This window comes from Eleginops maclovinus, chromosome 13 (assembly GCF_036324505.1).
Source record: "Eleginops maclovinus isolate JMC-PN-2008 ecotype Puerto Natales chromosome 13, JC_Emac_rtc_rv5, whole genome shotgun sequence".
NCBI lineage: Eukaryota > Metazoa > Chordata > Actinopteri > Perciformes > Eleginopidae > Eleginops > Eleginops maclovinus.
Genome location: NC_086361.1, coordinates 7771828 through 8001827, shown reverse-complemented (window position 1 = coordinate 8001827; position 230000 = coordinate 7771828). Strand labels below are relative to the sequence as shown.

The following is a 230000-nucleotide window of genomic DNA, read 5'->3' as shown; positions in this document are numbered from 1 at the left end:
GAGCTGGGACCACAGTCTCAAAGAAAACCATTAGTAACACACTACGCCGTCATGGATTAAAATCCTGCAGCGCACGCAAGGTCCCCCTGCTCAAGCCAGCGCATGTCCTGGCCCGTCTGAAGTTTGCCAGTGACTTTCTGGATGATCCAGAGGAGGAATGGGAGAAGGTCATGTGGTCTGATGAGACAAAAATAGAGCTTTTTGGTCTAAACTCCACTCGTCGTGTTTGGAGGAACAACAAGGATGAGTACAATCCCATCCCAGCTGTGAAGCATGGAGGTGGAAACATCATTCTTTGGGGATGCTTTTCTGCAAAGGGTACAGGACGACTGCACCGTATTGAGGGGAGGATGGATGGGGCCATGTATCACGAGATCTGGGCCAACAATCTCCTTTCCTCAGTAAGAGCATTGAAGATGGGTTGTGGCTGGGTCTTCCAGCATGACAACAACCCAAAACACACCGCCAGGGCAACTAAGGAGTCGCTCCGTAAGAAGCATCTCAAGGTCCTGGAGTGGCCTAGCCAGTCTCCAGACCTGAACCCAATAGAAAATCTTTGGAGGGAGCTGAAAGTCCGTATTGCCCAGTGACAGCCCCGAAACCTGAAGGATCTGGAGAAGATCTGTATGGAGGAGTGGGCCGCAGTGTGTGCAAACCTGGTCAAGAACTACAGGAAACGTCTGATCTCTGTAATTGCAAACAAAGGTTTCTGTACCAAATATTAAGTTCTGTTTTTCTGATGTATCATAAAAAGTTAAAATACTTATGTCATGCAGTAAAATTCTAATTAATTACTTAAAAATCATACAATGTGATTTTCTGGACTTTTGTTTTAGATTCCGTCTCTCACAGTTGAAGAGTAGCTATGATAAAAAATACAGACTTCTACATGCTTTGTAAGTGGGAAAATCTGCAAAATCGGCAGTGTATCAAATACTTGTTCTCCCCACTGTATATATGTGTGTGTGTGTATATATATATATATATATATATATATATATATATATGTGTATATGTGTATATATATATGTGTGTGTGTGTATATATATACATGTATATACAGTGGGGCAAAAAAGTATTTAGTCAGCCACCAATTGTGCAATTTCTCCCATTTAAAAAGATGAGAGAGGCCTGTAATTTTCATCAAAGGTACACTTCAACTATGAGAGACAGAATGGGGGAAACAATCCAGGAAATCACATTGTAAGATTTTTAATTAATTAATTGGTAAATTCCTCGGTAAAATAAGTATTTGGTCACCTACAAACAAGCAAGATTTCTGGCTCTCACAGGCCTGTAACTTCTTCTTTAAGAGGCTCCTCTGTCCTCCACTCGTTACCTGTATTAATGGCACCTTTTTGAACTCGTTATCAGTATAAAAGACACCTGTCCACAACCTCAAACAGTCATACTCCAAACTCCACTATGGCCAAGACCAAAGAGCTGTCAAAGGAGACCAGAGACAAGATTGTAGACCTGCACCAGGCTGGGAAAACTGAATCTGCAATAGGTAAGCAGCTTGGTGTGAATAAATCAACTGTGGGAGCAATTATTAGCAAATGGAAGACATACAAGACCACTGCTAATCTCCCTCGATCTGGGGCTCCACGCAAGATCTCACCCCGTGGGGTCAAAATGATCACAAGAACGGTGAGCAAAAATCCCAGAACCACACGGGGGGACCTAGTGAATGACCTGCAGAGAGCTGGGACCAAAGTAACAGAGGCTACCATCAGTAACACACTACGCAGCCAGGGACTTAAATCCTGCAGTTCCAGACGTGTCCCCCTGCTTAAGCCAGTACATGTCCAGGCCCGTCTGAAGTTTGCTAGAGGGCATTTGGATGATCCAGAAGAGGATTGGGAGAATGTCATATGGTCAGATGAAACAAAATAGAACTTTTTGGTAAAAACTCAACTCGTCGTGTTTGGAGGAGAAAGAATGCAGAGTTGCATCCAAAGAACACCATACCTACTGTGAAGCATGGGGGTGGAAACATCATGCTTTGGGGCTGTTTTTCTGCAAAGGGACCAGGACGACTGATCCGTGTAAAGGAAAGAATGAATGGGGCCATGTATCGTGAGATTTTGAGTGAAAACCTCCTTCCATCAGCAAGGGCACTGAAGATGAAGCGTGGCTGGGTCTTTCAGCATGACAATGATCCCAAACACACCGCCAGGGCAACGAAGGAGTGGCTTCGTAAGAAGCATTTCAAGGTCCTGGAGTGGCCTAGCCAGTCTCCAGATCTCAACCCCATAGAAAATCTTTGGAGGGAGTTGAAAGTCCGTGTTGCCCAGCGACAGCCCCAAAACATCACTGCTTTAGAGGAGATCTGCATGGAGGAATGGGCCAAACTACCAGCAACAGTGTGTGGAAACCTTGTGAAGACTTACAGAAAACGTTTGACCTCTGTCATTGCCAACAAAGGGTATATAACAAAGTATTGAGATGAACTTTTGTTATTGAACAAATACTTATTTTCCACAATCATTTGAAAATAAATTCTTTAAAAATCAGACAATGTGATTTTCTGGATTGTTTCCCCCATTCTGTCTCTCATAGTTGAGGTGTACCTATGATGAAAATTACAGGCCTCTCTCATCTTTTTAAATGGGAGAACTTGCACAATTGGTGGCTGACTAAATACTTTTTTGCCCAACTGTATACATATATATATGTATCTATGTATATATGTATGTGTCTCTTTGGTTGGGCACTCATAATCCTCTTAAAGATGAGAAGTGTACTTTCTGTTGTGTTTGAAATATCATATGCTTTTTTCACATGTGTACTTCCTTCTTTTGTGCTCCCTCTCTGTCGTCCTTCCTCACCCCTCACCCCCCTTCTCAGGTTTTTGATAACTATGCCGTGACAGTGATGATCGGCGGGGAGCCGTACACTCTGGGACTGTTTGACACCGCAGGTAAAAAGAATTACGCTACATCATCATGGACACCTTACGCCGACGTGGCTAAGCTAAGGGCTAGCTAGGCTAATGTTAGGCTTGGCGATGTTCTGTATTCTCATTTAGACACTTATTAGCTACGTCTGTTTTTAAGACACATTAAACAGACATTTCATATTTAGGTATCTACTGACGGGAACATCTCATAAGCTTGTGTCAACCAAAGACAGAACTTCAGGCATCTTACGAAAAACGCATTCAAAAAACCATTGACATCAAGGAGAGTGAGCTCAGAAGTGCTAGGACTCCTACACCACTGTCATTGACAACTGTTGCAGCCTACTCCACCTGTCTTTGTAAACATTGTGTTTGCTTCCTGCCATTGATCTGAGTGTTTGTGTGTCTCCCTCTGCAGGTCAGGAGGACTACGACAGGCTGCGACCCCTCAGCTACCCTCAGACCGACGTCTTCCTCGTCTGTTTCTCCGTAGTATCGCCTTCCTCTTTTGAGAATGTCAGAGAGAAGGTGAGTTTGTGTAGCAGAGTCATTCTCGTCCGTTTCAGCACTTAAAACAACAAAAGAGGTTTTATTTATTCCAACACAGAATCTTTAAAAGAAACAGCTTTTTGTATGCAAGCGTTTGAGAAATGAAAAATTATTATTTATCTGTTTATAAACTTCCACTAAAGCTGGTACATTTCCCTAACACATTTTTTAACCAAAAACGTGCAACAAAAAAATACAAAATCTGCATTCCTACTAAAATTGTTAATCTCTTATCAGTTTTATTCTGATTAGACAAATTTAACTATGCCTTTCAGCATGAGGTGTTATTCCAGTCTACCAGATTAAACCCCTCATGCTTCTCTGACTGTGTCTTCACAGTGGGTGCCGGAGATCTCCCACCATTGCCCGCGGACGCCCTTCCTGCTGGTCGGGACTCAGGTGGATCTGAGAGACGACAGCAACACTCTGGAGAAACTGGCCAAGAACAAACAGCGAGCCCTGACCTGTGAGAGCGGGGAGAAACTGGCCCGGGAACTGAAGGCCGTCAAATACGTGGAGTGTTCAGCCCTCACACAGGTACGCAGAGAGGAAGGGCTTTAGAGGGAGAAACGGGCCTCTAAAGTGTCCTAAGAGAGAATAACTTTTTCGTTAAGTAAAATGAAGAAGAAAAAAAAGGCAGCGCTTCCATTCAGTTTGAATCCAAGGATGTTTGTAGTACAAGTTCCCAATACGTAATGGTGGCTTGTAATAATAATTGGTATAAGGCAGGGGTGTCCAAATTTTTTTCACTGAGGGCCACATAGAGAAAAACATATGAAGGGCTGGGCCCCTCACTAGAGGAGAGGTATATTACCTCATAAGTGAAGTTATAAATTAAACCAATCAATCAAATGTAGGTAAATTATTCTTGATACTTGAATATGCTTTAAGAAAAAAAAACAGCCTACATCAAAGCTTTTCATAGGGTTTCATTTATTTTGTGGGCAGGTCATTCCTTAAAACAGAAACTTCAGATTTATTATAATAAGGGGGATATGAAGGGTCTATTTCGATCTTGTTATGCAATAAGTTATTGGGCGTTTTTAAAGATTTATTTTAAAATGCTTCATCCTTCATTGACTGACTTTATTTGAACAGCGGGCTTTTTAACACATGAATACTGTGTAATGTATTTTTACACAGTAAGATATACAATATAAGAAAAGCATACCTTTTTGAATTTGCTGTGATCCAATTAAAAAATGGACAACTGGCCGTAGTTTGGAAACCCCTCATATAAGGAATACAACTCAAATAGCAAACATTGGGTTTTTTCTGCCTCTTGAAGTGTGAGGTATTGCTGCTTCACATCGCCTGACTTTGCAGTAAAACATTAATATGTGGGTCAATTTAAATATTACATTTGAGGAAAGAGCTACATCTTTTGATCTGTTTGTCTTTTTTTATCAATGGAACTTTCTCAGTGAAGGAAAATGTTTTAAGATGGGTTAAATTGACTTTTTGGGAGGTATTTTTACAATAGTTTACAAATGGGCCATCAAACATTTCCTTTGGCCCCCATATTTTAGGGGCTTGTTGGTGAATGAGGTCAGTGCTAAAGGTTTCTAACCCCCTCTTTTAATCCCTTTTTAAAAATTTTGTTAGCAAACAAAGCTCATCGGTGTTTCTCTCTTTTCTCAGAGGGGTCTGAAGAATGTGTTTGATGAGGCCATCCTGGCAGCTCTGGAGCCTCCAGATAACAAACCCAAGAAGCGCTGCGTCCTGCTATAGATGCAACATGAGGAGGAGGAGGAGGAGGAGGAGGAGGAGGAGGAGGAGGAAGGGGAGGAAGGGAGGAGATGAACCAAGAATGGAACGGAGGGAGGCAGTACTGAGAGAAAGGGGGATGGTGTGGACGAGGTCATTTGTAAAACAGTGCCTTCAGCCGTAGTGACTTACCGTGGGGTGTGGTGTTGGAAGAGGCAGGCTCTCGACAGGCTTTATTTTCATCATAGATTCGTGTCCATTATAATATGACTAACACATGTGGGCGAACATTCCTCACTAACCAGGAAACAGGCTTTCAATAATAGGAGGAGAGGGTTGCACGTCATGAAGCCTTAAATAGTGGGTGGAGTCACGGTTACAGCCCAAACTGGCAACCACCTCCTGAAAACATATTTACTCAAGTCACAAATTGTAAAGTTTCACATGTCTTTGCTGCCCTCTTACATTTATTGAGAAATCTTACTTTGGTCCAGAGCAGATTGCATTTGCACCATAGAAAGAGTAGTTAAAAACAATGAGGCATTAATGATATTTTTTCCCAGCTACCAGTCTGATTAGAACTACAAAAAGGGGAGAAAATGGGGCGAAAAGGAGTAATATTTATGATTTAAAGAGACATTAAAAGGTGACCCAGTTTGTGAGCAACGTGCCCCGCAGCTGCCGTCATGTTCAGTAGTATATGTTGAGATGCCGCTGTAACCTGACTTCATCCATAAAGAGATTCCATAGAGCTTCACTGACTTTGGTTTTGCAGTCGATAAAACGATGTAGAGACACTCACACACACACACACACACACACACACACACACACACACACACACACGCAGCAGTTAATGATGCACACCTGCAATAATAACAGGGGTGATGATCAAGAGTTGCACGTCCTTAAAAAAAACAAAGTCAAACTTTTGAGTTGGAACATGAGAAGGTTGAGTTTCATGAGACACATTTCAAGGCACAGGGTGCTCACCTGACTGTTAAGCAAACATTTGCACGTAAAGATGCGTTTCACCGCCATCATGCTGCCTTTTCTCTCCCGCCGTCTCACTGTGGACATCCTCACACTCCATCGTCACAGGGGAATCGATTGGCTGTAACTCTTTAAAAACTGCATACCACCTCATATAAAGTATTTAAGGTGTTGAATATAGAATAAAATCCTAAATAAACCCATTTTATATCCATTTTTAGAGCAAATGCCAAAAGAAACAGGATAGAGCGCGGCCTCAGCTCTGGGTCTTCTTTTGCGAGTCAGCCAGTCACACTTAAGATACATTTATTGCAAAAAACGTTATGAAAAACCGAGATATGGCTGTCAATACGCTAACGTAGATGAGTTAAACCCTAGATTTAAGTCTGTGAAACATGTGCCAAACAGCCATCTCAATTAAAGTCCTATGAAGCCATCATCTGATAAACATACAAATGCCTTAATTTGACTGCAGCACCAATCCCAGAATTCACCTTCTTTTATTCAATTGTGTGTGTGTTGAAACTTAAAGTAGTAATGCCTTAACATTTGTCATTTCCTACTCAAAATCATAGCTGCCTTATTGCTTAAGATCCTAAAAAATATATTTTCAAAGTTTTGGGACAGTTTTTTCCTCTTGGGAAATATTGTAACACCGAGCAGCCCTTCTTTATCAGGCTATTTTACATTTCATTTGTGACAAAGGCAAAACAGTAACCCAACCTGCTGGTGTACAGTTTAATGGAATCCTAACTTGCCTTATGCTGTGGATAGTAGATGTGACTAATGAGCAAAACATTTCACTCGTGACCTCCTCGTATTGTTCGCTCCTGCTTCGCTCTCCTCGTTCGTTTGGTGTGTTGGCACCTCCTGGAGGCCTTAAAGGGGAATACCGCTCAGTTTAAAGGTTCATCTGTGTTGTTTCTTGGCCAGCAGAAGTGTTTTGGGGCACCAACAAATCTCCTCTGGAGCCTAAAACAGGATAAGTTGGACTTAAACTTACAAGATCATCAGTTATACCATCAGGCATCTTTAAGCAGCTTAACAAAATGCGTTTTGGAGTTGCACAGAACTGTTTAGCCGTTTTCGCCCAACTTAGCGTTGTGTTATGAAGCTAAATGATATGTAATAAAGGATAAGAGTACATTAGCTAAGGAACGGGAATACCTGATGTTATGTCGTGTTTTGGTAATGCTCTTTAATACTGATTATCCACAGCCAAATAATAACCTAAATCTTTAAACTGAGAAGATTTCCTTATTAAAATTATCTATAATTCCACTTTGCTTATATTTTTTCCACTGTTTCGGAGATGACAGTTTATTCTGATAATGTATGGATGATTACAAGTATTTTTTATATATATATATATATATATATATATATAATTTTCTTTGTTCCTTATTGTTTATTTTGGGGAACATTATTTTAGCTGTTTTTTTGGACATTTGAGGTTTTTATTTTTAGATATTTTTACTGTGTGCCAACAGTTTGAGTATCACAAACTAAACAACTCTCATGATAAGCTTCTAGTGGCAGAAAAAAAACAGCTGAAGCAATATTTACAGAAAACTGCTCTGTATAAAAAGATGAATGTTAGAAGTGGTGGGTGTTGTTTGGAAATAATAAAAACAGTACTTGAATGTTGTTTCACCTCGACTCGATTTTAATTCACATTTAAGACACTTTTCTCCTCCAACCTATCCTGCTTTTTTTATTATCTGCACTGTTCTTTATTTTGGATAAAACAGCTAAGTCTTCAACAAAAATGATCAATACACGTTTATTGATCTTTTGGTAAACGGGAACAAAAGTCTTAAACTGTATTCTTTTCATAATATATGCTGGGAAATGACTCTCCCCGGGATAACGTTTTTAAGTTCAGGAGATGTTATAAAATGAAATAGAATTTAATAATAACTCTTTCCATTTTAATTGAAGCTATGTGAAACTCACATCCAGATATTTGATATTCATCACATTTCTCCTCTGACATTTGAGTGTAAATGACTTATAATTAGGTAAAAAACATCAATTTAAAGTCAAATTTATTCTAACCTTTATATATTCTAAGACATTTCTACAGTAGACAGCTAATCTCCTATTGTTTGATCCACATTTTTCTTTTTTCATGTTATGAACAAATACAAATACAGAGAGCATCACTTGTTTGCAGAGTGAAAGACAGAGTTTGTGTTGCATATTTAAACACAGAAGTGGGAGAAGGGGGGCGGGGGGATGTTGCACCTGGTGATATATGAACAGAGCATTCTGGCAGCTAGGGAGGCAGTATCAGGATGAAGTTCAGACTGTTAGTTCACATAGAGTGTAACAACCCTGTGACAAACCTTCTTCGTAAGGACATTTCCCAAGCTTAGCACAAGCATGAGAGCCAGAGATTCACTTTAGCATGTAAGAATCTCACAGTAATGTAATTTTAGTAAAGAAGTGATTAAAGTAAGAAGATATTAACCAAATGTATTGAAAATGTAGAATTTTTGTAGCGACCCATTAAGAATGTGTCGAGATCATTTTCTAATTCTAGTCTGGCTGGCTGGTCCTGGTCTGAGCAAACGCGATCATGCTTGTGTAGCTGTTCAAAATTGCGTCTACACTTTGCTTTAAGTGGCTTGATGAATATGTCTTCATTTTAACCTCCAGTATCGCTCTTTTTTTCCTCATAATTCACTTTATTCTTAAAAGTTCAAAATTAAACCATGGAGTGCTTCCAGCCTAATTTATACATGTTAAAAATCGCTAAATAGTCTTTATTATAAAGAATGGACAATGTTATTTGGGACATTTAAATATAGTTTTTTTCCTTATTTGAACTCCCCACGTATTAATAGTTCAAACAATACAGAATGAACGCATAAATAGTTAATATTTACCTGATTATAGCTAATAAATGTAGTGCATTATTAAAATCCTTTTTCATGCACCAACAGACCAAAATAAATCCCTTTATGTGAAAACCTGCTTGTTAGTAACCTTGATTCTGACAGACATGTTGGACGTGACATTGTCGGACCAGTGGGTCGGGCAGTACCTTACAGTGAACACTAGGTGGCGCTGTAGCACCGGGTTTGAGTGAAGCCTCAGTGAATACAGTATGTAAATGACCTGGGTTCATTTTGATTGGCAGACTAAAATGGATCCTTCAGACCAACGTGGCATGGAGGATAAGAGCGACTCCATCCTTTGTCTCCCGGTCGGCAGCCAAATGAAGAAACCGTGAAAAGAACACCATTTACTATCTTTCTCACAGGGTGCCTGTATCTATCATGCACACTTTTCCTGTCATCTCTTTCTTCTCCCTCTCAATCTCTTTAGCCTAAGGTCCTCACCAAACATTTGAGTCACCTCCATTACGCAACAGCTTCTTACAACATGCTCATTGTTGCAACACTGTCTTCTTATCTGAACTTCACAACTTCCCACTGGGAGTGCTGTGTGGTAATATGGGAACATGCCTGTGGCACTGAGGGTATCTTAAGGGCGACTAATCTGGCCGGTTCCCTCCGAATGCTAAACCATCTTAACACTTAAATGTCATTTAACATGGCCAGTTCATTACATGCAAAACCTATGATTACTATATTTCTATAAATCTGATTATTTGATGATATAACAATTAATTTCCTGTCATATTGTTAAGATATTGAGTCCTATTGAGTCGTCTGTAATTCAATAGAAGCATATGTACAATCAGCCCGTCTGACTGTACATATGTCTTAGAAGAACTCTTTATTTGAATTGGTTTTCAAATACAAAGTTGTCATGTCAGCATATCTGCTGTGATCCTGAGTGGTGGACCCTGAGTCGTGGCTGTGCCTGTCGCTGTGGTCCTGCCTGAAACCCACCTTGTTACTTCTTTGAGGGCACCAACAGGATGTTGACATCCACCTGGATTCACCTTCTTCTTATTTATAGGCAAATGCATTTTCAAGCATTGCAACTACCTTTGTTGTAAATGTATTATCTTTTTAATTTACACACAACATCTATTGCACTTCTGTCTATCCTGGGAGAGGGATCCCTCCTCTGTTGCTCTCCCCGAGGTTTATTAATTTCCCCCCATTCACGGGGGTTTCTTTGGAAGTTTTTCCTTGTCCGATGTGAGGGTTCAAGGACAAAGGGTGTTGTATTCATATTCTGCACAAACTGTAAAGTCCACTGAGACAAATGTAAAATGTGTGATATTGGGCTTTATAAATAAGCTTTGATTGATATCTGAGATTAAACTGACATTCTTTAATATTTTTATACATATTTTCCAGGCATTGATTTCTATTCATTTGATTCAGGACATGACAATCAGTAAACAGACTGAGGACACTTGGTTGATATAGTAATGTTTCTGTGTTGACGCAGATGTGCCTAGCTTGCTCAATTTTACCTCTTTAATGTATTACCTGTTTTGTTTTTTTTCCCCCGTATGTATAATGTGACCGGTGGTGAAAAGCAACAAAGCAAAAAGTTAACTAACTTTACTCAGATGCTTTGGGCTACAAGTACAATTGTAAATCTACTTACACCATTACATGCAACTTTAAACGTATTTTACACTACATTTCAAAGTATTTGCTTATTTATTCAACCTTTTTTAAAAGAGTTACCTCGGTTGCATTTCAGATTAAACACTTCATCCCAAAACATTTGATTTAAAAAAATAAGAATTTTAGATTAAGCTGCCCATCAATGTGACAATAGTTTAAAGAAACGATTAAAGTTCAACATTGAATTTGTGACAGAGCTTTTTCATTGTGTTTTATGGTACTTTTACTGGGATAATTAGATATAAATACTTCCTTCATGGCAGCATGCAACACATCAGGAACCAAAGAAATACAATTCTTTGCCTGTTACAATTTACCAACTAAAAGTTTCTGAAACAGGAAAACTTCTACCTTAATGTATGAAATTTAACTTTGTACCAATAGGTTTAAGATGTTATGTTTGCTCTTTTCCATTTTTTGGAATTAAGATAATTTCCTAATCATTTCATAACTTTTAAATTCAGTTTTTATTTGTGTTTCAATACTGAGACTAAACCATTCAAGTCAAACCTCTTGGACGTCCAAACTTTCCTAACTTCCAGGTAAATAAAGGTAAGAACCACAGTGAGTTAACTGATTCCAGCTCAGTTTCAGTACTCAGTATGACTTTACGAATCAGAGCCAACTTATTGTATTTATTTGGCGGCCATCTTGTCTTGCTACTGATTCAGACACTGACACTTTGACTGCTGTCTGTCCCAACACGCCTCACTCTGCTGCTTGCTGGTTTGGCTAGTGAATATTATTGGATGTCCATCTGACCTCATTATAAATGCGTTGCCATAGGCAACCAGCTTGGAGAAGAAGGAGGGGTTGTGGGGGGGATAGAACAGTTGCATCATGGGATAGAAACCTGACCTCTCTTTTTTTCTTCCCTTTTTTTTCTCCCTCAGAGGGCGCACACGTGCACATATGCACATGTGTACACGTGCACACATGCAGAGAGTGCACCCGCAGTAACGCGCACACACAGTAAGCCTAAACAAAGATACAAAAACCTGTGCGAAGAGCCTCTTCACTCTGGGTGTAAACAACAATGCCACATTTGTTTATGGCTGAATGTAAAGGAATAACACGTACAGATGCTCTCACACTGCATGCTATTGTTGTAGAGAACTAACACTGTGTGTGTCAGCATTTAGTTGTCATTTAACTGTGAACAATCTCATACTATTGTCAACTTTCGCAGAACTTGAGTTTAAAACGAACAAAACTTTCATCAGGAATAAAGCTTGATGAAATGTGTCCAATATGTGAATATGTCCAACTTAACAACCAAAACCCAAAAATATATCCCTTTGTTTTGGTGTAATTCTGTGTTTCGGTGATTGTTTATGTTGGGTTTAGTGACAAAGTTGTGAGTCCTTGTGTGTATAACATTGTGTTGAAATTATCTTTGAATCTTTCTGTTAGAGTGTTTATCATAAAGTGTTCATCTGTTTAGAAAATCCGATGTGTCCAATGTCATGTTTGTATCATCAAGGTTGTTTATGATGATGTGTAAAATGTTACTGTGTTTGTATTTCTGTACTTTCAGATGGACATGTTTCTTTTATTTAACATTTCTGACTTTGTGCTTTGGTTCCTTTGTGTTGTATTTCACGATGTTTGTTTCCTTATATGTGATGTATTGTGTGTTTGTGTTCATGTTTGTTTGTGTGTCATGTCTGTCTTTAGTTTTGAAATTGTGTTCATACAAAATGTGTTTTATGTGTGCTTCTGTGTTCACATTGATCTTTAGGTGTGCACGTGTGAGTCTATGTGTTGTGGTCATTACACTTCCCTTGTCCTTCTCCTGTCTGTGTGCTTGATAATACATGTAATAATTTAGTCATTTCTGAATGTTGTGTTCATTTTCATCCTAGCTTTTGTTTGTGTGTTTCTACAATAAATGTCTGGGGTCTTGGTGTGTGTCTGCCTTTTTTTTTGTTTTATTCTTGTGTGTGTGTCATTGTTTATATGGATGTGTACTTTTCTGTGTACATGTAGTCTGTAATCTATATGTCTATTTGTCTCTGTCCTTGCGTTAAACCTTGTGTCCTTGCTCGTTTTTTGCTTTGTCTCCATCTTTTGTTTGTGTGTGTGTCTGTTGTGTTCTTTCCTCTGCCTCAATGTTCTTCTTCATATACGTCCTTATGGGTGTTCTTTTATGTGTGTGTTTATGGGTGTGTACATGTGATTGCACACACTCTTGTATTTTAGTATGTGTGTCAGGTTGTATACCGGTTAGCCTGTAATTTTGCATATTTTTGAATGTTTGTGTGTGTGTGTGTGTGTGTGTGTGTATGTGTGTAGACGTGGGTTTGCGGAATGTATGTGTGTATCCTCAGTGTGTACTTATGTCTTCATTTATGTATGAAGTGAGCTTTATCTGCAGAAACACAGCTATATGAATGTGTGCAACTGTATGTGTGTGTGTTCATAAATACAGTGAAACACACACGCACACTGAGCCTTCATCTCTGACATAACTGGTTACCATGCATACTGTGCGACTGACTATTATGGGGTGTTCTTTGTTTTGTCACGATGTGCCCTGGTATGGAATGGGAGGGGGGAGGGGAACAGGGTGTGTGTGTTAGCGTGCACGAAAGTGTGTGCGTGGAGTGTGGGGGGGGGGGGGTACATACGTGTGTGAGAGGGGAGGTATGTGTGTTTTAGTGTGTGTGTGGAAGGGGGGTAGCAGGGAAAAGTGTGTGTGTGTGTGTGTGTGTGTGTGTGTGTGTGTGTGTGTGTGTGTGTGTGTGTGTGTGTGTGTGTGTGTGTGTGTGTGTGTGTGTGTGTGTGTGTGTGTGTGTGTGTGTATGCATGTCGAGCAGAGGATTGGGTGGGGGTTGGGTGTGCGTGTCTGCGTGTCTGCGCGGACGTGCGAGCGAGCATATAATGTGTGCATGAGAGAGAGTGAGCGAGTGCATGCATGTGTTTTTGAGTAGGTAAGGGGGTAAGATGAAATGGCGTCTGATGTGTGCGTGCATGCAGGCCTCTGAGGTGGAATCTAAAAGTTTAAAGAAAATCTGTCTTTTCCTACTTCTGCTCACATCACCATCTCATCATTAACCATTTATTCAGCGTGTATTTTTTATACGACACATATTCAAGAGTTCTGATTTGTTCCCTGACCACAGCCTGAGAGCAGACACGAATAGGACTCGTGGTATAAGCATGGGAACAAAAATCTTAAAGAGCAAAAACAAAACTACAACTTGCTATAGATCACTTCCTGTGACATTAGTCAGAGGTTTAAGTGTTTTCTTGACTTTGTTGTCCCAAACAGCACCATACATGTGATATGTCATGATTTAGACCCCTAATTCAACACCCTGATAACAATATACTGGCATTTCTGTAACCTGTGACCTGGAGTTTTTATGTATTCCTCCTACCTACATAACAGCCTTTGGTTCCCATTAATTTCTGTATGTTATAAAAAGTTGGTTTTGCAGAATATTGACTTGGTTGATTTGTATTAGCATACAGTGGCCGACATGGGCAAACGCGCTAGAACAGTCCAAAGCTCTTAAATTAGAAGAAACGCACTGCCCTTTCAAAAACATTGCAAATATGAAAACCCAAATTTGCCAAAACACATACAAATGAAGAAACATCTTCACAAAGTTGATAACCTATGCAGCATTTATGAAACCTTTACCGAGTTGAAGAAACATGCACAGGCTTTATTAAAAGCATTGCACAAACGAAACGCTGCCAAACAAACACACTGCAAACCCAAAAGCAATAAAAAATGCTGCAAGAAGCTCAAAACACAACCCAAACGCGGACATTAAACACAGCTGGGACTGGAGTGTTTGTTGACATTCGGGGTTATTGTAACGCGTGTGCCCATCAATCACCGTATTAGCCATCAAAATGTGTCAGTGCATTATGTTAGGTATAATGTGTTATAAGTGTCCTTGGTGTTACATAAAAAAGCACACACTTTTCAAATCAATCTGCTAATAAACCTTGCATTGTTTTGATAAAACTACAGACTTCTTAAAAGTGAAAATCATGATCAAGCCTGATTATAAAGAACAAAACATTGGAAGTTTAATGATGGAGCTGAGAGTCACAACCATATCTATTTATTTTATCCTTGCCTAATGACTAATCTGTCCACCAAATTAAACTAGCTTTAGAAAATGTTCAATAAGGAAATCATTTTCTTTCCTGATCTGTCTTTTTGCCTCAGGTGATTCACTTGGGCGCTTTTTTTCTCTCTTTCCCACGCTGTCAAAATCCCAGCTTCACAATCCTGACATCGCCATTTCTTGCCAATGATTCCCTACCTTACTCCAATTGTTCTCACCTCAATGTAGGGCCATGTTTACTGAAATGCTTATCATCAAGTAAAGCTAATGAGCAAAGTCTTCATTTGTATCTTTTACAGATATTGCTACACACCTCCTATCGATCTCTCCTATTTGAAATGCATATTTCACTTTTGAAAATCTGGATGAAAGACAAGTGGATGGACAGATGGGAGATAACCTAATAGGCAGTATTCAAATGAAAACATAGAGGCGCGGTCAGAATTGGCAGGTCACGAGGGTAAAAATCGAGTCTACTCGTCCCCTGCTGCTAGAGGCTTGGTGTGCCCATTTATGTTCTTGACCTTGTCTGTGACCTCCCTGTCACTATCAAACATATTTTATCCTTTTGTCTGCAGTCCAACAGAAGAATGGTAACTCAGTATTATGTCTGCTTGTGGCTTAATCATAACCAATTCTATCATTCAAATGCGAGTTGTTATCAAAATCAAATGATAGTGTTAAATCTCTCAATTTGACACCCTTTAATCTAAGGAAAAATAAGACGTGTAGTGTTCACAGATGACAGGCGGGGATAGAAAGCTGAGACAAATCAAGAAAACTAACAGTTTGGCTGAAATTGTGTTAAGTTAAATAGCTTTGCTACATGACAACACACATGACAGAAGAGACCTCACAGATTGAGAGAGAAGGCCTCATTGGTTTGTCACTCAGCTGCTGTACAGCGTCACTGCTCCATCATCTAAAAGACTTCCCATCGGCCACTCTGCCATTGATTTCTTCAGTCGTCAGTATGTACAGCTCTATATGTCCTTGCACCATGACTTTGCAGCTGTAAACATATGATGAATCCATAGCATCAACATTGGGAGCATACATGTCGTTCTGATTGAGATTACCACTAAATATGAGGTAGAATAATGACTGTAACTGATGCCAGGATTACGGCTCTCTTTTCTAAAATGACCATATGTGACAGAGGACTTTTTGAATAGGCTTTTGAGACATGGAGGGCATGTCTGTTTCTGCAGCTATACAAAGAGAGAAGTAAAACAGCCTGAGGAAAACCTTGCTGAAAATGGAGGTAAATGCAAAGAAGTTGTTTAAACATTTTGAGCAATACAATAAAACATGTGTTCTCTGTAGCGTCCCTGTCGGTTCCAAATTAAACATGATTACACCAAAGTCAGAGGAACAAGTTCTCAACTCGGTAACTCTGGGAAGAAATACACTTCTTCCCAGAGTTATAAAAAGGTTTATTTATACTGCAATCCATTTACCTTGGGATTCGACACTCGAGTAGGAAGGTTTAATGGGACACAAGACAGAAGCACTGATAAACAGTATGTTACTGCAGCTTTTACGTAGTTGATGTATCACACAGCCATTTCTGATTTTTAGGTCCGGGTTGTTACATTCCAGATCCAACCAAGAGGCAGCTCTATTTGAAATGTCCAACTGGGAACTAATTTAAGTTTGTGACATGCTGTCTGTCTCCAAATGTGTCCATATCTGGGTATAATACACTGTGCTTCAACAGATGTAGAGCATACAGCTATAATCCTCAAAGCTTCATATAAGCAGGTCTCAGTGCTTTCATTAACAAAGGGCCTGCAACATCTTGCTCTGCTGTAGCACCGAAAATACAAATAAGGCATCTTCTTAAATGCATCTTCTATGTCGCACTGCAAGAAGAACCTGTGTATCATTTTAATCTAATGTTATTATGTGTGAAACCTGTCCTGTTTTTCATTCCCACTCGGTTGCTGCTTCAACTCCTGAATTTTCCCACATCGATAATAAAGGTACATCTCCTCTTATCTTAAATAAATACAATATAAAGGACTAATATAACGCTTCACAGGCCTTAGAGTAGATGTAAGTTGTAAGCAGTTTTTACATTTTTCTATCTCAGATAATTTAAGTTGAAGGATATTTGGATTCTAAATAAAGATACATGTGTCCAGTATTGTAAGAACAAACCTTGCGTAACACCATTTTTTCATCTTGGGACCCCAAGGGGAGGTCCTGGGACTGCACCAATCCAGCATCGCTGCGCCCAGTGCCCTTATTAAGTAGATATAATGTCTGGTTTGATTTTGCAAGGACCAAGCCATAGAAAAACAAGACAAGACGAACTTCCCTCCTGTGGCTTAGGCCGTATAAACTGGCTCGACTTCATATCTATTAGTATCCGCGATGGTCTTTACTACTGTGTGTATAGGCAGAGAGAGAGAGGAACCCCGGGTTGACAAAGTGTGATGAAGACGTCACAAATAGGAAGGCTGGGTATTTTGAGCTTCTATAAGTGGCTGCTGTTAGGAGAGACATACTGTACTCTGCACTTCAGGAACCTATAAGACAGGAAATGGTGATGGCTGCGGTGAAGGGAGAGGGAGGGGGGGAGAGAGAAGGCGAATTAGCAGTGTTATTATTATGGAGTGGCAGGCCAAGCATTGAAGAAAGAAAGCGGAGGTGGGGGGTGGGGGGCAGGCAAACGCATATTATGGGATGTCTGAGTTGTCAGGCTGGGGGGAGGGGTGGAGGCGGAGAAGTAAGAAGGGTGGGGGGGGTGAGTATTATGGTCTGGCCTAGTGCTTTTTTTGTGTGTGGTGGCTCCCCCTCTATGCAGCACCTCCTTCCCCCTCCCTCCCCAGTCCACATGAGCTCTTGTGTGTGTGTGTGTGTGTGTGTGTGTGTGTGTGTGTGTGTGTGTGTGTGTGTGTGTGTGTGTGTGTGTGTGTGTGTGTGTGTGTGTGTGTGTGCATCAACATCACGCCTAGACGTGCGCAGACTATAATGTATGTCGGGAAATAGTATCTATCTTCAGGTGACTCGCGAACAAGAAGGTAGCGAGACCCAAGAGAGAGGAGGCAGCACAAAGCCGCAGAGTGGCAGCCGGGAAGTCATCAACAAAACTTCACGGGCAAACTGAGCACAATACACTCCCTGTCCCCTGTAATGTAAATTATTGAGGCAGCGATGGAGCCATGAGTGTGTTTATGTTCGGTGGTTTGCCTTGTTTACTGCTCCTACCACGGCGGATCCTTTGCACGGTCCTTTTGTGCTGATAAAAATGCCAGCTTGTCTTGGAATTAGTTTTATTCACTGCAGTTACATCTATAAACACCAGGTAGTTGTTATGTAATCTGAAACAGAAGCTTTATCAGTATGGTTTTAAAACTGCACAATAATTGGTTTCAAAAAGCATTTCTACGGACATGAATGTGAAAGCACCTTTCCTGCTAGACAAAAAAACCCACTAAGATCTGGCGTTGGACTTTAAAGACAAAGGTTACAATCTGCATTTAATCCTGGGACAAATGTCTCTGTATGAGTCAAGGATATTTATCAGCTCCTGCTCCCATTGGTAATGATGGAAACATGACACTTGAGTGGACACTTTTTCAAACCCATCTAACATGCCGGCTGATACCTCCACACCATTGATCAAAAACACGGCCAACTGGTGATGGCAAAGGACCCTCATCGCCTATTTTAGGAAAACTAAAAACCTGGTATATGAGGGACAAAGGTGCTCTAGCCGTAACATATTAGTATTACAAAATACTGGTGAGTCAGGAAAATGTCCATGCATATCGTCAGTCCATCGCATAATACACTGCCCGGCCAAACAAAAAGGTCTCTAGCCTGTGGGGGCAGTGCTATGATCTGGGGTTGCTGCAGTTGGTCTGGTCTAGGTTCAGCAACGTTATGTGCCCAAAGAATGAGGTCAGCTGACTAGCCTACCTGAATATACTGAATGACCAGGTTATTCCATCAATGGATTTTTTCTTCCCTGATGGCACGGGCATGTTCCAAGATGACAATGCCAGGATCCATCGGGCTCAAATTGTGAAAGAGTGGTTCAGGGAGCATGAGACATAATTTTCACACATGGATTGGCCCCCACAGAGTCCAGACCTGAACCCGATTGAGAATCTTTGGGATGTGCTGGAGAAGACTTTGCGCAGTGGTCCGAATCTCCCGTCATCAACACAAGATCTTCGCGAAATATTAACGCAAGACAGAAATAAATGTTGTGACATTGCAGAAGCTTGTGGAAACGATGCCACAGGGAATGCGTGCCGTAATCAAAGCTAAAGGCGGTCCAACAAATATTAGAGTGTGTGACCTTTTTTTGCCGGGCAGTGTATTTATCTTAATAATTTCGTACATGTTTAATAGATTCTTGTTTAGGTGTCATGTGTGATTATGACCATGTTAAATATAGTGTAATTGTACTGTCCAACTGAAAATCACTTTATTTTTGTTTTATTATCTTGTGTGAACCACATTTCATGTTTTTCATTCTTATTCTGTTGCTGCTTTAACTATTGAATTTCCCCACGGGGATTAATAAAGGTACATCTTATCTTAAAACTAAATTGAAAGTTGGTAGCTTAATTGCATTCAGCTCAAAGCATTGCTGTCCCTGTGCACAGTATGTATGTATGTATACAGAGAAAGTCTGTTCATCCATATAAATGTTCCTCAGTGGTGCATTAACCCAAAAATCCCCTGAGTATAAATTAACCTGGATCTTCTTCATTCATAGCATAAGCAGACAATTGTTTGTACTTGGATTAACCTAAAAATGTGATGTTTCTTTCCCATGGCTTCAGTAATGCAGCCTTTCTCTCTTTTTAATGGGATTGTTGAGGAGCCGTTTGTTTTTCTAAATACATTTAATAGAATTGTAGTTGGACAAACACTGCAAGGGTTTCCTTGGTTATCTTTAGTGTACGTCTTTACCAGCCGGTCATTTGTTCAGTGTGCACATCAACGTTTGTGGATAATGTGTTAACATGACATACGATAATTAAAACGAGGTGTCTTTTTAATGAACGGTAACTTTCACATAGATTATTAAACACATTGATTTAGCATTATTTATTATATATAAAGTAAGACCGTGAAGATAGCACAGTTAACAAACATGACCATGAATGAAAAGGTCATGGGGTGGATTTTTAAGTCCACAACTTCATCAGCACATCTGAGCTGTCTGGGACATCCCGACAACCACAGCTTAAAAATCTAATGTTTAGCTTGTTGTTGTTCTCTCCATCTGTCAGCTGCCACTGTGTGTTATCTCATGTGGCAGACATGTTGGGTCTGATCAGATCCATTTGCACTTTGTTATCTGCAAGCCGCTTCAGAGCGTGTCCTGTAGGGCACGATAGGTGGAGCGGAGATGGTGTCTGAACAGCGGAGAGGAGGGAGGGGGGGTGAGGAGCAGTCAAGAAGTATTATGGTATGCATTTTGACTTACATGATAATCTGACCCCGCCTGTAACCCTCCTCCACCACTGCCACCCCTCAGCTCATCTCCATGGCGACCATCAGCACAGAAGCACTATTATGGTCTGTAGTCTACACCCCACCCCTCCCCTCCACCTCCTCCCTTTTTTTTCTTTTTGCCTCAGAAATTATATTATTATCATTATGTGATATGCAATTCTGTTGGTGGTGGGGGGGAGGGGCGTCTAGAGCCGTGCACGAGGTTTCTATGACAACTGCCCCCAGTATCCTTCTGATTGGTGATTATAAGATGATACCCCCCCACACACCCAACCCCTCATCCGACCGCCCCCCACCTCCTCCCCAAATGCACACATGAACACTGTGTCCATAGTCAAGGAAAAAGGAGAAGTGTGGGGGAGGGGGGAAAAGATGCAAACCAAGGGAGGGCAAAAGAGGAAGAAATGGGGAGGAAAGAAAGACAGAGAAGTTGTTTTTTAACTCGTTCTTTGTGTCGGCCCCTGTGAGAGGATACCGAGAGGAAGGAGTGCTGCTGCTGTCGGCTGTGGGACAAAGGAAAGTCCAGAAGAGAAAGAGAGAGATAGTCCGAATGCGGGTGTGCTGAGTCAGAGACGACTTCAGGTCCAGCTGTAAGAAAAGAGGCCAGAGGGAGAGAGGCCTCTAACTAAGGTCAAGAGAGAGCGGAGGGGGACAGCTTGGAAAGGGTTAAAAGCCAGAGTGTCGGGGCACTGCAACAATATGCTGACATGAATAATTTGTCATTACATTCATGAATCCTCCATACATTAAAAGAATCTCATCATACGGATATTAATTTTGCACTTTGTAAAATGACACAATGGTGTCCATGTGCAATGCAATATAATAATGTATCCCTGATTCCACGGTGAAACTGGTATTTTACTGAACAATAGGTCATTCATAATGACTGACTAATGCACACTCAACCTGCTGAATTACCACCAGCTGTTGTCTTCGCTGGCTTGCAGGTGTCCCTTCAAACCCGATATTCTCCTTTGTGGTCTCTAGGGCTGCAAAAACTCTCGAAACACCTATAAGTCGATTAACAGAGAAATAATCACAAATATACTTTGCTGATTGATCAATCGTTTTAATTCTTTTTTCAAGCTTAGAAAAAGAGCTGTTTTCAGGTGTGCAAATATGGAAATGCCCTATAGCATTCTCAGTTTTTCATTTTTAGCGGAATTAATGGGCTTTGAACTGATCAAACAAGACATAAAATACATCACCTTGGAATTTGATTGATTAGTTGCAGCCATTCAGACACATTGACATATGGTCAAAAATATTTGGACATCCCTGCGTTCTCATCATGTCCCAGGCTGCTTGTTGTCATGGTTTGGGCTAGATAATGTCACTTAAATTATGAAAAAATATTTTATTTAATTTTTATTTATACAATTGTTCGCTTCAGCAGTTTTTTTTCTCCAAAAAAGGGTAATTTTCCACATCAGTGGCCAGTGCTTTTGTACTGACCTGCAATTTCCTTCATTCATTTAACATTACAGAAAAACATCCAATAGAATGAACGCGGCTCTAATTTAGCCGCATGACAATATAACGTCGTCTGCATACTGCCTTGACCTATTAAATCCGTACAAGGACACATTCCTAGGATATTGCTCTGTAATGTGAAGTCATGTGATCAACTGCTTATAAAGTGTAATTTCATACTTTTGTAATCCGCAGTGCAGTGAGTCTGCATGGATCCAAAACAACTTAAAATGATTGTATTTTGTATTGCATTATACTAAAGGGAGTTTCTATTTTTTGTAAGGATGTATTTCTGTTTTTCTGCTGTATAATGTTCTTTGCATACATTTTGAATATATAATGCTTCAAATGTTCATCATGCTGAAATCCCCATGTGCAGGTAAGATGTTGAACAGTATGTTCTCTGAGTCTGACCTTATGAGAACATGCCCTTGGTTGAAATGCTGTCTATTAAAATGTAAGTGCAAAGGTGAGGCTCTTGCCTATGGTTTAAGCCTGGAACTTCAAGTGTTTTTTCTGATGTAATGTCCAGATAATCTTGGCTATATACTCTACTCTGGCGGGTAAAACAGCTGTTGATTTCGGGATTTTTTTTGCACACTTGTGGGTTACTCGGGCAGCATCAGAAGAGTAGATTCATCCTGCAGTGGTACAATAACAATGCATAACTCACTCTGATGCTTCACAGGCCCCGAATACAGGACTCCCCATTAACTGACATGTACAATGTTGATTTCCCATGAGGTAAAACTTCATTCAGAAGCCTCTCTGCCACACTCCGGTTCTGTATTTTGTTCCACAGTCTGAATGCACTAGTAAGTTAATGGTGGGAAAAAACTGTCTAGGACCCAGACGTTTTTCCCACCATTGACTGCAATGTATTTCCAAGCAGCATGTGGAGCAAGCCAGTGTGTGTGTATTAGTGTGTGTATGTGCAGCCAGCTTAACTCAGCTGTTGGCTTGGCTCTTGTACTTCTGGGCTCCCTGTTTCTTGTTTTGAGGGGGGGTTTAAAGCAGCAGACTTGGAAGGTTTTGACTACAGTTTGACCTCTGTGACCTCTTCTCTACAGGGCAGTGCACATAAACTGACTTTTTAACTTCTCACACTCACCTGTTCACTAAACTTTCCCCCACCCCTTATCAGCAATACATGATTGGCCTTCATGAGTGCTGATGACATTATTGCCATTATGGTGAGTCATGCATATGAAGCAACGGTATATATCAGCTCATAATGAGCTCATGGGGGTAACACCTGGGTCCCTCAGTGTCCCCATACTTTTGGTAAACCAAATATGCTTTTTAAAGAGGGCATCAGCCTTTGCATTATAGCTACATCTTGTGCAGCCAGGCGCATATACAGTACAGTGCATGCGCATACATGCAAACATGCACACTCAAGTTAAGCAGTCATGTGGCACACACAGTTGCCATGTGACGTTTTTCCTTTTTTTTCCTTTCTCCCCTCCTTTCTCCTATCTCTCTCTTTTTTGGAGTTATGCTTATTGAGGGATGTCAGTGACTGCGCTCATTACTATTATGGGATGCCACATGGGTGTGGGAGGGGGTGAGCGTCACCATGGTAACCCTGGTTGCTAAGGGAGGGGGTGGAGGTGTGGGGGGGGTGCACGGAGGAATGGGGAAGAGACTGTAGGAGAGGGAGGGGGTGAGTTGACTATTATGGTCTGTACGTTGCAAGGTAACTATGCAGAGTGGGGGAGGGGTGAATGAAGTGTGTGTATGTGTGTGCGGAAGGGGGGGGGGAATATTATGGGATGCCTGCCCCCTGATCTCTTTGTGTGTGTGTACGCGCGCGCGGGGTGTGTGTAGTGTGCGAGGGAGAGAAAGAGGAGACGGCGTCGTGCGCACACGCTGCCTACAAAAAACACGGAAATATATTTAAATTGTATGTATAACGCTACCGTTACCTTAACATACAAAGCTTCCAAGTATTGATTCATAGATAAAGTGAGCTTGGAGTTACTGTTTTTGGAAGCTGTGTGAATCAAGTTGTGAGTATCTCAGTTTTTGGTTTTATTGTTTGAAAAATCTACTTGAGAAAGGGTAAGGATGGTGTTGGTGAGATAACGTCGGTCGCCGGTAGTTGCTAAACCGATATATTTTAAGACGAGATGTAAAGAGTGTGAGCGCTTGGGTTTCTTTTAGTTTGTCTCAAATCTGAAGCTGGCCGCCGGTCAAGCTCGGCTAGCACGCATGCTAATGGCACGGAAACTAACGATTGTGGCAAGATGGCATGTCAGCAGAGATGGAGTGAGTGAGGGTGATCATCCCTGTGAGATGTCCCACTTGGTAGCTTGATAAACTTATATGTATTGTGTCAAAAAGTCCATGCGGTGAGTGTCTGTGTTGCTTTTACCGGGTGCTTTGTATTGAATGCTTTTTTTGGAACCAATTATTCACTTCCGTTTTCTCTTTTTGTTCTTATTTCCCTTGTCGAATCCTGGCCGGCTGCCCTCAACTCACTAACACAACACAACCTGGGACACAGGCAAGACTGGGTCAGAACTCTGGATTATCCTAACAATAAAAAACTTTATTTAGTTAGCTAAACTCTTAGCTAACTAAATAGAAAGTTTTCTGCTGTCCGCTATGTCTGGAAGCGAGGATGACAGAGATGATTATGGAGCCCCCGAGGACCGTTTAATGCACGGTAAGACGAAGCTCATTTGTTAGCTGAAATTGCTAATGTTCACACTGGTTGTATGTTAGCATGAGCAGATGTGGGTTCTTTGCATTCATATCAATCATGTATCGTTAGCTATGCTAGTCAATGCTGCTAACTACCGGGTAGCTAATGTTAGCGGCAACATCAGCAAACCCTGTTTTTCCGCGGCTATTCTGCTGTTTAGAGTTAAAACCTCAACAGAAAAACGCTGTTACCCCAATTACATCCTGATGCAGTGTGTCTGAAAGCTGCATTGTCGTCAAGTCACGCCGACTCACCGGCAAGTTCCCGGGGCCTAGCGGTTAGCCTGCTACCGGTGTTATTTACGTGTCGATGACAAGATGGAGGCAGCAGCCAGTTAGCGCTGAAGCTGCGGATGACGTTCTGCTGCGTTCCCCTCCTCATGGCCAGCGCACTCTGTTTGAGTGTGTGGAAAAAGTACAAATAAAACATTATAGTAAAACATACTCTTAATCGTTTCTGGCTGTTATATCTTCTGAAAAGCTACTAAACTGGTGTGGCGTAAGATCGCATTGTTTACAGTTTGTATAATAGTAACGAGCACGCGCAGCGTACACGGTGGAAGCGTTGAGAACAAGTAGTCCCGCACGTTAGCTTTAAGAGCTAAAATCTAATCGAACATTTTAAACGCTTGTCACAGACAACAAACCTTTTTTAAATATGTAAAGTGATGCTGCATAAACAAAACATTGTGCAAACCGGGAGAGAAGCCTTAAAAAGGATGTGCAAAATCGTCTACATTTGTGGATATAAAGGCAGGTTATTGTTCTTCTGAACAGTCAATGTGATTGATGGGATGATTTTTATTAATTATAAGATTCAGAGTATTTTATTGTCCATAAAATGGGAATATGTTTATGGCACTGGCAAAAAAACAAAACACTCTCACAGTACAGCATACAATTATCAATGCAATTTTACAAGCATCATACATGATACTAAAGCAAACATCAAAATAGTAGCATGTTAAAGTGAGAGCCTTATTTTCCTTCCTGGTTTAACATTTTAGAAGATGAAGATTTGTATTTTTGTATACACTTTAAATTTGAGCTCTGAAAAGGTACCACATTTGTAAAATTAAGTAGTTGATTAAAAAAAAGCAATATTTCCCTTCTTAAATGTAAAAGTATAAATTTGCTTATAAAGGTAAACTAAAAGTACTTCGTTGTTGTTTAATTACCGTGTTGAGTAAAGATACTTAGTTACATTCAACTAACTGGTTTATAGTTAATAATGTAGTTTGTATATTGACAGATAAATAATGTCCATTACAGTCCGGCAGTCCAAGTTGATGCCTTCCAACTGCGACAAATTGAAAATCATTTTGAAGTCCTTTTAAGCTACAAATACCAGTTTTTGTGTATGTTCCGATTTTTTAGACTACAGCTCAGGGCCCCCTTTTCTGGTATTTAAACCCACTGTAAGTATGTGGATTAAGATCATTTTAGTGTTGGGGAGCTTACACTTTTTATCCTTTTAGTTTTGGTTTCACATTGCAATTATACAAGCCAACCAAACAACTATACGTGATATCTATTTCCTGTCATCATCACCTATGTGAGCTGCATGTTCCTAAACTTGCAATTGATTGGTTAGTATATGGGTTCTCCCGTCCTCGCGTATACGAATAAACACGGTGTCTTTACCTTTTGTGTTTAGGAGAGGCATTGCTCTTATACACACTCTTTACACTGAGCTGCTCCACAAAGGGGCTTCTATAGCAAGAAGTTCTGTAACTGGCTCTGAATCTCTAATGTTGGTCAGGATCAAACAGCAACCTGAAAGTTTGGATCGTACAATGTAGGTGCGAAAGAGCCCCTAAGATTTCTTTCAAAAACCAGGCCTTGGTTTTTATACAAACCTCTGACTTCTAATAACGTCAAGTAGAAAAACAATGTTTTCCCCACTGGAACTTTCAGGTGTTCACCCAAATGCTCACATACAGCTTGTTATGACCTGAAAAGCTCATCACATTTAAGTGTCTTCCTCACCAGGTGCATCTTAATGGCTGCTTGCCATTTACTTTTTACCATAGTTGATTACATTAGTAGGTCTTAAGTGCACTTCTTTTTGGAGCCACTGAGGCCTTGCTAAATACTGGAGTTGTATCCCACCGCCATAAGGCCCTGCAGGAGGGTGTGGTAAATTATGACTCATCAGTTGTAAATGACAGTTTTAACCACTAGAGCAAAACTGATTTGAATCTCCTCCCTAAGGGTCACTTATAAAATGGAGTAGTAACCCAGACCACTAGCTTATCCTCTACTAGTCTTGGTTCCTGGATCTCCTGCAAGTTTTCATTCTAGCCATGTAATCATGGAGCACTCAAGTGCCATTTGACACCAAGTGAATGTGGTTGCAGTCTGGTAGGGCTGGAAAGCAGGCTAAATTATTCCTTAAAACCAGACTTTGTTCCCTGATTTGTGTTTAAACCGAAAATGAACAGCTAGTTGGCCACTGCAAAAAGGAAAATGTGGCATCCTGGTAGTAGTGATCCTTTATACAGGAATACACGTCATTAATCAATCTGTCTCATATTCAGAGATGACGGCAATCTTTGAGCCATGATGGAAGCCTCCTACTGATGCTCCCTGACATGAGGAAATAATGTGATGTTGAATGTCGCAACAAAAATATTACTTGTTATTAAAAAACAGCAGTTAAATAGCTCTCAATCTGAGGACTTAAACTAAACAGGCAGGACATGCATTTTTAAAATGGATTCTTACTTTTCTAAATTCCGAGTACCAGTGAAGAAGCTGCTCAATGACAAGATGAGATGTTTACTTGGTTATGTAGCCCTCCCAACCACTTAGCTCAGGACAGGTTAAGTAAACCGGGACTGTACTACGAGCATGGAGGAGCTGTGGTGGGATCTACTATAAGCTCTCCTATCTAGGGTTCTCACTTTGGTCACTAAAAGCCCTCAGGTAGCACGGCGATAGACCGTAGCTATACTGCAAAATAATAAATCTCCCATGCAACTCCAAATATCAGCTCTAGAGCCCCCACTCTGATTACCATCGGAGAAATATTCGATTATCAGAAATACCCGAACTGTACCTGAAATGATTGTCAATCTGTATACACTTTACTTTAATAACATGTCAACTTAATAACAACAACACATATTCCACGACTCGGTTCAAAACAAAAGAAATAAAAGTACCCGGGATGTTAGTCAGTTATGGTACCCTTGTTGGAGCGCTAGATGGAGCTCATTTTTGATTCCCGCGTGGTCCTCCCGTTGGCCCGATGTCCTTCTTCTGTCAACCAGCAGCATGCAGGCACACGAGTCTCTTAAGATTACGTGTATACTGTTCAACTACTAAAACAATAAACCCGGACTCCGGACCACCTTTTTCAGAGGCAGGATATGTATGTTTACGTTCAGTTGTTTTATCACACGGCCCAAATAAAAGACAACACAACTCTGCTGTTTATCTAAAATAATGAAATATCTTGATTTGCAGACGATGAGGAGGAAGAGGAGATCTCGGAGAATGAGACTCCAAAGGTGAAGAAGAAGAAGAAGGCAAAGAAGAGCAAAGAGAGCAAGGGCAGCAAGAGGCGCTCACGCAGAGAGGTGTGTGTGTGTGTGTGTGTGTGTGTGTGTGTGTGTGTGTGTGTGTGTGTGTGTGTGTGTGTGTGTGTGTGTGTGTGTGTGTGTGTGTGTGTGTGTGTGTGTGTGTGTGTGTGTGTGTGTGTGTGTGTGTGTGTGTGTGTGTGTGTGTGTGTGTGTGTGTGTGTGTGTGTGTGTGTGTGTGTGTGTGTGTGTGTGTGTGTGTGTGTGTGTGTGTGTGTGTGTGTGTGTGTGTGTGTGTGTGTGTGTGTGTGTGTGTGTGTGTGTGTGTGTGTGTGATGTAGCTACAGGCATTTAGCACACACGAAAAAACAAACAACTTGAACACTTTCATTAAGCTTCACACACACTTGAAAGCAGGACTGTCTGCAGACTAAATAGCAAAACTCTATAGTAATTGTATTATTTATCTTGTATGATTTGAGAACTAAAAAGACGATTAGACTATAAGACTAATGTTTTTATGTAATGTACAAACCAAAAGACTTTTGCTCTTCTTCCACATTTAAATTTCCAACATCTTTTATAATCTCTTTTGCTCAAAAAATCTGCTTCATCAGTCATTTCTACCCTTGGAAGAGAATTTCATCCACCTGGAAACCTGCTTCCTCGTTCTTAAACATTGTGTTCTCTCTTAGCTAACTTCTGTCTTTTCTCTCTTTCTTCAGGAGCTCCCCATCAGCTCCCCAGAGGCCATGGATGTGGGCCCGGTGGAGGAGGCTGAAGAAGGCAGCGCAGTCCAGCGCTCTGACAGTGAAGGCAGTGACTACACTCCAGGACGCAAAAAGAAAAAGAGAGGCAGCAGCGGCAAAGAAAAGAAGAGGAGCAGTTCGGGGGCAGAGAGGAGCAGCTCCAAGAAGAAAGACCCAGAGCCCGAGGAAGATGACGACGATGATGATGACGACAGCTCGGTGAGGAAAAGTGTGCTTTGGGGGGCATTAGTAGTGATGGCAATAATCTTAGTGAAGAATTAGCCAGGAATAATTTGTTGTTTTTCAATGTTAAAAAGCCCCTGAAACAACGTTTACGCCATAAGCAGACACAGTCTTCCCTGACCCGCAGAAAACCCAAGAACTCTGAGTTATAGTCATTTTTGCACAATAGAATCTAATTAAATTGCCTGCCATGTGTAACATTTTCACAATAAATCTTATAAACAAACCTCATCATGGCAGGTGGCTGAACATGAAAAGCAGGCTCATGAGAAAGAGGGAGATGTACAGCTTGAGTGTGGGGGAAAGAGTTTTGTGCAAATCATTTAAGTGGGGTAAAGGGGGCGACCCCTGATGTAGTATTAAATCAAAAAGACGACTCACAACAATATTCTCCTTGAACTGATAGAAAAGTGCTTATAAAATGTCTTAAAAACATCTATAAATTATCTGCGACTTGATGTTAATGGGCTGAAACCTGCAAAACTGCTGGCATGGTAGATCTTTTGTGTGCTGTGTGACAACCAAACAATGCATATGGACAGGAAACAGGGCTACCTTTTTTCAGTTTAATGGTTTACTCCAATTTCTAACCACCAAATGTCTTTATTAGTAAGATCCCTTCTGTAACAGCCTTTTCTTTGCACCGTGACGAGCGCCTGTTGGCTCTGTACCTGTAATGCAGTCGTCGCGCTTTGACAAACGCAGATACGATACGAGACGGTTAAACAAAGAGCCGTGTCTGGTGGACTCGGAGCCCGGCGGCCAATAGGGGGCCTTGTAGTTAATGACACTTATGCAAGGGCTGGTGTGGGGTGTGTGCGTCTGGGGCAGGCGTTGTAAGGCATATATGTTGTTACCATAGCAACCTTGCCTAGCACCGCACTGCGTTCTTGACCCTTTTTTTTTGGTTAGATAAACACATTTTGATTCATTGTTAAAGCCGCCCTCAATCTTTTCTGCAGTCGGTTCTGGAAGACGGTGGGAATTACAATGATTTGGGGAGGCGCAGTTATTGCTCACCCGCTTAGGCCGTTTTTAACTTTTAGCGGAAACATCTCTGTAAGAAATTAGTTAAAATAGGAGGAAATGAAGCGACTTTTTAGCCATCTACTTTTGACATTAAGCCATTTAGTCAACGTAAAGATGCGTTTTTGGATCAGGATTCAAAACGCGCAGGATTTGCTGCTTCTCTCTGTCTTTTGTGACAGATTAACTGAATATTTGTTAGTTTTTTGACTTGTAAACAAGCTTTGATCCTGGGCTTTTCATTTATAATGACTATGTCACCATGCCATTTAATGTTATTATCTTTAAAATCTAAGTGGGTCAGTGTGTCAGATGAATCAAAATACACTTATACAATCCTTTATTTTGTTGGTTTGCTCATCCCTTATTCTAAACCCTCTTCACTGGCCACTGAAATCCATGCAAAGGTTGACCAGGTGTCTGATAGAGCCATTGAAGCATCATTATTACAATTCTGCTAGTTGTATTTCTGATTAACAAGGATGGTACGCAGCACTGCCTGTTTTGAAAACCTCTACATGGAAAGTGTTTAGTCTTTTGTTTGAGATCTACGCTGAAATGCAGACCTCTTTTTGGTCAGATCGGGATCAGTCACTATACTCATCCAGCAAGAGCTTTTGACACGAGATGTTTGAATAATAATGGTCAGAAACACACCTGGCACTCTAATGCTCATATTGAATTACAACAGCGCCGCACATGTTACGGCTCGTCTGCTAGACCAGGTTCTCCTCCACACTCTGGTCATCGAATAAATTGATTGGATTAGTATCGATTACGACCCTCACTTACTGAGTTAAAGTGGTAGTGAGAAGCCAGCGGTGCACAGACTAAGACTATTATTAGAGTCTCTAGGACTGATGTTTTTTATGAGAACAGAAGACTGTTGTTGTTTCAGTGATTTACCTGCATATGATCATAACGATTCTGGTGTGATGGGTAACAGCACGTTCTGAATCATACGATGTCACGTTAAAAGCCTTCATTTTTTTTGTTTTTCTATTTCAGTAAGCAGTTTTAGCAATTTAGTTCATACAATCGTAAACTGTACAACATCATACTAACTGAGCTTATTGTTTCCTGTAGGAGCCAAAGACGTCATCCCAGCTCCTTGATGACTGGGGCATGGAGGACATCGACCACGTCTTCACTGAGGAAGATTACCGCTCTTTGACCAACTACAAGGCCTTCAGCCAATTCGTCAGGTAGGAACTAAGATCCTCTTTATTCCACAAAACCACTGATTGTCTACTTTTTTTCCTACTCTTCAACCAGTTTTGGGATAATGCTGAATTGGCCAAATATTTATGTTCATTTATGTTTGGTTACATTTTTAATGAGCTGGCTTCCCCTCACCTCCAGGCCCCTCATCGCAGCCAAGAACCCCAAGATCGCTGTGTCCAAGATGATGATGGTTCTTGGTGCCAAGTGGCGCGAGTTCAGCACCAACAACCCCCTGAGAGGAGCCGCTGCTGCTAACGCAGCCCTGGCCACCGCTAACGTGCCGGCTGCGGTCGACACCATGGTGGCGGAGGCCGCCCCGGTCATTGCAGCAGCGCCTGCTCCAGTAGAGCCTCCACAGCCCCCTCCACCGCCTCTACGAAAGGCCAAGACAAAGGAAGGCAAAGGTACAGTGGGGAGGGGCAGGGGTCGATGATGCAACAGTTGCCTTTTCTAAAAGAACTGCCCAAACTGTTTTCAGTCTGATCTTTATCCTATCCTCTGTGTGTGTGACTGACCTCTGCCTTTCTGTTTTGTGTCGACAGGCCCTAACGCCCGCAAAAAGTCAAAACCAACACCTAAACCAGCAGACAAGAAAAATAGTGCCAAGACAAAGAAAGTGGCTCCTCTCAAAATCAAACTCGGAGGCTTCAACAGCAAGCGGAAACGCTCATCGGTACGTTCCACCTCCACTCTGCTTTGTCTCCTGCTTCTTAAAAAAATTGTTTGCGGCCTACATACAGTTGAAATGTTTGGCTGTGAGCTGTATTTTAAACGAGAGGTTGGCGTTTCAGAGCGAGGAGGACGAGCCTGAAGTAGACAGCGATTTCGAGGACGGCAGCACGAACAGTGTCTCTGTCTCGGAGGGATCCAACAGCCGCAGCAGCCGCAGCAAAAAGAAGCCGTCCAAGAGCAAACCCAAGAAAAAGAAAGGTACGCTTGCCTGCTCTGGGGACGAGACGAGTAGGGTGTGAAAGCTGATTGTAAACTTATTTATTGTTGTCCTGTGGATCATTGTGGTTTTTGCTCGTTTTTTTCCAGTACCGTCACAGTGAATACGCAGTTTGTTTCAGTTTGTAACCTGTGGGAGTTGAACCAGTTACCCTGAAGGTTTCCTGCTTTTATGAGTCAGCCACAGATCTCTACCTGTTGCAGCTGCAGATAGAGCCTACAGATTGCAGATTAACGCATAGTGCTGGATAGTAATGACTGCGTTCAAGTTAAACCATCCTGTGGAATGCACAACTGGAGGAGGAGTCCCACACACACACACATTAGTCACTGTGAAAGAGTCAGCTGAGTGATAACTATATTTAGGACGGCATCTTGGACTGGGTGGCTGCTTACTGACGCATCCTCTGTAGCTCTAAGACAACGTCACAGGAATTCATATGGAGAACTAAAGAGGTCAACGAGTCCCCATGAGATGCTGCTGCTTCAGTGTGAAAATCCTTTTAACCGTGTTTTGTTGAGTCTCGGAGGACTTGAGTTGAAAGTCACATGAGCATTAAGCCCTCCATATCTGAAAACTGTTTCTTTGGGAAGTGTTTTGCAAATGCATCTTTTAAAAATTGCAATATCGCTTCTTTAAAATGATGTTTATCGAGATCTATTCACCCAGATAGATTTCATCATAAAACTCTTGAATTTCAGTCCGTCAGTGTAAAAGAGGAAATGTCTTGAAAGGGAAAAACTGACTCACCTTGTGGGCTTTCCCTTCTCAAACAACATCACAACACACAGCAGAGGGTCATAAATGCTGATCCTGGATCACAGCAGATTTCACACCCTGCGCCTCAGGGCTAAATGTTCAGAGGTGTTTGGGTAAAAAAAAAAAGTTTCTCTGTTGGTTTCAGAAGCAGAGGAAGGGGACGGCTATGAGACGGATCACCAAGACTACTGTGAGGTTTGCCAGCAGGGCGGAGAGATCATCCTGTGTGACACCTGCCCCCGAGCGTACCACATGGTCTGCCTGGACCCCGACATGGAGAAGGCTCCCGAGGGCACCTGGAGCTGCCCACACTGCGTAAGAAACATACTTAGATTATTAGGTTTAAGGACTGACTCTCTAATAGAAATCTGTATGGAATACCTCAAATAATCTGCTGTCCGCGCTCCGATATCCAATATGGTGCAATATTATTACTTTTTTAAATTGAGGCGATAAAAGCGATGCAGTTGCTGGATCTGGCTTTGTTTTAGCTAGACAATTATATGATATTGTAAAAGTTTTAAACTGGAGAACCCTCATTTAAATAAAGCATAACATTAAATAAACCTAATGTTATTGCCAAATTGAAGTCCTGTCTCTGCACCTCATTGCTACCAGAATGCATTACACCACTGCTTACACAGGCACAAAATGAGAAGCATTGAAAACCAAATCTGTTGGTAAACCATCAACCTTCAATTTCAATTATAATTTCTTTCAGTTGAACTCAACACTCTTTGTTTACACCTGCTGTTTCCTTCTCTTTTTTTTCCCAGGAGAAGGAGGGCATCCAGTGGGAGGCCAGAGAGGAGGTTTCCGAAGGTGAGGAGGACATCGTTGACACTGGAGAGATGGAGGAGGACGACCACCACATGGAGTTCTGCAGGGTGTGTAAAGATGGTGGAGAGCTGCTCTGCTGCGACTCCTGCCCCTCGTCGTACCACATCCACTGTCTCAACCCGCCGCTCCCAGAGATCCCCAACGGAGAGTGGATCTGCCCCCGCTGCACGGTGAGTCGCCATCAGCCAATCAGGGCTCAACAGGGATGAATGATTTAGCGTCTGATCTATAGGAGTACGGTGACTCTGATTACACTGATCTGAGATTTAAAAGAGATGACACATTAACATATTTGTTTCTCTTTCTTCCCCTCCAGTGTCCGGGCATGAAGGGGAAAGTCCAGAAGATCCTGACATGGCGGTGGGGCGACCCTCCTCCTCCCACACCAGTCCCCCGCCCCCCAGACCTCCCGGCAGATGCCCCCGATCCCTTGCCGCTGGCAGGGCGGCCTGATAGGGAGTTCTTCGCCAAGTGGTCCAACATGTCGTACTGGCACTGCTCCTGGGTCACAGAGCTCCAGGTGTGTGGAATACACACACACACACACACACACACACACACACACACACACACACACACACACACACACACACACACACACACACACACACTTAAAGGAAAGTGTGCATTCCCTGGTATTACCCATGATATCCTCCACTAACCTTGTTCCCTTTATGTCCCCTCTAGCTTGAGATTTACTGTCAGGTGATGTTCAGAAACTACCAGCGTAAGAATGATATGGATGATCCGCCACCCATCGACAATGGCGAAGGAGAGGAGGATACAAGTGTTAAGAGGAAGAGCAAGAACCCCATGTACGCAGAGCTGGAGGAGAAATACCTCCGCTTTGGAATCAAGATGGAGTGGCTGATAATCCACCGCGTCATCAACCACAGGTAAACACATCGTCACAGACTTGTCACAATTTGACTTACTACAAGGAGAAGGTCAAAGAAAGTTATCATAAATTGTCACAGTAACCATTTTTTACATGTTCTTTTTAAAAGAATGAACACTTAATCAAACCTCTCTGTGCCTCTTTCATTTAATCTTTTCTTGAACTTTGTTAAATAAATCAAAAATATTTTAGTCTTCTCCCTTTTTTAAGCGCTACAAATAACTTCCCATCATACCCATCTTCGATCTGTTATATAAACGTCTTTTAATTACAGCTTCTACATTTTGTTCCACTCCACAAGCCATTTCCATTGTGTGGAAAATGGATTGAAGATAACATTTTGCGCTGACTTTTATCCCAACTCCCTTTCAATGTATATTTTAGATATCGGTGTCATTAATCATCAGCCAAACCTGGGAAAACCTTTTATTAAAATGATTCCTTTTTGTTCAGTGTGGACAGGAAGAATACCGTCCACTACCTGATCAAGTGGAGAGAGCTGGCGTACGACCAGGCGACCTGGGAGGCCGACGACATGGACGTCCCGGAGTTTGACACCTACAAGCTGCAGTACTGGAACCACAGGTAAGATACTGACACACATCTTCACCTTTTTTAAAACTGAAGCGTTTAAAAGGATAACACCAAACCCACACAGTTAACAAATGTTTGTTTCAGAGAACTGATGATGGGTGATGAGGGCAAACCCGGGAAGAAGCTCAAGGTGAAAGGACGAGTGAAGCGGGTCGACAGACCCCCAGAGAACCCCGTTGTGGATGTAAGTCATTTTAACTTCCTTTATTAGGACTCACACAAGTGTTTCAAAAAAGTAAAACCTTTTAGAATTCTGCACAGAACTGCATGCGTTCTGGTTAGAAAATAGTGTTTCTGTTCACTTTCTTTAAAGGCTAATTTTATGGCAGAGTAATTGGTAACATAACCAGTTTTAATTAAATCATTGCAACCCCTGTTCCAAGTTTGGCTTTTATAATATCAGATTTTTGCTACACGATTTTCCAGAAGAATCCCGATTTAATGAATATTGTCACGCTATTTATAGAAATGTAGAACAAAAAAACATTCTTATCAGTCGGTTCATCTTTTTCATTTGACAAATTCACTTCAGTCAAAATACAAAGGTAAAAATGGTCTGTTATTCCATAAAATCAATTTGACCATTTCAAACATCAAGTTATTACCAATAGTTGTGCGTTGTGATACTGTAGATCTAAGTAGCTTATAGAAGAGTTGTCTTTTTTAAAGCTCTGTTTCCTTGTGGCTGATATTCGGTTATTAATCCGTCCCATCTCTTCTCTCTGTTCCCAGCCGACCATTAAGTTTGATCGACAGCCTGATTACCTGGACAGCACGGGGGGCACGCTTCACCCCTACCAGCTGGAGGGTCTCAACTGGCTGCGCTTCTCCTGGGCTCAGGGCACCGACACCATCCTTGCTGACGAGATGGGGTTGGGAAAGACAGTGCAGACCGCCGTCTTCCTCTACTCGCTCTATAAAGAGGTGGGTGGCTGTGAGATGCTTTGTTGATAATTCTTATCAACCGCTTTTGTGGAAACATGGGCTCAGCATATTCATTTAAATATAGCTTTGACTTGAAAGGTTGTCCTCTCCATTATCTTTATGAAATCGGTTTCATATTTAGTTTTAAATAGTTAATTTGACCTTTTTTTATTGCATGTTTGGCTCCTCAGTCTGGTCCGAGCCTTCCTGTGTAGAGCTGTCAATAAGTAGCTGTCCTCCTATTGGCCAGGAACCATCCAGCCATTTTGTCTGTCAGGTGAAATCTGACGACATTAAGTTCGATCTCAAACACAAAACATACCCTGACACTGATCATGTTTGCAGATGCTGCCACCTAAAGGGTGGAGGACAGAAGACACTTCCTGTCAGAGCAGCAAGACGCTTGGAGTGCTTTTTAATCTTAATTGGATGATCTCATTTTAAACCACAGATATTTTGATGGCTTTATCCGTCTGTTTTGTTTTATAAACATGTTTTGGGGATTTAAAGCCGAGATGACCCTTTTTAGATTTTCTGTCATTCATGACATTCTGCTCTCCTAATTTCTAGTTTGAAACAAAGAGTTAGTCTCTATAATTTTGAAATGATGGAGTTGATATGACTTCCTCTCTTCACCTGCAGGGCCACTCTAAAGGGCCGTTCCTGGTCAGCGCCCCACTATCCACCATCATCAACTGGGAGAGAGAGTTTGAGATGTGGGCCCCCTGACATGTACGTGGTGACGTACGTCGGTGACAAAGACAGCCGAGCCGTCATCAGGGAAAATGAGTTCTCCTTCGAGGACAACGCCATCCGAGGAGGGAAGAAAGCCTCCAGGATGAGGGTAAGAGACTCGGATACAGGAAATCCTTCAAATAAATCTGTTTAATTCACATAAATATATGCTTTAACATGTTTTTGTGTTGATTACCTCCTATAGAAAGACTCGTCGGTCAAGTTCCATGTCCTCCTGACCTCCTACGAGCTGATCACCATCGACATGGCCATCCTTGGCTCCATAGACTGGGCCTGCCTGGTGGTGGACGAGGCCCACAGACTAAAAAACAACCAGTCCAAGGTACGGACAACCGAATCACTAAGGAGAATGATAGGATGCATGTTTTACAAAGCAGTCCCTAAATGACAGAATAGAGAGTTCAGGTTATAGGATACAAAATAATGAATGTTTACGTTTTTATTTAACACAGTTTTTTGGAGGATCATGTACATTTTCTTGTAAAAAATAATCAAGTTAAAGATGAATCTATAACATGCTTAGAAATGTGGTTGATTAAAACAGTTCTGACGCGTATGCATACTGCAGCTACTGTAGTCAAACTGAAGCTCAAGCTGTTGCTCACATGTTGTCCTTTGATTTCTGTCTGTAGTTTTTCCGGGTGTTGAACAACTACCCTCTGCAGCACAAACTGCTGCTGACTGGAACGCCTCTGCAGAACAACCTGGAGGAGCTTTTCCACCTGCTCAACTTCCTCACACCTGAGAGATTCAGGTAGGTCCTACACTCAGGTCCTGTCTCATATTATATATATATATATATATATATATATATATATATATATAAACCACTATCTACGTCTCAGTGGTGGAGTTGGTCAATGTTGAGCTTTGATTTAAAGAACCTTGTACCTTTTTCCCCAGATCATGAAACCATAACACATTTAAATTTGACTATTTTCTTGAATTTCCAGGTGTGCTTCAGAGGTGCATAGGATCTTAAATGTTAAACATATCTCGTAGTTTAAAGAGAAAATCTGAATTAGGAGAGTGTCTACAAGAAAAAAATGCTTTGTCAGAAATGTTTTTTTTTGTCAAATGTAGCTTCACCTGACCTTTCAGATGTGTATGTTGTCAGCTGTGCTAATTTGAGGTTTTTGAACTTCTAAATCAAAGTTAAATAATTGAAGAGAGTTCTGGCAAATTATACATAACAGCGCAACTGAGGTGTACGTTCTGTCATCAGTGCACTTAACATATCAGCTCTCTGTTTGCAGCAAACTGGAGATCTTCCTGGAGGAGTTTGCCGACATCGCAAAGGAAGACCAGATCAAGAAGCTGCACGACATGCTGGGTCCGCACATGCTCAGGAGGCTGAAGGCCGACGTCTTCAAACACATGCCCTCCAAGACCGAGCTCATCGTCCGAGTGGAGCTCAGCCCTCTGCAGAAGTGAGTTGCGTTTCGATTTGAACATTTTACACGATGTTCTTTTAAAACGATCTACAGTTCTACAAATAAGGAAGTATATTTTTAAAAGGAGAGCTTACATCGTCTGTGTTGTCTATCTTCAGGAAATACTACAAATTTATCCTGACGAAAAACTTTGAAGCTCTGAACACCAAAGGAGGAGGAAACCAGGTTTCTCTGCTCAACGTCGTCATGGACCTCAAGAAATGCTGCAACCACCCCTACCTCTTCCCCGCCGCAGCTATTGTAAGAGCCTATTAATGTTGCTATTAAGATCTAAAAACTTTAGATTACAATAATTGAAAGGATGTTTTAGAACTCTGCATTGAAATTGAGCTAGATTGTAGTTTTCCGAAACATTTCTTCTAGAAAGGTTACATTTTTACTGATTTTAATGTTTGATTGGTCCCTCCAAACAGGAAGCTCCAAAGATTCCCAACGGGATGTATGATGGCAACGCTCTCACAAAGGCTGCCGGGAAACTGACGTTACTGCAGAAGATGATGAGGAAGCTGAAGAATGGAGGACACAGAGTGCTCATCTTCTCTCAGGTAAGACTTCCTTTTAAGGACTGACTCAGAAAACAAGGTTGTAAATTAGTGGGAACATTTCTCTCTTTAAAAGAAAGACATCTCACCAGCTTTTCCTCCTCTGTCTTTTGCTGCAGATGACCAAGATGTTGGACTTGCTCGAAGACTTCCTAGAGAACGAGGGCTACAAGTACGAGAGGATTGATGGAGGGATCACTGGCGGGATGAGACAGGAAGCTATTGATCGCTTCAACGGTGAGACCGGGGGACAAGAACTCGACCTATTTGTTGTTCTCTTTTGCAGAAGAGTCCTTTTAAAGAGAGAGTTCAGCTGCTCAGCAGAGCCCAGTCTGTTTGGTTAGCTGGCTCTGTTGTGATTGGTCAAACGCTTAGAGAAGCCCCTTAGCCTAGCACTGACAAAGTGTTGGAGCACTAGCCAATAGAAGAACGAGTGTTGCATAGTGATGTCATTATGTTACGGAAGTAAACTACAAGTAGACTTCAATGGATGCATTTCAGGCAGGGGGGGAAGTGTGTGGGAGAGAAAGTTCCTCTGGAGGGAGATTTGGGATTTTAGCCTTTGCAGACCGTTTACATGCACAAAAACCTATATAACATACTAAAGGAAAGGGAAACTCAAAAAAGCACCATAAGGCCCCTTTTTAAAGGACGCTATACTTGATATATTGTTTCAAAGTTCCCAGTGGCTTAAAGGAAGGTGATTTCACAGGTGTAGGATTTCTGTGAACATATTTTTTGTTTGTCTTTCCTTCAGCTCCTGGCGCTCAGCAGTTTGCCTTCCTGCTGTCAACGAGGGCTGGAGGTCTGGGTATCAACCTGGCCACGGCCGACACCGTCGTCATTTACGACTCTGACTGGAACCCCCACAACGACATCCAGGTACAGCAGCTGTTCCATCTATTTGATTAAATAATAAAGAGATGCTTAGGGAAGACATTTTTCGTGAACCTCTCTGAAAATCTAGAAAAAGTCCTCAATTAATTTGACATTTATCTGGCCTATTGCACACTGTTTCAAGGTTTTATTGGCCATATGCACAGCATATACAACGTATATGTTGGCAATGAAAATCTTATATCCCATACTCCTCCAACAACTCAACATACATGGTGCACAACTCAACATACATATTTACTGTAAAGTTCCAGAGACACTTTGTAATGAAGCTCCTTTTTGTAAAGATCTTTTTTGAACTGTTCATGAAAACTCTTCCCCTGTGTCCAGGCCTTCAGCAGAGCTCATCGTATCGGTCAGAACAAGAAGGTGATGATCTACCGCTTCGTCACCAAGGCCTCTGTGGAGGAGAGGATTACTCAGGTGAGCAGGACGAAGCAACACTCAGAAACCTGACGATGTTTATTTTGAATGTCAACCACTGTTTAGCAATTCTGCTGACTAGTTGCTTCCATCTGGCTTAATTTTCTTCTCCCTGTCCTCTGTACAGGTTGCCAAGAAAAAGATGATGCTGACTCACTTGGTGGTCCGACCCGGTCTTGGATCCAAGACTGGTTCCATGTCCAAGCAGGAACTGGACGACATCCTCAAGTTCGGAACAGAGCAGCTCTTCAAGGACGAGTTATATGGCAGTTTAGGTGAGGGTTGAAACAATTCTGATATGCAGAGCAGACACATGTGTTGGAGCATGAAGGTGTTTAGAAGTGAGGTGTTTCTTTTGTAACGGGTGTTTGTGTGTTCAGGAGAGAACAAGAACAAAGAGGAAGACAGCAGCGTCATCCACTACGACGACAAGGCCATCGACCGTCTGCTGGACAGGAACCAGGACGCTACCGACGACACGGAGCTGGCCAGCATGAACGAGTACCTGAGCTCCTTCAAGGTGGCTCAGTATGTGGTCAAAGACGAGGAGGAGGAGGTGAGTGTCTGTGGAGCAAAGATGTACATAGGAATCCTGATTTACCACAGTCTAAATTGGGAGACTGGATTAGCTTCTGAAATTAGCCCCCTATAGACTGATATACCGAGAGAATGACATCACAGATTCCCACAGGAACTTGGGAAATGTTGCTCTGTTACTCTTGTCCTCAAGCTTTTTCCTTCTTTTTCTCCTTTCACTCAGGAGGAAGAGGTGCAGCGAGAGGTCATCAAGCAGGAGGAGAGTGTGGATCCAGACTACTGGGAGAAGCTGCTGCGTCATCACTACGAGCAGCAGCAGGAGGACCTTGCCCGTAACCTGGGCAAGGGCAAACGTATCCGCAAACAGGTCAATTACAACGACGGTTCTCAGGAAGACCGAGGTAAGAGCAGAGGTAAACACGGCAGCTTTTTTTTACTACTAGCATTCAAGTTGGTTTAAGTTCATTCTGCCAACTTTGTTATAACATGTGACAAATGTACAAATTTAAATAGCATCCACCCTTCCTGATATTCTCCAATCAGGCTTTTTCTCTAAACCTGCTGTTAACCGCGCTACACTCTGCTGAAGAGAAACATGTATACTGTTGCGAATACAATCCTCAAGATAGGACACATTTAAATATCCATTGATATCGAACTTTACTTTTCTAACTAGAAAAGTATCATTTTTATCTAGGAAATTATATTAAATCCTTACAATCTTCTATAGTTTATCCTACAAACAAATGTTCTACTCAAAGTCTTGAAGGATAGTACCAGCCTCTATTTGCGTAACTTAGAAATGCCATGCTGTATGTCCCAGATTTAGCTGGATGGGGGTTGCCTCTTGAATCAAGAGACTACATTACCCATAATGCACTACACAGAAATGCCATAATCTTAGCTTGTTTAGTAGAAGAAATAAAATGCCGGTCCCGCCCACACGCACACAGTGAGGAAAATGGCCATTAAAGACACTCAGCAGCTGTTTGTGTCATGTGCAACAGCAGCAAAGACACAGGTTATAAAAATAATAACAGAAGTTTATCTCTTCCCCCGTTATTAATAACCATATTCATTCTTGGGTGTGATTATTTTACCCAGTGACAAATATATGAGTTCATTAATGATATTTATTTAGATTATGCACGTTTTAGATCCTTTCAAAAGCTTTGTGAAAATGGTTCCTTTTTGAAGTCTTATTGGACTGTCTTGTTGTTTTTCTCTTGCAGCTGATTGGCAGGATGACCAGTCTGACGGCCAATCAGATTATTCTGTGGCATCTGAGGAGGGAGACGAGGACTTTGATGAGCGAACAGAAGGTAAGAACTGTTAACGGAACAATATGCCGTCTAAATCTCATGTTTTCTCCGCAATAATATTTAACTTTTAATAATATATCGCCATACCTTTCATTAAGTAGCTCCAAACTTATATAAAATACTTCATACATTATTTTACATCACATATATAAGCGCAGAGTATCTGTCTTTATCTGTATATTAATCACATCTATTTCCTCTGTGCAGCCAACTCTCGCAGGCCGAACAGGAAAGGCCTGAGGAACGACAGAGACAAGCCGCTGCCCCCCCTGCTGGCCAGGGTGGGAGGCAACATCGAGGTGAGCCGCCCCCGGGACTATATGTTCTTCGCCTCTTACACAACATCATCACATTTCTAAAAAGTGTTGCATCATTTTGAGTCTGTATATAAAGCCGTTACCTTCCTTCTGCTTCCCAGGTGTTGGGTTTCAACTCTCGGCAGAGGAAGGCCTTCCTGAACGCAGTGATGCGTTATGGGATGCCTCCCCAAGATGCATTCACCACCCAGTGGCTGGTCCGGGACCTGCGAGGGAAATCTGAGAAAGAGTTCAAGTAAGAAGCCCAGAAATGTCTAAAAAATATGAACCCTGTGACTCTAATTATTAGGTGAAAGACAGTAACACTTTAAAGACCTTAAATAACAGTTTGACGAATGGCTAATGGTCCTAACCATCTTTTGTATTTGTTGCATTGTTGTTGTTTAGACCACTAAACATATCTGCATATTTTAAAATGACCGGATGTGTTTGTCTTCTTTTCATTTGTTTTCTTCTTGTATCTGTCATTAATCTTTCCTTCTCCGCCTTCCTCTCAGGGCGTACGTCTCTCTGTTTATGCGTCACCTCTGTGAGCCCGGAGCCGATGGGGCCGAGACCTTTGCAGACGGTGTCCCCAGAGAAGGGTTGTCACGGCAACACGTCCTGACCCGCATCGGTGTTATGTCACTCATTCGTAAAAAGGTAACAAACACAGCCCTTACTTAGTTACTGTTCTCATTTTTTTGCAACACATAAATGGACATAGAACTGACTGAACAATGCCACCCTTAATCGTCTTTTCTTCACCTGATTAAAACGTTTTTCAAGTTTTCAACATATTGTTGCGACAAGACTCGATGCAGCCACTTAATTTTGTAGTACAAATGAGCAAATTCAAATTGACCTACCACAACAATGATGATAGGTTCAGCTCAATACATCTGCAAATTTCTTTGTAATTTTGAGTAGGTTGCTTGTGATTGCCCTTCTTTATTAGCCTTTAAGGGAATTGATTTGTAGTGTTGGTACACAAATAAAAGCAAGAAATGGCAATTAATGATCATTTTTAATGTTTTGATTGATCAAAATCTATTAGAGAAAATAATATAAGCAGTATTGTGTATAAGCTTAACATTTGCTGCTGTCCTAATTGACGTTTTAAATGTTGGTCATTTTGAGCCCTCGTGACGTCTGTCGTCTTCATGGTTTCTAGGTTCAGGAATTCGAGCATGTAAACGGTCAGTGGTCGATGCCCTGGATGGCTGAGCTGGAAGAAAACAAGAAGGCCGTGGCTCAGCCCGACTCCCCAGGGAAAACCCCGTCCACCGGAACCCCCGCCGACACACAGCCCAACACACCTGCTCCAGGTAAGGCACACTTCCACTCACTGGACGCTCTACAACACACACTCTACTAACTTACCTAAGGGGATGTTGGTTTAAATCAACATAATGAATAAATGTGTGTCTGCGTAGTTGACGAATCCACTTCAAAGAACGAGGAAGCAGTGAAGGACGCAGAGAAAGACGCAGAGAAGGAGGTTAAGAAAGAGGGCGAGGCGGAGAAGAACGGCAAAGAGTCAGCAAAGAGCAACAACGAGGTAAAAACGAGATTCATTCAAGTGAGTTCTGAACAGATTTATTTTTCCAAGATGTGTCACCAAATTCCCTCCGTGCTCCCTTCAGGTGATCTCCATCCCAGACGATGACGAGAAAACTCCCTCAGTGGAGCCGGAGGCTAAGAAGAACGGAGAGGAGCCAATGGAGACGGAGAAACCGAGCAATGGAGAAACAGAGAGCGTTAAAGAGAAGGAGGGAGAGAAGGAAGGCGATAAGGAGAAGGAAGGAGAGAGCGAGAAGAAGAGTCCAGAGGGAGGAGAGGAAACCAAGTCGCCTGCAGAGACAAAGCCAGAGGGGTCAGAGGTGAAACCTGTGGACCCAGAGATCAAAGGTAAAACCCTTGTATTGATTTAAGATGTTTTCACTGTCGTTACGGCTTTCATTTCTCCTTTATTAACATGTTTCAATCTCTTTTTTGCAGCAGAAGAAAAGAAGGAAGAAGAAAAGAAAGAAGAGAAGATGGACACTTCTCCTGCAGATGAAAAGAAGGGTAATAAACCCCTTTTTTAAACATTTCATACAGGACGGAGAGTAAACTGAAAATACCTTATCAGATCTCAGTATCACCTCGCTATCTGCTGACTCCCCCTCCCTGCTTCATGCCACTCATTAACCATGTTTCCTTTCACCTCCTGCAGTGGATCTGAAGGAGGAGAAGGAACTTCAGAAGCCAGAGGAGGCGACCAAGCTGCAGAACGGAGACAGCAGCAAGGAGAGCGCAGCCTCGACCGCCACGCCGACCATCACTGCTGCCACGGCCGCCGCAGTGGTTTCCGCTGCCGCCAGCGAGGAAAAGAAGAAGGCCAAGACCAGATTCATGTTCAACATTGCTGACGGAGGATTCACAGGTACACACACACACACACACACACACACACACACACACACACACACACACACACACACACACACACACACACACACACACACACACACACACTCAAACAAAATAAAAGTTTGAAATGTCCTAACCATCATTTCTCTTCCTGCAGAGCTTCACTCTCTGTGGCAGAACGAGGAGCGCGCTGCCACCGTTACCAAGAAAACCAATGAGATCTGGCACCGTCGTCATGACTACTGGCTGCTGGCTGGCATCATACAGTATCCTTTTCCTACCTGTGATTGGCTCTCGGATGTGATTATGGAAGGCGGGGTTTTTGTAAATTGAGAATTGCTGTTTTGAGATGAAGACTTGTGGTTGTTGCCCTTGACCCCGACCCTCCCCCAAGACATGGTTACGCTCGCTGGCAGGACATCCAGAACGACGTGAAGTTCGCCATCCTCAACGAGCCTTTCAAGGGAGAGATGAACCGAGGAAACTTCCTGGAAATAAAGAACAAGTTCCTTGCCAGGAGGTTCAAGGTAGGCTTACCTTTTTATGAATTGAGCGAAAACACTGATTAGGGAAGAGTTCTTCTAAAATTACCTTTGGCCTATTGTTTTAGCAGTTAATCCTGTTTTTAATAATCTATAATCTTTCATTCTTCTATGTTAATCAATTGACAAAAACTGTCATCATACATCTCATTTGAATCCATCTATGCATCTCTACATTTAATAGAAAATAATTACCCGTAATAATATAGATACAATTCTACCTTTATGAAAATAAATACTTTTAAAATCATATCAAGTTTATTAACAAAGCATATTTAGTTCAAACAGAGTTGACTAAAGTGCTGTAAAGTAAAATAACAGAACATTAAACCTTAAGGATATTCAAAGGAAGGAGAAAATTGAAGTGTCAACAGATCAGGGAACCGTTAAAAGGAAAATGGTAAACTTTATTCCACCTTTGTCATAGTCAGAGAACTCTTAAAACCCTCTGTTCCCTCTCCTTCCAGCTGTTGGAGCAGGCGCTGGTGATCGAAGAGCAGCTGCGTCGCGCCGCCTACCTCAACATGTCCGAGGACCCCTCCCACCCCTCCATGGCCCTCAACACCCGCTTCAGCGAGGTGGAGTGTCTGGCCGAGTCCCACCAGCACCTCAGCAAGGAGTCCATGTCCGGGAACAAACCGGCCAACGCCGTCCTACACAAAGGTGAGAAACAAGGCAGGAGGCAGGCAAACATAAACAAGCAGATCAAGTCTAACTCATTTGTTGGCCAGTCTGATGAGGTTTCAGGTTCATTTCAACAGAAAGTCACGTCCTTTAGCTCATGTTTTAAAGGTTTTTGATTTATTTTCGTTTTATTTGAAAAATGTAAATGCTTAAACGACTCTTAATTCTTACTTTTGACTCTTAATTCTTACTTTTGACTCTTAATTCTTACTTTTGACTCTTAATTCTTACAAGTTTCAATCTTTTTTCTCTTATCTTTCTAAACTTTGAAAATAGCACAAGTTAGTGTGACCATAAGGTGGTAAAATTGCGTAAACACAATGAGAGGGCGATGGAAAATCTTTGAGATAAAATCTATTGCACTGGAAGGAAATTAAAGTATTTTCTAATTAAAAACGTGGCATAAAATAAACAGAATTCAAATAAGCAATCAAATCTGTTTGACCAAACAAACCGTGCAGTGGGTGAGTGTCTATAACTTCTTATCTCTCCCTCCCTCTCTCAGTGCTGAAGCAGTTGGAAGAGCTGCTGAGCGACATGAAGGCGGATGTCACCCGCCTCCCGGCAACCATCGCCCGGATACCGCCGGTTGCTGTGCGACTCCAGATGTCAGAGAGGAATATCCTGAGCCGGCTGGCGAGTCGAGGACCCGAGACACAGACACAGTCCCAGTCACAGTCACAGACTCAACAGGTACAGAGCCCGGACGGTCGGGGACTTATCTCAGCGCTGTGCGGAGTCAGGCAGCATTTTCACACTGCAGTAAAGCATTTACCAGTCGGGTAGTAACCGTGACAACCAACAGTTTACATACTGACGAGCTTTACCAGCCGAAAAACCCATTCCGCTTCGTTTTTGTTATACTTTGACAATTAATAAGTTTGAAAGGATTATTGTGTCTTGCATACAACTATACCTTATTACAAAAATGTTTGAATTTGCGCTTTTAAGACACGTGTTTGGTGCTAACTTGTATTTGTTTAATTGTTTTCAAGCGAATGAGCTCTCACCAGTTCTACATCAGAGAAAGTGCTACAATAGATTATTTAGAATTTTCATCTGTTGCGTTTTTACATTTACTGGAACGATAATGACCCTGTGTCCCAAAATGTATAACTATTCCCTTTTTTAATATCCAATCATTAATAAAAGTGACTTTCTTCCTCCTGTTTTCCTCCTCCAGATGTCGCAGCAGTAGACTGAAAATCTGCGCTTTACCTCGAAAACCAACCCCCTGCCTCACCTCGACATTCCTGATTGGTGCACAGCAGAATGATGGACAGCGCGCTCAAGCTTGAAGCCACGCCAAGTTCACGTCCCCCCCCTAAACAGACTTTAAACAGAGTTTTTCTGGAGGATCGAATCCCTTACCTAACTTCGAGGCTGTGGACAGAAAAGCTATTTTATTTTTTTTTTCCTCCTTTTTTCAATTTCTGTATTAATATTATTGATATAATGTTATTATGATGGTTTTTTGGGACCTAAATAAAAAAATGTTATAAAGAATTTGTTTGTGGTCAGTTGGGGGGGGAGGCGGTTTACGCAGGCCATTCACATTAGAGTAAAGTGACCTTCTGCTCTAGTTTACTGTGTGTGTTTTTAGATGTTAATACTTAATGTAAGGACAGGGAAAGATCACTACATAAATATAACTTTAATCTTAGCAAAGGACCCCTCCTGTTAAAGTATATCAGATACAACATTTTATAGTTAAATGTATGACTTAAGTTAAAGTTCACTGATAATCTGCCTAAATGTACCGATCTTACACATTTTGACGTGTTTTAATATGTATGTAGTTTATGTACACCACTCAGACAAAATATGGATATAATAGCCGTACAAAAAGTTTTCATAATGTACAGTTTTTTTCTGTAAGTACTCGTTAGCTGATGTATAAATACAAATAACAGATAAATATTTATTCCAAATATTTAACATTCCTTGTTCCGTCTCAAAGCTGCTTGGAATGCATTTTAACTTCAATCCAATTTTGAACAGCTCCTAAATGTAATTTGTTTTGGATAGCTGCTTAATTGGATGATTCAAGTTTACATTTTGACTGTTTAGTTATTTAGACTTCTTCAGGGAGCACACCTTACCATCAAAAAACCTGCTTCAAGTTCATGGGCAGTCTAAGCATCTTTTATAAAATAGTGTGTATCAATCAGCTATTCCTATTTGACAATATTATATAAGAGGATAACATTTAAAACAATTACAGAAACGTTTTGTATTAAAATTAAACAGCTTTACTGGATATATCAGGGAAAAAACACAGCATTTCTTTTGGAAATATGAATTTATTTGAGACCCCCGTCCATCAACATAACTGCTTTTTAAAGGTCAAATGTAAAGTCCTCAGCTAACAGTGGGAAAGCTCAAGCACTCTCAGTTCTAATCTATATTTCTCTTTACATTTTAAATAATCCACCAATGATGTCTACAGTCTCACCATTTTCTTTCAGAAAAAGCCACAGAGGAGTCACATTCAAGCATAGCATTCGAACCACAGCTGAAATAAAAACAGGAAGTGCTGCATCACAACTGTTACAATAACTCAAACTGAGGCTGGGTGGACACACAGGAGGAAAATAAATCAAAATTGTTCCTGTCGGATTTAAAATCGAAATACATCAGTAGCAGTACCCATACTGCCAGCAAGGGGGCAGCTTTCCTGAACAATACTGTATTACAGATGTAAAACAAAGCAATGGACCCAATAAAAAAAAAAAGTCACGTAACACTTCCTGTCCCTTAGACCATTTTTATGAATCCCTTTATGAGGGGGGAAATCTTGCCCATAAATAAAATAAAAATAGAATACTGTATAATCCAGAGAGCTTCAGCCGAATATGGTGTAGTATACCGGAGGAAAAAACCTGGTTCAATTCAATTTTAGACATGCAGGAAAATTGCAGTTGTTTGTTTTATATCCCTTGGCTACAAGAAATATGACTTCCTTTTATTTATTTATTATTGTATTTATTATTTTTACTTCCTTTTAAATACAAGAACCAGGAAAAAGAACATTGTTTTAAATGTACTCATTTACTGTCCTGAAACAAGAATATTACATTCACTCCGGAGACATTTATGAAGAAAAGAAAAAAGAAGAGAAGGAGGCACTGGACTGGAGCACATTACAGACCTAGAATGGAGCTTTTCTGATAAAGAGGAGGATGAAGAGCAGGAGGGAAGCTGAGGACAGGCTGGGTTTTGGCTTGGTGTTGTTGGTGCAGACTCATCCTGCAACTCGTGCGTCCATCCCTGAAGAGCTGCTCAGTAGAAGAAATACACTGAGGAGGGAAACCGGAGGATTGGACATTTAGGAATGATTTTGACCTCTACGATTCTACGACAACTGACAAAATGCAACTCCTTATTATGACGTTCTTATTTTGTAGACTTAATACAATATTTTAAAACACTTCTGATATCAAACATTTTAAAATCCTAAAAAACAATAATTTTCTGTCTCCTTCATACAGAAATACAAGCCTAAATCCCTGATAGCAGTCCCACTGTTCGATAAGTTAATAGGTCATAAAAACACTTCCTTTAGTGCAAATATCTTTTTCTTAGAGGAATCTTGATGGTGACACTAGGGGAAAAATCAGAGGGTAAAACTAAATTGTGAGGATTTAATCATCCTGAGGGTGCCATGAAAATCAAAAGCCAATTTTATGAAACCTTCATTTTATGTCATGGATCAAAGCGGTGGAGCATGGGGCACTTCGGTTTGATGTTGGCCCTACACATCAAAGTCACAAGATGAACCAAAAAAAGGGAAAGAAATCTTATCCTAAAAAACCTGCCAACAGTTTTATCCAAACAACATCTGTGGTCCTCTAGTAGAAAAACAAAATGACAGAAAATAAAAAAGGAAACATCTCACTAAATTGGAATTGAAAAAAATACTCAAAATACTTTGAAACTAAAACTAGTCAAATATACACAACCACACTGCAAACGTTCAATATAAATAATTAAAAACATACTGGAGGATTGTTGAAAATGTGTAAGTACATATTTTAAAGAAGAAACCCTTTTGAAAAATAAGGGAAGCTTGCTATTTGACAAAAACTGAAAACAAATTGTGATGTTTAATTTACTTACAGAAGATGACTCCAAAACATATTACACCTATGATCGCCATGATGATCATCATCTGGAGGGAAAAGAGACAAACAAATTCACATAGATGAATAACCTGAATATCTTTTATATCTGTAATCTGCAAAACAAAGCCTTAAAATAGAGGGGAGTTATGGAACAAGTAAATGAAACCAAATGTTCTGTGTTGTTCCGCAGACCACATGATAGGGTTTTTCTTCTGGGTATTTTGGTTAAAATACAATATGTAAATCTGCATATTATGGACCTACGTGCTCAACAAATAAATCCACATGATGAGACAGTAGTGATGGACAGGAAATCATATCACCTCAGCGGGGGGAGGGTGAGAGAGATTAACATGAACAAGGAGATAACAGAGGAGAGAGATTGGTACTGGCTCGATGTGTGAGTGTGTGTGTGTGTGTGTGTGGGGGGGGGGGGCGTTTGCTGGTTACTGAGAAATAAATCAATATAGAGAAACCGGATGTTCGTCGATTTTTGTAAAAATGAATGCAACACAAGGATATGATGAGTAAGTGAGTAGATGGATTTGTTCAGGGGACTATTTTCAGTGGCAGATTAATCTGCATTTGGGGCTCTAGTGAGTATTTGGGGCATGAGGACAGTGTGTGTGGTATTGAGATGAATGGTAATGAAGGGACCTGTCACCCATCAGGACGGTTTACTGATTTTTAATAGGTTTTGGACAACAATGGAGCTCAATGGCACAGAAGAGGAACTTGTATAAGGCTTTTTATACATAGCATATAGTCGTTGCTGAATTGGTTGAAAACTCCTTCAAAAACCATCAACACCCAGTCAGAGCTGGTTGATGTGGCCAGGGAAAGAGACGTTTGGGGCTCTCTGCTGGAGCTGTTACCTCCGCGACCCTGACGGAAAAGCGGGAGAAGATGGATGGACCCCCAAAGACTTCACCAAACACGACAAAAAGAACACGACCTGGGTGTCATTGGCGTTAATATTAAAGACTTTATGTCCACATGACGTACAAGTAATGACGTACACACCAGCGTGTGTTTTGGTGTGTATTGGGGGTGGGTGGAGTTACATCACAAATCACAGCTGGCTCTATAATCCCAGACTGACACTGTAATCCAGATTGGGATTTCTCTCTCTGACTTCCTGGTCACTGTCAGTAATCCTCCTCTGCCTCTCTAAACGGCAGCTTCTGATTGGTGGATCTGGAAACAGCACAGTCTGTCCGTCAGAGGCGGAGCGATGGACGGGCTGATGCTGAGATAAAAATGGATTGGCAGCCGAGGCTGGACTGATGAATGACCAGGGGATAGCGAGATGTGGTGAGGGAGGTGAACGAGGGATAAAGATGGCGGCAGATTTCACACCGGATGTTTCTTTATAATTGGGCTGAATCATTTATCCAGAGCTAGTTAAAAGAATGCTTTAGTATATATCAATACTCACCTTTGTCTTTAGATTGGTTTCAATGGTGGATTGTCAGCGAGTACATTGACTCAAGTTATTAATTAGAAAGTCGAAGTACTTGTCCTTTGAGATGTAGTGTTGAAGAGCAATAAGTATCATAAATTGTAAATACTCATCGGGTATATATTGAAGGAAATATTGTAACTTTTTACTCTATAGCAGAGTATAGAGTAGGATGCACTGATGTAGATTAAACTACCCAACAGTATATTAAGGAGTTAGATTGAACACAACTTTAAACACACATGCACATTATAGTAAAACACTGTCGGGGAACATTTTCCTGCTGATTCCTCTTATTTTGCGTACTTGTTGCATCTTATTACTTTTATTTGAATAAGGTTTTGAATGAACCACTTCACTTGTAGTGCAGTATTTGTAAAGTCAATGATCAGATTCTTCCACCTCTGCCTCATTTCCTTGATTTGTTGAACCTATAGGAGCATAACATTGTGTGGATCTTTTTTATTTTGTTGCCTTTGATACTGTGTTGTCTCTCTCGCATTGGTTGGAGAGTGCCAATGCATGATGGGATACAAACACATGTAAAAAAGTCCCACCTTGCAGTTTTTCCACCAGTACTTGTTCTTGAGTTTGGCGGCGCTGCTCTCGAACTGCGAGGCTCCGGCCTGCAGGGCATCGGCCCGATCGTCCAGCTCCGACAGCTTCTGGTCCCTCTCCAATACTTTGTCCACATTCACACGCATGATGTCCACCACCTGACGGACAACAAAACACCTGTCAGCATCACAAAACATCTCTCCTGGGATCAATTAGGTGTTATAATTTCACTATTTGTCTTTTTCAAAGCCGTTTAATTGGATAACCTCCACATTCCCCTCCATTTGTTTCCATTGAGATAGTTTGTAGTAAACTTTAACTACATAAAAATGTGTCTCTTTGTCTTTGAGCAGTTTCCTCACCTCGTCTACTTGTGCTTGTGTCTGCTGCAGTCGTCTGTTGCTGGTGAGGTTTGGGGCCGGAGCCGCAGGGCCCCCCTCACCTTCTGCGCCAGTACCTTCTGGAGTCGTCCTGCATAACGAGAGCAGAGGTGAGACAGAGGAAAGAGTGCACTTCATCACAGAAAGCCTTTCAGTAACAGTAAGTCAGTCTTCACCTGAATAAGCCTGCAACTATTTTCATTATCAAATATTATGCTGATTGTTTGTTAAAATGTAGTGATGTTACTGTACTGCCAAGTGGAAACTATGTACACTCCTACCAAAAGCGACAGTTACAGGACATGATATTAAGTTATAAAACCTAGTGAGTGTATAAGCAGTTCAGTCCCTTTAGCAGAAAAACTTGTAAGTGTATTAAAATGTCTAAAAGTGCATTTTATTGTTTAGGAATGAACCGTTTTATTATTGAGGGAAGGAATTTTATATATCTTATTTCAAAAGTTACAGTGTTGCTTTTCATGGCTGCAGAGAGACTTATTTGGCAATAAACTAAAAATCAAAAACTTTGAAATTCAGCCATAAATGTATTAGAGTGGTGAGTCATACAGATACCATCTGATGTTTAATGACTCTGTGATGTGTTTACAGAAACCAAAGAGACAAGAGGATAGATTTGAGAAAATGTCAACATCTCTGCAGCGAGACAGTTTTGATAACAGTTCTATTAATCTTTGTGAGGTAACAACACAATAAAAGCCCCTCAAGCTGTACTTTTGTGGTCCAAATAGTTGGACCCAGAAAAACTTTAAGCAGCATGTTATCATCCCACCTTGGTGGAAAATAACCAAGTACATTTACTCAGGCACTGTAGATAAGTACAGATGAATGCATTAAAAAATATTTAAATCCAGTTATACCATTAATAAATATTCTGAAATGGGTAGATATGTACAGTATTAATAACGAGTAGTACTACTGCTGTTTCCATTTTGTTTTTAAAGTTAAGTACACGATTTGAGTTGTCATTCCACCACTGTCTTTAATCTGTCAGCATCTTCTAAAGCAGCTGAACTGTAATTTTAAAACATACATTTAAAATGGTAACGTTTAGCATCCGTGCATATAACCAAAGTATAAGAGAGTTTATTAAAAGCTGTTTTACACACACACACACACACACACACACACACACACACACACACACACACACACACACACACACACACACACACACACACACACACACACACACAGCAAGGAGCAAAATGGAGAAAGATTAGTGCATCAGAGGGCCGAGGGAGATAAACATGCACGCAATATTACCTCCCCCTCCTCCCCCACCACTCTAGATAAATAAAATAAAACAACTTTACAATATTTTTTGCTTTTGTAAAACAAGTTCCTGTAGTTTTAAGCGACCTATTTCATTCAGTTACTTTGTAATGTTGTGAGCTGTATATTCGTTTGATGGTGTGAAGAGAAAAACGCACTTTCACAGTATAGATAGTTTTGGAGGTGAATCATTGAGATATTTTGTCGCCTCCCAGACATTTCCAGACTACCGAGTTTTATTAAAACAACAAACACGATATTTAAACCAAAAGTCAACATCTTACACATTGAAATAGTGTTACTGCATTGAACGGAATGTAAAATAATGCTTCGGCCCTTTAACCACGTCCTAATGTAAAGAAAAGTAAACAGATATTTCGCATATTATATGAAAATTAAATGAAATATGTTACTCACATTTTAGCGGCAGGATGATGGAGATAATCTGAGTCCGAGAGAGAGGGGTGAGGAGGGGGAGGGAGATAAAGAGACAGAGAAACAGAGCGAGAGAGTGACGGCGAAGGAGATGAAGAGAGAGAGAGAGAGAGAGAGAGAGAGAGAGAGAGAGAGAGAGAGAGAGAGAGAGAGAGAGAGAGAGAGAGAGAGAGACACCGGTTGAATATAAATAGAGGATGACTAGTCTTCTCTCCGGTACCCTTTAAAAATAAAGAAAACTTAAATTAAAGAAGCTACGCAAATACAATAGAAATCGCTGTGTAAAACTCGTCACGTACCTCTCGCCCCCCCCCCCCAACACACACACACACACACACACACACACACACACACACACACACACACACGGAACGGAACTGAATCAAAATCAATATTTGTTGAAGCCTGCAATGTCAAATTAGACAAAAGTGCTGCGCACGTGCACCACTTTAATGATGGTGAAGTCAGTGGTGTAAAGTAACCAAGTACTTTTACTCAAGTACTCTACTTAAGTAGCCTACACTTGTACAAATGTTATGTTACTTTGTACTTCTACTTCGCTACAAATATCAGAAAAGTAACAGCCTAGTATTGAGTGTCGAAAATATCCCCAAAAATCACTAAGTATAGTATATCAAATTTATCATAAACAATTGACATTACATATTATGTGGACAAAATACAGTAGTAATCTCAGTGTATGCAATAAAAGGTTTATATGCAATGTAAAGTCGCACACAAAATGTATTATGCTATTAAAATTACATAAACATGTCAAAGTATAGTAAGTTTTAAGCATAAAATAAAAATAAGTTTTTTTTATTTTTAGAGTCAAATAAAGCAACCAATCCAGGACAAATAGTACATTTTATAGTCCTTGAGTTAAGCATGCAAACACTCTCTTTCAATGTTTTTATTCTGTGCAATATTTCATTTTTCATTAAATTGATCAAACATACAGCCTCGTGACACAAAGAAACAACATTAAAGACCCCATTAAAAATAATAAGTAGTTTGAGCTGTGAAGTGAGCAGGCGATCCAGGCTCAGACAGTCTGCACAATCAACAGTTTTTTGTCCAGTCTGGTTATTGCAGCAGTGTTCATAGTGCTTTGCTCAAATACATGTTGATGAAATTCTTGCGTCCTGCCGTATATATTTCCTGTTTCATGAAGCCTTTAAATGTTTTTTACAATTTGATTTATTATTGTTTTTCAAATGGTATTTACATTCAGACAGTATAGAACAGTTCAGTTGAAGCGCACTTACAGTTTCATAAGTTGGGTGACGTTCACTTTGCTTTAGCTTTGCTTTTCCTTGACATTAAAGGACTTATTTTTCACAATAGTCCATTTCTTCTCCAAGAACTAAGAGTTCCTTTCATGGATCTGGTTACCGGGTGAACATGGCAGGTTATTAACTCAGCAGACATTCATTTAATGAAACATGTTTCAGTGTTTGAATGGGTGAACCTTTGGAACACATAATATCAACAAAGACAGAGAAGCAGCTACTGAAAAAATCATCTCCTCCTCCTGCAAAACGGCTTCTTTCCTTGGCGTATTTACACTCATAAACTCACAGGAAACAGGAAAACTCAGCTTAATTTAACTTTTTATCATTATTGCAGGTATATTTGCTCTGAAACCCCAAAAAAACCCTTTTCAAACTTTATTCGTGCCAGATGAACTGATATGATAATTAAATAAGTCTAAATTAGTTGAGAGTAATAGCAATGATTAACCCTAAATTAAACGATAAATCAAATGAACAATTGCATTGACCTCTGCTTAATTTACATTATAGAACATGAAGCTTACAAGCATTATACACAGCCCTGTTATGTACATTAGTTACAATATTACTTAGCCTTTACAAACCGTATATTCTTAAAATAGGTTTTAGCTTTTGTAAAACAAAAATAAAATGCCCTTTAGATTTCTGTTTTTGCCTAGTGTCTCTAAATAGCATATTAATCTTAACATCATGTCACATCTTTCTTTACACAATGATTTAATTAGCATATTAATTATAAGTTGATATGTCAAGAACTGAAACAATTAGTAGTTTCCAGGCATTTCACCAGTTCCAGACCGTCGAGTATAGATATTAGCTTGTTTGAGTCTTCTTTAGTAGTAAACTGAAGATATTAAGCTTTTGGCTATCAAGACATTTTTACACTTCATATTTGACATTCGCTAGAAAGTACTTGCAAGATTAATAAATAAGGAGTTACAGTCCTACATCTGTCCTTTTATACGAGGTGCCTTCCCAAATGTAAAACAAACAATTATATTAAGTGTGTGTTTGTGACAGATTTAAAGTAACATTATCCAAAAATCTCAGCAAAAATTTTGTTTGAAATTATTTATGCTTGAAATTGGACTTTGCCGATATCCAATATAGGCACATATTTGTTCCACCTAATTATCGAGCTTCTGTTGTGGAATTAGCATATTAATATGCATACTGTAATCATGATGGCCAACTGGCAGATGCAAATCCAATGCAAAATGTACATATTCACTGGGCAAAATAAGAAATCTACCTCAACTTTTTTACATGTTATATCAGAGAAAATCCTCATATATGGCCGACTAAGCAGCTAAATATATCATCGTGAATTTCTATTTCACATTCAGAAATCTGAAGTGGAGTTCCCAAATATTCACTTTTTAAATGAATGATGCATTTTCTAGACAGTGTTCCTGAATAACTTTCACTTTAGTTCAGAGAATCTGTGATATTTCTAAAATGTGGTGTATCAGTTTAAGGCAAGTAGGGTTTTGATAGTTCAACATCTGTCTAATAGGATTTTTGAAGTTGGATCCTAACTTACGTTCGGTAATATCCCAGAAAATGTCAATTGGATCACAGTTTAGGGTTAAAACTTCTGCTATTCTTGCACATGACAGAATTACACCAAATGAAATCAAATCAAAAAGTAAGAAAAAGCATTCCATTATTGTAAATAATAAGTAAAACTGTTCAGAACATAAGTATGTATTACTTGTGCGTCGCTGCCTCTCTGTTCGCTGGCAGCTGAAAATGCATGATAAGAGAAACTCTGCAAAAAATCAGATACATCATTAAATATCAATGTCATAGTGCAAAATAAAAAAAATCCTTTTATTCGACGAACAGAACCAGTGAAAAAGTGCCATTTTGTTCTGTTTGACCTTCACTGAGGTGCAATTACCACTGACAACCACAGGAGGACAGCAGAGGGTCATCAATACATTTTTTGTCCTTTTTTATGAAGCTCAAATCTTTCTATATTTTACCATAAGGTAAAAGCTTTGCAAGCAAATCCGGTTTTGTTTAATCTACACAGTTTTAAGCCCACCTTTTTGTTTAAATGTATCTGCTCAGGTTGGCAGCAAGTGGAAATGACCAAACATCAGACTGGATGCTTTTCAAAGAGAACATTTTACACCTGCTGGTTTTAAAATAAGTCTACAAAAACCAAAACCAAGGATAATTTTAGGTGTATGGAAGTTTCATGGTTAGCGAAACACAACCACAATTTAGACTCGGCACTGAATGAAGAAAAGAGATTTGGAGTGATTATTTACCAGCAGGGTGTGTGTGTGTGTGTGTGTGTGTGTGTGTGTGTGTGTGTTGTTAGGGTTTCCTCCAGGTGAGGGGAGGGATGGCAGCGTCGCAGTAAGGTTTGCTCGTCTCAGACTCGGCAGGGAGGGCCGGCATTTTCTTCTCCTCGCTGTCGGAGTCGTCCACCGTCAGTGTGATGAGCGAGGGCGACTTCCTGTAGAGGGAGAAAGATTATTTGAACTGTATGTTTTTTGCTTCTTAAGTTCAAACACTACATTTTGTATGCATTTTGGCCTTTTCCAATCATCAGGATATGATAGACTGTTCATTAGTTTAAATAAGCAACATCACCTACACCCATAACAAAGGTAACAAAATACAACCTTACTATTTCCATATAAATGTAGCTTTAAAGTAGTTTACTGTGAGTTTGCTAACACATTTAGCTGTCAAAAGTAATTTGCTGCTTAATGTGAACTAACTTTATTAGTGATTGAAAAATGAAGATTGTCGTGTTTACTCTGGTGTTGCTGGTGGAGGTCGTGTGGCCTGATACAATGTATAAATAACAAGTTCAGTCGGCCACTTTTCTTATCAACTAGAAGCACGATAAACTGAAATGTTGTTTATTGATATGAATCGCATTCAACTGTATAATATATACCTGTCGCCGCTCTGTGTGATGAGTCTCCTACAGGTCTCCATCTGGACGTCCAGTCCTCTTTTCATGGAACACATCTCCATGTACTCGTGCAGGTGACGGTTCATGTCGCTCTTAGCTGTAGCCAGCTCCAGCTGACCAGGAGAGAAAACACAAACTCAACTCAATTTCCATGAATGACACAAGCCACTCAGTATTAATACTATTTTATATTTCTGAAATTAGATGCTATATCTGCTTCCCTGTTTCTGGAAGTCAAAGCCAGTCATTTTCCCATAAAACAATGGAACATGACTCGCAGTTGGAGCACTTCAATGACAATCACCATGAAACTCTTAAGTGGAAATATCAGTGCAAAAGATTAAGAACTGTGTGAAAAATAAGGACACCCGTCTTTATACCCAGTATGAGAAGTCAATCCTCAGAATGTAACGAAATAAACAGAATGCATGGAATCAGACGCACCTCTATCTGATCGATGGTCTCCTGGTATTCCTTCTCTCTGGATTTGAACATGCACTCTGTGTCTTTAATCACCTCCTCGATGGACTCCTCCTGCTGCTGCAGCTGCATACAGTGAGTGGATACAACATCACTGTAGTTAGCACATCATCGTATTTCAATATGTATTCTGTTGAAAGCAAAAGAAACTCCATGTTGAGGTAGACCTTATTCCGTAAAGCCAAAGAACCAAAAAAGAGTGCATTCTTACAAACTTGGGTAGCACTTTCCATTTTTGAGTATTTATGAAACAGTATGTTAGTTGATTCGATTCGCTCGGTCTTTAGATGCTTAACAAATGACGTGACAATTCCGGAACACATTTACATCAAAATACTTGAACTTGAACTACTCAATCAACCATTGCTTATTTATATACCATGAGTGAGTAGCTCAAGTATATATACTGTAGGTATGTTCACAAACTGTTTGATAAACACCATAATTAAAAGAAACACAAATGTTGAAGTGTGGACAGAATAATGGAAACACTAAAATACAGTCAAAAAATGATGTTTGAGCAGCAAAAAGGGGACACAACCTGTGTGAGTGTACCACAGGTGGGTTAAGATAATCTGTTTTGTTTTCTTTCAGCTCGTCACTGAGCAGGTCAGCTCCTTAGCCTCTTTGGCTTATCTGGTTAAAAACAGCTTACAGGTCAAAAGGAAAGACTTGAGCCATCGGCGTCACCAGACTGAACTCAAACACCACAGTCCATCGGGTCAGGACTGAGAAACAGAGTACATCTGAATCCAAGAGGGAACACTTGTGGTTCTAAATGATTCAAGTTAAAATATTTTAGGGTAACAATTCATTTCCGATTCCGAATGGTCTATTCTTTTGACTTTATTTATTAAAGAAATGTAACTTATACCCCTTTATGTGGACTACAATAAGGGCCAATACGACTTTCAAAATAAAGAAAGAAGTGCTTCTGCGATGACTGTGATCTTAAACACAGAGTCAAAGCAAAAAACTGATTTACTTTCTGTTTTTGTAGAAGCCCAACGTCTAAATCAGATAGAGTTTGTTTTGTCTGGTGTTTCTGGTATATGTTATTTTGAAATATTTCAGAACAGTAAAAGCAAACTGAACTCTTTTATTATTTAAAGGATTCAAGTCTAAAGTGTGCAAACAGTAGAGACAACATATGTGTGTGTGTGTGTGTGTGTGTGTGTGTGTGTGTGTGTGTGTGTGTGTGTGTGTGTGTGTGTGCGTGTGTGTGTGTGTTTGTGTGTGTGTGTGTGTGTCTGTGTGTGTGCACCTCTCCCTGTGTTTCCACTCCCAGTGGGTATCCAGGAAAATCCTCCCAGAGCAGAAGGGTTTCCTCTGTTTCCTCCCAGGCCAGACTGTCACAGTCATCGTCAAACTCACACTCCCTCCTGCATAACACACACACACACACACACACACACACACACACACACACACACACACACACACACACACACACACACACACACACACACACACACACACACACACACACACACACACACAATAGGCATGTTATCAAAATGGTGTGTGTAAATGAAATATAAGCAAAAGAACCTACAGCTGATTCAGCATCCTCTGCATCTGCTCGTTGATTTGATTGGCTGATGTGCTGCACGAGTCCTCATCTTTAGCCCCGCCTCCCTCGCTTTCAGACATGCTCAGATCGTCTCCGTCCCCGCATTTTGCTGACTGGCCGCTTGGTTTTCTGGAACGCCCACCCAGAGTGGAGGGGGGCGTGGCCACCTGCTGAAATAGTACATGTTAGCTTAAAGGAGGAGGACTTATTAGGGGCCTTTCACCCCCCCTAACATACCTGGAACATCTGGATCATGTCCTCACAGTTTCTTTGCTGGGCCACGTCACAGAGGCGGGCGGTGATGTCGATACGGCGGCAGATATCCATGTCCACTTTCATGGCCTTCTCCTGGATCTTACTGTCCAGATCTGACAGGTTCTGACGGAGATAGGAGGGATTATTTCAGACAGCTCGAAACATTTGGCGATTGTGTGGAGCAATAGAAAAAAAGTAACAAAATGGATCAAAAGGGAAAGTATAATATGTAACTATATATATATGGTCAGTTTAAACATTTTAATAAATAAAATTAAACACAGCTCGGAGCAGACCTACATTGCTGACGAGTCCTTTAAAGAGAACAAGTTCGGCCTTCAGCTGCTTCACCCTCATCGCCAGCTCATCCTGACACACCTCGCTCTCCTGCAGTTCCTGCACACACACACACACACACACACACACACACACACACACACACACAAATCTTGAATGTTCGACTTAGACGATAGCTGACATGCAGCTGTAGCTCAGACTAGTGTTAGCCATCATTTCATAAATTAAAAGTTTAAAACAGATGTATCTTTACCTCCTCCAGTTCAGCCACCTTCTCCTGCATGTCCATTCTGGCTGTGTACTCTTCCTCCCATCTACAAACACACACAAGAGGTAGTAATGTTATAACACAGAGAATCACATAATATAAACTAACCATTCCTACTTCTTTTTATTCTTCAGCTGACTTCTATAACAATAGGAGATTCAACAATGATTTGATTGTTAAAGATAATTAAAGTCTCAGCAGACAACCGCAGCTGAATGTCTGGCATGATATGCATGTGGCTTAATCATCAGGCCGGTGAGATGGGGGAAATGTTTTGCCTGTGAAGCTTCCTGATCTTCCTCTCTGCAGCTTTCAGGCAAACACGCCATGTTCCCTGAGTGACCTACACTGTGCAGCATCAACACGCCTCCTACCAGCTAGAGTATTACTCAGCAGCTGTTGTTACATAAGGGACACCATGTGGTTTGCATGTAGAGCACAAACAGTACGAAGAGCAAGCTGTAACACTGAGGAGAGAAGACAGAAATAACAGACAGAGTGACGAGGCCGAGGCTGACCTTACACTGCAGGACTACAGGCTTTCTGAAATGCAAGACTTATTATCCTGATTGATTGTCCCTCTAATGTAATGCGATCTCAGGTCAAAGTAGATATTAAGTTTTGTTTTGAGCCACATTAGCACATTAGCCATTAGTCCATTGGGGGGTTAATCCAACATTTTTTGTCCACAGTAAAATACCTTGGCAACAACTCATGGGAAACTGAATCCCGATTACTTTAGTGTTGGGTGTTGTCTTAAAATGCAATCACAATTTGTTTCTCGATTCCAAAACACACACAAGGTCATACAGATCCAGAACCAGAGCTCTCTTTGTTCCTTCTTTATATATCTATAGCTCAGAGATTTGCCAGATATTATTGTGGTGCTAAAACTGAGCAGCTGTGACTTAATGATTGACACTGATGGCAAAAAAACACATAATGTCAAATGACATTCACAAAAGAATTGACATGCTACATTAGCAAGCAGAGCTGAGTTCAGCTGAGGTTTACTTCTTCTTGTTCTGAACACTTTATCCATGTTTAAGTGTCTGACTTTTAAAATAAATAGTGCGTTTTCTTAAATACACTCAACAAATCATCTCTTCTATTCTGGCTTCTTTCCAATTGTTGTGTCCTCTTTGTCCTTCCCAATAACACTGCTCAGCTGGAGCTGCTGGAATTATGACATCATGTCTCTGGGGGACGACCTCAGATGGGATTGTCTCCATGTCAACAGAGCTGAGTTCCAATTTGAGTGTTCGAGTACAAGTCACAGGGAGTGTACAATCACTGAGTGAGACTTGTGTTGGATATGAAAAGGGTAACATCAAATTTGGTTTATGTAGAGAGACACTCAGACATTGATGTGTTACGCAGATTGTGTCACAGTGAGAACGCTGACATTTTTTGTTGCTCTCTTCTGTTTGTTAGTCTCCACACGTGGCTCTGCAGTGATTCTGCAGGCTGCCATACAGTAACTGGGCACACAGAAGCCGGTTTATCTAAACCTCATGCTGCTACATGATGCAAAAAGCTAGAATTTAGCAAAACAATCTTCAAAAAATATGTTTAAATCAATAATGTTGTATCTGAGAATGTCATAAGGACACTGGGCTGCTGCACTGCACTCATGAGCTGTGATGTCAGCAAATGGTGCGTCATGAAGAGGATGACGTAAATTAAACCTCTACTTCCTGTAGGCTAATGCATGGTGTATTAGAAACACATATGGGTGTATTTGCCCTCTTTTAGGCCACATAATGTGTATGCTTTTAAAAACATGTTTATCTTAATAATATAGCCTCATTGGACTGAATCGAATTGAATAGAAGAAGAGCTCTAAAGAGAGTCGTGGGGTTTGGGGGATGTGGATGATAGCGTGATTTTGATGATGATGTCAGCGCCAGGCAGACGCTGCTGAGGCTCACATGGGACAGAGGGGGGGAGGGGGTGGAACAAGGTGTGTGCAGGCAGAAGGGCAGAGATGGATGAGGAGTCAACAGAGACAGCAGCAAACAATTCAATAGAAAACAGGACAAGGCCACAGAGAGGGAGAAATGTGAGCAGAAAAGAGACAGAGTGAAAACACTTAGAGGGACGCAGAGGGTAAAATAAAAAATGGAGAGGAGACGGAGAGGAGAGATGGCAGACTGGGTGACATCACTGTTGGCGGTCACAGCCCAGTGCTGCATTGCAGGTGGCAGGACAAAAACCAGATGAGAGGAAGAAGGAAAGAAGAGAAGAAGGAAAATGACAGTGAATTAAGAAGACGTGGAAAGAATGGAGAGGAAGATGGGAGCCAGCAGTGTGAGGGAGAACAGGATGAACTCTTCCTCAGACAGTTCCTCCCTTTAGGCACACAGGCAGCCAAACACTCAGAGCTAAATAAAGACACTCCTTCTTAAACCTTAATAGAAGATTAATAATAATAAAGTTGTGATATGGAAGAAGCTGTCTGTTCTCAGAAGTATACAGTATATACACTTAGAAACACAGCTCTAACTTCATTCAAGGGCAATGAGGTCGTATCCCTTAGTAAATCTGTTTTGATGTTAGTTTTGTGGAATTTGTGTTTATACAAATCCTAGTTTGTATCCTATGATTAATAACCAGGGGCTATACTTATGAGTAAATTCCAATGCTTTATGTAAAAAATAAATAAATTGGACATCTTCTCCATTAGAAATATGAAAGGTCAGTATTTTATTCCTAGCAGTTTAGAGAAGGCCATTTTGTCTTTTGATCTAAATTGCCTAAGGTAGGGTGACTGAGGGGACTCATGTCTTCTGTTTTTATGAAAGACTGGCTCCAGCCTACATATTAACACAAAAGGCTCTTGGATATTTTAAGAATATCACAAGCTTATCTTGTGGCATCCAGGTTTGAAATAATTTTAGAATTACATTGCATATGTTTTATCCAAAGCGACTTACATAAATTAAATACTGTGGAACGTCCCCACAGGAGCTGTTTGGGTAAAGTGTCCTTCCCAGGGACACAACTACTTACTAACTGCCGTGTGGATGGAACCAGTGCTCCCCTGATCCAAAGATCAGCGCACTAATCCACTGAGCCACAGCCTCCGACAAGTCAACTAATTTAAACTGCTGAATGAAATACCAGCTACAGCAATTTGCACACCTGCGTTCCTGAAGACTCACAAAAGAACCTTTAAGTATGTTTAACTTATAAATAAAAAGTAGCGTATGTTTCAAGCCCATATAGGCTCATCACAGTGCAAAGGTTTAGGAGACAGAAAGGATGTTGTTCAAATGCAACATTACTGTTCATATAGATCTGTTTTGCGCGTACAACTCATTTTGTTCTCTAAAAATTAAGAAAGCATAATGCTTTATGAAATGCTTAAATTTGTGAACCCCTATAAAACTTTTGTGCAGCAGTAAAATTACAATGCTAAGCACACAACCATAGGTCAGAGTGAGAGATGTTGCTGCTCAGTAAAACATCCTGCACGATCTGAAATCAATGTGACTGAAGGTTTGTCCTGCAGGGGCGTCCTGCCTCAGCAGACTGAAGAAAAACCACTGAGGTCAGTGCATTTTAGCATAAAGCAGCAGTGTGTGTTAAAGAGTGTAACCGGTCCGTGCTAACAAAACAAAAACTGCTTGCTGAGTATAAACAAAATGTAGGTTTATATGTCATAGATTAATTCTCAAACGCCTCAAATAAAAACAAATGGCTTGCTCTGATAGCATCATTTATAGCATCCTGCTCTGCACAAACCAAGCATGTTATATCCTATAGTTAAACAGAAGTAACCAAGTATATGTGTTGAATATTACTGTGTATCTAAAACCACTATTCCTTATTTTCTTTAAAGAACATTTAAATTAAAGTGGGACACTGTTTACAGCAAGTTTTTCAGGTAAATAGTGAAATAAATATAAGATAAATCTATGTCACAATGAAGAAAAAGAAACATACTCACTTTTTTAAGACATTGGGCTTTTATGACTAGAGATTGGTTTCTTTGGACAAAATCCTCTGTGAATTAATGTCACATAATTTAAAAATCCTGTAAAGCTTGCCATAAAGCAGGCCTGCTCAGCATTTTGCAGCACTGCTGTCGATGACTCAATACAAGCAGAGAATGTGATTGCTTCCTTGGCATAAACTGTTTCACAAAATCCTTGTGGGGTGACACATTCATACCAGTCAACCATACTCAATTATATTTTAGCTTTTCAGAACCATTGATGGATAAAAACCTACAATGCAAAAATAAATTGTGGCTTTGTAGTGAGTTGGGACATGAAGCTCTCAAAAATACACTGTCACTCAACTGACAAACTGTAAATGTTGAACTTCTATACAATATGAAGCATGAAAAATAAGTACTTGATATACACAACACAGTCATGTAAAATATCCAAGCTCTAAAGGCGCAACTGAAAATCTTAAATAAGATATCCCTGCATAAATAAAGGATAAAAGCAATATTGTTTGAATCTTTTTTTTCTTAGATGATAATTCCTGTATATTTTGATGAGGGTGTTTTATTTTTGCTGAGATATATGGCTTTTTGAATTCCCTTGTGTGTGGATGTTCACAATTACCCTAATAAAGGGCATGGTGCATATTTCCATAGTATCTTCTCTGAATTAGATTGTATCATGACAATAAGATCACACATGTTTATATAACCTTATTATTTCACTGAATATCAAGGCAAACTATAAAATGTGTTTGATATTGGTACACTATGCATCAGAAATCAGCACCGTAAATGCCCAAATGTCTGGATTTTTACAATATATTATTATTATTATTATTATTATTATTATTATTATAATATGAGTCAGCCTATTGAAATGAAAAGTTAAAACAACCCTTACCTTCTCTTGTACTCGTCTCTTTCCCTCTTCACTTTTGCAAGCACGTTGTACAGGGCCCTGATCTCCGGTGTGATGGTGTCGATTTGGACCCCGACACCGTCCGGCTGAGTCCAGGGGGCCCCGGGGCCTGTGACGCATGACTCCCTCCCGGAGCCAAACCGCCGGCTGTGGTTGAAGGACCAGAGCGTCCCGGGGAGAAAGCGGGGGGGAGGAGCAGTGATGAAGTTGGTGTTCGTCCCGGTGTGAGAGGTGTACTTCTCGTTGATGTTGGTGATGGTTTTGGACGGGTCAATAGGACTCAGGGCCGGGCTGATGGAGAAACCGGAAGTGGTGATGTTGGAGTTTGAATCCGTGGATAGTGAGCTCGGGTTCAGATTGTTCCCCAACAGGTGTTTGTTGTCAAAGAGGGGAGGGGGGTTCAGGGTGGGGGAGAGGAGGCCTCCGGGTAGGTAGGCCGAGTTGTTGGCGTTGTGGAGCGGGATGAAGCCCGGTCTGGCTTGAATAGGCCCGATAAATCCAGTCTGGACCCCCATATCTTTAGTCTGTGGCTTCTGGTGTCCATCCCCTCCACCGTTATCCTCCAGAGCCTGCTGCAGCTGCTTCTCCAGCACCTTGTTCCTGCGCTCCAGCTCATGCACTTTGGCCAGAAAGCAGCGGAAGCGCAGGTTCAGGGTCTTCAGGACGCTGATGTTGGAGCCCAGGTCGTTGCGCAGCGCCGTGGCCGCAGGGGGCCCTCGGAGCAGGGGGTTGCCCAGGTGCAGGTAGGCGAGGCCCGAAGGCGGAAAGGAGCCCAGGTCCAGCCCAGACAACCCATCAGGCCCGAAGCCACCGTGGTCCCCCAGGAAGTAGCCTGGCTCCATGATGGCGGAGTCGTTCTGGCCCGTCATCTGGTGGTGGTGCTGCTGCGGGGCCAGGAAGCCACTCTCCCCCAGGACCGGATTCATGCTCGAATAGGAAAATCTGAAGTGCTCAAAATCCGGCATGAACCCAGACTTCAGCAGTCTATTATCAACAGTTCAAATTGTTTTGTCTATAATCTGATTAAGGTCCCGAACCGGAATGAGGCCCAGCAGCCTTGTTTTCTGCCCCTCTTACTGGATACACCAGACGCCAACCTTTAAGCAGAGTGCTAGGCTGTGGCTTAAAGTCAGATGACAGGGTTAAAAAGGATTCTCTGCAGATCTAAAATCGCAGCAAAATAACCAATAGGATATTATAGGAAACCTATGGCGATGCACATGTCGTATAAAGTACAAATAAAATAGAAGCCTCTAAACTCACAAACACGCCGCTGATCGCTGCAGCAAAATAAGATGACTGAGTTTACTTTTACGCAGGACTAATTTCTAGTCGAGAGATCACAGTGGCGACGCACACTATCACAAACTGTTTATGTTAAGACCCTAGAATAAAGCTTAAAGAGATATAATGAAGCCCCTTGCACCGTACCTGCCAGGCAGAGGAGGAAGCATTAACTTTGCACCAGATCATGAAGTGAATGATGCCGAGGACAGCGTCTTGCAGCGGTGCAGCAGAGCTCAGCGATAAACAGTGACTGACTGCGGCGTTCACATACCGTACTGACTGCAAAGAGGAGCAGTGATCATTGTGCAGTCTGGCTCAGCTACCGTAAGACCAAACTAGAGGTTCACCTGTGATAAAGTCACCCAAAAAGGAGGGTTTAAAACTCCCTGGATACGTTGAATGGATGTTAACGTTACATAAAAAGAAGTGTTTTAAAATACCATTTAGATCACATTTTAAAATCCAAAGATCAAAGACAAATATCCATTATCTACCCCAGACTTCACAGTGGTTGCGGCTGAATAAACTATTACCTAACTAATTGCTTCCTCCGAAGGGAGTATTATCTAGCACAAGTGAATAACATGTACACGATGTTAGCTTGACTGGTAACCAATTAACCTTCTCTTAACACAAAACACCCATTAATAAAGGTTTAGTGACTACAATTGTTAATCAATTTAGCTAGCATTCTGAATTTCAAATTCACTATAATGCAATAATGAATTGTATCCTTTTTATGTTTAACAGCCAAAAAAAATAGCAAACGTTATTGAAAGAAATATGTGAAATGTTCTGACTCGATAACTTCCTGGTCTCTAGGGACAATAAGTTATTTCAGTTGTCAAACGTTGGATGTGTTCCTTTCTGACTCCCTTTTTACCCAGTAATGCGCCACTCCCCCGCCGCTTTATACAATTAATTTGCCACTGACCAGATGATTTTTATTTTTAAATAGTAATAGTTATCCCAAATACTCATTTGTTTCTCAAACAAATTCAATAGCACTTGCCTGGACCTGTATCAACAGCTCCAACAAAATAGCTCTAAGATCCTGGATTAAAACAGGTTTTAACCATAGTTTTACAGCTACTTTGTTTAAATTAAGTTTGGCTAGACAATGAAAAGAAAGCAATACACTTTCTTGTAAACATAGTGACATTCAAATCTCATATTGTTTTTATTTTACTTTATACTTTACTTTATATACAAGAGATATGACAACAGACATTTCCTGGTATATATGTATACATCTATCTCATTGCCTGTTTTATTTTGTTATAAAACATTTGAATGTCCGTTTATGAACGGATACAAATCCATTTGTTGCAACGTCAAATGTGTGAATTGAGGTTGACGTGTAAACCACCATCAGCCTGAGAAGGGGCGAGACTGTCATCATCATTTGTTAGAGGTAAATAAGAGAGACACATTGTTTATATAAAATGATCAAGAGTGACATGTCTCCCCAGAAAACTACACTTCCTGTATGGCTTTCTCCTTTCTCCTAAATCTCATCCGCCTTCCTAACTAGATTTTGGCCTCAATCCCCAAAATTAATTTTGTATTTTAAACCAAACTCAATGTCATTTGTCAAGGACTACATTAACAGCTTTATGGTCCTGGTCCAGCCCATGGTTTTTATCTATTAAAATAATAAAAAAATAAACCTTTTGTCAAGAAAAGAGAGGTACAACAAAGTCTTCCACAAAGTGAGGACTTTATTATCATGTCAAGTGCAACAAGACCATTCGGTACAATACAGTTCAGTGATGGAACATCCTCTCTACAAACACTGCTAGTGCAGACTTCACTGCTGGACAGAGCAGAGGCGACTTTATCATATAAAAAGGTATTAATATTTATATTATCAGATAGACTTTTGTTCAGGAAGATCTTTGCTGCAGGGGTGGATGGCACAGCATCCAGTTACTGCATAGGTGAAGTATAAAGGGAATCATGGGAAGGAAACGATGAGTGGTGACAGGACTTTACTCCTTGGAGAACATGTGCAGGACCAGGTCGCACACACGGTGGCTGTATGCAAACTCGTTGTCATACCTGCAGACCAACAATGAACAGAGATTGAAGTTGCATAGGATGGGAAATATAGAATATTCATTATTGGAAAAACCTGTCCAATTGGAGCAAAACATTTCAAAAAGGCTTTCATTTTTCAGAATTCAAGGGTTCCAGTTGTAAGTAGCAAAGCCATGTAACATTTTTAAGGGTTAAATGCTGAAATGTGCTGCATTTTTCTCTTGAGTTTAAACTCACCATGAAACCAGCTTGACAAAGTTCTCGTTCAGTGCAATGCCGGCGCCAGCATCAAAGATGGAGGAGCGAGTGTCGCCGTTGAAGTCTGTGGACACAACCTGAGCAGAAAGAGGTGTACACAAATGTTTATACGGGCAGAGGGACAACTAGATAAACTCATCAGTATGTCATTTCTGATCCTGGACAGAAGTGGCATTAGGCATGACATGCTGCAACTTAGGGATGAATAAGTAAGAACACATATCTGCAGACATGGTTTTATGGATTATATTTATTTTTTAACTTTAAATATACCTTTATCAATTCTTACAGAAGTTGCATAAGACCCTGTTGTGCCATGTTGTAGCAGAATAGATGTGCTGACATCTAGTGGATTTTGTATGGCTATACACACACCTATCAAAATAGCATCTGATTGTTCAGACATGTCTATAATAATTAAACTTAGCAAGAGAATATGTTGACATTTTTCTGTACCTGGTCCTCTGTGTATCCAAGAATTCCCTTCATGGGTCCCTCAGCAGCGGCCTTGATCACCTTCTTGATGTCGTCGTACTTGGCCTGAAGGGCGAGATATTTTTATACATTTTAACTAAAGGTTTAAAAGCTTTCTATAAGTCTAAGAAACAGAATTATGCTACAGAGTGTTATGAATAAAAAATGTATGTAAATGGTCGAGCCCAAGTTTTCTCCCTCTCCGACCCCAAATGAACAGTCAAAAATAAACATGTGAGATCATTTTCAGCTGTATAATGGTTCCCAAGTTAAGCGGCCACTTGGTTAAACTTCATTTGATAAGAGTTAGGATTCTTACGGGCTTCTCCAGACGGACAGTCAGATCAACGACGGAGACGTTGGGGGTGGGGACACGGAAAGCCATACCGGTCAGTTTGCTGTAAAACAGACCATCAACAATCAGACAAAGTAAAACCATCAAAACAGATTATTGTGTATTATTGTTTTATTCCCCTCCTCGATTATTTCCTCCAAAGGAATGACAAAATTCGAACTCAGCTAGAAAACGGCAATACTTTATTTCTGTCTATCCCATACAGTATATATAATATATAATCAGCCTCAATGCGTACCATGATTGCATGTACTCAGCTGCCTACTTGAAATAATAGTAGTGTGTTGGGCCGACACACCTGCCACTTTTATCAATGGGAGCATGAATTAGATATCCTCCTTGTTGACGGACTGCTTCCCTAAGTCACTGCCAAACCTATACTTGTTCTATATTTTAAATTATTTTAGTTTGGATGTTTCAATTACGTCTTAGCTTGGATTCAGTTATTAGAGTGAGTTTGGGAGCATCAGTTTATTTGTAGTTTTTCTTCAAGGATGTCGTCTTTATTTAGTTCCAGTTAACAGTGATAACCCTGGTCACAACCCTGTATGAAATCATCTGAAAGTTCACCGCACCCATTCAGCTCGGGGACGACCTTGCCCACGGCCTTGGCAGCTCCGGTGGAGGCGGGGATGATGTTCTGAGAGGCACCGCGTCCGTCCCTCCACAGCTTACCTGAGGGACCGTCAACGGTTTTCTGTGTGGCGGTGATGGCGTGGACTGTGCTCTGAGGAGAGGGAGCAGAGGGAAGCATTAGACTTATACAGTTGACTGTGACCAGATTTCTTAAAACTGATCTTTCAAACTCCTTTCCATTTATCCTTAAAAGCCCATCAACAACAGATGTGTTACCGCAGCGTGTAATTGTATTAAATTAAGACGTCTGAGCTGTTTACCATGAGACCCTCAACGATACCAAAGTTATCATTGATGACCTTGGCGACGGGAGCCAGGCAGTTGGTTGTGCAGGAGGCGTTGCTATGGAGACAAGAGAGAGACTACATGTAACCGACGATATGAAGTATTACTGCACCTACACTCAGAGCTTATTTTAGGAGATGATTTTGGTTTGACATTTGTTTCTCATTGGCAAAACAGGAGGATCAGGTGACCTTTCCTTTAGATTTTAGGTCATAAATATAAACTAAAACTGTGATTATAACTACAAAAATCTGTACAAACTGTGGACTCTCACCTGACAACCTTCATGGAGTTTTCGTACTTCTCGTGGTTGACGCCCATGACAAACATGGGGGCGTCAGCGCTGGGAGCGGAGATCACCACCCTCTTAGCACCGCCGTTCAAGTGAGCCTAGAAGAACACAAAAAATGTCAAAGTTCAAGAAATGACCAATGTTATTATATTTATTTCATTTTAATTAAGAGAAGAAATTATGTCCAGAATAAAACATTTGACTTGAAGTGGCGTTAGAGGGTAAGACGTTTAGAAAACAGCCTACTGTTTGTAACTTGACTGATATACAAACAGATGAAAAGGAAGTTGTAGAATTTCTCGTTTCTTGCCTAAACGACTCTTTCTTATAAGTGTCTCCCAGGGAAATCAGTGTGGGGCAGAGGCTAAACTTACAGAGGCTTTTTCGATGGTGGTGAACACACCGGTGGACTCGACAACATAGTCAGCACCAGCATCACTCCACTTAATGTTGGCGGGGTCCCTCCTGTGTAAAAACATCACACATTAGAGAGGTTAGACTGTGCTGGACACACACTCACAGGGAAAGCTGAACGAAAATCTAAAGTGTGCATACTCGTGGAAGACCATGATGCTCATGTTGCCGATGACTAGCTTGCCGCCGTCTGCCTTCACCTCTCCGTGCTTCCACACTCCGTGAGTGGAGTCGTATTTGAACATGTAGACCTGCAGGAGGGGGAGATAGGAAGAGGAAACATTTAAAACCACAGCTATGAACACCTAAATCTAACAGGACATAGAAAATATTCAAAACGCAGGGTCTTTAGTGTGGTTGGAAAATGTACCTTCTCCACAGGAAGGTCTTAATAACTTTGTACAAGCTGTCTGTCTTTTTTTTAATGCTTTACAACCCATTATTTTTACCTCCTATTACTCAAATATGAATGTCTGACTAAACGCAGTTCATTTTTACTCTAATGAACTTTGGAAGGCTTTGAGAAATACAACATGATCATGAAAAACTGTCATGGAGAAAATGGAGAGCAGTCGGTCGCCTCACCATGTAGTCCAGATCGATGAAGGGGTCGTTGATGGCTACTACCTCGACCTTGCCTCCATTGGCAGCGGCACGGGTCACCAGACGGCCGATACGTCCGAATCTAAACAGATAGAGAAGGGGAAACTTAGCAAAATGACAGCATGTAAAAAAAGTACTTTATTTGGGAATTGAAAGACACAGACAGCAGGACATGAAAACATTATAAATTAAATAAGAGTATACATCACGTAAAATTACTTAGGGAATGCTTTGTCTTCCCTGTAAAGTCTGTAAAATCCCTCATGGCCCTCTTGACTTGACTGAATCGAATAATTTAGAAACCTCTTTTATGTTTTTATTAGAGGAGCTTTTGTGCAAGACTGCTCCATACATCTCATGCCACACTGCATCTGGCTGACCAGCAGGTGGCACTGGAAGACAAACTAATGTGGGAGTGACAGCGGAGGACAGCATGGCTATACAAGGCCTGCCAACCTTGACTGAAGATAACAATGGTTGGCACCGGCACCCGAAAGACTGCTTATGCCTAATATGGCTGCCGTCACAGCAGGTCAAACAGCGAGGGGATTGAAACCAGCGAGCGGAAGATGTTAGGACAAAGTTTCATATTAACCACTTCACTGGAAGAAAGAGAAAACAGCAGGGCTCTAATAATGAGTGATCATCTAAGAGAGCGTGAGGGGAGGAATCTCTTCCTTTCATCGCTCAGGAGGAGAGGAGGACAAGGGCAATGCTAACTCGCAGACACTGAATGACCTTTTAAAAGGTCACACATTAGCTACAGTAAAATAGAAATGCACTCAGGAACATTTGATAGCCTGAGAACCCTGATGTGTTGCCCGAAGGCAGAGGATGTTTAAGGGCTGAAGAAATTACACAATACATCATCCATCTGACTGTCAATGGCCACTTTAGGAGGTGTTGTCAATTGGTTTTGATTCTACTGTCAGACTGACAAAGCTCGACCTGTGCTTTTTCCCTAAGTTTAAAGCAAATAAAGGAATAAAAGTGAGCTCACGTCCAGAGAGCAGAGTTCCACATAACTAGTAAAGTTCACCCGTTTGTGTATAATTGAAATCTGATATTAATATACTGTTTGACCTTCATCAGAGCAAAGGGGCGAGGCTGCAGCACTTGATGATTTTCTTTATTTAAAAGAAATTAAGAAAATCATTGTTTTGTTTTATTTGATTGTTTAAAAAAAAACAAAACATTTCCATTACTGTATGTCTTTATTGATTGTTATGTACTTGTTTGAAATTAAATTTGTCTTTAGGGTGACTAACAAAATCTGTCCAGGGACTACAGATGAAAAATAGCCTCTTGGCTCACTCTGGCTCAATTACAGAATTGTTGATTAATGTGCACTGCCCCTGTTAAGTAAATGAATAAATAAAAAATAAATATATATATATAAATATATATATATATATATATTGAACATTCTAGGTGGAACTAATGTCACTAAGCACTATGCAAATGTGGGGGGGGGGGGGTAGAGCCTTGCTCAATGGCACTCACAGGGCGCAGTGGGGAAAGAGTGCTTCTACAGTGTGGCATACAGTGTGCTTCACATGTTCAGCGCTTACTGAGTCCTGTTACGTAACATCACATGGCTCCAGCGCTCAGGAGTCACATTACTGTAAGTTATCATGGGACAGATTGAAACTTAACTGACACACAGACAATCACACAGTCCGAAATAACAGTCAAAAGGTCAAAGTGCACCGGGGGGTTAAAAAGAGTTTCCAGTAACAAGGTTGTCACTAATGGTGGGGGTCATTATTGCAATTCCATTTATTTATCCATTTATTTTTGAAATGAGTTGTGGGTATTTGAATTTTTTTTCATGAATCTTTTTTATCCAATTAATCTTTGGTCGCATTTGTGTGCATATTATTATATGTTATCTTTATCATCTTCCTTCTTTCTTGCTTGGAAAATAGATTATATTGTGAGAGTGTACAGGAAAAAGGTGAAAAAGCTGATATAATTAAAAACATGCATTACTTTAACTGAAGCCACTAAATGTTTATGTTTGGTTTGACGATATGGCTGAGGAGAAGTTTGCACTCTCACAGTCTAATCAGTGTAGTCTAATTTACAGTATGTATGTCCAAAAGTCAAAAATATCTGGTAAATTACAGACAATACAGAATCAAACTGCTTTTAACTGGACCTAAACAAATATTTTCCCTGTTTTTGAAACATAATAACTATATTGTAGCAGTGGACCTCCACTATTCATCCTTGCTCAAGGGGCAGCAGCAGGAGTATTTCTAACAGCCAAATTCAATTTGAAAGTAAAAATGCAAGGCAGCAAACCCCAGGCGTTTCATGCGAGACATTGTTTACATTTCTGCATTCCTTCACAGGAAGAATGGACATGAGGGGAAAGCGTCAGTGGACATTAGAGTTTCTCTCAGTTAGTTTTGGAAGCCACCATGCAGCCAGAAGGCCAGAATGGACCGGAGCCCATCTCCTGTTTCTGAGGCTCAGAGTTGGCCAGAATCAAGGAGCTAAATCTCCCTGCAGCTCCACAGCAGCTGCTTCACAGAGGAGGAGGAGGAGGAGGAGGAGGAGGAGGAGGAGGAGGAGGAGGAAGAGGAGGAAATGTTTCACTGGAGATCTCCAAGTGAAAGCAGCGCACGTGTGTATAAACCGCCGGGCCGGATGATCCCTGAACCTCAGCGGAAAGGTTAGAGGGTTAAAAATAGACGAGGGGAGTATAAAAAGGAATGTGACAGCTGAGGAGGGCAGCGGTACAGACCGAGGGGGGATTGGAGGGTCTGACGGCGGGTGTGGAAGAAGAGGGGACGACAACCGTGACAACACAACACCACCCAGACTATAAATAACCAGAGAATAGACGCTTCCTGACCCATCTCCAGCAGCATTGAGTCAGAGATACAGTCTCACATAAAGGGCAAAGAATATTATTTTTAAGAAATATGTTGGAGGTTGTCCCAAAATAACATTTATTAAAATGTTGATTTTATGATTTATTTGTTAAGGTGCTATTCTAACATGACATCAGTGTCTTGCTCAGGTATGAAGAGGGACTCTGTGTTTTATTTTGCATTTATGTCATTGTGTTCATTTAATAAATGTGATTTAATTTTGAATAATGTTTCTAAAGGTTTAATACTGTACAGTTGTTCAGCGTATCTAAAGTATATAATGTCATTTATTGATTAAAGTCTTGATTATTTGTTGTAATAATAAGAATTAATATTTAAATTAAAAATATGTACAGCTAATAAACATAACTATTTTCCAACACCAATGTGGACATCTTTCAGGTTCCTGAGTCCCACATTTTAAATATATTTAGTTTAATAACACAGCAATAATATTAAACATCAATGTTTCTGAAATATTCTAGTTCTTTATAAAATCCCCAAAGTATAAATGTAAGACTTAATCTTCTTTAGAGAAATATCACATCATCTCCTCATTGAATCAAATAACCTTTCCAGATATATTGTCCTTTAACTGACTCTATCAAGATTTTTTAAGTAAAATACACTCTCTCTGCACAGATAATGATATGAGGGTCACAGAAACATTGTCTGGGTCCTGAGGATGGAAGACCTGTATACTGCCAGCAACGGGATGCTTATTATGTCAGTGATTTAGGAAATGAAGGATCTACTCTTGCCCTCAAATCATATTCTCCTGAATAGAAATGCAGCTAAGAAAATTCAAATTCAAAAAAGCCACCTTATTTGTTTGCAATACTCCTGCTTACATATCTGCTTATTTACCATCCCATTTGAGGTTTTCCAGAGCCATACAAAATCCACTGACCTTTGGAAAGCTTTGCAGACACAGTGATTGTTATGTAATTTATATTTTCTGATAAAAGGTTTACTTCAAGCCTGTTCTGAAGACTAATGCATGCTAGTGGGAACGGAGACATAGTAAGAAACAAATGTTGTAAATGATGATAGTGATTAAAATCTAAGTGAGAAAAACACTAACTCACCCATTGATTCCAATCTTCACCATTTTGTCTGATATGGTCTTAGTCCTCACTGAAAGGTAAAGTAGTTGACACATTTAATACACTTTTATTCAAAAGCAACACAAAACAGGGCATCCTGCTAAAGAATTAAGCTGCAACTAGTATTCAGAAAACTGCATTGCAATGCTTGACAAATACTTCGAACTTTTAAGCTATTTAAAAGTTAAAGAAGCAACATGCAGACGACTTAGAAGACAAAATGACAGGAATTATAAAATGAGGTCCCAGAAATTTCAGTTTTTTACAGTGTGTCACATCAAAGTTAGAGCTTAACTGTCGTAATTTAAAAGTTATGAGAACTTCATTCAAACTGGAAACGAGAAGACGTTTCGAGAAGAAGTAAATGTACCGTTTGTGAAGGCACCTCAGTCTGTCTGTCCTCAGGGGGGCGAGAGAGCGGGGGACGAGCCGAGGTGTCAACCGAATTTATCTCCGCGGCGCGCGGCAGGGCACGCCCCCAGCCTTAATTTCAAGGTCGCGTGCAGCTGCCTGCCAAATAATTTATTTAAACCACGAGACAAGAGGTTTACAGAGGTTAATGCGCCTTTCTGTAGTCCTACAAAACAACCCGACCCATTTGGACTCCGGTAAACTACTTTTATTTCGAAAGGATATGATATAACAGCCTATTATCATAAAATATCAAACCTACGCAAAGAAAAGTAGTTCCAGCGCAGGAGATGCATAATGAAGTTGCTAAGCGACAACGTTTTAGAAGGCCTACAACACACTACCTAGGTGTTGATTTCAGGTCAATATTTAAAACAAAAAAAAGTCAAATCGAAGTCAAAAAACACAGTCAAACTAAAAAATACATGTGAGTTTAGAAAATAATGAAATAAAAGTAATTTATTTAACATTATCATATTATTATAATATGCAATATCATATTAGCGTCATCAATGTACATGCATACATTTAGCACCATCGATTAGGCAATAAAAGCTATTGGCACTTTGAGTAGTCATTAGTTTTTAGTTTGTCTGATGCTTCCTCTGTATCTAATCTTTATACTGTTCAAAACCAGACCTCTCAAACCCCTCATGTTCACTGTTTGACACTAAGAGTCATGTGATGCTGTAGAACCCGGTGCTACGTGAACCCCAGCATGCACAGAAAGGAGGTGGAGAGGAAATTTCAAGTTGCCTTATGGTATTATCCCATTATGTCACAAAGCTTTTTCTGTCCTATTTACACCTGTGGAAATGAATAGATCTTCACAGGATAACTAGGGATGGACATTATTTGGTCCCATAGCAGTACATTTTATCAAATCATTAGACTTATTTCAATAAAGAATTCTAATAAGCAGATAACATTTGTATTAAAGTTAATACATGTGTCACTTTCTGCTGTGTGTTTCTTGTGTTTCTGTGATAGCTGGAGGCCTGCTGGGTGATCTTTCCATGAAGCTCAGGCTCTGAGTGTTGTAATCAAGGAGCACTTAGAGCAAACACTACGCTCCCCTGCTGCTACGCTTATTTGCGATAAGATGGATGAAATCACAATCAGTATATTCATGTTTTGCTTCTTTTTTTTTCATGTAGCAAAAAGTCCTGTAGTAACAGAAAAGAATGACAATGAACAGAAAACACCTCTATGAGAAAGTTTACACCGTCACTGTTTTTGAATCATGACAAACAGCCAAACTCTAAAGTAAAAATAGTTTGATGCTAACATTAGGCTAGATTTGTTGAATACTGTAATACATCCAATCAATCATACATCGCCAAATCCATGCAAAATCTAAAACATCATAAAAAAGTATATAATGAATTTTATTAAAACCAAATAGAGAAGTGGACAAATGTTGTGATGTGTCTGTTGATTGATCCCTACTCTCCTGTGTATCCTGCACGGAGAGACTATCTACGTCTATTCCTGGATGATCAGACTGCAGGCCAGATTCTCCCGGATCATAATTCACATCCATTATGCTCTGTCAACGTGCTGTTGGAACACAATGGAGCATCGGTCTGTTATTGATGGTGTGGGCACGGCAGTTTATTAAGCAACATGACCTGGCTGAATTGACAACTATAAATTGGAAGAGTTTTAAAATATCTTGACAATATGACAAATAACTTCTCCAGCCATTTAGAAAAAAAACATATCCGTGTCTCCTTTATAGGATTGGTTTTCATATAGCTGAAAAACATAATATTAAAGACTTTTAAATGGCATTTGCTCATGTACAGATTTAATAGGGCATGGTCGCTCAGTTTAAAAGCACGATATAATCTGGCTAGTGTTATTCTCTGACAGTCAACAATTCCCATAAAAGACGAAAGCAGTCAGTGTCTTAGTCTGTCTTTCACTATTTTGTGACTTCCTGTCTCTGGCTCTCAACTTAAAACATATTGGCTTTTACTGAAAATGAATATAGTAACATTTTATTTGCAAACAAAGCTTTTCAACCCTTCAACATCTTGTCCCTATAATGTTTTGTTTATTTCTTTAATGGTGAAATGTTTTGAGGACTATTTTCTGCTCCGGACTCTAGTGAGTGCTTTGGGCAACAGCAGGCATCTGGGATTGAGTTCAAATAGCATGTTTTTATGCATGCAACTGTGTGGCTCATTGTTGTGCATTGACAATAATGGAGCACTATGTATATAAACGTATTGTTAGTAGGATCAATTCATTGTTGATTTTGAGTAAAAAAACGTATCCTTTAAATCAGACTTGAGTCCAAGAGTGACCTCCACACTTGCAACAATAGGCAACATGAGTCATAGGTGGGATTCAAACCTGAGACATATTGAGTTCCCCGTTGCGCTGGGCAGATGAACATGCAGTTTTTTAAGTCTAGTTGCTACAGGGTGAAGTAAAGGTCAGCCTATAAATATTACATCCAACCTTCTCATGCACTTAGCCGGCGCTCTCTTCATATAGCATCAATAGGTCAGGGGGTGTGACATTTGGCAGGATGTCACACTAAGCCAGGCATCGCAGGTCCGGGTCAAAGGTTAACATTGTCAGGGGCGAGAGCGTCTGTAAAACAAGATGTGCCAGAAGGTTAGTTTGAATGTTTGAACAAAAAACCACAAGATAAACACATGCATTCTGCAGTTGATACCCATGATCCATAACCACCAGGTTCCCTCCAAACCTGGTTTCTATGACAACCCATGTGGTTACACAGCTGGTTAGTAATTCAGGTCTCGGACTCTCTGGTCTGATATCTCTGTTTCTGCCGGTCAGATTGTGTGAACAGGTTGTTTTCTGGCTCTAACATGTTCATGATTCTCTCTGGTGAAGTCATAGCTATTCCATCATCAACACACACTCGGTTTTTTGTTGCTCTCAGTTTGATTTTCACTGCAAATTGTGATTAAACTCCGGCTGTGTTTGAACTTATGTTATGGCAAACTGTGCTGCCTTACTTTTCCTAGGAAGTGTAATAGATTAGATTAGATTTAGATTAGATTCCTTTATTGTCCTTGCACACAAGTACAACGAAATTGAGTACCACAACAAACAGCAATCGTGCAAAATATATAACAAAACAAAAAAAATATACAAAGCAAATGGACACACTCACGCTACGACACAATAACTTCTATCATTGCCAGCGAGATATTGCACTTCAGGATATTGCGCATTCCTACTTGCCGTGGCCCTATGTACAGTAGTGCAGTTGCAATATATACATAAGGTGCAGATGAAATTAAGAGTAGAATTCCATCATCAGTGTTGTCAGTGTCAGTGTTTGGCAGTGTTCAGTTCTCGTATGACTCTGGAGTAGAAGCTGTTCTTAAGTCTGTTTGTTCATGATTTGATGGACCTGAAGCGTCTGCCAGAGGGCAGCTGGTCAAACAAATGATGTCCAGGGTGGGATGGGTGTTTCAGTATGCTCTACTGAGGCAGCGAGAGATGAATAAATCCTCCAAGCAGGGCAGTGAGCAGCCGATGATCTTCTGTGCGGTTGATGACCCTCTGAAGGGCTCTCTTGTCCGCTGCTGAGCAGCTGGCATACCATGTAGAGACACAGTACGTTAGCACACTCTTGATGGAGCAGCGGTAGAAGGACACCAGCAGCTTCTCCTTCAGGTTGTTTTTCCTGAGTATCTCAGGAAGTAGAGTCGCTGTTGTGCCTTCTTGACTACTGCGGTGGTGTTGCTAGTCCAGGAGAGATCTTCAGTGATGTGCATCCCCGGGAACGTGAAAACGGGCACCCTGTCCACACAATCCCCGTTGATGTATAGTGGATCGGGGTCTGCACTATTCTTCCAGAACTCTATTATAATTTCTTTTGTTTTTGAGGAGTTCAGGTGGAGGTTGTTCTCTGAACACCACGCTGCGAGTCTTTGGACTTCATGTCTCGTCTCCTCCTGAGATAAGTCCAACCACAGTTGTGTCGTCTGCAAACTTGATGATGGTATTGGTGGGATGGGTGGGGGCACAGTCATGGGTATAAAGGCCGTAGAGAACGGGGCTCAACACAAAGCCCTGGGGGGTGCCGGTACTGAGTGTAAGGGTGGAGGAGAGGTGGGGGCCTAGTTTTGTCAGAAAGTCCTTAATCCACTGACAGATGGAAGTCAGTAAGTTTAGTGACCAGTCTGCCCGGGATGATGGTGTTAAAGGCAGAGCTAAAGTCTATGAAGAGCATCCTCACATAGCTCCCCTGGTTTTCAAGGTTGGTCAGTGCACTGTGAAGAGCAGTGGCGATGGCATCTTCTGTAGACCTATTCGCTCTGTAGGCAAACTGGTATGGGTCGAAAGTGGGTGGGAGGCTGGCTTTGATGTACTGCAGGACCAGCCTCTCAAAACACTTCATAATGACTGGTGTGAGTGCGACTGGACGGTAGTCTTTGGGGCCACTGATGACAGTCTTTTTCGGCAGTGGAATGATTATGGCAGACTTCAGGCAAGGTGGGATGATGGACCTAGACAGGGACAGGTTGAAGATCTTTGTGAAGACCTCGGAAAGCTGGTCTGCACATTCCTTCAGCACCCTTCCTGTCACACCATCAGGGCCAGCAGCTTTCCTTGGGTTCACCGCTCTGAGCACACGCCTCACATCATGCTCCTGCACAGTGAGGATGTGGCTGTTGGAGGCTGGTAGAGGTGTCATATCTGTCTCCGCTGCTTTCACCTCGTAGCGAGCAAAGAAGCAATTAAGTTCCTCTGCCAGCTAGGCGTCTCTGTCGGTAGTCCTGCGGTTTGTGGTGTTGTAGTTGGTGACGTGCTGTACACCCTACCACACCAGCTGTGGGTCGTTGTTGGTGAGCTGGTCCTCAATCTTCCTCTTGTATGTCGCTTTAGCCTCCCTGAGGCCTCTCTTCAGGCTGGCTCTAGCAGCGCAGTATAGGGCTCTGTCGCCAGACCTGAAGGCGGTGTTACGGTCCTTGAGGAGAGCTTTGACCCCTTTTGTCATCCAGGGCTTCTGGTTGGGGTATACCCGGATGTGTTTGTTGACGGTGACATTGTCAACACAGTTCTGTATGTAGCAGAGAAGAGTTGTTGTAAATACCTCCAAGTTCCAAATATAATAACAATGTCTGGTTTTCCACGACTTGCACACACAACTGAACAAATGTCATGATTCTAGTGTTGAAAAGCTATAACATACTGCTTCTTTATTCAGGATTTTTTCTTATTATTTGACCAATAATGCTTACACTGTCAGCATTTATCTATTGATACGAAATGATATATTGAAGAACCAGTATTATATTTATGATTGTGAAGCACATTATTTCCCCCAGTATCCTTGTCATTTTGGTTTGATATTTATATGGTAGCATGTAATCTTAAAGTACCCAATAAAAACACCTGGTTAAGAAAATTCCATTTGGTTTTGAGAGAGCATCACACTTATTCTTCATCGTATCATTCATTTTTATTTTGGACTGCACCTCTCCAAACATTGTGATCACAGAGTCTTGGTCTGCTAATGTTATTGACCAGAATAAATGGTATGTCTCTTGAAAATGATCACATGGCATTGTCTGCTTAGTCACTAATTGAGATCTGTCAATTCTAAATGATTTCAAATCATTTACTTTTTATTAAAGATAGACTTGTTTCTGTTCTGTCTCTGCAAATGTATAAATAATTTGAGTGAAGCTGACCAAATACTGATTTAATGTTGTCCTTGTTGGTTCTGTACGTTCTGACCTTCATAAAAGGACATTTCTTTTATCAATTTAATTTAGCTGTACTTGTGCTGTGAGCTTTGTCATGGGATGTGTCGCGTGTCTTTAAGAATGGGGTATTACAAGAAAACACATGCAGGAAACAAATAAATAAAAATAAATAAATAACTACACTTTGGAAGTTTACTATCCTGGCAAAGAAATTAATGAATTTAGTTCAAACTAAATAAGACTCACAGATTGCAACATGTAGACGGTCACATCAGAAATCAGCAGACAAGACTAAAAATCAAATGAAATCCTTTCATATTGTGTTTTTCCTTCATTGTTCTCCAAGAAATGATTGGATCTGAGTTGCCCCAGGAGGTTCGAACTGTTTATGGAGATGACCTTTAATAATTTCATTTTAAGCTGATGACATTTATAGCATTTCATCTTCTTAAGAGTGGAATTGCTGGGGATGTGGGGGAAAGGAAATACGCACCACAAAGGTCAAGTAGCAGACGAACGGAGTGGGCGATAAAACCTACAGAGACACCACAACGAGTCTGGTGAGCATCTGCATGTGTCACTTCTCCATCACAAAGGAAGTGGCAGAAATGGAGGAAATTTCTAAATGTTTTGGAAAATAACAAACATGAATTATATTATTATGAAAGTTATGACAAGATAATGGAAAGCCTCTTGTTTACCAGCTCACTATAACTCACTAATAAAACCTAAAAAAAACCAATGGACATGTCAAAAGATTTTTGGGGGGGAGTTTACATATGTTACTGTGTGGATTGCCAGGAAATATATTTTTTCTCAACATATATAGAAAGATAATATGTTTAAAGAAAGTGGCGCTTTTAAAGCATGATAAGATACACCTTTATGTCTAAACTAATCATCTGTGACTTAAAGATACAACATGAAAAACCCCCAAGAAAACATGAAGGGCATTACAGATAAGTTAAAGTCTGTTTCAGAATTCTGAATTTCATGCATGCTTCAAGGAAAATAAATATTCCTTTAGGATTTTATTTAATTTTATAGCTGACGTGTGTTGACTTTCAGGAAGGAAAGAGGTGTAAGAAAATATCGATATACTGTCAGGAAAAATATATCTATATAATAAAAAAAGAGGAAAAATCTGTTAAACTACAACTGTGCCTCCAGTGAACCGGACAAAACAGTTCTTTACAGTCCAATTAAAGAAGTGGGGGAAGTATAAAGCTTACTGCCACTGCTGTGTGGCGCCCTCTAGTGAAGACATCTGGAGACCATCACAGTTTGGAGTATGGAAGTTCATTCTTCGCTTTTAGAAAATGAATGTATAACAAATTAATCTCAAAACACCAAAAGAAAACCAGACACTACAATACATCTTCAGTAATGATTTACTACATGTTACTGTTTTGTAGTGTAAGATTGCTGATTTTACTTCAATATATAATCAGAATACCTTTTCAACCATGCAAGTGAAAAAGGCAATATAAGCTTTGGGGAAGTGAATGAAGTGTGGTATTTTGTTGAGTTGCTTAAAACTTTGCAAGAAGTTCCCCTTATTAGCATTTAATGAAAAATTGCAAAACAGATGTAAACAAACCCCATTCCTTCCCCCTGGTATCATTTCCTGAGGCTGGTTTAGGTCATTTTATCACTCCTGATAAACTCGTAAATATCTGATAAATTGGGGAAAAAGAAAACAGACTTAATGGTTTTAGGCGGCACAGAGGTCAAATAAAATGCTTGACGTGAGAATAGCATAAATTGAACATCCATCACAACTCCAGTGGTTTGTGATTACCTCATCAAATGAAGACCTGTGTGACTGTCACCTCACATGCGACTATCTCAACCCACCTTCGCCTCGCAGGATTAGATCATCCGTCTTCATCCAGCTGCAGCCCCCGGCCACAGCGGCAGAGTCTGAGAGCTTTCCTGGCAGACAGAGAGGGCGTTGTCCTTGAGTCTCGTCCTCTGCTACAGGAAGGGGCCTCTAATCAGCTCTGCAGAGAGGATGCTGGGAGAACTGGCAGGAAACCAGGTGAGGAGAGGTAAATGAGACGCTGCTGAGGTGGGCAGAGTGGGAATTTTCATTCATAATTCATTCACTAAGTTGTTGGTAGTTTAGACTGCAAGAATTGTGCATTGGAAACAGGGTGACATTTAAAAAAACATTTAAAGAATTGTAAAATCGACAAAACGGGCACAGAATGTTTTACATACATTTCATTTCTCATCATTTCCTTACCCATTTTTCCAGCTCTTCCTTTCTCCTTCCTTCATGTGACTTCCTGTCAACTCATTCATCATTTTATTAATTAATTCTGTCCCTGTATACTTAAGTGGCTCAACCTTTTTTAACGGTTATGTTACGTGACGCTAGGTTATCAAACAATTTCATTCTCCCTTTTATTCATGAATTAATTCAACACGCTAAGAAGAGGAGCGAAAAGCTTCTTACCAGCTGATACTGAAGATAGTGAGGCTGGCTCTCTATGGGAAAAAAAAGTGATTTTGCCTGGATTTTCATTATGAAAGCTCACAGAAATTCATCAGGTGTAACATTATTTATACAAAGGCTGCTGAAAAGGGTTACTTCTTACTAGGTGGAAGGTAGGGGTTTACCATTTTGGAAAGAAAGGAGTGTAACCAGGAGTCTTTTTGCAGTTCTTAATAATAGTCATTATTAAACTGTATATACAGATCGCAAAGGAATGATTTCACATGGTCTTTTGTAAACACTTTAAGTGCCGTTTTTCTACAATTCTGCAGTGTTGCTTCTCAAGCTTAGTAAACCATCCCTATGCTGTAAATAACTGATCATTCTTTTATTATCTTAATCTATTAACTCTATTAAAGGAGCCCTATAATGTGTTTTGGATTTCCCTTTCCTGCAGTGTGTTATATGGGTTTTTGTGCATGTAAATGGTCTGTAAAGGTTAAAATAAAAGTTCCCTCCAGAGGGAGTATTTCTCCTAAACGTCCCCCCTTGCCTGAAATTGGACTGCTTTGTTTACTTCTGTAACACACCACTCTGTAAGACTTATGTATTTATTGGCTAGAGCTCCAAAACATTGTATATTAGGACATATCTAAGAGGTTAACCAATCACAACTGAGCTGACCAGCTAACCAATCAGAACAGACTGGGCTCTGGTTTCAGACAGAGGGTGAAAAGAGGTGCTTCAGCACAGCAGTATGAGAAAAATAAAGAGCTTTTTAAACATTAAAGCATGGAGACATGTCAAAGTAGAGGCAACAAATACAAATATGAACCTGCAATTGATCAAAATAGTGCCCCTTTAAGGTAGTCTGTAATTTAGTTTCTTAGGTCAAGACGATATATGTATCTATCAGTGGAATAAAAACATTTCCAAAACACTGTGTTTTGGAAAAGAATGATATAAGCCCATTTTCAAACTTTTCTGGAGTTTTATACCTGCAGCTGGGGCTGGATAAGGTATCCTTTTATATCTCATGACTTTGAGGTTATCAAATATAGTCAGGATATACAGAAAGAAATATGCCTATTGCACTGACATGTTATAAACGAAAATTGGAACAGATTGAGAAAAATAAATGACTAAAATGGGAAGTCAGCAACTCAAATCCACTACACTGTTCAGTGAAATCACGACCCTGGATCTGTAAATAGGAAACAAACTAAACGACTTAAACTACATTTTCCCAGCTGGCACCGTTGTGAGGCCAAGGATCTATAAATGGGTTGGAAAAATAGGAATGCAGATTTTTTTCATTTAGTTTCGGTGTTAAAATCTACTCAACTTTTAATACAATTATTATAAAATACACATAATATAACAATTAAATACATTATTTGTAAGGGAAGAGGAAAACATTTTGCTGGATCATCTTTTTGAGTAGCGACAGCCTACACACATGGGAGTACTAAAGCACACACACTTTTACCTGCCACTCTGTGTCACCTGGCTTCGTGTTGTCTCAGGCTCTGTCAGACTTTTTTTGCTGAGGCGTCAGGGAGCCTGTCAGTTCGACGGCTTATCTGCCGGAATAAATAAATAAAGGAATAAATCCTCTAATATGGAACATTCTTGTGTAAAATATGTCAGCTATTACATGAGATCACTCTTAAAATGCAGTAAAGGTACTTTGCACACTATTAGCTCCAAATAAAAGCAAGTTTAAAAATGTGTATAATACACAGAAATCCTGTAATGCATTGAATCATACATTCACACTGACTGCACAAAGTTACATGATCACTGCCTTACTGAAAAATATATTGTGAATAAATGACATTCAGTGTATTGCTTAAATATATGTAAGATTATAGAGGTGCTTACTGTGAAGGAGAGAAAAGAGGTGTTAGTTTCACTTAGTATCTCCAGATTTGGGGATTTCAGATCAGTGGGAAAAAGATGAGAAGAAACAGTTTCAACAGAAAAGTTTAATAATAAACCTCAATTTCAAACTTGGCGATTATTTCCAGTGAATATTAAAATAGAGTTCATTTGAATGTTTTGGAACCTGTTTCTATAGTTTATTTCCTGCCTTGTAAGCGCTTTAAGAGTTTACATTACATAGCTGGGTATTCCTGCTCTGCACAGAGGCAGTGAACTCGACACTCAGCGAGTCGTTTGTTTAGGTACAGAAGCCTGACGTGCAGCCCAAATGAGGCTTCAGAGGCCTTTGCTCAACAGCAGGGATCGGAGCAGTGAGCAGAAACAACAAAGAGTATCGATTGGGCCGGACCCAAGTGTGGGATCAATCATTATGAGCTTTGTGAAGCCATGAGCTGCTGCTGGACTGTGTGTGTGTGTGTGTGTGTGTGTGTGTGTGTGTGTGTGTGTGTGTGTGTGTGTGTGTGTGGGGTGTGTGTGTCATTATGTGACTGTGTGATCTGTGTGTGAACGTCATCATTCATGTCATGATGGTCCAGCGACTCCTGATGAGAAAACATAGCACTGATGCGTCATGTGTTAGTGTGAATTCTGAACTAAAGCCACGGTCTTTACCATGCCAAATACAGAAAGGTATCAATACATACAGAGAAATATTTAGAGGATATATTCTACCCTTTTTCAGGTTCATAACTGTATTTTGTGCTTCTACTGTGAAATGTCTCCATGCTTTAATGTTCAAAAAGGTCTTATTTTTCTCATACTGCCTGTGATGCATCACCTCTTTTCCCCCTCTGTCTGAAACCACAGCCCAGTCTGCTCTGACTGGTTAGCTGGCTGGCTCTGTTATGATTGGTCAACTGCTTAGGGATGTTCCGCCCCTTAGCCTTTCACGTACAATGTGTTGGAGCGCTAGCCACTCAAAACATGAGTTTTACAGAGTGATGTCACTATGTTAGTGAAGTAAACAAAGGAGTTCAATTAGGCAGGGGGTAAGGGAGAGAAACTCCCTGTGGAGGGATCTTAGTTCTTTGCAGACCATTTACATGCACGAAAACCTATATTACACAATACCGGAAAGGGAAAACCCCGAAAAGCGTAATAGGGCCTCTTTAATATCTGCCATCTCACAATGCTAAAGAGTATTGGAATACTACTCTTCATTTTTTTGACAAGAGGATACAACTAAAATGATGTTAACTTGCCTTACCACTTGTTTTATGTGTTGATCAAAGAGTTTACATTCTTCCTCTCTCTCATTCACATCCCTAACACTGCCTCTTCTGCCCTCCCTTCCCCTACCCTTCTGTTGGAGCAGTAAGGAGTGAGTCCTCCTCTCTGACTGCCAAGGAGAGGATTATCCAGCAGACAGCCATGCTGCTGCTGTCCCGGTCCTGACCCAGCAGCCTACCTCACACACATCTGCACAGAGAAGCTTCTTAAGATGCTCAACACCTTTAACCTGGAGCTTATCCTAGAGCTAACTTCAAGCCTCTACAAGGCAGCCAGAGGTGACTGTTGGAGTTGAGATGTCAGTAGGTCAGTCTGTGAAGGTTTATTCTAGCAAAATGAACTAAGAATAAGGAAATACAAATAATATATTACTCCCTGATTGATATTATTTTGTACCAAGATAAGCGAGATTACTTTTATGAGGTCAAACCATGATAATGAATCAGTTACTTTGAGGACTTGTTCATCTTTTATTGCTCTATGAGGCTTGATTATATGTTGAAGGTGTTTTAATGAGTTGCTTTTAGAGGGATTGCTCTATAGCTGCACAATAGAGGAAGTTAAAAAGTGAATATTCAATTTCTCAATGCTTCATTTGTGAGTAAGCGTTATTAGAGGTCTTTTTTGAATACAACACAGAATATTCCAAAATAAACTCATGGAAACTCAGCCCCATTATAAATAAGTATATATTAGTTAAGACACAGACCAATATGATCATTTATTTGGATCTGTGTTTCTGGCCACCTGATGAAAGTCCTTCTATTTAGCTGCTAAAGGCTCCACTATGTGCTCTAGTGAGTCTCTAACTGTGTCTGTCTGTGGTTTGCTGTTGAGCAGGTAGTGTACTGTGGACACAGTTTGCAGACATAACTAAAAATGATGAACTAATAGAAAACAAATGAAACTGAAATCGAACCTCCATTGTTGTTAAATACACAACAAGGATCACATTGTTGCTCTAGGTGACATGTGTGTTACCATGAACACACACACACACACACACACACACACACACACACACACACACACACACACACACACACACACACACACACACACACACACACACACACACACACACACACACACACACACACACACACACACACACACACACACACATACACACACTGAAGTTTATTAAGACTCAATCCTGCTTGAAACAAACTCACTACAGCACCAAATATGGCATAATCCGCTGCTGAAAATAGTCCCAAACAAATGTGCTATTTCCTCCTCATTATTTTATTTTTCTACTTGTTTGATAAACGCTATAGGCAAGTTGGAGGTAAAGCAACGTGTGGTTTTTATTTTTCGAAAATGTGATTGGATTTGTAGAGCTGAGAGCCATAGACAGGAAGTCAGAAAGGATTCAAGAACTGACATGTTATTGGCCTTACCTCATTGTAAGGCCAATAACATGGCCTTACCAGCCTTACCTCATTGCTTCACGATGGGTGAGATACCTTCTACCTCTATCCTTGTGAGCACCTGGCCTGCAGGAGAAAGAAAAGACAAAAACAATTGGACTCTGCTTCAACACAGAGATTACATTCTCATTCTTCATGTGGTTTTTCCTATTTGTTTTGCATCATTGTCCACTGTAGAGCCTTTCATCATTTTCTTTTGTCCTCATTCGTCCCCTCACAAACTCACAACCAACCAGCTGTACACACACACTCACAGCTATAAATAGTAGGCTACGTGTTTGTCTTCATATGCAGATACATAACATTTCTCCTTCTTGTCAGCTCCGTTTCTAGCTTTGCTCTCACCTTACCTCTCCTCCTCCAACTCCTCCTCTCTTTCATTTCCACTCTCAACCAGAATACTAATATACATCCCCTCCACTCCTTGTCTTCTCTCAAGTTTTTTATTTTTGAAGAAGCTCATATTTCCCATATATTTTCACTGCTTGAATATGTTGTCCTCATCTCTCAGCATGACTCATAGACTTTATCCTCTTCCTCCCTTTATCCCCCCAATTTCCATCCCTCTTTCATTCTCTTTATTTGAAAACCATCTGCTGATGCTTGGGTTTTACCTCCCTCTCTGTGTTTGTTTCTTCACTCTTTATTCTCTTCCATACAGACACATTACTGATAGACACCTGCATGCTCTCCATCTCTTCCCCAACTTTAGATTTGCATCACCATTTCACATATGAGTAAAGTGCTGCATTAGCAACTATTCTTTGAAGCGATGAAGTGTTTGCAGACTTATCACGTGACTCTGCGATTTGAACATTTTAGTTCATAAATAAATCCAACCCCCACTACATTTATTTCTGGCTCGGAAACCTTAAACTGAAATGACTCATTCCTTTTTGGACAATAGCAGTCCGTTGCTGGACTCTGACTCTGACAGAAAGTGTGATTGCTTAAAAGCCTTAACTCTTAACAGCTTGTGTAAAGTATGTAACTTTAACGACGACTTGAGATCAGCAACCTCTATTTTCAGTATTTTCAAAATGTAAAGGTCACCTTTAAAAGCGGCAGTTGGTAACTTTATTCAAATAACTATTGTGGTGTATTGAATCTCAAGATATACCACACTATCATGTCAAATTTGCTAACACTGTCACTTGTTTTCTTGTAGAAAACAGCACGGATGGGTCTATAACAGGGAGACAATGGATACTGGTAAACTCTGTTCCAACTGTCAAACTAGGCAGTGCTAAATCCACTATGAATCAAGATTGTGGTACTGGATTGCTTAGTTCCCCCCTCTAATGTTGCAGAAATATATTTAAGTGTACTGTGTAGATAGAAAATGAAAAGTTTCTCTATCTAATGCCTGGTTTTGGCTAGACTGCTTTCAACATGGCAACCAGGTCACACACTTTCTCATATTTGAGCTAAACAGTAAACTAAAATGTGTTTCTGGAACGTTTGAGGAGAGAAATATGCAATTCAGGAACAGAATCTTGCTTCTTATTTGATCATGGCTGCCTAGAGTGTGGTAGTAAGATTAAAGTTATTGCTTACTGGCAGTGGTGTAAAGTAAATTAGAAAATGTACTCAACTAACTAACTTACTTTCTGCTACTTTGTACTTCTATTCCACTACAATTCAGAGGTAAACTGTGTATTTTTACTTTTGGTACTCTAAGTATATTTTGATGCTAATACTTTTGTACTTTTTGTCACAGCCTGGTCCTGGCTAATCGCCCCTCACCCTCACCTGAGTTGCTTCCCTGCTTGTTAATCACTTGCCTGGCCTCAACGAGGTTCAGCTGTCCCTAATCATCCCTCTCCCCCAGTGTATATAAGCTGTGCTGTTGCCTTGGTCAGTGCCAGTTTGTCTTGTCTGTCTACCAGGAAGCGGTCACTGAAGAATCCCAGTGTTAGCCCCAGTCGTAGCATTTTGCTGCCTTTTCCCACTGACTTAGGTGATCATTTTTTGGTTGCTGAATTAGTATTTTTCCACCAACCTAATTGGTTGTTTTTTGTTGCTTCAGTCTGCCTTTTTTTGGACTTTGTCTGTATTCTTTTGCCCTTTTGATTAAAAGACTTGACTAAGACCCTTTTTGTCTGGTTGTACTTTTGAGTCCTATTTTCTTGCTGGTGCTAGTGGTTTTAGCATGATACCTACAGTCTGGTACTTTTACTTAAGTGCAATATCTGAGTACTTCTTCCATGTCTGCTTACTGGGAGTAGACTATATTTCCTCCCACCAGAGTGTCAGTCTCAGGCACTAGTCAGGATATTGTGACAGTTATTTTTACTGCAAGTGTGGGATTATGATACAATATGAGTGTATATCAATGTTTTAGCCTATTTGTATGACGATAAATCATATTGTGTTTTCATTTACAGACAGTCGGTAGTGCAAAGAAATACTACTTGATTGAATCACTCAAATTTAGTGTGACTGTAATAACAAAAGTGGTCATTACACAAAAGCATCTATATGATTATTTCACAGAACAGAATTCTGAATCTTAAGCTGCTATTGTTAATGTGTGTGCTCATAAGCTTTCTGATTAGATTATCCACTGTTTAAACAATATCAACTATAAAAAAAACCTTTTAAAAAATGGCTGCATTCAATGGAGCAGAGGCAAATGAGTTTTTTCTTCTTGTTGGATGACGTCAGCCAGGCAGTGGAGACTGTAAATCTGTCAAATGTTTCAGATTGTGCTGGTGTGACGACAGAAGAAGGATGACACGAGCACAGTTTGGCAGCGCGGGCTGGCGTTAAGGGGAATTATACTGCCTGATCTGATGGGCCAGCTGTAATTAAAAGTCCAGATGAAGAGCTGCCACAGCAACAGGCCGCTTTTAATAAAACCTGAGGGGATGATGCAGCTTTTTACAGACGTGAACTAGTTTAAGGCTGGGTACTTTTTTTCAGCTGAATTTAATCTACAAAATGATTTAAAGACCATCAAAAATAAAAGCAGGATCCAAGTCTTCAGCCATTCAAATTATATTTTTTTAGCAGTCATGTGTACTATTTTTGTAGTAGTGACACAAGCCTCATTCATTACATAGTGTATATACAGTATGTGAAGGTACATACAGCTCCAGAAAAAAATAAGAGACCACCCCAAATTTGTCTTAAATATCAATCTCTACATGTATAGCAGCCATTCCATTCCAGTATCTGTTGAGAACAGAAAAATAAATGTTCATTTTAAACAAACACATACTTATAAATATTCAGACCAGAGAAACTGATAATGTGGTGATCACCAAGTTAATTTCTGAGGTTTTTGAACATGTAGCCATTACTAAAAAGAAGACCAATTGGATCAAACAGGTTGGATCCAAGTCCTCTAAACTAAAACACCTTATGTCCAGGCACAAATGCTAACTAGATGAATGAAACCTTTATGAAATCAATCAATCACTCAATCAGTCAATCAATCAGTCAATCAATCAATCAATCAATCAATCAATCAATCAATCAATCAATCAATCAATCAATCATCTATTTACTCTGGAATTCCTTATAGTGCACTCTATATGATTTAGATGTGTTGGCTTAATTACAGTCTGTAATGTGACTTTTTGTTTCTTACTCTTTCAGACTTTATGTAGTGAGAACAATGACACTAAAGTATAACAATTTAAATTGAAGGTCAAAACCGCAAAGCCAATGTCTAATAAATCAGAAATACTCATTATTTGCACATCTTGTTTGCTATATGCTTGATTACCACTGTCTTTACCCCAGAAAAAGAACCTGAAACAACATATTTAGTGACAAAACTCAAAAATGCATTGCTCTCGTGCGAATGCTAAAAATATTGCTCAAGGCAAAAATGATCTGGCTTCGCTCTGCTGTGTGTAGCTGTTTCTTCCTGACAGTTAACATTCGATGATTGTTGCAAAACCAAGTTATTATTTGAACCAATGCACCCTCTTTTCCTAACCTGGTTGTTCTTTGTTCCTTTTAGTACCATTGCAAAGTCGGATCAGAAAAGGATTTTATTTTGGCGAAAGTGATTTGTAACCGTATTGAAGATACAAATGTTTAGTCTGTTCTTACAAAGAACCATGTAAAGTGTAATCTGAAGGACCCTTGAAGTCTCTCAATATAAACAGCACAAGCTTTTTATGCTTTGAATGTTCTTATTTCTGTAGTCAATTGATCTGTGTATTTATGGAGTGTGTAGATCAGACTAGAGTTCAGTTCTCTATCTGAGATGGAGCTAATAGAGTTAAGAGCGCCGCCCTTCCTCGCCTGCACTCCTTAGGGCTGAATCAGTGTGTTTTCATATTCATATTGTGAGAGAGAGATGGAGGGAGGCAGAGGGGAGAGCGGGCATGTTTGGAACAGCTGTAGTTCATTGTTAGAGAGGAAAGCCCAGCTGCAGACCTTAACAGGCTGGAGCGTGATACATATTACATGCATCAGATATCGCTTGCATCAACACTGGTTCGCTTTAACTCAAGCATAACACGTTCAAATTATACATTTGACTGTTTATCCGGGAGCAGCTTCTGAGAGGGGATGATGAATTAGGATGTAGACACTTGGTTTAATGAGTAAAGGAGGAGATACTCAGAATAACACCAAAAATTTTCCTCAACCACAACAGAAAAACTGAAGGTTGACCGGTCGGGATGTAGATGTTTCAGAACCTCTTTTTAAGCATGTAAGGGAGTGGGATGAATGTACCCTAGTGGTATATTGGAGAACTGCAGAGGGCAAGTTCGCATTTCTGAGCACCTGTACATACTGTAAAAATGCCTTATATTTTATATATCAAATATTATTGTACATGTAAACAGATACATTCTGAGGATGATTAGTTACATTTTATTTTAAAAATATTGAAAAAATATTGAAAAAAACCCCCCATTTTCCACCGGGGAGGAAGGGGTGCGGCACCCTAGCGCCCTCTACTGACCAGCCGCCACTGCGTAACAATTGGGTTTGTTCAGCATGGCCAGGAAGCTAGTTTTAATGTATGACAGATGAAAATCGAAAATCGAAAAAAAAAAAATTGTTGAAATCTTGAAGATGAAAAGAATAAAGGTGCAATATTTTGCTATGAACTTAAACATTTGAAATGTAGCAATGATTTTTGTTACAAGGTTGTAGTTGAGTAACTCAAACCCTGATGGCAAAGCACTGTATCACATCCCTTTATATAGGCTTTACTTCCCAAAATTTTAGTCAGGGAATAATAGGCTACATGGCTGAAAAAATGTACAGGGAACTACATTTTCAAAGTTTTTACGTAGCCTACTTATAACTTTTAAAATCTACAAAATCGTTCAAGAATGCATGTTGTCAATATAAAATGAGACACTGACCGATCCATACTGTAGACTTGCCTTTGGCATTGTAGGCTATATGTTTACATTTGCACTCGTTCCACTTTGTATTGCAACTGCAAAGCAAATTCCCAAAAATGTGATTATTAAGCAAACTCCCAGAGAGCACTCAAACAGTTGTACACCTCGACCAGGTGCTCATGTTTGACTCTAATCTATATTTGCATTGTGCTCATGTGTGTGTCTAAATATGTGAGCGTGCGATTCCAGAGAGAGAGAGAGAGAGAGAGAGAGAGAGAGAGAGAGAGAGAGAGAGAGAGAGAGAGAGAGAGAGAGAGAGAGAGAGATAAAGCGACATGGACAATGACTGAGGGGAATCGGTGAGTGTGTGACGGCGGCAGCCACAGAGAGGAAGCGACGTGGATGACACGCACACACACACCCTCTCTCTTTCTCACACACACAGGAGAGGAGGACAGCGAAGAAGAAGAAAAAGACACTGAGAGAAGGAGGAGACGAAGAAAAGGAAGAAGAGGAGGAGAGGGGCAAGCGCAGAGAGATACAAGAGGAAGAAATCCGGGGAGAAATGCCCGCTGGACGGATGGATTTTATTTTCCCCGAGCTGTACCAGCCTCTGTAAGACAACATGGGCTGCATAGGATCCCGGACCATAAGTAAGCACCCCCCTCTTTATATTGTGCCATGTGGAGGTATAGATGGGTAGAAATGAAAAGATAGAGGAATGCGTGACCGTGCGTTTGCAGGGTGGAGATGTTGAGGAAAAAAGGTCAGAAGGAGAGATGAGGCACTGGCAGAAATTATACTTTTAGGAAGATTCCTGCAGGGAGTTGAAGCGCTTCTAGATGTAATTCTTTTGTGCTTTTTCTGTAAGATAAAGGGTCTTTTTAGGGTGTGTTGTCTACTGTCTGCTTAGTTTACTGTAGGGATTAGATCTCTGTCTGTGTGTTGGAGAGGAGAGGCGGGACAGACAGGGATGTGAGCGGAATAAGATGCTGTTTGACGTCCTCGTGTCCACATGGATGACATCGGGGAGTGTGTGTGTGTGTGTGTGTTTGAGAGAGACCTCCGCCTTGACATAAAACTAAGGTCATTGCATGCTGGGTGTCTGAGAAAAGTCCCCTCTCCTCCCTCCTCTCCCGTCTCCCCCTCCTCTCCTCTCCCCCCTCAGCCCTTCCTTCCTTCTATCCTCCCCTCCATCTTCTCCTCCCTCACCTCTTGTCTCTCGCTACTGTGCGTCATGCAGCGACGTAATAAACTCAAGACGCAGGCAGTGCAAGCCGGGTTTCACACACACACACACACACACACACGCACGCACGCACGCACGCACGCACGCACGCACACACACACACACACACACACACACACACACACACACACACACACACACACACACACACACACACACACACACACACACACACACACAGGAAGCTCGGAGCCTGATTCGTGCAGGATGAGTCAGAACCAGGATCGGTAAACTCAGGTGTCTGAACGCTGTGCACATGTAGGTCAATTCTGCAAAGTCAACGGTGCTGGCAGCTACACACACACATCACTGAATGCTGTAGTTGTGAGGACCGTGTTCACATAATGCACTGACTTAAACCTATGTCTGACCTTTAAATCTAACTGTGATTAACATGCAGTGTTGTTAAGGATCACATTCTGTTGGTGGTTGTTTTCGTGCAGTGACAGTGCCACTTGCATAACTCTACCCAGACACTGAAAGCCAATGGTTTGGCCAGCGCCTGCCAAAGGTGTGAATGTGTGAAATTGAAAAGCTTTTCAAATAGAAACACTGTGTCATCTATTTACTATTTATTTGCTGTAGATAAAAGGAATGCATATATGTTAGCAACCTATGCAACAGGCTTCACTTTCAAAGAGAAAAACACATTTAACCTACCATTGGCCTAAACTGATTATTGTTGATGTTCTAAAATTCAAATGCCATTGTTAGAGTGAAAAACAACCTTGTATCACAGCCAAAGGGTAAAACAGCTATGATGTGCATATGATCAGAACAACATTTAGCAACACCTCTACTTCAAGCCGATACTTCTGGTGCTACAAAGTGAAGCCAACACTAAAGCTCCAAAACCTGCAGTTTCTCGCAAAGGGAATCCTTTTAGTCCTTCAAAATAGCCAACTTTACAGAATGAGTAACGATGTTTACAGCCTGGTACAAACAACACTTTTGGTACTGCTACTGCTATTTTCCCAATCGTGGTAACTATGTTGGGTGAATTTTGTTACACCCATCCTTTAACAAAAAATGTTAATGCTTAAAGTTGTGCATAATAGGGGCTTATCTGCCCTATGCGTCAGACAGGTGCCGTCACAGGTGTTAGCCGCTGCTTTACTTCAGGACCAATGCCCACATAAGCTCTAGAAACGATTCACGTCTTAGCTCCTTCTTTTAAGACCCATTTAGGAGGGGTCATCTCTATCAAGATAGTGATGGCCATTGCAATGGGTGACACGAGGTAGACCAAACCCATGAATTGCTGTATCCCAAAACAGTAAATGGAAAATTAGGCATGATAGCTGCAGAACCATTGTAGTTCATGTTCTTTAAGATATAAAGTGAGAATTAAAATGGTTGTTGAACATTAACCCTAAAAACAAGTGTTTCTGATAATGAAAATCAGACAAAAATGTCCTAACTTTCCAAATATGTATTTGCTTTCAAGGTCTAAAACTAGTCCTGACAAAGAGGAGAGCACCACAGCACACAGCACACACACGCATGCACACACACACACCTTTTACACAAACCTGACAAACCAAACTCCTGTGTGAGCATATCATCATTTGCAATTAAGTGAAGCATGCAGCTGGTGCGTCCTGCCCACACACACACACACACACACACACACACACACACACACACACACACACACACACACACACACACACACACCTACACGATGATCACCTCCTTCCACTCCATCACTGCCTCATCAATTGCTGTATATGAACAAATAGAGGCTGCTGGGGAATCGCAACAAATAAAAGGGAGGGGATGTTTGACCTTTGATTGTCATTGAGCTGGGCAAGCAGATGGAGAAGGATCAGGGGAGGGATGGAGGTCGTTGCTGAGGATATAAAGAAGGGAAGAGAGTGGAGGGTTTTCTGCTTGCTGTGGTGTGATGAGTTCCAGGGTTTTCTTTGTTTCATAAGTGGTTGTGTTCCCCTTTGTGTTTCTCATGTTATCTCTTCTGGCTGTCTCTCTCTCCCTTTCTCTAGTGATTCTCTCCATTACTTGCAGTGTCAAAAGTAGATCAGAGCCTATTACGCTAGCTGCAAGTTATCTTACTCCGGTTTATTTTCGCATTTTTGTAAACGTGTCCAAAACGCCGCAAGAAGTGAGCTGAGTGTGAGGTCGACTGAGTCCACAGCAACCCTTCAGGTTTTTCTTTAAAATGTTGAAAACACAGGGGAAACAGCAACGAAGTCAATCTTCAAGGAGGGCAAAGTACAAATAAATGCAGGTTGTCGCTAACAATCCTGGACATTGAATACAAGTCTTTGCCTACAGAATCTGCAACTTAATGATGTGATTTCAGCTGTTTCTTTGTCTTCATGTTGTGTTTTAAACTAAAAGTGTAAAAGAAAATCAAAGGCAGAGGACATCACATCCTTCATGTAAGGTTACTTCTTACATCACAAAAAGCACTTAGGAACAGAGGTGTGGACATAAAACCACTTTTATAGTGGATCTTAATGTGACCTTGATCAGGGACACAGTGGCTGCATTGTTGAGACCAGTGCATTGAAGAACTGAAGGAGGACACAGCCTGTTGTAGTTAGGTGCAGGCACTGAGGACATCAAAGGCAGGAGGGGGAAACATTGATATGAACATTGTTAAGTTATTTCGATTTACTTTCTGTCTTAAAGAGAAACGAGGAAACCTACACATAAAAATCCTGATGATGTTTGCCAATGCAATGACCTCTCCAGATATAAATATGGAATGCTTTTCATATTATGCTGTAATTACATCTAGGGGAAAATCTGCATTTTGGGGAAAGAAAACTAACATTGTCTCTTGGTCGGAAACGTAGTACGGTAGCCTTGTATGCTTAACTTAAAAAAAAAACCAGTCTCAGGTTGTTTTTAACTAACAACTAGTGCTTAATAGATCTGGTTTATCTCTTAATTTATCATTTAGATTGAATTTATCTATCTTTAAGCAGTAGCTTTGTTTAACCTGTTAAAATGAAGCAGTTTTCCTGTGAGACATATACGGTGGCTGACAGGTGTAAATGCACTACACATGCCCAAATTCACATTGTTTTTAAAACTGGGAACCTCCTGAAAACAGAATGGTGCATCTCTCATTTATCCTAATAAATGCATTTCTATAATAATAAAATGCAGCGCTTTTCACCTAGTGTTTGCGTTTGCACCTGTCGGCTACCGTAGACACATCTGTGCCAATGGAGACGCACTAGTGTGCAGCGATCTACAGGTCGGGGAAATGTGTACAGATACTGTATGCATTCGTTCACCAGCAAAGGCATAAAGGAAGAAGAAATGCTTTATGGGGAATAAATCATCCGAGTTGCTAGAGCCCAAAGATAAAGATAAAGATAAAACCATTCATGTAAACATGACTTGTTTGTTTATAAGTAATTCAACAGGGTAACTTTAACTAGTGTGTATCCATTATCTGGATGATTGTATGTTCGTATACAGTGGGGCAAAAAAGTATTTAGTCAGCCACCAATTGTGCAAGTTCTCCCATTTAAAAAGATGAGAGAGGCCTGTAATTTTTATCATAGGTATACCTCAACTATGAGAGACAGAATGAGAAAAAAAATCCAGGAAATCACATTGTAGGATTTTTAATGAATTAATTGGTAAATTCCTCGGTAAAATAAGTATTTGGTCACCTACAAACAAGCAAGATTTCTGGCTCTCACAGACCTGTAACTTCTTCTTTAAGAGGCTCCTCTGTCCTCCACTCGTTACCTGTATTAATGGCACCTTTTTGAACTCGTTATCAGTATAAAAGACACCTGTCCACAACCTCAAACAGTCATACTCCAAACTCCACTATGGCCAAGACCAAAGAGCTGTCAAAGGAGACCAGAGACTAAATTGTAGACCTGCACCAGGCTGGGAAAACTGAATCTGCAATAGGTAAGCAGCTTGGTGTGAAGAAATCAACTGTGGGAGCAATTATTAGAAAATGGAAGACGTACAAGACCACTGCTAATCTCCCTCGATCTGGGGCTCCACGCAAGATCTCACCCCGTGGGGTCAAAATGATCACAAGAACGGTGAGCAAAAATCCCAGAACCACACGGGGGGACCTAGTGAATGACCTGCAGAGAGCTGGGACCCAAGTAACAGAGGCTACCATCAGTAACACACTACGCCGCCAGGGACTTAAATCCTGCAGTTCCAGACGTGTCCCCCTGCTTAAGCCAGTACATGTCCAGGCCCGTCTGAAGTTTGCTAGAGGGCATTTGGATGATCCAGAAGAGGATTGGGAGAATGTCATATGGTCAGATGAAACCAAAATAGAACTTTTTGGTAAAAACTCAACTCGTCGTGTTTGGAGGAGAAAGAATGCAGAGTTGCATCCAAAGAACACCATACCTACTGTGAAGCATGGGGGTGGAAACATCATGCTTTGGGGCTGTTTTTCTGCAAAGGGACCAGGACGACTGATCCGTGTAAAGGAAAGAATGAATGGGGCCATGTATCGTGAGATTTTGAGTGAAAACCTCCTTCCATCAGCAAGGGCACTGAAGATGAAGCGTGGCTGGGTCTTTCAGCATGACAATGATCCCAAACACACCGCCAGGCCAACGAAGGAGTGGCTTCGTAAGAAGCATTTCAAGGTCCTGGAGTGGCCTAGCCAGTCTCCAGATCTCAACCCCATAGAAAATCTTTGGAGGGAGTTGAAAGTCCGTGTTGCCCAGCGACAGCCCCAAAACATCACTGCTTTAGAGGAGATCTGCATGGAGGAATGGGCCAAAATACCAGCAACAGTGTGTGAAAACCTTGTGAAGACTTACAGAAAACGTTTGACCTCTGTCATTGCCAACAAAGGGTATATAACAAAGTATTGAGATGAACTTTTGTTATTGACCAAATACTTATTTTCCACAATCATTTGAAATAAATTCTTTAAAAATCAGACAATGTGATTTCCTGGATGGTTTTTTCTCATTCTGTGTCTCATAGTTGAGGTGTACCTATGATAAAAATTACAGGCCTCTCTCATCTTTTTAAATGGGAGAACTTGCACAATTGGTGGCTGACTAAATACTTTTTTGCCCCACTGTATGTCTTCACATACATTTATTAGTCTCCTTTGTATGAGCACTATATTTTGGGGTGGCTTCATCTTTATTTGTAGAATAAACTAAAATGTGTTAACTGTTTCATCAATGTGTTTGAATACAGAGCCAAAACAATAAAACAATTATAACATAACCTGCTCTAATACTGTTTCACATGAAACAAACAAACAAACAAACATTGTTTATATTTAGAAAACAATCAGTACAGTGGAGAATAGTACTGCCAGTTTGCAGACAGCCTTATGAGAAAAATAAATATTGATGGAATCGAACCGATGCATCAAAACAGACAAGAACGTGGAAATATAGAGCAAAGGTGACAGAACACCACCATCTTGAGCAAAAGGGAGGTTTTTTTTTTAACCAAAATCAATAAGCTGTTTTATTGTTCAATAAAACAGTTAAAGCCCCAGAATGTCCTTTAAAGTCAGATGGAAGTATTGAAAAGAAGTGTTGCAAGGATCAAAGTGATTGTGAGCCCCAACACTCTAACTTACTGGCTTCCTGCTGTGTTTCTTGCAAAGAGCATCTATTCTTATATTTGGCCCGAGCGAGAGCGGCTGCAGCTAAAAATAGATCCGGGGTAAAAGAGGGAGGTCAATTAGAAACGGAGGGAGGAGTGGGAAGAGAAAATGTTACAGCAAATATAGGTCAACAGCTGTTTATTTTTATTTCTCTCACATCTCACCCTTGACTTTGTGCAAGTAAATCAAATGTGTATGGGTGTGCATGAGTTTGTTATATTCCAGTTGTTTTACCTCAGTGATTCTGCCATGGTTAGGTCCCCCAGTGTTGGATTGTTTCCCTCAGCTGTGTGTTTCCTGTGGAGTGCAACTTAACCAAAGCATCACTGCCTGCATTTGCGCTCAATTATCCTCCAGTTACAGCAGAGCTGATGTTCAGTGGTCAGCACTCAGACAGCAGGGCAGTCACACAGAGACGCTTTCAGGCTGACAGTTGCATCTCCACGATTCACAATCAGGGCTTGAGAGGCGGTGAATTCTGCAGCTGACAGAAGCTTACACTAATAAAAACAAAGGAGAAGATGGAGAACTTTGATTGATTTACCTCGGTTTGGTGTGTCCTCTGTATGACGCATTTGGACTAAATGGTGTTATTTCAGGATTGAAAATACAAAGCTCCTCCACGTAAGAGAGTCTTATACATTGGACTGAATTGTGACTGGTTATGACTAAAAGTAAAACCACAAAATCCTGCCATTTTATTTACATAATTTAATTGGTCTTATGGATATTTTTGGTTTATTTGAGTCTTGAAAGTGAAACAGTAATAGATTATACCATTTGTGAATGGACTTATGTTGGTATACTTACTCAATGCAACTGAGGTCGACGTGAAATTCAGATGAAGCAGCCTTTGCAGTTTACCTCAGCAGGCGATAAAGGCAGCTTACAGGTATGTCAGGTGGCAGTAAAGAGTGGTGTCACCTGTCAAAGAGCTCAGCAGATTCATGACGCCAACGCCTGAACGCTTTGGCACATGTGAATGTGTATTGATAATGATTCTGCAACAGAATTCAGTTTGACCTTGGTAAAATCTTCATTGAAGGTGCACTTGGTCACTCTTTCTGCAACTTTCAACAGCATGTTTTGGTATTTCTTCAGCAGACAGTTTGACGTGTGGTATCAAATCCCTTGTAATCACATCACAGATGTTCCTTACTTTCGGTATAAGATCTGAAGTACTGCCATGAGTACTGAGAAAAAACCCAAGAGATGCTGTAGAAAGCTTGGACGTTTATGTCAAACCTCTAGCTGTCATTCAGGTAGCAACATGTTTCTATTAAACTAAATGAAATTTAAGTATCTATCCTGAGCACACCACTGCCCCATTACCTCGGGGACATTGAAGAAGAAATTACACAAACAAAATTAAATGGCCAAATATGTTGCACAATGACATCATCTGACCTTACCATGACACAGTGGGGGTTGAACACAGGATATATCACTTTTTTTTCCATCCTCGGATTCCAATAATCATTGATGAATAACAATACATTTGTGTAAATTTAGCAGCAAATGTTAACTTGTAGGCTAAAGGGAAGGTAGCATTTCTCGTTTTGAGCACGATGAAATGACTAATGATACCTCTGTGTCACAATAATTAAAGGTTGTTTACATCGCTCTGAAGGGAATAACCATGATGGATTTTGCTGTCTCACTCCCTACACAAGAACAGCTTACAACAACTGTTTTTAGTCCAACAGATCTCCCTCCAAACCCTGGCCAGTGGCAGACAGTGGGCAGAGCGGCGTAGAGGTTGTTTGCGGCTGTATGTCTCCTGGAAGCTGGAGTCTGACGCTGCAAAACAGAATATCAAAGATGAATACTACATTTCATTCAACATCAAAATATAGTTTTATGTGCTTTAAAAAAGAGAGGCCTCCATAAAGCATGCTGTAAAAAAAAGCACAAGGTCATACATCGAAGCAGAGGGAGTAGTTGTTCTCAATGAATGTTTAATACTCGGCTTTAAAGTTGAGCTGATGTTTATTAATTGTCATTTGGAGCAAAGAAAAAATAATAAATATTCTCTTGTAGCAGATTATCATATTTAAAGTACTAAACATTTAACTCTAACATGAATAGACCAGTCTAGATGATAAGCTTAACCTAATTGGTGTGATTTGATTAAATGAATAACTTAACCTATCAATTTAACTGCTTTAAATCAAAAGCATATTTGAAGAGAAAAGAAAGCGATTAGCTTGTGAATATCGCATTTAGTAGCTACAAAATAGCTACTAAAATGAGGTTAACTGCCCTATAAACAGTGATCACAGTTCACAGTGTCCTGTATACTGAGGAAGCCTTTTCTCTATGTGCCTAATGAGTATATTTTTAGTCAAGGCTTTGTGGTTCCCTCTGATTTGGCGTGAGATGGTGTGAGAGTCGTTTTGAGGATGAGACTCACCACTTCACACTCACGATCAGTCGCTACACTGCCAGCTGATGTCTCGCTCACAACTTACTTAGATATTTATAACAGAAAGAAGGGATGAAAGTTGTAGCCTTATATTTGTGATTTGTTTCCAGTCCACTGATATCTAATATGTTCTGATCAGCTCTACATGTCAGTCAGTTCATTTCAGTCCTCCGTCTATGTAAAGATAAGGGCAGTATAACGAGGTGGGAATAATTGGCATAGTATAAACAGATGTAGTATGAACAAATATACAGATGTGCTATATTAGCTACTATAGCTACAGAGGACCAATATACATATATAATAAATATCTATCTATCTATCTCTATATCTATCTCTCTATCTATCTCTAGATATATCTCTCTATATTTAAATAACATATATCATATATAACATGGACAATACACATCCTTTATGACAGAAGGCTGTGATGTCAGCCCCGCCGCCAAATCCAGCTGCATTCAGCTTGGGGCGCAGGAGAGGTGCGCCCCAACATCGTCCTATCTCTTGTATTGAAGAGGAGCTACTGCGCATGTACAACTTTTAACGAGAGTCTATGGGCAAAGATTCCTGCGCCCCAGGGCGGAAATACGTCACCAATCAGACAATGTCAACGAACGAAACAACTTTACTCATCATTAACTATGAAATATTTATCTTGCACATCTAAAAAAATATATAGGCCTACATATATTTTTGAAATATTTTTATTTTATTATTTCATTTTTATTTAATTTTTTTATGTCTTATTCAAGGAAAATTGGTGAGAGGTGAGTGGTGGGGCGGCGCCCTAGCGCCCTCTATTGGCCAGCCGCCACTGGTCTATTGTAGTGATGACGGCGGATACCACCCATTACGCTATCCCCGACCCGAGATGCTCGTGCATTGTTCTTGCTGTTAGCACGGTTAGCTTCTAGCGGCCGGATCAGCCATCACCATGTTGAGAAGCATGTGGAAACTATCCCGGACCAAGACTCCGAGTAACAGATATGCACTTCCGTAAAGAGCTTTTAAATAATGACATGTTAAAACTAAAATATTAGGATGAGGATGCTAATGTCACTTCCCGGCCAAAAGTATGGCCCCGCCCACTTTCCGGAGAAAATAATGCATTACAGCGATGCAGAAAATAATAGTTTCTTCATGTATTAAAGCTGCTCAGTCATATATTGCACCTCAAACAACAAATGAATCCCGACTTAAGTTTTCTTTACTTAAGTAAAATAAACAAAATCAGTTTCCACCGGCAGACCGACCGCACATCCATCCCCAATTTATAAGGATCTCCGTAAAAACAAAGCTGTCTATGGCGCCTGGCCGTCTATTTGACACGACTTTCAGATTTTTGGAGTAATTATACAGTTTTTGACAAACAGAAATACATTTTTCTGGCATCACATTAAACTTTGACGGGGAAAATCTGCATTTTGGTATGAGGGCGCACACTGAAAGTAAGAGGGTGCAGCGACCTTGTTACCCGGTTTAGACAAAACCCTGGCATAGCTCCATGAGCAGTAATATAATAGTACTAGGGTTAGTTGTGTAACAATTTACATTCACATAATGCTGAATGGTGCATTAGACACGGCAATATGAAACTATTATGCCTCTCATCCCAAATACGCTTCATTACAATCAGCTGTACCGATTTACTGTCATGAAATATCAATCTTACAAGGATAATCATTAATGAAATCTATACTTCACACAGACGTGTGTTTGCCAATGTGTGTGCAATCTGAGATGAAACACGATCCACTGGTGTGTAAGTGCAGTCTTGTTTTGGCTTTGGAGTTTAAGTTGGCAGGAAACAGAAAGGAGTAAAGAGCACACTCACAATCTGGCAGACAGCAGCTCCGTTTCCACATAAATAACCACAGGTTGGATAAAGCAAGTCGCATATGATGTGACACTTGGCCTGTGCGGTCATCTGTAACTGCAACGTGATCACAGCGGGGTCCTGCAGGTTTTATTTTTAGCCAAATCGATTCAGGCCAGTAATGGAAAAAGGAGGTGACGATTCCTTCAGGCGTTTCTTTTTCTGAGTGTCTCGTTTCCCGTATTACCCACAACATTTACATCAGAAAGGCGCTGTGGCCACGACCAAGCCTGAAGCTGCCATGCCACTGGAATATTTATCAGGTATTTGTAAAGAGGCTTGATAAGTAACAAAGAGCTGCACTCTGTAATTTCACAATTTTCTAAATGGCACTCAGAGGGTACTGCTTTAAATTAAGCACTGAATTGTGATATCAGTACACTGAACACGGCTACTGTTTACCCTCTCGTCTTGTCAGTGTTGCTTGAAGTCAAGAGGTTCTATGTGACTTAATTCCATTACGTACAGTACAATGCATAATTCTTATTTAGTTCTTTGTTTCAGCACCAATTTCTGATTTAGGCTCAATAGAGAATTTATACAAAAAGTAGTAGCTCAGTTGCAGACTCTAGCAACCAATACTGTCCTCACACATTCGTTAATTAATCTTCTTAACCCACTGACTCTCTCCAAGGTCACAGTGGAGCTGGAGTCTGTCCCTGCACACACTGTCCCTTTATAAAAACTTTTATCAACGCGAACACTAAAGCTTATCTAGTGGCTCTCCACTTGCTTGGATAGCACAGAGTGTCTCCCTCGGTCACACTGCCCGGTCTGTCGTTCACTGAGAAGAAGATCCCTTTCGTCTGGTAGAATGAAACAGACTTTAATGAAAGTTACAGGAGAGTTATGGTGTGAGATTTTTATGTGAAAAGTGCCATAATATATACATTTGACATATTGCTCATAACTCTTAAAGTGTAAGGTTTTCTAAGATCTATATGTGTCTATCAAAACAGATTTTTTCTAGGTATCATAACATATTTACATGAGCCAAGATATTAATTTGCCTGTCGATATTAAAGGATAAGGTTGGGACAATGCCATGTTTCACTTAATGTACAAATCTCAAGTTACAAATCAAGAGATGGACTTATTTTGTAAAACAAACGGAAGGAAATATTTCATTTATTTAATCCACTTTTGGCATTGTTGTGAATATTTGGTGCAGCAGAACAGTGTTTACGGGATTGAGACTCAAATAAACCCATGTGTGTGTTCATGAAAATTAAGGAAAATGTAATGAACTCTGAAATGGTATTGCACATACAGGTGGTGCTAAACGACACAACGAATTGGCCAATGGATAGTTAAAGAGAAAAATAACATTTCAGCTTTTGTACAAAGACCAAATATTCCCTGAAGTGAGTGACTTATTCCACTAAAGTTGCCTCCTGGTTCATTAATATAACACTCCATGGTGTTTGTTCTTCCCTGTCCGGTGTGTTTGAGGTATCCCCTTTCACAGCAAAACTCCTTCCCCCTCTCCAACTCCAAAATATTGACTGCAAAGTGACTGACGGATGCCCTGTGTACTAAATGGTGTGCATGTGTGAAGAAAAACCCACATTTCAGAAAAACTCCTTTGTGAGTGCATTGTATGATCTGAAGGGCAGAGAGAAAACAAACAACTTAATATCCAACGGTTTCATAATAAAAAAGGAATTTATCTTATTTAAGAAAAATATGGAGATGCAGCTGGATTCAGTCACACCAGTCGATGTGAATTTGTCTTGAGCTTGAAGGGGCCATGCCCATTTTATAATTTTAAATCTCAATTACACATCTGTACAGATTTGTTACTGCATCTTGCAAAGGTTACTAGAAAAAACATTTTCTTTCTGAGCTAGCTTTGTGCATGGGGGGCACTGCCATGTTTGAACAGATAAGGGACAAACACAAACTGTTTTTGCACAGAATAATCCCTGTTGGAAAGGTCTGTCTCTAAAGAAACCCCACACATTTGCTCAGCCATCAGCATGCACTCCAAGTCTTTTTAAGCTGCTTGCCTGGATAAAGCTTTTCTGTTTTTTGGGGGGAGTTTAATGAACCGTATTACAGTTTGCCATGAGGAAAGCTGAAAGCAGTCTAAAATATTAACTTATACAGACTAAAACTGCATTTTCTCCACTGGGTGTGAACATATCTCAACAGGACCTCACACTAAGAAGATTTTGAAAGATACAATCATATTACAGGAGATAAAACTGGAAGCAAGCACACACAGCTTACGCTGTGTGTTGTTCGCTCTCTGCACTGCTGGGAATCCGATACGAGAGAAAACTTGACTAACCTGAAATTAGGACACAACACACCAAAATGAGTTCTTTAACTGTAAAAACAAGGCTTCTGTTATTGTGAGGATGTAGCTGTAGTTAGGAAACTTTTTTAGTCAAGTTCTGTTCAGGGCTGTTTGCATGCTGTGAAATCTTCATGAAGGCTGCTCTTATTTTACTATTCTGCACACACTCATTTATTCTAAAATAAAATGGAGAGAAGAACCAAGAACATGGTTGAGCTTTTTAGACTGATGTACGAAGGAACCATTATACTTGAAAATTCAATGATTCCAGACCAAAAATACCCCAGTGTTGAAAAAAAGGTGAACAAAAAGCAGCAGAAGTCTAAACTGAGGTGTACCTGGCTGGTTATTACAACTGTTATAATGTTATCCTTAAGGCATTCATGGTTAAGTTATTTTTGGGCATTTTTTACTAGTATTTAATGGAAATCTTAATCTTAGAAAAATAAGAAGACTGCTTGAATAGTTAAAAACTACTATAGTCTTCTTTAAATTCATAGGGAAGTAAAGAGAGAGAGAACATTGAGGTTGTTTTGGACCAGAAGGGACATCAAGTATGGAGCAGAAACCTCCAAAGGCTCCAGGGAATATGGGGTCGCCCAAGACATCTTATAAAATGACAATGATAAAAACACACTCGGACTCACACACAACCGTCACACAGAAGAATGTACGGATGGATGGATGAAGGTGCAACCCCGACATGCCGTAATGAGCAGGACTCCCTCAGTGTTCGGTGTCGGATTGGAGCGTTCCCCGCTGAAGCGGAGGTGATTCAGACTCTAGACTTCACTTTGGTTCACTCTCACAGGCCCTGTGTCACCTCACTCTCACACATACACTCATACACACACACAGAACACACCCAGTGCCCAGAGCGATAGCAGCAGACAGGCGAGGGTCTGCCGGAGAGATCTGTCAGGACCTATTGTTGCATTGTCCCACAAAGCCACCTTTCCGTACACACTCACGTGTATGCATGTGTGCCAGGTGTGTATTGTTGTGAGTCTGCGTTCTTGTGTAGCATGTTGTGGAAAAGGCTTGTTCATGGCAGTTTCCTTTTTTCGCCCTGCTGATCCTTTTACCTTGGCTGGGGTTGAATAGTCAAAAGAATTATGCCCTTTGTCTTTTCCTAGACTCCAAGAACGAGAAGGTGAAGGTAATTCTCAACGACTGACAAATAGAAAACCCAGGAGCAAAGAGAATCCCTCTGCACTATGTCATTTACTTTTCTTCAAAGCCCCTTAAAACATAGAAATCGAGTATATTAAACTCAATTCTGAACACTTCAAGTAGCATTTCCTGTCCAAAACATAATCACACCTCCATTGAAAGACATTTTCATTGTATTGATAGCAAAGGGTTTAACGTGGATGTTTTTATGATGACATGCTATGAATTTAGCTGCTGCAAGGAATACGAGGACGGCATGATCTCTGTTTCTTTTTTTTTAAAAACGGTCCAGTGTACCCTATTAGTAGATAGGAAAGGAAGCGTTGTGGCACTTTACCATTTAGAGAACCTTCCAACAGCTCGTATCATGGCTCCCACTTAAATACTTCCAGGTAATTTCCCTCAATGAGGAGGCTTCAAAAAAAGATTACTCTACTGTAGCCCTATAACCCTGAATTGACGTCCTTCTTCCTCCTTACAGTCCCTTTTTATTTTAGGCAATCACTTCCTATTTAATCCCTAGTTTCCCCAACTGTCCCCCTCATTCCTTCCCTCTTCATCACATTACTGTCCTCACCTCTGTGTCATCTCTCACTCCCTCTCCCACATGTGTCCCTGTGGTGCAGTAATGCAGCTTTATAGGTCCTTGTGGAGCGGCTAAATTGATGAACTACTTTATATGTAACACATTTTCATGACGCATATCCACGCTTTCAATCTTTTTATTCCCTCCTTATTCTCTGGTTCCTTTCTCCATCCTCTTGAGATACATTCATCTTGGATAACATGGAAAATTAAAGCTGAATTAGTTCATTTTGATACATACAAGTTGACCAAAATTTCAGGTTTGTGTTGCTTTAAACCAAAGAAGCACAAAAAAGTGCCAAAACAGTGACACAAGTAGTACAAATAACAAATCGCACGGACCTTTAAGGACAAATGATTATAAATTATCGAGGAACAGATAATACTGCTTTGAAGTTAGTTGTTTGGGGCATTTGCTAAAATAACTGATGCTGTTTTTTTTATGAGGGAAGTCTCAGATTAATCTAGATAACATTGCTTCAGGAGTTCAACCGAAGAGAGTGTCAGGCTAGGATTTTTGCTTTCAAGTTTTCATTCCTAACTTTCTGAGAGCGAAAAGAAATAACCACAAATCTCTCCATAGTGGAATATTATAGGAGCGAAAACTGAATCTGCAGCGAGTTGAGAAGCTGCTTCTCGAGTGTATTCCTACATGAATATCTTTCCGGTCTAACTTTGAAGACAGATTACATAGAGTTGCGGGACATCAGTCTTCCACATAGAAATTTGAATATATTTCCTCGGTCTGAAAGTAAAAAAAAAAAAACTACATCGCCCAAAGTGTATCGCAGATTGACTGATGTAAAAAACGACTTTCTTGGCCAAATGAAGCGTGATGCCCTAGCAGGCTTTTTGGCAGGCGGCAGTCCTCTGTCGTACTTTGATGTCTCAGATTCATTTCCCTGAGACCTTCTGCTTCACTGCCAAACAGATTAGAGCAAGCAGCGCCAACGTTTACACCAATGGCTTTGTAATCTGCAGACTACAGAAGAATAGCCCGTGAAACATTTGGCAGAAGCTTTCTGAGGACAGGAGCATCAAAAACAAGGATTCTATTTTATACAGTTGGGAATGATTACAATGGAAACCTTACTTGCTTGTTTTCAATTACGCCGTCTGTAAGTGAAGTTAAGTGCTCTCAGAGACAATACGAATTTGATTAGGAGTTATTTTCTTGTGTTTATTTTGAGATTAAATCCAAAATGGAATTCAGCTTCGGTGAATTACCACTGATCAAATGAATAGATGAGTCTACACTTCAGCACAAGCAAACATGACCTGTATTCAAAACTGATTGTTTTATAAGTATAACATTAACAACAACAGCTAAATATATTTGAGCTTGTACTATAATGGTGATCATAGACCTTAAATTGGTTTTAACTTTCAGGACTGTATATAACATCTGAGGTCATTAAGATCAAGGCTTTTTATATATGACGGTGGTTTGTTTTAGTTGGACTCCACTGCAGAGACTGTGGAGTGAGCACAAACAGAAACAACCTTTTATCCAAAGGTCAGTAGCCTCACACACACGTAACACACTCTCACTGCAGCACAGCACAGACGCGCAGAGCTGTGTTTCACAGTCTAACAAGCAAACATTACACTGCAGACTCCCAAAACACCATTTAGAATCACAGCCTGAATCAGATTAATTACCAAGTTCAATGAACGGACAAGAATTAGCATCTTTCACATCAGAGTCATGCCCCCCCCCCCCACTCAGTTTCGTTTCAGTACAACAAGTCACATAATTACACAGTGGCCAACTCTCATTTGTTGGAAAAACCCTCTGCTGCTAGTGGTTTGATTCATAATCTGAAACTACTTTGATAATCCATTAATTGTTACAAGACAAAAAGTGCCGAAAGGTTATTTCCAGATTCTCAATTATGAGGATATGCTACTTTTACTTGTCTGAAATGACGGTCAATTCAATATTATGGTGGATTGGATTCAATAAAACTGCAGATTAATTAACAATCAAAATAACTAATGCTGTAGCTGCCACTATACATTCTTTAAAAACAATTGTCTGATCATTACATAGTTTTGAATCACACATTTGAGTCAAATGCTTTTCAGTTTATTTTCAGTTCCTACATTGGGTTCTTTGCATATAGGACATGTTCACATGTTTGTTGGCAAGTCTGGCAATATCTTGCTTATGAGGAGTGTTTGTAATGACCCATGCGTTAGGGGAAAGTTACAAAATGTAAGTCACAAAGCCCCTAGGTCTCACAGATGTGGAACTGGGCTTTGACCAACATAGGCAGTTTATACGTCTAATAGACAAAGAGCAACTTTAACATTTAATTGGAGGTGTGCTAATGGCCACCTGAGAAATTCAAGTTTAACATTGTCTTTGTATCACTGGCTCCTGATGGAAAATATCTCTTTAGTTTCTAAATACTCCACTATGTTCTCAAATTATAACTCTAACAACGAGGCAGATCCACTTTCTTCCTGCCACATAAGTGAACACAGCATTAGCATGAGCAGCAATAACCACCGGTGAACAAAGCAAAGACGGCCAGCTAGAGAAATTCAAACTTTAAGCACAGATTAAGAGTTTGATTGACTGGACATCTCTGGACAGGGGCAGGGCAGTGGAGCACTGATCATTAAAAAGATTGAGGGAAGATCACATTAAAGACTAATGATAAAAAGTCATCCAGAGCTAGAATGGTCATTAGGTGGCCTGACACTGAGTGACAGTAATGACTGTCAAGCAGGCTGCATTTCCTTCAGGTGCTGCAGGGAACTCTGGGTAAATGTCCATCAAATGGGAACCGAGTGATCAGTGATGCTGTTAGCTGTTAGGACTTACACTTATTATTGCAGACAGCTGTTGCTGTTTAGCATGATGTTGCTGGGGGGCATTTTAGTGAAAGATTATTTAAAATGTTCTTGTAAAGTCTCTGCTAATACAATGTTTTGTTTCTCATTCGTTACAAATCGGTTTAATATATTACCTGAAAACTTTGGAGGACAAATTAACGTTGGTCAATTATTAAGAAGTGACCTTGGTGATGCTATTATGCTAACAAAGTGGATGCACGATTTAATGAAATGCTTGTACACTGTCTTGTTTTTATCTTTTTTGATTTAGGGGTGTTAAACATTTAGAAACCTGTGACACATTAAAAAAATGTCCCCTTTTTGGATTTTGAGAAACCTAAATTATGACAAAAAAGAAATTTGTTTCTAAAATTAAAGTCCTTGCTTTGCATCACTGTATGAACTATTCACTACATCAGTGTCCTTCCCTCCTACTGCTTTTCTTTTCCTGAACCACTCTTTCTCATCTTTCCAGCTTTTTACTCAATTTTATTTCCCCAAATCCCTTGCTGTGCTCTGCTCAACATACCCTCTGCCCTGCGGTTTCCGGCTTCAATCAATGTCAAGGTTTTGTTCCTCTCCTTCCTTCCCTTTTCAATATTTCCCCCTTTCTGGTTTTGAGAGCCTTCAGCCTCCCTCTGTGTCTCTCTCTCGACATCTCCTTCCTACAGCGTGCCTCCGGCGGGGAGCTCCATCAGCTCCAGAGGTCTCCAGTGTGTGTGTGGTTGACTTGCTTGTGTGTTTGAGTTTGGGTGTGCCTCAATGCGTGGGGGTGTGTTGTGAGGAGTAAATGGCCTCCAGGATCCCCTGGGTTGCATCTCCAATGTACTCACAGAGAGCAGAGTCATGACTAAGACTGCATGTCTCTCATTAACAGAGAGAGAGAGAGAGAGAGGAGGAGAAAGAGAGAGACATGGTTTAACAATATTGAACGACTCAGCTGAATTCACTCGTCTGGTGGAGATGTTGTCCTTCACCCAAAGTTCAGGGTCAGGTCTGAAAAATGCGTCATTAATAACGTATTTGTTTTTGTGAGTGCACACTCATATGTGTGGGTGTATCTAACATAACTTGTTCAGGAATCAGCATCTTTGAAATGATTTTGTTTCTGATATCAAATCTGATCACGTTATTGTCCACTAAGACGTAGTTTGAATGGAAACCCTGGACTGTAGAGAAGCATCAGAAAAACAGCAGCATTGTTGTTTATTTATAGTCGAGCCGATATTAGTTGTTTTATTGCTGCAAACAAATCCACAGCAAAAGACTGACAGTAGGATCGCATTACAGTATGTCCACTATATCCCACATAAATAAGAAGTCAATGCTACAAGTAGCCAAGTAAACAATGTTCAAAAGAAGCTTGCTAACAACAATTGACATGACTTGATCTGTAATCTCAAGGGGCAACAAAGACACAAGTACATCCTAGAAACTACAGACACCTATTTGTAACAGACATTAGCAATCCACAGCAGTTTAAGGCTACTGTGCTACCACTGTATCACTTTTTCGGCATATAACCATTTTAGCATAAAGCTAAATCTTTATAACATTCAATCTCTCGCTTCTTTTAACATCGCTAGCACAATTCCACTTCACCCATCGACTTACTTGTGTTTATAGAAAATAAATAGGCTGAATAGAACTGAATGATCACGTTGCTCAGGATGTACTACTACTACTATCAAAACTTGAAAGGTAATATGTCATTTTCAAATGGTTCGCTGCCCCAAGTGGCAAAAATAAATGTCTGTTTTAGCATATCTCATAGCTGCATTGCATTCTGGTCTGCTTCCTGTGTCACTGTCACCACCTGTACTGATGGATTTCTTTGTTATTGAAGTTAGCGCCACAGTAACTGGTGACACGTCAAATAAGCCCTCTCTTTGATGCAGAGGGACTGAAATGGTTGCTGTCTAAAACATTTTCTCTTATCAAACCCCTCTGTGACTTTACCCAGGAGGCCTCCCCCTGAGAAAAATATTAGAATTGAGTGGCCCAGCCTGGGGAAATAAACCTAAAATGAAAATATGTCAGATAAAGCAGCCCCACTGGTCTCTGTAATAGCTGCATCACAGTGCCATAGATATTTAGGCAGCCATCAACAAGAAAAATAGAACAAATGAACACTTTCTTCAAACAGCATTACATTAGTATTTCAATTTTTGCCTTGAGAGTTGTAGAAACAAAAAGCATTTCATAGAATATAGATAATAGTTTGGGGTATTTTTCTTCCATATGGTAGTAAAAACTAGTTTGAAACCAAGCCTTACGCATTTATTAACAGCAGGTTATTTTACTAAAGGCATCGATTGCTTGGAGCGACTTTGGCATGGAGCTGTCATTTCTCGTCCCTTGAGATGAAGTACATCTCCAAACTGCATCTTCTGCTGCTGCACAGTGACGACAACTCCCCCATCCCACCGCCTCCACTCTTTGCCTATAAGGGTTTTATTGATATTGATTCAGATGGAAAGCTTACGTCTTCATTGAAGGGAGTATGAAGGCTGAGGTATTTTTAGGCTCTGTCGATAGGCAGCGCTCCCTGGCAGAAAGCGCCGGATCAATGTGGACGCCATCGATGAGGATGTTCAGACTATATGTTGAGAATACAATACATAAGAAATATCGGCTCTTGGTGCGAAGTAGACTGATGAGTGAGTCCAGTCTGTCTTATTGATTTCAGCTGTTAAATCCAATTCAATCAGCCTCTTCAAGAAGGGAGATGAAAGAGAGTTTGTGGGCTAAAGGAGGATTTTTAAAGCTTTGAACAATGAACAGTTCGTCTGATGTGAGTGGAAGGCTCAAGAAGATTTCCTCTTGAAGCAATCCTGGAGTGATACTCAACAACTTGAGCAATCTTCTACACAATTATCCTCACTAGTGTTATTTGTAGGTGAAGTTGATCTAATTATAAACGTGCCTTTAAGTATTTGAATGTCGCCTGAGGGAGTTGTGTGGGGGAGAAGCAGCTCCTCCTCAGTTTTCACCACCAGATATTAGAGATGTTAGTTATAATTTGTGTTAACATGGGGGAGGCCTCTCCTTTCATCACCACTTAAATCTAATATCCTTCATCATCCCAAGCCTCGCTGACTCATACAGGTCGTGGCCTCCTGTTCCGAGGCATGGTGTGTATAATTAATCTAATTTTAGTGTTGGCAGGGTTATACTGGACAGAGATTTTTGTTTTCATTCAGCTTAATGATGCGTTAAAAGATATTGATTCCATGGAGAACAAGTTCACTGCTTTCCTTCTCAAGAGTCATTGGTTATATATTTAGGATATAATCTTCACATGGAACATCATTTCACAAATTACTCACTGAAGAAAAATATAAATAATTTACAGAAATTAAGCGTGAAATGGAGCGAAAAAAGCAGTGAAAGCAGGGCTGGAAGCATTCGTTAAAAAGGAAACTTTTATAATCCTTCAATTTTTTAAGTAATTTATGCAGGAAAATGCAAATGATTGCCAAATCTGTGGATTTACTGCTTTTTTCTGTTTGTTGTTTGTATTAGCACAATTTCCACGAGGTGTGATGAAATAAAAAAAAGGAAAACATACAAGGTGGATGCCAGCTGGAAGCGAGACAGAGAATGAGCTAATGGGAGAGCTTTTATAGCCTCCAGGTCCGAGGATGACCAGGTGAAGCACAGTGGCTGAATCATAGCAGGAGCAACAAGGACAGCTCAGCAGACAGAGTAGGAGACACAAGAGTTATTCATACAGCTCAAAGAGTCAGAGTGGGACGTCTGTATGGGAGACTCATCTCAGTAACACCTGAATAGCCAAAAACTTTTCAGAAAGAACGTACTTTTGTATACCTGATATAGTTGAATGCTCTGTTGTGCCAGTGATTGGCTACAACCATGACGAGTAAAACTGATTTAACCTTTTCTACACAGCTTTAATTGTGATTACAAATGTCAACAGGAGGTTCAAACTCAAGAATAGGAACACAAAAACTGAAAACGTTTTTATGTTATGCTACATTTAATTTTCCTATTATTTGAGGATAAAATATCTTCCAGTAGACTCCCAGCTACTGATTACTTTTTCTTTTAAAGATATTTTTGTGCCAGAAGGCCTTTATTTGAGACCATAGAGTTGAAAGGGGGAGACAGAGGGGAGGACATTAGCTGAAATGTTTGGCCGGCTCGGGAATCGAACCACCTAACCAGGCAGTGGTGACAGCATATGGGCCACCAGCTCTAACATCAAAAAAAAAAAAGAACATTACAATTCTACAATACCATGATAAGAGAGGCTTCACCATATACTTTTACTCAGTGAACTTTGGTTGTTTCTACTTCTCTTTCATCTTGTCCTTTGTGTTTTGAGGATTCGTCCAGAGACTTCAAACTCAAAATGTCTCCACTGATCCTGACTCATTAATATTGCACCGCTAACACGCACCTCACTAATCCTGTTGCCACTTCCTCCAGACTCAGTAGAATTACCCATCTGTCTACATTATCTATAATAAAACCGAGATCAGTCATTGTGAGCATAGTGACAGAAAAGCAAAACAATGTCACATTTGACAAAAGCATACTTGAGGTACGTGGTAACGAACTACGATAAAGCTTTTCTTACAGGGCAGAACATACTGTATATGTTATCCCATACAATACGTGTACAGGATGGCAAAGATAAAGGAACAATGCGCTTACAACAAAGAATACTTCCCACACCAAACATTTCCTGCTTCCTTTCGTTCGTCAGTAAATAACGGTTAAATCTTCACTAGATGTCCCTTTTTCCCATTCCCGAGTGCACCTTTGTTCGTCTACTCTTTGACTTTGGACCAAATTCTTCGACGGCGTCTATGTTTATGAACGGATAAAAAAGAGAACCCCTTCACAGTAACACATTTCTTATTGAATTCTCTATGAATTTCTAGGTAGAACAATTTGGCCAAAAGCCATTTATGATGTTATTGTTATTTTTTGTTGTTGTAATTTATCCCCTTTAATACCAGGTAAACTACGACATATAATAATAAGAGTAGCTGAACTAAGATGCAGAGCTGAACTGCCTCTCAGAGCCGGTGCCGTCACATTGAGTAAATAGTGCTGGAAGACGGAAACGATTCATTTTCAAATTAAACAAAATCATATGTGTCATAGTCGTTTCCAGCCTGTGTCTTCATCTCTGAATAAACAGCTGCGAGCCACCGCCAGCACAATGACATTGACGCCGACCATAATGACATACCGGCGAGACATTACAGCTTTACATGCGTGCTTTCACCGGTTGCATTGTATTACCTCATTTACTGTTAAGGTCAGACTGAAGGTCGTTGTGTAATGAAAGGACACGTTAAGCCGGTCCTCATCAGGATCTCCAAGCCGTGGCCAGACCATTTTCAATTTTCTCACCGCTAAATTATTAAAAATAGCACTCGATTACTTATGATAATAACTTACAGAATGGCTTTCACCACCCTCAAATATTTCAGAGTAATCTCTGGCCTTCATGATTCACACGGGTGGTGCCCTGTGTGCCAAAGCTTGGCGTGGATAATTAATCTAATTTTAGCATGCAGTGTGTGAGTGTGAGGGGGAAGTAGTGGACAGCGTAGACACCTTCCCTCAGTGAGGGTGTTGACGGCTGCGTCAGTTTGACATACTGTTATCTCCCTCTTTGTCACTGTCCCTCACTCCTCTATCTTGCCGTTTCTCCTTCCCTCGCTCAGCCTCGCCCATCATATTATTCTTGCACCTGTGTTTCCTGCCATGATCTGATACCTGTAGCTAGAGAAGCAGCTGTGACGATGAAATGATCTTTAATTCATCTCTGTTTCTTCTTTCTCCAGCAGTGGATGCGGTGCCGGTACAGAAAGATGGGGATCAGGTAAAAATGCTGTTATCTTTTACTTTCTATTTTTTCATTTCTGCACATCTCAATCTATTTTTCCATTTTGCTGAAAGCCACTGTGACATCATTCAGAACACAGCAGTGCTGGTGACCTCAGCTCTCCTCTTTACGTCGGAACAGAGCGCAGACAGAAAAATGGCGGTGTGTGATAAATAGGAGCGCTGTTACTCACCCAGAATGCCCTCCTGCTGTTTGATGGCCAGGCCTCTGCCTCATAAAAGGTTCCTAGATCTAAACCCTGGAAAATAATAAATTATTCACTTTGTATTATTTTATTTTTCCCAGTCAGTGTGTGTATGTGTGCAGGTGTTTCTTTGTTATTGTTTTACTGCAGTACAGTACAGAAAAATACAAACTGTGAGATGGGTTTCGTTGTTTTGCCTCTGCATTCAAATTATAGGGAAATTCCACCAATTTGCTAAATCAAAGTCTGTTTACAAGTTTTACTTTACCTTTATTTGACCAGGATAGGTATCATTGAGATTAAAATGTCTTATTCAATAGAGTCCTGGCCCAAGATAGGTAGCAGCACAGTTACAGACAATTAAAACACACAGTCACAAAGTTCAGCCAAAGCATTTACAGACACAGCAGCCTGCTTAAAAGTCACAGAGTTAGAAATAACTATACTGTAGTATATCATCACTAGAATAACAGACCTCTATCTGACTAAACTGCCGGCATTGCGGGAAATGTAGGAAAACTAAGAAAGGAGGAGGCTTGAAATAAAAATGTTGTTGGTTCGGCTGTATGCATGTAGTAACATCCCTTTTTTCATTACCAACAATTAAATAAGGGTTTGAAAGATGCTCAGACCTTTATAGTTACAGGATAGTCCTCAATTGTATGACAATGCACCAGGACAATCTTCCTCAGACATGAGGCCAAAGTGTTTAAGGTCAGACAGTTAAGGTGTTGTTAACTTGCCGCTGTACGGGTCTGGTGGAGCATCACAAAGGATGTCCGTGAGTTATAGACCTTCCTCGACAGTCACTGAAATATTAAATATGATGGGGAGTCCTGGTGGCTGAGTGGTTGGCACATACACACTATAACCGCAATGTCCCCGAGTCAATCTGTCACATCGGTCTCTCTACAGCCTTGTGTCTAATTTGCCTTTATCCTACGAACTGTCCAATAATATACAAAGCCACAGTTTATATAAATGTGTTCTAGCTAATTTATTAGCTTTGTTGCCTCACAACAGGACACTCCTGGGTTTGAATCCTTCATCTAGCTGGATTTTCATTTTGGAGTTTGGAGTTTGTGTGTTTTCCTCCAGCCTGCAGGTGCTTTAAATCTTGTCCCACTGTCCGGATTATCTAGTTACTCTGGCTAACTAATTGGCTGAAGTGTATATAGTTGTCTGCATGTGTCTTCCCTATGATAGTTTAGTAATCTGTCCAGGGTGCATCCCTCAAATGATGTGAGCAGGGAAAGGCTGATGCTAATATGGAATATAGATGGTGAATGGAAGGAGGTTCCATATGTTCTGGCTAGGGCTGCAGCTAACCATTGAATCTTTATTATCGAGTAATCGTTTTATTATTTTTGGAATGAACATTTCTTCTATAATCTTTATTTTTAGATTATAATAATGAAAAACACAGATATTGCATAGTTCAGAAGCAGCATTTTCTGTTGGCATTAAAAATCCCTTAGATGATAAATCGATCAACAAAACAGTCGGTAACAGTTTTCTGTAGCTCAATAAACTGATTAGTTGACTCATTGTAGCAGCTTAACTTTTGGCCCAGGAGGGTTGGGGGCTATGACAGTTCCTTCACGGATTACTTAATGCAAACATTTTGCATTAAGTGTAGTGTGCGGCGTTTCAGAGGAATCACAACAAATGTTACTTTCCCCACACTTTCTGACTACAATGAATCAATCAACTGTTCAGGTGTGTATTCCCTGAGTACATTTTTATCTTAAAAGCAGAAATGTATCACATATTAACATTCCTTTCCTACTAAATCGGTGTGGTGGATGACCATTCAAAAGTTTAGTGTCCCATGACAAATGAATTGCTTTTTCTGAGGGCTTTTAAACCACATAGCAGAATGTTAATGACAATTGTTTAATATGTCCCAATATCCTCTCAAATGTTATATCTGTATGTCGCTTCAAAAGGTTATATTAGCCAAACCTTTGTGCACTCCTGTGTGTATGCCTGCACTCTCATGACTGGCTGTGCGTGCCTGTGTGTGTGTGTGTGTGTGTGTGTGTGTGTGTGTGTGTGTGTGTGTGTGTGTGTGTGTGTGTGTGTGTGTGTGTGTGTGTGTGTGTGTGTGTGTGTGTGTGTGTGTGTGTGTGTGTGTGTGTGTGTGTGTGTGTGTGTGTTGATAGTCTCTTACCAAGGCCACAGAGCTGCTCTCCCCAGGGCTCAGACTATTACTGAGCCATGTATCACTTCTCAGCTGTGGGCCCTGGGGAGAGAGAGGGAGAAAGACAAAAATACAGACATCCATCTTATTGTTTCTCCATCACTGGCGGCTGCTTTCTCTTCTATAGCCATTTTTCCTCATACACAAGGGTTGGAAGGCCAACATGCACCAGTAGTTTGATTTTAAGGTATATTTATAAGTTAGTTACAATTTTTAAGTTAAACAGCAAGATGGAACTAACATGTAGCTTCTCTCCTGATGATTTCTGTCCGCTTCCCTCCTGCCTGGAGAAAATAGGAGGGGATTTATATGAATATAGTTTATATCTTTGGTTCCGTGTTGGCATTCGGTGGGCATAGCGTCATTAGCGGAATGTGTTTTTGATTAAGTGTTGCTCCTCTTGAGCTGTGATCCCATGGCAGCCTTCAAGTTGTTTACTTCCACAAACACGACTGCTCTGCGTAATTATTAGACCTCCAGAGAGGGATGCCAGCAGGTGGAAAGGGATTTAAAAAAGAAAGATATAATACAGAAGCTCAGGGATATGATTCAGAAATGGGGGGCTAAGGAACATGTGCGACAAACAAAACAGAAACTGACAGACAAGATAAATACTATCCAGCCAGATTCAGAAATGCAAACACACTAATTATACAAAGTGGAAGGAAAAATGGCAGGCTGTGAGAGAAGACAGAGAGATTCAAACCTCAAATATAGAGTCAACAGAATTACACAATTTAGGAAATCTAATCTTTAGAAAGACCTAAAAAAGAAAGCTAAGTATATTAAGTCATGCTAACCAACTGTGCGTTGAGCTGAATGCTACGTAGCCATGCTAACGTTCTCAAATTTACAATGCTAATATGCTTTTGCTTGCCATGATCCTCGTCTTAGTTTTGGTTTTTGGTAATTAGCACTAAACAAGAAAAGCTAAGGCTGGTAATGTCCAGTTTTGCACGTTTTTGTTTACAATTCAAATAGTCTACGATACACATGACCTGCTATATGAAAAGTGGAGGATTCACAACTTTAATTTCAACTTTTCTTAAAGGTGCCATAGAAAGCATCTATCTGGTATTTTAAATTGTTCTCTGATGTAAAGAAGGTATATCACTTTGGTTGATCCCAAAAATGTCCAGATGGGGTTTTACAGGCCCATTCAAGTCCTAGAATGAAACAAGCTGAATTGCCTTATTTGGGGATTATTTAAATAGTTATGACGAGCTCTGCTCTGATTTGTTGGATTACAAGGAGTATCCATGGCTGCCTCAGAGCCCACAGAAGTAAGTGAAGTTAGCAAAACTGTTAGAGATTAACCATGGAGGCTATTGGCATCCAACCCTACATGTTTGAGCCTTTATCGGAGGAGGAAACCGATGCATTTGAAGAACAGCCAGTTGGTTGGAAATTGGAGAGCAACGTTACGGAGTGGTAAGTGTTAGCGTTAGTGTTTCCAGCAGCTGGTGCATGCAAATGTTGGGGCTGGACTACCGTGTGTTATGTCACACACAGGGACTGTTGTAATTCACCCGTTTTACCGCTGTGATATACATATTCATGATTTGCACGTGAAGGAGGAAACAATGGTGTTTGAGGTTCACGGTATGTCAGTTCAATGTACCGAACACTCCTTATTAAACTATGGCAAGGTAAATACAGTTTTACACTCCATGGCTCCTTTAAAGGGGGCATGAATGTGTGTAGTAAACTTCCCAGCAATTATTTCAAAAATGTAATCAGCCTCATGGCGGCACCAACGAGAAAGTCAGGGTATCTCTGAAGTCAGTAGGATTTATCCTCTGGGTACCATGAATGTCCGTTTATATTTTATTGCAATATGTCAAATAGTTGAGAAAGGGTCAAAGTTTGGTTTCCTTGTTTTGTACTGCATTAAGCAATAAACCACTGAAAAGTATACCAGACACAAACAACAGCTCAAGTTTTACTAATGAAGGGGAGTCTAAGCTATGAGCTCATCATGCTGCACCCACACATTACAACGCTATCAACTTCAGTGAGGAAACGCCCCTGCAGCATTAGCCTCAGTAAAAAGGCACATTAGCTGAAATATTAGCCTATTTGTGGTTCCACTAAAAGTCCGATCAATAGTGAGTGCTCCTGACAGATCTCCTCTGAGGATAAACGCCTGCCAAATTCTCGAAAGCCTGATCAAAAGGATGGAAAACACAAACAGATCTAAATGATATAGGGTGCAGCTAAACAAAAGACCTATTTGAAGCCCTGATCCTCGGTTCAGGGCTTCAAATTAGTTTCTAAAAAACGATTCTATAAAGAAATTTTCTTGAAAGCTGCGGCTAGACATTTCGTCATTATATGATTTATTTAATGTTTCCCATTTTAATGCTGCAATGTTTTCCCATAGAAGCTTTTCAAACTGCATTTTCAAATTATATTTGAAAATGTAAGCCCTTTTTTGGGTATAAAAAAAAGTCTTATGGTGCGTTCACACTGGCATTAAAGTTAATGAAATTCCTAAAAGATATTCAGCTCTGAAAGCAAAATAAATCCACAGTTCTACATGTTTTAATTCAGTTGCTTATCTTGCATGTAGTACAAAATCCCATCATTGGTTTCTATTATACACTATAATAATATGACTTACTTATGTCACGTATTGTTCCACTGATAAGCTTCCAACCTCCAAAGTTGTAAAAGAATATGAAATTAATAAGAACTCCTAACCTGCAAAATTCATCCGCCACTCTGTTTTTTTCTTTGCCTCCCTGAAAAGATTCTTAAGCATTTACTGAATTCCTGTCATTATTGTAAGATATAGTTGAATATTTTGTCAAATAAACAATTTGCGTATATATTATTGTATGCAGTTGAATAACGGGTGGTATGCTCCTGCTATGACGTGCAATCCATCCACAGTACATTATATTGTACCAAGGCACCGTGACCCTGATAAGGTAAACAGGTATAGAACATGGACAGATGGATAGGTAGACATTATTTGTTAAACTGCCTGCTTCAGGAAAATGCTTTATGATGGCATAATTGTGATTTAACCAGCTGGGCACAGAGTTAAAAGTTGAGCTGAAAGACCTTCAATGTTATCGTAGCTGAATGGATTTGAGTTTCATTCTCATTATGCTGCCACATTTGACTTCCATTCAGGAAAATACAATATTGGCGAGGCAACAGGGAGAGGCGCAGCTGTTGTATACTTTATGGTGTTGATATGAATACAAAATATGAGCAAACGCTCATTACAAAGATGGTGATCATGCGTGAGTTTTTTGTCCAGGAGAGCTTAACATTCACACACTCAGAGGTGTGTCTGAGTCCGAATCCTGCAACCTCTGACGCAAGCTGTGTTAAACACACTCTGTCCAAGGTCAGAGATGACACCACTATCGTAGAAATGTATAATAGTCCCATTTAATTATATATATATAAGTCACTGTAAGTTTCTTCTGCAGTTAGACTTTCCCACAGTTTCAATCCACATCTCACTAATGAAATTCACATCAAGCTGCTAAAATATTGACTTCCTAAGAAAGACAAATGTCTGTCTCTCTGTCCTTTGTTGTAATATAAACTGCCTTGTTGCCTGCAGTTTGTCCTTCTGACCAAATGTTCAGAATGTGATTGGCTCTTCCCCTTCTTCCTTCCCTTTAAGAATCTGGTTTAATGTTTGATCGGGGTCAGATCCTGTAGTATTTTGGTTGTGCTGGTTATCTGGCCTCCAGCTGGAATTGATTCTGTTAAATGCTCTGCTCTTTATTAAATAACACAACTTTGATTTGAAGCTTGTAGATTTGTTCTTTTCTTACCAGAAGGTGATTAAGTGTGGAATTTCCACAACAACCACTATAACCAGCTCCTCACACGTTTAACTCAAAAGAATCCTGATTAAAACCTCCTATACAGTTTATTTACTTATTTTAAGTTAGACTACGACCCTGAACATTGTTGTGTTTGCATTTCCTGAATAAATAACTTGTAAAGGGCAACACACAACGTTCTTCCATCAAGCACAACACAAAGTAATTGCAAAGGCTGACAGGGTTATCCAAGCCAAAGATTGCCTGATCAGCTGGGCCTGTGTTTGATATTAATGATGGATTCATAAAGAAAACTGGATACAGATGGAGCCTTTAGGGACCTAATGATTTAAAAAGGGTATTTATGTGTTTGTACTGAAAGCTAGAATAGTTCTTTTGTAATGAGTCGATGGGACCAAGTATTTCTAGGCTTTGTGGCATCAGATGACAACACAGTAATTCCAGGGTTTGGCTACTGTGTAAATTGGGTTTAATTCTGAATAAAATGTACTGGCATAAACTCACTGTGCTGTATCCTTACCTCATATTAAAGAAAGGAAATGTATTTTTTGAGCCATTGTAATGCCGTAAATCCAGCAAAAACAACTCAGTCCATCACTTTGGTCCGGACATAAATATCTCATGAACTGTTGGTTGGGGATCTGTGACTGAGGATGAATCCTGCTGTGTGATCTTCGCAAAATATCTTAGCAACTATTGGATGGATTGCCATTGCCAAATTTGTCCAAACAGTCATGTCCCCTGATAAAAATATATTTTCTGACTGACCGGTCATCGTCTGTTCAAATGTTCTTTGTGTTTGGTGCTAATTAGCAAATGGTGAATATGGTATAGTTAAATGGCATCAAATAATTCTTAATGGATCAGTAATAAACAAAAAAAGCTATAAATGAACTAAATCTAAATATTTTTGCTGCTATTAATAATACTTCTGCACACCTGGTCAGTCATTTTATAGGTTCTCCCTTTTACAATATGTTATTAAGTAAAGTGTATTTTTTAATAAAATGCACCAAAGGCTACGATTAACGATTAAGTTAAGTGGTCAAACAGTTGTTTTACAATCAACAGGACTCTAACAGGTCGGCATAGGTTATACATTGAATACATTAACATTTAATTAGGCAATTGCTAAGCAGACAACAATGAACTGCCCTTTATTTAAGCAGTTTTCTCTTCTGAGTGACAATCGAGTCCATTATTTTTCCAACTAATGATGAGGTGGTTCTTCCTCGGATCTCTGAGTGATTTATTTTAGTTGTTGAAAAGTTAATTCGCCTCACTCAAAGCTGCAGGCCCATTGCTGAGCATGGTCATTAGCTTTAGGGATTATATAAACCATTATTCAATTATACAGTTTAGTCTGTCAGCTGTGTTAGTTTACCACAATGAGTCTTATTGATTATCGTGATAAAAAAGTCACTGATGTTATTTCTTCTTATATAGTTTTGCTCCGGTCTAGTTGTGACGCAGGTGTGCATGCTACCGTATAAATGAATCCCCAGATATTCCTCTGCACTTGTTAATAAGGATCTGACACAAAAACCCAACAAAGCGATTTGCGACTTGTAAAAGGCTTTTCTAAATCCCTCTGCAATCTCAGCGGCTGCTTTGTTAGAGGAGGATTATTCTTATTCCTGATTCACATGTCAGGAAAATAAACATATCTGACATGAATATTACATCGAAGCTTCCCAGAAAGCGAAAGGGGCCTTCAGGAAGTCAAAATTAATTCTAGCTTTCAGCTTTGGCTCGTCCATAGTTTCAATTTGCTAACCGTTCGCTTTATTTGACACCAGAGGACAAATGTTAATCAGGGCAGCAAGGCCTTAAACCAACTCAGACCCAAATTCACATTCATAAGAAATCTTGTAGTTATAGATTCTCTGAGCCCAGCATCTGCTTATTAAAGCATGAATAAATTCAAAGACGGAGGCCGAGCTCCATCTTAATGTTTTAACACCACTGCTTTGCCGCTTTCTGAAAGGTGGTTTTCCAGCAGCCATGTTATCACTGTATTAGCATTTTTATTATTATTTGGTGGGCTTCTTTGGAGGGCCTTGTGGGAATGAAGGATGCGCCGTAACAGCTGCTCAAGATTAGATTTTTATGTAAAAACCCATCTTTTGTATATTTTTCTATCACACAATTGAAGGTGCAATAAGAGAGGAACATCTTCCCTCACAATGAAATGCGGTTGATTCATAAATCTAGGGTATGAACGTGTTATTACTGTTGGCTTTGGGCAATTCTGCTTACAGGAAATAGCATATCATGACAATTAGTAGTCCAAAATCACAAGCATTAGTGAATACGTTTGGTATTTAATTGATATGTATTACAGGATTAATAAGTGATAAGGTAATAACAGTTGACTATAATTAATACACTTTTATAACTAAAATTGGCCCTACAAAGCTTTACAAATTAAAGAAACTTATACAGCAGAAGCAGGACGACCAAAGAGTGGCGAGCGTTTTTGGCAGTGTAAATGCTGTATTTTTGGAAGCGTTTTATTCTTAACCATACAGAGAGGATTTTTAAAATGCCAAACCCTACCCACAGATTGAGATTTCTTTCTTTATAGCTATGAGTGGGTGTAGGACAGCATAAGCTCTTCTGTAACCATCACTTTTTCGTATCAAATACAGGAGATTGATTATTTAGATTTAATTCAGTCGATGCTTTCATCCAAAGCAACTTACATTAAGCGCAATCTATCATGAAGATACAAACTCAAACATTAGCTTTGAACAACCAAATCTTTTTAAGTGCTAGTGCATTGACTTCAAATAAGCCAAACCCTTTGAAATGCTACATACAGAAATGAGAAGGTTGGTAAGGTAGACTCCATAAATGCTGCTGAGAAGTTTAGAAAAGTATCAAGTATAATCATCTTCATAAACAATACAGCCACAAGATTGAAGAGAAGTTTGTCTCAAAGTTGGCATTTACTTTGATAGGTTTAGGGCGTTTTCCGCGTCACCTCTCATGCAGACTAATTTGTGGCTTTGAATGTTACAGCTGTGATAACAAGCTTAAAGTGCCACCAGAGAAACTACAGTATACGGGTGCTTTGACAAAGGGCAAAAAAAATCTCTTTTGACAGCAGAGTATTTAAATTCTTTGCCAGATTTGAAAATGTTCCCCCCCTCCTTTGGGCTTGTTGTACAGCATGATTAATACGCCTGATTCTCTGTGTGTTTGTATGTGCACGTGTATGAGGACACACGATTGACAGCGTCCAGGTTTAGTCTACCATCAGATTAGCTGTTGCCCCTAGCAATAGGGTCACTGCTGAATGGTATCCATTGGTTACCTAAACATTCTGGGCAGTGTAGATGGATAAAGAGGGTTGGTGCAGCTGACAGCACATAAACTACACTCAATTTCTATATATCTCCCGTCCCATGCCAGCAACACCCTGTGTCATTCTACACCATGACTGAAAGCTGTTACACTGTTACACATAGGCTTGGTTTACACACAGAAAAAGGCAAATTCAAACTTAAAATATGTAACTTTTTTCTCCATTTGAGAAGGCAAAGACAACATTTTTGCTTCAACATATTATAACAAGGTTTATGTTGATTGCACGACGCAATAGCTGTATAATAACACCATCAGAGTTTAGACTGGCAACATACAAACTTCGTTATTAGTATGTTATAAAACATGCCTTCCTATTCATACTACAGGTTATTTGACTCTTCCTTTATTATAGCATTGAGGTTGGGGTTATTTTTGTATGGTTGTTTCTTGCTTTAGACAGTTAAGTTAGACAGGAACCTAGCATTAGCCATGTTGCTAACAATAAAGTAGATCCATCTGGTTTTCATATCAACATCAATGGACAAGAAAAACGTCATAAAATCTACGTTGTTTGGAACCAAATGATGTGTGTGCTGTGTTGTTGGCAGCTAATAGGGAAGAGTAGCACCAACAATAACAGCACTTTGAAACTTTAAGGCAGTTTTTAAGATCAGATTCACTTTAAATATGAAGAAGTTATATTTTAAACTGCAGCATCTCGTGACCTTTCTAAATCAATTTAAACTCCCCTAGACAGGGCAGACTAATTCCAATTGCAAGAACTCAAGAATTAGGCTTGAGACCAGTTTCTATGTCCCGAACCTTCTCCTCCCTTCTTTAAATCTACCTCTTCTCTTCCCGCCCTTGCTACACCTGTATGTTTCTCCTCCCCTTCTCCCTCTCCTTCCTCCCCTCTTATACCACACCCAGCATGGCCATCCAGAGTTTTCCTGGGAAAGGATCAATGTAAGTCTCTTTGTGAAATCTGCTCCTTTAATTTCCCCCTCAATCACTCATCCACCTATGTTTGGGCTTAGCGGACACAAATCTGCATCCGACATGTTGATCCTTTCCTGCCACTCTCTCTTTCCCTCTCTTATCTATCTCTCCCACTCCCTCTTCTTATCCTCCAGTTTGTCTTTTCTTCCTCAAAACCCCCCCACCAATGGTATCCTCTCGTGGTCCTCTGCTAATTTACTGTACTGCTAGCCTCATATACATACAGAGTCACAGATAACAGGCTGTAATAAGCTTTGACCACGACTGAAGCCTTCGCAGAAGTCCCAGTTTTTCACTGAAGGCACTGCTTGGTGATGTTAATCTCTAATCGGATTCTGTACATTCAGCAGAATTGATTTGCACAATGTGAATTTTGTTGACCCACATATGCTTGGAGGCAAATACGTCAGAGGGACACACTTCTGTTTCAAGCAACAGAGTCTTGAAAATATTCTTGTACATAAAGTACTTACTGACCTAAACAAATCGGAGTTTCACTTTGAGATCACTTAGGATTAACAAATGCAAGCAAATTTGTTAGATATACAAATGATACTTTGTTCTGGATATCGCACTTTAACCAAGTAAAGGCTTTCTCCTGTTATTCAGTAGAAGTAACTGAGTTGTTGGTTTTGTGGCCTTGTTCTGGTGGACGTGTTTATAAACAAATAAACAAAAGTAGACACAAAGCAAATTCTGTCATTCCAACTGAAGAGTGTCCAATATGTTTTTATTGGTCTACACACACTCTTAGATATTCTACTTTATTCCTCAGCTAGTCACTAAATGCCTGCTGTTTGGTGCGCAGAGGTAGTGTTTGAACATCTATTTATCTTTTACAGATTTGATTAGAGTCCAAAATTCTGCTTAATTTTTAAACATTTTTGAACAGAGGTCCGTTCAATGTATGTTGGTTTGACTTAGCAGTAAAGGATAGTACAAAATAGAATTAGGGAAATATGTGTTCACTTCTTGTTTATTGGAGATTGAACACTTTTTCTAGTGGACACCAGACTAATGGAGGACAAATCCATAATCATGGATTGCTATACTAACTACATCTGTATGCCTGCCGACTCACTGCAGTGTTACTTCACCATACAATGTCACTGTTACATACAAAGCAGACAGGTACACACTTCATGATACTACACTTGTTCATTGCAGAGGGACCAGATAATATGAGCTTTTCCTTATTCAATATATATATATATATATATATATATCACATCAAATCTACCACACAATCCCTGGTGTAACACAGTCTGCATGGTTCTGGTTCCGACTGCAATCAGGAGGACTCCATTAGGAGCGGGGCTCTGTGTTTCATTAGTCTGCTTGTTGGTTTGTTACAGTATGAGCACTGGCGCCAGGAGTACAAATCACAAAAGCATCAGGGTGAGCAGTTTCAGGTTGGTGTGACTGGTCTTTGATTTTCATCGCCTGGCTTTAAAAATAGTTTCTGAGGAACAGCATTTGAGTATATTTATGAATCAATTTTACCTTAAAAAACCTCACTAATCTGACATTATATATTAAAGGCTGTTAGGAAAGAGGTGGATATGGAGGGAGGTTTCACTTATCGCTCTATTTTCTACATTAAAAAACAGATAACTAAATGTATTTTAGAAAGAATACTGCTGTTTGACTAGAGAACACAGTTTTAATCCTGTATTATAATATAAACATCTCCTTACTAAACTTGAACTTCTAAATTTCTTTACTAATTTCCATAACTCGTCTAACCTTTTACAACTAAAATCCATAAATCAATCACAAAAGGTTCCTTATCATCAAGTTTTCATGGGGATTTGCCACCTACTACCAGCTGCTGAGCTCACCAGACTCTCTGTTCCTATTTTAACTGCATTTGAATCGTTAATTAAGCATACATTTTTCTTTTAGCCACAGCACAGCTTAAAGTCTCTTCTTTCCAAGCAATGATCCCTGCAGGTCATTCACGAGGTGTTTGAATAACTAACCCTGCTTTCTTATTCCCTCTAAAACAATCTCCCTTCTCTGCTTCTATCTCTACTCAACTATTTTATGAATCTTCAAAATATTTGCTCTCTTCACGTCAATTTATTTTATTCTCTCTCTTACATCTATTCTGATCTTGTTATTTTACCTGACATTGGATTTATTTGATCTACATCCTCCTTTCTCTTGAATTCCCTCATCTCTTTATTTTTCGGTAAACCCTCTCTGCTTCAACCACTCTTTATCTTTCTCCTTCTCTCTTCAGTTGTCCATGGAGGACACTACTTCCATTCTTCCTCGCCTCAAGAGGAAGCCCCCTCAGGCCTATGGGATCGGCGCTCTGGCTAAGTCCTCTCTGACAGGTGTGTCAGGTGTGTGTCTGTGCTGCTAGATGGTAAAACAGCCCCCATGTTGACTCCATGTGCTCCACAGAGGGTCAAGGGTGAAGTTGTTGTTGAGAAGTAACGGGGGCTAAACTTCCTTTCCCCGCTGTGTAAAAGATAGTTTTGGGTTTATTTACGTGATATTCAAATGGTTATTTGTTGCAGCCGTGCAGGAGCTGAATGATCAATGTGTGGTTTGGTTTTAAATAACTACCAGTATCTGCCGCATCATTTTTCCATTTGTGCATTTTCAATAGAATTCAGAGTAAATGTGGCATGAAGACCAATTCAAAACAGTTTCAAATACTTAGTATTCATTATGCTTGAAATGTAATGGTTACTTATGTAACATGCTAAAATCAAAGAGGCTGCTTCTCATGCAAAAACAAAAACCATCAACTTATAAAGACCATAAAAAATATCTCATATGGCTTAACATCCTACCTCCAAATACTTATGCTAGTCTACAGCTATGAAAACAAACTAATTAAGAATGATATCAAAGAACTGCTTATTTGCCCCAAAGGTTTTTACCTACTGTGTGTCATTTTAAATTATATTTATTTGGAGGGAATATCTTTAATTGATTACACATTAGGAACATTAAATGAGGGACAGTCCGTAGGGCTGTTTATGGCCTCTAGGATACCAGAGGTTATCTTGCATCTGGAGGTGCTTTTGCTTTAGATATGTTTTAAAAATAAAAACTCCATTCTGCCTGTACTCTCACTTAGTTTCTGCACTGCCTGCACACCAAAAGAAAATCATCCGACACACTTGGGGGAAAAAAACTGAAATTATCTTTTCACCTTTGCCATAAACGGTGGATTTTCTAAATCAAACTTTGCCTCGACAACAACTTCACTCTAGAGCAGCGGGAGGAGGAGCTTGGAACCAACATGGCCACCCTGTGGGTGCCCCTTCCTTTATCACTCCCTACTTTACCTTCTCTTCCATTGACACAACAACAACAGACGTCAATGACGCATTTCGCAGAGTCATTGATGGAAATCCAATCAGATCTTTTTATTTCAAATAAACTAAAGTAAGTGAGATTACTTACTGTAATGACCTACAGTAGCATCTCCACAGGTGTGTTGGGATATGTAGTATATTCGTACCGTGGCAGTGCTGGTGGTGGTGTGGCCCGATATATATGTGAAGAAGTGGCTCTTTTGTGTCGTGACTTCAAGTGGCCAGTGCCTCTTGTGTGTTATATTTGTGTTTGCAACTGTAGTGCTCTGTGCTTTGCAGTGTTTGAGTGTAGCAGAGTGTCTGTGTAAAAAGTGTCCTTTTGTTTTTGTGTCTGGTGCACTTTGAATAAATCTGTTGGTATAATTTAAAAGGGTTTAGCATTATTTTGTAAGCCTTTGAATAGCCAGGACCCCAACACCCTCCCTCACCCCTCATCCCCATTCTTTCAATTCCTATTTCCATCTCCAATTAGACTCCACAGGGATTGTTTGATTTTCAAATGAGATTGGCTCTCTTTGTCTAAGGGGGAAATTTTTTTTCTATTTATAACTCAGCCTGTATGTTGTCCCCTGGACCGGGGGGGGGGGGACAATTTCCAAAGCTCTGTCCTTGTTTATAAACGTCTGTTTGATTTTAATTTCATTTTTCATTGATCAGCCTCTGTGCGAGTGTTTGTCTCAGAGTATATATCCCTGGTTTCAATCCTGCATTTGCATCTTAATTAGGAAGAGATTTGCCAGTGGACCCTCCTTAACGTGTGTTTACACCCAACGATGACTTTCCTGTGCCTCTCTCGACGCTTTTAATTACACAAAGTCTAATGAATCTCATTTATTCTGTTTACCGGGAGATGAGTAATGACTTTAATCATTAATATGGGTTAGTCAGCGTTTCAGCTGTCATCCGAGTTCTCTTCTGTTTGAATCAAGCACACAAGCAACCCTATCAAATTCGTCACCATAGTTAGCTCATGTCACCTGGCCTCTGACTGGTTTTGCGGAAATCTGCATTTTTATGATGCAGATTCAGATAATGAAATGTATTTAATCTATTTAAGTACTAATAAGATCCGCTTTCATAAATGTATCTTAATATTTCACACTTTTATTTAATAAGATCCCAGAGATGTAAGATGTTGTTATTCATTTTTATTAATGAGTTCAAGAAAGAACAACTAAAGGAGTACTTACCTTTATAGTGTACCCAGTTTTTATCTGAATCTCAACAGACTGAGACAGTTTATCTTTTTTAAGTAACATTTCAGAACCCACTCATTAGTAAATGAGGTCATGTTAGATTTTATCATCATTCTCTGCACATCCATATCAGTCACATACGTCGTGATCATTTAAAATAGAATAGAATATGATGAGATTGAAATGAACAGATGGTGAGTGGAGACTGTGAAGACTCATTTTGATGATCGGCATGGGGGTAATAACTGAAAAGTGGAAAATGTAAAAGGTTTTGGTGAAGGTACTTTGTAGTAGCCGGTTGATATTCTGGGGCTTAGCTCTACTGATGGACGTTTGAAGCAGCAGTGGTTTAAAGGTTAGCAGCACGTTTGTTTCAAACAAATACATATTCACACTCTGTTGTGTATCATGGCATTTAGGAATGAAACTCTATACTACACCAGCTGGAGGCTCGTTAAGTAAGAGATTGAAGGTTTAAATATCAGGCAGATTTTTGCTAAAAAAGAGAAATTGTTCCTTAAACCTACCTTAGGTAACGGAATAGATATTCATGGACTACTTAATGTATTTGAAAATACTATGAATAGCCATGTTCTCAGACCCACAGACTGAACAAACATCATTCCAGTACATTCTTTACCCCATTGGCATTAGACAGTTTCATTCATTAGACAGTTTCCCTCTCATTATCATACACCCCCCCCCCCCGGGGCTCAGCTGGAGGTGTCATCAACTGCAGAGGCCAGAAGTAGTTCTGACAGTGTTTGTGTGTGTCTGGTGTGTGTTGTCTGTATGTGTGTGTGTGTGTGTGTGTGTGTGCCCCTCCTGCTTCCCCCATACCTGTGGTAGGTGTGTCTCGCTCCATGAAGGACAAAGTGACCAAGCCCACTGCCATGGCCCACGGTCGCGTTGCCCACATGATCGAGTGGCAGAGCTGGGGCAAACCAACTGCGGGGCCGCTGGGGAGCGCGGTGCACACCAGCCTGCAGAGGGAGGAGAGGAGGATCGAGAATGATGCCTACAGTGACCTCAGTGACGGAGAGAAGGAGGCTCGCTTCGCTGCAGGTGAGGGGATATCGGAAAGTTCACAGTAAGGTCTTTTTTGTCATACCATTTGATTTAGCAGATGCTATTATCCAAAGTGACTGTCATGAAGTCATAAAACTAAAATAAGCCAAACCTTTAGGTGCTATATACTGAAGTGAGATTTATCACTGTCCATGGTACAGTAGAAACTGGTGGGTTACTGAAAATATTCAGGCTTGCTGAGTCCTGATATAACTTTGTCGATAGCAAACAGGTATGTTTAAAGTAAGTAACCAGAGGTAAGCTACGTTTTAGGGCTATATGCAACCTTAACTTCAAATTACTTGATGTTTTTAAACTTTGCGGAAATGTTTAACTAGCTTTGGGAAAGTGCCATTGGTTGTGCTTGTGGCCCATCTGGTACTTCTACCAGAGTTAAACGGATAATTTGTTATTCCTTTATTTATCCGCATCAGATTTCCTGCTTGGCTTGATCACTTTTTTATTTTACTCCACGCCTTATTTACATTTTTATGTTTCAGCAAAGCTACGACTGGGATTTGTTGTATGCATGACAATTGTGTTTCATTTAGCTAGAACATCTAACAGTTATTTAACTCCCACTCTTTAGGTATAATGCAGCAGTTTGCCATCTCTGAGGCGACTCTGTTTGGCTGGAACTCAATGGACGGGGAGAGTATGGGAGCCGGCTCCAACCAGGGCAGCGTCGCTCACCTCAGCGAGGTCAACCAGGAGAGCATCACCAGCAGAGGTACTGCACCTTAAACCTTCCTGCAAATAGCTATAAGACACAGTGTGGAACCATTGAGAAGATATGGTAAGGCAATCAACATTAACCCAGAGTTAGAGGTTGAATGTTGGGGAGGAATATTGGTCATGTGTTTAGTTGTATTCATGTAATGCATAAAACAGTCACAGCATTACAGACATTTTGCAGCAGATTGTAGTATAATAGCACTTCTCATATGTCTTGAGACCACACAGTAAACTATTATGTTTTGAATTGTGCGTAGATGCACAGTTTTGGAAAAATTAAAGCCCCATTGGAACCTAAAAAAACCCCAAAACGCAGAGTCAGTGATTCTGACGAGCAGCTGTAAAGGACTTTTGGAGGGCGGGCACACAGCTGCACACTACCGCCTTTTACTGCTACCGGGCACTCGCTCAAAAACTCCCAAATGACAAACTCTGATGACAGCCAGTCAGTTCTGAAATATCAGAACACATTCTCATTAGAGTGTGATAAGGGTGCGAGTTCTGCACAAAAGAAGAGTTGAAGTAATGATGACGTTAATCTTGGCTGAATGAAAGAAAGACAGTTGAGTAAACAAACTGATATTATGATCACATCCAAGGTGCTTAATTTAGTCGCAAATAGGATGATAACACAAAGAGAAGAGAAGGCAAGTGGGTCTATTTCTGGAGGTTCAAAAATACCACAGAATTCATTTGAAAAACACTGAAAAATTGTTATTTTTTAGTTATCGCTGGAGTGACGCAAAGCAGAGCGCTGCCAAAGCCTGAGGGAGCCTGTAGGTTAGCACAAGGACTTAGCACTCCTCTCATTACCACTGCCATATGTGTTTGGCTTTGTGCTTTATTTAGCATGCAACACCAACACAGATGTACACACACACACAAAGCAGCAATTAAGTTGTTTTCTGCTGTAATATCAGCTAAAGAGCTGAGGGGATGTTTCTCCTCCACAGTCAGTTGAATTTCAGGTGCGCGCTCTATACTAAGAACATAAATGCAAATATGCTAATAATTTTTACATTAAAATGGTAACAGTTGGTTGCTTTAAGATGAGGGCTGGTTCATGCTATGTCGCTCATGTCTTAATCCACAGCCCTGGGTCTGAGGTTGGATGAAGTATCTTCTTTATTACTCTATTACAGTGTATTTACACAGAGTACATCCCAACAAAACATTGTAATGCAAGTGTTTTTTTTGTTTTTCAAGAGATAAAAGCTCTTGTGTGAGCAGGCTGAGGTGTCAAAGTCTAATGTTATAACTGTCTTATGTTATCTAAAAGAAGGACAATTTCAAATCTTTGAATAATGACTCTGTTTAATCCCAAAAGTGAAGAGAAAATAATAAAAACTGGTTTGTGGAATTCTGTAATGAATCACTATCCTTTCGTTTCCCTACTACACTGTCCTCATTTGTCTCACTCCTCTCACCTCTCTGTCCCCCTTGCAGACCAGGTGCTCCACCACTCCTCGGCGGACGTCTGGCCTCACACCTACGTGTCACAGGGCTTGTACTGCCTGTCGTCCTCTGACGCCTGGGACCCCATCACCAGCCAGCCCTCGGGCATGGCCTCGCCTGCTGCAGGCTCATACATCATGAGTGCAGGTAAGAACTGAATCTATTCTCTACACTTTTTAACAGTAGCCTGTGTCTCTGAGCCGCGAGTGTGTATTTGTGGTTCCAGGTGGCGGCAGTGGACCAGCGGGGACTCCCGGTGAGGGGTATGAGGGGACGGTGGGCAATTACCTTCAGCAGCATCATTTCACCTTGCAGCAGCAGAACCAACTCCAACAGCTCCAACACCTTCACCAGTTCCAGCAGCAACAGTTCCTGCAGTACCAACAACAACAACAGGTGAGCTGTACCAATACTGTTCATTCATGCAGTGTGTAATAGAGCCTTCCTCTATGGAATGAGCAGCATCAGGTAAACCAGCACCAACTGTTGGGGGTCTGAATTTGCCCAAACGGCTACATAACTGGATTTCAACAGAATACTTGAGTGGAAAGAGCGACATCAGCAGATAATATTAAATCTAGTGGCATTCCAACCTGTCTCTGATGTACATCTCAAGGATCAAGGTTCTTTCTTATCAAATGCACAGTAGCTACAGTGTAGTTATGGCAAGCTCCTCCAATAATGCAGCATATTATAAAAGGACATAAGACAAAATAATAAAATAAAGATAACAAAATCATTAAAAAAAAGATTAGATTAAATAAGAGTACAATAGTGCAGGTATTTTGTTACACCAGTCTATAAGTAGTGCAGATGAAGTATATACATGTAAGAAAAATAAATAAACACAATAAGCTAAGTATATGCATGGAATGTTGAAAGTGACCTAGTATATGCAGGATTCTATGTACATGCAAATAGAGTTAAATATACAGTAACAGGATGTACGATTAAAGATTAAATATTGTAGGGTGAAGTACAATCTAATAGTGCTATTAAGCTGTGGTAGCATCAAAGGTGGTAAACATGTTAAGCAGCGCATTCGCTATTAGCTTGAAGCATTCAGCTTCTTCAGTAATGGACAGCAATGCTATAGTGAGCTACTGCATCACAACACATTTAAGCTAGGTAGGTTGAAAAAGCTTCATCGTGCCAAAAACACAGATGCAGTTTTACAGCGCTACCATCAGACACTTGTCTGTTTTCTAACATAAAAATATAACCTATTATTTTTGAAATTATTATTATCATATGTAAGAGGGACATTAACATCGTCAGTGTATTTCTTTATTTGTTTCCCCAAAAAATTTTCTGAAGATGAATCATTAAGGCTGAAATGTTTGTGTTTTGGAAACTCAAAGCTACGTGGGGTTACATAATCAAATAGAGTGAACAGTAATTTGAAAGACTAGCAGCAACCGGCTTCCTTCAAAATGTTTTTGCCAGTTGAAATTAGTTGTTTAGTATAAAAGAAGTCATTCTTAGGACACAGTTCCATGTTTAAATGAAAGGCTTCACCGCTGATATCCATCTCTCAGGCTGGAGGGAGCTTTTCTGCAAATGTAGTGAGTCATGATGAACAGTGACACCTCAAGACTTTTAGGTCTACGGTGGATGCTCCAGCATTGGTACATCTCAGAGCTCATTAAGCGCCCGAGGGTTATGAAATAATAGTTTGAAAAGGTCAGTGACTGTGTCTTAAAAAGGGCGCGCTGATCCGAGACCACAGAAGAAATGAGCTTGTTAGCTCTGCTGTGTGTATCATTATGGTTTCCCTTCTGAAGGAGATATTTAATATATCACATTTCATTTATAATAAAACTTTCCATCAGTCCGTCAACTCTTCGAGCATAAGAGCCTTAGACATCACCATCCCTGACTCATCATGTATAAGGGTATATAAAGTAGATGCAGACCTTTGTTAGTGACTGAAAGGAAGTCCTTCACAGGTCTCTGGCACAGACTGCTAAATGCTGAAGGAATAAAATGCTTTGTCATTTGCTTAGATTTTTTTTATACTTAGCTGGAATGTGTTGTGATGCAGTAGCTCATTGTAGCATTTAGAAATCCTTTATTATTCCCACCATGGGGGAAATTAACTTTGTTACAGCAAAGGGACAGCTCAGACAAGAATAAGAAGAGTAGAGTAGCATATTAAATAAAGAGGCAAGAACAAAATAAAATCAAGCAGCAGCATATTAAAAAAGTAACCAGATATAAAAAGAGGGTGAGGTAGCAGCAAGTAAAACTAATTCATTAACGTGTATATTGTCCTGAAACTCTAAGGAGCTGCAGGATCTCTTAAGGATGGTTATATTTAGTTTGAGTCATTAAAAAACAAATGGACCCTTTGGAAATATATTAAGTCTACATTACAGTCCATCTTTATTAATTCTCTTTCCTTCCTCTCCTATCTCTGACTACAGTCTATGGAGCAAAGGCTACATAGTGCCTCCCATTCCCTCCAAGCCACACCCAACAGCACCATCCACAGCCTTGGCCCTCCCACCCACCCCCGGCTCGCTGACCTGTGGGGAGCTGCGCTGGTCGAGGCACACCACGTAGGCACTCCCCTGCTGAATCCAAATGGTCGGATTACAGACTTTGCGGACTAGATGGTGCTTTAATGTATTCCGATGTAGTTTGCAAGGGCGCGGGGGGGTGTGACTGTGCAGACAGTCAAAGGCAAACAGGACAGGCCTCTCCATTTAGGAGTGGGACGAGAATCACCGTAACGATGACAGCATGTCCTGTTGTGCATTTAATACTCTCTTGTTATTGTAGGAAGCCGAGGTTTATCTTCTTTGATGTCAGGCGTGTGTCTTCAAAGGTGAAAATAGTGCACTTATCATAGTAATATTAAGCTGATGTTCATATACTGCCCAGGAATAGCCTTTTTTGAGTTCTTCTCCATCATGTGTGACACTCATTTTTTTTGTCTTTTGGATCTGGATTTGTTTATATCAGCAGGCGTATTTAGCACACATCTGTAGTGCAGTGAATGATGGGACAAACTGCCAGGGAAATCGGCAAGGTAGGAGACAGGCTGAATGTCTGCATGGAGCACTGCCAAAAGCCTGCATGACAGCCTTTAGTGGACCTGATGAATTTTTGACAAAAGGGAGTCCTTAAATCTGCCTGCTCCTCGGAGTAGCATGCTGTGAAGTCCGCAAGTTTGCAACTCTAGGCATTTGGATTCAGCATCTGTGTCTGTTGTACTTACCTAAGTATGTGTCTTGTCTCTCTGATGTCCTGCATAAACAAATCAAGCTGGGGTCAGGACATGGGAGCTCATATTCTGCATCTCTAACTTCCTACTTTTCTGTCTTCTGTCTCTGTTTCTGTCTTTCTGTGAGGGTTGATGTCGGTCTGTGGTCTAACTTGTTAAAAAGCCATTAACCTGTTGAGTCCTCTTCCACAGAAAAAGACAGGACATTAAATCAATGAACTCGACTTGTTGCAGGGGGAGATCATCGGCCAGCTGAATGGACAGATGGTTGACATGATCGGAGGAGTGGAGACGGTTGGAGAGGAGCCAGAGCTCGAGTCTGAAGACACCCCTGAGCAGCACGAAGAGGAGGATGAGGAGGAGCTGACAAAGGCGAGTTCTTTCAACTGGAACAACCCCAATCCCTGGGCTTTGGTTTCTGCTGCAACCCCAAAGTCCTAAAAACTGAAACGTCAACGAGATAAGTTTAAAATGACAAACAATTGGCCAAATAAATATTAGAACAGAGCCCTACTAACCTCTGACACAGCACAGTTGTAGCGACCCAATCACTTTTCAAAATGCTTCACTTCCTGTCTTTCCAGGTCGAAGAGGTTACACTAATCCTGGAGCCGGAGCCGTGCTCTTTGACCCCGTCCCCCCTGAAGGAGGACCTCTCCTCCACCAGAGGCTCAAGCCCAGGACTGCCAGCACAGATCGCTCAATCTGTCCCAGGGAGGATACCGTTTGAGGTCACGCCCTGCATCGCCCAATCAGTAGAGGAGTAAGAGGCAGAGGAGGGCTCCCTTGGTATTGTTGGACCAATTGAATCAGAGGGCCGCAAAAAAACGGAAAAAATAGAAAATAACTTCTTCAATAATCAATCAAGCTATTCTATCCCAACCCTCCCTAGTATTTTACCCACTTTGAGTCGGAGGAGAAGACTTTTGAAGACAAAATCGTGGGATGTAATGTACACAAACTAAATGCCAAGAAGCCACTTTTCAGTTACTGCAGGACATGTGGAGTCCTCCGAAGGACAAAAAAAAGAACAAAAAGAAGAGAAAGGTAGGACTGAAGGGCAAAGAAATGCCCTAATTAAAAATCAGTATCAGTGCAATACAACAAACACGGACATTACAACGTTAAACAGTATCTGCAAATAATTCTGAGTGGTTGTTTCAGGTGAAGCGTGGTACATTAGAGAAACACAGCAGGAGCAGAAACTCTACCTGGTCTTAGTTCACTCTTTGAGTTGCCATTTTTATTCAACATTTTCTGATGAGGTCCAATCTGATACTCAGCAGCTACGTTCACACTGTGACCAATTTTGGATTTCTTGCCCGGATCCAATTTTTTCTTTGGCTGTTACATAATTTTATTGTGGCCAATGATCAGACTCCAGTGTGAAGTACACACATGCGCAAAAAAACTATAATAAAGAAGTCACATGCAGTAAACATGAGGCCACTAAAGTCAGTGTGGTGGTAGCTTTAATGAGTTCATCGAATTATAATAAGGAAGAAGAGAAGGAGAACCATTTGGTAAGCATGGCGTCTGTGGAGCAATGGCTGCTACTTCTGTACGAAGTCTGGTGATACGGAGACTAAGTGGGGATTTGTTTGTGAATGTGGAATTCATGCTAGAGCAGAATTGTGACTAAGACGATATAGAGTGTCTTAAAAGTTGCTTAAACTCCAAATTGGCAGAGAAAAAAAAAGGTCAGCAGTCTGAACGTAGCCTGACCTGTGGCAAACACTTGGAATTATTTGCAAACGCTTCATCTGGACACAACCAAAAGAAAGTGCATGCTTTTTAACAGTGACCTAGCCCTTACAGTATAACACCGTATACAAAGTAATAATATATCAAATGGCTTTTTATTATAAAAGAAAAAAATCCAATAAACTGATATGTATTTGTATGAATGTAAGACTGTATGTATGTATGAATGTAGCTTTGTTTGTGTGTAAAATATATATATTCTGGGAAACACATTCTTCTTGGTGCTGTTCTTTTCCACCATGTGCCATAAAAGTGCACACACACAATCGTTATTTTTGTTTTATGATGACCATCGACTAATTACGTATATCTAACAAACCTCACAAGGGGAAATCTGTAAGATATGACCCAATATTTAAGCTTAAAACAATCAAAAAATGAACATCACCAGCAGAAGGTGTAGAGGTTACTGTGTTAACATTATTTAAAAATGTCTATGTTGATATCTGACCAGCCCCTGCCTGTCTTGTAATACCACCTTGAGAGGTTATTGTGAAGCACTGAAGCGCCAGTCTGCCCTCAGCTTAAATAACAAAGAGGCGGGACTTCGCCGAGGGCCCGTCAACAAGAACATTTTTGATCCATATTTTAGTTATTAGATTATTCTAAGGAGTCTAAATAAATAAATGAACAATCAAAATGTAAAGTGACATGGATCACACAGCCCTGGGGTAATGGTAAAGTAGACACACATATAGCTCATGTAAACTATTGGCCCACTTTAAGTTAACACAATGTGAGTCATTTCAATAAACTCCGCACTTCAGTATATTTCCCTGCTGTTTGTAAGCTATTTTCAGTTAAATACTCCTTCTATGTGACTATAGGCATTACAAATTGCATCAGCTTTAACCTATATTTCATTCTAAGCTCAACTGCCAAACCAATCCTTAATCATAAAATCAGCATCTGGGACGAAAAGAAACTCAAGGTCACACTTTGTTCCCTCCAAGATAGAAATATATGAGCAAACCCAGACACAAATATACACTCAAGCAACTTTTGGCTTATGTCTTTGATGTATTAATAAGTGAAGAGGCTTAACTTGCTATTTTTTATCCTTTTTTCTAACCATAAGTCTTGACAGCCAAACTGACTGTATACAACACACACACACACACACACACACACAATGGAATGCAAAGAAAGGGTTTAACCTAATTGTCCAGCTGTATAATTGTCTAACTGCAGTGTGAAGGTCAGAGTTTTTACTCACTGAGCAGCAGCAGTTTTCTTTTAGTCATCAATTCCACTAAAACACTAAAGAATCCTGATCCATGAACCGGGTCCTGTAGACTTCATAATTTCTGGAGGCAGAGAAGTGCCCTTGTATGGTCAAGTGCTATTATTCTTTTGAGGCTTCCTGTGTGTGTTTGGCTGTTGGTGGCTAGGAATGTGTTTTTGTTAATCCTAAATAAAGAAAAATAAATACTGCATAATACAGTAGAAGTCATTGAAAGCACCATGCTTTAGAGATTTCATTTGAATGTGTAGATATCAGTGCAAAGACTTGAAATAACAGACTATAATAAGATGTCACAAGTCTGGATGTGTGCTAGGATGGTCAGCCACAAGACAGAAAGGCTCAGAACAGTGTATTTGATAAATGTGTGTTTGCCTACAGAAACATAGACAAGAATCAAGCATTTACAAAATCTGTTCTAAAAGATTCTACCTACAGCTGCTGGAGAGGACGATTCACTCGTTCACTCCAGTGATCACAACCCACGATGCCCCTGAGCGCTGTGATAATCATCTGTCCTCTGTTCGTCCTCTAGTTGCTCCTGTACATCTTTAGTGTCCAAACACACAAGGCACACATCTGAAGAGAGATTTAACAAAACAATGTAATGCCTGACTCGGAAATTAGGGAATATCGAGGGGAAAAGTCACTCTTGCTGTCTGGTGTCGCTCGTTTTCAGTCACTTTGATTCCTTCTGTGGAGGAAATGCAAAAGACAGGTAATAGAAAATATTTTCTCTCTAATATGATAGCTGTCATTTAAAGCCTCTTACTTCAAAACAGCTGGCATCACTAAATGTCTAAAATGACTTGGAGTTTAAAGGACACATCCAGAAAAAGTGACACCTACTCTCATAAAATAAAATGAGGAAAAATGCAATTAAGCTAAGAAACCACACACATCCTGTCATCCTTTCAAAATAAAGTTGACAGGCTGTCAAATGTGCTTTTGATGTGTAAGATAGGCAACAGAAATAATGAATTACCCTTTTTCTAATGTTGAGTAGTGAAAGAGAACAGAAATGTACTTTGTAGCCATGTTTGTGATAGGTATGCTCATTATTTTGGACAGCATCGTCGTGAGTAAAAACTATATTTCTGCCCTACCTTGTCTGAGTTCAGCTCTTGTTCCAGGTGAGTATAGGAGAAACTTTTCTTTCTGTGTTAATGTGGCTCTTTCCTCCATGTCAGTCTTAACCTGGATGAATAAAGATCAACACATCAAGATGAAAAATGCCAAAAAAAAGGCTAAATAAAACTTTATTTCGCTACATCTTTCACAGTTTTACACATTTAAGATAGCATTTGAGTTTAAAAATATATTAACCACCACAGACAGACAGAAGACATCAGACCGGTACAGAGCTCTCTTAAGAAATGGACACACACATTTTAATTCACACACACATCATGAAAAAGCTTTTTGTTGAATCTGCAAGTTTTAAAGACGTTTGAGGCAGTACCTGAGCATTTGAATCCAGGAGATAATAAGGAGATATACAGTAGATATGGAGGGATACATAAAAAAAGGTGCTTCACAAGGAGAAACGTTCAAAAATAGAATTGGCAAGGTAGTCACTTCAGATCAAATTCGTTTTTTTAGGAACAGTATTATGAGCCTTAACTGAGTTTGAGAAAGCGAAGAATTTAAACTCATCATCAAGATTTCATTTTGAAGGAGTTAAGAAAAAGAAAGCTTCATCTTTCAGAATTCAACTAAGAGGCAATAGGGTAGTTTAGGGAGTCATTTTGAGATTTTTTTTAGTTCAACTTACTTTATGTGACTGTTTATACATCAACATCTAATCTAAAGACTGCAAACTTATGCTGACCTCAACAGGAAATAACCCCCAGCTCTAAACCTCTGCGCAGCTTCAGCCTCTTTGGTTAATTGGTTTGTTTTTCCATTGGTACCAAACTGGTATTCCATGGGGTTTGATGTAAGTTTGATGTATGTATGGTTGAGTCCCATGCTTCACTCATGTATAATAGCACTTTATTTGCTGTTATTTTACTGTATAAAATAACAGCAAAGGGACAGCATGCCACTTCATTGGTGCTCTAATGTTCAGATAGCTAATTGTATTTCTCTGGTTAGTTGATCAGGTTCATAATCACACTGGCAGTCCTATATTTAACACTATTGCTAATGAGGGAATTCATTAAGCTAATTAATGTAGTAATTGGTAAATATCTCTATGTCAACATACATCTTCATCTTCATTAAACGTGTTAATGTCAGCTGTCCGTCACTGTAATGAATGTCACTTTGTTGTTAGCAAGATGGATTTCATCTAGGAATTGAACGCTACTGTCTATTTGTCTGAATTTCTTTGTGCAACATTATATATATCATAATCATAATCCGAAATCATAAAGAATAGTCACCTTATTTTAACAACATCTGGAAGGTTTCTTTGGGGGGAAATTATCTCTTGGACCTACAGCATTCAGCAGTTTGTCCCCCATCACCTTTAGCTGCAGCATCCATCAAGCTAACTGTGATGAGATGAGCTCTGAGGCCGCAGCCACAAGGTCAGCACACAATTTGGAGGTCGTTTTGGGGCGTTGGACAATCCTCCACACAGTCTGCACAGCTTCTTAAATCTGCTGCTATACACATGGTCTGCTGCCAGTTAAAAAAAAAAAAAAAAATCAATAGCTCCTGCTTTATCCGATAAAAAACGTTTTAAAAGACACAGGTTACACAGAGCTAGTATTCACTTCTTGTGTGCACAGGTTTGGATTACTCTTTAAAAGACTATATTATGTTTATAAAAAATAAAAGATGCAGAAAATGTTGTAATGGAGAGCACTTTGGTATAGCAAAGAGTCTGATCCATCTAAATGCAACTTATGGAAGTGTATTCATTTAGTCCTCTGAAAAGTGACTTCATAATGATTTCAAATAGAATTAAAAGATCTAATATTCAATTGTGGGCTTTGTTTGGATAAGAAAATGATCTTGGATAAAACTATAAGTTCTTTGCCATAATTATGGAGAAAAAGCAATGACATCAACTACAGTCCAGGGTGTATAAACTCAAACTGATTCAACTCTTGAGAACGTATGTAGTGAGGCAGGTTGAGTATTCATAGAAACACACACATAGCTTATCGAGGATAGGTGAAGGAGGTCGGGGTGGGAGGGGTTTTCGGTAGGAAGGGATAAACTGTCTTCAAAAATTAAGAAATGATGCCTGAAATCTTTACTCTAGATAAACAGCGCCAAAAAGAGGTAAATGAGTGTCCAAAGACCAGAGCAACAAGTTAAGAAACAGAAAAAAAACTCAGACCATTAAAAAAGTTTTCCATTATAAAAAAACATAACCATCACTCATCTACTCTACACCATCGGCTCATCATCACTGTCTTCATCCCCCTCAAGCAGTCTCTGTAAGGGCGTCAGGGTGGAGGGAGGAGAAGGAGGAGGGGTGGAGGGAGGAGGGACGGGGGGAGGAGTGGCGGATGGAGGGAGGGTGATGTTGCTGTTGTCACTGCAACTGGTTCTGGGAGAGCTGCAGGCCCCGGGACTGCCGCTGACAGCACCGCTCCCCGTGGTGTAGCTGCTGCTCCCCTCCACCTCTAGGGTCACGCCCTCGATCCACACCTCCGTCTCAGTCTCGTGGATGTGGAGATGATGGTGAGCGGGAGGCAGGAGTAGAGGCTGGGGAGCAGGGAGAGCTGAGGGAGAGGTGGTGGAGGTCGGAGAGGAGGGAGTAGAAGAAGGTGGAGGTTTAGGGACAGAGTTGTGTTTGCGGAAGCTGGCGAGTGGAGGACGGAGCCGGACGCCAGAGCGGGTAGAGCCCTCGATGGCCTTCTGGAGCTGGAGAGGTGGAGGAATATGGTGGAGGAAATAAAAATAGGGAAGTGGTGAAATTTAAGGAAAGTAGTACAAAGACAGCACCAGTTTTTAGTCAGAGGGAGAAACAGCTGAGGTAAAGGATGAAGGTTCAGGAACAGAGGAGTGAGACAGAGACAAAAACGGGGGAAGACAGAAGGAGTGAAGTAGATCAAAGAGAGCCTGTATCATCTAGAGAGGATATTGATTATGCTAACAAAAGCTTTATGAAGCTCAGAGTAAATTAGAAGCAAACACCAATTGGACTCCTCAAAGTCAGAACAGTCAAAGGAAGCTTCTTAAATGTTGACTGAAGAAAAAGGATTTCTGGACGGAGATGGATGGCGGTTTAATCAACTTTACTGCTTACTTTTGGTTTCAGGCGGCAGTCATCAGACAGAGTTTAGAAGGAATAAAAAAAAAAAAAACATGGACAGCAATAACTGTTTCTTACCTCTTTAAGTGCCACCACTCCCACCAGTTTGCCAATACTGGTCACATACGCATGACTGAGCCCCAGCAGAGAGAACAGGGTGTGGGTCTGGGGAGAGGAAGGTCACGTTAGGACGAATGTGGACTTTTACCTCTCAGAACAGGAAGGCCTTTTGAATCGCTCTGTAACTCCAGACTTTTACATGACTGGTCAGCTCGGTTAGCGCGACAGAGAAAGATGAAAGCAGAATAACCGGGGAAAGAAAAAGCCCCCGTTTCAGTGCTCAAAGAACTCAGCATATTCTGGCTAAGGCCGCACTTTGTATGAGCTTTTGTATGCATCTGGAGTAGTGTAAAGTAAGTTACATAATATCCATAAACTCAAGTATAACTTCGAATTACTTGCACTACTTACCTGTAACAGAGAAATTCTAAACTCTTGTTTTGCTACTTTTTTTTCAAAACAGGATCAGAGCACTTCTTTCACCACTGTGAATCAGCACACCTCGACCACAGAGACCCCTTTATGCAATAATATTCTGGTTAATACATGGAGAATTGAATCACACTGAAGAAAAACCACCAACAGCAATGTCACAACCTGTTTCACGCTTTCTGCAAATCCTTCGTCGCCCTCAGATTTGTCATTGGGACATTGTTGGCCTTTCACAGTGATTGTACAATGCAGGACAAAAAAAAAATGTTGTGCATATAAAGGCACCCAACGAGCTGCAATTTAATATTTTTAACATATTGTTAAAATCCCCAATGTGGAAAGCTGAACTATGCAGATACAGACACAACATAGCATGCTTGTCTGGCAAATAGAAACCCGCAGTGTGCAGTTATGTTGAGAATTAAAATATGATCAAAATTCTGAAAGGAAATGTCTAAAAATTGCTATCTAAGCAACACCAGTGGAAAATCGGTTCACTGCAGTTACTATTTGGATCCTGAGGTTGACATGTTTAAAACATAAACATCTGAAAACAATTTAAAAAATTACATTTGAATGACTGAATATTCCATATTGTGCCCAAAACTATTGCTGAGCGGTGCTGGAACTAGAATCATGATGCTTAATCTGTGTTTGTTCTGATCAGGGAATAAATGAATTGAGAAGTAAACAGATGGTTGTTTCTTTTGTTGACTCCTCTGGCGGGGACAATGGTTAAAGTTTTTCTCACAATGAAAGTTTAAACCGAAAACTTACTTCATCTATAACCATCAGGCACAACTCCCACCTAAACATATCTGAATGTTTATGTAACAACCCATCCGCCTACTGTAAACATGTTTGGATCTTTATTCAAAATGTTAATGTTGTTAGGCTCTTTTAGCTGTACAGTCATTACTGTTTGTCATGTAGCTCTTCCCCTTCAAAGTCAAGGTTTTCCAGATCCGAAAGAGATGATAGAAGTAAACACCTTGAGGTGCCGAGTGTGGGAGCATCCACAAAAGACTTGTTGCTGCCTGAGGAGCAGAACTCCATCTACTCTATTTATACTGATTATATAATAGCTGTGTCAAAAAAATTACTCTTGAAAATGGTGAGTTTACATGAAATTAATCTGGACTATCCATCCAATAACTTATTGTTACATAGCAACTACAACAGACAAGCGGGTTCCAAAAACATGGGGTGATGAAGAAGAGGCTTGGTGTGCACAAGGGGAGATTGAAGTCGATGTCTCCAGTGAGCATTTCATACACTAAAACATTTATCAATATTCACTTCAGCAGCAAATTCATTAAAGTGATACAATGAAAAACAAAGAGGGATAACAACCTTCAAATCGCTTTTAAGTCAATATGAAACAATTAGAAAAGGAAATTTACCTTCGTTGGTGAATTGCTAAGTATGACAGATTTCGTTCTATGTAAAAAAAAAAAATCATAATCATATAATTATCTCAGCAACGGAAGTAATGTTTTCTGTTTAGTGCGTTTGTCAATCTTGGGTTCCCTAAAGACCTTTGTGACACCTGTGTGTCTCGGTCTTTTTTCACCAACCTTGTGTAAGGATGTTCTCTCGACCAGCTGGAAGGGGGAGGGGTCTATTCGTATCTCATCGATTTCCATCGGCTTGTCCATCTCCTCCTCTTCCCACGCAGGCGATCTGCAGCAGAAACAAGAAGCAAAGGTTCACAGAGGCGGAGCTTCCAGGCTTCAGTTCAGAGTTACTCACATGATGAAAAAACTTACACTCAAATGTTTAATTAAAGGGAAATATCAGGATTTGTGTGAATTATGGGTAATAACCAGAGGTGGGAGAACTACTCAGATATTTAACTTGCTTCTAAAATGTGGTGGAGAAGAAGTGTAAAGCAATAAATCAAAACAATCACATGTACTGTTACTTCCCAGCACTGGTAATATCCATGTCTACTGTTGGTGTAAAAGTAAAGGTGTGCAGGAGGGGGGGAGGAGAGTTAAACAGCTGTGAACGACCTTAAAACCTGGTGTTCCGTCCTTGCATGTCACTGGTCTCCCCTCTGAGATGCAGGAGGTCTGACAGCTTGTAGCCTCTCTATGGATTACCTAGCAGCCTGTGCCTGGTGCAGCAGTCCTGTCGAATTAACAGGGCGATGCTATGGGGGCCTTTTAGGAAAGAGCCAGGGGGGAGTAAAGGGAAAGCAGGACTCTGGAGGATGCAGTAATGTTTTTGTGCTCTCCAATGAACAAAGATTTCTCATTTAGGATTCTGGCTGTCTTCACTCCAATTCTGAGGCGTCTCCTCACATGTGACACAGATATCTAAAACATGGGACCTACATGTGACATGGATTTAAATGGCCAGCAGTGAAATCACAGTGAGTTAACCACAGAGCATTCATTCAGAACTGTACTGAGTTTAGTTGCTAGGTTTCACTTGGCATGGAGAAAAACTAAATAAAAATGTGCTAAAAGCAGCAACAAGTTGGTTGACTGTTTAACCGCAAATGTGATTTTGAATGTCAGTTCACATTGCTGACAGATTCAGTGAACTCTTTTCTTCTGATTCAGCACATGTTCGGAATAAGAGTATCTAACCTCTACATGAATGCAAAACTAGGGGATTCAACTTAACTTCTTTAAAACCATGCTATACCAAAATAAAGAGTGTGACCAATCATGTGCTACCGGTAGATCATTTCATCTGGGTTTTTTTTATTGCATGGGTCTGCTTTGAGCTTTCTGCTGCCAACCTGGTAAGAGAGCGAGACAACTGGAGTTTTGATGTAAACCATTTTTTCTTAGGCAACAACCTGCTCCACCTTAGACGTTTGGAACAGAGGACCGAGAGTGTGTGAGTATTTGATCACCACAAAACCATGCAAATCCACCGCCCCTCCATCATCAGCATACCTCGTCTGGTGTCATAGGGTCTGACAGAGGAGGAGGACAGGGCTCCTGGGGACAGTTCAAAGGAAGAGACAGATATAAGATGACATGTTGGTGAACAATTTACATAAGAAAATGTAAATCTGGATCTTACATGAGGAGAGCAAAGGAAAGTAACTCAAAGTACAAAGGGTTTCCAATAACTTCAGCTCAGATATACAATGTGGTTACTCAACATTTACTCTCAGATTTATGAAACCTGTCACCTGCGATTTAAACTTCTACAGAAACTACTTTTCTTATACTTAAAACAGTATTTGACATGTCTTGAATTGGAATTTATGTTTCTTTTACAGCAATTATGACAGAATGCAGTGACACATTTATTGTAATCGGGTTGCTTTCGTCTGGTTTTCTTCATGTCATCCCTCCCACAGCACAGCTGCTCTGAGTAAACTGTAGGCGAAATCCAGGCCAACACCTGCTGTGACATGTTCTGTAAAACTACATTTATTAGCAATGTGTCCCTCTACTCACCACATGAGCTGCTACTGTTCTTCAAAAAAACATCAACTTCCTCACAGGGTGCAACAGGTGTGAGGTTTCTATAGCTAAAGCAGCAGGGAGACTCCTTTTTTTATCAACCAACCAAATAGACAAGCATTATTTAAAAGCTTTGACATTTTTACACAGTCCCTTGTTATTTGAATCTCACCTGTACAAATCAGTAATTGCATTCTGTGTCGCTGTGTTTATCACTGTAACCACAGCCATTATACTAATGAATGAACACGATGCTGACACTACTACACCAGCAAGATAATTTTCTAAAGGTCAGTGTCTGCTTACCTGCCATCAGAGGCTGGGAAAGTGGACAAATACCTGATTCACCGGCAGAATTCAGCCAAGGTTTGGCTTCATTTCTACTGTGTGTCTGTTTGATATTCAGGTCTGTAGGGCTGCTGTCTAAACAATCCCCATGCAGGAATAGGATTGCATCCAGAAAACATAATAGAAAATCAGACTGGTGATACACAGCGCACAGCAGTAGGCACAGAAATCAAATTCTAATCTCACAAGCTTACACGCATATGCTTATTTCTAATGTGTTTTTTATTCCTGCTTGTGTAAATAGACGACATGTATTGCTTCCCCCGTGAGCCAGGCTCATCGCCGAGCCGAATAATAACTCCCCCTCCAGTATCTGGCTCCCCCATTTCCATATGAGAAGGTGGTGCTCCACTTGGGGGAGTGTGTATGTGGATGAGGAAGCAGTATTTGTGCATGGTCCGTCAGTCAGATAAGTGTGTTTCTGCCTGGATAGAAAGCAGAGCCCATAATGACAAATGCAGCCTAAAAAAAAATATTGGATAAATATTTATATCCCTCGCAGTGTCAGCGTGAGCATGTGGTTTTGGGATGGCTTTTCTTAAGGGATGGGTGGAGATTTGGAGAAAAGCAAAAAAGGATGTGGCTCCACTAATTGGCCTGAAAAGAATAAAAATACAGAAAGAAAAGTCTTCAAAATCATAGACATGGAGAAGCAAACAAAGATGTCTGTGAGCAAGATGACAATAGAGAAGTAACAGACTCCTTCGGAGAGGTTTCCTAACTTTTGAGCAGGTATCAATATCTACCAAACCCGATGAACCAAGATATACCACCTCAGATACAAACACAATTGCAATCAAAGAGACATTGAAAGCCTTTTCTATATTTCACGACCCTCAGACCGTAGATCCTGGAGTGACGTACCTACCCTAGGAATGTCTGTCCATTATTTTCCTTAAGAGGCGCTGCTTCATGGCTCAACAGCTGACTCAAAGTCTTTGTTAGCATTGAAATGTTCGTCTGACTCTGAACTGTCAGGGGTAGAGTTGTCACTTACAACACCCTGAGGTCATTCATGCTGCTTTAATCACCGTCTCAGGAGGCCAAATATGATTGAGTTGAGCTAATGCTAAAGACACTAGTTCTAGCAATGCCAGAGGAGACATCAGGTCAACCCATATTTGATATCTACAATATTTTTTCCATATCCAACATCATTGCAAAGTGATTGTTTTCGTTTAATTAAGGATTGGCCAGTTGGAGTGCATCTGTTGGGTCTTTTAACAAGGCTCCCGGGGACCCCCAGGTGGGAATAACTGAGTTGTTGTATAAGTTCACACAATTATGCCTGGGAATGACAGATGCACCATAACACATGCATAAACACACCTGTGACTGTCCCTCTGCCGGTGTGCTCTTAGAGGTGAAGAGGTTCCTGAGTGTTTTCCTCACAGACTGGAGAGGACCTTTCTCTGGCAGAGAGAGAGAGAGGGGGGGGGGATGCAGTCAGTGGGTGAAGGTTGAAAATGTGAACAGCTTTTTGAAAGACTTTGAGCTGAAGAGGAAAAATAACACCATCCCTATCTGCAGATGGAGTCTGCCACGACCCATGCAACTCCCTATTGTTGTTGCCTGGATACCGTTTCACTTGGAGACGGTTGTGTGCGAGCGGCTACTGAGAAGTTTTCTGTACCACGATACACACACAGTATCTGGCTTTTTGAAAAAAAACTTGCTACCAAACCAAATCCCCCCTCCCCCTTTCCTGCGTTTCACTCCATCATCAGCCATACTTTGCGACAAAGGCAGAAAAACAACAACTAAAAATGAGGTTGATAAAAACCCCTCTATCTTAAGCTCACCTGTGGCAGTGTTACAGTCTGAACCAAACATGTATGAAATGGCTTTAGATACGATAAAATACTGTTCCTATTCCTATGTTGGTTCACATGGTTTTTCTTTCATAGTTCATAAACGCTGACGAAATGTACTTCACACATCTGAGAAGCTGGTGAGCTTTATGACGCCTGGGTCCAGACTAAATGCTCATAAGAGTTAACATATGAAGAGAAGTATTGGAGACAGAGCAAAAAAATAATCTCATTACATCACCCTAGCAAGCAAAAGTTGTCTGAAGGAATACATATTACTATGACAAGCCGCATGAGGCTTTCATTGCACAGCCGTGACTTCCTGTCAGACGACTGTAATAGAGCTGAGGAAGAGAGAGCAGGAAATGTGTTTGTTCTCCAAAGTTTTCTTATGGGTCCAGCCAAACCCTGAGACCCATGATGCTTACTGCTGTGTAGTTCAGGTTCCGTGGCAACACGTATTTGTTATTGTAGGTCAAATAGGCCAACTGTCAAAGTTACGTGTACGGGAATAGATCGACACTTTTCTGCCACTTTTTCCTTGGCAAGGAGAAAGGATTATATGCTGCAGGACCAGAAAAAGGGGAGAATAGGTGAATCACAGTTTGGTTTTGGCATCTAATTCAACTTGTTAATTGCAATCAGCGGTGAAATTGGTGCCGGGCCATGCCTCCTGGGCCAGTTCAGGTCTGGGGTCTGATAGCAAGGGCTTTTTGGGTTCTGGAATAAATGTTTGGGCAAATACCTGGATATTGCAACAATATTTTAGGTTTATAGACCTAAGGTATATGGACTTAGTGGATACATACAAATAACAAACCAGGAACCACAGTGTAGAAAGTAGAGAACATTCCATAACCAACCAGGAAAAGACAACACTAACAATATCCAAAACTACACTATATCAGAATATAGATATAATAAAGATGTATTGGCCAGCCCTATTTTCTACCAGTTGAGATCTTGACTCCAAACCATAATAACATCACAACAGATCTATCCAGAAATACTGAATTTAATTCAAACAAAAACTCAAAATGTACTCAGGAATATGAAGTCCTCTCAGCTCACCAGGGGCAGGAGCAGTGTGGTTGGAGGACGGCTCCTGAGGCTTGGGGGGAGGCAGGGGGCCGTTCCTCTCCTCCTGCACCGGGCTGCCCTGCACACCAGGAGTAAAAGTTACAAAGAAGCCACTTCTACTAAAGGTCCTCTCAATACAAACGCTAAAAGTTAACAATAGTGTTTGATTTATCAACGAGTGAAATAAAGCACATCAGAGCCCCACCTTCTCTCCGTCCTCCTCTTCCTCCTCGTCTACATAGGCGAAGGACTCCCAGCTGTGCTTCTGAGTCTGGTTCTGCTCCTGCAAGCTCTGACCCTGAACACACATACAGGAAAACAGATCAATACAGACTGCACCATCAGTGGGAAACTATTACACTGTCTTACACCCTGATTATTTTACTGCTTCACTTATCCTAAAAACTACTTTTGTTTTATGTTTACCCCATTTGGGATTGTTAGATGACATACAGTACAGGATGCGTCTTTCCTGTTAAAAAGGCCTTTCAGCTGGCATGAAATGATGCTCCTGGGGTCTATCAGCAGATCAAAGGAGCCACATAATGGAACTTTGAATAACTATTTACAATACAGTTATATTATAAACTCTAAATGGGGTTTCCTTTCACAGATTTGTTCATTAACCAAATTACAGGTCTAAGAGTAGGAACATATCCTAGTATTCTGGAGTTCCTTTTTTTCATTTAATCATCATAAAAAACGTTATAATTGATATGTAGGTCAAAAATGTAGCTGATAATAGCATTATCAATTACTTTATATCTGGATAGTTGTCTGCATACTCGAGGCAAATCACACAATCAACAAAATAAAAGAAAGATATATATATTTGAATGTTTTGATCCTCCTTACCTGCATCAGGAGTCTTCTCTCTGGTGACAACCACCAATCACAGAGAGCGAGGAGCTCCAACCTGTCAATGCTGCCCAATAGGATCATAGAGTCTATAAGCAGGAAGAGGAAGAATAATCAACACAATTCAACAGCGGCAAAACTACCTGCTTTTGTTATCCTTTAGAAACAAGAAGTAGGTTAAAGAGTTGGTTCTGTAGATTAGTGTTTAGATGACATTTACTGTGCAGTGCAGAACAGATGTAAGAAAATACATATTTCCACTTGGTTTTATGGTAGTTGAGTTTACCTTTCGAGTCAACCAGTGGGATTGAGTTGATGGAGGAGGAGTCCAGCAGGTGTTTGACTTCTCTGTATGAGGACTGAGAGGAAATAAACTTCACCCTTCTCACCATGATGTCTTCTACAATGATGTTGTACTGGCTGTAGGACAGACACACAGATGGTGGTTGTCAACTCAAACAACTTGTAAACACACAAGCAGTGCACAGTTGTCCTTCACCATTAACTGGAAGGACAGACGGTGTTTGATATGGAATTGTAAGCACATAGCACACATTTAGAGATTTGTTGAAACACGGCTTTCTTTTTTTTTTTGTCTGAACTCCTCACGCACCTCATGTGTCCGAAGCCGAGCTCTGGCAGGTACGGCAGCTTCTTGACCTGGATGATGGAGTCGTACAGGGAGGGCTGCAGGCCCTGGGCCACCATGTTGGCCAGGATTACTGCCACCATCATGGGCAGGATGTGGGAGATCTGACCCGTCAGCTCAAAGCAGATCACCGCCGTGGACACCGTGTGAGTCACAGCCCCGGTCAAAGCTGCCGCTCCTGTCAGTGATACAGGAAGGGATGGGAGGGATGGATAGGAAAGAAGAGGGAGGAGAGAGAAATTAGGTGGAAAAGGGAAAGGCAGCGAGGAAGCAAATAAGAAGATAGGTGAGGGGAAGGTGAAAAGAGGAATACTGAAGAGCGAGTAGGAGAACATAGGATAGAAAATGGATGATACAAAGGCCTGAGTGGGAAGAGAAGGAGTCACAGAAGGAAGCAAGGAGGGATCATGAGAGGAGGAGGTGGGGATGGGCTTTGTAGGGCAACAAGGGGGAGATTGAAGGAAGGCCACCTTTCTGGGTCGGAGGCAGAGGTGAGGACGGTAGAGGGAACCCACAGTGACATTTAACTGTCAGAGCAAAGTGGCCACATGCTCTGATGGAGAGGAAGAGGAGGAGGGGCATGGTGGAGAGTAAAGGGAGGGAGACAAGGAAGATAAAGAGGGGAGGACCACTTCACAACAAACAACCAAGGACGGATAGGGGGAGTTTGAGTTGGAAAAAGAGGAGAAAAAACATGAGGGAAGTAAGAAAAATCTTTAACCACTGCTGACCAGCTGAGGCTGAGAGGAAAGGGGAAGAAAAGGAGGAGGAATTATGAGTTGTTTTAAATAAGTTAATTGCTTAGAGGAGGAAAGGGAGACTGACCAATGACTGCGTACCCTCCTGGGATGATGCGGTACAGGATGCCATCGAACACGATCCCATGAGGAAACAGCGTGGCCATGATCTCTCCCACCAGCCTGCCGAACGCAGCTCCTACAGGAGGAGAGACAGAGAAGGAGGTTAGGCTAAACCACAGAAAAAGAGACAAAGATGATATGCTGTCATACTGATAATACAGTGGGGCAAAAAAGTATTTAGTCAGCCACCAATTGTGCAAGTTCTCCCATTTAAAAAGATGAGAGAGGCCTGTAATTTTTATCATAGGTACACTTCAACTATGAGAGACAGAATGAGAAAACAAAATCCAGGAAATCACATTGTAGGATTTTTAATGAATTAATTGGTAAATTCCTCGGTAAAATAAGTATTTGGTCACCTACAAATAAGCAAGATTTCTGGCTCTCACAGACCTGTAACTTCTTCTTTAAGAGGCTCCTCTGTCCTCCACTCGTTACCTGTATTAATGGCACCTTTTTGAACTCGTTATCAGTATAAAAGACACCTGTCCACAACCTCAAACAGTCATACTCCAAACTCCACTATGGCCAAGACCAAAGAGCTGTCAAAGGAGACCAGAGACAAAATTGTAGACCTGCACCAGGCTGGGAAAACTGAATCTGCAATAGGTAAGCAGCTTGGTGTGAAGAAATCAACTGTGGGAGCAATTATTATAAAATGGAAGACAAACAAGACCACTGCTAATCTCCCTCGATCTGGGGCTCCACGCAAGATCTCACCCCGTGGGGTCAAAATGATCACAAGAACGGTGAGCAAAAATCCCAGAACCACACGGGGGGACCTAGTGAATGACCTGCAGAGAGCTGGGACCAAAGTAACAGAGGCTACCATCAGTAACACACTACGCCGCCAGGGACTTAAATCCTGCACTTCCAGACGTGTCCCCCTGCTTAAGCCAGTACATGTCCAGGCCCGTCTGAAGTTTGCTAGAGGGCATTTGGATGATCCAGAAGAGGATTGGGAGAATGTCATATGGTCAGATGAAACCAAAATATAACTTTTTGGTAAAAACTCAACTCGTCGTGTTTGGAGGAGAAAGAATGCAGAGTTGCATCCAAAGAACACCATACCTACTGTGAAGCATGGGGGTGGAAACATCATGCTTTGGGGCTGTTTTTCTGCAAAGGGACCAGGACGACTGATCCGTGTGAAGGAAAGAATGAATGGGGCCATGTATCGTGAGATTTTCAGTGAAAACCTCCTTCCATAAGCAAGGGCACTGAAGATGAAGCGTGGCTGGGTCTTTCAGCATGACAATGATCCCAAACACACCGCCAGGGCAACGAAGGAGTGGCTTCGTAAGAAGCATTTCAAGGTCCTGGAGTGGCCTAGCCAGTCTCCAGATCTCAACCCCATAGAAAATCTTTGGAGGGAGTTGAAAGTCCGTGTTGCCCAGCGACAGCCCCAAAACATCACTGCTTTAGAGGAGATCTGCATGGAGGAATGGGCCAAAATACCAGCAACAGTGTGTGGAAACCTTGTGAAGACTTACAGGAAACGTTTGACCTCTGTCATTGCCAACAAAGGGTATATAACAAAGTATTGAGATGAACTTTTGTTATTGACCAAATACTTATTTTCCACAATCATTTGAAAATAAATTCATTAAAAATCCTACAATGTGATTTCCTGGATTCTTTTTCTCATTCTGTCTCTCATAGTTGAGGTATACCTATGATAAAAATTACAGGCCTCTCTCATCTTTTTAAATGGGAGAACTTGCACAATTGGTGGCTGACTAAATACTTTTTTGCCCCACTGTAAGTAAATTATGTATTTATCACGGTAAACCATGTCTAGTCTAGAAAACAGTACAATTGTGCATTTGATTGTAAACTTTGGGATATTTACAGAGACCGTTGCAAAAACCAAACAGGTCATAAACATCAGATAATTAAAAAATACAATTTTTTTATTATTTATAAACCTGCAGAGGAGTCCGGTTGGATTTGGGCCAATGACGTTGAAGTGCTATTTTCAAATTAAACATATGTAACGTAGCGAGGTAATCTGTTACATGTAGCCAAAAGAAGCATAAAGATTGTCAGCCTCCGTTCATCTCTAGACATATTTTTTGACCTGAAGTCCTCAGTGTTTCTTGAGGGAGCAGATGGTGAAAAGGCTGAGAGAAATCACTTCCAACATGATAATGTCCAAAACATCATTAGTCAGAGAGACGTGTCTGTTATGAGACGGTCATGCTCGTTCGTATTTCATGAAGCCGGTGTTATGGTCTCATTCACATGTTTGGAAACTGTTGTTTTGCGTGATGGTGCAAATGGCACACACCAAACAGGACACTGCCTATCTAGAGCTGAATTTATTCATCTCAAGTTGTTTGCGGCTTGTAATGATGAATCATTTAAAGTGAGGCATGGGTAAAGGTCGCTACAAAAACAACTGATGAACTGCAAATAAACAGATTCCTAAAATGTTGATCTGAATAATAATTAATGATGCAGGCTGCTCGATGAATCGCTCCGCTCGACAGCATGTTTCATGAATTCCCTTAGACATAAAACTTCAGTATTTCAGCAACGATTAAAAACTGCCATTAATTTGCTACTAAAGGGCAAACACTGGCAAATGTAAGCCTTGCAATTCTTGATACCCAAAATAACTATAATATTATAAACCCCCCACACAAACCCTGCTTCCTTTAAAGGCTACAGGTGTAAATTCTCACCCAGTATGAAGACAGGCATGAAAGCCCCAGATGGAATGGGCATGGTGGTGGCCACAGCAGACATCCAGAACTGCAAGACAAGAAACAGACAACACGTTAAAGAGAAAAACCTAGAGCTGTTGATGGAAACCAATAAAACCAAAGCCTCAAAATCAACTTCAGATCCAAATGGCATTTCCCACTTTTGAATTTTAAACACGGGAAAACGTAGGCAAAGCGATGCGCATTGTATTCCAGGCATGTTAATGTGGCTGAAGTTAAAGTTAACCTCACACCATTGTCTTCAAGCTGAACCACAGTCAGCGTGCAAACACGTCTCAATCAATGCCGGGTATTTTAAAAGAGCAAACAGGAAGCCATTTTCCTCTTCCTTCTGTTTTCATTTTCACTAATATTTCCTTTCTTGAGGGAGCTTACCCACCCTTTAAACTAAAACTGCTAACTTCTTTACTGCATGTGTTGCATAGCGATATAAAGTCCATGCGCTATTAAGACCATTAGTTCTGCGTGGTTGTGTTTGAGTGGGAGAAAAACAATCCATTTACCTGGTCACAGCTTAAGGAGCCTAATCTGGAAGAGTGAGTGTGTGAGTGTGTGTGTGTGTGTGTGTGTGTGTGTGTGTGTGTATGTGTATGTGTGTGTGTGTGTGGAGGGGGCCCAATCACCCATGGGTTTCCTTGAGCAAGGCACTTATCAACAGCTGCTCCTGAGAAGCTGCAGGGGACAGTGCTGTGGCTGAACTGGTTGTCTCCCAGATGTGGAGGCTGATGACTGGGTGGAGAATTATAATGTACAAACTTCTCTAAGCTCAACTCACCAGATGTTACTTACACTGTTTGTCTGCAACAATTTCTTTATCCATAGTGTACCTTTGAAATAGCTCCCTTAATAACACCCTTTGTTTTCGATAATGATCACCTTTATCAACACTTTTTTTTGGCTGTCTAAGAGAGAAGGACTCCCCAGCTCTCTGTCCCCGGCACCACGTACTCATTTGGATTTGAAGGGCTTGGGCGGGTGACACAACATTAGCATTTTAGCGGTCCAGATTACCATTCCACACACATCGATTATCATAGTCGTTTGAGAACTTAATTACTGTGGTACAAGATAAAAACTCATTAGCGCGTCTCTCACTGGGTGGCTGCCGTCCTGATGGCAGAGAGGACTGCGCTCACAGTCTTCTTCTCTCTTTTAATCCCGACAGCCAAACACAGTCGTGCAGAAACACACACACACACACACACACACAGGCCTTCAGCACACACTTTCATCAGTGTCACAAATCCTGATATAGATCAGAGAATTTAAATATTGCACACTGTTTGATATAGGACAAGTTAGAGATGGAGTGACAATAAATGTGGGTGCTTTAATATGCGATAAAAAGACAGAGATGGAACCAAAAATAGTTATAGGCACAATAATATACTGACTGAGGACTCCAACTCATCTTTATTGGTCACTAAAAAAAGGTAAGCGTCAGATAAAACTATCCAATTTAGAAGGTTCTTGTGGTTTATGTAAAAAAAAAAAAAGCATGAATAAAGATGGAAAAAAGGATTTATACTTCTATATTGAACATATACTGTATATGTGTCTGTGTGGTTTGACAAAATATCAGATAATACTTCCTAAATTTCCTTTCCATGCTGGTTTGCTCGTCACAACCTGATTTTGAGCCCCACGGTAAACCAACTAACTTTGTTATCTTGTCAATGCTAACAGGCTAGTGAGTAGCTTGCCTGTAAGCAGACATTGTGTGGATAAGCCAACTACATTCTACATCTGAAATATTGCTAATGCTGATAAACCAATGACGTGTTGCATTTGCCACTTTCTGCTAAATTGTCAAGTATGAGATTGTCATCAAAATGTTCTTTCCTATTGTTTGGATTACAATATACACTGCACGGCCAAAACAAAGGTCACAAGCCTGTGGGGGCAGTGCTATGATCTGGCGTTGCTGCAGTTGGTCTGGTCTAGGTTCAGCAACGTTATGTGCCCAAAGAATGAGGTCAGCTGACTACCTGAATATACTGAAGGACCAGGTTATTCCATCAATGGATTTTTTGTTCCCTGATGGCACGGGCATGTTCCAAGATGACAATGCCAGGATCCATCGGGCTCAAATTGTGAAACAGTGGTTCAGGGAGCATGAGACATCATTTCCACACATGGATTGGACCCCACAGAGTCCAGACCTGAACCCAATTGAGAATCTTTGGGATGTGCTGGAGAAGACTTTGCGCAGTGCTCTGAATCTCCCGTCATCAATACAAGATCTTGGCGAAAAATTGAAGCATGACAGAAATAAAAGTTGTGACATTGCAGAAGCTTGTGGAAACGATGCCACAGGGAATGCGTGCCGTAATCAAAGCTAAAGGCGGTCCAACGAATATTAGAGTGTGTAACCTTTTTTTTGGCCAGGCAATGTATTTGACTGAACATATACACCAAATTGAGGTCTTAGTCTGCATCCCAACCTGCAAAAAATACTAATTTAACCAAAGAGTCACCCAAATTCTAACAGAAGTCCCCTTATATTCATTTGTTTTTGCTTCATTACAGCGCATCTGAATAGCACATCATCTGACAGGTTAATTGAAATAAAGACAAACAAAAAGTCTAATTTTGTGGTGGAGTAAAAGAGGAAAGGAATCAGAGAGCGAGAGAGAACCATCAACACAGGGGAGAGAGGAAGATCCAGAGTGTGTTTGAGTATGTATTAGAGAAAGGCTGACGGCAGCAGGAGGTGACACGAAAGCAGAAAAACACAGTAAGACTGTATATGTGGGTGTGTGTGTGTGTACTGTGAGAAGAGTTAACAGCCAGCTGCTTTCAGCTTCGCTTGAATTAAGTTTTCTCTACAGGGAGTCGCTCTGCTCTTTGAGAAACACCATGACTAAACTAATACAGCCTAGGAAACTGAGTGACAGACTCTGATATCCTGTTGATAGGATTATTTATGAGGCATTTATGTCTAGATTAACTCTAGACAGTGCAGAACAACAGAATAGGCCGGCATTGACTCTTTAAAGGGAAATGGAATTTGTTTTTTTGTAAATCCAATAACAGAGAGTGGATCTAGGACAGGTTATTGGGGAACATTTTTAATCTTTTTAAGCATATCTTAAACTCACAGCACTGACCAATAAAACATGTAGAGCAGATATTGAGAAAGACTATCAAGCACATTTGAGTGTAAAGGGATAAACTTAGTGGAATGTGGCTTCCATGTCGTCTGAAAAGTTTGGTTTTGTATTTACTGAGAGTGTATTCTGCTCTTGCAGTTTCTCACTTCTGCACTGCTCTGCATGAGCTCTTGAGAAGCTGCAGCTTTTCCTCAAACAGGAGGCAGCAACAGCTTGGTGCTGGTCCTTCAGCAGTCAACAGACTGTTAGTGGGTCAGGACTCGCAGTATTTAGAGAGCAGACATTGTCTGAGTGTGTTTTTTATACATGAATCACTTGAACTCAGAGGCTCTGGTCACAGATGAGGAACAATACGGGGGAGGACAGATTGACAGGAATGCAAAAACAGTTCGAATATCAGGAGGCTGAACACAGGGTGGGCGCACTTTGCCTTCAGAGCAGCTTGGATTTTTGGAGACATGTGTTTCTGTCTAGATTACATTTCAAGTCTAACTGATGGTGGCAACGTTTCCCTGTGGGTCTGCATTTTAGAACCGGATGACAACTAGGTATGTCACAAGAATTGGTTTGTTGATATTGTGCAAAACAAAGACATGACCTTGATCATTCTTGCTGACCTTGACACTGCCCGGTATGTTTGTTTACATAAGAAAGTCACCAACATTTAAGTAACGTTTAACATTTCAACAGTAACAGCCTAGCAACAATAACGACCTAGTAACAGTGACAGGCTAACTGCTTTACCGTAAGCGATGAAAACAAGAAATGCAAAACATGAGGCTTGAAACAGTGCTGGAGTTGTTGTCCGTTCCTACTTCATTAAATCAATGACAACAGTGCAATACCAAGTATTGAAGTATGTGAATACAACTCACTGTAAGTAGGTACGGAATGAGGAGGAGGATTAACCACCACCTACACCGCCTGCATACTCAGCTGGGCTGTGAGATGTAAAAATGTTCAGTGAAGGTTATATCTTCCAAATGATTCTGTCTTGGTGTCTTCAAAGGTCCATTCTTCTCAAATATTAAAAGCCAAATGATGGTCTCTTAATTTGGGCCTGGTAGGGTCCCACTATTTGTCCCTGCAGTTCTTACATTTTTTTGTCAGTACCTCCAATATCAGAAAGGACCCCAGTGAAATTATGTGTAATAATCATCAGAGACGAAAATATTTTTGAGGCAGGAGGAGGCCAGGAAAAAATTTGGACGAGTTTTGCCAGTGGGCAATGACGATCACAATAGGGAGAATACTTCCACTACAGGAGAGACTTGATGCTCTGTGCAATTTGGTATTTCAAATAACAAAAAAAAAGGCAAATATCAGTATTGGCAATCTGCCTAAATGAGTTGGACAATATAACATTTTTTCATTCTACTGAGTGTGTGTGATTTTCGTCAGATCACATCTTGGATCCATTCATTTTTCTAAGCTCTATTCAATTCCAGTCAGACGGTCATCTAGTTATTTCAGACGAGGTCCTCTACACTGACATTGTCTGGGTGGTAATGACACCACCCATTCATTTGTATGGGCGAGGGCAGTTGCCACCCGTTAGCGGGAGGCATTAGGTCTTACCGCATGCTCAATAATTTCACCAGAGAACTGTCAGAACAAAGGCACCACACAGCTCTCAGGTTATCCATATTCATATCAATTAATTGCCTGATTTTCTAGACCGGTCCGTGCTAGATTTTGTAACTGAAGCTTCTTGGCACTGCTTGTTCTCTTCCAACAGGTTAGGCATTAATCCATGCTTTCATCACCAGTAGATTAGATTACTGCAATAGACTCCTCCTGGTACCAGTAAAAACTCCCTTTTTACCCAGGCCAGGAAATATAACCATGTCCACCGGTCCTTACTGCATTGCATTGGCTACCTGTTGCTTTAGCGTCTATTTAAGGTTTTATTGCCTACTTTTCAGGTTTTGAGAGACCTCGCCGCAAGCTATCTATCTGACCTGTTAATGCCCCATGGCGAGGCGTCGCTGTTGGTCGTTCCAAGGTCCAGGTTCAAACACAAAGGAGACAGAGCGTTTTCTCTCAGAGCTACTGGACTTTGGAATGACCTACCTGAGGAGATCGAGCTGCACAATCTGTCAGCTCCTTTAAGTCACTTTCCATTTATCCTTAATCAATGTATTTTTGTTTTATTCTTTGTTATGTGTTTTAGTCTGTGTTTAATGTGTACATGCTGTGTAATTCCTGTGTGCATCTACATTCAATCCAGAACCTAGAGCAGAATTCTGGTCATCTCACTGATGATAACAACTGAGATAGAAGGAATTGGGACTGTCCAGTGTGTGAGTGTGTGTGTGTGTGTGTGTGTGTGTGTGTGTGTGTGTGTGTGTGTGTGTGTGTGTATGTACGCAGAGCTGCTAACAAGAAAACATAAGACTGCTAGAACTGCTGGCAGCTTGCCAGAACTGTTGACCTTGGCCATAAAGACAAAGACACACACACACACACACACACAAAGATGGACACTTCAACAACACACAGCATGAGTGATCTGCAACTAATGTCCCCAATGAGGAGGAGGAGGATGATGACGAAAATGCTTACGTCAGGCGGAGAAAGCCAAGTACACTCATTCACACTGACGCACTGACACAACGACACACACTTGACCAGCAAACAAACCCCTATCCAACCAAGCAAAACAGCCCACACTTTGCAGAAGCCACACACCTTCATGAATAGGAAGAGCAGCAGGATGACGAAGACGCTGACGTCAGGGTGCAGCCAGGCGGCGGAGCGGCCCAGACCCACCGGAGGAGACCCTGAAATCTTTGTCCACGTAAAGTTGTCAAACAGGGAGTTGATACACTCTCTTGGCATCAGCTGGAGAGGGGAAGGAGAGGGAAGGAGAAGGGAGGAAAGGAAGGAGAGGTGGAGGGAATGGTATAGAGGGAAGGTTAGGGTGAGAGTTGTTGAGGGGGGGCAAGAGGGGGAGATGGGAATATGGGTGAAGGAGAGAATGTGAGAATAAGAACATATGGACAGAGAGGGCAAAGGAGAAGAAGGGTGAGAAAACCACAATGGTGAGAGAAGTAGCAAATAAGGGGGAGAAAGGTAAAGGAGAGGGTAAAGTGGGAAAAGGGGGGGTGAAGAGAGGGAATTAGATGATAAATAAAGGGGAAGTGAAGAGGAGTAAGATGGGGATGTATGAAGAAACTGGAGGAAAAAAAGAGGCAGAAAAGAAAGAAAAAGAAGGAAGGGGCAATAGAGGGATGAAAGGGGGTGACAGAAAGTCGGGAAAGAAGAGAGGAAAAGAAGTTGGATGTGAGAGGAAGCTTGGGGTGATGAAGAGTTGGGAGAAGAAGCCAAAGAGAGAGGAGTGATAGAAAGAAAGAGTAGAAAAAGGTTTATTGAGGAGATGAAATGTTTGAGAAAAGAAAAGAGAGTAAAAATCAGTGAAGGGAGGAAGAAATTCAAGTGGGACAAACAGACGGGAAGTGCTCCACAGAGCTGGAAGCAGACGGGTGCGGGTGGCCGTGTGCAATGACTCATTCTCTTTAGATGACTCATGAATGACTAATTCACTTTTGCAGCGTTTTGAAAACATTTGCATAGCTGCCTCTGAGCCACTCTCAGGCACAAATGGCAGCAGATCTCACATCTGCTTAACACCGCTGCAGGAGGAAAGCAACGCCAACGCCATTTCAATGATTCCTACTTCCTCCTTGAGCTACGGTTGAATGCCGAGCCTGAAGTGCATGGCTTGGTGTGTGAGAGGGAGATGTTGAGGATCTGCTCAGTGAAAGGCGGCTGTGGGCCTGGATGTAATAATAGGCTTTCCTGCGCCTTTTTCAAGTTCTGGGTTCACGTCTGGTTCACAACGCGTGTAGCTCTTATTCACCCTCTCTGTGCTGCTGCTGCTGCTGCTGCTGCTGTCACTCTGCGCTGCACTATCAAGCTGGATTTCATTTCCCGAAAGATATATATAAACTTTAGGGGGGGACGAAATGCAGATTACTTTTCTTAACTGATATGTTTTAAATGTATCCCTTCCCTGCTGTGTCCCATCAATGCTGTTAGAAAAGGTGAGAGGCATTTCTACAATAAGGGTGTGAATGATATGCACCAAGGGCAAGGGGGAAAACTTGTGAAGGCGTTGCAAATGCACACGGATGGATACACACGCAGTTACAAAATCATATGACCGACGCCTAGCCCACTCTGAGCTTCTGCACATTTTATCGACAATCAAAATCGCAATATTTAAATGTCCTGTTGATTTGTTAAAAGGCAAATTTATTAGGATAAAATCCAGAATTTAATATTGTGGTGCTGCATACCCATGCTACAAACTGGATTCTACTGAAAACATTGTAAGGGACAGATCCTCTCTTCCAAAGTGTGCTGCCCTACACCTGATTATCTCTCAGACTGCATATGGCTGTCTCAGCTTTCAACTTAAAACTGCTGTTGTACACGAAAAGGCAACAAGGCATCCAATCACGTTGAAGCACAGACGCTGACATCACAGTAAGACCATGTATGCATATGAATAAGCTGATAGTGTTAGAGCAGAGATCTGGTTCTTGCTTAAGCATCAGAGCGTACAGATCCTATACCAATTATTGGAATCATTTTGGTCACACTTTTCCAAGCACTGGAAATAATGTGGCTTGCTGCAAAGCGTGTTAAAACAGACCTGTTGATTTAACTGAATGTTTTATTTCTCAATTATTTAATATTAATTGGTTCTATCACTGCCAGATCAAAGGTTGTGGTTTTTTCCCCTCAAAGCTGTTCACAATGTTCATGTTGTCTCCCTGTGAAGCCGGGAGGTCACAGTTTGAACTTCAACAAGCTTTGATCCTGTGATGTAGCTTCCGTAAATTGAACACAGCAGGCTGATATTAATAACGTCTACAGCTCTGTGATGAGGCTCAACACTGAAGGAATCCAACAGGAGAAAAAAACTCACATAATGATGGATTTTGCTTTCTGGTTATTGTTCTTCACGGCCTGCAGATGCATGCTGGACACCGCTGCATTGGTCTGTGCTGTTTTGAAGCAGGCGTACTCTGCCATAACAAAACTTAGAGAGAACACAAATGTACTGGTAGATACCAAAGACATTCCACAACCATATTCTATAGTCCTTAGTACCAAGTTAGTCACAATACATACTGTACTAAGACGGGTACTGTGATGTTTACAGAAATGTGGTAGTCATGACATCCCTAGCGCCTGATAATTGCTATAATTGGGTGGCATTTACTGATGCTGTATGTGTTAGGGAATAGTTTGCTTTGGTATTTAACCTTTGACCTAGTTCATCATTTTCTCCTTCCTCTGTCTCTATTCCCATGGCATAGTTCTTTGGCCTTGGGGTTGCTGTAATCTCCCTTAAGGAGGGGCAGCTTGGGCGCTTTGTTGATGCCAGTCTATGACCGAGCACAAGCTGACCTGAGATTATTGTTTAGGGACAGCTAGAAGCCCCTCTTATCTGGAACGTAGGTTCACTGACTTGCATTCTTTTCCCAAGTACGACACCTTTAGTTAGATTCAGGGCCCATATTTGTTTAGCCTCACTAATGTAGAATGTTGATTGTCCATTCGGAACTGGTTAAAACCTTGGACTGCAGAAGAAATCTTCAGAATTGGTCGGGCAACCACCGTGTCAACTCGTGGCTGCAGCAAATGTCTTGTCAATTCTCCGTCCGTTTACGTCTTAATAAACCTTCAGTGTTTGCCATCAAACTTCCAGCTCTCCCCGTGTCTCTGAGTTTCGTCTTCATTGCTCCAGAAGTTTCCATCGCAGTATGTTCATAAACTGACAATCAGACGACAGATTTTACTTCCCTGAAATTAAATGGGGGATAACAAGATATGATCTCTGACCTCTCCTGCCATGAACTGTCCAAACCCAGGTGGGAAGGTCAGGGTGGCGATGACCAGCGTAACCACAGCAGGGAAAATCAGCCGGCTGGGGAGGGACACACTCACACACACACACACACACACACACACACACACACACACACACACAGAAGAATATGGATTGTAAATAATGACGGATATTAGGAATTATTCCTTATGATCAAAACCTTTGACAAAAACACTAAATGCACAATTAATAGATACACATACCTCCACAAACTGTACATTCAGGATATAAACCTAGGAGTAGCTGCTTTTATTATTAAAGCATATAATATACTCTATATAAACTCAAGTATTAAAGCTTATTTAAGTTGGTTTGGCATCTCTCTGTGAGTGTTTATTCAATGTACATTAAGTGCGTAACTATGAAAATCTTATACCATTAGCATCATTTAACCAATGAAATGACAGCAAATGTAAAAATGTACATCGACCCTTTGGAGCAAAGACTCACTGTTTGGTGAGGAAGCGGGTCATGGCGTTGGGGCGTCTCATGAACAGCACCACCTGTCTGTTGAGATAGACGAAGAACGCCCCCAGGAACCCACAGGAGATCCTGCACAAACAAATAAACTCCACATTAGCCAAGTTCATTCAGTTTTCATGCGTACCACCGTGTTACTAAGCAAGTCTCTCCCTCTCCTCCCCTGAGGGAAACAGGGAACCAGTCATTCGATTCTCAATATTTTAAATGCTACATTTGCAGGAAGCACACACACAAACACGCTGCCATGTAAGCCTCCGTTATCCAGCCACTGACCCGATGATGGCGAAGGCAGGCAGCTCCTGCAGGTCAAAAGGGAAATCCATGCGGAAGTTTGTCCGGAACAGAGCAGTGATGGTGACTGGAAAACAAGAAGGAAGATTGAGGGAATTCAAGCTATCACTTTTTACTGATCAAAGCACAGGATAGGTACCAAAATATTAGAAAATGTGATTATTAAACAGAATTTAGTCTATATTACAGCAGCAGCTTCTGAAGTATTATTTACAGGGTCAGTTAAAAAAAAAAAAGATCTCAAATCATTCTAATGTGAGGGTGGGTCTGTTCAAAACCAGAAACTAACATACCATTCTTACTTACTAAACTTGAGTATGCTAAACTATATATTCATTTTATTTTAAATAATAATTTGAATATATTTAATGTAGTAGAACAGGTCATATGGATTTTCATTTGTGACAGACACTTTATATGTAACGGATGTTAGGGTCTGTAACTGTGTGATTGATTCAGTCCAGTAATGCAGAGTAATGCTGGTACTGACTTCAGACTGCATAAAACAGCTGGTGACATTCTTGTTACTACTTGTTTATTCACAGGTAGTATTTGAAGCAAGGGCGCCCTCTAGTGCTTATTTGACAAAGAGAAGATGTCAAAAAATTGGCCAGTATCTCACGCACCAAAATGAGCGTTAAAATCCTGATGCAGCCAGTACCTGCATCTTTGTTGAACACGGATAACACTCTGAATATGAAGGCACTAAATGTAGCAGCGAAGTATCCTCTCCAGTAGTTTCTCACAGCAAAGTATGTGGAAGTTACTTCGATACTGAAGAGCACACCTGGAAGACAGCAAAGGAAACATGCAGCAATCAAACAGGCAGCAACTGAAAAAAGCAAGAAAGGTACATGCAGAACATCCTGGTATTTCCTGTGATATGGAACACGTCTGGATACTTAGCTTACCTCGAACATGGCTAACCATTTCTGTTTCCTGGGTTTATAAAAATGAGTGAATTTCCTAAAAGTTCATGTGTGAGTGGGACACAGAAAAGAAAGAAGGCTGTGTACCTCCAAGTGGAGTCCCAAAGCAGCAGCCCACCCCGACAGCACAGCCCACTGTCAAGATGTCTGTGTACGAGTATGGGTTCTACTGATCCAGAGAGGAGGAAGAGGAGGGAGGGTTGAGAGGACAGAAAGATGACATATAGATGAGTATACATACAGTACACATGGTATTTTAATCACAGGTAACAGGCGCGTGAACGTGTAATCTTTCTGAACGTCAGCTTACCTGATACGCTCCTGAAAAGAAGGACATGAACCTGCTGAGAACGGCAGCACAGATACTGGCGATGTGGACGAACGGGCCCTGAGGAGAGGAGGTACATTTAACCCGATAACGTGAAGTAGCAGTGTGTGCAGTACAACAGCAAAAACCAGAGCTGCAGCTGATGCTTCAACCAAGTGAAACAGGAAGAGGGAGTGTTGAAGCCATTTGCACATTTACCCCTTTTATCATTTTGTAAAAACAATATGCATTTACTGTTGTGTTATTTTAACAGGCTAAGCAGGTTTTGGATTACCTTGTGTTGAGATGTATTATCGTTTGGATTGACGTAGCTACTATTGTGATGACTTATGAGTAATATTCAGGGCAGATGAACAGGTGTTCACTATGAGCAGGGGCAAACCGCAGGACATACATTTTCTTAATCATCACTCTGCTGTTGGCGCTGTGCTTTGTGGCAGCCTGTTGCAGCAGCTCCCTGATTTTTATTTATTTTTTTATTTTTTTATTTGTTTATTTGAAAAGGGACAGTGCACATTAATTAACATTCTCAATGTAAACATACACTAAAAACGTAAATGTGCCGGAGTTAGCCAAAGCTAATTTTCGTCCGTAGTCCCCCGGCAGGTCAACACATCATCAACTTACACATTACAAAAGAGTAAAGACAGAATAAATACAAATGGCCTAGAATGAATTAAGACAGCTATTAATGAGTGCAGTTTTGATATGTTGTCTTTTTTACTACTTTTATTTTGCTTTTTTTTCACCTATTTATTTCTTTTATGTTCATACTTTAGAATTGTGTATTTCTTACTTTTATTTTCTACTTTGTGCAATAACTTGTATTGTATTATGCGGCTGCAAAACAAAAAGGTCCCAGTCTGGGATCAATAAAGATTTTTTTTATCCTCTCTTAAAGAAAAGGTTACAGATCTTATTTAAAAAAAACATTCTGACAGCTTCCAACAGGAGGAGATTATTGCTTAATCAATGATAACCATCTGGTTGACTCGCCTCTTTGCCTACAGGCATCCCGCTGCCCAGGGCCGCTGTCAGACCGATGACTTTAGCAACGAAGGCTTTGAGAGTTAGATATTCCTTCAGCACCACTCCTCTCAGGATGGTCTTCAGCTCTGGGATACCCGAACCTGAGGCACAAGGGGAAACAAAGGTTGTTAGAAAGGGAACAGGGGAGTAATGGAATCATTTGAATTATAGAAAAAAACTGGTTTAGTATGTAAGTATATTTTCCCAAAATACAAATTAAGACTTTTGAACCACAAACTTAATTTTGATTGTGGGAGCGTCAAAAAGCAGCACTATGGACTCAACATCACTTTGCCTAAATAGAGAAACATGTGGTATCAGGCCAAGCTGAACGAGGAAGAACAAGATGACAACGTTGACATTTTTTATATTTAAACTGAAATAATAAATAAACGTACATACAAGTAATTTCACTCATGGATTCATGTCATAAGTCTTTCACTTCCTGGTCGAGTTATTTATTTTCTGTCCAGTTCACTGGAGTCACTGTTTTGATTAAACACCATATATCGACAGCCCTAGTTTGAAGCTTATGTCCCTCAGCTGTACAGCCTCATTTTAAAAGAGAATTCCTCTCGACGCTGCAGCGACGGTACTGAAATGAAATGTTGGACAAAGAACCAGGAACCAATTTTAAACACTCCCATAACCAAAACTCTACACCTGCTGGTTTGTTGATGGTTTGTTCTGCATGAAATCATGTCATTTCCCAACCATTTGTTCTTGCTTTTACAGAAAAATTGCTTAAGTATTAAACTCATTAGAAAAACATTTTTGTCTTAAACTCTGCATGATTTCATTTCAATAACATGCTACAGCATCTCATTTCACTGATACGCTGAGATGCCTATTCCAATATGTGATGCTGCAGACAGAATTTAAATGTACATCGTCTAATATGCAGTGATAATTCAGAGGCGTTTGACCAGTAACTATAGGCAGCTGAGTACAGAGCACAGAGCTATAAGGAGGAGGGGGGTACAGACCGATAGCTTGAGGAGCGACCAGGTGACAGAAGAGGGAGGAGAACAGGATGAAGATCAGGGGATATGAGACCCAGCACAGGTACTGCAAGGCGATTTTCCCCTTCAGCTCCCCATAAATCCATTTATAGGCTGGAGGAGGGTGGAAAGAAGAGGAAACCAGGGGAAATTATAAGCCAAATAACAATGGCTGTTAAGAAAATAATGAATAGCTGGACTTTAGGAAGAAGTGAAAAGATAGAAGCAGAAGATGGTAAACAAAAAATAAAAAAATGTAGCTAAGAAAAGAAAGATGCAAATATGTGAGCTATTTTGCACCAGCTTGACCTTTACTCTTCCAGACGACTCTGCAATGCATTATGGGTTTTGTAGACCTACCTTGCAGGCTTTTAGCACTCGCATAGTCCATTGTCCAGCTGACCAGCGCCATTGTGATGCCCAGCATAATGAGGAAGATCCAATCTTCCCCAACCGGGTCACCAGGAATCGCTGCACCCGTGCTATGCAGTCTGACAAAACCAGAAACCACCACAAAGTAGATGTAAAGGTTTACTGATCTATTTTTGTTATCCTTAGGGATGCTCACCTCTGCACTTGGAGTAGGAGCGTTTCTTCTTGGTGGAGGACGAGAGGTCGGGCTCGGCAGCTTGATCCTGCTCTTCGCCCTCGGCCTCCATGGCGGACTGGCGCCTCCTCTGCCTGCTATAATAGCCCAGCTGATGTCGGCTGTGGTATCCGTTCTGGCCGTGGCTACGTCGGCCATGGCGCGTCCTGCTGTGGCTGCGGGGGTGGTTTCCATGTTTCTTGATCTGCCTCTCAGTCAGCAGGCGTGTTGCCTCCCGTCTCCCGGAGCCTCCCTGGTTCTCTTGGTACTCCCCATAGAGCTGTCAACCAATCCATTAATCATTCCACAACTTGTGCAATACCCAGCACTCAACCATCAGACAGAGACATGCACAGGTAGTTTCTAGTGAAAGTGAGAATGAACAGTGTGTGATAGCACTCTCCTTCTGGCACACTGGAAGAGAAGAGACTATTTCAAAAATAGACAGGACCACGTGTTGACCCAAACAGCTTTGATGGAAGCGGAAACATGGGCTCTGCTTCTAGATTTATCACCTCTGGACAGAATCCATGAAATTTGCCTTGGACATCTGCAGGAGAGATCAATCCTAAACCCTCTCTCATTAGCACAACTATCGGTTTGTTTTATCATAACTCCTTTCTGTAGTTAACTGTTAAATTAACAACTAAATAAAAAAATATCTTATTGTTTCCAAAAAATGAACAGTATCTGCACCTTCATGGAGCTGAGAGGGACCAGACTAAGTTATGAGAATACTGCGTTTAGTTCGTTTGTACTATTGTTCCAAAGCATTGAAACATGGAACGAGTGCTGGTCTACTGCTTTAAAGTCCAAACTGCTTCACCAAATTAAGATTTGCTTAGACAGTAGAGCTTGGAGAAACTATTAATCAACCATCCATATTGAGAATGGCCAAAAACATTGTCTCCGACCCTAACCATGTCCTGAACAGTGAGTGTGAATTGTTCCCATCAAAACAGAAACACAGTGTCCCACGAGTTGATAAAGTCAGAATGTGGCACTCATTTGGCACCAGTTTATCCAATAATTAAATAATGAGTTGAATCCAAGATCAAATGCATGTCAAAGGGACGTGAACATATTGTCTTGTTTGATTGAAATGTTGAAAGTCTGTTTTCTTGTCTTTGTGTGTCCTTGTTGATGTTGCAGTTGTGATGCAGGAAAGGCGTGTCTTGAAATGATAATAAAGTATCATGGTATTGTATATATTCATATTATGAACCTGCCCGGTGGGTTTACTGGTCGCTGTTGTTCAGGATCTGTTGGATATTTGGTCATGCAAATATTAGTTAGTGCTAAATCTTCTTGACAACTACAGTGACATGAAACAAGTCCATGATGGACACCGGGGGTCACTGAAGTCATAAATCACAATTTGGAAAAAACGGTGCAGACATCAAAAGTAATGTTGATTTTTTACCCATAAACACAAATGATAGATTATTTTTGTGCGAGCTGTACTTTTTCCTTCCAAGAGCCTTCAGTTCATTTGATCATTACCAATGTGTCACACATTAGGTATTCATCTACTACTGAAGCGTTCATTGCTCCAGCACTGTGCCACTCACGTCAGAGCTCGTATATATTCTTGGTGCATCAACAGCAGACAATAGAACTCCAGGAGTACAGCTGACGAGTGGACAAGTTGTGTCTGGTGATGACACTCCGGACGTATGTGCAGTGACCTTTCAACAGCTTCTCCTTTAGCAAGTTCATGGACAGATTGATTGATAGCTGGATCAACACACATGCACACACATGTACATCAGCTACTGGCGATGCTGTGTGGGCAGAGATGCCGCTCCACGCACAGTGAAATCTGAGCAGCATAATAATACACACTGTGCTGTAAATGAATGCCAACACACACACAGACTCAAACAAAGGAAGCCACAGATGCCGTAGGGTTTGGCGATCTTTTCTATTTTCATATCGTACAATTGTGGTTCCTCGGATAGGCGGACCAATCAGCAGGGGATGGCAAAAAAATCTTGTATTCAGAAAATAATATTGAAGGACCTTTGAAACAATTTATTCTCAGGTTGTAGCAAGCATTCCAGCTAAAGTTGGGTGGATAAACATTTATAAAAATATGAACATTTTCTAAATATATTTAGAAAAAAATCTATTTAAGAGAATCGTCACCTATACCCGTAAAAAAACTTCCTTTAAGAAGTCTGTGTTTAGTGCCACAATATCACAGCATCATGTTTAGGTAAAATATCTGCAATAAAATAATCTAATCTAAAACAAAAACATGTGTTACTCTGACAGAGTGCAGTTTAGGAGAGCACGCTTTTGCAGAACGGACATGAGGGCTGTCAGGAAAACCTCTGCAAGTAAAGATTAAAAATGTATTTATCGCAGCTCAGCGGGCAGACACGCTGCTGCAGCAGAAACATCTCCAAGTGCACAGCAGGGCTGGGGGTTCTTCTTTTATCTCCCCGTGTCTGATGGTAAGTCAGTTTCAATCGCCTATTGCTGATAAATGATCCGATTTCCATTCCAAAAAAAGGAGCTCAAGGCATCCTTAGAATGGAGGATTATTATTCCTGACATGTCCTGAAAGCTCATGTCTGCCTCACAAAGAAAGAGTGCGGACAAATGCTCTCTAAAGGGGAAGACTATCACCTTACCAAAACACAAGGCAGGCAGATACCCTGTTAGATCACATCTTGAGTTACCACACTCACTAATATTTCTTGAGTCTCTACAACATTGTTTTTTTTTTCACACAGAATTACTTTGCAGCAGCTGTGTGACAGAGGAGTGTGCAGGCCCATCGTATTAGCACACATTGTCATTTCTCCTTGCCGTCATTATATGCTTTAAGGGCTGTCACTCTTACACTAAATTACAATGTAACCCTTTGAAGATGGAGAAAAGATAATAAATGAGCTATAACTGTGATGATATGATTTGAAATATAATGTGGAAATAAGACATCTCACGTTCAACCTGTTGCAGTTGCTCCTGGCTGCCTTGTTTACACCAGGAGAAACTAATAGTGCTGCAGCCTGCTGGCATGGCGGTCGGAAAAAAGGCCTTCCCCACTGAGATCTGTAGAAGGACTCGGTGCATGCAAGGTAAACCGAACAGACGAAGGAGGAGAGTGTAGTCCAGATGTATGGAGAAAAGGATATATATGCGTTGTCTCCACCCTTGTATCATCACTGGTTGATAGTGGTCAAGTTAAAGGCATTGGCCATGAGTCAGACGGAATAACTGGAGTGTAGTTTAATGTGCTGTACGGCATCAGGATATATCGGACAACAACGTTTCCATCGACAGCTTACTGAGTGTTCAGAGGCAGCGTTTCCTTCAACGATTTCCACAACAAAGTTTCCATCAACAACATCTCCAACGATTCCTTTGCTGGCTTTCCGTCTGTTTGGACCAGTAAGGATTGCACTGAGAGCTTGGCCTTGTCTTCACCATGACCCTGAGTCTGCAGAGCGTCCCTGTGCCTCAGACACTGTGTCCCTGCGGCTGATATGACTTTATTTGCACATTTTCACTTCAACTTATGTGAGTATAAATAACTTATTCTAATATGGCGCTGTCACAAAATCAAATTCTCCGCTAGGGATATTAAAGTACTTTGATTGATTCTCCAAACTCCCATTAACCGAATATCCTATGTTTTGAAATGGTTGACAGGCATCCACGCTGCTTGTTAGGAAATGTGATCAGCTGTTCCCTGCTATGCAGCCCAGGATGGTGGCCGCCAACATGGCCGCCGCAGAGCATGATATGTTGTCAGAAATCAATCCTCGCCACCTTTACCTCATTCCACCTCACCTTCCTGTTTTCCCTCTTGAACAGTGAAACTCTACTCTGCACTAATCACTTACCTCCTTCCTCAGTTGCCCCCTACTCTCTGCGGTGAAACACAACTCTGGGCTAAATTTAGCTCCAGTGTGATCCAATATTGCTCATTACACTTCCCACACCTCTCACCCTCGCTAAACATCAGTGTACCTTTCATGCCTCTTCATATCTTAGTTTCTCCTACGTCTCTCTCTCACGCTGTCCCTCTAGCTGTCTTTAAGACCCTCAAGGACTTATAGACAGGAAGTAGACAGCTGAGCTTCACAGTATCCCACCAATCTCCTTTCTATAGTTTTAGCAGGACAACACATCATCAATGCGTAATGTATGTAGCTGGTTCAGAGTCAGGTACAGCCCCCCCACTGAAGGATTTAGTGTGTTGCTCATAGACACTGCAGCAGTCTCAATTAGAATTCTACTGTAGAAGCTACTCTCTGCTAATTAGCACATTTCTACGAACAGGGGCTTTAGCTGTTGGTAGGCCACGCTAACGTAGGACTGAGGAGCTCACAAAAATTATAAAATATATGGCATAAACTTACTGTAGATCTAGGAACTGATTGAACTGGATTCTAAACATATTGGGAAACTTTCTGTGTAAATAAATGATGTAAGAAACATATCTCCATATGTACTACTAGCTACACATGTTTAGTCTTGTCATTTGTAGTCAAATCCTGATGCATATGTAGGTCTTCTAAAATAGAGAAGGGTTTAACTCCATACATTCTAAACATGACTGCGAACCCATCGCACAGCGCTGGGCAACACACTCAAAATATCAAATAAATAAATAAGTGACACAAAATTCCTGTTTTAAGCTCCGCTCCAAAGGGTGATAGCATCAAACACGGGGCACTGATGCACACACACACACACACAGGTTAAATAACTTTGCACATCCTGGACCGCCCATAGGCGTAGGGTTTCAACAACCATTAAACACTACAGGTCACCATGACCACCAGCCCTCACATACCAACAGATCAACGTGACAATGAAAATGATTATCGTTCACAAGGTGTAACACGGTTTCTGTATTTCTGTTTATGAATTACCTTCAGCGATTCAGTAGTTTGACTTAAGAAATGCAGAAACAAAGGCAGGGCTAAAATCTTTAACTTTAAAAGTGGGAGGCCTTTAGTTTTCCCTTTTACACAAAGCATACAATCAGGGCTCTATTATTGTATGCCTTTTACCATATGGTAATTGTGTAAACTGAACGCTAAAGTCAAGATTGAGAGGATGGAAAACAAATCAAAACGACCAATTTCTGTATTATTTATCTTGGTTAATAGAAATATGACCAGCTTCCTGTAAAAAAACAAGCTGAAGATTCAATAATTGTTTATTAACATGTATTTTCCCTGGCTCATCTGTCGTGTGATTCACTTTTCTTTCAGTTTTTTCACAAGTTTGGTCTTTTGTAACTGAACATCCCATGATGCTAATCCTCCAGATGTTGTGAGACAACCTTCACGCCATCTTGTCCGGAAACATGTTACTCTGTGACAGCAGAAGATTAACACCCCTGCTAAGTGTGATCAGGTTTCCCTCTTTTGGAACACACAACAAACACAATACCACACACACTGAGCCGCAAACACAAAAGCAAACAAGCAAAGATATTAAAGCGCATGCAGTGTACACGGACACAGATGGAAGGAAAGATAAACTGTACACGCAACATGTAAACAGACTGGGTCACACATAGCACAGAAGAAAGGGCTGGATGTGTTCAGACCAAGCAGGGCTTACGAACCGTGGCGCACAAAGGTTAGCAAACAGGTGGCGGGCCGGGAAAGAAGGAAGTAGCAACAAAGTGTGTGTGTGTGTGTGTGTGTGTGTGTGTGTGTGTGTGTGTGTGTGTGTGTGTGTGTGTGTGTGTGTGTGTGCCAAGATCAGGGGTGAAGGAGGTGCACAGAGTTTAAGCACCTGTTGTTAGACCCTGTTGTTATACGTCAGCTAATTGGTCCTAAGCCTGTCTGCAGCTCCCAAACACAAAACGGAATCATTCAGAGGCTCACACAAACGCACACACACACACACACACACACACACACACACTGAGAGAGCGGCTCCATCCATGCACATAAAGGTTGCACTGCCAAAAACAGGTGCGTCATGCAAGAATCACACCGGGGGGTTCAGGGAAGGAAACTGGTCACATAACAGAGAGAAGTGAGCGTGACAGCAGAGATGAACGGACAGAGAAAGACATACAGAGCGACAGAGAGAACACGGGGGGGCACTGACCAGGGTCTGCTTGTATCTCAGAGCCTTCCTGTCCGACGCATCTGCGGCCATTGACACACTGTCACTGACCCAAAAATAAACCCACCCGCTCACTGTCTGTCTCAGCATTACCAGGACGAGCTGGACACCCAGCCAGGACACTCCAACACACACACACACACACACATTCACACACACACATGCTGCAGTACCACACCGGGATAGACATACACACGCATGGACCCCCACAGAAACACACTCACACTCTCTCACACATTCTGACATAGTGAAAAGTAGCTCCAGCAGGGGTTTCCCCCTACATGCCCCCTGTCCCCCCCTGTGAAGTCAGCAGAAATATAAGTGAGTCCGAATGCTGTCCCAAATACTTATTGCTGGACACCTTAAGAGACACTGGGTGTAAACTGCTATTGAAATGACAGGAGTCAGTCCATGGCAGCTTTAGATCAGACTGAGCTCCAGCAAATACACATACACTGTTTGTGTGTACTAAGCCAGAGAGGCATCATGTATTTGTTGTTGCTCTAGCAACTCCTACTGGCTGCTCAGAGCACCTGAGCTGGGTTTGGGACAGAATCAATCAGTTTGTTCTGTTTCAGATTATTAAACTTGCTGCTTCCAAGTGAAAACACAATAACACATGTCCATTCACAAAAACAAACTACAACCAACATCGCTATATCACATACAAACCAGCCGCATTCAAGGCAAAAAGCTTTCCACCTAACAATGCAACAGTCATAATATCAGTCTAAATGAACATGCAATGGGACAAATGGCTAACAAACAGACCCTGGCTGGAGTGAGAATTCAATCTGAGGAAACAAACAAAACAGTTAATGAGAGTCCATTCATCTTGCGAAACATTTTAGTTCTGGATGGATGGAGATCAATGGCTGTGGTGAAACCTGACCAAGTGCTGTCAGAGTGTGGGTGTGTCAGCAGTCTGCCTTTAGGGAAGAGGGTGATGCAGCACGTGAAAAAAACTGTAACACACACAGGCACACAAGCCAGAGTCACGCCTCTGGCTCAAATAAAAAGTTATAAGAGCATCGGAGACCGTTTCTTTTATATCTTGCCAGCATGGACAAAGCAAATAAAAACGATTGCAACATTACCATACAATAGAAGCTTTAAATACTCATTTATCTTATTTTATCTACTAGCGTTTATCTTGAAGATCTAGACCAGTCAACAAAAGCCCTTTCAGGCAAGGACAACGGCCATTTTATAACACACTTTAATTGTTTCATTTAAGTAGATCTCTTATTTTGGACCCTGAAATCAACACTGAAAAAAGACAATATACGCAAACAGACAAGTCCAAGAACAGCTTTGCGGTTTCCCTAAAATGTTTGCTTTTTTACTTTAGGGAAATTGTCTTTCTGAGTTGCCATGGGGCAAAGCAAACCCTGTCAGAGTGCTTCAGTGCTTTATTATATTATAAGGTACATTCATCTGTTTGGAAAGAAGACAGTTTTCTATATTTTACCGTGACCATTTAAAGTCGCAAAGTAAACACATGAGGTTGCCTTTCAGCCTATACAGTGGAAACAAGTGAGTTGACAAATAGAGCCATCATCTATGACAGACAATCGTGTACATAGCAAATATAAAACTGAATGCAAGGTGTGTGCAGGTGATAGGGAGAAAGAAGCATGTACAAAAGTGTAGGAGGGATGGGTGTGGCCAACCTGAGAGAGAGAGAGAGAGGGAGGGAGAGAGAGAGACTCACAGAGAGAGAAACAGAGATAGAGAGAAAGAAAAACAAATGCGAAAGAAAACACACCTGACTGGTGACAGCAAAATAGAAACTATCAGTACAGTTTCAGAAAGGATTCTTCCTGTGGATATCACTACAAACTGCAGAGCAACTGTGATAACATGAACACTGAGAGGATGGGATTACAGCTGTACAAAGGGTCAGCAGACTGCATGCTGGGGTTTGGAGGAGCACACTGACACCTGAACAGGGAAGAAAGTGGGCCAGGTAAGAGAAAATGTATTTATAAAATAACTATTTGGGCAAATGATATCCTGTGGATGTGACTGAAACTCACTCCCAGTTTGAAATCTAACTAAGGACAAAACATGAAAGTTTGGATCACAATATGGGCAATTCTGTCGCATTAAGTGTGTGAATATTTAAACATCCAGTATGTGTGTGTGTGTGTGTGTGTGTGTGTGTAGCCAGCCTTTTGTTTTGTGTTGATACAGGAGTGGTATTGGCGCATATGAATGTAGGAGAACAATGTGGACAAACTGGTTGAGAGACATCCTCTCTCTTGAAGTATAAAGGAAGTCATCCCTAGAAATATGCTTACTTCATACCAGTGTGACCTCGTAAGGGAGTGTTTTTTTCACACCAAAGAGTTCTCTATAATAAGATCTTTCCACGCTCTGATGAGGTGAGGATGACGCTGCATTGTTAACACACCTGAAGAGGTCACAAACACACCTGTACTGTAGCGTCTCCACTGCAATGAGAGAACTATTGCAACACAGCAGCGGCCGGTGGTGTGAGGGGTTTCATCTGAGACACTTCTTCACAACATACATGAGTGACAACATACAAGCTGCTCATGAAAAGGCACATTTCCTATAATCCTTTTCAGCATAAAGATAGGTAAGGAGCAAATTGCTTGCTTTGTTGTATTAAATTGACAGAAACTACATTTAAAGCAATGTCAACAGAGGCTAGCAAACAAATAACCCTAAAGTTTGTATAGTTGAAACATTTACATTTTAAGAAGTTACTGTTAAATAAAGACATGATCAGAAAAAAAGGCTCAACATGGTTTGATTTCCAAACAGTTGTGTACTAATTGTTTTTTTATCTTACATGGTACTTAAATAGTTAACATTGAAAGAAAGCAAACAGTTTTAATGAGGCCGCCTTTTCTTATTTTTTTGGTGGTTAAACAATGTTTTTGTTCTTACTTTATGCAGCAAATCACTTTGATGTGTGCAAATGCTGATAACATTTATAGAATTAACACAGACTAACTGTTAGTTTGACCTTCTTCCTGTTGGCACTGTGGAATAGGACTATAAGTGCTTGGTGTTAATAACAGGTTGAGTTGGGGACAAAGATACCTGAGCATTACTGTTGACCAGTGTTGTGCGTGAACGAGTTCAAAAGAACGCGTTCATTGAACACGCTCATTTTTTCGTGAACGTTGAACTGAACGCAACACATTTTTCAATAAAGAACTTGAACGTGAATTAGTTCACATTATGTGTCATGAACGGCAGACATCACTGTAAATGAACGTTGGCATTTGTTTTCCATTGAAAACTGTGTGACATCTGTTTTCTCTTTTGAAACGCAACGAGAGAGAAAGTTCCTCCCTCCTGTAGGTGCCGCTTAAATCATGTATCAACGCAGAAATAGTTTTGGCACTGTATGCGCAATGCATTGCGGGCAACGTAGTGTCCGGCTGAGAATAGTTGAGTTGAATAGTTGAAACGTACTGGCTTCCGCACGACGTTACCCATGATGAATTGCAGCAGAGCGGCTTAGGCATAGCAACGCCGAGAGCGCGGAGGGCTGGAGGCTCGAGAGAGAGAGAGAGAGAGAGAGAGAGAGAGAGAGAGAGAGAGAGAAGAGAGAGAGAGAGAGAGAGAGAGAGAGAGAGAGAGAGAGAGAGAGAGAGAGAGAGAGAGAGAGAGAGAGAGAGAGAGAGAGAGAGAGAGAGAGAGAGAGAGAGAGAGAGAGAGAGAGAGAGAGAGAGAGAGAGAGAGAGAGAGAGAGAGAGAGAGAGAGAGAGAGAGAGAGAGAGAGAGAGAGAGAGAGAGAGAGAGAGAGAGAGAGAGAGAGAGAGAGAGAGAGAGAGAGAGAGAGAGAGAGAGAGAGAGAGAGAGAGAGAGAGAGAGAGAGAGAGAGAGAGAGAGAGAGAGAGAGAGAGAGAGAGAGAGAGAGAGAGAGAGAGAGAGAGAGAGAGAGAGAGAGAGAGAGAGAGAGAGAGAGAGAGAGAGAGAGAGAGAGAGAGAGAGAGAGAGAGAGAGAGAGAGAGAGAGAGAGAGAGAGAGAGAGAGAGAGAGAGAGAGAGAGAGAGAGAGAGAGAGAGAGAGAGGAGAGAGAGAAGAGAGAGAGAAGAGAGAGAGAGAGAGAGAGAGAGAGAGAGAGAGAGAGAGAGAGAGACCAATGACGACAGTGAGAGAAAGCGCTGCGATTTAAAAAAAAAACAAACAAGATGGCTAGTGGAAGTGATGGCACGGAGACGGACTCCGATTCTCCTCACGAACATTTAAAACAATTTTACACTCTTGCAAACCAAGACCCCGACGGCAAAACTCTTTCCTTCCTGTGTAAGATGTGTCCACCTGCGCAGCAAAAACAAGTTAGGACATCGACAACGTCCTTCTCGAATTTGAAACGGCACATTGAATTAAAACATCCATCCAGTGTGAATGCAATTCAAGAGTTTTGCTCATTTCATACACACACATAGGTATATATAATATCATATATATCAAATAATATATTCATATTTCATATTATATATTCTTTATTTAATTGAATGCTAGTAGATTTCATTGCACTAAGTAAGAGCTCCTGCGGTCACGTGACTTTTGGTTGGGAGCCACCATTTTGGCAGTCAACATGACCACCGGTGCCAGTGTTTTCTTACCGAGCGAGTATACTTCTCATTTTAATTCAAGTGAAATTCGGCTTTATAGTACAAAATTAGAGAGATTAAATATAAGCGACCCATATAATTCACCCGGTGTGCTTTTCAAGAGCATAACCTCCTGCTCTGAAGACGATGTACCCGACTTGCGCTACGCAGACATCCACAGCTATCTTGTAAGCTTTCCATCAGTGTACTCAGGAGACTCCCTCAGAGCGTACAAAAGCTTGGAGGCTTACAAATGGTGTCAGTCCGGCTTCGTAAACAACATTCAACTGTGGAGTCTTACATCCAAAAACTTCGGCATCATCACTGCAAGGGTAAGTATTAAATTATTCCAGTTTGATAGGCAGTGTCACGTTAGCAGATATCTTTGCCTGCTCTACTTTGTGCAGTTTAGCCTTCTGCCTTCTGTTAAAAACCTCCAGTCTCGTTTTATGTCTCCTCTTCTCTGGAGATGGAAGGTAATCGAAAATTGAGGGGATAAAATCCGGACTCAACGGATTATCACTCTTTCTCCCTACAAAATAAGAAGGAATATTTCAACACGGGTTTGTTTACCACTAGCTTGCTACAAGCTAACTTGCTAACTGGCTAGGCTGCGCCAGAGCCACACTTGTTGAGTTAAAAAGGGACATCACAGTGTCCGTTAGCTATAATAACTGGGTGCTACTTCTTAAATTAAACTAATTAAATTTAATTAAACTGACCAGAAACTTTTTGTAGCATTGTACTGTATTCCTTCACCCACCTGATATGAAGTGATCACTGCATAAGCGAAAGCCAACGGCCGGGGGGTCCCATCTTTCAGTCTTTTTCTGAAGGCTCCTGGCTCTTTTAATCGCTCCAATCCACTTCTCCCTCCTCTCCGCGTCTTTAGGAATGCGATAATACGATACACCTTTCTTTTTCCCACGCCTATTTGTGCAACCTGGTGCACAGCAGTTATCCACCATCCTTGACAGTCTGCCAGTGCCTGTCAATTTACTGCCGCGATGACTGCCAAAATGGCTGCCCCTGTCGTATCTCGTCACGTGACCAGCATATATGACATCATCTGCAGGAGCTCTATTGCTACAAGTTTCAGCACCTGTTAAGAAACCAACAATAGCAGTGTTATGAGCAAATGTCTACAATGAACAGTTTCAAAGAACGTATAGTGATTTCTAGCTCGTAGTGTGAAAAAAAGTATTTATTTGAATATCTCACGAAAAAAGTGAAATGAACTGAACTTTGAACTAGTTCAGAATTAAAATTGTGAACTTTGAACGTGAACTGTTCACTTTGAGCATGTATGAACTGAACTTGAACTAGTTCAGAAAAGCTGTGAACTGGCACAACACTGCTGTTGACATGATACTGTTGTAAATAAATCTCAGGCATGCAGGTTCTCCCAGGCTGACAGACAGAGGCCGCTGCTGGCTTCATTTGTTAAACAAATGACTTTGAGAGGATGACAACAGTATACTATACACTTGCGCAAAGTGGTTTCCCAGGGCGTCCCGGAAGCTGCGGTGCTTTATCATGGATGAGTTGTGGTGTAAATCGTGCTCATTAGAAAAACTGTAGGCCTTAAGTCAATATAAACAGAATCAAATATGCTCAGGGGCCTCATTTATAAAGCTTTGCGTAGGATTCACGTGGGAAGGTGGCGTAAGTAGGACAAACAAGTAAATACGCACAGAAATATTCTGATTTATAAAACACTGCGCACACACGTCCTACGCCGGTCTCCCTTTAGAAATCACAATCATCTCGAAATGCGGCGCAGCCTTTGCGGACTTCACGTAACGCCCATATTTGCCTTTAAATAGTCAAAGAAACGCCCCGTATGAATATTCATTTAGACTGACTGTCTGATGACGATCGCAGGAAATGGTGACAGAACAGCTAAAAAAAAAACATTTCACACCGAGTAAGATTTTGGTTCTTGTTGGGGGGGGGGGGACAAGTAAACCATATTGTTTGGTGGACGCAGTTTGAAGATAACAAAGAGGTGCACCATGTGGAGCACTATATGAACGCTGGCTCAGAAAGTCGGACCGTCATCAAAATAATTAAATATGCAGTTCGAAAAAGTTAATGGCAATAAACACACAGCCTCAGACAGGCCGAGTGTGTGTGCCACGGGCCGGGGACAGCGACGCACCCTCTTGATAAGAAGCTGTCAGAAATGATCGGGGAATCCCTCCGGAGTCATGACTGGGAGGGAGAGGGGGGTTACACCTGTGCGTCTGGCACTCAAGTGTAACTTACTCTTCTTTCCTTTTTAGAAATGATATTAAACCAAGTACAATCTAGCTGGATTTGCACACGTACAAACAGTTGGGACTTTGTTCGATCAGCTGTGCGCAGCGTCTCACACCCCCAGCAGCAACTCTATCAACCAGTTAAAGGAAATAAACAAAGTTCTACAATGCTTAACAATTTAAACACATTTTCAAACATAGTTACTGTATATAGTAAAACCATGCACTGCAATTATTGCATATTTCAACACACGGCACTGGCTCCACAAAAGCAATGAAAAACACGAAGAGCACAGTGTCAGAAATGTTCCTGCATGTCTAAACTTTGACCAGGTCATCAGCAGCAGAACATATTTCAGGAGTCTTTCAGTTTCATTATTCACTACCGACTGTCCATTCAATACAGTCCATGGTGATACAGTTGAAAACACGAGGGAGCAGGTTGATTGGCTAGCACTGATCATTCACATTATTCAAAGAGTACAAACGGAGAGAATACCAGACAACTTGTATCCCTTCAAGCTGGTGACTCACGTGAGACCAATGGCTCACTCCTGCCTTTTTATAAATTGGACAAAGAATAAAAATCCTAGCCCGGGAGCAGTCAACACTGTCATGTTTTACCCAGCCGTCAAATCACAGTGGAGAGGGGGTGGGAAACATGTAAGATATCTATGACTGATTTGATTTAGCATGATTTTCAAATGTTGAAAAAGATGAACTGTTGGGATTACCAGAAGAATCATTAAACATCTAGACTCTCTGTCCCAGACTGTCTCTGACGCTCAGCACTACAATGTTTTCTGACGATCAAACAGCGATACTTCAATCCAACAACCAACGTGATAGCTACTCTTATATATAGAATGTAATTAAACCAAAATGGCAGTATAGTGTGTTATAACCCTCCTGATTGAGTCTTTAACAGCTCTAGGGAAATATTAAGATAGAATATAGCTGGTATATCATGTCTGTGACTTGAGAAGTTTAACGGGCTTCTTTATGCCAGGTCATCCTTCCAAGGCTTTTATGGATTATAGGTCAGTGCTGAGCGATGGTAATGCTGATCTCTGCTCCTCTATTATCTGTGTAACTGATAGCCTGTTAACTATACACAGAAAATAAGCTGTCCAACACTACTTTTGAGATTCCAGATAAAAAACTAATTGTTCACAGTCAATATTAGTGATGTAAGAAGAGATTAAAAAAAGAGTCCTGGGCGTGTGCATACAGAACTTTACTGATAGCACTCAAAGCAAAGCTCAAATGTGAACCAGCTGCTTTGTCCAGCTACAGCTGTATGGAGTTATTAGAGGCAGATGCTGCTCCCTGTATCTGAGCTCAGAGGATTTAGGGGGGCTGCTGAGCAGAGGTAATGTTGATCTCTTCCTCCAACTGATAGTAACGTTGATCCTCCTATGTTCCTCTTTTCCCTCCAGCATGTCATCCAACTCCACGGCCGATAATCTGTGTGCACCGGGTGACCAACTCTGTAGTAAGGACTGCACCTCTTCAGCTCTCCCTCTCTCATCATCACCTACACTTTCTCATCTCGCTTATTCTCCAATACTCTCCCCCTCTTTCAATTATTCCACCTTTCTGCAAACCTGACACACCCATATTCCAGTATTTAGCAGCGATATCGACCTAAAAGCTTTCCTAATCTCATATTTAAGCTCGGGAATTAAACTAAAATCTACAGGATTCACTCTTGCTTAATTTGAGACCTTCTTATCTTGCCATTAAAGTAGATTGTCTTGAATTGAGATTTGGCTTTGGTTATCCCGTGTTGGGGAGAGGTGAACCACAAATACTAAAAGAGTAGTTTAACTACATTTACACAAGTAAAGGACTTTTTACTTTAAATGACCAGCCCTATTAGATTTTTCTTTCAATACATGTGTGTCAGGCAGCCTCCATCACATACTCGAACTCTTACCTTTGTGTAGTTCCTGCCTGGTTACAAGAGTGTGCGATGCTCAGTAACCACCTGAAGCAAATATGTGACACCGACTAGCTTCACAGTTAAAAACATATTAAAATAAAGTGACTATTTTTTATTTTCATTAACGTTAACACCAGCATTTTCGCATCAGACAGTACATCAGAGAAACGATGAATGTATCTGCCGAGGTCAAAATGAGATGACACCCACAGTTGCAGGATTTGTCCCGGTAAACAAACAAAAAAATGCTCTAAATTGCACTCTTTAAATCAATAGTTTTATTGGTATTCAACAACATCATTATTTCTGTATTTATTTAACTATAAAAATATTGGTGCAACATCCAGCCTTTAGATAAGGTTGCATAACATACAGGAGTTCCAGGTCAATCAGATGCATCACCGGCACACCTGGGAAGGCTTTAAGATTACACAATCAATAACGTTATACGACCTTTCAACAGCAAAAGGTGTCTGTTAACATTTGGGTTAACAGGAATTACCCATTTCAAATGATTATTTTATATGGTAATGCAACATGTCTTCGTTAAAGAAGCTTAACATTGAGTTTAAACTACAGTGTCGGACTAGTATTGAGTCTTCAAGTTTCAGTCTTTTATGAGAATGACAAAAAGTGCTTACATTCCACTGACTTCTTAACAACACTGGATTCAGGAGTTCAGCATGAGGTGTGTTAGATGAAGGATTTATAATGGTGTGTTGTTCTACTACAGTGTAAAAAAGCTGTCAGCGAAGGGTCGAAATGAAAGATAGAAACAATAATAAACAATTTCATGAAAGGCAAACAAAATGAAAGCAATACAAAGGGGTGTACAAAAGTCCAGTGAAGAAGTAAACCACTAGTTACTTCAACTAGTTAACCTTGTGTAACCAGGAAACATTTATGTATTTCCTGATATGCATCATTATTAAACAGTGAGTTCAGTAAATCAATAGAGAAATGCATGCATGAATCAGCAATTTCTAAATCTCTTAGTCTCTGAATATCAGTGAGTCACTTTAGCCTCCTGAGCCTGTCTCACTGGATAGTGCGGTCTCATTGTGAGTCGGCGATGCAGCAACAATGCAGCGGGTCATTATCCTCACAAGGCAGAACCACTCAGCAAAGCAATAGCATGACAATGACTCACAATCCTGATAAATGCTTTCCACGGTCACAGAAAAAAAGACTATAATACTAAAATAAAACATTAGTAAAAAGCTAGCTGTGTCTAAATATGTGATTCATCTAAAACTGAAGAGTGGGAATTCTGGGAACTGATCAATATATTATTGACATACCTGTATCTGAATGATTCTCATCATTCAAGTTAAAAGTTAATTGTCTTTTGTTGTTGTTCTGTGGCATAGCTTGTACCTTTGCAATAAACTAGGGACCTTGGGGGCTTACCCATACGATACCAATGTCTTTATACAGTACAAATACAGCGTGAGGGAGGGTGTTTCTTTCAAATACTGATGTGTCTTGTGAAATGACAGTGTTATCTAGCTATAAATCAACATGTCAACGGAGGTGCTAACGGAGGATGATGTCATTTTCTGACAGAACATCCTGTCAACACTTTGGGGGTGCAACGTTTTTTACAGGCACCATATTTGTCCTGTCATAGTACCCTAAGCAGAACACTGAAACCAAACCTGCACAAACCAGCTCACAGTGTAATTGAATAGTTTGCATTTGAACATCGGTGCACACAATTCAAAAGAGCATTGAGGAATTGAGAGAGTGCCGTCTTAACTTTAACATAAGAAACTATCAATTAAGACATTCCTGCTCTGGGACATTCTACCAAATCAGACCAAGTCAGCCCAGCACTATAGGTTTTAAAGGAAGTTGCCTCCTCCTGTTCCCTGACATTTACACATCAATTTCTCTCTCTCAGTTGTAAGGGAGCATTTGCAGGCAGTGATCATCGTCCCGACTCTGCTCCTCCTGCTATCCCTGGTCAGCATAGTGGCTGTGTGCTTCCTGAGGTATTGTCCTGAAAGGAAGCGGCCACCGACCACTTCCTCTCCACGCTACCACAGCTCAACGTACCGACACCAACAGAGGCACAGCCACAGGAATCACCTACAGGGCATAGATGGTGAGCAATCCTGCATAATCTGCGTAATTCTTAGTTTACTTGTTTTCAGTGCCACTCAATTTCACGAGAACTACACTCAAATGTATGTTCTGCTATGCTCTATCTGTCTCTCCCCGTCAATAGCACCCCCGGGAATTAACCCACTGGAACACGAAGAGCTGCCAATGTCAGTTCAACAAGTGCAACAGAATGTCAGGCCAACACTGGCTGCAGTACCCCCGACGTCCACAGAGAGGCGTAATGGAGACTTCAGCCAGATCACTGCCCTGCCACTGTCCTTCTCCGTCAAGTGCAACAACACATACACCCTCTACAGAGCCCGCAAGGACAGCAGAGCTGCCATCCTGAGGGTGCTAAAAGGTACAGAGACAAACCTCAACGAGACACTGCTGACTGCATGGCTGTGAACAAGTCAGGAGAAATGATTTGTTGGGATTAATTCTCTCGAACCCTCGGAGTAAAAGGTTCCAACACAACAAACAAGATGAAAATAACCATTTACAGTGAAGACATCATGAGCTGTAACCTAAATATACAATACAGTAATTGTGAGTACTGCTCTTCAAGGAAACCTCCCAGGCTAAAATATGATAAGAATTACTTTATTAATCCCAAACAGGGACATTGTTGAAAATACAATTAGAAAGTAAGTGTTTAACTGTTGTCACCAAGACCAAGCAATGAGCCATGCCCCCCAACGTCAACCCACTTTCTTAACACACAGACACATCTCACTTCATCTAACTTGCACCTTACTACATAATTATCCTCATGAACCGATGAAACACAATGCTGTGCCTCTTTGTGCTGCACTGTCAATAGATATCTTTTCTGACCTGTTTCTCAGAGACAGCAAACGGCCGTGAGAAGCAGGAATTTTTGGACTTTGCTGCCTTCGTGTCAGGACTGGGGCCTCACCCCTTCCTACCTGAGCTGCTGGGTGTAGTTTCAGTGCAGCCGCCTCTGATGATGGCTGTGGAGGAGCTGCAGCACAGAGACCTGTTGGGGGTACCTGTGGAAATGTCGACAACAGGTACACAAGTCTATTATTTACACCACTCACCTGGACAATATATTTTTTTTTATATTGTTGGATAATTGTTTGGTTAACTCTTACATAATTACTGCTGTTTATCATTGGGGGGCAGTATAATAGGAAGGAACACCAGCATCCCTAGTTACTTGATATTGGGAGGTACAGTTTGTTAACATACTTCTAAAAACAGAGATACAAGCCCATAATGTACTAACCTCATCATGAACACAGATAGGGAAAAAATAATGGAAGAAATATCACATAAAAGACAGGTCTGATACTCTGACTCAAACTCTAACCATAATGACACACACAATTAACATGTACATGTGTCCCCTGTCTTCCTCTGCTCTCTCACTAAAGGGCAACTCGGGCTCAGAGTCTTCATGTGAAATGACAGAGAAGAGGATCTTCACCATGGCGGGACAGGTGGCGTCTGCCCTGGTTGGTTAAATTGCTGCTTGCTTGTCTCTGTCACTGCTTCATAGACCAACACACAGTATTTGTAGGAATCATGAGACCAATCTATTCTTTCTCTTTCCTAATGTCTTATATTTAGTAGACAAACGAAAGACTTCCTGTTTCCACCTGATGTCTGAACCCTATCTTCACTCATTAGAATAAGGTTATGTTTGTATGCTGTCAGGTTAACCTAACTGCTAATGATTTGTGCTGATATTGCTACTTTTCCAAAGTCAGGACCTTCAAAGTTCTCCATTTCCAGCATCCCTCTTATTATCCTGTCTTTAACACCTTTTAGGAGTACCTGCACAGTCAGCGCTGCATCCATGGCAACGTGGGATCTCGCAGCGTCCTGGTTGGTGGAGATCTGACAGCAAAGCTCTGGGGATTTGGCTCGGCCTACCGCAGGAGAACACAGGCCGTTTCACCGGGGGAAGTCGGGGACATTGAGATGAGGAAGTGGCAGGCACCTGAAGTGCTGGGCGGGAAGGTTTTCAGTCAGAGCAGTGACGTGTGAGTGGCCAACTCTTCCTAAAATGTTCTACCCATAGGTTCTGATGGTTTAATGCTAAAGATTGATAAGAACAAAAATTACATTAGCTTGATTTTTCTATTTCATCAAAAAACCCTAACCCAAAACTCAAATGTGTTTTTATCATCTGTTTCCCATTTCTGGTGCACAATGACCATAAAGAACAATTTGTCTGTTTTCAATGTCTTAACCATAAATATTGGCAACCCATAAGGGATTTAAAAAAGTATTACAGTAAATGCTATGCACAATTTTAAGGTATATACCGTGTGTTGTTTAAAATACTAAGATTCTATTCCCTTTTATAAACAGATGGTCCTTTGGTATCCTGCTCTATGAAATGGTCACACTGGGTGAGTGTCCTAAAATGTTAAATATACTTCCAAGAAAAAAAAAATCTGAATATTAGGACTGCATATTATTCAGTAAAATGTTGAAATTTTGATTATAATTACCTGCATAGAATTAATATGAATTGCCTTTTATGCAACAAGAATCAGTTAATTATGGACCCATACTTTATACTTTATAACCCAAATTTGTTTTAAATGTGGATGAATATTTCTTCAACTTGTATGACTGGTTATTATAGTTGTGAATTAGTTCAAAGTACCTTAAGTGCTTGTTTGTTAGGCTATAGGACATGCATCTAATTTGTAATACTCTGTATACAGGTGACCCACCATTTACTGAGTACAGGGCAGCAGAACTCTTGCAGTATCTACAAAGGGGAAAGCATCTCAAACGGCCGACCACCTGCTCCAACTCACTGTAAGACAAACAGCAGAAAAATACCAACTTTGCACCCTAAAAAAAACACTATTTAGGCCACATATCATTTAAGGATAAATAAAGCATGTCAATTGATTTTCTACAATTTCTTAACATAATGTTTTTTATTCACCTTGAATTGAAACCATGGTGTCTTCCTCTCTATGCTTGAAGATATGATTTATCTCAGTGGGTTGGTTTAATTAAATAAAAACATTGTGGACTACAACAGATGACAGGGACTTATAACCCTCATTTTAGGCTGATAAAATATTTAAACAGTTGGATGCACTTATATTTACACAATAAAAAATAAATTAAAGAAATGCTCATGCTAATGATATGTTTAGAAACCATTCTTTCTCCTGCTTTAAATGAAAAAAAATTAGCAACACCAATTAATATAAAGTAGTCCTGACTGCAAACTACAACCTCAATAATATAAATATAAATAAATATACACGTTAACGGAAATGTCAAAAATAACTGAACATAACATGGTAGGCTATTTAGCCAAAACAGCGCTGGTTTAATTAATTGTATTTGAATGAACAGGTGTAACTTATTTACCAATGACTGTAAATCAACTTGGCTAAAGTAAGCTAATAAGCCAGTTAGCTTGCTAGTTACTTTTACCTCCTCAGCTAAAAAAAATAACGTCCAACTTAAAAGTTTAACAGAACGAATGTTCCTATTCTGTTATTGTTGGTATTATTTATTGTAGGTTAAATGTATCTTACATTTCAGAAAAGATGTTTAAAAATTCCCATTAAATACATTTGGATGGAGACGAGTTATGTGGTTAGCTAGCATGTGCATGCACCTAACTTTACCGATAAACTGACGTTATTTCAAACAGCAGACGACGACACGTTGCTGGATGAGACACACCGGGGAGATGTTGTTATAACAATCTTACTATGTTTCTTATCTAGGGAGAGATAAATAAAGACATTTGTGCTGAGTTTTAGGTTACAATGATATGACCTTTTACCCTGTTTTGTAGGTACTCCATCATAAGGAACTGCAGCCATTGGCGCACCGAACAACGTCTGTCAATGTCGGAGCTCATTAGAACACTTCAGGCGGGAGAGAAATCAGCCAATGGGAGGAAAGTCCTCAAAGTGGCTCAACCACTGGATATCGAGAAGTACTTACGGGAGGCGGGATATGGAGAAGCGTATAACTACACTGTGCTCTGATTGGCTGAGACAGTAATCAGTCAGGACTACATTGGGGCGGTATAGACATGCAGGACTGCTGGAAAAATGAATAATTAAAAAAACAAAAACAAAAACATTTTCTCAGAGAAATGCACCTTGTTTATGAAAAACACCTTTATGTGTTATATTTTTTAAATAATATTGGAACACTTAAAACTTTATATGTTTGAATAGTAATATATGGATTGTAAATATGTGTATTTCTGGAAACTATATATTATGTAATGACTAATGTTATGAAAGAAAACAATACATGTTCACTGCACTTTTAACTATAACAAACGTGTGTATGTACTGTATAAAGCTAGTCAGAAGCATATACAGCAATGGGGGGGGGGGGGGGGGGTGGGGGGGGGGGCACTTAACAGCTGTGTGATGTCTACTTTATTAAAACAGTTATTATTTTGAAGCTAATTATGTTTTTAAAATAAATAATAATTAGGCTTGTGTAAATCTCATACTGTCAAACATGCAAGAGTTCGACTATATTCTGGTCCTACATTTAAAGTTTGAAAGCCTGCAGCAACAGTGACTAAAGACAGAATGCAAAGGAAATAGTAAATGATAAAAAATGCAATGCTTAAAATCTGGTTTGTTTAAAAAAATTCTTGCCCCATAAACCTGGAATGATTTGTTCTCAAATGTAAGATGGGGAAGCACATGTTCAAAGCTATCCATGCAAATCAAAAAATTAAGAACATAAAACAAGAATCAACAAGCCCTGTGTCAGGTGACCTTCATATGTCAAGTCAGGATTTACATAAAATCACAGATGTGACAGTTTTAGAACAGTTTCTTGGTTATTTATTTGCATGATAGTATTGTTAGCTTTTCCTTTTCAAACTCAGTCCCTCCAGGAATTTGCAGTTTTTCAGATTATTGCAAGCAAACACATTTTGATCCTGATATAGCCTCAATATAAAAAGAAAAGCTTTTTGTTGAATCCTCAGTCATTTTGTGAGAAAAGTGCTACTTTTTGGGAAAACAATGATTGAATAAACAAAGTTGCAATGGTCTGCTTGTTCACAAATGTTACACCAGTAATCACCGCAGACCTCCAATAATTTGACTAAGAAATTGTGTCTCCCGTCACTTGCAAAGCAGGTGATTTTTTTGTTTTGGTCTTCACAATATGCCGAGGGATCTGCTGATTTAAACACTTCAAAATCCAGGGACAACTATGAAATATAAAACACAGCTATCAAATATTATTATCCTCATTAAAGAAAATACTGTAATAGCCAAAGTCACTGACATAAAGCCAAAGATAGCTAACTAGAAAGGTAAATACTGTTGGTAGTTACACGCTATGTGACAAAGCTATGAGGAAGACAGCAAGTTTCCTTAATCAAGGTAGCTACCATTCAGTCACGCTTTTTTGGAAAGGCAACAGATGTCATTGCTTGAAATAACAATCGTAAAAAAGTAAGCACTAATATAAAACAAGGAATGATATGAAAAGCAGTTAAAAAACAGACAATCCTCATCTAAACCTAGTGTAGAGAGTAGTGAGAAAGGCCACAAGGTTCAATGAGATAACATGAGAAAAGTCCTAGAGTGAAAAGCTTAAACAAGGCAGTCCAGCAAATAAATGTGCATTTAAATATAAAGGCAATTTTTACACTTATTACAGGCAAGGTTTTTTTTCCCCATTCACACACTCAGTCATTCAGGTATGATTTCTTCTTCATCCATTCTAAACGTAGGTCCACATGTGGCTGCAAGCCTATTCTTCTTTAAGAACCTTCTGGCTTTGTTCATGAATGCAGGTTAGAACAACTTCAAATCAACAGCTTATTCAGTTTAACAGTTTACATCTGTCGGTTACTTTCATTATTTATCTTTTACAGCACTCCTTTAAAATTTCAGAAGTTCAAGCCCATGCCGCTACCCTTCCGTCATACAGACACATCTGTAGAGATCAGAAGCAGGCGGTTAAACCATTTGGAAAAGGAACAATCTTTAAATGAGAGAATACAGTCTCAGATTTTGTAGACTACCCTTCTTTTGCCAAAGATTGAGGAACTTGGGTTTCATTTGGACTCATTGGACAGTACCATGTATGTACTGTACATGAACCCTGTAAACTGTAGAATAGACCACTCACAAAAATGCCACCATTTCAAAATGGTGATAGCTACACTTATGATTACAGTTTTGAAAATACTAGTTTTATAAATAACAGAGCTATGAAACATCTAAGCGCTTCCCTATAAAAAATGTAAGTACAAGTAAAATAATCAAGTGTCATCTTTGAGATATTGACTCATAGTTTTGGGTGGATTTGAATTAAATATGGCATGTTTGTTTCCTTAATTTCTGTCCTAATGCTATGCTGATTGCGGCTTTAATAAGTTGTAATCCCCCCAAAAATACAGTTTTCCTAAATAAGAACCAACAATGTTCTCAGAAGCAACAAAAAAGACAAAGGTCTGCAAAAAATACCTTTCCTGTACAATATGACATAACGGACGAATAGCAGTTTTTTCAACATTTCGTCAAAGATTTCTATTATTGTCCTATTGACTTCTGCATTGAAATACATTCAAAAACCTTCATTTTACAATGCAGACATTAGACTGAAATTGTGCAACAAAAAAGCAAAAGGAAACCACTTGAGGAAAACTAGTGCACTAGTTTTGCACAGAAATATCATATTAGGACATGTGACCTCACCAAAATGAAGTTGGTATTCTTTAGTATTTTTGAACATCACAGAAATGACAGATTAATAATACTTCTGTGCTAATACGACCTTTGAAAATGTGCACCATAGCGGACATATCCACAACAGATTTAAGTGAAGCAGCTGGAGCTAAAGGGCCTCGGCTTTGTTTAGAAAATGGAGTTTAATATCTTAACAGGGGGAACACTGACATCAGTCTCTCAGGGTGTTGATGTGGGCGCAGATCTTCAGGGCAGGACCTAGCTTGATGTTCATGGTGGACATGAGATGCTCCTCCTTCAGCAGCAGCAGGGCCTGTCCGTCAATCTCCTGCGACAGGAACTGGGGGGCGAGCTCCTCACAGCCTGCGAAGAGGTCAAAGAACAATATAAATATGGACAGAAACGTTGGGAAGATGGATAAAAGAAAACCGAGAAGAAAGAAAGCAATAACAGCATTATGGTCGATGTAAGAAAATACAGATAATTAATTAGAAGTACACAACATTTTAGCAACATGGGAGTGAGCTGGTAGCTGGAGAGGTGCCAGTTCTCCTCCTAGGCCACTGCCGAGGTGCCCTTGAGCAAGGCACCTAACCTCTATCTGCTCCCTTGGCGCCGGGTAACTGGCTGCCTCTCTGCTCTGCCACCTCTCCTCTGCAACTGTGTTTCTGCAAGTATTTCCTCTGTGTTTGTGCATGTATATCCTCTGTGTGTCAACACAACAGAGTAGAGAAAGCAATTAAGGGATTAATAAAGTATGTCTTCTTCTTCTTCTTCAGAGGTTTTTGAAATACTGAATATTTTTATCAATTATAATCTATATTCCTTGTTCATTTAGTTTACACATAGTTAAAAAAGGTGTTTGGTTTTTTTTACCCCAAAAGGTTTTTAAAATAATTGATATTTATTTTCCTACCAAAGATTCAATAACACATCTTGAACAGGAAGTATGTTGATAAAGGAGATTAATGAAACAGGAGGAGCAACATCAATCATTATCAGTCTCTTAATGTTATTATCTTCCAACCTTGTAGTGTGGAAATAAACTGTGACACTTCCTCCACCCCCCACTGGGCAGGGCTAGCAGGCAGGCAGCTGGGATCAGAACTCTCCGTTGGGAGTGGCGGAGGCGGCTGGTGGCAGGAAGCGGAGGAGGCTGGCGAGAGGGACATGGGGTCATCTTCATCCTCCTCACCACTGGACTCTTCGTCTGAATGGCTGGACTCTGAATGGCACTGTGTAGAGGAGAGGCAGAGGAACCCGAGAGCAAGGCATTACAAAAATGGCTGCTGTGTGACAGGGGAAGCTTTCTATTGCACCAGATTATTTCCCAGAGTATCGACAAGGTGAAAAATCTATCCTAGTTGGGTTTGTAATGCAGCGGCCATTGCAGCCACTTGGGGGCGGACATGCTTAACATAAACAAGCAAAAGCTATTGAAATAGAGTGGTGCAGTGATGATCATTTTTGTAGGCAGAACCAGAAGTTAGCATCACAAGGCTCCCTCAAAAAAACAATAGGATTTTTTCATTGGATTTTGCAACACTGCATAAAATAAGATCTGCAGCTAGCACACACTTCGGATACAAATACGTTTTGTGCAGCAGGATAATCTCTGCATAATAACACCACTTTTATGATTTAAAAAAAGGCAGAAAATGCAATCGGCAGAAGTAAGAGGCTAACTCTAGGCTAGACTCAAACTAAGTCACGGTCGCATTGAGCTTCAACAACGTTTAGCTTAAGGCGGCTAGTGTTCGGTGTGATGACGTTTAGAAATCTCCTTTAGTCACTTGATAGCAACCGCTGTTTTTTATGAGACACAGAAGCCTCGGACACTCACAAGTGGGGTATTTACTGATGTGTTTTCTGTTGTAGAACATTGACTAGGAGATCTGGGAACCAGATGGGGTAAAATGCCGAGTCATTTCCGGGTTTTGTGAAATTCCAGTTAAGGTACCACTTTTTTGCTTTGCATCCTAAAATATGCCAGGCTCACTGTCTAATTCACAAGCTGAGGCTGTTACATACATAATATTTATGTGCTCTGGGTGTGTTGTGGTTTTAATTTCTTCACATCATGTATGAAATATGTGCCGCTCTTTCTCACCTTAACAGGTATGGGTCTCCCTGCTATCTTGGCACTGGCTATTTCTGAACTTGTCCTGCGGGGGACCCTCCGCCTGGCAATCCCCCCTTCCTCGTCGGAGTTGGAGAGGTGACCTGGATCATGATCTGGAGCGTGACCTTGACTCTGCCGCACGCAGAAGTGCTGCCTGAAGCTGACGTTGTACCTGGGGAACCAATACATACTGTATCGTAGACAAAGAGTGACATATACGGTACTGAAGCCAAGACGAGCAACACATACAGTTTTTTTGTCTCTTTGCACCATAGCGGTATATAATCTACAAACACGTAGTGGGCAATGAGACAAATGCAAAGCAGAAGCAGAGAATGTGAAATCATATGCTGACAGCATACTGTTTAAACAGTGCAGCAAGTGCATTGTTTGTATTGTCGAACATGTACAACATAATAAATACAGTTTAATATGGAGAAAATTGAAAAGAGAAAAAAATAAATCCGGTCTGAGCTGCAGTTTGACAAGAAAACAAACATGTTTAGATGCCATTTTTGTAGAATAAAGTGGATAAAGTGGGAAACACTGTATATCACATAATTCAAACAAAAAAACATGAAAACAGAAAACATACATGCTGTGTATTAAACAGCTGAAGCCACCTGAGAATCACACACTTTGAGAAAAACTATTTTCTTAAATCATTCATTTGTTGGAAGTTTTGTATTTCAACTTTTCAAAATGAGCAAGACACAAGGCTACAGTTGGGTTTTTTCTCATATGGCTTCCACTGCATATATCATATTTCATGCATGTTGAAGTACCTCTTGGCACAAGACATGGAGCAGAACCTTTTGGTGCCTCTGAACTGGCTGGCAGGAGCAAAGTTTTTACAGTACTCACACTTCAGCACTGAGGGCAGAGTTTGGAGAAAACAACGGAGCAGAGGGTAAATATATCACATCGACGTTTCATTTTTCATTGAATAATAATGAATAATAAAATCAGAAAATGTGGTGGGAGAACTCGCAGTTAAAGGATTGTGTTTAAACCTTGTTGTGTTCATGTGGCCCTGCTTGGACAAACAAGGGTCCTTCTGTTGCACTGGTTAAAATCCTGCCATACCTTTTCATGTTATATTTGATTTGGGAATTTGAATTGAAAATAGCTAAATAGCCTGAACAGCTTAATTAGCAAGTACAAATTAGACCTAAAATTACCTTATCCTGAAACATAGAAGCTGTAATATTTTAAACAAAGGATGGTAAATGTCTCATTTTGGCCTAACCCTATAAAGCCATTTTTTACCCTCAAAGTTGTCTGTAAGGTAGCAGCATTTTCAAAGCAGTTACCTGTCGCGGTTGTAACAGTCTCTGATTGGTTAGTGTCCAGACTGTCATTGGTTAAATCCTCCCCAGGGGAGCCCTTCACTGAACCACACACCTGTCAATCAAACACAAAAAACTTCAAAAGAAAAGGTCTGTGTCCAGCGAGCAAGGTCATACCTGAGTATTGCGGTGTAAAGGAACTACAAATCCCATGTACTCACAGGGAATGGCTCTGCCCCTTCCTGGATGACAAAGCCCTCTATGAGGTGTGTAAGGACGTTGGGTTTAACCACAGCTTGGGGGGGAGGAGCTCTCTCTCCCTGGAGGACCCCACGGGACACGGACAGCGGCGGGGAGGGAGAGGAGGAGGCTGGAGGAGCGCCACAGCCTGGTTGGGAGGCGAGGGGAAGGACAGAGAGGGGCGGTAGAGAAGCAAATATTTTTGTTACATTCAAATTTTAAAAAGTTAAAAGCTCCAGCAACTTGGGTTATAATAGAATAACACATAGAACTCAATGTGTAGTTTATATACAACCATATTATAGTTGTTCTATTCGCAACTTCTGATTTTTTCTTCTCCATGCACTTTGGAGGTAGGGAAATTCTGCAAAAATACTTTTTTTACCCGCTTCGATGGGATTGGTCGGGAGTGTTGAGGCGTGATCTCTGACCGGCTGGAGCCGTGGTGGGGAGGGGCCGTGTTCGCAATTGACTGAATTAGAATCTGATTTCCTTTTTAATGAGCCAGTCGACTGTTTCCCCTAAAAAATGAAAAATAAATCAGTTCATACAGATGAAAATACAACAGCTAGAAGATGAGTAGGTCACTGATTAGAACGCATCTTAATATGAATGAATCCTTGTCCATGCAAGTTAATTTGACTTGTAAACAGAGATCAGCTGACCTGTTGTGTCTGACTTCTTGATGCGTCTCCATTGGTGACGGCAGCAGATGATGCCCCTCTCTGCTCTTCCGTCACCAGGGGGAGGGAGAGGGAGGTGCGAGATAGGGAGAGGGAGGAGCGAGACAGGGAGGAGGGAGGACACGACACAATGGGGGCCTGGGAGGAGGCGGGGCTTGAAGTCAGCGCTCCATTCTGATTCTGTCCGGAGTTTTGAACAGCCTGCGGGTGCACCTGAGACACCTGAGCCAACGGGGGAGCCTCCTGAGGCGACTGCAGCGTCTTTAGCCCCACCCCTCGGCCCACAACCCCGCCCTCCCTGGAAGCGATTGACGCCACCATGGTGAGCAGGCTGGAGGAGCTGCTGAGGATGGTGGTTCCGTCGGGGCAGCAACTGCCCCGCGCCAGAGTCAGAGCCTGGGTGTTTCCCATGGTGCTTTGCCTCGCACCCACGATCTGCACCGGGATATGCGGCGGCTGGGGGGGCTGAGCGGAGCTGTTGACTGGTGGAGGGGCAGGCAGGATGGGAGGGGGGTTCCTGGAGGGCAGCTGGAGGGGCAGGCGGAGCCCCTGCAGAGTTTTAGGTTGTATTGGGATGGGTCCATTCCCATGCCCGGATTTATCCGCACCAATCGAGGTCTTTTGCAGCGGCTGCACCACCAAAGTCTGAGCGTTGACTGCTGGTTTGATGGTTGCCGTGCCAACAGGATAGCCATGGGCCTGGGATGCGGCGCTGGATGTCAGGACCAGAGTGTGTGCTGTTGTGGGAACTGTGGTGCTTGTAGTGAGGGTCCGTGTCCCGTGAAGTAGGAGCTGGGAGAGAGGGATGGAGGAGGTGGAGCTGGAGGCCCCAGAAGAGGAGGAAGGGTGGGCTTTCAGGTTGGTGGGCTGAGGGTACGTCGGGATTTTGATATGGGGCGGATGGTGATGTGGCTGGTTTGGCTTACTGGGGGAGTTTGATTGGTGGGAAGGCTGGACCAGGGAGTAAGCAGCTGAAAATACAGAAGAAATAATGACACATCAACAGCTATGACAACCAGGGTCTTGGATGATCTTCACATCGTCAATGTTTAATCTTGCAGATGAAAACATTTTTTCGTTTCCATGACATCTATGCTTGGTTTGGGTTTATTTTGTTAAAAACACCTTTGACACGTGAATGCTATGAACTATAATCACACACAAAAAAAGGGCGCATAATGGCTTCGAGAGAGCCCTTGTGCACTGGATGATTTGACCCCCAAGCACTGAACTAGAACACACCTCTGTCAGTTACTCTGTGAGTGCAGAGATTAGGATTGGGTATATGACATTGCGTAGAGTGAAGACTAAAAAAAATCTAATAACCCTACAAATGTGTAACAAACGGAGGCAATTTTCAGGTTGCCTTTCCTGTCCTCTCTACCTGAATTGCTCCTCTCTGGGGCTTCAGTCTTAACACCTTTGGGACCCGACACCCCTCGCATGGCTAGATTCTGCACCTGAGACAGGAAAGTAAAGAAAGAGGAAATAAAAGACAAATCTATGGCAAAGAATACATGAACATAAGGTATTTTTTCTTCTAATCATCAACAGATTTATTCCACAAACCTGGTCATTATCTGATTGGCTGCTGGAAGTTGTTGTTGCTTCCTGTTGCTGAGCCTGTGGCTGCTGGGTGACGGTCGCCACGGCAGCAGTGGCCGTGTTTCCGGGCATAAAGATGAGCTGTGAGGAGATGGGGGCCCTCAGGGAGCGGTTGACCTGTAAGAAGACACGACGGCCATCGAAAACACAGGAAATAAGCCAGGTATACGGTGTCAAGAATAGACTGGGTTCTGCTCGGTGGAATGACCCTGACAGAGGTCACATATTTTAATAAACTCAAACTGCTTTTTAATGTCATGAAAGTCAAGAGTCATTAAAAAGTCATGAAATCTTAATGGGAACTGCTTTGTAATGCTCAATAGCTTGTTGATTTGGCATGACAAACAGCTGATCATTAAAAGAGATCATTAATAATGCATTCTGCTTATGGTTCTGGAGAAACTCACCCTCAGGTACATTTGTCCCTGCCCCCCTGCAGTCCCACTCAACAGTACTGATTGGCTGATTGTGGACGTTGCCGGGGCACCCATAGGACGGCTGCTGGTTGTAGATCCAGATGTTACACTGGCCTGGAAAATAAAAATGTTGAATAATGACATTTTGTATTCATCATGGAAAAATGTAGATCAGTTAAGTTTGGGCTGTACCAAATAGTGTGAAATAGATGTCTGTCATTAAATGCCTATGCATTGTGATTAAACATGGTATTTCGGCAGAAATGTAGAAAATAATTAGGCTACACCGATATTTTTAACATGAATAATTAGGGTAACGATAACATATATTTCATATCATCATACAGTTAGGCGAGCTATTTTGGTGTAACCACTAAAACAGTACATACAGCTGTGGTGCTGGTGGTCTGAGAAGAGCCACTGCCGGAAGGACTTGACTGACGACTGGCAGCCAGAGTAGCCTGAGAGGAGGAGGAGGAGGAGGAGGAAGAGGAAAAAGGAGAAAGATGAGTTTAAGGTTTGAAGTTGAAGGGATTATTACAGTGGTTGTCAGACCATTTAATGAATCACTGTGAGTCCAGCTCTAAGCTGACGGAATAGGTAGGTTCTAATAATAGAAACATTATAAATGGCGTAACATACACACACCTTTACCTGTTGTACGGCCGCCAGGTTCTGCAGCTGGGCGTTGTTGATCTGCTGCTGCAGCATCAGCTGCTGGAAGTACTGAGCGGCATTAGGCTGCCTCTGTAACGCCTGCAGGGCCTGGAGGGAGGAGGGGAGACAGATTTACAAGCAATCAGTGGGGCAGTAAAAAATATGGGTAAAGAGAGAAGAAGAAGAAGAAGAAGAAGAAGAAGAAGAAGAAGAAGAAGAAGAAGAAGAAGAAGAAGAAGAAGAAGAAGAAGAAGAAAGGCTGTCATGAGGAGGAGACAGCGATAAATCAAGAGGCATACTGAAGGATGAAACAGAAAGAGCGATGGAGAAAATGACACAGAATAAGATATAAGACAGGCTGCAGGAACAAATGCTGCTTGTAAGAAAAAGGAATTGCAGTTTCATGAAAAATGGAAGAAGTAGAGTTAAAGAAAGAGGACAGAGAGGGAGGGATGCTGTAAAGCCTCCTGCCAGCTGCCTGATGTATGAGCGGAGGCTCCTGTTATAATAAGTTGAGAGATGAAAGCGAGCTCGGCGGTCTGGATTAGTGAGTGTAGGGCGACAAAGACAGATGTCTGTGCAGGGTGACAGAAGCCTGGAAAAATTACACAGAGCTTCCTTCAACTGGGCACGACTCAATCTCGTTCTTTACCTCCCTGTGTCAGTCATTCTCCGTCACTCTGTCTATCAGCTTACACACAAATCATAAAAACAATACATCCTTCTGAAAAACGTTCACAATTTCAAAGAAAATGTCTTTCTCTGTCATGTGGCAGCTAAAGTTTCAGAATAAGAAACATTAAAGGAAACCTAACCCAGATAAAAAAACAAATACATCTCAAATTGCTTTCTCCAACGCAAAGAAACATACCCTTTAATTTGAGGATCATACAAAAAATGAACTACATTTATAAAATAAACTTAGATCATTATATGTTTCATAGTATGAAAAAGGGTTAGGGTGAACAAGTGTGTATTGCTGTTAATAATAACAATAATACAAGCAAAATTATATTTCATACTGCTCTGAGATGCTTTGTGATATTCTTGTAGCAGCAGGAGGTACGCTCTATTAAATCAAAGAGCTATGGTGTCAGTTTAATCTACTGATGATCTTTACTTTGAAAAACACGAAATATATAAAAAATATACAGTGAATACTATTATTAAGGGAGACGCTTTTGATGCTGCCACATTCTTGTCAAGAAGAAGAAAAAGCTCCAATCAAGATAAGGATGAAAGTATGTACTGTAGACTGTAAACAAAGCATTTGACAGCCCAGACACAAACACACACACACACACATACCTGCACCGCCTGTCTTTCATAGAGAGACATGGAATTCATTGGAGAGGGGCGAGAGCTTGCTGCAGATGCAGCGTTCCCATTGGTCGAGGCCCCCTGCTGGTTCTGCTCTCCATCTGTCTCCATGGCTGCTGAGGATACAGAGGAGGCGTCCATCAGTCAAACTCTGACAGAAACAAACACTTCACTTCCTCTGAGAGCCCAGCTGATGAAAAAGCAGCCGTCACTGTCCCTGACAAGCACAGTTCCTCACAGAGACGCTGTACAATACTGACTCAATGTTTTACTGGGTGGCAGTTACAGCCATCATCAAAAGCATAACTGAACAATGATGTGCGCACTCAATCTTCAGCAGTATTTCACAAAAAAAATATGTGAGGATTTACAAATGAACATGACAATTGATGTTAGTTTTGTGGAAATGTGTCAAATGAGTATGCAGATACAGCAAACCTCTCCTAAATGGGGATTTTCTAAATATTAAATTACATATTGCTTAGGCAGCATTTTAGGAATGACCAAAAGCACTCGTCAGTGCTTTGCAAATACCCTCTGTTATGATAATACTTTAAAATAAACTGAAACACATAATTAACATTTCTGTACAGCAATTTGTTGTGACTTTTGGCTGACATACAATTTGCAGGAATCTAAATATTTTTCACAATCTGTGGTTTATAAAACTGCCCATGAACTCACCACAGCCAAGAGGTTGCAAACATCTGGAGTTACAACAAGGCTTTGAAAAGAACAAATCTAAATAACCTTAATAACAAACATTTGAAAAACCCACTCCCACTAGAACACTTGTATTTTATCTCCTAACTTCTTCAATTGTGTGCTTTTCTTTCAGAATTGTAAACCCTACTTCAAGAATATTTTTAATTTTTATATCTGGATAATGTATAGGCCTTTTTAGACCTAGAGTAACCCTTCCATCCCTGCATCACACACACACACACACACACACACACACACACACACACACACACACACACACACACACACACACACACACACACACACACACACACACACACACACACACACACACTCACTCTCACACTCTCTCACACTCTCACACTCTGCCACCTGAACATCTTCTTCTTCAGCTGCTAGCATCCTCTGAGAAGCAGCCTCAGCTAGCCGCCAGGTTTCACACCAGCTAAAACTGGCCCCACCGGAGGCTATACCTCCTAGCATCCCGTTAGCCCCCGCTGCTGTCTGGCTGATTACCGGGGGCTATCGGTCCGTGCTTACCGTCACCGGTCTGGGTTTGTCGGCCTCCTCCTGCACCGGCTGCCCGCTACAGCTCGACTCCGGGCAGCTCCGCGGGGTCCGGAGCTTCTCGCTGTCTCGCCTTTCTTGTACTTTGCAGGATGGCTGCAGCAGCAACACAGCAGCCGTGATTTTACTGTTTTGCATAAATTTGCAGCTGATGGTGTTGTTGGAGAGGGAAACGCCTCCTTTTTTCCACTGCTCTGCCTTTTCCGGCGCGACGGGATGACGGAGAGGGACACGGTCCATTCAGGGCCGGACCGTTGTTGTTATACATCCATGGCCGGACCAAACCTTTCCAGCGATACTACCGAGCCCTTCTCCCCCTTTTGAACAACAATTTGATATAGTAATGGATCCAGAAAACACACCTATCCTAGGGAGAAAATATTCAAGATTGCTTATATGTTAAAAATATGAAGCACTTGTTTAATACCCTATTTGTACTAATGTATATCAACAATACCTATAGCGAAATATAAGGTAATTCCTTCTTTTTTTTAAAGTATACAATTTATGGATGCCTTTTTTATACTTCTCATATTTGGAATTCAAGCATCTGGGAAAAAACAGAACATCCTAAATTTCAGAAATGAAAAAAAGGATATTTAGACCTACTTCTATTACTGATGTTCAATTCAAATATATAATATGCTAAGGAGAAGGAAAAATCTGACAACACAATAATACCATGTCTCGTTACATGATGAATATTTTATTTAACAACATTATTTCTGGTATGTACAATAAATACACAAGTGAAACAAAAACAGCTGGGGTGCAGCACTGGTGTAGCACAGGGAAACTTGAAAAGCCTGAAAAGCACAGAAGCTACAATGTCATCTGCTTAGCTCATTACCGCCACATTACAGGAACCGAAGCCGTGGTTAATCACACAAAACTCATTAACAGAATCATGTACGTACATCCTGTATCAATTAGTGGAGTCTTGTCTTAGCAACGCTTACAGACAATGATTGTTTCTGTCTAAAATCACTCCAGTGACACACAGTGAATAACAATCTGCGAATGTTGAGCTGCAGAGAGGCACAAATAGCAGATTTACAGTACATGATGCAGTACAGTCAGTACATTTATTAACATAGATCAGGACCAAACAGTACAGAAAAACAAAGAACACACTAGCCAAAGCACATAAATGCAAGTCAGATTTAAGCCTGTGAAAGTACATGATTCTTTTTCTGGGTATTTATTATCAATCTGCAATGGTTTGGATATTTTTGCAGATTTAATCAACAGCCATAATGATGTAAAACGGCATTGAATCTTTTTTGACCCGTAATATTTGCTTGGTTTTAAATGAGTCCTTGGCTTTTGACATTGTTGGCAGCAGGCCTCATTATGGCAATTCAATTGTTTAGAAGAACCCAAAAGGACGACATTATGGTGGCTGAGAAACATTACATACCTGAACTACTATCTACTACTCTCAGTGTAATCTGATGAGGCACACTGGAACAAAAACATGACTGTGGTTAAGTGATTGAAAACACATACAAATAAAATGGAGGAGAGAAGGTAATTATCTTGTTTACACAAACACACACACAAAAACTCTTAAATGTGCCACTATTTTAAAGACATGTATACCTTCAATCAACAAAAATCTGTCCCTCTCTTCTAAAAAATTACCATGTGCACCCCAAAGAAAAAAATAATACCAACACATGTATGACCTTGAAGTTCAACATATAAATACTCTCTTAAAAAATACATATTTACAAATGAACACTTATATTCTCCTATATCTTTGTACAGTGAGCGAAGGGTTGTGAGTTTGCACGTGTGCAAGAAGTTGTTTGGTGGCTATGGTTAAGGGCAGCGAGCACCTTGGTCCATGTATTTGTGTAAAATCCTTTCACATACTTTAGTGATTCTCATAAGTCTGCTGTCTATTATTTTACTTTAACAGTATTATTCAGTTTGGAAAACGAGAGGAAATCAATGAAAGCTTTTTCTTTTTAATTTAATTTAAGCAAAAACATCCTCTCTACTAGGATGTAGAGTTACCAAGTCTCTTTTGGCTTCTGCTGAGTCTATCAGATTCATTTCCAAACCCTGATTTACTTGTAAATGTGCAGTTTTACCAACAAATCAAATCATAATCACATCTGCAGAATAGTTAAAAAAAGAGAATGCAAGTTGTAAGTGTGATTGCACCCTGACCTGCACCTTGCATTTGTTCTTGGATGTGGTACACCAAAAACAAATCCCTTCTTGTCAAAAGAGACATATTTTTAGCACACTAAAACTTCATATTTAACACAATTCCTTAACGTTTACCACATTTTACATCAGAGAAAAAGTTAAGTTCTTGGAGGTTAATGAAGTTGTGAAAGACTTAATGACTCCAATCCAACAAGGAGAAAGTTAAGTAATAGAAAGCATCTTAAATCAAAACTAGACTCAGGTTTGTTAGAGATCACTGTTAGTGTTCTATCACAGGAGCAGTGTAAGTGTAGCCACAGACAAAAGCGGGACCTTGCATGAGAGCTTGAATACAACACTAAACACTGCCATGTGAGGAGTGTACATCACACATCCCCCGGTGCTAACACAGCACGTCACTATCATCCACAAACACAGCGATACACAACAAAGCCAATACTCCGACCATAATATACTCTCCTACCACCATAGGAGATATTTATCTTAACAAGCCCATTTCATCGCATCAATTAATTTCTTCAAAAAATAGTGACATATTTTCAGGTCATCTATCATCTGTCCATTTTAGTTACACCTCAGTACAAGTGATTTGAATGACTTGCCATGATAAATATCTTCCCAGTGTAGCCAAATTGTATATACATAAATAAATAAATATGTGCCAAATGCAGCATGAATAACCGTCACTACAGAATATAGAAAATATACTTTGTGTCATACATTTATACACCAAACATACTGCACAATGTTGGAAATGCATACTTATGTAAAGGTTGACGATGCTACAATAACTTTTCAGACAGAGTCACAACGTAGACAGCGCCTGAACTTGCCCAATAAAGCCATAATTACATGGGAAGTTTCACCTTTTGAGTGTCTAAAGACAACAAACAAGGAATTTTTAATGGTATATGGAGCAAATACTTGATTATTTAGTATAATCTAAAGAGGTTCTTCCTCATCACTCTTTACTGAGGTGTCAAAAGTCGCATTCAGTGCATTTGGGCTTGTCAGCATGGAATAAGTTAGCACATCTCCAACATGTTTTATACCAAAATGCTTTTTCCAAATTGTATTTACTTTTTTTTAACTTGAAACCGGACTGTAGTTTCAGCTCTTAAACAATTCCAAGTTTGATCTGCAGGCAGATAGAAACCCAGTTTTTCTTATTTCTTCAAAACCTCACATGATGTACAGTTTTTGGCTTTTAAATTACTTAGAAAAGTAATCTTTCTTGCCAAAGCCTCTCTGATTTTGAGTATTATTTCAAAAATAATGTGAATTCATCTGTGAAAACATTAGCACCTATCCTATGAAACTACAGTGACTTAATGTGGTGAGCTGTCAGTCATTTAACAACATGTGACTGTCCAATACAGCAAGGTAGGTAAGGTACAGTAGTAGTGATTTCACCCTTTGTGAAAAAAGTAAAATGATAAAGAAAAAATCATATTAATTAATTAATTATTAATTTCTTGTGGGTCTTCCAGTAAAATATTATTACCTTATGCTTGAACATTATTCGCATTTCCCCTTTCATTTCCTCTCTTTATGATCAGCTTCTAGATTGTTTAAGCTGCAGTTTCATTATTGATTGCACATTTTATATGACTCCTATTTAATTTAATAACAGCTAATTAATTAATATAGCATTAACGATAGCATTAGAACCACGTTATTGATTGTGACTCTAATGCTTGCTTTGCTGCTTCTCAGGTTAACAAAGTGCATCTAACACATAAGGTTTACATTATTTCACTTCATGTGATGTAGCGCAATATTAGCTTCTAATCCCCCAGGTCCTAATTGGAAAGCGTTACGATTCTTAAGTAGCTTTAGAGTATCATTATTATTATATACTTTATAAAAAAATCAATTTCTAAGGTAATAAATACTATATATTTTTCAACAAAATAAAATATACATTGCACATTACCCTATTGGATTCTAATTGTTTAAAACAATTCAGATTAAATGTTTTTGTCCACAGGTCACAGTCCAAAATATTTAATAAGTACAGATCTATTTGCCTCTATATACAGTATTGGCTTGTCAATCAGATTTTTTTTTACTGAATTCTCTGGTTAAGAGTACATTTTGTGTATTTGGTATAACTGTAGCACCTACAATATTGAAAATCCAAGACTGATCCGGATTACACAATAAACAAATAGAAAGGGGAGCAATGATCTTAAAAAAAGTTAAATCAACTTTTGGATTACAGCTAACAAATACCAATTTAGTGTTCAAAATGAATACACTAGAGACCTGTGGATGCTGCCAAGGTTACATGTGATCACCAGATGGCAAATAGAGTTCAATACTTTGGCATTGCTAAAAAGTTCTCCAGCCTGTCAGCTCGTATTCAAGAGCTGAAGGCAGAGCATCAAATTAAATAATCCCTTCATAGACCTGTGATTTGGGAACGCTTCCCAAAAATATTAACACAAATGAAAAGGTAAAATATGGACAAACGTAACTACAATAAACTACAAAGGTATATTGCACTAAAATATCCACCTAAAACAGGAATATGTAAAGTAAGAAAAGGTGCATCTTTGCAATCCTTGACTTCCTCGCTCCCACCTGAACTCAGAAGCGAATGAACCCGCACAAAGGCTGGGACATTGTCAACACACTGTAGTCTGCTGTAGTCTGCTGTGATGGACATTTTACCTGGACCTTTCAGGACACCATAAGGTAGCAACTTTTAGAGACAACTTACTTTTACACAGCCCACGTTTGCCGTGTTCGATAAGTGTCGTACTGACTAGACACACAGCTGTCTTGCAAAAGACTCACCTTCTTTGTGAATAATTCCTAGGAATGTATAGTTAATTTAATCTGCAGCATTGTAAAGTGACTGCTTCCCTTTCACAGTTAAGGAAGGGAGGATTTAAAAGCAGGAAGTCTAGGAAATGCCACAGAAAAATAAGAAGTCTAAGCAGAAAGAATGACCCTTTTACCGGTCAAAGCCTATAGGTTGATGATGCTGCCCTTCTGTATTATAACATTTTAAGGTTTTTACTGATCCAAGGTGTGATATTTAACTACAAATTTCAGCACTTTTTATATCTCTGTGATTCTTCCTTGATTTTTAAATCCTCTTACTCATTAAATCTCTAAAAGCTGCTCTACACACTCTCCTGCACTGTGGATTTCGATTTATCCTCAAGAGGTGTGTTTTCAGCTGCAGGCAATGGAGTTGCTGCCGGAGCCTCCACCAGCGGGACCTTCTCCTTCACCGGTGAGGCTGGGAGTGTGGTGGCGGTGCTGGCGCTGGCAGGATGGTCCTCAGGACTGGAGGGGTTTGGAGGTGGACCGCCAAATTCGCGGGCGATCTCGTCAAAGGTCTTGCCCCTCGTTTCCGGGACTTTAATGAAGGTGAAGATGAAAAAGAGGATGAGGAAGCCGGTGAAAATGAGGAAGACCCAAGGCCCGCACAATTCCTAAATGGGGAGAGGAGACGGGAGGCATAGTTTTAGAGAAATACTGGATTTAAAAGGATATTTTATTATTAGTGAGTAGGATCTTTAAAAATATTAAAAGAAATAGAAAAGGTAAAAGTATAAAGCCAAGAAAATAAAAGAAAAAAGGAAAAACATGTAGATATATAATCTAATATGTAGATTTATAAAATATAAAACAAGAAAAGTATGAAATCAACCAAAACAACAGCAGAATAAAGCATAAAAGTTACGTAAAATATAAGGCATAAGAAGGCAATGCAAAAGAAGTTGAAAACACGGCTGTCATGATATCAAATTATCACTACATGTTTGCTGCGGCCAAAATATATCAGGATAATAATATTATCAAAATATCCAAAGAACTATTATATATAATAATAAAGCTAGTCAAATAAATTTAAATGTTGTTTATTGTCCATTTTCTCTCTTTTTTGGCAATCAAATTACAGTTATCTGGACAGAGACAAAGCCTAAAAGAAAAATAATGCAAAGGGGTTAAGAGGGTGTGGATGTTTACATCAATTGTTTTATGTGTAACATCAACATGTTATTAATATTTCGTTTTTATATATCACCGTTACTGTCAATACTTATATCATGATGACGCTAGTTTGAAACTAAATCCAACCAGTTCAAACAGGGACCACGGCCCCTCCCTTACCACTAGCTTGGGGAAGCTCATTCCAACCAGGAAGTTGGCTGTCCAGTTGCAGCAGCCGGCCACAGCCATGGCGGCGGGGCGGGGCCCCTGGGAGAACAGCTCGGCCACAATGAACCATGGGATTGGACCGGGGCCTAGCTCAAACATCGCCACAAACATCATGACGGCGATGATGGCCATGTAGCTCATAACAGCAATGTGCTTCTGCTCAGACAGAAGGAGAGGAAGGGAGGGGAAAACAGGAAAATGACATATACTATAAATGAACTGATCATAGGGAAAACAACTGAAATTGCTAGTCATTTTAAAGGCTATTTATAAACTCATATATGTGAAAGGATTTGGGGTTATGTTCAGGGTTCTCTCTCTAACCAACTGAATTAGTGACACCAAAAGATTTTAATGCAATGTAATGCAAATGGTATAGGATGTTTTTATGTTGAACTTTTACGTAATTATTTTAGTTATTGTATTTGAATTTATGTTAAAAAAATACTTCAATTATATTTGTAATGACCTTCGCATGGGATGAAATAATCTTGAATGTAAATTATTCTTATTCTAACATATTTCTAGCTTTCCAAAATATATACTGTTTATATAAACAGTATACAGTATATGACATATTTTCTTGATTGGATCAACTGTAAGGTAACAGCATTTCCTTGTGGGGATTTATACATTATTTTGATTTTCCCACTCCACCCTGTGATGGTGCTGCACTCACCAGCAGGAGGGAGATGGTCATCAGTACGGCGCTTATCGCCATTCCAGCCAATCCCAGGAGGTGCAGTGTTCTACGTCCTGCCTTCTCCACCAGAAAGAGCTGCAGGACACACACAGGAGGCAGTGATGTGCCACTGAACACACACACTGAAACATGCAGGGACAGAGACATACACACTGAATCTGTCACTCACAGAAACAACAGTGAAGATGGTGTTGACGATGCCGGCTCCAATGGTGGCGTAGATGGGCTGCTTCACACCGGCTGACTCAAAGATGCCTGTCGAGTAGTAGAACACCTAAGAGACACAGGAAGATTTAAAAAAAAAAGAAAATAATAATTATTATATTTAAATACTTAGCAAACTACTAATATATTTAGTTATTTACCATAGATGAACCTTTCCTATTATAGTCCAGGTCCAATAATATAGTATTATCACATTCAAAATGTGTGTGTGTGTGTGTGTGTGTGTGTGTGTGTGTGTGTGTGTGTGTGTGTGTGTGTGTGTGTGTGTGTGTGTGTGTGTGTGTGTGTGTGTGTGTGTGTGTGTGTTTCTCACAGCGTTGATCCCTGACAGCTGCTGGGAGAGCTGCAGCATGATGGCAATGAGGAGAGGCTGGCGGTATGCTGCGGAGCGGAAAAGCTCTAGGATGGTGACCTTCTTCTCCATGGCCATCTTAGCGCTCTCCTCTTTCATCTCTTGCATGTCTTTACTCACATCCTCACTGCCACGCAGACGCACCAGCGCTGTCAACACAACACAAACACAATGTGTCTTTGTCTTTCGCATTAAGGCTGAGAATATGAAAATGCTCTGTTCGCAAGTGAGAATCTTCTGACAACCAGGAAGGTCAATACATTATCATTTAAGTACTTTCATACAGCGTTTATACTGGATTGGATTAAAGCTGTGTAAGACAACAAGTACATTCACTCAATTACCACGCATACAATTCTTAGATGATTGTACTTCATATTATTGCATTAAACTAACCTTATACATTTATGTGACATTTTTTGGCATAATACACTTAATTTGTTTCAATATTTTCCTTTTTTTGTGTGTGTGAACACCACAAACTGCATGCACTCACAAAGACTATGATGCAGCTCTCAAGAGTGGAGCCTCGTGTTTGTTTGTGTTTGTGTCAGAGGAGAGGTGTGAAGAGGAAGAGGGTCAGCGCCTGAGAGTCGACCCTGACAGCCTGCGTGTTGAATAGATGCCAAAACCTTCTGCCTGCTCAAGGACTCTTCTTCCTCCCAGATAAACATTGCACAGACTCACCTCAATTCACCCCCTGTGTACTTGCAACTAATGCTATCTCCCGATCTATATTTAATTAATCCTTCTGTCGTGCTTTTCTACCTTTTCTCAGCAGATTACATGTCTGTTTTTGTTTTTACAAATATTTGAAGGCCATCAACATTCTTTTTCAGATTAAATCTTTTTTTTTTATATCAGTTTTAATATTTTCAGTATTTCCAGCAGTATCGGGAGTGGTGTAACGTATTTGTTAATATAGGCATTATAGAAAAAGTGATATTGTATGTAATCTAAAGTTTTATCAGTATAAGTGCGTACCTTTACGTGCCTGCTCCTCTTGTTTAAGGTTGATGAGCAAGAAGCGAGGGCTTTCAGGACAGAAGGGCAGCAGGATGCACTGCAGCACAGCAGGGGCCACAGTGAGGGCCAATAGCAGGGGCCACAGCTTGGCGGAGCCCAGCAGAGCCTCCAGCCCGAAGACCTAAACACCAAGGGGCAGAAAAGCAGCAAAGTTAAATCCATAAGTGATCAGCACTGGTCAGTATAACTTGACATATATAATAAACATCACTTATATCAAGATTTTTTAATATAAATAAACAGATTATACTGTAGGTCATTAAATAGCGCCCCCCGCCCCAATCAGTTTTTCCCATAGCACATTCTATCAATCCAGTTTGCTTTTGTGCCAGTTTTTGAAATAAATAATAGCTTTAAAGATGTCTGCCTTCTTTTCCAAATATATAGAAACTAAATTGCACTTGGCTTGTGGCGGCTCAGAGCAACAAAGGAATACCTTCCAAAAACTCTACAGCAATGAGTCTGTCCAGAAATCAAGACTCAAGAAAATCCACAGACTTTGTTGTGAGGCACTAACTTTGTTCTACCTTAACACGCCAACCGTATGACAGTGTAGAAGATCTACTTTTTTAAAATATAATTTTGAGCACCATATGACCAGTATGATCTAGTTTCATTATATTTTGGAGAAGGCAGTCTAGGAACTTACACCGAAACAATCCTTTTAGATAAATAGTACTGATTGTAAGACTAATCCTTTAAATGTGATTTAAGTTATGACGCCTCCTGCTGACCTGAGCGATCAGGATGCCCACTACCACACCGAGCTGGTGAAGTGTACCGAAGGCTCCTCGTAGTGGAGTGGGTGACACCTCGCCAACATACATGGGGGTCAGACCGGTAAAGAGCCCGCAGAACAGGCCGATGACCAGGCGACCTGCAATCACCATCTCATAGGAGGAACAGATGGTGGAGAAGCCCATGAGGAGGCCGCCGATCACCGCTAGAGAGTTCACCAGGAACATGGAGCGACGCCTGAGGAATAAGAGGAGGAGGAGGAGGAAAGAGAGCGTTAGCTTGGTCTAGCTAACAGTTCTTCTAACAACATGGCAATTTTATTTGTTGTAGCTTAGTGACTTGTGATTTTACTGACAATAGAGGAATGGAGGTTGTTGGTGGGGTGAGCAGAATGAGAGATTTGTGGTTAAGGAAGATCGACAAGTTTATTGATTATCTGAGGGATTACCATACATGTGTCAGAGCTGATTGACCTGCACGAGTGTATGTGAAGGTCAGATGCTCTCCCGTCTAATTAAATCATTGACAGATAGGTCTTAGTCCAGTTTGCAGGTCAAACACGTGTTTATTTGTGAATGAGTGTCAAGATAAAAGATATCATGAAATCTCCTCTTTCTTTGTTTTTTCTTTCTAACTGTTCGTATATTATTGTTTGAGTTTGGGTTTTTTCATAGTAACATCTAGATATATACATTCCTTACATGTGTGGAATTATGTTTATTTGTACCTTTTCGGATAAGTAGATGAAAACACCAAATGATGTTGCAAATCTGGTTTTGAGTCTGGAGCTAAAGTCAGAGGAGGCTCGGGGGAACAGCTAGCCTGACTCTCCAAGGTTAAACTACAATAATAATAAGAGAAAGCTTACCAATTCATCAAAAGCTAAGTTATTAACACGCTATATTGCTTTTGTTTAGTCTGACAACAACAGAAACAAAGGTAAATAAATAGGCCTATTTTTCCTCCCTTTTTTAAGTATTTATGCTAAGCTATGCTAATTGGAAGGAAGTGTATTTCCCTTTAAAGCTAGAGTCTTCCTTTCAAATCAATGTTTAATTTGGGTTATTTCGACAAAACACACAATTTTATTTGTGGAAACAACAGGCCAAATGTACTGTATGTCCACTCTGAATACCACATTTCAAAAACTTTTTGGCAGTCATCAAAACAACAGTCTCACCTCATAAAGGCAAAACCATTGTGGTTTGATGCTCAGGGTCAGATTCAGATGGACATTAAGCATTTTAGGAACAACTCTGGGGAACAATAGTGCCGAGCAGTGGGCTCAAAACAGACGCGCTTCATCAACTCCATTAGAACTAATGGCTTGTGACAGTACAGCTGAATCGCACAGGAAATAAACAAAGCCGTTAAAGACAAACAACACTCCCAAAGCAATTCAATTTTTGATATTTACACTGGATATGTACAAAAACCCTTAAAAATGACCATTTCTACCTATGCATTGCACTTAAAATATGACAAGAACAGTTTACATTTCTCATTACCAAAGTTTATACACCAGCTACTCATATAATTGAAATATAAATCCTACCTGCCAAATTGGTTCGCCATGACGCCCACACTGAAGGAGCCCACCATACCACCCACACTGAAGATGGCGACGGAGACACTCCAGACGATGGTACAAACCCCGGGGGTGATGGGCTCGCCATAACGCTCGACCCAGGTATCATTGAAGAAAGATCGTAGTTTCTGAAGGCAGGGACAAATTCAATACTCCATTTTAGAAAATTATCTAAATAAAAATGAAGATGCCTCAGAAATCTTTCCATGAATATCTTTCATGTATTTAAGGAAAGAAACACACCAAGGTTGCCAGAGGTCGATTAGCTTAGCTTAGCATAGCACGAAAGCAATAGGAAAACGACTAGCCTTTCGCTTAAGCTTAGCAAAAAATAACATAATTATTGGACAGATATGATGTTTCATTTTCAAAATGTATTCTCTTCTTTCTAGGAGTTACTTAACTCAACTTCCAAATTAGCAAAAAAAAGTACACGTATCATGGTCCTAAAACATCTCTAAACGTGGTGTATTGGTAGTTCTGAAAATCTTCATCTTTACCATGTATTTGTTCTCTAAATCCAATCCAGTGTAGAGTGGCACAAAGTTCAAATCCCTGCTGTTTCACCACCATTTTTCAATGTGTCAAGAACCACACACTAGCTGGGTTGTTGAACTTCAGGGTTTTGGAGCATAAAATCACATGATTAGCAGTTAATTAGCTTTACAAATTGTTCCCAGCTCAGAAAGCTAATGTGCTAACTGCTTGCAGTTTCAGACAGGGAGTCTTAGATCTTGGCAACAACCACACCCTGATGTCACCATTTAATCACCAACCTGCTCTGGAGCATTGATGACTCCTGTGTTGTAACCAAACTGCAGAGAGCCGATGACAGCGGTGCCAAGAGAGAACAGGAGGTAACCTGTGACCTGCTTTTCTTTCTGTGAGGAAGAAGAGGGAGAACAGGAGGAGAAAATGTCGGGAAAAAGAGGAAAAGAAGAAGGTAGGAAAAAGGAAACAGAAAACGGTGACAGATGTGGGAAAAAGAGGTGGGGTGAAGGAAGGAGAGAAAGACATAATAAATGATGTTATCCGAGCCCATGATGACATTTTCCTATAATTGCAGCTGGTATACAGATGCAATAAAGCAGTGGTTGCTAATGGCAGACAGGTCGATGACGCACCAACAATAATATCAGGTATCAGTAAGCTCTAGCTCAGAGTGCCCATAAACACACCACACATGCAGTACACAAGATTACTCATCTTGTGTACTGCAATCACTATGACACACCGGGTCTTAGTGTAATTCATGGAAACATTAGTTCATGAATTACAAGAAAATGTATTTAAAAACCTAAAAATAATACCTAAAATGTTCTAAATATGTTATATATGACGTTATTTTGCCCTACACACTAACTGTGATCAATTGTTTTTATGACTGTGTTTTCCTTCTTCTACATAATCGGCTAAATGCAGATCAAATTCAATACTGAAGCCGTCCATCTGCTCCTGTGTGAGCTCCCATAAAGCCATCGATTCATCTCAGTAATGAAATCAGTGTGAGTATTAAAGGAGCCATCACTGGCGTCATGACAATAGAAACGTCTGAGGCTCCCACACGATGCATTCACGTAGGAAATTACAATGAACTTTGGGGATTTTTTAAGTTACTAAAATGTTTTGATACCAGCAGGATTATGAAAACAACTATTGGCCAAATTGTCATAACATTATATGAAGGGTTAAGCAAAGAAAAACTTGTTCCATTTTGAAGCGTATTAGAATTACGGAGTCAGATACAGGAATTACTTTTTCACTGCAATCGACCTTGATGTATGCCTCCATTTTTTAGTGCACTTGTTCTACGTAAGATAGAAAAACTATCCATGTGCCAACTATGGGGTCAATTAAGGCATCTCAATAACTTAAAACTTCACTTTTTCAACACTTTTTGTAGACTGTAATGCATGACAGCAACTAGAGGTCAACAAAGGTCAATGCTTATAAACGCTTTGTGATTGATCCCACGTATGAAATACCGGGCAGGTGAGCTGGATCCCAGCACTGGAAATAAGTCCATTGAGTCCTTGTTCTTGCTGATGTCTTTTACAACAGTAAATAAAGAGACTCGCTGCTGACGGGGCAGAATGTGCTTCTGTTATATGAGACAGTGTAGAGACCTGGAGAGGTCTCAGGTGATACACCGCCCTTGGTGCAAAATAATCTGAGTGAGGTCACATAATATTAGCACAGACTGCACTTCTCAGGATTCACTGTAGCCAGATGGGTGTTGGCCATACTGGACCAATCAGAGGAAGAGGGAGACGATGTATAGGAATTGATTTGAAGGTCAAATTGGATTTATTCAAAAGAGCGATTTGAAACTTAAATCTTACATTTAGGCATTTCGGAGTCTATATACAGTATAAAGCTGATGGTTTTATACAGAGTTTAGGCTTTAGATCAGCAACTTTGTTTTGTTCTAATACTAAGTGTTTGAAACGATAAAGATGGAATAATATGCAAAATAGGATTTGGGTTTTCTCATCCGACTTGCATTTTAAGGTGCTTGCCCCTGCGCCATCTGTGGGCCAGTGAGATATTTCAGATTTCAAATTTCATTTTCCCTATTAACATCTAAGAAACTGTCTTTAAGCCTTGCATTAAAACAACGAGCCATAAGATGAATGATGATACCTTCAGGTAATGGATGGATGACGTAGAAGAGGGAAGAAACCATGTTATTTTAGCATTTATTTAAAATCGTTACAGTGAAGTCTGTCCATCAACATTCGGTACTTGGGAAAACATTATAGTCCTTGTGGAGTGAAGTGAGAGTCATTGTGCACACTGAATATTGCATGCTCATAAAACCTTCAAGGGTACATTAAAGCAAACGTCGACCCAGTCCTGCATTTTGCTGCACCAAATTAGTGTGTTGTTGGCTTGCTCAGGAAAATCAAGATAGTTTCTATAGCTCTAAGGAAATTACATTTACTCCTTGGCTAAAAAGTTGTTTTACTGTGTTGCTGCATTCCTGAAGATTTAGGAGACATTTATGAATGATCAATACATCTGGTTAGCCTTCAATGACTGAAAGCTCTAGATGTATCTGGGTGTGTTTGCACATGAACTTTGGGGATTTGTCTGCTCCTATTGTGTATCTCAGTATGTACAATGCAGACTTGATGATTATTGGAAAGGCCTAGACTGCAGGATTGTACCTTTCACCATCAGGCTGAATGAATCAAAGTCAATAACAAAGAGTTTGTTTTGGCATTAGGGTAGAAGAATTGGGGTTCAATATTGTACTATGAGTTTGTATTTGTTCATGCGATGAATTTCACATTTTTCACTGAAACACTTTGAACTGATTCATCGTCCTCCACCCTCCATCCAAACTCATCAACATGACTCAAGTTAAAAGTGGATTAAAGGAGACAGCAAGAAAAAAGCTCCAAGCGTGTCACCAGACACCACCAAATGCAACTCATTGCAACACACACACACACACACACACACACACACACACACACACCCTTATTGACTGTGTCAGTCACTTTTTTTGTCAAGTCACAATGACTAAGCAGAAAGTCACATGACTGACTCAGATAATAATCCTTAAAAAAAGTGTAACTAAAATACTATTTAATCTTATCCAAGTTAATTATTTTTCTTCCTTATTTTCAATGTTCAGCTTAATCTGTCTTCCCTGATTTGGATTCTGACATGTTATTATCATAACAAACAGGACAAACATTAAATGTGTTCTAAAAGGATTACGAGCTGATAATGTTCTATATTGGTCTGAATTAAGCTCCAGACCAACTTCTGTGTTAGCAGCCTGTTGCAGCACCCACAGTTTCTATAGTAACCAGTGCCATTAGGACAGAACACGATCCAACCAGCTTACTCGTGTGAGGCCTATCAATTGATGTTTTTGTGAAAATACAAGAAATTGGAAAACAATCACAACCCTTAAGTTGTCTCAAGTACAAACTCCACATCCGTAAATATTACCATTTTTGGATACCATTCAGATTTCTCTATCTTTGTTTTTCCCACCATTCAACTTAGGGTGTCCATTTCACTCCCTTGTCCCCTCCCATCCTTTCTTAATTTCTATGGCAACAGCCTTGAGGTGACATTATTATTGACACAGGCTGAAAGTAACCACGGCACCGACGGCACTCGTTCACAATGGTACACAAGCGGGAGGGTCTCATAAACCCAAAGTAACACTAGTGTGCAGCAACGGTGCATATAGAAACACACACACAAACAGGAACACACACTGACCTACATCCAGGCAGCCCTGTTTCAACTAAACTTTGGAGGGAAACCAGGAGGAAGGGTAAATGTATCGAGCTGTTTTGATGGGATGATACAATAACGTTTCAGGCGGGATTTTAGCCTGAGTGTCGTGTATTGATGAGCTTGTCAATGTTTGACACGAGTGATAAGAGCAGGATGCCGAGTCAGAGCACGAGATGAGAATGTACACGCACACACAAATCCAGTTATGTACATTTGTGCAACTATACTAGACTATTATCAGAGGAAAGTCAAAGGTTGTTTGTGGGATTATGCTTCCCACTGAATTTAGCCCAAAGAAAGTTTTCTAAACACAAATTTAGCATTAGCCGTTGCTTCTTTGGAACACTATGCTCCTGATAGTCTCACTTTTAAGTTATATTTTATGTTAAAGAAAAGTTTAAATGTTAATTAAGTTATTAAGATTGTTTGAATTTGTATGATCCAAGATTTTACGAACAGCGTTACTTTTTCAGCCAAATTCCATCATCAATCAGTTAATCCAAAAGCACACTTCTCTGTACATGGCATCATACACTTTGTTGTTTTAATTGATCAAAATGTTAATAGGTAATCATGCTGAGAGATCAAGATTTCTTTTGCAAGGTGACATGAATACAGCTGTGAGAAGCAAAAAACAAATAGCAAGATGGAATAAGAAACTAAACTAATCATTATTATTACTAATCAGTTATTCTCACAAATCTTGAAGCCAAATATCACAAAAGCACACGCAGCATCCGAGACATCCAAAGAGGTTAAATCAGGTTTGATCTTTCTTATCTCCATCCACCTGTAATTTGTTTTTCTACAGCTCCTTTCAGCCAGCCCCAGAGGAACATAATGCTCGTGTCTGTGTACATGTAGAGAGTTTAAGAATAGTAACGGGGAGCCAGATGTGTTTTGAGTAGTGAAGAGGCATATTGTTGCTGCATGGCATTCTGCTCTGTACTGCAGTTCTAGAAACAGCAGTCTAGGCCTTTCCAATAATCATCAAAGCCAGTGTTTATTGCGATGTTAAGGATTGTAAAAATGATTATATAATACAGAAATGCAAGTTTTGAACTTCCAACGTTACCTATAAACTTGATCCGTGATTCATTTATCAAATAATAAAACATATTTCTATTCTTAATCTCAAACATAGCTTAAATATGAACCCCAGACTGCCTGTTTTAACCAATGTAATACTTTTCTCTTTTTCCTCAGATCAAATCATACATATAGGCTACACCTTCGCTGTTCCTCACACTATACTGAACATATACAGTACATATACACGACATCAGAAAGGCAGGCATGCATACTGAAATCCATCACAAACCTACAGCCTTAGATGTGTCTCTTATACACACTTAACACAACTCTGCAGTGCTCCTGGTGACTCACAGAGTTATTGTAGCATATACTGTACAGGCTCACACCGCCCACACTGATATGCTTAGACACTCGCTTATATAGAAACATTCCTCACACGTGGATTATTCACAAATCCAAAGAACTCTTGATTTATGAAAACAGACAGGAGTTGCAGTTAAACACATTTAATTTAAAGGTGATTAACGTAAAAATGTACCCTGGAACAAAATCTCCTCATGTCTGTGAGCATCAAATTTGAAAAAAAAAAAAAGTAACTTGCCTGCCCCTCCATCTTCTGATTGTAGCTGGATGACCAACGAGAATTTGTTTCACTCCAACTGAAGGATGCAGAGATCTTCAGGTGGTGGTTATAGGCTGCGCAGGACCCGCCCGCTGGAGCTGTCAGCTGCAGGGAAAGGAACACACCTCGTTAGGCGCTGTCCGTGGTACCAGCCGGCTCTGCCAGGCAGGACACGACCGCTTTCCCATCAGGAAGCCAGACACTAATAATCAATATCATACATTTTACAGGGCATATTTCAAGCTTTAAAGGACAAGAAATAGATGGTGGTGAATATATGCAGGCTAACTTCTCTTGTCTGATTAGTGTCGGTCAAACTGGAGCAAGTAGAGCAGATTTGGTATATTCTTGACACAAAAAATAACCCAAATCCCAAATAAGGTGACACTCACCTGTCGTGACTAGCAGACAAAGATAACCCTCGCTGGGCTGCAGTAGTGCCTCCCTCCTTTCCCCTTTAGAATTCGTCTCACACGGTGGGCTGCGAGGAGAAACGCACGTAACCGCACGCAAATGTTTTCATTATTTCTTTTCGTCTACTCCATCAACCTATGAAAAACTCTAATGCTGGGATGCCGTGACGTGGTCCCGCCCCTCCGCTTTTACGTGCAGAAATCAGAGCATCATCGCCGCATCCCGTGAGTCCAGGCGGCGTCCGATGTCCTATTATGGTCGTTGCCTTTATTCGGTTACTTGGTCAGCTTAGTTGACGAAATCGTGGGCGCATGCGCGGTAGAAGGTCTCCCGAGGGTCCCGAGGGGAACATAGTGCCCCCCCTCTCCCTTTTTTCCATGCGCTCTGGTGTCCTCCTTTCCTTCCCATGATGCATCTCGCCTCCGACCTTGACAGTAGATGCTGGGTGATGCTGATGCTGCGGATGCTGATGCAACGTGGCCCGTTACTGAGGCAACGGGTCATGCTGTGCAGCTTAGATGAAGCTCCAGTTGTAGAAATAATTACTTTTGTAAAACATTTCTTTGTATTTGCAGACAATAATGGTTTGTGAGCAGCAACCACACAGGGAAAGTATCAATACGAAATATAAAAGGTTAAATCAAACAATGCACACACTGCAGTTTCCCAGGTCCCATGATTTGCTTGTGACAAAGTCAGCTGATGTTGCATCATGGAGGTTTGTATAACATGATGTTGCAATAAATGTGGTATTTCAGCCAGAATGAGTTTGGAAAATTCTGTAACTCAGTATGACAAGACAAATCTATATTGAACAGTTTTTTAAAATAGGAATAGAAGTGGTTTTAAAGACAACATTGATATTTAACATCTGACAATTTAACTATACTGTGGAGACAATGGGACCTATTACTGTAAGTGTAACTCAGCTGTCACCTTTCCAAATAAAACACTCCCCTGAACAGCCATCCCATATTATAAATGAAAATCCATAGTTTTTGGTATAACAGGGATGATGAAATAAAGCAGGACAGTAACATTCACAGTAACATTAAATCATTTATTTAGTCGCTTCTATACATAAAGAGCATTTAAGCATTTTTACATTAAGATACTAAGATGAAGACAAAGGAATGTTCAGATCTTTCCAGCGAAACTTCCCCCCTCCAGCTGATCGTCCCATTTCTGAACCTGCAGGATAGAGTAAGAGAGAAGCTCAAAACAGAGAAGGCACTAAGATGTTATGTTTATGGTAAACATGGGTATTTATTTCTGACACAACACACAATATTAAACATACCCAGCTATTGGGGCAGAGGCTCTTGTAGACCCTCTGGTACCAGTCGCAGGGAGCTGTGTCCTGGTCTTTGGCAGACAAAGCTTTGTTACATCTGTGGTAATCTGCAGAAAATACAGAGCAGAACAAAACAAAAAAATCAAATCAGGAAATAAATAGCCCCTGACATGGCTGCTACTTCGAGTCAGCCATTAGTCTGCCATATGCTTAATTTGCCTAGCCAAAGAAGAGTTATGAAATATGAAGATCTGAATAAATCATCTGAAGATCTGATTAAATCAACAATGCGCTAAGAGGCATGGGCACGTCTGTGCGCCGCCAACCAATGGGAGAAATCTATACTTCAAGGCGAGAGGGTAGAAAAGCTGTTGTAATCGAGAGATCGAGGCCATTCCTGTGGATCTGTGAGACAGATGAACTTCTTTAATGTGGTCTGTGGAACAGTTAAATAGGGGTGGACCTCGGCCGAGTATCTTTGAAGAATCAGAATCAGAATCCTTTATTTGTCCCACAGAGGGGAAATTTTCATGTGTACAGCAGAAAGAGCCAAAGACAGCTTAATATCACACCCAAGATACAAAAAATATATACAAGAAGAACACAATTTATAAAATACACAAAAATAGACCTCAGAAACCATTCTGAGTATAGCAGCCAGATATATATTGCACAGTTATTAATACAACAAGGGGTGTTATAGTCTGTGTTGTTATATGTGTGGGGGTCTACCGGGGGCGATGATGGTTATAAAGTCTGACCGCCGCAGGAAGGAGGGACCTGCGGTATCTCTCTGTGAGACACTACGGATGCAGCAACCTGTTGCTGAAAGAGCTGCACAGTGCGGACAGGTTATCCTGGAGGGGGTGGGACACATAGATTTATCATATCACCGTATAAATAAACACTGTTAACTTGATGGCTACAAATGTTATTTGAGGTCGCCTGAGACATAGATAGAAGTCAAACATCTCTTCAGTTTGATGCTACAGATGGTGCAGTTAGTCATCTGCAGATTAAAACATTAAACTCACCTTTGAAAGCAGGAAATGGTAAATGTATTCAGTGTTGTTCTTGTTTTTGTAGTATTAATAAAGCACAGTTTGAGCAGCTGCAGTAGTTTCTTAGCCTCACCATACTTTTTAAAATAAGACACAAATACATACTAATGACAAGGTATACAAATGTTTATAATAATAATTTATAACAATGTCAGATATAACCTTCGTCAGTCTGACCTTTTAGGTGCAGTTAGACATCTGAGCTTGTATTTACATATTCATCAGACAATAACGTCAGGTGGAGGATAAGGAAAGACATGCACATACAACTGTATTGCGATGCTAAATAAAAACAGAGGTAGATGTTATTTACATGGTTAGATTTAGGGTTCAGGCTGGATTTAGCATGAGACAAAACAAAGGAGCTCCCCGCATGCAGATACAGTTTACATGAGTAGATAAGGTTTGAAGAACTACAGCCTGAGGGATCACGTCAATCTTTAACAGCCTTGATAGGGTACAGTCATTATGAACTATATGTAGGGATGTGAAGTAAATGAGTGGTCTTATTCACCCAGATAGTTTTGGTAACAGTTGCGGGTCTGGTTGGTGTTGGGGAAGCGGGCATCGAAAGGAGCCGTCCTGTAGTTCTTGATCTTCTCCTCGATAGTGTCAGACATCTTCAAGCTGCTGGATCTCTGCAGAGGAACAACAAGATGTGAGACACTTTAAACTGAAACCCCACTGACTGGACATGATAAGAAAAACAGTGGACCACATTGAACAGAAATAGCAGAAAGACAGTGGGCCTGCTGTATAGGCATTTTATCCTCATAACACACTGTGCAGGCCAGTGGATAGCACTGAGCACCAAATGGTACATTTGTTAATGTTATGCTCTTATTGGCATCTGTTTTGGAGGCCGAGTTAACCAGACTACTCTAATGACTAGGTAGAAACCTTCAGGTGTGCTCTACGAGGTATGTATTTACCACTAACGCTAGAAATAATAAAATACACATTGATTCAAAAGGAGTTTGGTATTACATCACTTATGCATAACGAAACATTGTTTGGATAGCGTTATTCAGGGAACTATATAAGATAACAATGAAGTTTAGTGAAGTGAAAAGTTAATGAAGGTAATGCATAGATTATATCAACAAATTACAACACTATTTACAATTATAAGCCTGTTTTCTGACGTTAACCTTTGGAGATAAATATAGATAAATTAACGTTAAGCCTGGTCAGGTGTTACTATGGACGCTATTCACATCGCTGCCGTTTGCCAGAGACAAACACACACATTATGAATAAAAATACATTAAAATGCAATTATTAACAGCGTACTAGTGAAATAAATAAGCAAGTTATTTATATGAAATGCAGTGTACCTTTCACAGAGAAATTCCGCTATAATAGCTGTGTCCTTAGGTCTGATGGGTTGATCACTCGCAGTGCATGTTGGGAAAGAAATGACGCTTCAAGTGTGTTTAAAAAAGGGCAGCGCCGCCACCTAGTGGACACATTGACGAAGTACAACTGCACACTGGAAACAGCAGCTCAGGGTGATAGAGTTTATACCTGCAGGATATTATTAATGGTCATTATGAAGAGTGAGATGATGAATGTAGCATCATTGTAACACAACATGGTTAAACACATATTCAAATGCATCATACAATGGTGTGAGTCCTACATAAAACCTCATGTGCTGAAATATTGAACACGAAAGTGTGTTATTCTCCTTGGAAATAGAAATGACATCTTTATTATCCACTAACATGGAGATTTGTCTCTGGCTTTACAGACATACACTTTATACAAACGAACCTACAAAACATACACTTTTATAACGTCCTATGCCATGAGCTCGAATACAATAAAGTTTTCCAAACAGTTAATATTAACAACCAAGAAACATATTAAATAAACATTATAAAAACAGCAGCAGACACTAAAATCTACAAGAAAGTTTGTATCATAACTCATGTTATGATACAAAACAGGACGGAAATATATTTATTTGGCATGTTGGGGAGATGTCTTACCTGTATTGTTGTAACTGTGTATTTATACTGTGTATAAAACTCCACATTTCCCAAAGGATTAGTTAAATATTTATGATCTTCAGTTTTATTCCTGCAAAAAATTAAATTAAAGGGAACAGACAATGTAAATCAAGGTATCATTTTTATTGAGTTATATTTTCTAACAATCATCACTATCAATATTGTCCTCTTCTCCTCTCCTCTCCTCTCCTCTCCTCTCCTCTCCTCTCCTCTCCTCTCCTCTCCTCTCCTCTCCTCTCCTCTCACTGTAGAGTTGCTTGTCTCCTCTCACAGATCCTCCTCAGCAGGTTGGAGCATTTGTAAGTGAACCAGCTCTTCCTGTAGTCGTTTCTCGGGGTGAGGCGACCGCACAGCTCTTTGCTGTCTGCGTTATTCGGCTCAAGCTCCCAAAACCTGCAGGGAGATGCAGATAGAAAATAAATAAATCGAAAACAGTCTTTAATCTGTTACCATGGCAACCACTACTCCTCCATAAGAAAATGCATTGTAAAATGAATACAACCACCCACTGTCTTTATTAGGGAAAATGTGTTCATACATATGCAAATTGAGAAAATACTTGTATAACTCTGATCAGAATTCATGATTAATATGGAAGAAAAAGTTTAAGATCTTCAACTAGATTTTAAATTTCAAACAATATGCTAAATAACAGTTTCAATACATACAACATATCAAAGCAGACAATCAGTAATATCTGGATATATTAAGACATTTTCTTAGCTTTCTCTTATTATTTTGACCTCCTTATTGTCTATTTGATTGTGCCATTTTCCCTTTACATCCTATTTGTAACCTCTTTTTTCTGTGTTTTTATTAAAAAATAAAATCTTGTGTGGAAATGACTAGAAAAGTTTTTCATACAGGCCTGAGTCATTTCTATGTATTTCACTTCAGGAAATGTTAAATAACTTTACATGGAATCACTTGTGTGTCCTTATTGGTGAACCAGCAACC

General features: G+C 40.6%; 12 protein-coding genes and 1 long non-coding RNA gene across 25 annotated transcripts in view; 5 read left to right on the top strand and 8 right to left on the bottom strand.

The window, feature by feature from the left end:
* LOC134874641 (cell division control protein 42 homolog) overlaps nt 1-7794 on the top strand; it is a 19724-nt gene extending 11930 nt beyond the window's left edge. For both annotated transcript variants that reach the window (XM_063898720.1, XM_063898721.1), the window contains exons 3-6: nt 2851-2923; nt 3321-3430; nt 3791-3988; nt 5093-7794. In XM_063898720.1, the coding sequence (XP_063754790.1) occupies nt 2851-2923; nt 3321-3430; nt 3791-3988; nt 5093-5182 (471 nt within the window). In that variant the 3' untranslated portion in view covers nt 5183-7794. The remainder of the gene's footprint in view (nt 1-2850; nt 2924-3320; nt 3431-3790; nt 3989-5092) is intronic.
* Nucleotides 7795-23551: 15757 nt separating this feature from the next.
* Nucleotides 23552-47571, top strand: LOC134875012 (chromodomain-helicase-DNA-binding protein 4-like). Its single transcript, XM_063899393.1, is given in 42 exon segments — nt 23552-23770; nt 24268-24429; nt 27939-28051; nt 28717-28959; nt 31096-31214; nt 31372-31637; nt 31776-31906; nt 32025-32163; nt 33087-33256; nt 33718-33951; nt 34098-34301; nt 34469-34677; nt 35133-35264; nt 35358-35457; nt 36006-36197; nt 36840-36920; nt 36922-37041; nt 37138-37275; nt 37586-37707; nt 38210-38383; nt 38506-38647; nt 38821-38952; nt 39069-39186; nt 39707-39831; nt 40177-40269; nt 40397-40544; nt 40650-40825; nt 41030-41207; nt 42039-42128; nt 42336-42427; nt 42547-42680; nt 42943-43087; nt 43599-43752; nt 43861-43985; nt 44071-44335; nt 44426-44494; nt 44643-44852; nt 44997-45105; nt 45234-45366; nt 45849-46044; nt 46571-46758; nt 47249-47571. Coding segments are annotated over 41 exon segments (5985 nt in total). The 5' UTR covers nt 23552-23770; nt 24268-24368; the 3' UTR covers nt 47264-47571.
* Nucleotides 47572-48344: 773 nt separating this feature from the next.
* LOC134875123 (vesicle-associated membrane protein 2-like) lies at nt 48345-54435 on the bottom strand. Its single transcript, XM_063899557.1, has 5 exons — nt 54300-54435; nt 52572-52680; nt 52209-52367; nt 50185-50236; nt 48345-49364 (listed from the first exon to the last, which is right to left on the bottom strand). Coding segments are annotated over exons 1-5 (339 nt in total). The 5' UTR covers nt 54302-54435; the 3' UTR covers nt 48345-49347.
* Nucleotides 54436-55120: 685 nt separating this feature from the next.
* iffo1a (intermediate filament family orphan 1a) lies at nt 55121-67823 on the bottom strand. Of its 2 annotated transcripts, none has more exons than XM_063900028.1 (9): nt 66283-67823; nt 61409-61469; nt 61159-61254; nt 60841-60981; nt 60586-60773; nt 60295-60412; nt 58995-59096; nt 58533-58663; nt 55121-58082 (listed from the first exon to the last, which is right to left on the bottom strand). In XM_063900028.1, the coding sequence occupies exons 1-9, from the start codon at nt 67263-67265 to the stop codon at nt 57941-57943; spliced, it is 1962 nt and encodes a 653-aa protein (XP_063756098.1). In that variant the 5' UTR covers nt 67266-67823; the 3' UTR covers nt 55121-57940. The 2 variants fall into 2 exon arrangements, with proteins under 2 accessions (XP_063756098.1, XP_063756099.1); XM_063900029.1 differs by having other exon boundaries at nt 60586-60770.
* A 1465-nt stretch (nt 67824-69288) lies between these two features.
* Nucleotides 69289-77506, bottom strand: LOC134875113 (glyceraldehyde-3-phosphate dehydrogenase-like). Its single transcript, XM_063899541.1, has 12 exons — nt 77303-77506; nt 76915-76963; nt 72927-73026; nt 72483-72592; nt 72302-72392; nt 71910-72025; nt 71611-71692; nt 71290-71441; nt 70679-70757; nt 70342-70425; nt 69865-69962; nt 69289-69648 (listed from the first exon to the last, which is right to left on the bottom strand). Exons 2-12 carry the CDS (start codon nt 76935-76937, stop codon nt 69579-69581), a joined length of 1005 nt encoding a protein of 334 aa, XP_063755611.1. The 5' UTR covers nt 76938-76963; nt 77303-77506; the 3' UTR covers nt 69289-69578.
* Nucleotides 77507-95776: 18270 nt separating this feature from the next.
* On the top strand, nt 95777-144061 carry LOC134875280 (uncharacterized). Of its 7 annotated transcripts, none has more exons than XM_063899790.1 (10): nt 95803-96066; nt 119298-119332; nt 132112-132208; nt 135250-135465; nt 136058-136198; nt 137650-137805; nt 137885-138054; nt 140085-140219; nt 141122-141259; nt 141472-144061. In XM_063899790.1, exons 1-10 carry the CDS (start codon nt 96039-96041, stop codon nt 141652-141654), a joined length of 1299 nt encoding a protein of 432 aa, XP_063755860.1. In that variant the 5' UTR covers nt 95803-96038; the 3' UTR covers nt 141655-144061. The 7 variants fall into 7 exon arrangements, with proteins under 7 accessions (XP_063755855.1, XP_063755861.1, XP_063755860.1 ...); XM_063899788.1 differs by having other exon boundaries at nt 132112-132217; XM_063899789.1 differs by having other exon boundaries at nt 119295-119332.
* Nucleotides 144062-145120: 1059 nt separating this feature from the next.
* On the bottom strand, nt 145121-180272 carry LOC134875279 (chloride channel protein 1-like). The gene is given in 25 exon segments (XM_063899784.1): nt 145121-147719; nt 148189-148275; nt 150180-150280; nt 151511-151559; nt 153711-153793; nt 155264-155351; nt 155478-155570; nt 156128-156219; nt 156417-156550; nt 156744-156957; nt 157605-157715; nt 160327-160396; nt 166173-166325; nt 169338-169422; nt 169834-169935; nt 170140-170224; nt 170819-170944; nt 171174-171252; nt 171397-171474; nt 172411-172544; nt 173430-173558; nt 173805-173897; nt 173900-173935; nt 174013-174310; nt 180121-180272. Coding segments are annotated over 25 exon segments (3108 nt in total). The 5' UTR covers nt 180229-180272; the 3' UTR covers nt 145121-147239.
* Nucleotides 180273-181860: 1588 nt separating this feature from the next.
* Nucleotides 181861-195152, top strand: LOC134874729 (tyrosine-protein kinase STYK1-like). Its single transcript, XM_063898869.1, is given in 12 exon segments — nt 181861-182107; nt 182308-182743; nt 188440-188495; nt 190849-191052; nt 191176-191412; nt 191900-192057; nt 192059-192085; nt 192452-192532; nt 192849-193063; nt 193395-193435; nt 193757-193853; nt 194860-195152. Coding segments are annotated over 11 exon segments (1356 nt in total). The 5' UTR covers nt 181861-182107; nt 182308-182699; the 3' UTR covers nt 195056-195152.
* Nucleotides 195153-196655: 1503 nt separating this feature from the next.
* On the bottom strand, nt 196656-207505 carry LOC134874727 (polyhomeotic-like protein 1). 5 transcript variants are annotated; one of them, XM_063898863.1, is made up of 15 exons: nt 207321-207505; nt 206064-206191; nt 204747-204863; nt 204488-204559; nt 204090-204212; nt 203647-203799; nt 203462-203537; nt 202060-203048; nt 201780-201915; nt 201376-201542; nt 201179-201269; nt 200651-200738; nt 199854-200055; nt 198771-198978; nt 196656-198106 (listed from the first exon to the last, which is right to left on the bottom strand). In XM_063898863.1, the coding sequence occupies exons 2-15, from the start codon at nt 206184-206186 to the stop codon at nt 197955-197957; spliced, it is 2697 nt and encodes an 898-aa protein (XP_063754933.1). In that variant the 5' UTR covers nt 206187-206191; nt 207321-207505; the 3' UTR covers nt 196656-197954. The 5 variants fall into 5 exon arrangements, with proteins under 5 accessions (XP_063754933.1, XP_063754936.1, XP_063754935.1 ...); XM_063898866.1 differs by having other exon boundaries at nt 199854-200037; XM_063898865.1 differs by having other exon boundaries at nt 204753-204863.
* LOC134874731 (uncharacterized) lies at nt 200604-204284 on the top strand. The gene is made up of 3 exons (XR_010167117.1): nt 200604-200775; nt 203632-203845; nt 204122-204284. It is a non-coding gene; the product is annotated as an uncharacterized LOC134874731 (long non-coding RNA).
* A 527-nt stretch (nt 207506-208032) lies between the features above and the next one.
* Nucleotides 208033-224888, bottom strand: LOC134874728 (solute carrier family 2, facilitated glucose transporter member 1-like). Its single transcript, XM_063898868.1, has 11 exons — nt 224652-224888; nt 224235-224364; nt 219116-219216; nt 218307-218467; nt 216748-216988; nt 215972-216134; nt 214949-215136; nt 214580-214684; nt 214387-214485; nt 213660-213863; nt 208033-212977 (listed from the first exon to the last, which is right to left on the bottom strand). The coding sequence occupies exons 2-11, from the start codon at nt 224248-224250 to the stop codon at nt 212663-212665; spliced, it is 1593 nt and encodes a 530-aa protein (XP_063754938.1). The 5' UTR covers nt 224251-224364; nt 224652-224888; the 3' UTR covers nt 208033-212662.
* Nucleotides 224889-225719: 831 nt separating this feature from the next.
* On the bottom strand, nt 225720-228449 carry LOC134875134 (cytochrome c oxidase subunit 6B1-like). The gene is made up of 4 exons (XM_063899571.1): nt 228366-228449; nt 227543-227666; nt 225974-226074; nt 225720-225864 (listed from the first exon to the last, which is right to left on the bottom strand). The coding sequence occupies exons 2-4, from the start codon at nt 227646-227648 to the stop codon at nt 225811-225813; spliced, it is 261 nt and encodes an 86-aa protein (XP_063755641.1). The 5' UTR covers nt 227649-227666; nt 228366-228449; the 3' UTR covers nt 225720-225810.
* Nucleotides 228450-229268: 819 nt separating this feature from the next.
* The window catches only part of LOC134875478 (C-type lectin domain family 6 member A-like), a 5489-nt gene continuing 4757 nt past the window's right edge, over nt 229269-230000 (bottom strand). The window contains exon 6 of the mRNA XM_063900083.1: nt 229269-229436. Coding sequence (XP_063756153.1) covers nt 229286-229436 — 151 coding nt within the window. The 3' untranslated portion in view covers nt 229269-229285. The remainder of the gene's footprint in view (nt 229437-230000) is intronic.

What these genes read in the sequence shown, in the direction of transcription:
- LOC134875123 (XM_063899557.1), bottom strand. An exon ending in CACAAGCACAAGTAGACGAG is followed by an intron (nt 52,368 to 52,571) that starts GTGAGGAAACTG and finishes GTTGTCCGTCAG; the next exon opens with GTGGTGGACATCATGCGTGT. An exon ending in ACTGGTGGAAAAACTGCAAG is followed by an intron (nt 50,237 to 52,208) that starts GTGGGACTTTTT and finishes TTTTCCCTCCAG; the next exon opens with ATGATGATCATCATGGCGAT.
- iffo1a (XM_063900028.1), bottom strand. Translation starts at nt 67,265, where the DNA reads ATGCCGGATTTTGAGCACTTCAGATTTTCCTATTCGAGCATGAATCCG. An exon ending in TTAAAGGACTCGTCAGCAAT is followed by an intron (nt 60,982 to 61,158) that starts GTAGGTCTGCTC and finishes TATCTCCGTCAG; the next exon opens with AACCTGTCAGATCTGGACAG. An exon ending in ATCACACAGAGCGGCGACAG is followed by an intron (nt 58,083 to 58,532) that starts GTATATATTATA and finishes CTCCCTCTACAG; the next exon opens with GAAGTCGCCCTCGCTCATCA.
- LOC134875113 (XM_063899541.1), bottom strand. Translation starts at nt 76,937, where the DNA reads ATGGTGAAGATTGGAATCAATGG. An exon ending in GTGAAGATTGGAATCAATGG is followed by an intron (nt 73,027 to 76,914) that starts GTGAGTTAGTGT and finishes CTATCTGTTTAG; the next exon opens with ATTCGGACGTATCGGCCGTC. An exon ending in CCACCATCGAAAAAGCCTCT is followed by an intron (nt 72,026 to 72,301) that starts GTAAGTTTAGCC and finishes GTGTTCTTCTAG; the next exon opens with GCTCACTTGAACGGCGGTGC.
- LOC134875280 (XM_063899785.1), top strand. Translation starts at nt 95,816, where the DNA reads ATGACACGCACACACACACCCTCTCTCTTTCTCACACACACAGGAGAG. An exon ending in CATAGGATCCCGGACCATAA is followed by an intron (nt 96,067 to 119,294) that starts GTAAGCACCCCC and finishes TTCTTTCTCCAG; the next exon opens with CAGTGGATGCGGTGCCGGTA. An exon ending in AGTACCAACAACAACAACAG is followed by an intron (nt 138,055 to 140,084) that starts GTGAGCTGTACC and finishes CTCTGACTACAG; the next exon opens with TCTATGGAGCAAAGGCTACA.
- LOC134874727 (XM_063898863.1), bottom strand. Translation starts at nt 206,186, where the DNA reads ATGGAGACAGATGGAGAGCAGAACCAGCAGGGGGCCTCGACCAATGGG. An exon ending in GCCAATCAGATAATGACCAG is followed by an intron (nt 203,538 to 203,646) that starts GTTTGTGGAATA and finishes TTCCTGTCTCAG; the next exon opens with GTGCAGAATCTAGCCATGCG. An exon ending in CCCAGAGAGGAGCAATTCAG is followed by an intron (nt 203,049 to 203,461) that starts GTAGAGAGGACA and finishes CTGTATTTTCAG; the next exon opens with CTGCTTACTCCCTGGTCCAG.
- LOC134874728 (XM_063898868.1), bottom strand. An exon ending in TGGGCATCCTGATCGCTCAG is followed by an intron (nt 216,135 to 216,747) that starts GTCAGCAGGAGG and finishes CTTGGTGTTTAG; the next exon opens with GTCTTCGGGCTGGAGGCTCT. An exon ending in AGAGGAGCAGGCACGTAAAG is followed by an intron (nt 215,137 to 215,971) that starts GTACGCACTTAT and finishes TTGTGTTGACAG; the next exon opens with CGCTGGTGCGTCTGCGTGGC.
- LOC134875134 (XM_063899571.1), bottom strand. Translation starts at nt 227,648, where the DNA reads ATGTCTGACACTATCGAGGAGAAGATCAAGAACTACAGGACGGCTCCT. An exon ending in CTGTTACCAAAACTATCTGG is followed by an intron (nt 226,075 to 227,542) that starts GTGAATAAGACC and finishes TATTTTCTGCAG; the next exon opens with ATTACCACAGATGTAACAAA. An exon ending in GCCTCTGCCCCAATAGCTGG is followed by an intron (nt 225,865 to 225,973) that starts GTATGTTTAATA and finishes TCTATCCTGCAG; the next exon opens with GTTCAGAAATGGGACGATCA.